The sequence below is a fragment of the Perna viridis genome, chromosome 5, assembly GCF_037379345.1.
Source record: "Perna viridis isolate PV_CMFRI_1.1 ecotype Kerala chromosome 5, ASM3737934v1, whole genome shotgun sequence".
NCBI lineage: Eukaryota > Metazoa > Mollusca > Bivalvia > Mytilida > Mytilidae > Perna > Perna viridis.
The window spans coordinates 45,630,200-45,918,557 of record NC_142449.1 but is presented as its reverse complement, the minus strand read 5'-3'; the positions used below and the strand labels follow the sequence as shown (position 1 = coordinate 45,918,557).

Here is a 288,358-nt window from a genome sequence, read left to right as displayed (position 1 = left end):
TCGCTATTAACTATATAGCAAACATAATATATTGCTTTAGTCGGTTTTAAGCACCAAGTCAGGACCAATGCGTTACCAAATACTCCAGTGATGTAATATTTTGGAATTAATTTGATTATGAATCGGATTAGTGTTTGGTACTTATTTTATGAATTGTTAGACACTATTTTTGTTTTCATCTTCGAAGGTCATAAAATGTGCATTATGTAACTTTCCATTCAGAGGACTGTAACTATTTAATTATATGGCATGCCGACGTTGTAATGAAAGTCAATTAGCTCCTTTTAAGATTAAAATAAGCACAAAATGGCTTGTTTAAATGTCAGCTGTACAGTCTGACATTATTTGAGATTAAGATATTCATGTCTAGGAAGTCGTTTTGAACTGGGACTTATCTAGCTTGTCTGAGTAGCGAATAAAGGATCAAGCGTATATTTTTGATGAATTTAACCTAGTAGGAGACAACAAATTATGTATATGGTTTAAGGTCCAATAACCTTCATAAGACTTTTCCTATAAAATTTCAAATATAGAAATTTAAAAAGCTTAGTAATGAGTCAAAAATATCTCGAAAAGGACTTTTATACTAGAAGCCACTAGGCAAGGCGATCCTTAACGACAAGACATTATCTGGATACACATTATGTTATAAGAATTTAAAGGGATGAGTTAACTCACTTGGCTAAGCTAAAATTAAGATGACGTCGAAAATTATTGGATTCGAATACATGTATAAAATAAATGTTTTTACTTTTAAGTTTGCAAAATTTTGTCTTGATCGCGAACTTTGGAACGAACGATACACAGAATAATTGACTTTCTTGTGTGTCGAAAATGCGAAGTATTATGAACGGCCTGGAATACTGTACAAAAACAAAAAGAATTTCAAGTGTGTGAAGCACTTTACTTAGTAAAATCATCTTTTTTAAGTAAGTAATGTGCATTGAAATAATATTTAAAAAGGCAAAAATAATTATAAAAGTTGTGCAAGCCTCTACTCTATCCGTTAACATGTAATTCACATGTGTTTTTGAAATATATTTTAGTTTCTCAACATTTAAAACAAGAACCAATGGTTTGATTTTTTTTTATATTTTAACTTAGGAATGTGTAAATGAATATCAGTAAAATACTTCAATGCAGTAAGACAATCAACTAAGAGACGTCAAAGTCCAAGGTCATGACCTTAACGTTTAAACACAAAACAGGGTGAATGATAATGCACAATAAAGACTTAATCATGAAATACTAGGAGTGACTTAAAAGGTTGGAGTTGTAAAAATAAGGAAAGAAAATGAAGTCTAAGAACTGAATAAGTAAAATTAAATACACAGTGGTTGCTATAGGAACTCAATAAACAAAACAAAAATAGGAGTGATACCAGATAAAAACACTTCCAGTTTCAAAACATGAACAATTATTGATACTCTAAGTCTTGCTTTGTTAAATAGTGTGCTTCAACGATGTTTGCAATTTTAATACAAATTTTATTCTGTTATTGATGCGAACAGAGCTTCTATCGACTAAACAAAGGAGACTCGATGGAAATGAAAAATTTCCCTGAGCAGTGTTTAAAAATATCAACTTATTTTTTAGCTTTACTTGTTTTTTATTCAGATTTTTTTAAGTTACAAATGTTGCTTATAAACATGTATACTCGTACTCGACTGTGGTTGTTTTCTTTTTATTTAATGTTTTCTTAATACTAGTAAATTTGTCGCTATGTTTTGTGTTCTGCAAGTTACAAATGTTATATGTAATTAGTTTGTCTCGTGAGTTCTGGTTATTTCTTACAAAGTTTTCTTCATTAAAATTTGTCCACTTTGTTAAGCAATAAACTTTTCACTATGTTTAATGTCACGACATGTTAAAAATGGTTTAATTAAATTGTTAGAGTTTGACATTGCGTGATTTGATCATAATTTACTTATTTTTTTCATTTAGGTTTGCCCAATAAATCCATCAAAATGTGTAGGCGTATTCTGATGTTATTCCTATAAAGTTATAGCCTTGACAAATCTTATTTCCACTGTACAGTCCCTAAACCTATCCGCGCAACTATTTGAAGGATCGACGTCAATGATTGAATGATCAGAATTTACATTCATTCGAACGAATCCAAGAAAGTGCCATTTTAAATTTATTTGGAACTATAAATATGAAATCTACATTTTGTGTTAATATAAAAAGCAAAAATACCCATAACTGTACATAAAATTGTTAGCCTGACAGAACATTGAATTTTAACTTACCGCATTTAAACATGTCAGTTTTACGGAGCAGCGCCTTAATTAGCGTGACTTGGATTTATAATGTTCTTGATAAAGTTTGTTGTAAATAAGACCAAATAATTTTGAGATTCTGAAAAAAATAAAATTTTCATAGGTAGCTTCTAACAGCCTTCTATATTGGCCTTAAAGTTCGATCTATAATTACATGATGAAGAATGAGAAGGAAACATAGCTTTTACAATGAAAAAATAAATTTAATTTTCACATTCAATGCTTCAGACAAATCAAATTTTTACCTCATTCAGAAATTTCCAGCCAGCTGCTCGAAAGGGTTGCAATTGAATAATAAATAAAGTTCAAATGAACAATTGATATTTATGGAACGATAATTCAAATAATCATGTTTCCACATCAACGTAAACATCGTTGGGAAATGAGAAAAGGCGTGAATAATAAGTACAAAAATGCAAATTATATAAATATTGTATTTTTTGTATGTTGTAAACTCTTATTAGCGGAGTTAGAACCAAATACCTGGAAAGTTCAAGATTCGAAGGTAAATTTCTTACAAGAAACACTAAAATCTAAACTAAATTATCGACATGGGAAATCAATCCAAGCGCTGATAACTTCTTCCAGAGTATGTATCAGGAAATCACGGAAATACCATCATATATTGCAAAAGTCAATTTATAAGATATACTTTTGAATTTTTTGGCACAACGTTAATAGAATGAGTTTTAATGGTGCTCTTTGAATTTTAAAACCTGCAAACTTATAAAGAAAATTGCCAAAACCCATCAAATGATACTCACGAATAAATGTACGTTCACAATTATTAAAATTGTCCATTTTAATATGTTTCAAAATAACCGAAAGTAGAATATAGCTTGTTGATATCTAAATGTTATGTATTTGGTTAATGCAATTTGAAGTGTTCAAGTATCTAAATTTTCAACGAAAACGTTATAACTATCGCCCACAAAGCACTATGAACCATTTTTTTTTCGTCTCCCAATTATCAATATTAGAGTATTTGGGCGTTTTGACCATTGACCGGTGAAGTTGACTTAAGGTCATTTCAAGAGTTTAACTCCTCAATCAACATCTTGTGTAAGATAAGTAAACAAAAGAGCATGCTGCTATGTGAATTCCACATACATGGCAGGAAATATGACCGTAGAATCTGATATTGATGAGAAACTTAGATGCACATGCGAACAATGATAATGTGCATTTAGAAATGTTATCAATCTCTTGTTATCCACAAGCTTTATACTTTTACGAATATTTTGTTTCTCAATAGCATAATGCAAACATGGTCATGTATATTATTTATGATATGGCACTGATGTCAAAAAATGTACCTGCTAAATCATGAACATTTATATTTGTATGATTTAAATTATTTCTTTAAGTTCTTGTAAAATTAGGCAAAATGGAAAAAAATCTGAAACATGCATGCTAAAGCCTCATTAACCTGACAATATAATTTCACTCAAGGATACTTTCTCTATTTAAAAAAACCTTTTTTATGATCTCTGCATCATTGGATTTGCTCAGAAAATTTTCAATAGAATGTTAGAAATATGATGTTTTTGGGTGAGTTATCTGCCCTTGAAGTGCTCTTTTTCAGTGCATTTCAATGAAATTATAACTCAGTTTACCAAAATGATATTGGAAATCTTGTCTCATTTCCTTGAATCTGGTGCAAACAGTCAAATTAAACTTTCAAAATGATGTTTTTTTTATACCAATCACCCACTGCCTGATTCTTATAAAGACTGACTGTTAATAGTATGCGTCTACTTTTGTTCCCGTTCGTTGCTAAGAACACGCATATTTTACTTAATGATCTTATTTTTCTCTCAAATGTCCATAATCTTGAAGACAACTCATACAATTAATTCTTTTAACGAAGAATTATAGCAATTTAAAACAAAAAAATTGTCAGTGGTTTGGTTTGTTTTCCATACTCCATTTTGCATGAACAAGTTATAACATAGTTGTCATGATACCCCTAGATTCTTCCAGTTGTTGATTCGAAGTTAATCATTATTTGCCATTCTTACGGGCCAATACACAAACTTTACTAACCACAATTCACTTAAAACATTGACTATAAATAAACGGATATCATTAACATTTCGGTCATATAATGGTGAATCGCATACCACCAAAAGATAAATTCATTTTGCTTACCTTTTGGTGCACCTGGTTATGTCTCAATTATTGTTTTCTTCTTTCCTTCCGTTCTCGGTTTCGTGTTTTCTGTACCATTCTCTTGGTTTAACTTATCTGAACACATGAAATCGAAACATCGCCATCATGAACTTGTGAATCGTTATTATTTATTTATTTTTTTTTTTTTTGGAAGGGGGGGTATCCTTCTACACCAATAGAACCGATTTGTTCACCGTGTCGTAGTTTTCTCTTTTACCTTACTGATACTCCCAATTTTTTTCGTTTTTTATATTCTTTTGATTTTCGCTTGATCCCTTTGATTATTCTCTTTCAAGTGTAGTTTTATGAGATATAGTAGTACGTAAAGTGTATGTCATGAATAATTAGAACATTTTATCTTTTAGGTTGTATTTCTAATGTTTTACCTTTACATATGGGACAGTGGAATACCGGAGTTTAATTAATAATACATTTTAATTACATGTATGGTATCATGAATTAATATTCGTAAGATACCCATTTTCAACATGCTAAAAGAAGAACTAAATAAAATAGTATGTTGATGAAAGAGTAATCAAGGGAACCAAGGTTATAGCGGTAATCAAAAGAATGTAATCCAGGGACAAAGACCAGACATAGAAAACATACATACACAACAAAGAACATAAAGTAACTAAAATCATACATACAAAGTAACAAAAGTAATTGAGCAACACGGACTCCACTAAAAACTGAGAGCATGGACCAGGTGCACCGGTAGGGTAAGCGTCCTCTGCTTTTCTAGAAATACCCGCCGAGGTGCTCATAAAAAGTCAAGTCCGGAGTAGACAAACGAGGAAAGGAAAACTATACCCGTTGAATACATCAGTTTTCATGTTGCTGATGGATACACCATAACGATCCACGAATTCATGATAAATCATTAAATGTTAAAAACCTATTGATATGTATGTGTTACGCTTTGATTATGATCGTACTACTACTAAAGTAGATGTTTCAATCTCTTCACGTCAGACATGTCACAAGGTGTTTTGTCCACTCAACCATATAATTTCCATCTTTGAAGTCAACGGTAAACAGTGAACATAAACTACTTTCAGTTTTAGTGCATGTAAGTTTTATGACATTTGTATTTAGAATCAGTAGAATAAGTAGCGTATATCGGTCTATATCAGCTTAATTACACCTTATCGATACAATTGTATGAACATGTACAGTTTTGCCCGTATATTCAATGCCCCGTTCCTCAATGCCTGCTATGAAGTAACTATTTTTCGGGCCACAAAAGGGGAATTAATTACAAATTAATCAATGACTTTTTATAGTTAAATGCAATTTAATCCCATTTTCGTTTGTAAGATAAAAGCAACTTTATGATATTGCCAAACAAAGCCTTTATGTTATCTCGGTGCAGGACGAAGAAAAAGCTTCATGCACATTCAGACTGCATTTTACGACATTCTACTTACAATAAATAGTTAAGAGCATATAAATCAAAAGGCAGATTGAGTGAAATATCACAAGGGTTTTATATCTACATTACATGAACAATATGTAAAATGTTAAAACTAGATGGCGGACTTTTAATTCGGCTTTAGACTGGTCACTGGTTTATCAACACAACAGTTTAAAATCGATTTAAAGATTTAAAAAAAAAACAGCAACAATTATAAGCACTTTTTGTTAGACAGGTAAACAGCTGATATTTTAAGTTGTTGGCGAATCAATTATGTACGGTTTTTTTTTTTTTTTGTTATAAAAAGCGCATTGCTTTTTTCGCTTGAATCTTGGTTCCTTGATTACTCTTTCGAATAAATTTTAAATTTTGTGATCATTGGATAGCTTTTCAAGCTATCACTGATGTTAAACAAAGTTTACAAATAAAATTTACGTCACAAAGGAAACGTTTCTTTTTTTATTTTGGCGTATGAACGTATGAAAAGGAAATATAGAATTTATTACAAATGTGGTCGAAATATACATGTATTACACATATAACGCACTGTTATCTATATAAAAAGTTGTGTTCGTTAATGAAGGGGGTGATGATAACATAATTGTTATGGACACAACTACAAACACATATCCCATGGTATGAATATGTTATGTTTGATAAACAATAAGCTTCACACCGATACTTAAAAGAAATTGTATAAATGTGGTCATGTGTCTGTACGTACAGTTTACTTTCGTGCTGTATATTTTGTTTTTTTTGTTAAAGGTTTGCATTTTCGAGATTACTACTTCAATCGGTTACTATGGAAACACTTTGATTCGACAGACAGGAATAACTAATGGGATAGGTAAATGTGTCATAGAATATGTAGATATTGTCCTAATGGTGTAATAAACAAAAAAATTCGACAGGACGGAATAGCTAATTGGATAAGTCAATAAGTCAATAGGTCATAGAGTACGTAAGTATTATCCTTAGTGTAGAATACACATGTTTCGAATGTATATATCCGACTCAACAATTTACTTGGATAACTAATTTGCCATTCCATGCTTTGTTATAAATTCAAGTTTTCTTATACTTATAAATTTTGTTCTCATCGCAAATCTGTTTTCAGTTGCAAGTAAAGTAATTTACATCTATTCAATTTCTCATTAAGCAGAAGGGAAAATGACTTAGCATTTTTATGATTCTAAATAATCCATTCTAGGTGAAAAAAAATAAGGTGATGAATAATCTTCAGGCGAATATTTTAGAATTTGAAATTCTTTATGATATGGCCGTTTTTGTCCACTTCTCTGACGCTGTGTTACGAACATGCGATATATAAAGTTCGCCGTTGTGATTGCGTAGTGATTGGGTCAAATAGCACGATAGCTTGACATTTCCGCCATGACAGATGCCGAAGGTCAGGCCAAAACTTCTTAAGGAATCATAGAGAACTAAGTTTCATAAGTCATGAAATTTGAATATTGCAAAATATCAACTCGCTTTATATAATTTCAACATGAAATTAAAAAAAAAGCAAACAAACAAATTCAAAGTGGCTCGTTCTCATAATGATGATATTAAATAAATTGAATCGATATATTGGATATTCAAGTTTTACATTGTCTTTTTTAAAATGAAATTTATAATTAACAATTGCATACTTCTTACCTATTATATAACATTTTTGAATTTGAGACTCGTTCTGGCTTAATAAAGAAGAAAAAAATTCTGTTTTTGACCAGTTTTAATCTAAATATATAAGTCTCTATTTAATATTTTCAATATATCATTATGTATTGATTACATTGACCAGAAAGAGAAGTATTTTAAATACAGATATTTCTGACATCATGCTTCTTATTTTTGATAGAAAATTGTTAGAAAAAGACTCAACTTCCCATTTAGGATGGATATCAACCTTGATTTTGCGCATGTATTATTCAACTTCTGCGTTCTTCAGCATACTACGACAGCGACATGGTACCTATAGAAAAATAAAATACTTATCATTTTTATTTCTATTACTAAATAATTGGTAAATGTTGTTGTATAACGACTATTCATATCAATAATTTTAAAATATTTGAAAATAAATGTTTTTATACTTCTAGAATAAGGATGACAACTGTTTGTAGTATATGTGCACAAAAAGATCAGACCAATGTCCTCTGCTTTTCTAGAAACAACCTATTTTGTCAAATGCCTTAATGAAACACACAAGAGGTGTCCAGGTACTTGATGATATTTACACAAGGTCAAAACGTTCGTACCATTTGTAGATGCCTTTTCTAACCTCGATGAAATTCAGAAAATTTTGCTTAGAATAATAAAAGAAATTGAAAGACAATCTACAAACAGTACAAGGTCAGAGAAAAGAATTTGAGAGAACCATTGAAGAAAAAAATGATAGTCTTATCATACACATTATCACTCTGAAAGAAAAAGCACTTACTGATATTTCAAACACTACTATACAGAAAGAAAAACTTACACAAAAAAGTCTTCATATGCTTAGTTCCAAAGAACGAAATATCCTGAAAATCATCAGCAAAAAAGAAGCTATCAAGAAGTATACATTGAACTATCAAACGTTTATATGTGTAAAGGTATTGGGGGGATTTGGTTTAGATTGCAAATCCAGTCTAAAAGAGTTATCAGACAATGAAAAGCTTGATAATGTGAAACTAATCTTAGAATGAAGTCAATTGGAAATGCTATACTCGGCCTACCAAAGGTCGACATAACAACTGTTATGCTAAACCAGGGTTAAATAGAAAGACATGAACCTACAAAATTTAAACTTTTTATAATCTTTTCATAATATGGATGCTGTCGAGGCCTATGCAAGAAAATGGATAAAACGAGAACAAGAAGATATTGAGTCTCTGTCAGAGTGGTTAAAGGCCGTGAGGTCTTTAATTTTGAAACGAATGAACGTATTAAGTAGGTCAATGAGTGCCAAGGCTAAATCGGTTTTTAAAAACCCCGATGTAGCAAAAACATTGTCTACTATACATGACAAATATGTTGTCGTACCAGCAGACAAAGCCCAAAACAACATTGCTTTTGTCTGCAAAACGTTTTACATCCAATGTTTATTATTAGAGGTAGATGTTGAAAATAATAGCAGTGATAAGACCTATACTACTACCACACTCTCCAAAGAAGAGATTGTGGAAAACCATAAATCTGTGCTATCGTCTTTTGGTCTCTCTACCAAGGACTATGGTTTTGATTTACCGTCTATGTACTGGATTCCTAAACTCCACAAGAATCCATACAAACAACGTTTCATAGCTGGATCTGCAAAATGTACCACCAAACCTCTTTCAAAACTTTTAACTTCAATACTCAAAACTGTCAAAAAGGGTCTACCGTCCTACCACGATACTTGTTTCTCCCGTAATGGTATTAATTCAATGTGGATCCTCAAAAATTCGAAAGATCTTTCGGAGACAATCAGTTCAAGACTATTATTTGAATATGATAGCATTAAAACCTATGATTTTCAACACTTTATACTTCTATTCCCCATACTCAGTTAAAATTCCGACTTAAAAACATTATACATCGTTGTTTATCCAAAACAAAAGATGATACACCTAGATACAAATACATAGTTCTTGGTACATTCCTCATACTTTGCAAGAAATAATTCCAAATCATCTTCGGAATATACAGAGGAAAATGTTTACAAAATGCAAGAATTTTTAATCCACAACATATTTGTCCAGTGGAGTAGACGTGTTTTTCAAAAAACGGTCGGCATTCCAATGGGAACAAATTGTGCTCCTTTACTTGCTGACCTATTACTTTACTCTTATGAGGCTGATCTGATCCGCAAGAAAAAATATCGTTTGGCTAGATCCTTTAAGCTCAAATTCCGCTACATAGATGACGTATTATCTTTAAACAATCCAAATTCGGGGATTTGATACATCGCATCTACCCCAAAAAACATTAGATAAAGGATACTACAGACACTGTAAAGTCAGCCTCATATCTTGATCTACACTTAGAAATCGATGGTAAAGGAAAACTATTGACAAAAGTTTACGAAAAAAGTGATGACTTTTCATTCAGAATTGTCAAATTTCCTTTCATCTGTGGCAACATCCCTTCAGCAACTGCGTATGGAGTGTTCATCTCACAACTCATGCGTTATGCCAGAGCTTGCCGACACTACGCAGACTTTTTGTATCGCGCTAGAACTCTAATAAATAGGCTTCTTGAACAGGGTTATGTTACTACAAGATTGAAGTCATTACTACAAAAGTTTTATGGTCGTCATCATGAAATCGTGGATCGTTATGGTGTATCCATCTGCACCATGAAAACTGATTTATTCAACGTGTCATAGTTTTCCTTTCTTCGTTTGTCTACCCCGGACTTGACTTTTTTAGCAACCCTGCGGGTGTTTCTAGAAAAGCAGAGGACGCTTACCCTACCGGTGCACCTGGTCCATGCTCCCAAATTTTAGTGGAGTCCGAGTTGCTTATTTGCTTTTGTTACTTTGTATATTTGATTTTAGTTACTTTATGATCTTTGTTGTGCATGTCTGTTTTCTATGTCTGGTCTTTGTCCCTTGATTACATTCTTTTGATTACCGTTGTTACCTTGGTTCCCTTGATTACTCTTTAAAATAGATCATGGTAATTATTGGGGCTGTTGTACCTTATCAAATGGACCAATAGTTTTTCCTGGTGGATATTTGACAAATGATACTTTGTTAATTTTTTTAATCAAGATGGATCGTTGAAATCAAATGTTAAAGTTGCAGAAAAAGACATGTTCAAATATGATATAGCAGTGATTGACCAAGATATATTTGCTGGATCAAGTCCTTACTCAAGGAACATTTTCATTATTGCTGTTAAAAAAGGCAAAATTGTGTTGTCATTACCCACCAATCATACTCCCTCGGCGATCACGTTTATACATGAAAACATCATATTTTGCGTTAACAAAGTAGGACTAATGAGACTGAATATTGAAACTGGTGAGGAACATAAAATGTTGAGTGACAAGTAAATTCGAATATTCATGTAGCTGCAACAACTAATAAAAAATGTTATACAACAGACACTCTAATGACAAAGTCAAATTCTAACGCAAAAACGAAAGGATCGGAGTCAGCATTGATGATCGATCATATGAACATATGTGTCGCTGGTTTTAATTCTGCTTATCTTGTGGCTATATCATTTCGATGGCCAGACGAGCCACCAGCTTCTTAGTAGCGCTGATACATGTAATCTGTTTTGTACGATTGGTGTGTATTATGACACCACAAAGAAACAACTGATGATAGTCACGGGTAAATGCGATGCTGTGTCCACCGGTTCAAGCCGAATTCGTATATCAAAGTTTTTTTTAAGTCAGTGCACTGTTATTAGTTTTATTCTGCAACAAAAATTTTCAAAAATAAATGACGCTTCAAACAAGAAAAATAACGTTTTATTCGAAGCGAACAACATGTGACTTCGAAACAATGCAACGTATGAGATGTCACAACAAACAGATTTATTCAGTCGTCTGTAACCGTATATCACTTGTAAATATACGGTCAATGCATTAGACTGCTCAAATAGAATGGTTGCGGTATAAAATGATTTTATACTGCAATCGTTCTATTTGAGCAACCAAAATGCGTTGACTGTATATAATGTCAAATACTGACAGTATATAACACTTAGGCCCCGCCTACTTTCCTACCATGAACTACCTGTTTATCGTAACATCACTATCGGGGGCCACAAGTACGGAAGAAAAGAAAAAAAACATCGTGTAAAAAAACTTGACTAGAAATGACAAGGATTACAGTATAAAGAAAATAACTGTATATTGATTATAAATAAAAACGATATACGTAAGAACTCGAGACGAATCAAACAAAATCTCGCGAGATGCGGGTTTCACACCGTTTCTAAGCCTCATCCGTATATTGTGTTTATCTTTAAGTCATTATATACAGTTATTTTCTTTTAAACAATTCGTAAGAAAACTTTGTCGACTATTCTTGTAGACTACAGCTCCTAATTTATCCAAACCGCTATTTATAATGTAGACGATTATTGCTATTTACAACTTTTTAGAAACACTAGTCAAGGAAAAGTGCATTTATTAGAAAAAAACTAATTGAAATTAATTATTTTAATCTTCATAATTGCACTCCAAAGTAAGTAATAATGTTATCATGCAAATGAAAAAAAACTTCTTAAATGTGAAGTTCTGCGTTTACCTTACAATAATGGCCGTTTTAAAATATGTATAACGAATATAAGAATTAATTCAAAGATTAATTTAACAATGTACAATGCTTCGCAAAAATGTTTTCAATTATTTTTTTTAAGAAAAAAATACAGTTGTAAATATCTGATGATTGCTGAGATTGGTTTTCTTCAAGTGATGGACATATTGTTATTTATTGTTTATAACTTTTTTATAATATTTTCTGTGTTAAAATATGTGTTTGTGTGTTGTTGTTTTCTTGCTTTATTTGCTTTGTTATTGCAGTTGATTTAGTTTTTATTTCATCTCCTGTTTGTTTTGCTGGTATTTGTAGTTCTTTTTTCTTAGTTTCATCCTTATTAGCGTATTTTAACTTTTTAAAATTTTCTGCAATAATAATACTTGATAGAAACACATTAAAATCAAAACAAAAAGAGTGAAAATTTTCTAAGGTTTCGAATCGTGATCAGATCATCGTATGTCTTCAATTCAAGTGTTTTCTGTAAATATTGTATTCTACTAGGATTTTTCAGTGAAATTTGTTAGAAATGTATTCGTGTTCATTTCGTAGTAACACCATCGGTTTTCTTCTATAATTTTGTTCAAGCGTTAATTTTATGATTAGTTTTAAAATGTTCAATAATTTATTTTATCCATTCCTAAATAGTATCTGACAATGCTGTCAATTAAGACATTATGTTTATCATCGAATGTATATCATACATTGCCATTGTCAACTGTCCGAGTGTGATGTATTGACCTCTTCTAAACTACGTGTTTATGTATGTGTGTCCGTATTTGATGATACGTCGCAAACTTTTTTTCTAGACTGTGAGTTGTGATTGTTGTCCTTAGTGTCATACTGGGACAATTAACAACTCTCAATGAAATAAAGAAAAAATAAGGCAAGGCGATACCGTAGCACTATATTGCTTTGTTAACATTTGTTTTTCGGTATGTTTTTTTTTTTTTTTTTTTTTTCTTGTTATAACAAGTTTTTTGCATTATCTTAATCACAATATGGTGATAAATAAATTAAATTAGGACAAAATGTATGTTCATGTAGAAAACTCATTATAAAAATTGTTCCCCATTGTTTATCATATCAACTGATTATTACACTACTAGAAAGCATTTATTTGTCAGCAGAATTTTTAAAGCGAGACCATAAAACGTGCTTGATTTATGATTCAAGCCACTTTTAATGGTTTGAAGGCAGAATAAATCACGTCAACTTCAGAGCAGAGATTTTATCTATCAGACTGTCATTTGCCTTTGAGGTTTAACCGGTTGTTTATGGCGAATGAATACGACGATAACGTTTATATTTGGAACGTGTATCTTTCATCTTTTTGTTTGACTGTATTTTGTAGTTTTGCATTCAGTACTTTACTGCATTTATTCTGGTATTGTTAATGTACAATATAGTACTTTGGCTAAAAAAAACTATGACAGAGAAACAAATGTTTCGGATGTTTTAGTACAGGGTCTTAATGTATGCTTTTTTATTTACATTTCGTTATAAATATACTTCGCTCAAACTTTACCGTGGCACTTTTGTTTGTTGTTTCCGTCTTATTCTTAATTGTTCATTAAGCACCAGTCGTGTTGTCTGTCGTCACTCTAAAGGTTGTCTTTTCGTAATCTGTAAATTTATGACTCTGTAAATAGAAATTCCTCTATGTAGAATGTTTACGTAACAATATATTCCTCTGCGGATATTTGAGACTATTACATAAGAATATTTAATTCGAACAAGCAGGATTTTGAAGATAACAAAATATTTCTGACTTGAAATATTGTAGTTAGATATCTAAAAATTAGATTGTTTTAGTTTATATTAACTCAAATCATAGCATATTAAGATGTGTTTCCAATACTATCTTAAAGCCATCGTTAACTTCCTACTCAAAGTATAAACAGTTCTTGACCTTACATTTAAGAGGGGTGTTTAAGGCCTTACGAAACTAGTTTAACCCACCGCAGACATGCGCCTGTCTACAGTCTGTAGATGTTGCCCATTGGTGTGTCGTAATTTGACTTTTTAGTTTATTCATAAGTAGTTTCATCGTTCTGTTACCAGTGATTTTATTACTTTTGTTGTAGGTGTCTTTCAGAGCTTACTCTAAGGTGTGTTTACACTTATTGAAGACCTTTTGGTGATCTACTTTTATGAAGGTTATACAATATTGCATTTGTGGCGTTTCACCATTGCTGTTCCTTTTTCAACTCTTACTTTAATTTTTTTTTATTCAACAAACCTTAGTTTTGAATAAGTCTTTGCAAGCTATGTTTTAAAAGATATTGATTACATACATCTATCATAAAATATGGAACTAATACGAATAATGTTTTATGTTCAACATACTGCGGAAAGATTTTGCCCGTTTCTAATTCCAATGGGAACAAATTGTGCTCCTTTACTTGCTGACCTATTACTTTACTCTTATGAGGCTGACTTTATAGCTGATTTGATCCGAAAGAAAGAATATCGTTTCGTTTGGCAAGATCCTTTAATCTCAGTTTCCGATATATAGATGACGTATTATCTTTAAACAATCCTAATTTCGGGGATTTGATACATCGCATCTAACCCCAAAAAACATTAGATAAAGGATCTGTAAAGTCAGTCATATCTTGACATATACTTAGACATCGATGGTAAAGGAAAACTATTGACCAAACTTTACGACAAACGTGATGACTTTTCATTCAGAATTGTCAAATTTCCTTTCATCTGTGGCAACATCCCTTCAGCACCTGCATATGGATTATTCATATCACAACTCATACGTTATGCCAGAGCTTGCCGAAACTACGCCGGCGTTTTGTATCGCGCTAGAACTCAAACAAATTGGCTTCTGGAACAGGGTTATGTTGCTATAAGATTGAAATCATTACTACAGAAGTTTTATGGTCGTCATCATGAACTCGTAGATCGTTATGGTGTATCCATCTGCACCATGAAAACTGATTTATTCAGCGGTTCATTGTTTTCCTTTCCTCGTTTGTCTACCCCGGACCTGACTTTTTATGACCAACTCGGCTGGTGTTTCTAGAAAAAAACAGAGGACGCTTACCCTACCGGTGCACCAGGGTCCATGCTCTCAGTTTTTAGTGGAGTCCGAGTTGCTCATTTACTTTTGTAACTTTGTATATATGCTTTTAGTTACTTTATGTTCTTTGTTGTGTATGTATGTTTTCCATGTCTAGTCTTTGTCCCTGGATTGCATTCTTTTGATTACCGCTATAACCTTGGTCCCCTTTATTACTCTCTCAAAAGACAAAAAGCAAAATAGATGATGTTAACGTAATCATTTATTTTAGAGCATTGATTATATTTCTATGATGAATGATAAAGGTAAGAAACAGAAGTAAAAATAGCAAAACAACAAACAAAGAAACGAACAAAAACAATATCATGAAACTTATTGGTTAAAAAAAAATTTGAAGTCCTTCAACAATTGAAAAGGAAAATTATAAACACAAACGCTGTTTTGCCCATATCACATTTCACACGGATAAAGAAACATTTAAAAAAGTCGTTGTGAAAATCGATAAATCGTAAGATGTGAAATGTTTATGTACCAATGGTGACTAAGAAGTCTGCAAAATTTAAACAAAATCTATTAATCAGCTATCAAGGAGCTATGTCCACAAAGCGTTTCAATAGTATTGGTTCAACAAAGTCGTACCATAACTCAAGTGATGTTTTTGAATCAAAATGTTGGTGCAACATGGTCAACTACATGTACATGTACATATGGTGACTTACAATGCTACAAAATTTAATTAAAATCCATGGAGTCGTTGCCGAAGAGCTGCATCCACAAATGTGGGAGATTGACACACACATAGACACTGGTTTTTCTATGCCTCTTTCCTCGCTGCTGAGGGAGAAAAAAAAATGAGAAACAAGATATTACAATATAAGTTCATGTTACTGAATGATACAAAAAGGTCATTATGGTTTCGTTCACTTTGCCCCCCCCCCTCCAAAGGATATCAAAAGTGACTAAAATTCATCCCCTCATTTTTAAACATCAATCAAGATTGGGACTGTAATCTGTCTTATATTTCTATATTTTCAAGAGGTATCTTTCTACCCATAAACAATGTTGAAACAAGCATGCGAAATAGCATTAGTGAATGTAAATTATTCAATCCGCTTTATACCTATTACACAAAGACAGGAAAACGTGCCAATGTCGTATGAAGTTAATACTGTCGGTTGTTGTAGATAAATATAGACTTTCATCAGTGTTTCTCATTCAGAAAAAATCGTTTGATAAGATGTAAAGTCCAAAGTAGTGCACCGACGTTAATTTCCCGGCATATTTTGGAAAGACTGTTATTCAGTGACAAATCTGATAATTTCTGTTTTATAAGATATAGCTTTCTATGACACAAACAAAAGGGGATACATGCAACGGGGAAGGAAGCATAGAAAAACCATGTTGCACCGACATTTTGATTCAAAACATTTACTTATGTTACTTAGTTATGGTAGGACCCTTACCCTACCAGTGCACCTGGTCCATGCTCCCAGTTTTAGTGGATTCCGAGTTGCTCATTTGCTCTTGTTACTTTGTATGTATGACTTTAGTATATTTTCTTTCTTTGAATCGATAGTATATACGCTCAAAGAATTATTATACAACAAAATTTGACAATAATCTTGCCTGTAAAAGAATTGTTGAGTTTAAAAAAACAGAAGCTTATTGGTCTGTACTATAAATTCCAATAATATCCATGATCCTCAAAATACGTCGATTTTACAAAGACAGTTACATTACAATTTTGTACGACCGACCTTGACACTGAAGGTCACATATACAAAAGAATTAGCCGTGTGTTATATGGGTACGATAAAGTCGAAAACTCAGCGTCTTTTTTTAATTTAAAGTCACTCGCCTGTTAACTATAAAATGTTCTGGCAGTTGATAAATTCATGGAAATACTAAACTATACTTTACATTTTTGAAAAGAAGAAAAAAGAAAGTTGTTTGGTGGAGGAATAAATTGAAAATGTATCTAAAACGTGACACAAGCAAAAATAATATATTCATGTATCTCATTGACTTGATCGGTAGATCATTCTGGGTCATCCCATATACGTATGCAAGAATACAATGTTCTTACATAGTAGAACTCGCGACCTGCTTAAATACTCTTAACATTCTTTTCGAAGCGTTTTTCGCCCTCTTTTCAGTTTGAAATATGTGCTTTCATTTTTTATAAACTAATAGGTTCGACAAAGCTCTTTTAACTGTAATATTAGGGGTAATACCATGATGTATACATGCATACTTGGTTGCTACAAACAAAACTTCAATTTGCTCCATCCGTTCAGACTTTTTATCTCCGCAAGCGTATCGATTGGCCACATAGTATGTTACCGTCTGACATCTTGGAGTATTCAGGCTAACCCTTGAAGCATCAGAGTGGGTCATCAAAATTCGATCCTCAAAAAAGCAAACCCATTATAAGATGGGTAATGAATATTCGGGATGCGTACAAACTACTGCATATACATGTTTTTACATCACAATTTATACATGTCGGTAATAAACTGGTTACAAAGATGCATGTAAATGTACCAACATGGAAACAGAAGTGAAATCGAGACAAATCCCAAATTGTCTATTCCCAATTTTTAGCTCGGCTGGCTAGACGATCAAGGTGAGCTTTTACCATTATTTGGCGTTCTTCATCAGTCGTCGTCATTGTCTGTAAATATTCTTTCAAAAATCCTCTCCGCTGTAACTTCTGAGCAGAAATATATGAACTTTTGCACAGGCGCCAAGTCAATAATTTCTGCCAAACAAAACTTAAAGAGATATGAAAATAGAAAATAAATGTGACTTTCCTTCTTCGGCTTAAAGAGCTCCACTAAAGTCTTATTTGGATCATTGCTATCAGATGACTCCTTGTTAGAGTTATTGGCCTTGAAAGGTGAAAATTTTTTTTGTAATTTCAGCCAATATCTTGAAAACTATTAGAAACGTAACTGAATAGAAAAATCACAAAAAAATTGTTAGTGTAAAATTAGTCGTAAGTTATGACGTCATAGTAAATCAAGATATTGTGACGTCGTAACTTACGACTAATTTTACTCTTACGATTTTTATTATTATTATTATTATTATTATTATTATTATTATTATTATTTGTGAAAAGGGCCACTGACCTACACAATTCTCAATTTGGTCAAAGTTGTCGGAAGACATTTTGTTAGTGTTACGACTGTTTTTGCAGTTTTCGGTCAATATCTTGAAATCTATGATGGATAGGAAAAAACTTTCTATTCATGAAATTATCCTTTTAAGAAGGCGTACAAGAGTTTTATTGAGTTAAAGTTGTCAGACGACTTCTTGTAAGACTTATACCCCCTTAAAACTGAAAATGAAGGTTTTGCAGTTTCCATCCAATATCTGGAAAACTGCAAATAGTAAAAACTACAGATAGGAAAAACTGTCAATACGTAAAAGTTTTCAAACAATCCGAGTTTCAACGATTGTATACAATGTATATACCAAAAAGAACTTGCGATAAATGATACTACAGAATCTGTGAAGTCAGCCTATCTTGACTTTCACTTAGACAACGATGGTAAAGGAAAACTATTGACCAAATTCTACGACAAACGCGATGACTTTTTATTCCGTAATAACAACTTTCCTTTCATCTGTGGCAACATCGCTTGAGCACTTGCATCTGGAGTTTTCATATCATGGCTCATACGTAATGCCAGAGCTTGCCGTGACTACGAAGAATTTTCAAATGCGCTAGACGTCTTACAATTAGGCTTCAGGAGCAAGATTATTTTGTTACAAGTTTGAAGTCATCACTGCTTAAGTTTTGTGGTCGTCATCATGAACTCATGGATCGTTACGGTGTATTCTTCAGCACCATGAGAACCAATTTGTTCAACGCTTTATAGTTTTTTCCTCTTTCGTCTACCCCGGACTTGACTTTTTAGGAGTAGCTCGACAGGTGTCTCTAGAAATGCAGAGGACGTTTACCGGTGCACTTGGTGTACGTTCATTTACTTTTGTTGCTTTATACATAGTATTTTAGTTATTTTATGTTATTTGTTATGAGTGTCTGTTTTTTTTTTTTTTCACTGGATTATGTTCTTTTGATGATAAGGCCCACAAAAGTCTCCAATGGTCCATATTGGACTTATTGGCCTTGAAAGGTGAAAAATGACGGTTTTGTTTAGTTTTCAGCCAATATCTTGAAAAATATAATAAAGAGAACTAAAACTTTCAATCGATAAAAACAACCTTACGGTTAAGCCTACAAAAGTCTTAAAATTGTATAACGATTCTTTCTTAGAGTTATTGCTTTTGAAATGTGAAAATTGACGGTGTTTACAGTTTAAGCCAATAACTTTGAAACTATAATGGATAGGAAAAAACTTTCAATGGATGAAATTATCCTTTATATAAGGCCTACAAACATCCACGTGGGTCATAGTTGTATGACGACCCCTTATTAAAGTTCTTTCTCTTAAAAGCAAATATATTGAAAGCTAAATTTAATAGAAAATAATCCTCATATTAAAGACTACAAAAATCTTTTTTATTCAAAATTGTCTGACGACTCATTGTCGGAGTATTGCCCTTGAAAGATGAAAAATGAAAATTTTTGCTGGAAGCCTATATATTCTTTTTCTGTGACTATTTCGCCATGAATTTAATAAATAAACTGCATTGAAGCATTTTACATTTCGCAACTTATAATTAATATATCGTAAAATATCCTTTGTTCAACTGGCCGATTGTTTGACGCTTTTTGCTGAACATTTTATGCCCTGTGATAATTTCCAAATGAAAAAAGCCTACATTACAAAAAGAGACATATTATAGGAGATAAAAATCTTAGTCCCATAAATGTCTCAAGGGGGGTCAATGTTTCTTTTCTTATGACAATTGGCTAAGTCGCGTGAAATAATTCACTTTCCCCCGACTTTCAAAGATACTCGAATTTTTTTTGTAAGAGGGCTTGTGCAGCGTCTAGACTGAATGTTAACGTCAGACGTTGTTCGAAGCTAGGTTATTTTTGGTTATTTCATGTTCTTTGGTGTATATGTTTATTGACCCTGTGTAGCCTTAACCGTTGAATTTATTTCTGGTAGAATTTGTAATCCCTTGATTTCCCTTTTCAACATAGAAGAAAGCATATGAGGAAAATCATCATCGTTGTCAATATTATAGTACCTTTACTGATCTGTGCAAATATAAGGGTTGTCGTTGGCCGATCAACGATCAGTTTTCATTTAGTCATTGATCCGTCAAACCGAACTGTCAAACGGTAATGTCTTCAATTTTACATCTTGTGACCAGTGACCAGTTAATATATTGTATGTATTGGTTTCTTCCGGTTTTCCAATTTTACACAAATTTACAAAACTTTATAAATTTGGACATATATCTATTTACTTTTCTTATAGATTTGGTACTTTTTATGAAATATAAAATGTGAATTGTTTTATAACAATTTAAAGTAAATTTTATAAGGCACTGTATTCAATTCGTACCAAATCAAATTAACCGATCATTGTCGTTTTACATAACAAAACTGATCGGTCATCAGTGATCGGTTATCAATCCGTCAGCAGTCATTCTATTCTCGGTCATCAATTCGCTAAATAGTTGCGCGGATCGGTTAAGGAACTGTATTGTTTTTTTAAACGATCTTAGAGACCTTGCCTATTTGAGCATTGTAGTATTCTTCTACGTATTAATATTGACCAATCATCTTTTAATTTGTATTTTGCTCTTGCACTAGACCAGATAGCTAAGACTATGATCATATTTGAGGAAATTGATTCAAAGACGATAAAAAATAAATCTATAAAAAAAACAGAAAACAATAGACACTTTTGGCACATACAAATTAACAGGTAAGGGACATAACTCTTGAAATCAGTGATGTGTTTGTATTATATTTAATTTTACCAAAGTCAAGCTTTTATTTGAACAGATTGTTATGACACGAATACAAACAATAAAATTAGAAACAATAATATATGTAATATAGGTGTACTTCATTTATGACAATATTGTGTAAACAGTATTTATATATGATATAAAAATACAATAAAAATGCCATATGTTCAATTTCAAATAGATCTGAGATTCCTGTATTCATTCAGAAATTCGTATGTTAAAAAAAGCTTTTATATCAAAGTGGGGATTTGATAAAGACAAAAATGAAATGATCATTAACTTGATACCACGCACCGCCCCATACACTTTTTCATAGAGCCCCATAAATCAAGTAAAATTGGGGTCCTCCAATTTTCAGAAAAAAAAACTTTTAGTCATTTGACACGATAATATTGTAGTGGACCCTAATCTTTTTAACGAAAACAGTACAAATGGGACTCCTCATAAGGTTTTACCACATGAATCCCTTGTACTTTATAAAATAAGACCCAAAAAATTAAATATTTATATATATACTGAGATAAATTTTGATTTCGTTTTTGAATATTTTGGGTTTTTTTTATAAGCCCATATAATTATTCATGATCAATAACGCGTAACTGTTATAGTCAATAAGTAATTTTCAGTTGACACACTTACAAAAATATTAGATTATTCAGTATTTTTTCAGCGAGCGGATGTTTCTCATGCATTGCCGTGAGACAAGATGAGCATGAGAAACCCCTGCGAGATATTAAATAATCTGTTTATCGCTGTTTGGTTGAAGTGTAAGGTATAAGTTTTTTTAATTTTCAGTTTTCCTAACCTAAATATGTAAGTTTAATAAGCGCTAAAATTTTCTGTCAGAGCTATTTTTTTCGGCGGAGTGCTACATGACGTCACATATGTTATGCAGGTATAGGATAATTTTCAATCCCATTCGACTGACGTGAGATTGAAAATTATCGTACAGCAAGTTCAAAGGGATTTTAAACAAAATATCGATAAATATCTAGTATCAATATAAAAATAGAAGATATGGCTGGGTTACAAATAAGATAGTAACAAACAAAATGCCAAGCAACGAAATTATAAACTTCTACAGGCCATCACACGGTCTTCAATGATGGGCAAAACCAATCCCATAAAGCAAACCATAAAAGGTCCGAAAATTAATGATGTACAACTGTTTACAAAAGACGAATATTGGTTCCCGGTTTGAGACAGGTACACAACATAAGTTTTCTATTACAAACACCAAAGACATATAATACTCCTACACCACCGCAAAATCATTTTAATTGACATATTTTTAAATATCAAATTCCCTTTAGCATTTATGCTTATGTTAAAAAAACTTGGTATTTTCTGTTCAGCATTATCACAATTAATACTTCTGAGGTTCTTTTCATATTTAGTTGACTTGTGGCGATTTTCGTAGTCAGAATTTTTTTAAATGCAAAAATAAACGTCTCAACTTTGGTATCATTCGATAGATAATCTTATTTTCTACATGAATAAACCCCTAAAAACTAATTTTCAAGAGAGAATTTTAAACAAAGTTTTAAAATATTTCCCATACCCATTACACATACGTATCAAACAGAATTCTCACTTAAAGTACAACGACAACGTATAACTCATATTTTAGCGAAATTTCAGAAATATAGAATATCTTCTATATCACCCGGTTTTCCATATTTTTTTTCAAAATACCGTAGTGAAGACAAGCTTTTGTGTGTTACAGTACATCCATGTAGTATCTTATATTTCAATCGAGGTGAAGTAATAAATACTTGAACTTGTCCAAGTCAAGTTAAGTGAAAAATTGCCACCCCTACCCATGAAAAAAAAACACACCTCATCAAAGTACAAAATGTTAATTTTTAGCTTATATACGGTGCACAACAGACATGGTGGGTACTATCGCTTTCATTATCGATGTATTCAACATATCTGCTATATTCAGGTGCATATTTTTCAGTTTCAATATGACAATAATGAGTTTTTCACATAAAAAAGGGAATTTTCGGAATTAAATTTTTTCTTCCATTCTACCGGTAATTGGCATTTTTTCAATTACAATACTTCAAACAAGCGTTTTTTTATGTTCAAACACAATTTTATAGAGTGAAAGCTTTCTAATGAGCCCTGGTTATAAACTTGTGAACTTTTCAAAGTCCAATTAGGTGAGAATTTACCACCCTACCAATGAACGAAAATTTTAATTTTTAGCATATAATTTGTGTAAAAAGACATTTTGGGTACTAGTGTTTTAATATACAATGTATATAGCACATTTAAAAATTCCAGGTGCTTATTTCGTTTCAATGAGACAGTAATGATTCTTTTTTTTTTCATATACAAGGAAAGTTTTCGGAATTGCACATGTAATTTTCCATTTTATCTGTAATGTGCAATTTTTTTCAGGTACCCTACTTCAAACAAGCTTTCGTATATTTCATGTAGCATCTTAGTTTACTGATAAGTCAAAGAAATGCATAATTTAACGTATTCTCGATGCCATTTTGGACACAAAAAAAAGAACGAAGTTAAATGATTGCAGTATATATGATGACTCCATCAAAAAGAAGTTGAACGAGGGAATCAAAATTCTGACGAAATCAAAATAATGTAATCCAGGAAAAATAACAAGACATGGAAATCAGACACAGACAACAAAAAACATGAATTAACCATAATTATACATACAAAATAACAAAAGTAAATGAGCAACTCGAACTCAACTAAAAAATGGAAGCATGACCAGGTGCACCGGTAGGGTAGGCGTCGTCTGCTTTTCTAGAAACACCCGGACAAAATCTTATTACGCATCAACTTAAATTACTACTTCGTACGGAAATCAGGAAGTACCTAAGCGAGTAATTTAGAAACGAAGACACAGAACAAATTAACATTCAAAAGTAAATTACAAAATTCCTAAATTGTTTATGTCTATGTAAAATTGAAAATAATCTTCTTCGTTATAATCTTCTGACACGTTATTAAACATTTACGACGTATATTCGTACAGTTTTGAGAACAAGTAGCGGTCTGTTCCTTTTTGACAAATATGTCACACTTTGAAACTATTTTTCATGGGGACGTCAACAGCATTCAAAAATGTCTTGAAGAAAAAGGTTTTTACTGAGTGAATTGCAATGACAACAAACAAACCTTGAAAACTGTAAACTAGTGTAAATATTGATGTCACAACTTGATAATCGACTAGAGAACTAACTACCCAAAACACCCAGCAAGTACCCGTGACGACATTGACTCGTGCCAACACTTTTGCAGTTTTGTAAGAGTTCGATATTCGTACCACTCTGCTTTGAATTGGTCGTTTTTTCAAGATGACAGGAATGATAAGTAGGCAAGTTATGTTAATTATCATTGATGCCCCAATAGGAATGGAAATATACATCGTATTTACATTTGCTGGGAAACACATACCGCCGTCATACAAAAACTGGACAGGATTTTGTTGATTATAGTCCACGAGTAAACCTGGGATTAAAAAAAGCAAAGGAAGAAACAAAGACAGAAGTGTTAGAAGTGGCTTCGTTTTCTCCCATTGAACGTGTCCCCTGTAATTTAACATATTTCGAATGTTGTTGACAATGTATATCGAAACTACAGTTTTGCTCGAAAAAACAGCGAACCAAACATAATGAATTGATACTCCTATGCCGTGACAAACCTCCGGATAGTTACTGACAATAGACCCAACAACAGACAAGAGATTCAAAATGATAAGCAAAAAGATTACTTTTTCTAAATGTGAACTTGGGATGGGAATGTGCAATCCCTTATATCTATATATAACCGACAATGCCGACAAGCCTGCAATAGAACTTGTCAGACCAATGTAATTTGCAATTTTTTTTAGTGTTAATTCTAATGTATCTTGGTCATTTAACTTTTTTGTGGGGTCAAAACAACCGACATCGACTATGTCAATTATGTGGTTCGGCCCATTATTGTGGAAGGAGCATTGAATAAGATACGTCTCACAAACTCTGTTATCGGTAGACGGATTCCTTAAATCAGTGATGTTATACATGTACCTAAGTTTTCTGTTATATGATTCATCCAAAAACACTATTCGGCTTTTAGTTTTAGTTTTGTTTACGTTTGGCATTGCTTGAATTTCTAATACTTCACCATTAGTGTATATGAAGCGAAAGTACAAATTCAAATTTTGGAGTAAATTATACGATTTGATCATATCTGTTCTGCTTTTTTGGGTAACTATTTTCCCCGTCATATCAAGTTGGAGGATATACTTGCCGTCTTCGTGTTTGTAACAAATATAATTAATTTCGTTCACTTTGTAATATGCTGGTACTAAATATGCAGCAAGTACAGATAACTGACGTTGAAGTCTCATTGAAATCGGCTTTGTTGTCACAAGAAAGATGACAGTATAAACTAGAAGATCGGTCCATTTCGCCTCTTCGACACATTCACCAAATATCTATAAAAAAAAAATTCAAACTTTTTTCAAACACATATTCGTAATTCTAGGCGATGATGTGGTTTCTTAAACATAAAATAAGTAATACCATGTATACATACAAAATTGTCCTTTTGAATGTACAACATGACCGCAGCTTTACACACGGAATAGGAGCGTTCGGTTACAAGCGCGATAGGAGCGTTTGCAACACGCATGATAGAAAGGTGTGTTTACGCGTGATAGGAGTGTTCGTTTTCATGCACGATGTGAGCGTTTGTCTTGTGATAATGAAATGAATTCACGGCATATAAATGCGACTTAACTGCCCATAACAGCCCGTTAAAAAAATAGGTAAATACATATGATTAATTGCTTAACCCTTTGAATATATACAATGTTTACTAATTTTGTTCTTACATACAGCATAGGCAATTTTAAATATTTTTACAACTATTTTTAAGTTGCAATACAGTAAATATCAATCCAAAAACATTGCAAGTCGACATTATAAATTGCACAATCAGAAACATTCGTTGTGTTTAACATCTCTCATGTTCAATTTACGATACACGATGTTCGATACACGACACACGATGTTCGATACACGATACACGATGTTCGATACACGATATGCAAAGTACGATAAGCGATGTATGATACATGAAATTTAATTGCAAGATTAGAGTGGAATATGATAATAACCAATGAATGATTCTCACAAAATGACAAGTTACGAAATTGAAAAAAGGTTGTATGCAAATTTTATGCTAAGACGCTATATCTTGTTCCGAGCATATAACACCCAGAAAGCTAGATTTTGTGAGGCACCATTTTTATAAGTCAGGTGGGGTGAGATGGTAGAGTTCTATTGAATGAATGAGCGTGATCTTTAACTCATTTATTCATTGAGTAAAAAATATATAATTTGACATGAAATCCAAGCCATTCCCGCCGTAGGATAAAAATGGTCGGTGCAATTATTAGTGAATTAAAAAAAATATTTAAAAGTTTAATTTTGAACTTACATTTTTTTTCTTCAAGTGTCTCAACATAGCACACGCACTTGTTTCTATCAATTATTTTACTTAATATCCACACATACCCAGTGAAGATGTTTTTACCAGGATATATGTACGTGTGGATAGTAATAGAAGCAAGTGCACGCAACACGTACCTATAATTTAATCATTAATAAATAAATATGATTTGCAATTGAAAATGATTATTTCCGGTTTCCTAGTACTTTTAAAATATTAGACATATTAAACTGCAACAACTGACAAGTTTTCAGACTTACAAGTAATAAATTTCTCTATTCCTTTAATGTCATGTGTATTTAATATTTTCGTTGTCTTTCATTATAGATTTTTTTAGATCTATCATCTTGGTGGCATTTATATGTAGATATACTTGTACGTGTAGGTATTTATGGCATACACTCATATATATATATTTATATTATTGTCATTAATACAGTCAATATTACTATATAATGCAATTGTACATGGAAAGTACAGATAAGTTTGATTGAACAGCTAATGTCGGATTGGATCAATATGTGTCAAAAGAAGGAACATATTTATCATATATGTGAGGAAGTCAAGAGCTATAAAACGAAAAAACGTTTATAAAACGAAATAAATTCAATATTATCATACTGTTACTTCTATGATTTCCGCTATGATCATGGTTAAGTTACCTTTAACCAAATGAAAACTTCTTCAGGGTTGTATCATGATTGAATGTTGTGTTAATACTTGCCCAAATTCTTGAGGGTTCTACCTTTACGGTCGTATCAAACAACAACCCGGGAAGCTTTGTATTCCTTGTTGAATGTAGAATTGATTACTATTATGTGGCATTATACTTGTAGATGCGATAGGTGTGGTTTGTTACACTAAGCTGACCCTGCTTTATTAAGTCGACTTCGACAGAAAGGATGAAACTAACCAGGGACTTTTGATTGTGGGTCTTATAGTATTTATATTATAGTATAGTATCTATAGTATTATAGTATTTATACTATAATATTCGTCATCATGAAAAGATGAAACAGAAATCAAAAGACAAAACACATGGTATAACTAAAATAAAAAAAAACAGCAACAAAACAGCGTGGAGACAAAACCTAATCTTTAACTCACAGACTAAGTGTAGTTTCACTGATAATTAAACAAATTTCAACAGAATCAAGATAAAACAGATTTTTATTTAATTTGCATGTTTTAACGGAGAGAAAAAAAGCTGCAAATGGAAACGTTTTACATAAAAGCTGTTCTTAATACTATTACGGACACCTCAAAAGCCAGAATAAATCAAATTTTGTGAAGACTTTCGCGAATAGAACTCCTAGTCAATAGAGTGAAAAGTGTACTCAAATAATATTTGAGAAAATATCGCTGATGTATATGTGAAGTAAATCACTTTCGATCTTTAACCACTGTGCCGACATACAAGTACACGTAACCTTGAACTTAATTGTTGTCAAGCTTATTTGCGTGATTATACAGGTAAAATTACAACCTGTAAACAACAGGTTGTTTAACTACACGATCGTCTGGGTTTTTTTTTAATAAAAGTCAACACCAAATATTTTTTTTTGAAAAAATCAATAATAAACGTGAAAGAGTAATCAAGGGAACCAAGGTTATAGCGGTAATCAAAAGAATGTAATCCAGGGACAAAGACCAGAAATGAAAAACAGACATACACAACAAAGAACATAGAGTAACTAAAATCATACATACAAAGTAACAAAAGCAAATGAGCAACTCGGACTCCACTAAAAACTGGGAGCATGTACCAGAAAAAAGGGGTCGACTAAAAAGGCTGACAAACAAATGAAATTAAAAAAAAACTGATCAGACCTATAAAGAAACAAAACGATCAGCAATGAAAAGAAACTGTTGTCGCCATGTGGCTGAAGTAGAATAAGTCAAAGTAAGTCACAAACGTGATCCGTAAAATCTACAAATATGAAAAAAAGTATTTGGATTAAAAGATATATTTTTTTCGCTTTATCAGTGTAAAAATACTTATGCGATTTTGATTTTATTTTGTGAATTGTGTGCTATGTTTCGTATTTCATTAAATAATCTAACCTATTGCACAAGTAAACTATTTAAAATCATATTTTATATATGAAAGTGATTTGAAAATATTCCGGACACAAATGGCCCTAATGGAGCCCTGAATTTTACTGTTGTAAGAAAAAAACGCTCACAATCCAATATTTTACATCAGTTACAGATGGAATAATTTCTCACGTTCAAATTAAATTTTTAAAACATACAGAACAAATGAAAGGCCTATATTGTCTGTTATTTACATTCTTGATAAAATCAATATATGTACATGCAGAAGACAATTGCAACACAATTTTTCCCATTAAGAGTCTTTCTGTGAATGATATTTATTACAAAATATGAACAAAATGGATGTCATATAATTATAAATTCAGTGAACAATTTGTCATCTTGTCATGAACCGTAATTTCTTTTATTTGCAGTCTGTCCAATAGCAACATTTTAAGTTTGTCCCGACGACGACAAAACCAGTATGGTTGGTATTAAGATTTAATTTTTAAGAAATTGTTTTCAGCAATGTTCAGTTCAGGCTTGAAGCGATGTATAAATGCAGCCAGCACCCATCTAAATATAGGAAATTACTGACAGTTATCATCAATAACAAGATCCCCAGGTTCCAGTGCTGAAAACCTATTTTCGTATATATTGTTTGTGGTCCCTACACGTAACAGAAATTGAAAAAAATGTGTGTGTCCTTGTTTTTTGCACCATCTACAAAGTTAAAGTGATCAATTTCATTTATCGATACCATTAAATTTATAGTTGCGTTTGGGTTTTCAATCATTTTTTTGTAACTTTAACACGCATCTTACTCAAGGCTGATTGTGTCCGTAATTTTTTGCGAGCAAATATTATTAGATTTGATGCCGCTTTCACCTCGAAACCCCCTTTCAAAATCTCTGGATCACAGTATCTAGAAGGGTGCAGTAATTTATGAAATTTACCGGCTTCTTACAATGGCGTTTTAATATTTAATTATCTACAAATTAATAAATTTTCAATTTGTTTTATTCAATCATTTTTTTCCTGACAAAAAATACTTAAGTTTACTGTCACCAAGCCGTCCGAACTTTTAGACCATATCCTAACGTTTCTTTATCAAAGTGAAATGTTCAACCTTTAGGATTTCATTTCAATGGAAAAAAAAAAATTGAAATGCACGTTAAAGTTGATTTTATGTATTGGTTCAGAGTGTTTTTTTTTTTTTTGTTTTTTTGTTTTTTTTTGTTTTATTATTTTTTGTTTTTTTTTGTTTTGTTTGTTTTTGTTTTTGTTTTTTTTTCTTATCTGAAAATTTAGTGTCACGTTTGTAATTAGTAAATGGGAGTGACTTTTTATCTAATAAAAATTATGTTTTATTTAATAACAGTATTGTTTGTTGATGAAAAAATCATTCAATGATCCTTTTACAAACGATTGTGCATTACACTAAACATTACATGGCATACATGTTTTGATTTCTGCCTCAAAATAGATTTTCTCACTTACTTTGTTGATTTATTTAACAAGAAGTATATGGTCAGCGATTTGGTCAATTTAAAAAAAAATGGTAATTTCCCTACCTTCAAATACATTTTGTCATTTGTTTACAGTTATGTTTAGATTATAATTAGCTCAATAATTCATTGAACTGATGAGTAATCTGATTGGACGTTAGGCGATGACCAGACTGACATAGGACACACCCAAACTTTGATTGTATGCATCATGTTTGTTATGTGTACCTAATCATGCTTGGATTATTCCATTCATTGTGAAGTACGATGTCAGATGCCACATCTGCGAAGCTCACTTTATGTAACAATGTAACGGCCAAACTTAATCTTTACAGTTGACGATAAGTTTACGTCATGTGTACATTGATAAGCCTTCGATGTCCCGACTCACTTAATTCTTTTTCTGATATTATTATAACTCGAAAAAATAAAAAATGGCATTTTGGTAGATACATATTTGACGGACTTGTGAATTTTTCTGATTTTTTGTGACCAAGCACATAGCGTGATTCATTTTTATTAAACGTACCTCCACTCAAAATCATTTCAATTAAAGATCGAGGATTTGTCTTATTATTAGATGATAAGCTTTTGTTAATAATTTAATGCTTATTAATAATATTCCTAATCTAAATTGAAAATAATACTTTTTTTGTCTTAAAGTTACTTTTAAGGTCATTAGTGACGGCAATAAACAACATGATTCACTTTTCCGCGACATACGCTTGACATGCGTCGAAGTTTTGTCTGTGTACGTAGTATTTCTAATAAGTTAACGACCATAACATCAAGACTAAGTCAAATCTAATGCATTGTGACTAGTCAAAACACATATTTGATAATGGAAGCAACCCTTTATGGTGAGTGGTGTTCCGTTTGCTCACAAATTTTAATTGATATCGATTTTACAAGATTGAAGTACAAAAAGTGTTTATGTGAATATTTGCTTGTCACAAGGTCAACGTGTAAGGGAAGGCACGCCTTATTTAAAGCCAGAAATAAAGTTGTATTGAAAACGGATAGAAAAAACATTACGATTACTAATGATGTACAAAAATGTCCCATTCAACTTTCGCCAACTATTTTTTTAAACCTCCACTTTTTAAATAAAAAAAATAAAATAATTTCTACGAGTTAACCTTAATTATTTCAGATAAAATACGTTATTGGATGTGATGAATACGGGAAAAACGGTTTCTTCATTTACAAAATGACGTCAACAATGTTGGCATCCGTTGCAGCCACCTATTTTCGCTTTTTTTTTACTTCCATTCCGTTTAATTGTAAGAATCAACCGAAATGGGAAAGATCAGAAACATGCATGTCAAAACTCCACTAATCTGACAATATGACTTCATTCAAAGATTCTGTCTCTATTTGAAAAGACCGTTATTTGATCTCTGCAGTACTGAATTTGCTCAGAAATTGTCAATAGAATATTAGAAAAATGGTGTTTTCGACAGAGTTATTTGCCTTTGAAATATTAATTTCCAGTGAATTTCAATGAAATTGTAAATCAATTTACCAACATGATGTGAAAAATCTTACCCGTTCTTCTTGATTCTGATAGTGCAACGAGTCAAATTAAACTTTCATAATGGTGGGATTTTTCACACCATGTTTCACCCACTGCCTAAAACTTACAGAGACTTACACTTAATATTTATATTCCAAAAATACTTATTTCCAGCAAATTTGCTAAGAATGTTTCTTCTCTTTCTTGCAAAAAAGCGAAAACAACTCGGACAATAAGTTGGTAAACAGTTATTTTAAAACCTACCGTGTTTTGGCAGTTTCCGGCATCATGATTATTGTTCTGAAAGTTAAAAACAACAGATAGAGGATACAGCTCATGTACTAAAAGATCTGTAATGTACATTATGTGCATATTGGGTCCTAAACAGCGTGAAATTGTTGTGTTGGATTCGCAAAACCTGTTCTTTATCGTCAATAAAACATTTGAATGACTGTTCGAGATGTTCGCGGGTATTACCATTCGATATTCCGATCGAATTACAGGATTAATACCATGTTTAGCACATTGAGGCTCAAAATCGTCGTCTACGGGCTCAAATACCATACACCTTCTAGCGTTCAGACCATTAGGTGGTACAAATTCCACTTGATTTAAATCATAGTCGTCTCGAAATTTTTCTTTCAATAAAGTTAAGGCTGTAAAATTTCCGAGCCAATTAGGGTCTTGAAAGTCAGTCTCCTTAAATCCGGAAACTTTGAAAGAAATTTTTTTAATTTTATATTCTCCATGGCACTCTGCGCAATACTTGTTCTTGAAAACGACTCCTTCATTATTATACACCCACGGCCCGACTTTAAATAACGAGTTGGACCCGCATTTACCGATTACATCGGCATCTGCAAAACCCTTTGGACAACTGGCCACACCAAAATAGCCGTAATATACTTCGTGGTGAGTTGAATATGGAATACATTCCATTTTGTATGGGCTTGTCTGGTTGGATGTCAATTTGGCATCTTCACAGCAGTCATTGTAGTATGAACATTGTTCGTCGCACTGGCAATACTGGAACTTCTTTGGAATCATTACTGACACGAATGTACATGAACCATATCCCGCACAGCTGTCTACTGTAGGTTTATCATCTATTTTATTTTCCAATGTGTACACATCTGTGGTTCGCCTTTCTTTTGAAGAGTTTATTGTAAATGTTTGAATTGCTGCTTCCATTGAAAAAGCATTTGGTGCAGTAATGTTGTAAGATGAAGAGTCATTTGTCCAAGACTCGACTCCATTCGATGTTTCTTTTCTTATAACTTCAGTGTCGAACTCACCAGTATCGTTAAATTTCCTGGAAAATGAGTCTGTTAAAGCCAAAAATGAGGTAGCAAGTAGATTATTGGAATCATTTTCAGGATGAGAATTCTGCAAGTCTTTTTCTTTTCCTTTTAACTCAAATTCACCTACAGTTTTTCCATTTGAGTCAAAATCTACCACTTTAAAAGACTGAGAAAGGCTACAGAACAGAAGTATCAATGATACAAGCGTCTTTTCCATTACATATGTATATGAGTGAGATACGTACATCGTTGTGATTCTTTCGTAAATCATATCAGATTTTATATACGTATATTGTTCATGTAATTTGCTGTACCCAATCAGAATCATATTCTTTGTTCATCCCGAAGAATAAATACTTTCTATTACATTTTCCTGACACGGATTGTTACATATTTATATATCAGATGTATACAAAACTTTACATAAAAGCATAAAATACATATTCATCGCAGTTAAGTACATGTGCGGATGGTTTTAATTGCTTCTAATTAACTTGCACCTGATTCTTCCTAGAAGCCAAAGACTTTTTAAAGAAAGAACAAGTGAATCATGCCAGAAACAACTGAACATAAAACAACTACTATATAAGTCACGGACTTAAGAGTTCACTGAAAGTTTTACTTTTGAAAGAATACAAAAGAAATAATACACATAGTCCAGTAAAAAACCTGCTATATACAGGCACTGACAAAAATAATAGATGTATTGTATTTCCTGTAAATGACTGAGCATTGGCCATGAGCCATTTCCATTGTTGGAGGGTCTGCAGACCTACCACAACACTTGTTACTTCCGTAGTGGCATTAATTCAATGTGGATCCTGAAAAAATCGAACGATCTTTTGGAGAAAATCAGTTCAAGACTATTATCAGAATATAATAGCATTAAAACCTATGATTTTTCAGCACTTTATACTGCTATTCCCCATACTCAGTTAAAATCCCGGGTTAAAAATTATACATCGTTGTTTTTCCAAAAAAGATGGTACACCTAGATACCAATATATAGTTCTTGGTAGAGATTCCTCATACTTTGTAAGAAATAAGTTCAAATCATCTTCCAAATATACAGAAGAAAATGTCTACAAACTGCTGGAATTTTTAATTGACAACATATTTGTCTAGTGTGGTGGACGCGTTTTTCAACAAACGGTCGGCATTCCAATGGGTACAAATTGTGCTCCTCAACTTGCTGACCTATTCCTTTACTCTAAGTGACTGACTTTATAGCTGATTTGATCTGAAAAAAAGAATATCGTTTAGCTAGATCCTTTAATCTCAATTTCCGCTATATAGATGACGTTTTATCTTTAAACAATCCTAATTTCGGGGATTTGAAACATCGAATCTACCCCCAAGAACTTGAGATCAAGGATACTACAGACCTACACTTAGAAATCGATGGTAAAGGAAAACTATTGACCAAACTTTACGACAAACGTGATGACTTTTCATTCAAAATTGTCAACTTTCCTTTCATCTGTGGCAACATCCTTTCAGCACCTGCGTATGGAGTGTTCAAATCACAACTCATGCATTATGCCAGAGCTTGCCGAGACTACGCAGACTTTTGTATCGCTCTAAAATTCTAACAAATGGGCTTCTGGAGCAGAGTTATGTTGCTACAAGATTGAAGTCATCACTACAAACGTTTTATGGTCGTCATGAACTCGTGGATCGTTACGGTGTATCCGTCTGCGCCATGAAAACTGATTTGTTCAATGTGTCATAATTTTTCTTTCCCCCGAACTTGACTTTTTATGAGCAACTCGGCGGGTGTTTCTAGAAAAGCAGAGGACGTTTACCCTACCGGTGCACCTGGTCCATGCTCCCAATTTTTAGTGGAGTCCGAGTTGCCCATTTGTTTTTGTTACCTTGTACGTATGCTTTTAGCTACTTTATGTTCTTTGTTATGTATGTCTGTTCTCCATGTCTGGTCTTTGTCCCTGGATTACATTCTTTTGATTACCGCTATAACCTTGGTGTCCTTGATTACTCTGTCATTTAAATTTTCATTTATTTCTGAAATAAACCTTTTATGTTATTTTCCCATTCAAAAATAGGACACAAAGCTTTTGTTTTTTTGCTTGTGGTATCAGTCTTATATTACATATTTCGGTACGTCAAAACATGGAGGCTTAAAATATAGTGCGCTTCCTTTTTTCCTTTTGTTTTGCTTTTGTTTCTTGTCAAATGACTATCATTTTTCATCAAAAGTACAGGGTAAATATCAAGCTATGACGCAAAAAAAACTTGTTTTTGAGGAAAAACAGTGCTTTCATGAAAAATAATGCTTCAGAAAAGGGGTCTATTTTATGAACTCAAAATAAAAGTGAAAGTAGAAAAAGTCTATTTTTATTTTGACCTGTCCTGGTGTACCAAAGTTCGTGTTTTTTTTTTTTCTAAAATGGACCTAAAAATTATTTTTGACATTTCCTTAATGAAAAGCATGGTAAAAAATTAGATTGAAACTCTTTGTCTAATTTAAGGTATACTATAGAAACCTATGGGGCAAAGAATACAATACGAGATCTTCTGTTTTTGTATAATTAATCATATTCATAAATCCACGTCATTTTTGTGATAAATTTGTTCAAATGACGCATCAAACTCAGTTCTTCAAATGTCTCACGCAAAAGATGAGCATGTTACAGTAAACAGTACGGCCTAGTTAATATTTTGAGATATGCACAATGCAATCAAGTTATACCAGTTTCATAGTTATAAAACAATTCCTGACAGAAAAGAAAGAATGAGGAAACAATGCAAATGAAGCAAGGAAAACTAATGAAATTAGTAAAATAAATAAAACTCCTGGTATAACAGCATTATTAATTAAGAGACATACAAAATATCAGTCTGATAATCATTTCTTGGCACTTAATATTTCCAGATAGATTCCATCATGGAATGTGTTTGAGTAGGAAAGCCAGATATATTGGATCCTACTTGGAATATGGTTGAACATAAATGCCAGGTGTATTTGTATCTACATGAAATGTGATTGGAGGAAATGCCAGATGTATTGGATCCTACATGGAATGTGTTTGAGAAGGAGTGCAAGATTTAAGTAATAATGATTTTTACTAACTGCACTGAAAACGTGTTAAGCGCTGTTCAAATTTAAATTGCTTAATTATAAAACTACTCTTGATTAATAACGCAACATGCCACATGTACATATAATTGTACGTATAATTTTTTTTACTTTGTATAGTTCTGCTGATGAAGTATGCAACTTGGACTGATATTTTATAAAAAAAATATTAAACTTTATAAAGAGGTGGAGTTTCGCCATGGTCGTAAATTGTTATGGTGTATCCATCTGCACCATGAGAATCGATTTGTGTAACGTATCATAGCTTTTCTTCAATCTTCCTCAACCACTTCCGTGATATACACAAACCTCTACAGCAATGCAAAAAGAAGATATTCATTCAAAATATGTTAATGTGTGAGCGATTTTTAATTGCCTTTAATTTACTTCCATTTGTTCCTCCCTTATAGTAACATACCTTACAATGACTTTATTGTGTAAAGAAAGTCAGGCATGCTATCTAAACATGCCAGAAACAATAAAACAAGCACATTATAGATTACGAACTTAGAATTCACTGTAAGCTTTTGAAAGAATTTACAATATACTCAAGAAAGATTTTAATTAGTGTTTATAAAGGCAAACACCTGAATCGCAGATGTTTACAACATATTTCCTAAAGTTTCTTAAGATAGGTACGACAGAACTCAATTAAAACCAAATGAAAAAGTTTAGAAAAAAGGGGGTATTCATCATGCTGCAGTTTCTTATCAATATTTTTGTATCTTTTGAAGGTAAACTAAAGTTTTCGGCACTCCAATGCGCACTAATTGTGCGTCTTCTCTTGATTCCTTGTTCATCTACTATTACATGAAGGAGTTCCCTTCGAAAGGTAAAATAAAATCGTGACAAGTATTTCCATTGAACATGTAAAAATATTGCGGATGTTTTAAGTAAGTTTGCAAAATAGACCGATATATCCGATAATATATCTTACAGGGCAGGCAATTAATGTGACAACAGAAACAGTTTTCTTGAACTCATTATCTACCTTATGTTATAATATATACCTTACTCGTGTTTGAGGCAGTATACCAGATTCTACTGCATACGGGATTTTCATCTTACAAATAGATATGATAGAACCTGCACTAATCATGTATATTTAAAAAACGCCACCGTAATCTTGTTACATTTAAGAGGGTGCAGTTTTAAGCTGGAGTAGCCCTATCATCCCTATTGATCCAGTTTTAAGTAGACCTTGGACGAAATGTCTATGGACCGAATTATTCCATATATTCAGATACGAGACTAGCTTATCTACGTATTGTTCTCTTTTGTCTTTGTTTTGATTTTTGTTTTTTGTTGTTTTATTGTTGTTGTTTTTTTTATTTTGTTTGTTTTGCTTTTGCTTGTTTGTTTGTTTGTTTTGTTTTGTTTTGTTTTGTTTTTTGTTGTGTTTTGTTTTCTTTTGCTTTTTTTATTCCGAACTGCTTGGTCTTTTTGCCCGCACTAAATTAATAGTTTTCGGAAAGCACCGCAGGACGCAGAATATGAGTTCCTGTCCGACTGATATCAGACCCTCAGTACTTTTTATGTTCCTTCTTAAATTCATGTTTATAACGATTATGAGTACTTCGACCTAAATCAAGAAGCTATGATTGTCTGTTCATATTATTCTTATGTTGGTTTTTTTTTTTTCAGTTTCGCTTAAAATGGTTTTCGCTTCTCGTATTCATTTCATATAATAACGAATGAAGCAATATTTTTATTCTTTTAAATGTCCTTAAATTTACATTTTTGTCAATATTCAAAGACCATAGCAATAACAGAATTCAATATAGTAGGTTATTGCTTTCACAAATGAAATGTCTTTTTGTTCTAAAGGCTTGACTTTTCCAATTTAATTTTAGAAAGGAACTAATAGAATATATATAATCCTGCTTGTGTCTATCAAACTGTCTAAAGTACAACTGTAAGTAAGAATCAGTCAAAATCTGAAATATACATGTCAAAACCCCATCAATCTGTCAATATACTTCCATCAAAAAATCTTCTTTATTTGAAATGGTCATTGTTTAATTTCTGCATCACTAGATACGTTAAGAGATTAAATATATGATACTGATCGTATTAAAGTCTTTGACAGATATATCTGGCCCTGCATATATTCATTTGCATTGCATTTCTATAAATTATAACTCATTTTACAAAAAACTGTATGGTAAACCGGCATTCTGTAAATAGCGGAATAGTTTATTAACAAAAACAGCGTGGTTGGAAACATTAAAGCATATTTTGCATTATGCCTACTGCCTGATTCTTACAGAAACTGAAAATTGAAATCAATCATGTAGTAAAGAAATTGTTTGTTATTTACATTGATAAAGTCTGTAGCACAAAATGTTCTCATTTTAAAGTATTTTTAATTGGCTAACTTCATTGACCGCCTTTTAATTTCTATTTCAATTTTAGACTTGAAAGTTGATGAGCATTTTAGCAGTAAGCATAGGCAACCGGTTATAAAGAAGTCATGGGCAATTAAAATATAAAGCGACATGTATTATGTTTTGAATAATCTTCAGTAGCCAAATTTAGCTTCTTCCTGTTGTTGATATTTATTTCAATTATATAATGTGGTTGTAGGAGATGTGTATCCTTCTGTGTACCTTATTTAGTTTTTAAGACTTTTTTCCAATGATTGGTTTGAAACTGCTTTTTATAAATCATTGTACTGTGTTATTTTCCTTAAAGTGACACGGTTTAAAATTAAAGACTAAATCATGTTTTATTATTGTTTAACCACGGGCTGAACAAGTGAAAACGCACCTCATGACAGAAGTTAACATTTTTTTATAAGGTCGCAGTGTTCACGGTGTCAAATATTTTACGAACATGTGTATTGTGTTTCAAATACGTCACCGAAATCTATTTATCATATTTAACTTAATATGAATATTAGTCTTGATGGTTTTTTCATCGTACCGAAATGAATGAAAATGCATTGAAGGCAAATATAAACCCGAAAAGTACCCGTGTTTGCTTGCATAAATGAAGAATAAGTGAGTGGGGGGTTTTTCATATGGCAATAAAAATCAAAGTTATTTACGAACATCATTTTATAATGATATTTTTATTGCGGTATTCACATGCCTAAAAAAAAGAAAATGGGACTGTCATCAGTGCTTCGGTAGGGTAAAACCAAAATGCGTACTATTATCTTGAAATGAACAAAAGGTTTTTTATTGAGAAATACGCGACTTATAACTTACATAATGAAAGCAAGAAATCTTCGATAACACCATTTTTCTGTCAATTACTATAGACTATCCACTTAATATAAACAAACTGAAAGATGAATTGAAATGTTTTCCTTCATGTTCTGATCTTAAACTACTTGTTGAATTCATCAGAGTGTTGAAAACAGCCATAAATCAAGTATAATTCATTCTATTGATTTAATCTTTATAGTTGCCATCAGATTGAAAAGGATAGAAGAACATAAAAAAAACTTTATTGCAATTCTTTTGATAAAAAAAGCAACTTCTATTTTATTTCTTTAATGTACAAAATTCTAAGACGTCATAATGACGAAGTAACTGTCTCGGCAATGTACTCCAATCTCTATCAAAGCTTAAGTGCTATTAATGATATAAATAAAAAATATCATTCATAGTAATATTGGAAATTTAAGAATGCTCTACTTGTTTTTAAGGAGTTCTTCTCATCAGCATATTCGAACAAAACACTAAGGAATTTCAATATTAAAAAGTAAGTTTCATATATTTGATGACTCATACCAAAATAAAAATAAAAATAAGAAGCCATATCCATCACCGATAAATTCTACTTAAGTATGTGAAAGGAGCTAGCTAACAGTACCTTATGTTTATTATTAAGAACGAAGCCTCTGTTTTAGGATGTGGAATTTAGTGCTTCTGCACATTTCAAATATTCGTTTTTCAACATGCAAGGATTCATAGAATAATACATGATAGTTAAAACCTTATGATTCACCTTTTCTTTAAGCGTCACTAAAAACCTTATTAAACAAACCATAAAGACCAAATAAAACACCAAAGGCTCAAACAAGAAACTCAAGAAAAACTTACACAAACTGCATGAAAAACTAAAAATGTAGAGTAAGCCACTATTGATTTTGATGAAATGGTCTTAGCTGCCATATACTACGACAACAATGTAAAGATTATGTTTCAAAAGAGCGCGTATAAAATCATGACGCATCATTCATATACCTAATATGACCTAAGCGTAGTTCGTGAAAATTAAAACAATTCAACTAAGAATGTTTTATCGAGTCATTCCTAAATTTTCTTTAATTAAATGAGCAAAATATAATTACACCATGTATGACGTCGGTCTGAGCTGATTACTTAAGTGCATTGTAATGGTCTAGTGGTTCAAGTGCATCATAATGGTTTAGTGATTCAGCATTTCTATGCTGAATAAAGTATACAAACACCGCTTCATAAATGAATCTAAAAAATGTACCATCACAATCTTTCGAAACTTTTAACTTCAGTCAAAGGAGGTCTGAGTCTTACCACAAAACTTGTTACTGTAGAAGTGATATTGATTAAATTAATCAATTGTGAATCCTGAAAAATGTCGAAAGATGTTCTGGAACTATCTATGTTTGATTGTTTTGTATGAGTATGGGAATAGTAGTGTAAAGAGTTGTAAAATCATAGGTAGTGATGCTATTGTAATCTGATAGTTCTCTAGCACGGCGGGTTTCAAGATCTTTCGAAATATAGGTTCCAACTCGGTGGGTGTTTCTAGAAAAGCAGAGGACGCTTAACCTAGTGATGCACCTGGTCCATGCTCCCAATTTTTAGTGGAGTCCGGGTTGCTCATTTGATTTTGTTACTTTGTATTTTTGATTTTAGATACTTTATGTTCTTTGTTGTGTATGTCTGTTTTCCATGTCTGGTCTTTGTCCCTGGATTACATTCATTTGATTACCGGTATAACCTTGGTACCCTTGATTTCTCTTCCACAATATAATCACCAAACAGTCAAGTAAAATTCAAATCTTAAAAATCAAGTTAGGGTTACTCGATTCGTGATGTTAACGTTGAAAAGGGTACTGTTCAAATTAGTAAAGACCAGTGCTTACATAGCGAAAATACAAGACAAATAAAAAATACCAAGTCAGGAAGAACCAAATCAAATCTGGACAAAAAAATCCATCAATAAAATAGCATATGATGATCAATCCCCGTCTCGGATAATTGGAAAATAAAAGGACAGCTCCGGAAGTGAATTTTCTGATCATGAAGCAGTAAGATAGTTCACAATCGTTCTTTTTTACCAAGGGGAATACGAATTAGAGAATAGATCCCTCGGAGCAAATTGATGGCTCGAAAAAGATTATGACTTTTTTTCTGTAAATACAATAACCGAATGATGCAAGACACTTTGAATTTAATGTCATGGAACTGTAAGGTTGATTGATTGATTGATTTTTGGGGTTAAACGCCCGAGCAGCATTATTTCAGCTATATTCAGGCAATGAATGATGACGAAATGAAAAATGGTATGGGACATAATGATAATGGGGTCGACGAATTTTAGATTGCCACTGGAAATAGGAAGAGGAGGGTAGGGTCGGAATTTAGCCTCCTGTGGCGGAACGCAAAGGTTCCTACTCCTGTCGAACACCACAGCAGGGTTCTTTAACGTGCGAGGAACGTGGCATCTTTCCCAACTTTGGTTTGCGGACAGGTTTTCTGCATTATAGCCTGACAACCCCAGCATGTAACACTCCAGGGGTACCCATTCCAACACCTGGGGAACACAACCCAGTTCTTCCGTGGGCAGAGCTCCCTAGCCCCCGACTAGAGTTCTGATCATTATTTAGTCGCCTTTTACGACAAGCATAGCGCTGCTTCATGTCTATTCATTTCACACCCGGACATGCACGGGACTAGAACTGTAAGGGGATAATGACATTTTCATTTTATCCAAATGAGTGCCTAGTGAATAACAACATTAATCTTTGTGCTTTATCTGAACTTTTGCTTAGATTTTTGTAATATTCATTTTCAACAACAGAAAAATACAAATTTTCTTAGAATGTGGATCATATCAATTCGTTTTTATATGAGTGGACAAATTACCGGAAAGGAATGGCATTACTCGTTCATAGATCAATAGATCATTTTGTGGTCGGCGAAATTGATGTTGACTCTGACAGAATCATAGGCCTTGATGTAAGTCGTATCTATTATTATTATTATTATTATTATTATTATTATTATTATTATTACAAAATATTTGATTAGTGCACTATCTAATTCAACAATTACTCTAAGCGCTTTACACGTTAAAACATATAAAATACAATCACAATATATCAATATATAAAAATTAATAGCATATATAAAAATTAATAGCATATATAAAAATTATTAGCATAATTGCATTGATAAAATTATTAAGCGGAACACATCAAAAATAATCAAATATAAAACCACAATGAATAAAATCGATACTGGAGTCGAAAGATAAATTAAATAAAACTTTAAATGAATACAATATAACCACATGTCAATGAACATTACGTTAACATAAAATGTAGATAAATTAAAATAAATTCTATATGACTAAAAGTATTGAAATTAGATTTTTGAACAATGTATAAATTAATCAATAAAACATAAGCCAAAATAAAAGCTTAAATTAAATACTTACACAACATTTATATTATTATACAAAATTTATACAATAAAAATATTAATATTAATCATTTAGATATGATAGATAAAAATTTTAGATTAGGACATTCAAGTAAAATATAAATAAAAAATAAATGTCTAAATAAACATGTGATATTTAAGGGTCATCAAGCGATTTTACATTTGGTAGTTCAGAAGTTAGATTGCTCTAAAGGGATCCTGCTGATTTATCGAATCGCCTCTCACGGTAGCTTCGTATTCGCACTTTTTGGACTTAAAGGTTACCATTATCTTAACGTAAAGATCTAGAGGGTCAATAGATAGAAATCAGTTCTTGGAGGTATGCTGATGCTGTCCCATGGAATGCTTTGAATACATACAGTAACATTTTATACTGACAGCACTACTGCATTGATACAAATGAAGAGTTATTAGAACAGGTGTATAGATGACACTTTCGATATCGCATCATACTACAACAAACAATATCAAATGCTGCCAATGAAACATTGCCTATCATCAAATGTCAGATTTTGTTTGAAGCCGTATTGAATTACAACTATATCACGACTTCACCAAAAATGTTAAACATTTGCAACTTCTGAATTCAAAAAGGGCATTCGTGAAAATCGTAATATATTTGCACCGATTACAAACATTCCACGAATATGTTCCGCCATGAAATGAGATCCGCGTACATTGCTTACATGGTGTCATTATCATTGCAAATCCAGGAATCATTCAAAATCGATCAGAAGTTAGCATGGTTCATAATTAATTCTAAAAATCTTTATAAATCTGAAATCAGAGGATAAAATAATACATGATTCAGGCGATGTGTGCGATAAATTTGCAGAGCATTTCGAAACCATTTCATCGGTACCAGAAAACCAAATCGATTCACAAGATCTTATATGAAAATCTAAGTCTTTGCCTAAGAACAAAAGTATGGACAACATCCGTCAAGTTGAAATACGTAAGCTGCCCAAGATTTTATCGAGCTTACATAACAAGAAAGCCTGTGATGTAGACTGCGTGCATAAAGCTGCCCAAGATTTTATCGAGCTTACATAACAAGAAAGCCTGTGATGTAGACTGCATGCATAACGAATATCTTAAACTTGATGGGCATATGAGTAAAGTACAGATGTGCTCTATTTAATCTTATTCTTAACCAAAGCATAACACCTTCAGCCTGGAAGAACGTTACGGTGCCTTGGTATAAAGGAGGAAATAAATCTAAAACAATCATTAACTCGTACAGAGCTGTTGCATATGCAAAGTGTTTCAAAAAACTGCTCGACTCTCGAAAAAATGAACTATTACCCAACTTTCCGAATCAACAGCAAGCAAATGACGTACCAGAAAACCTGTGCAGTATGTTTGAATCTTTTTATCTTCAAGAAAACCTACATTACTATCATGAAAGAAATTCCAGCGTTATTGTGACATTTCTAGACAGTAAATTGTTGACAACAATGGATTAAAGGTCAAACTGTTGGAATCTCTGGAAACAGTTGGAATTTAATCGACTACATGTACATGTACAAGACTAAAAAGTCATATCAAATGTAACAATAAACTTTCACTTTACTTCAATATGAACAGAGGCATTCGTCAAGGAAGTTCGCTCTCAGCTAAATTGTACCTTGTTTATGTAAACGAATTCATCCTCTGGTCATAGTGATGTATTAGTTGACCTTCCGACATGTTGCCCAGTTCAGGCTGATGATATCGCTCTAGTGTCGTGCAGTGAGAGCACAATGCCGAACTTTATTAATATTTGTGCAGAATACAGTATCAAATGGAAACTTGAATTTTTGTAACTTTAAAGCCAGATAATGGTTTTTCAAATTTGAAGCGACCTACTGATGTAAACATTTCGCTAAATGGTGAACCCATTCCAATATGTAAATTTGTGAAACACGTTAGCATAACTCTCAAAAGCAATTTCAGTTAAATAGAGAAAACTATCGCAGCATGTAGAACAATCCGTTCGTTGAGTATGGGTATTATAAAGCAAGGTGTTCTCCTTGCGTCTTTATTCCAATAACAATTATCACTCAGCTTTGTTATGTCTGTATGGGGTGAACTATGAACTAATTTAACTAACAACGAACTGCCTGTTACTACTTCAACATACTTATCGCTATGGTTGCCAATACAACCAAGGGCTGCCAAAACGGACAAGAACTGATGCGTGTACTTCCCTTCTTGGATGGACATCTATCGAGTGTTTCAAGATCAGGAAAAGCTTATGTTCCTTGGTAGACTGCATAAACTTCCTTCACGATGTTTGCCCAGACAGGCTTTTCCTACCAGATTGTTATTAGATCTTAACAATTGTGCGATGTCAGAGCACTCCTTCACAACTGACATTTTTAAAAACTCTTACGTATATATGGCTTGGTGAACTTCGTATAAGATCTTGTAAGACAAAACAGCTTTCTACTAAAACGTCAGTGAAAAAAAATCGTTAAAGATACTGTTGTTTTACATGAAAAGCAGAACCTGAATGAACGCCTTGATTCAAACTATGACTTTTTGTGTTTCAAAGCTATTTATAATAGCATTGAACCGCACCGTGCCTAGCGTGTTGATAATTAGCATGAACACTTAACAACACAGTGCAAGTATGTCGTGTTTTTGTGTGTGTTGGGTACATTTATAAGATCTGCTAAAGTTACGGACTGTTAATGATAATTCCCTTATTCTATTATATTTAATAAATCATTTAGTAAAAAGAAACAGATAACCATGAACTATTTCTTTGAATATATAATTTGATATCACATGAAATATTGATAGGTATCAGATCATCGAGTCATGACGATACACCACATTCCGATACCGATAAAGATGTTATTAGAGAATATAAACGAGCAGTTTCAGTCAACTTATGACCTTCCTCACTCTTAGGCATAAACTGAGTGTGTAGAGTGGTAAATAACGTGAACACAACTCTCTGCAAGTGAATATCTGTGACGAAAAAAAATATTGTCGAAAGTAAAATATTGAAACACAAATTTGAGATTATCTCGAACTTTGTGAGACTAGAAACATAAACAAACACTGAAAAGAAACTAAACTTTACAAGAAAATTCATTGTGTCCTTACATACCTCTCTTGTCTAAAAAACAGAAAAACTAAATGAACTATTAATGAATCTGGAAAATGTACTACCACACATCTATTAAACTCAGTTAAAGGAGGTCTTAGTGTCTCCACGAAACTTGTTACTGTAGTAGTGGTATTGATTAAATTAATTAAATGTGAATCCTGAAAAATGGCGAAAGACGTTCTTGAACTTTCAATCATTGTTATTTATGAGTAAGGGAATAGTAGTGTAAAGAGTTGAAAAAACCATAGGTCTTGATGCTTTATAATCCGATAGTTCTCAAGCATGGAGGATTTCAAGAAAATCCTTCCTTTTTTAGGTTTTATCATGAATTGATTCCACTACGGGAGTAACAAGTGTCGTGCTGAGACTGAAGACCCTCTTCAACAGCTGTAAGTATATAAAATATTATTTTCGAAAGAGGCTTCTGAGTACATTTTTTGCATTAATCGTTGTTTGTATGAACTGTTAGGAGGTTTTCGAATCCAGTACAATGGATGGAAGATCACAAACACCGTCTTTTGTAGAGAGACCGAAAGAGGAAAGAACGGATTTATAGTTTTCAACTATCTACTCCTTGGACCGTGTGTTCGAAGCAAACGTCTTATCACTGCTTGTATTTTCAGCGTCCAATGATGAACATTAATTAAATGTAATGCGTCTTTATGGTGGAATTTGTTATCGACAACATATGTTTCCAGTGTGGTGAATGTTCTTTTTTTTTTGTTTTTTTTTTCAAGAGAAATTTTTCATTCAAATGAGAACAACAGTTGTGTTCTGCTCCTCGCTGACCTATTCCTTCAGTTTTATTAGACTACTACATCCACTTTGTAGTCAGCCTCATATCTTGTCTAACTCTTGGAGATCGAAGTAATAAAAAAAAACAATTCTTATTTTGTATAGTTAAATTATCTTTTATCTATGGTAACATCCCTTTCATCAACTGGCGTTTTTATATTACAAATCATAAATTGTCGAAATATCTGTTTGCGGACCTTTTGAACAAAGCAGGATTTCTTACAATTGTAAATTGGGTTCTGTTGCAACACGAATACGATAATCACTACAAATGTTTGATGATCGTCACTATATGATGTTTTGATTCTTCCATCTGCACAATGAGTTTTGTATTGGTTAATTGTTGCATAATTTCAAATATTCTCGGCCGAGACATTTTATGGGCAAAAGAAAGGGTGTTTCAGTTTCTAAAGAAATACGCGATGCTCATTTACTTTTGTTTGTACATGAGTGTTTTTAAGGTTATAATTCAGGTTTGAGTTGTTTGTGTCTATTTTCTTGATCTAGCGTATCCCTGAATAATTTCTTTTTAATTACCGTTTCAGTTTCTAAAGGATTAGACGATGCTCATTTACTTTTGTTTGTATATGAGTGTTTTTTAGGTAATAATTCATGTTTTAGTTGCTTGTGTCTATTTTCTTTATCTAGCTGTTACCCCTGAATATTTTTACTTTTTAATTGCCGTTTGAATCTTAGTAATGTTGATTTCCACTTAAAAGTTTATGCTGTAATTCTTATTTGAACGAGTGTGAAGTGCAGATTTGTTTTCAAATTGTTGTGATATGTATACAGCTTACATCTTTATAACTTTTTGTACTTAATCAGAAATAAGGTCTCTAAAATATGAAAATGAAACGCAAATGAAATCATAAAAGTATGATTATGCGCTACCCGGTATACTTTTTACCGAAAACTGTGTTAGGTTAAAACAATTAAGACAGTTTAAAGTCTTCTTGTATATGCCCACCGTTTCAAAGAAATGCATGTAAAAGAAATTTTTTTGCAATTAAATGTCAATAAGAAGCAATCCTTGTAGATAGAAACAAGGGGCTCTCAAAGAGCCTGAATCGCTCACTTGACAAACCATGCCCTATTAACTAAGTAAATAAATTATGTTTTGGTACCATGTGTGACAAAAAACTTGCAGAACAAGGGATGTATTGATGAATACTGTAAGTCCAAAAGAGTACCAAAGGCACTGTATAATGTTGGAAATGACTTCAAAGTGTTTTTAGAACCTCTAGAAAATTTTGGGCAGGGGTCCTTCTATGCCCTTTTATTCCACCAGGTCTATGTTCCATTTTTAATTATTAGCGGGGAAAGGCGGTTATGTTTTTTGACAGATGAAAAATATTTAATGATCAGTTTGTGCAGGAAACCCTTTAAAATGTTGGTTTCAGAGAGTTGTACTCGTGAAAAAAGCCAAAATAACCTGTTTCAGTCCAACAACAAATCACGAAGGTCCGTCTTCTAATGGTAGATAATATTACTCTCAATCAGACAGAATTTCGCAAAAATCTGCTGTCTGATCCCTTTGTTCTATTTTAATAACGGCGCTCATGTTTTTTTTTTTCACCGATCAAATATCCAAACGGTCATTTTGTTCAAGATACCCTAAAACAAATTACCTCTGTATAGTAGTTTCTGAGGGGAAAATGTTTGAAAGTAATAACATAAAAAAAACAAAAGTCCAAAAACGGCAATAACTCCAACATGGGTCAACAGATTTTCACCAAAATTACATTACAGTTATCTCATTATAGTGGAAACTTTTACCCCATGTAAAAATTTGGTTAAACCTGACTGTTTTTGAGATATATGCAAAAAAAACTGCTGTATGACTCCTATGTTCTATTTTCGGTAATGGCTGGAATGTTTTAAAAGATAAAAAATCCAAACAGTCATTTTGTGCATGATACACTAAGGAACAATCATCTTAAGTTTCACCCAAATCCATTCAATAGTTTCAGAGGAGAAATTGTTTGAAGAATTGTTAACGACGACGACGGACACCAAGTGAAGGCAATAGCTCACAGGTGTGTTAGAAAGGAAAATTTACGAGTTATTCGATAGCATTTTATTATGATATAAAACATAGAATTGGGAATTCCCTGCATTTGTTTGCGATATGATCGTCTTATTATTTTTCTTCTTTGTATCATTTTCATGTAATTAATTTTCTTTTTTAACTCGGAATCAAGATGATACAACAGTTTATCAGCCCTGAATGGTTGATCTATTATTCAATTCATAGACGTTTTGTAACTTTGTATTGCCGAGTTATATCCGACAACAATGACCCAAATATTCTTTAATCGGCATTTCAGAGATTATTTGTGAAAATCAAATTTTCATACTATATTTATTATTCAATTTCAATTTGTGTACAATCATGATTTTCATTCCGTTTGTCGATTTCCTTGTCAATTGTGGCAAGTCCTTTCGGCACCTGCGAATGGAGGTTTCGTACCATAGCTCATAAGTTATACCAGACCTACCTTAACTACGCAGACCTTTTGTACCGCAATAGACTTCTTATAATAAGGCTTCTGTAACAGGGTTAAGTTGCTACAAGATTTAAGTCATCACTAGGGAAATTTTTTGGTCGTCAACATGAAATCGTGGATCGTTACAGTGTATTCGTCTGCACCATGAGAACATTATTTTACATTCTCTGTTGTGTTTGTCTGTTTTCCAAATCTGGTTTTTATCCCCTTGTTACATTCCTTTGATTTCCGTTGGAATCTTATTTTCCTTGTTTACTCTTTCTTTGTCATAAAGAACAAAAAGAATCAAAAGTAATCGTTTTACTCTCTGTATATTTTCAGACATAACCATTAATGATTTCTAATTAAATAGTTAGTGACAATCCATCATGTCCATGTTCACATTTCTGATGGCGCCTAGATATCAATTACTTGATATGATATTCACTTCACTGAGATACGAACTAAAGACACTCAAATCCTTGCATTTGATTGGTTTATTTCACCGATACCACTTTTCCTGGTATCCCATAGACTACCTAATTCATGTAGGTAAGTACTTATCACACGAAACATTAAAATGTCAACTTCAAATAATTTTCAAAAAATTCCCACGCTGTTGATTGAAAATTGTATGTGAAATGGGTTGTACAATATGTGAAAATAGTTTATCGCAAGTGACCATCTAAATGCTTTTATTTCCTCGAACATAATAAATACGATCAGGTTTGTAAAAAAATAAGTAACCCAAGTGACATGCACTTCTTCCTCATTGCTAATTCTATGAGTAAATGTTCAGATACTAGATAATTATTACTTATAAAAGTCTGATATTTATATATTCATTATCTTTTTTCCTGGTTGTCATAGATAAAACGCAAATTGTTCTGTTTATATTTGAATAAAAACAAAGACAATTTCCTCAAGCGAAAGGAGAGAAATGTCTTATTTTGCTTTCTAATGAGTTTTTCTAAGGACTTAAAAACATTATACATCGTTGTTTTTCCAAAAAAGATGGTACACCTAGATATAAATATATAGTTCTTGGTAGAGATTCTTTATACTTTGTAAGAAATAATTCAAATTATCTTCCAAATATACAGAGGAAGATGTTCACAAAATGCTGGAATTTTTAATTGACAACATATTTGTCCAGTGTGGTGGACGTGTTTTTCAACAAACGGTCGGCATTCCAATGGGAACAAATTGTGCTCCTTTACTTGCTGACCTATTCCTTCACTCTTATCAGGCTGACTTTATAGCTGATCTGATCAGAAAGAAAGAATATCGTTTGGCTAGATCCTTTAATCTCAGTTTCCGCTATGTAGATGACGTATTATCTTTAAACAATCCGAATTTCGGGGATTTGATACATCGCATCTACCCAAAAGAACTTGAGATAAAGGATACTACAGACACTGTAAAGTCAGCCTCATATCTTGACCTACACTTAGAAATCGATGGTAAAGGAAAACTATTGACCAAACTTTACGACAAACGTGAGTATTTTTTACTCTAAGGTATTGTTTTCAGCGGAAATAAGGTTTTTATACGAGTTTCATAGCCTGGGGGTCGGAAATCTCATTCAAATAAATCATATTCGTATAACCTTGAAAATGCTTTGATTATATCAGCAGCTTATAATGACACACATTTAAAATTTAAAACTTTCAAGAGTTGTCTGTGTTAGCAGTTCTAATTAACTTAGACCAAAGCAGAGCCAAAGAAATAAAAATGATTTAAAGCTTTTTAGCCAATAATATAATCATTATTAGTTTCGACCATTGCATTTAGTCACTCAACTACATGTACGACCAACAATGTTGTTCTCTATTGGTTACTGGATTGTTATAAGGTAATTGTATATTCATATTATTCAGGATAACTTGGCTTGTTTTGATGTTATTTTTATTGGTAACAAACATCGTCAAAAATTAATTAATGATCCCTTTTATATGCGTCATATATAAAAATAATTGACATCTTCAACATTGTAAGAATATAAAGAAGACATATTGTAAGCTGAAGAACAGACTTGACCGTTACGCTGTGAGGTATGAGAATTGTACGGGTTATTGGATACCTTTTTTGTATGATTTTTCTGTTCTATTAAAATAAAATCAAGCGGTAATAACAGAAAGACTTGAACTACTTCAGCTCTCAAATATACGCGTTATTAAATACGTAAATAATACCAATGTGAACGTAAAGTGTTATTTTGGATTGGTTTTGTTTTTGTACTGATTTGTTTATGGGTTTTGGGGTTTTTTACAATAAAAATAAAATGTTCATTTAAAACAAATAAAAAATTAAAAACAAACACAAAAACGTATTCCGGCCTTCCAATCCAGCATTCCTACACACTTATAACTTAGACGCCCAGAACGCCTCGCCATGTGTCAAGGATAGACAAGTTAAGGGCGCTATAAATAAACAGTAGAGGAAGTTTGATAATTAGAATACAACAATCTGGACATTATGAAATGATTCTTAGATGACTTCATGTTTCCTTTACTTACAATAAATTATTAGCTCTTTACCTACATATTCGTCAGAATATTGTTTAGCCATTCATAGTTCTTTCATTCTGCATATATAGAACGTAGCTCGCTTGCAATATGACGGGTACCGCAGGCGGAGCAGGACATACTTACCCTTCCAGAGCATCTGATGTCACTTCCAGGTGTGGGAGTTGCTAATACTTAAGTTTTTGTGAGTAACATCTTGTTTCCTTTATCAGTTTATATGTGCAGTAGTTTTTGTCTGCTATATTGTGAATGTAGATCGTCTCTTTTTCGTGTGTTCATGTTAAGGCCATAATTTGGGATTTTCACGTATTTGAATCATCCCATTGCTGACGCCTTGGTATTTATTTTGCCAATATTAGGACAGGTTTCCGTGAATCCTTATTGCTAAAATACTTATCTTCAGCGTCAAGATATGTTATCAATGTTTATATTAATGGCACAATATTTCATTAAAGTTTCAAGTACAGGTACTCATAGAGATGTAATGTTCAGTAGGACAAAGTAGACCAAATCTTCTAGAAGTTGATGCAAAATGTTAAAATAAGTAGTTGAGTTATTTTCAACAACGAACTTGATAAAAAAGAATCAAAGCATTAAATGACTGATCAAAGATTGACGGCTATACACGCAGACAATTTGAATGTGGAGACGATATCGCTTTGTTCAAGTATGCGTCAATTAAAATAATGTATTAAGAATCAGGCAGTGAGTGGCACATTATCTTTTTTAATCAATACATCTAGAAAACCACCAAAAAGCTATTTAAATTTATCCTGAAGTATCCATGACGTAAATATTGTCTGACTGCTTACAACGAGAAAAAAAATCCTTAGTACATATCAACTAAATTTTACTTATCAATATCTTAAAAAGGCAAATTTTACAAACACTTTGATGTTTTTTCTATAGATTTTGAGGTAATATAACTTGGACAATGCAAAAAAGATCTCTGTGATTTTTTCTTCATGTGGAATACCTTATACACATTTTGCCTGATTCTTAGAGAGAAGTACTTAAGTTCAAGTGTTGTTTCAGTGTTTATGTACTTGGTTTTGTGCGAGAAATTATCATTGCTTTTGAATAAATCTAATTACAAATCTATGTATACTATAATTTCAAACTAATCACCTTAAGGCACTAATTGAAATGAAATAGCTCTTTCAAAATAAACGTTTTATGCTCAATTTTTAAAATTTAATGAGATTTGTTATGGAATGATATGTAGATTTCGTTACTTAACTATTGTGTTTATGGTTGAAATGAGGAACAGTGTTTTTTCTGCTTTTTTCAAAGTTTTAGGAAGGAATTTTACGAAATTAACAGCAATATATACATACAAGCTTTACGATGCCCAATTGCTTAAAGTTGTGTTAACAAACAAAATAATCGTGAAGAAACTCCATTATCTATTCATTTTTTTGCTAAAAAAAAAACACACACACACAAATACCAAGCATATAAATTTTGCAAACTTCTGTATAAAAGTTGCGATCTTTAAGTACCATTCTGTGTAAGAATCAGGTAATGTGAGGGACATCATTTTTCTCAATTTGAACTTTTATGCCTCAAATACATTCAAAGCATATGGAAATTAATCAAAAAGCTATATAAATTTATCCTGCAAAATTTTTGACATGGATATTTGTTTATGCTCATATAGGGAAAAATTACGGGAAATTTTCCCGCCATTTTTCCATAGTACATTTCAACTGAATTTGACCGTTCATTATCTTAAAATGACAAACTTTACAAACACTTTAAGTGTTTTGCTGGAGATTATGAGGAATAAATACCTGGATTACGCAATTAAATTTCTGAATTTTCTTTCTTCTTGTGCTACACCTTACACAATTTCTGCCTGATTCTTAGACAGAAAAGTACTTAAGAATTTCGAATTTTCTGTTGCTGAACATTTTGGTAAATAACCAATGATATTCAGTTTAGGCCAGACAAGTCTGGATACTTGGCCAGTGAAAACCTATAGTTTTTCGACAATGGCATCGACCGAGTGTTTCGAAATAAAAGAGGTATATAAATGCAATTACTGGAAATCCCGGTATGCAGTACAGGCGCTTCAATGAGTAGTCGCTCATCAACAGCTCTAGAACCGATTTAAAGAAATCAAAATCCAAAAAAGTAAACCAAGGAAGTACTCACAACCAACATATTGAAACAGGAAGTCAAAATCACCAGTGTTTCCTAATTCAATTTTTGCCAAAATTGTGTCTACTTGAGACCATCAAAAACATATAACCACAATGAATCTTTACCACGCAAAGCCTGAAAAGCTATTTTTGAAACCTAACTAACTTTCTTAAAAACATTTATATCACACAAAAGATTAATGGGTGCTCCGACATATCTATCGAACAAAGATTAAAAATATGAAACAAATAAACAAACAAAATACATGTAAACATAATTTTAATTATAAACACAAATTCCTTGAAACCGTTCTGAAGATTCTGAAAACGTTTTTACACACTTATCCCACTCAGAACTAAATAATGGTTTTTAATGCAAAAAGTGTTATACAAAGCCTCAAGAATTTGATATGAATAGTGCTCATATTATGTTATTAAATAAAGAACTGAATTTAAACTAAAGCATATAAGGGTTAGTCTTTTACGTCTATCTTTTCGTTAATGTTTATTTTTGTGTACCTCCATTTCCATGTAAATCTATTAAATTCGAATACTCTGAACCGGAAAATTAACGCATCCTCTATTTTGCCGTTCTGGGTAAAAACTATCGTAGGGAAAGAGAGGAGTACTGGATACGCAGACTGGGTACTGTAATACCTTACGGATGTAATGACAACATCAAAAGTATAGGAAACCTTTCAAGCCAATATAACTATAGCATAAATGTGATGATTTTATTCGACAAAAATCCAAGACGGGAAAGGAGTCATGGCCATTGCCACTATACGTCACCTAAGTTACATGATGTCTCCATAGATGGTCTCCTTCCTTACATACAAAAATCTCTTGGACTTCATCACATCAAAACCAAACTTATACCTCTCACTCTACTACACTCCCTTTACAAAACAAGTCTTGACGCTCCTGTTTCTGACCCCACCTCATCATTATACAGACTAGTTGCCATCATTTTGGGTATTGGTTTCCACAGACTCTTTAAACCAGTTTGTGTGAAAAGTTAAGATGAAGAAAAACGATCATTTCTTCCACTACCGTTTGTCAACAAAGGTATAGATGCAACTGGTGGGGCTATCATCCTCCATCACAAAAACGTTAGGAACAAATTTCCTCCATATTTCAAGGACAACTCCATACCAATTATTTCATATTCCTATACTTCACCCATTGCATCCAAAATTTTCAATTATGAAAGGCTATTGCAGGACCTCGAGGTTGAGGACTTCAGAGATAAACCACCTGACTGTTCTTGCAAAAACTCTCCATTCAAATATGGTCCATCTGGTCACGTCGTTACTGGAGATTTAAACCATCGTCGAAAACGAATCTATGCGTTATATTCTTTCTAAAGGTCCCAAGTACCGTGAACCACGCTCCATAAATTGGAATTATAAATTTAAAGTTCTTATGGATGCCGTGGAATACTATGCAAGAAAATGGATAAAACGAGAACAAGAAGACATTAATTCTCTCTCAGAGTGGTTAAAGGCCGTGGTTTCTTTAATTTTAATACGAATAAAAGTTTTAAGTAGGTCATTGAGTGCAAAGGCTACATCAGTTTTCAAAGACAAAAACATTGTCTACTATACATGACAAACATTGCTTTTGTCTACAAAACGTTTCACATCCAATGTTTATTATCAGGGATAGACGTAGAAAATAATAGCAGTGATAAAACCTATACTGCTACCACACTCTCCAAAGAAGAGATTGTGGAAAACCATAAATCTCTCCTATCCTCTTTTGGTCTCTCTACCAAGGACGATAATTGTGATTTACCGTCTATGTACTGGATTCCTACCCCGGACTTAACTTTTTATGAGCAACTCGGCGGGTGTTTCTAGAAAAGCAGAGGACACTTACCCTACCGGTGCTCCTGGTCCATGCTGCCAGTTTTAAGTGGAGCGCGAGTTGCTCATTTGCTTTTGTTACTTTGTATGTATGGTTTTAGTTACTTCGTGTTCTTTGTTGTGTATTTCAGTTTTCCATGTCTAGTTTTTGTCCCAGGATTGCATTCTTTTGATTACCGCTATAACCGTAGTTCCCATTGATTACTCTTGCATTTACCTGGATCTGTCTTCTGTCGATTTTCCAAATCGTATCATTATGTTCTTCAAACAAAATACACGTTGTTCATTTTCGCGTTGCAGGTCTTATAGCCGAAATAGAAAAACACTTCATTATTTACAGAAATGTACGTTTTACTTTTAGATGCAAAAGGGGACTTATTGAAATTTGTTGAATTCAAACAGTAATCAAAAACACCATTCATGTTATCCAGGGATAACGACTAGAAAAAGAAAATAAACAAACACAACAATGAAATGGCCAAAATAGCACGTACATAGAAGCACAAGTATAAGAGCAAACTAGACTCCACTAAAACCTGGACGAGTTTAATAAGTAGGATAAGCGTGTTTTGCTTTTCTCGAAACACACATAAACTTTGAATAGCGCTTCACATGGTAAGGGAAACCGTGAAAGATTCCTACCACGCATGCGTTTACATTTTTTGATTTCAACAAATTACAATAATTCTTCGTTATTTTAAGGTCATTCAGAGTTTAACAATTTGATTAAATAGTAATCCATTGATTATGATATCAATTACATTATCTCATATGTTGTCAATATAATGTGGAAACCTTATAATTGAATATGTTACAGAAAACATTATGAATGGTCAACTGGGTCAGCTTATTCCCAAAGCCAATGAGAATGCGTCGTTAAAAGGTTTTACAATACGGTTTTGTAGGGTCATGTAAAGTTTACTATTTTAAGTATAACAGAATAAATAAGATGATTTATTGGAATGAATAACTAAATCATAATCAGGAGCAAGACAACTCAAAGGTTAAATAGTACGCGGAACATGTTTCCTGAACGATTTTACTCTACAAAATTTCTCGAATTTCACGAATAATTATGTTTCCGTAATTCACTTTAACGCTTTAAATCTGATTATTTTCAAATTAATTTCAAATTGTGCAGTCGGCCAAATGATATCCCATAGCATCAGTCACGTTGGGTAATAATGACATTACAAGGAAAAAGTGTCGTGACATTTTGGCGAGTGAAAGTCAAAGGATGCAAATGCAGAATTGATTTCACATGCGAATGACTATTTAAGTAGCACTTCAGATGACAATCATGCAAAATGTGATTCATGGGTAAAAAGCCTACATATTTTTATTTTTGATATTTTGTTTGAATTAGTAAACAGAAATTAACATTCAGTTTTTCTGTTCTTGGAAAATAAAAATTATATCGAATGCACAGTAGATTTCAAAATTAAAGGAGATAACTCTGTAAATGACACTCAAATACAATAGAATCTATTGGATTTTCAATGCTGACTACCTCCTAAGAGTGGGCTAATTGGAATGAATAATTAGACCTTTCATACTATAGACCCATAAAACAACATAATTATAAACATAAAATTATGAATCCTTTTTAGGGTGTATCACATTTTCAGTTTTTGCATGATTCTTACAAAGACAGCTACTTAAACACAGCGACATTCGATAGTAATCGAAATTTATTTAATAATTAAAATATTCTTTATATGTTTACATTATTATTATGGAGATAATGTTATAAATAATTTTGAAATGAAAACAAAGAAAGTGGTAAAATACTACAGTCATTGTACTTTTAAACATCCTTTAACATTAGAAATATCAGTGCTTTTATTTTTTTTTAAATTTAAGTTCAAGTCATTATTATTACCAAATAAGAAACTGAAGCAATACATGGCAACGCACTTCAAAACTTTTTGTCGTATTTAAATATATATTAAGAGAGTAATACTATTTTATTGATATGATATTAGCAAAGAAATTCCTTTAAGCCGAACCCTACTTCAGATAGCATGTCTAATTTGAAAACAGGAAATATTATTTCAAATATGTGTCGTGCATGTCTTTAAAATGATTTTTATTAAAGAAACTGACAAGGTCCTTCAGTACTCATATTTCAATTTGTTACTAATAGCCGGAAGATAGATTCACATTGTGATTGAAAAATTAATTACAGATATTATCAACATATTGTTTTAAGATATGGCGAACTAAAAATTTGTTTAAAATAAACAATATGTTGTTTTTGGTGCTTTACAATTCTTTGCTTTTCATTTAAAAAATTGCTAACGTTGTAATATCAAAAATTCCGAACAAAAAAAATACGCTTTAACAAGTGGCCATAGAATACCTTTATTTCATCTAAACCGATTTCCTATTTAAAGAAAAGTGATACAGTGTGGTTTTTAGATTTAAATAGCCTTCATTCCCAAGATTGCCCATTGATTTTGTCTTAGTAGGTTTTATCCTCCAGAACACAGAAGAAATAACAAGAAATTCGTGGAAACTTCCAAAAAAATGGTTTAAAGTGTGTTCAATGAAATTATGAAAAGAAGCTGTGTGGTCACTGGACAAACTATATTAATGCTATGAAATGGATGAAACATCCTTAATTAGCAACTCTAATGTCAACAAATCGTTGGAACGTAGACAAATTGTACTGATCGTCATATTTTCTTCTGTTTACCCAAAAATGTTTGTCGAAAAGTTGATTTTAATCGAGATGTCCTGGAAAAGACAAAAACCTTTTCAAGATTATCGTCAGCAATAACAAAGTCACAATTAATTTGCAGGGGTGCAAATATATATCACTGATAAAGATAATTAGTAAATCTACTTTTTTGTCGGTGTCGCCTTAAATTACGTAAAACATTATCAAACAGGAATGTTGTTTTATTATACCTACCAGTACAACAGTGTATATCATATTTGCAATTTGGCTTACAACGAACGTTTTTTGTAAATTTTGCATTTTAAAGTTAAGTGTATCGTGCAAGTTTGACGTTACAAAATAAGTATTTGTTAGAAATTACTCTGCCGTATTCCAACTTATTTCCGCGTGCGATTTATTTTAGCTAATTCTGGGAAAGAGAAAAGAAAAACGTGACAATTATTCACCTCGAAAAAGTATGTGTATTACAGAATAAGCCATTTTGAAAGTTTGAGACAGGTAAATAATTAGTCGAGAACGTGCTTTGAAAGTATCCGCAAATTTTTTGGTTATATTAATTTGAACTTTCTAAGTCCTTATCTTAATAAAACAATCAATTGCCGAAACATGTCAACAGCTTATAATGTAATCATGTCATTTTAAAATTAAATATGGCGGAATTTCATACTCAAATTCATATTTTATAGGCTAGTTTATATCTGACAATTTTCAATTTTTTTCATTAGTAATATTTGACGAAATGACGGCTAGCATTAAGATGTTTTTGCTTCTACATTAGCAAAAAATATTCATTAAAAGTTTTAAGATAAAAGAAGAATAATAATTGTTAAATGGAAAAAACAGGATATCGAAGCTTAAGGAGGTAGACCTGGGATAACTTACCCTTACCGTATGGGACATAACTCTTGAAATCGGTGATATGCTTGTATTATCAATTCAAAGCCTACCAAGCTTTCATTGAAATGCAATGAAATCATTCCAAGTTACTTTGATGCTTACATAGCATTCATGTAAAATGCTGAATACAAACGTTCCAATGATTTGTAAGAGTTGATTCCCTTACCCTAGATCTACCTCCTTAAATGATGAACAATTCAATGACAATGGTAAGGAATATTAAAAATAAACAGACACTCACACAACACGAAGGACTTCGAGTATATGAGCAGCACAAACTCATTTAATACCCAAGTGGGAACGAAGGGGCTCATTAACTGTGAACAGTTTTATGAAGCTAACTGTAACACATGTTTGTTCATCCTCAGCATGTGGAAACAATAAAGCAAGTGAACTGTAAAGATAGAAATATGAATATTTTTTATGTTATCATGTGAAAATTAAATTGACACAAAAAATATTATATGGGTGTTATGAAATGCATCATTTCAATGTGCAAGAAAGAAGTAATATAAGAAATATAAAGATTTTCCGTTTAGTTTGAAATTCAAAATAAAATTGTGTACGATTTTTGTTTTGACATTTCTATTTGCCCCTATGTACGATTTTTATCGTAGGGACAAATAGAAATACGACAAAACAAAACATGTCTCAATAACTAGTGTTAGTCAGTATTTGATCTTCTCGTATTTGAACTTTTCAAACCGAGTTTATTTCCAAGCATTAATGAAATCGCGAAATATTAATATATTAGCCTTCCCTCGAGTTTTCCAAATCAAAGCTATGATCAAGAAAACAAATGTCTTTTTATGAACCACAAACAGAATATATATTTCTGCGAAGTAATGTGACGAGGTTTATAAAACGATAGGCTATTACAACTAACACAATCAGATGTTGATTTCTCAAGTGGGAATGCCTCTTCTCCAAAGCCTAAATCTCTTTGATTTATTTTTATGTGGTATAAATCGTATTCCCTCAAGCGGGCCTGTCATATTAAAAATGGTGTTAAAATCACGAATGATAATAGAGTCAGGAATCAAAACCTCATTATCCAATACGATTTCATCAATTATCGTATTTCCTAATTTGAAAAAGAAACCAGATTTATATCCTTGAAATTATCCGTATTATAAAGGTCATTGTTTTCATCTAGATACTTCAGGTTAATTGTTATTTAGTGGGTTGTCTTCTCATTGTTGAAGATGTAAATATTACAACATCCTTTTCACACTTGTATTTGAAACCTATCGATATTCTTTATTTCTTTTTGTGCCCTTTTCATATGGTTTCACACTAAATTTGTGTCTAATAGTTTAATTCATTACACGAAATCCCATATGGTTCTTTTACAACGACATATTAGTGAAAAACATACATAACTTGAGACTTGGCTTAAAATTTTATACTTTTTCTTTTGTTGTGTCGTAGTTTTACATTAATTAGTAAAAGTTACACAGAAACAATGTGTTGGTGACTCGAGTTTATGTTTTGTGTCGAACACAAGCAATATTTTGTTCACGTTTTATTCAACCTCATTTCACTTTTAACATGAATTTGTTGTTGAATCTTTATTCTAATAAACTAAGTACATAATTAGAATGAAGTTAATATATATACAACATAACAAATACATTTCATGCGTAAGATTACAAAATAAAGTTTAAATATATAAAAGTAAGCACTATCAACCCGGAAGATTGAATTTCACAGATAGGATTTTTATGAACTTGTACAGTTTTTACAATTCTACAGTAGAAGAAGTAGAAAATAAACTATATAATTTATTTATATTTACATTGTTTTGACCATATTGTGTGGGGAAAAAATTGCATGATAGAATATAGTGAAATCAATCACCAATATCAATAGGGTCACAAAGGTCGCAAACCCTCTCGTCTCTCTCGTGACGAGATTGGTTTTGCACCTGCCTGACCTGTATGGGTAGACAGTGATTTTCACATCTAAATTTACAAAATATATATAAAAGATTAAAACGTAACGTTGAAATATAATTTTCAAGTTTTAATTCTGATTTAAATAGTCTATAGCATTGCCCTTTTGGAGAATTTTCAATGTCTGATAGCCACTCTTGAAAAAAAAAATAGTCTTTTAAATTTTGTTCAATGCTTAATGTTATCCATTTTGTTGGACATGTGTCCGCAGCTTGGCAAACATTTGACATTCCACAATCATCAAAAATATTTTTGTTAATAGATAACCATTTATATTCAAAAGTTAATATTCATAGTTAACAAAATTGACGTACAATAATTCAAATAAAAGGGATGATATTTTATTATCATTTTCCTTAAGTCCGCACCTAAAATTAGCCATACGAAGCTTTATGTTGATAAAAATTGGAAAACGACCAAGTTATCCGTAAACCATAAATGATGGCGTTGACTGTTTTAAATGCAAGATACAGATCTAATTTTTTCAAAGCCTCATACTTTAGAACCATATAATATAATGGGGATAACTGCTTTATCAAACATATCAAGTTGACATTCTATTGATAACTTATAGTGCCTACCTTTTCTGATAATAATATACATAGCTTTTAAAGCTATTTCTCTCCGATATTTGCGAGTTTAAAAAAAAAGAACCATTCCTGGAAAAAAGATACCAAGATATTTATATTTCGACATAATTTCGAGCTCTTCATCTTCAATATATAACTTTAATTTCTTCGAAATTTATCATTTTGAAAATATAAGTACTTTAGTTTTGTTCATATTAATCTTTAACTTCCACGTGACAATACTCTGAAAAGTCATTTAATAGGTCTTGTAAATCTTTGGTAGATTCAGCAGAATGTGTCATATGCATATAATAATGGAAATATTTTAGGAATACAAACCATTCAATTTCAAGATCGTGAGAAATTGATTCCAGACACTTTGTGCCTTATGTTTGTAAAAACAGTTTTGGAGATCATGTAAGTATAATGAAAAAAGCCGGGGAGACAAATTTTCCACTTGTCTGACTCCAATATCAGAAGTAAAAATATTTGAAACATAATTGTTGTAAATTATTCGTGATTTTATGTCATCATACATATTTTGAATGACTCTAATGAATTTGCCATTAATGGTATTTAAGACAAGTTTATGTAAAATTGAATTTCTATGAATAAAGTCAAACGCATTTTCAAAATCAATAAAAACGCAATGTAACTTTTTTGTTTTTAAAGCTAAGTAATTCAAAAAGAGCATATAATGAAAAAATATGACCAGTTGTCGAGTATCCATGCCTAAAACCGGCTTGATTCTCATGTAAAATTTATAAATGTTTGGTAAATTCTCCTAATCTATCATTAATGATAGATGTAAACAAGTTTCCAAGATATGATATCAATGTGATATATCTATACTTTTTAGCCTCGGAAATACTTCCTTCGTTCTTAAAAAATATGTATAATATTTTCAATAAACCACAAGTCTGGTAAAATACCTTTATTAAGTACAATATTAAAAATATGTACATAGATATCAATCATTAAGTCAATATATTCATTTATGATTTTGTCTTCACCTGGTGACTTGTTATTTTTCTTTTTTTTTATTGCTTTACATATTGTTTTACTTGATAAATGTTAATTTTACATAATTTTTTAACTTTTATTTTACAACAAGATCCTTGCCACTGTAGTACAACAAAACACCATTATAGATGTTTTTACTTTATTCCTCTGTCATATTTTTATCACAATAATATTGATGTCGTTTTGCATCTGGCCCCGCCAGGTTTTTTTTAAGTTTATATTTTTTCTATATACCACGAACAAACTTGATAGTGCCCCTCATTTTGCGGCAAAATAATTTTTTGTCTAGCGCCTCAAGAAATAATTCTTGTGTGCAATAATTTGTTTTTCTTTGTAAAAGACGACAGTTATTAACTGTTTTCAGTTTGTTAAAAAAGACTTCAAACAAGAAAATAACAATAGTTCCTAGTTACAATATAAAAAAGTCCAAATGATTAATCATCAGTCTTACAGTCAATGTTTTTTTTATGAACTAAGCTTGTCAGTAAATAGTGTCATCAAACACGGTAATCAAACTTTTCAGAGTTGGTTCCCTTGATTACTCTTTCAAAAAATGAACACAAACTTGTCTTGCAAAATTCATCGATTTTACACAACGATAACTGATTGCCAAACGACAATGTCCGATAATGTGAAAATGTCTGCTTGTTATGGTTTATATGTGAAATTTACCAAAACGGCATTTTTGTGAGGCATTCTTTTTTGTGAGACATTTGTAAGACCAATTTTTCTCCACATAAATAAAACATTCGGTGAACCTTAAAAAATATTTAGTTATAATTTCAATAAAATTAGCATATACCTTTTACGTGCAATATGATTGGTTGTTCACATTTTACGACATCAGTGATCATAGTTTTACAACAGTATAAATTCCATGTATATATTGTAAATAACATGGCTACCATCGCTTCGACAAAATTTGGACCGTTTAGAGGCTTAAAACAATAGTATCCGCATTATTCCATTCATTTTCGGCACTGTATATTTAAAACAACATTTTTTTAAGATTATAGTTATCAGCAGCGGGTAAATCCTTTGAATGTTGAAATTAACAACAATGGCATGTTGTCGGTTGAATGCCGCCTTTTGTAATGTCAATTTCATTGAATGAGAGCATACAAGAAAAAAAATTAATATATTTCAGATAGTTAGGGATTGGAATTATCAATACCATGTTTTTCCAGAATTTATAGTTGTGTAAAATCTGACAATTCACTCACAAACCCTGAAATTTTTTTATTTTTTTTTTGCGAGTGAATTGTCCGATTTTACGCATCGATAAATTCTGAAAACAAAACAGTGTTTATTCCTATTGTATGGAAAATGTTAAAATGAGCAATGTTTGAGAAAAAAAAACCCATAAAGTAAGGCAGATACGAAATAGCAAATCGACTACTTCAACTTTTTATTTAAGGGCCAATGTGGGCTTAACTTTAAGTCCGTTTACGACGAGTTTATTTTTTACAAGAATAAGAAAACTGATAGGGAATCTTCTAAGATTAGAAATACAAAACCACAAATCAAATGATTATATTAAATTTCCGTATGTTGTACACATGTTTCAGGAAGTATCAAATCATTGGCAGCATAAAAACCTAATTCTAAGGAAGTTAAATTGTATACAAAAAGTCCGCAAAAGCAAATAATCTATATATGAAACCTAATCCAGCATTGAAAAGTTTTAACGGAGTTATGATGGGTAGTTATCACTTTTTATTAAATTTTGTCGACAAATCACACAAGCTAAAAAAACAAAAGACAAAATCTATGCTATGATAACTTTTAAACAACAGTTATTCTTAAAAGTAATTTTATGGGGAGGGGGTGTTTATTAACTTAATCAGTCGTATTACCACCATAAGAAAATTTAAAAATTAGGGGGTTACATTTTAGCCACTGTGCAAGTATAAAATACATATTTTCGAGGTTTTCGAGGGTGGAGTTAACCACGAATTGAAAAAGCCAATAAATCGATCGATGTTTATCCCTAAAAAACAAATCTGAGTAAGAATTTTCATCTTCATTAGTGTAAGTCAGCCGAAAAATGTGATGTGTCAAAGATATCCTAATCCGGTGTGATAATCGATGTTCATTCTGTACGGAAATGACATCACAATTTTAAGTGAGGTCTGGCCTCTATTAAAAGTTAAAAGCTTGTGATTGCCACTGAGTAATGTTGAAAGCTTTTTCAATAATTCTTGGCTTTTTCAACTATATAGATGAGCTTTGGTAGCTAGTCAGCTTGTTTTTCTTTTTTTGTGGCGTAATTAAAACCAGTTGTAACCATTAATAGTTATTCAATCAGCGCTGATTATAACAATGATTAAAAGTAACTAAAATGTTTTGAAAAAAAAACCAATTATTTTAATTAAAGTTTGTATTTTGGGTCTAAATTATATGCAGTGAAAAACATAATATATGGTAGATGAACACTTCATCTTGCAGATGCAGACTCGGCAAATTCCCAAATTTTCGATTTATTTTTAAAATGGGTAAAATTCCTTTCACAGTATATTAAAAAGAAACAATGTTATCTTAAAAATTCAAATTGTCTTTATGGAAATATAAAAAAATGCATATCACACATGATATTATAAAAGCATAAAACCCATTTAAGTAAAACTGCATGTACGATAGAATAACCAAGATTCTAGCTGAAATCACAAGAATTTAATCCTGGGACGAAGACGAGACATGGAAAACAGAAAAACACAACCAAGAACATAAAAAACTAAAACAACACACATACAAAGTAATAAAAAAATAAATGATCAACTCGGACTCCACTAAAAACAGAAAGCACGGACCAGTTCTACCGGTAGGGTAAGCATCCTCTGCCTTTCTAAAAACACCTACCAAATTGCTCATAAAAAGTCAAGTCTCTGGTAGATATTAGCAACCAAACTATTACGATGTACAGAAGCACACTATATACCGCAATCCATTATAAGTTTCATTTCCTAAATTAGATTTCAAAATTTGCCAATAACAAAGATGACTAGTTCCGGCGAACACGATGCTTCGTGTGCTTCATGTACGTGTTTCGTGGGAATCGTTAACATGGGATTAGGAAGGAAACACTTTTCAGGAGGTGTATTAGTATTTAACAAAAAATAACAACTAGTTGTTAGGCTGGTTTTAAACCCAATCACTCCTGTAAAGACAGACTTAAATAGTCTTGTAGTTCGTTGGCTTATTGACGATGGTAAATTTACAAGAGTTCTTTTCATAGACCTGAATAAGGCACTTGACAGTATAAATCATAATGTATTACTGAATAAATCAAAATCGTATGGTTTTTGAAAGGTTTCTTACGTGATTTAAATCATTTTTGCAAAAGACAACAGTGTGTGCAACTCAAAAAGAGAAACAGTAATATATACGGGTTCCGACCTCACGATGAACCTTCATCACATCTGTCATGCCGGTCTAATCTGATTTCATAACGCTTTTGATTATATTGTTCTAGAAACATTTGATATGGAATTTCTGGATAATTATTATTGGTTTAGTTGAAATGAAACTTGTCGAAAAATTTAGTAGACCAATGAAATAACTAAGATAAGACCAATAGAATTACTTCAAAAATGTGTATCATCAACACTCAGATTTTATAAATACATTTGTGCAGACATGACTATAGTGATTTTAAGATTGAATTATTCAAAGGGTGAACAAATGTATTCTTAATGATTTACTTAAAGAGTAACAGGCGAACTAATTGAACAAAACTGTTCCGCCATATATGTTAATATTGGTATAAATTGGTCGGTCTATTTTTTCCTGAGGTATTTGTAACAAGCAGGTCAGAAAGACACTCACTAGTCATGAGTTTAAAATTGTGCAAAATAATATACTCCCGTTCTTTAAAGAACATGATATCTAAGTTTTCATATCTTAATGTGTCTTCCATTTACAGCCATGCAAGTGCTGCTTCTATTTCCGAAGTTTTATATATTTCACAGAATTATTTGTAACTTATAGTGCTTAACCCATTTGTTTTTATATGTGTTTTTCTGTAATCAGGTTCTTTCCAGGTTTGCATGCAAACTTTGCTGTTTATACTAACATTTCCTTCGAAGTAAGATTATAAATAGATTATTGTAAATATTTTTATTATTTATTATCTCGTGTAAGTTTATTGACATGCAAGTCAGAAATAATACAATGCTATCTACTTTATCTTTTAGTTTAGAGAAACACTCAGTGCATCTAATTCAATATATATAAATTGAGTTACAAAAACTGACAATGTTATGAGCTTTGATGTAGAATTGAATTAAACCAAGTAATTCCGTTGCTTGTTTCTTTTATTATAGGTATTTTCTTGGTCATAGCGTTAGCTTTCAGGAGGTAGACCTAGGGTAAGGGACACAACTCTTAAAAATCATTGGAATGTTTGTATTCAGCATTTTACATCAATCTTATGTAAGCGCCTAATTAACTTTGATTCATTTTATTCTGCTTCAAACGAAAGCTTCAGAGGCTTTGGTGAAAAAGAATATAATACAAACATATCACTGATTTTATGAGTTGTATCCCTTACCCTAGGTCTACCTCCTTAGGTAATATTGGTGGTTTTCTTTTTGTTGTTTTTGTTGGTTTTGGTGTATAAATGTTACAGTATATGAGAATGATAAATAATTTAAACTTGAGCATTCTCGAACAATACCGTAAGTATATTCATTCAAAATTTAACATTTTGTAAAGTTTTTAACCAATAAGTATTACTCGACCACTTTGAACGAGATGATTGCTTTTTTATTCCAAGCAATTTTATCTGCACTTGGCAGAGACGTTTCCTTTAACTAGTGGTTTCCCTTGACAATTTGGTTTCTAAGTTCGTTTCCTTGTACGTTTCTGTCATAAAATGTTTGTTTAAAGAAATTTGTCTGATAAATAATTGGACGAAACTAGTGTGTAGTACATTTCTATTTCAAATAGAATTTTGCGTCCCCCTACATCTCTGAACCTCTGTTGCTGAATATCAATTTCTACTAATTTACTACCGACTAACATGGTTAATCTGGGGAAATCGAAACAGATTCCCTTGGACATACTTAAAGCAAACCATTACGTCTTGTAACAACTAATTAAGTACCTTTGGTAAAGTACCATTTACATAAAACTTGATTTGTTTTGACAGATGAAGTTTTACTTTGTGGTAAAACTATATCATAAATATTTTGTTTAAGAAGTCATATAACGCATCCCTTTCATTTAAGATAGTGAATCGATTAATTGAATCAATATTTGTTTTATTTTCTAAAGTGTTTGAATGAATCCTGATACTCAAGTTTCAACGTGATAGTGGTGTAAAAACGAAGCGGTAGACGTTCATAATAAAAAATGACATTTAAGTGCTTATAGAAACACGAAACAATAATATGCTCCTGCACTGACATAGATTTTTCATCAGACCATGGAAAAATATCAGTTGAAATTAAGCGTTGGGCGCAGGTCATGTAACTATGGTAGAAGTTTTAAACATCTATGTTGAAGCTATTCGTTGTCGTCAAACAATCAAAGTCGTTAATGCGTCGTTTTGTTTAATAAAAATTCATTGCTTTCCTTGTTGTTTTCTTTCGTCACTTACATAATTTAAAAAAAAAAATAGGTATTAAATATTTATTATGGCATGCTATTCGCGCGTTCCAAAGAGTAACTTCTCATTAGAACCAAATACGTAGAAAGATCAAGATTGATTCAAAAGTAAATTGTTTACAAGAAGTACTCAAAACCAAAGAAATAACAAAATAGGTGTTAAAATCCAGCACCTGTAATTCTTACTTGAGTATGTCAGGGAGCTGCATAAGTAAAGGTATAAACTAATTTGGTTGTGCTTTTAATAACAATTGATTTTAACTGGTGCTTTTATTTCATCGATGTATAAACTATGTGTTAAATAGGCTTAGGTGGTCCTCAAAGTTTAATTTGCATATAACTTATATAATTTGCCTAGCCAAATACGTGCAAGTCCGGGGTCGATTGCTGTTGTTGATCTGTGTAATCAATATTGATGATAAGTGATACAAATAGAAACTTGTAAAATACAAAATACCTTTCTTTCTTTAAAAAAAGTCAGATCAAACTATTGCTGTAACTGCAAAACAGGCCACGACATTTTCCGGGTATCTCTTTTGTTTCAATGTGCGAGATATAATTTCTATCTGCTTGTTATCCTTTATTATTTTATTACTGTTTGAATCCTAGTTCCCTTATTCAAGAACAGTGGCTCGAAACAACGTCAATCGATCTACAGTACATGACCATTTTTTCTCACATTTTCGACAGGAATATAATTAATTTCAGCCGGGTGAGATAATACACGTGTCGTTTATGATGTAACAGAGAAACGTACTGTGACATTATATAAATTCGAGATCATGCTCGTCATGCTAGTTGTTAGAAGTCGTTTTACGCTGGCTGTTTTTTTTCAGTGACAATATCAAGGACGCCAAACTCCAAACAGCGTCTGAGGTTCGAAATGCATTACAGAAGCTTCAGTCAGCCCTCTCAAAGAATGCAAGAATTGAAAAAGTGATTTTTTTTACGCCACGTTATCCGATTGTCAAACTACGTATTATTTGAATTTCAAAAGTCCTGTTCACAGCGGTTACGAATCTGCCGCTGCATTGAGCTTGCAACGACACATGAATTGGTGTAGTCGCTTACTAATATTATAAATTAAGGTAAGGGTAGTGTAGTCACAATGTAAATCTGAACATGATACGAAGGTTGATGACATTTCCGTATTTATTTACGGAACGAATTTAATAAAACAAGAAACATATTTTAATGCTGAATAACCTTGAAAAAGCAGAGGACGCTTACTCTACCGGAGCACCTGGTCCAAGCTCCCAGTAATTGAGTCTGAGTTGGTCACATTTTTTTGTACCTATCATACTGGTTATTTTTATTTTCTTTGTCCCTCGATTATTTTATTTCGATTTTGATTACCGCTATAACCTTGGTTCCCTTGATTACTCTTTTGGATTCAGTGACACAAGTATTCTCCCAAACTACTACTCAAACATGACAAGTTTAGTGCACGCAATCTTTTTCATGCTTCTGTAATTAAGCTGTCAAACACAAAATGAAATATTAAAATCCGGATAGATGAAATACTGCATAAAACGACTACTAACATTAGGAGAATGTTCGTCACAATTGAATGAGTAATCAAGGGAACCAAGGTTATAGCGGTAATCAAAAGAATGTAATCCAGGGACAAAGACCAGACATGGAAAACAGACGTACACAACAAAGAACATAAAGTAACTAAAATCATACATACAAAGTAATAAAAGTAAATGAGCAACTCGTACTCCACTAAAAACTGGGAGCATGGACCAGGTGCACCTGAAGCACCAACAGAATCGTGGGGAGATGCTTTTTAAGTGTGCGTGTGTGTGTGTCTACTGCATTAAAGCTGTCAAAAATTTTGTACGTACATTTGTCTTGATTTAAACATCTTGTGAAATATTTACGGAATAACTTTTATATTTTTTTTCGGTTAATGAGGAAATAACATCAATCACGTGGTGCACTGTAAATAACCTGCGTAGCATGTTATTTTCAAGTGTACATCACGGGCACTTAGGTTAATTCAAATAGACCAAAAATATACAACAGTTATTCTTTATAATTTTTATGTTGACTCTGCCTTCCTTGATAGCCGTAAAGCTTTCGATACAGTCTGGCGTAAAGCCCTAATGTATAAATTATATAATATGAAAGTAAGGGGCAAAGCTTGGTGTATCATTGATGATATGTACTCAAAAACTGAAAGTGCAGTTGTAATGAATCAATGCAAATCTAGATATTTTACTGTTGATGAAGGGGTATGTCAAGGAGGTGTATTATCTGGTATGTTATATTTAGTCTCCATTAATGATTTATTAAATGAACTTGAAACATGTAATCCAAAAATGGGGGTTGACTATATAACTTCTTGTGCACCATGTCTTGCTGACGATATTGTTTGCTTAGCACATTCGCCGGTTAAACTCTAACAGATGCTTGATATATGTTCTAATTATGCTAATAAGTGGAGATTATAGTTAAGTGCCACAAAATCATGCATCATGTGTTTCAGCAAAAATAGATTTAAATTGTCCTTTCAATGGACACTTAACAAGCAATGCATTCCTATAACGGATAAATATACTTACCTGGGTATTGAGGTGTGTGATAACTTAAAACCTACAGCTAGAATCAATTCCGCCTGCAGGAAAGGGCGTATTTCGTTCTTTGCAATTACAAACATTCGAACAGAAAACATCAATCCAATAGCAATACTTAACTTTATAAATCTGTCGTCGTGCCTACATGCTTATATGGCTGTGAATTTTGGTCTGGTTTGAGAAATCAAGACATTATTCAGCTTAATCGTCTCCAACACTTCTTTGTAAAGGATATTCTGAGATTCAAGCCCCGAATAAGGACGGTTATGTGTGAAAGTATGCTAGGGCTAAATCCATTAATATGCAAAGTGGAAAAACGAAAACTGTACTTTTTTGGGAAACTTTGTAGAATGGAACCAAAGAGCATATCGAAACAAATTTTTACTTTTTACCTGTCTACCAAATACCAACTCCTAAAATGGTTTCGTTCCGGACGCTTTACAGATTATTCAAAAATACAATCATTGTGAATTCCTAGATACATATCTGAACTTTGGTAATTTTCCATGTAAATCTCAATGGAGAAACATAGTGACTGTCGCTATTAACTCTGTCCAATATGATCTGTGGCATGACCGTGTGGTTTCTGATCGTGAATTCACAATGTTCCATCAAGTGCATACGAATATATCTGTTGCTGACATATGGCGTTGGCCGTCGTCTTCCTTTGACCTAAGAACGACATTTTTATTGCGAAATTATTCGTAACAGTACCTGATACTGAAGTTAAAGACTGTAACCTATGTCACTGTTCATTTTTGGACGTAATGATGCATTCATCGTGCGAGATGCTGCAGATCAATATTTTCTTTGAACTGATAATCGAACTTTTCTCCTACACAGGCAAAAATTATTTCACGTGATTTTCACACGAATTTTACATGATTTTCACCTGAATTGAGCAAAACAACTAAGTGACAGAGTTCACGTAAAATTCGGATGAAAGGAGCCTTCGCGTGAAATTCACACGAAATGTTCACATGAAATTCGTGTATAGTGAATCTCTCATGAAAATCATGTTAATTTCATGTGAATTTCACATGAATTTCATATGAAGCTCGATTAACATGAATTTCACGTCAAAAATATTTGCCTGTGTAGATCTATACGTTGAGTTGGTTGTTATGACCCAGGTGTCTTATACTGTGTTATGCTTGGGAAACAACTGTCTACTGAACTTGTTCAATCTGAACTGAACGATTTTGTGTTTCACGCATGTGGTTCGATCTGCGGCAGACTATAACCGTATGTTAAACTATATATTAAATCGATCTTGAGCTCGACTGCTACAAGCGTATCTGTCAGCAATATATGGTGCTGAAATGTATCTGAAGCGTAATATTACTGATAATATTGCATATTTTGTTTTTACACTTATTTCCCACATTTGATATTTTGATATAGTGTATGTTATAACTGCCCATCTTTTGTGTTCATGTACATATTGCTAGATATTCTTGTATATACTTACACATGTTGTAATCTCTATTAGAGGAAATAAAGACATGAATGAACGAATGAATGAATGAACGAATGAATATCAAAATCTAAAGAATAAATCTTCAGAAAAGGTTGGTGATCCTATAGTCAAAAATTACAAAATTTGGTCTATGAGGTGATGGACAAAATTTTGTATCCAATCGGAAAACGTGTTGCATCTGAAATTAAATTATAAAGAGTGAGACCTGCACTAACATGTTCTAAATGTGGGTGATTATTTTGTAAATAAAACACTTTTAGTGATTTTTACCGTACGTAGTACCCTTAGTAAATGGAAGAGGGCGCAGAACAGCTTGCCCATCATCTATTGACACAAACTTAGCACTGAAGAAACACCGTAAATAATACTAATTAAGCGACAAAAGTTAGACAAAAACTAAATTTAATTATAAATTACAGCCAAGTGTACCAAATGATGAAGCATGATAACAGAAACTAAATTAAATAATAAATTATGGCCAAGTGTACCAAACGATAAAGCGTGATAACAAATACAATATTTCATATGAATGCTTTCACAACTTTAATCTGTATCAATATATTATCATATTCTATACGATATCAAAAGGAAGCAATGAAACCAATGTGATGAGAATAAAGCATCAAAAGTTTAATTCTATTGTTTAAAAGTTGACATTTTTTTTTACATCATTTTGTGTTCATATTTTTGTCAAAATTATAAAACGGCATTTCCTCTTACTTTTATATTCAAACAAGCTTGCTTCATTACTTCAACATTTGCTTTGAGCCAAAGATTTTAATAACATGTTTCTACATTTCACTTAATGTTTTAAAATTCGTCTTTGAAATGAAAATAAAAAATGAGCATGAAAGAGTTATCAAGGGTATCAAGGTTAAAGGGTAATCAAAAGAATATAATCCAGGGACAAAGACCAGACATGGAAAACAGACATACACAACAAAGAACATAAAGTAACTAAAATAATACATACAAAGTAACAAAAGTAAATGAGCAACTCGTACTCCACTAAAACCTGAGAGCAAGGACTTCTTATTATTATTTTGTTTATCAAATAAGAAAGTCTTATTAATAAATAGTCACATAAGTATTTGACGTCAGTTATATCATAAACCCTTAATTCTTATGCATTCGTTCTTGTCACCTGAATAATGCCAGACGACAAAAGTTGCACAATTTACAACTTGTGATGTAATTTGTAGTGTTTTATAATTTATTCAATCAGAAAAGTGTTAACTAGGATGATACTTTATGACGATGTCTGATGCCTTTCATACTTTTCAATCAGAATCTAACGAAGGTCCGAAATTGCCTGTCAATTACTATGTTCCGTTGTACTGTTAGATCTGTAAAACGCAACACCATAATTTTACCGAGGCACTCAACACAAACTGTGCAGGTTCTGTCTGTGTTATTTTGATATTCAAAGTCAATATAAAAGGCAAAGCACGCTTGGACTAATCCAAACACTGTGAAACGTGAAATGAGACAGAGAGTGGTGCTCTTGAAATATTTGGAATGCCTGATTGTTTCTTTTGTTTTTTTTAGTTTTAGTTCAGTATTGTTTTTTTTGTTCGTATAGTTTTGGGCTCTCTTTTTTTCTTTTTTTTTTTTTGGTTTTTTTTGGGTTTTTTTTTTTTTTTTTGTTTTTTTTTGTTTTGTTTTGTTTTGTTTTGTTTTTGTTTTGTTTTTTGCTTTTTGGTTTTTTTTTGTTTTGTTTTGTTTTTTTGTTTTGTTTTTTGTGTTTATTCTATTTACTTTAATGGCTTTTATTTTGTTTTATTTTTTTTTTATTTCTTATGCTTCAATATTTGAGTTTTGTCTGGCCGCACTAATTTATTTTTCCTTTCTTCTTTAAACTGGGCTTCAGTTATTCAATGATATGGGTTTTTTTATTTCGTTTTCGCATTTGTTTTTGATTTTTAAATTTGATTTACTTTTTTGGCTTAAATTTCGTTCTCTTTTTATTCTATATGTTTCAATATTTGAGTTTGTCTTGGCGCACAAGTATTATTTTCAAAAGCGGCTTCAATCTTTGAACTATGTGGGATGTGTTGTTAATTGTTACAAAATAGAAGCTAAACGGATACTTTAAAGAAGCTTTTTTAATCTGCTTCTTTAGAGTATAAGGCTGTTGGACGTATGTAAACTCAAAGCCATTCAAATAAGGCAGATTCGAAACGTTAATACATTTTCAATACATTTCAGTTCATAAAAATAAAAAAAAATGCTTATGTAATTTCTTTCAGTATTGTAAATTTATCGTATTTGTACGCGGTGTTTGATTTGCATTGTAAATATGGGATCAAATATTGTCCATGGTATATCAAATTGTAACTTCTGAACAGTTTGATGGTTAGGTAAATAATTTCGACACTATCAAAACGTATCATGCCAACTAGAATTGACGACAGTACTTTGATTTGATTTAATCATGACGAGGAATTATCTTTATTCGATCTAAACATGAAAATAATTTCAAAAGGTTAAACAAGGGCACTAAATCGACAAAAATGTCTTAAAATGTCCTCGATTCAGTCGATATATTGAAGAATTTTAGTGTAAGTTAAATTTAATCTAAAATGTTTTTATCAATATTTTTTGGGGTTTTGTTTGTTTGTTTATTTTGTTTTTCTCTTATTTATTTGTTGTAATTTTAAACTTTGGAAAATTTAGAAAATAATGGGTTTTTTTGTTTTTATTATTATTATTATTATTATTATTATTATTATTATTATTATAAATTGTTTCACTTCAAATAGTAGTTTTTGACTTGCTGTTACATAACTATTTGTTTTTGTCACCTATAGAGATCACAAAACCTTCTTTGAGAGCGTTATTACCCTTAGGGACCATTACAGTTGTTTAACTTCAAAAGCTGAATTACATCGCGAGATCTCTGTTTGAAAAGCAAGTATACAACGTTCAGTTTTTATTAAGCGATAACAATGTCGAAGTTGCTTTTCATCTGGCGCTATGACTATATGATAATTCATTAAGTGAATCATTTAGTGACAGAAATGTCATAACTAATGTATCGTTTTAATTAAAATGCGATCCTCAATCTATCATTTGCTTTAAAATAGGCACTGTCATGACTCGTCATACAAAGGACCCGACATAAGGTGAGGATTCGTTTGGCGCGCCTAACATTATTATTAAAACTGTAATTGAAAATGTCAGGAAAAGGAAATTATTTGACAATGTCTAGGCCTATTATTCATCAAGTTATGACAAGCTAGATATATGTTTTTTTTTAGAACTGGACTAAGCTGATGATATCGCACAAATTTTAGTCCGAAGTGAACGCAATTACTTAAGCAACTGTCAGGGTCATAACCATGGGTTTTACTGTCAAACTGACATTAGTAAATATACCCATGTGGGTTATATCAGATTGCATCCACTGATAGCAGTAAACAATGAATAGTTGCTATTTTATTTGTAGTAACGAGAACAAAGGGGTCTGATGTACGAGGAGTGACAATGGAAGTCCGAACGGTTTCAACAGTTCCACTCAGAAATGAACAATTTTTTTTTATTTTCTTGTTTACATTTCAGACATATGTTTTAGATTTTAATTGCTATTTGACTGTTATATTTTTTCGGCCTATAATGAAATAACCTCAATCATGTGGTGCACAGTAGCAGGTTATTTTTAAGTGGCACCTCCGGCTTTCATGTTGTTTTTTTTTTCAAAAATATAACAGCCATACCTTATAATTTAATTTTTGTATCATAATTTAACGAGTTTTTTTTTCTTCATCAAATCTGTAATACTGTAAATTTTAATAAATATGATAAAATAAAATCTTATATAATTCTGGGTCTGACAAGACTGACTACTGGGTTCGTGAATACTCTCGGGGACCTTTGGTCGACCAGCAATGACATCAGTACAATGGTTATAAAATAAAAAAATTTAATCGTATATATTGCAAATTGTGATATACTGTACACGCATTTAAGAGTAACTTCTCATTAGCAGCATGGAATACTGACATATCTATCGATGAGGCCTCTCTACCATATGATTTTGTCCTCTAAAAGATTACATAAACTTTGCTTTATAGTACAGTAAAACGTAGATTTTCATTTAGTAGCACATATGCCCTTTGGTACTTCATGAATTAGGAAGTTGTTATCAGTAGTGCGAACCGGATTTCTTTCCTACTTACAAGAAAATATCAATCCCGATTTTACATTAACAAAGAATGGTCCAGCGCTTTTAACTCCTGTTTCGCTCATGTTTAGATACGAATGGAATACAAGGTCTACAGTATTTAAAGTATCCATTTGTTATCAAGTACATGCATGTGCTGGAAGCTCGTAAGTCGTCAGTTCAAAATAACATTTTCATTAGAATTAAATCCTTAAGAGGGAACTGACACTCTACTCAGCGATGTAAAGTTTTTTCTGTGACTAAAACCTCCAGTCCCCAGATTCTTTTATGTATAAAATTGGTGTTAATGTTTTTATAAGATGGCCGTTGTTTTAGCATAATTCCCAGTAGTCAATGTCTTTGTTGATCTTTGTCTGGATACTTCTGCGTTATTTAGATCTGTGTTTCATACGGATCTTTGATACTTCGGTCGAGTTTCTTTCTGTGTACTTCGTGTACTTAGACGGTAAACTTCATACTCTATACTCAAAACATATAGCAGCGTTTGACAAACACATTTCGGTGCCAAAGTCCTTACTCCTTATAAGAAATACCCTCTGTAATTTTTTGTCATTATTTGCTTGCTTTTATTATTATTTATTTATTTATTTATTTGTTTGTTTTTACAGAGGTAGTTCTTCTTTGTATTGTGTGTGTGTGTGTGTGTGTGTGTGTGTGTGTGTGTTATTTATTCGTTCGGATTAGTTTTTTTTCGAAAAAAAGAAAAGAAGAGAGTTATCATGTGGTGAAATCAAAGTGGATTTCAGTTTCTCTCTTCAAATATAAGATATAAATTACAGAAATTTATCATAGAAAAATTGCTTATATTATACAAGAAGTCTTCTTTCTCATACAATATACTCCGGTTTAAAATATCAGACATTTTTATACAATTTTATATACATCGTATAACAAGTAATATTTCTGATACATTACATGACAGCGATATTCAATATTTATGTTTTATCTATATTTTCTACATATAAGATATCTTTTTCGTTCATACGATATAAGCCAAATGGTACATGTATATATCAGGGGATATATTGATTTTTTTTAATTTATTGATAATTAATAAATAAGGATAAAACAGTTTGTCATGCATATTCGATTTGATTCTTTTAAATCCTCATTGAAACTCGTGAGATGAGAATAACATACAATGTACACCTTCGGTACCGTTTTGAGTACGGATTTTACCAATTTTACCGGTGGCAACTTTTTGCTGCCCGTTTGTATCGTCATTCCGATATATCGGTAATGATTGACCCTAATTGAAACTGTAAGTTTAGGGTGCTATAAAACCTGGCTTAACACATCATTTCCATTGGAAGATGCCTGTACCAAACCAAAACAATTGTGTTGGTTAATTTCTAACTTTTCGGTTCTTCTGTTAATACTGTCATTTGTAATACGGACTTTCCTTTTTGACTAAACCCAGAGTTTATTAGTTCAGAATTTAATATGTTATTACCCTTTATATGTCCAGATCGACGATGGCAAACCTATTTTGCTATAAAGCCGTTTTGTGAAAAGTCAATTACGGTTAGTTTAGGGTGCTATAAAACCTGGCTTAACTCACCATTTCCATCGTTTTCGATGATGACTAAATCTCCCATAGTGACGTGACCGGAAGTGTCATAGTTGAATGGAGAGTTTTTGCGAGAACATTCAGATTGTTTATAGCCTTGAAGCTTTCAATCTCGAGCCTTTTATAATTGAAAATTGAGGATTCAATGGATTAAGTATAAGAATATGAAAGAGTAATCAAGGGAACCAAGGTTACAGCGGTAATCAAGGAGTAATCAAGGGAACCAAGGTTATAGCGGTAATCAAAGAGTAATCAAGGGAACCAAGGTTATAGCGGTAATCAAAAGAATGTAATCCAGGGACAAAGACCAGACATGGAAAACAGACATACACAACAAAGAACATAAAGTAACTAGAATTATACGTACAAAGTAACAAAAGTAAATGAGCAACTCGGACTCCACTAAAAACTGGGAGGATGGACCAGGTGCACCGGTAGGGTAAGCGTCCTCTGCTTTTCTAGAAACACCCGCCGAGTTGCTCATAAAAAGTCAAGCCCGGGGTAGACAAACGAGGAAAGGAAAACTATGACCCGTTGAATAAATCAATTTTCATGGTGCAGATGGATACACCAGAACGATCCACGAGTTCATGATGACGACCATAAAACTTCTGTAGTGATGACTTCAATCTTATAGCAACATAACCCTGTTCCAGAAGCCTATTTGTTAGAGTTCTAGCGCGATACAAAAAGTATGCGTAGAAATAATCGGTATGGATTTGTCTTTGAAATACGGGAGTATTTTGTTCGTGACGTTTTTGTGATAGAGGGTGATAGCCAAATTGCATCTATACCTTTGTTGACAAACGGTAGTGGAAGAAATGAACGTTTTTCTTCATCTTGGCCTTTTACACAAACTGGTGTAAACAGTCCTTGGTAACCAATATCCAAAATGATGGCCACAAACCTGCATAATGATGAGGAAGGCTCAGAAAATGAAGTGTCAATACTTGTTTTGTAAAGAGCGTGCAGTTAAGTGAGAGGCATAGAATAAAGTTGAGTTCGAAAGTGATGAAGTCCAAGAGGTTTTTGTATGAAAGGAAGAAGACCGTCTATAAGGAGATCATGCATCTTGGGTGATTTATAGTGGTCTTATTGAGTATAGCAACACCAGTTCTCACCTCAGCATATTGGGTCTAGCAACACCAGTTCTCACCTCAGCTTATTGAGTCTAGCAACTTCACTTCTCACCTCAGCTTATTGGGTCTAGCAACAGTATACTCAACACAATTTACTGAGTCTAGCTAGTTGAACACCAGTATACTCAACTCAACTTATTGAGTCTAGCGACACCAGTAGTCAACTCAACTTAATGGGTCTAGTAACACCAGTACCCAACTCAACTTATTGAGTCTAACGACACCAATATACTTAACCCAACTTCTTGTGTCTAGCAACGCCAGTATTTAACTCAACTTGTTGGGTCTAGGAACACCAGAACTCAACTCGACTTAAAGGGTCTAGTAACATCAGAACTCAACTCAACTTATTAAGTATACACATCTGTATCGTGTATATTTGAATACAGTAGCAGTTGCACGAAGTCTGGGAATTTTTTTTACACAATCTTTCATTTTTTTCGCTTTTGAATTATATGGCTTCAGCAAGTAACATTTCGAAAATCGTCCTTGGGTTCTAAGACTTTTAAATTGTTCTAGATTGTAACCTACATGCCGTCAGAAATTTATTTAATATACGACATCTAATTTAAGAATATGATTTTTTTTCATAAAATTTTTCATGAGATATCTTTTTGATATGAACAACTAATAAAATTAATATGGTTTGTATAACATTTTTTGTATTGAAATTGATGCCCATCAGCCACGTACGCCCACTTCTCGGATCCTACACCCATTGGTGTTTCTGCAGCTCGAAGTAGGGCTTACCATCGGCTCTTCGTGGTTATTATAAACAAGATCCAAGCCTGCTTCGTCAGGAGTCTAACTTAGATCTTGCGCAAACGAGAATGTGTAAGAAATTCTTAGATATTTTGTATCTGCTATACGCAACAAGAGGTTGACAGTCGAAGATTTTCTTACAGTCTTCTTCTTTTATTAACATTTTCCAATGTTTTTTTTTTTAATTAGTTTGCCAATTTTTGTCAAGCAAAAGTGGTATTTTGTTATTATTAGATAATCATTGAACATCAAGCGTGCAATATTTTCCATTTAAAAAATATTTTGTTATATACAATATTTTTATTGCATACATTAGATACTCTAGATCTGACTTACTAGATACGATATCTTCGATAACATCAAGATGCATCATGCACCATTTAGATTTCTGATACATTATATGCTATCTTGTAAATTCATTTAAATATCCTTTTCTACAAAATATATAACTCGTATCTACAATATGAGCCAGATGGTATATTCTACGAGATATCTTGATAAATCATTTCTTTAGATATCTATAATGTAAGATATAATATATTTTAAGCTGTTGCTTACCCCTCCGGGCACCTGATCTCACTCCCGGCTTTTTATGTAATTTATTTTAAAAAATTTAACATCCGCCATATTAACTTCTATAAAAAGGGGTGACGTCATGGCATAATTTCATAAAGAATCTCAAATTGAAATTCTCTTCTAATCTTTCCTCGACTGAAATTTCGACCAATCAAAACACATAAAATGGGGGAAAACTAAAGGGTTTTTTGGACAAACTCAATTTCATTTTTTTAAAGAAACCCAGGCCAGGTAACATATACATGATAAATACCCATTAAAATTTATGGTTAAGATCTTCAAATTTACATCCTAGCTGGATGATGCGAATTGTGGCCGATTCTGTCGTGTTCGATGAAAATAAATCCAGTGTATTTTAGTTAAGATCTTGTAAAAGGTTAAGCACAGTTCAAAAATGCCAAACATTAAAGGTTGAGCGATTTAAGTATCGAATTAAGATAAAAACAAACCTTAAATCTTCTGAGGTTATATTTACTTGGGGAAATGACATTTCCATCTCTCAATAAATATGCTAAATGTTAAGAAATAAAGCGATCGATATTCAAACGTTATACACACATTGAAGATGCGCATCTCCTATTGAGGTAAAAAATGACACAATTTTGGCGTCTAGAACTTAGCATTTTTTTTCTAGAAGTATACTTTATCAATAGTACACACTTAGTGAAATTAGAGTTGATTTGCAGTAATGAAACTCCTTCTTAACTGCCCCAAAATAGGCCTTTTTAATGTCGCTGGAGCATTTTATATCGACTCGTATTGATAAAGTCCATATTTTCCGCTGTTCAAAGATGAAGTGGCAATTTTACGTTGGGACGAAATTACATTCACTCCACAGCATGTTTCACTCCCCATGATATATCTTCTCTTTTCACAATTTTTTATTAGACCAATTAATTCATGCGTACTTTCATGATTCTTGAATGAAGTCGGTAATCATTGGATGACATCAGCAATATTTTAAAACAAAATGCCTTATCAAACAGCTTAAGGTAGGGTTTGATTTACTTAAATGACGAAATTTTGCATTTGCCAAATAAGCTGATAATTTGATAATGGACTTATAGTTATACATCATATACATGTACACAACATTTACCCAGTAACTACAAATGTTTCATATGCTATGAAACACTTTCTCCATTTATTGTAATTTGGGAGAGATGGAATTCAATAAATTCCAGTCACTAGTCTGAGATTGCAGCAGCCCCAACTTGTCTGGTAAAAGCTGTATCCCTTTTGGGATTAGACCACAGAGCAATCACAGAATATTTGGTCATCCTAGGCATTAACAATTTTAACAAGGATTTTTTTTTTTATAGTATTCTGTTATAAAAACCATTGATTTTCAGATTAGATAAAAAAGGAATTTTTTTTCAAATCACCACAATACCATGTGCATCTAATATTTCTAATTACAGATCTCAAATACTGAAACATGAAAATGCACCGAGTCTTCATTCAAAGTCTCAGATTACGCTCGTATGTTTGGTGTTGTGGATTCAGAAAGAGGATAGATAAAGTGAGTAATTGGTACATTGTACAATAACTGTACATTTACATGAACATTGTGAAATTGAGTTAAGTTAATGCAGGACTTTAGAAGTAAGCTGAAATTTTGGTAAAGAAGAAAATTTGGTTGTTGAAGAAAAGGAAATTTCTAATATATTTGTAAGATGGAGTTGACAAATCTATGACTTCAAGAATGTACCATTTCTACAAACTACATGTAATATTGATTTCCATATCCAAGAAAAGTAAATCAAGAAAGAAAGTACATTAAGTTTAACAGTACATGAAGCTTTCTAATTGTATGTGAATTGTAGTCAACAAGGTCCTTATACATGTAGTTATTTTGTTTCTAGTTAATAGTACATGTATTTGCAATTATATTTCCTTAAGATTTTCCAGATAGTCCTTATACAAATTAACATATACATGTCCTTTTCTGTGAATTTCTAAAGCTCTAATTAAGAAGTTAAATTTTGGACGAGATATCTATTTTAAAATTAATTACAGACAGTTCTAGTTTTTTTTTCATATTTTTCATTCTTTTTTTATTTCAGTCATGTTTTAGATTGTTTACTATGGACAGTTCTCAGCAGAATTTTTACACAACCAAATCATCAAAAACAGCCATATTGTCCAGGAAAATAAACCAACCTGTACCATGTAGACACATTCAGAAGCCTAAATACAAACCAACACCTCGTAATGAAAGGGATAATATTCCTGGTACCTACACCTTGATTTACCAAAATAGTACAGAAACATATGTGAAGTTGGCTGGAATTATGGCAGTTGTTTTAGGTTGCTCTTCAGGACTTTTCCTTTATGTTTATATTAATGGTCAACAGTCTTGGGATGAATGTAGAAAAAGTATGAATGAAAAATCTCAGCTTTTGATTATTGACAAAGATGTACCATTACCTGCAAAATTACTTGTTGTTTTTCTATATTCTGGCATTCTAATTGGGGCTCTCAGAATTTACCGTACTGCTGTTTACAGAATGTACAGAAATTTTGATACAGAACAGTATATGATAGTTGTGCCAAAAGTTACCTTTAAGAATAACAGTTTAGCATTTACGAGAAATATTGCTTTCCAAAAAGCAGACATGAAAATTTATCCGTTGTCACACTTAAGATGGTTACGTGGTGATTTTAAGGTTAAAGGAAGAGGGGTAATGGTAGACAGACAAGATTTTGCTGTACCAAAGTTCTTTCATGATATATTTGGTGCTGATTATGAGTATGGTAACCAGTCTGGAGATATATCAGCACAACAACTAACAAAGTCCTTATTTTCAGGAATATCAAAGAAGGGAAGAAATAAATCTTAAACATTACAATTCTTTGTTGTATATACATTGTGTCAATGAATGCAAATAGTTCTGTAAGGTTTTAAATGAAGATCTATGGCCCAAAGCCCCACCCCCCCCACCACCAAATAAAAAAGAATAAAGAATGCATATACAGGAATAACTATTTGTGTCCATTTGTCTGTCCATCTGTTCATTCATGAATATTGCAAGATTAGTACAGTGATTATATCCATGAAAAGTGGCCGTTTCTCTTTTGTTTTTTGTTGTGATTTTAAAAACAATCGCAAGCCACTTCCCAATCATTGGATTGGTCAGTATGTTTTAAACAAGAGTGCTTAACTTGTTCCTCGTACATAAGGTATGCAAGTACATGTAGGTAACTGTCCCTGGTTGTTGATTACTCTGTTTATAATATCATACATAACTATGTCCAGTCTAAATATTAAGTACCTGAACTGAACTGAAAAAAATATAGATAATGCAGTTCAAAGCCGTTTATATGTGAATTGTAGGATTACCCCCCAGTATTTACAGCACATATACTAATGAAGTTCAGGAAAATACAGTTGGTCTTAAGAAGGTGACATCAGAGATAGATTTAGATGATAGAAAGTTTTGATCTCCTAAATTGCTTTGTTAACTACCTAATATAATCAACTAAATGATCAACTCTACCCCATCTACACCATCATCATTGTTGCCTTTGCTGTAATGTTAGTGTGTATTTTTATTGAAAATGTACCAAGTGTCAATTTCTTTGTAATATTCTTGTATTATAGAAGAGGGGTACTTCATCCCCGCTTACCTCCCCTAGACTACCGCCTCCAACCTTCCTGACCACTGCTTCTCAACCCCTTTCATTTTACCCTCCCCCCTGGTTATGGTACCCAACCATAATCCCCATTTCCCGTATTTTTCACTCCCGTTCTCTGTCCCTTCAACTACCGATTCTTGCCCCCTTAACCCCTGTATCCCCATTCCTCCCGTCCACCCTCCCATAGAATAAAAGCTGCATAAGACATACATAACCTACTTCTGCTAATATTCTTAGATGTGAAGCTTTCTGAAATCAGTACTACATGTTAACAATATTTATCTCTGAAAGGAGTTACCATCACTACTTAAACATCTGTACATTTGTATAAAGCAAATGGGAAACTCACGTCCTTGTAAAGATAGTGATTGAAAAATTATTTAAGGGCGGAACAAATGAGTTTGATGTTGGGGTCAAAAGTAACAATAGTTTATATTCTAATCTCGCGCGTGGGATGGGTAAAAATGTGCTTTAATATTTTTTCCACATTTGCCAGATTTAAGAGTGGGTAATTGCGTTGTGATCACGCGAAAGTATTTCAACCCTGTCGAATTTTTGCACCTAGCTGTCCTAAGTCGGAAATTTATGGTCTCTGTATATGTCTTGTTTCGCTTTCACTTTCGGTTTATTTTTATGTTGCCATAGTTTATAGGGGAACTATTTCTTTGTACCATGTCCTTTAAGGGCCAGCAGCAGCCTGTCCTGTGGTGTGAGGGTTCATTGAACACCCATGGGTGTCCTTGAGCTGATATTTTTCTATCCGATAGGGTTGTTTTTGACATATTCACCACATCCATTCTCGTTATATTGACACCTTCTGTAAATTGTTGATTTGGAACTCGTCAACAAAACTTATGTTTTGTACAAACTGTAAGAAAATCAACACCAAAGCTTACCCCTCATTTTATTTCGTGATGTCGTAGTCTATCGTCATATGAATTAATTTCACCTATCAGACCGAAACAAAATGTCTTTTTCCTGCTACCCTACCAACCCAATTTTTGTGCCAATATTTTGTGGGCATTTTAGTCCAAGCACCGTTAAAGTCGTTTGTTTCCTCCATAACGCTCTTTAACTCGGTGTCAATTGTTTTTTTAGAAATGAAGCCTACCTACCTTTTTTTTGATGGGAGCAGGAAAGCAGGAAACAAGACTATTGTTTTTCCTCATTAAACGTTTGACTATGTATTTTTCTAAAACATGATTTATCATACAGTAAAAATATTCGATACTTGTATTTATCTAAATAAATGTTTTCTTACAGATAAGTCCCTGCATTAAAATGAAAACGTCAGATGCCAAGAGAATTTCGCAACGACGAATCTCGCTGTTCTAATCCTGTTTCGGTCAAATTAAATTCCGGTCCATCGCCATTTTCGTTCACCTTTTCTATGACTTCGAGTCTCTTCGCTACATTAAACATGAACCGTAAATCTTTAGGTATATTTATGTAGTGAAAGCATACAAGGCGGAGTTTTCTGATCTTCGTGAAGATATCTTTGCTCCTCCGCAAAAATCTTGCAACTTCCATGCACTCAGAAACCACAAGGTCCTTATCAACTTTATGCTTATTTTGAAAGGAATCATCCTGGTTACCATGTCGATAGCAAGGGTTCTCAAAACTCTCATTGTTTAATTTGAGGTTATTTGCAATGTACCTTTGAACTACACGATCCTGCTTCAGTGGCGCTCCCGTCTTGTCGTACAACATCAACGTCAAGGATACAACATTTTCCATTACTAAATGATTCCGCAACTTCCACAATGTTTTGTTAACGTTACTGTTTGGGTTGTCAATCTCCCGGCTCATTTGTCCACAGACAAACGCAATAGATACTTCTGTACCAATTTCCATCTTAGTATCGGACGGTGATAAGTGAACGAAACTTCCTTCCATCACGACGTCTTGTTTTTGACGGCGACGAAAATATCGACGTCACAGTTGACAAACGGACAGAATGGTCTCTCAAATTTGTTTGCTTGTTTTGTTATTTTTTTAGTTGTGTACCATTAAGGATTTGTTCATTAGAAAAGACTAGAATGTTATATAATTTCATAGTACGTTGGTCTCAACGCAAACAATTCTCACACGAATTAAACAATAAGAATTTCGATTTTTACATTTATTAAATACATATATTATAAGTACAATAGTCAAAAAGTATAAATTAGTATACTATCATAGATATTACAGCTTCATATATATTGCATTTTTAGTTTGTTTAAACTATGGCAGATAAACGGGTTCATTGGTTATTTTATTGAAGGGATTGAAGGGATAAGTGAGGGTTACTGTTCTTGACATTGGCCCTTTTCTGGCAAATATTTGTGGGTTGTATTCTTTCGTGGGCAGCTCTCTGAAATAAAATAATGTAAATTATTTAGAATGTTCTTCGTTCATATGGAAAGATCATTTTAACGCATATAAAAACTAAACAGAAATCTAAATGACTGAAATTTTACACACAATAAAGTAATGCATGACCTGGGTACAATGAACAGAAATAAACCAACAAACCTCGCATCTTAGTATATGATACAGTCACACTCCTTTCATTACGAAAGTATATTATAGTCCTGAAAAATGTGGGTATTTTTTCCCGCCAAATCTTACGACTGCAATTGAAATCGTGGTTTCATACCTCGGCGAATTTACATTTAGAATCACAAAAGACCGGGTTTTTTTCGACGCAGTCGGTATAGCTTCGCTTTGTACCCTTTGACCTTAAGGACGTTCTTCTATGGAAACGCAAGTCACCTGATCGCAGTTCTTTTTCCCGATTGGCCAAATACTGATATGGCGTTCGAAAAATCTGTATCGAAAATTTGGAATTGCGTTCGAAAAAACTTTATCGAAACCTTAAAAATTGCGTGCCATGTATTATTTTCTTGAAAGAAATGTAGAAACTTAGAAGTAAAAAAGAAAAAAAAATTAACTACGTCGGCTATCTCAATTTGATTCAGCAAGATTTTTAAATAGCTAGGACTTTTTGAAAAACGCATCCCTTTACCTGTATGAAGCTTTCATGAGGCTTGTCATTTGTGGTGTCTCTTTATGTTTATCCATTTCTACCTTCGGGGGCTGTCTCGGAACAAAGCCTGCATATCCCGGACACTGTCTTACACTGAAACGTAAAGTTTTGGTGCAATTATACACTGTTTTCTGAACAATTAACTTAAAAACCAAATATCTCTTCGATCGAAAAATAATGCAAAATACAAAAACTGACCTGTAATATGGAACACCCTAGCTGGCATGCATATGGCAAACAAGAGCCACCGTGGCCGTCCGCTCGACACCTTACTAGAGACGGACGTAGTTTAAGCATATGCTATAAGATAAGGCATACAGTCACATAGTATTCACCAGCGTATGTACATATCCTGCTCCACGGTTTAAAGAATACTCCAGAGGGGACCTGCTGTATACATGAACACGTGAATACGGAAGAAAGAACACACAAAACGACATGTCGCTCTTGGATTTTTACCCCTCTTTTGTACTCTATCCCCTATGCAGCGCGCGCATTTTCTTACAATGGATGACCGATCGTGATTATGAGGAACAGTGGCGGAAAATTTAGGCAAAAATTATTAAATAATAGCCTGAAACCCCCTTTCAAACTTTCTGGTACCGCCCTGAGAAATAAGTTGATATCGATACGTGTATTACACGTATTCCAATGATTAGCCATATTTTGAAGGGACTATAAATTAAATCATTCAAAGAAAATGATTCCGATGTTTGATTATAAGTAAAAAATAGACAAAACGGAGAAAAAGTACAATATTAAAAATGCTGGTTGGTTATATTTCAAAGCAGAGGAAGTACATTGTGTATATAATCACGGTAGACATCTGGCATAGCAGATTAACAAATTTTATTAATTGCAAGTAAAGTAAATAGGAGAAGAATTTCTGGGCAAGTTAACAGTGCCAGATCCTGAAATTTCCAGTTATTTTTTAGGTTTTTTTTATATTAAAATCATCCAAACTTTTCGTGCATGCGTTAAGGGGCGACCCTTTTTGGTCCGATTATGGTTAGTACAATGGATTATATTTATTGGGTAGGTTACACTCGTGCAAATCGGCTTATAAAGTGATGATCATGAATGTCGGTCGGCTAAGCCGTCGGCGGTGAAAATACTATTGTAACATTTTATATTTTATTTTATATATATATATATATATATATATATATATATATATATATATATATATATATATATATATATATATATATATATATATATATATATATATATATATATATATATATATATTCTGTCTACCGACTTTATATTACGGCAACACTATAGCTACCATTTCTGTCTTTGACCCATTATTTTTTACTTACTATATACTGTTAATGTTTTCTTCAGCTATATGTTTCCGCAGCTTTGGTGAATTTATTCTTATTCTATTTAAACACGCGTGTGTTCGTCTTTCTTTCAACCTAAAACCCACACATACATATTGCATACAAAACTGTTTTAAATTTTTTTAATGTGCAAATCAAAACCTGAGGCTGTGAATTTAAAAATAAACATTTGTGTATTTTGGATTTTTGCAGTTTTTACCATTTCAAAACAAACTTACCTCAAGTACATACTCAAAAGTTACTTTAAAAACCTCTTTTTCCGACGTTTTTAAATACTTATCTGGAATTACTTTGATCCTTTGGCCATTTAATCTACCATATTTTAATGGTCGTCAGATACGCTGTCAACTTTTCTGAAATTTAATCTTTACTAACCATGTCAAATTTTAATACTCTATAGAATTGGGTTAATCATTTTTAAATATCAGGGATATGTGTTAATCTGAATTTCTCATTTACACGTGACTGTGATATAGCTTACTAAAACATTTGCGGATTACGGAGAAGTGGATTTGCAGGAAAAAAATGTTTATTTCGAGCGAAATCTTAGCAAAAATGAACATGTAGCCTGGAACCCCACTTTAAAAAAATGCTGGGACAGACTACTGCGTGAAGATTTTTGCACTTATATTCAAACATATCAAATACCGCTTTATCAGTAGTTCTTCAGGAACTCCAATAGATCTCTTCTCTAAATCTTGATGCTGAACAGCTCCTCTTAGTTGTATTTTATCCCATAAAACACCTGATTGCCATTCCTCGGGCTTCGTCTCATACCTTTGTCCCTTCAGGCGAACTATATCAGCATTCTCCTCTATCGTGCTGGATGGTACTGGTACCTAGAGGATAGATCACTAATTGTTTAACATCCAGTACCACCAATTGACCCTTTTGTGCTTAACGGTGGGGTCGTCCATGAGCATGCTCTAGCATGCTCAATATACACTTCTGCGAGGAAAATTCTTTTTTTCTACCCAAGCCCTACCTCGCAGAAGTGTATATTGAGCATGCTCACCAAATTCCCACAAAAGGATCTATACCTTTGCTGACTAGTTTTACAGTGTGTGTGGTTTTATGTGTGTATCAAATAATGCATCACCATAATGACAAAGATTATATATATGTAATGACAGAGATTACATGCAATGACCTAGCATTGCAACATTTATATAACATATCTAGATTTCCAAACTGCCAACACTGCCCTATGAGAAATTCAATGTTTTCTTTAATATTTTTAAATACAAACCGGTATAATAGACAGACAAGCTTCTCCGTTGTGATGCTTTGTAGTGGATGTCCATCGATGTTTTTGGGTCAACCTCGCAACCATTTCAGGATTCATACCGTATTTGGCAAAGAACTTTCGCGTCCTGTCTGAAACATCCAATTGCTTGGTTTTTGACTGGTCTGCTTCATTTGGTATACGTATAATAGAAAAATCTTGTGGTGGGACTGTGTCGGTAATTTCTTTTGGTTCTAAAAACCTTAAAAAAAAGGTTTAGGAGAAACAAAATATCACAGATGGAAAATGCTTTGCTTCTCTTTGTGTTAACATAAAACATACGCGTTGATGTTGTTTTTCGAAGTAAATAATGGTAAAGGTAAGCTCAGTACCATTCAGCATGCAACCTACATTACCTTTTAACCGACGGCAAGATTTTTACTGTCAAGAGAATGTGAGCTTCTCGGTTGGTCGACAGGCGAAAGAATACCCAATATTTCAAGGGGGAAATGGTGCACCGCTACATAAATACAATAAACCAAGGAATTGTCTTACTCTCTTTGGTAACTTACTGTTCCGTGTTGATATCCTTTGTGCCAAGTCCTAACACTGGTCCTTCTGGATCTTTCTGGATGATGCGATGTGGCGCAAGTGGTTCTATTGGAAAGTATCTTGGAGGCTGTTGTCTGGCGTGTTTATGGACTATAGATTTGGGTTGAAAGTATTTGATAGGCGGAAGATTTAGCTGGCCTCCTCTGTAATTGTATCGGTATGTCGACGTCGGAAGCTGATGGACTAACGTGGCTTCCGACATAACTGATTGCTACTGTTGGCGGAGTTAAATTATGCTTGACGACGTTGCGGTTTCTCAGCTGTTTTGTGACGTAGATAACGGTAACCTATGACAGTCGTAGTAACCTTGCAGAAATTAATTATTTACATACAAAACCCAGATTTATACATAATTAACCTTTTTTCAATTATTTTCAAATACGAGTGGTCGCTAATAAATGTAAGTACTAAGTTTATCCTGTTATTTTTTATTTATTTACATGATGGGTTCCGCTGACATGCTTACCCTACTGATGTCACTCCCGGTTTCCAAGTTCTGGGAGTTCATATGCTAGTGCTTTCGTTTAATGTGCGATATCTTCAGATTTTATAAGTAATTGTATTTTATTCTGTTCGTTACATGGTGTTTGTATGTTAAACTGTATATTAAAAGGTTCCTGTTTTCACGTTCAGGTATATATATAGACGTATTTAAAATATCCCATCATTGACACCTCGGTAACAACCATATATAATATCTAACAAGATGACAAAGAGTTGCCTGTCGTAGATCAGATTTTCTGTAGAAAGTTTTCAGGTGCCAAAGATACATGTAGTTTCTTTATTGTGTCGTCTCTGCATACTAGTACGCGTAGTGGCTGTCCCCCATCCCGACCCAATTATTTTTTGGACAACGCTGCAGGTTACTTAGGTCTGGATATTCTACATAAAAATTGGTCCTTGCCTTATTTTGTATCTATACACAGCCAAATGTGCCACATATGATAATCATATGACAATCATATGATATTTAACTAACATATGATAGTCATATATATAAAAGTAACCCTTGTTGTCATCATAATTGTATACAAGATGAAGATTTAACTAGAGGCTCACAAGAGCCAGAATGGCTTATTCCAGTGTGCTTTGAAATTCAGTGGGACAACAGAAAACTAGACTTTTTATTTTTTTAACTTAAATCGAGTTTTCCCAGATGATTCAGTTGCAATTTTTAACTCAATAGTGAAATAAACAGCAGCAAAATATATTATTGCTGTCAATTATCTCATGAAGTTCCACACCCATTTTTACCTCCAGTACAACTTCGAAAATTAAACAAAGGGATTATTAAACAGAAGGAAATCTGTTAAAGAAGGGAAGGACAATTATTGGTGAAGAAGAAAAAAAACACAACAAAACAAAATGTACAGACAGATAAGCTAAACAGAACAAATCCCATTGAAAACCCCAAAATTCAAGGGTATATCAAAACAGTATATTCTAAGGATAAAGATTAGACTGAAAAAATAGATACACACATCAAAGAACACGGAATAACCAAAATAACAGGTACAAAGAAACGAAAATAAATGAGCAATCAAGACTCCGCTAAAAACTGGCAGCATGGTATACTAGTTGGGTAAGCATCCTCTGATTTTCTATTAACACCCACCGAGTTGCTCATAAAATGTCATGTCCAGGTAGATGAAAAGAAAAAGAAAACTATGACCAGGTGAACAATTCAGTTCTCATGGTGCAGATGGATACATCCTAACGATCCACAAGTCCATGATGACAACCATATAACTTCTGTAGTGAAGACGTAATTCATGTAGCAATATAATCCTGTTCCAGATGCCTAACTGTAAGAAATCTAGTATGGTACAAAAACTCAAACTTAAGTTATGGGTGAACTTCATGTGCTCTGGAAAAGTGAGTTGTTTCTGTTTATCTAACACCACCATCCATGCTGATCACTGAAGCCTAAGTTTAGCAACTTAAGAAGAGTACATGTGACGAACAGGACTTATGTCGTATTGGATAATAGAAATATTTAATTTAATTAAACATGAAATAACATCATGTAGATTTATTGGATTAATAAGTAACAAACAACAAGGTATGACCAATCCAAACTCACAATACAGAAGATTCTATACCAATATTATGTGGTACATGCATTAATTCAGAAATTTAAAAAATGAATGCATGTAATATTATCCTATAAATGCAGCAGAAATTTATTTTTAAATTGCAAAAAATAAATCCAACATTGCACTATCATGTAAATTTTTTTATTAATACACATAATAATTACTAAACTTAATGTGATCATTTCAAATTGAGATCAGCAATGGCCGACAAGAATATCATACAAAAAAAAAGAGAAATGCTATCATGTAATTTGATTTTTAGAAGAACTACAGATCAATTGAAACAGCTGTGCCCCCATTTTGTCACTTGAAAGTTAATAAACATTGCATGGCCATTTTTCAACACACAAGAACACATCTACAGAAAGCCATTTCTATTCGAGCATGTATGAAAACCTGATGTTTTTAAATTGTTATAAAAGGAGACCATCTACCAATCCGTGTAAGTGCATAAAAGCAATAAAAATAGTCACACAAAAACATAACTTCTGAAACAAAAGTACACACATCTATAAATAAATCTATCAATTCATCACATCTTATAAATAAAGTAGACGTAACGTAAAATTTTAATTAGAGAAGGAAAATGAAAATAGCACTTGTTCAATAAACATAAAAATTTCTACCACTTACTGATACACAACAAAATAACAATACAGGTAACATAATCCTATGCACTACAACTGCACACGGAGTGAAAATTGGAAAAACACAAAACTTGTTAAATTAATTTTTTTTCCATTTACAAATGACGACTGATGGGTGTTTAACCTCATTTATTTACATATAGATAGCAATTTTAAAGGATTTCAGGGAATGTTTAATACCTTTCAACAAATTAGTACTACACTACAACTACTCTATAACTTCCAGGGCATTTCAATGTGATACTTTAATGCAACAGTAAAATAGTTCTCACTGGCAAGAAAGACTGGTAACTTCTAGAGAGCATTAAAAATCAATATTTTTCTTAAAAAGACAGAATATCAAAAGTCTCAGTCAGGGAACATAACCCTTTCTGCTGATTAATCTGATTAATTTCATATTAAAAAAGCACTACACTTTAGTACATAAGTACTAATTTAGTACATAAGTACTAAGCCAATTACAGATTGCTATTATGTTTGTAAACTTAAAGACTAGATTTCACAAAGTAACCCCCCTTTTTTTGGGTTAACAATAGAATTACATTCACATAGAAGCTTATCCATATTGCAATTATATATCACACAACAACTTGCAAATAAAAACAATTTGTTCCATAACAGATATACTTTGATACATCATCAATATCTATCTAAGCTCTGTTCAAATGTCCATCCTAAACAAACTCTGCCTTTTGTAGATCTCAAAGCATTTTTTCAATTCTCTTTTCCTGGTCTTCAATTTCTTTCCAAATAGTCTTTGGAACATCAGAACCAACTTGGTCTTCTAAGAATCTACGGCTTTCTCTCATGTCATCGAGCCAGTAGTGTTTTGGAAGACTGAACAGTTCCTCCCATTTAACTTGATCCTCAATACCAGATAAATTAAAGGAAGCTAAAAGAAAAAGTTATAATCAGGACTTATTTCAACTCAATTATGTGAATTTCAAAATGACCTTGTCATCTTTATAATTACATTTGCTATCCGTTAATAAACAAAAACTACAAATACTGGATGTAATAAATTCCTGGTAGAAACTATGCATTTCTAGACCATAGTACATGTATTAGGTCTAATAAGTGTCATAGTTTCAACAATATTAAGCATCAGTTTTTTATTTAAAAAATTAGAAAGTTGAGAATTTGTGCATGTAAAAAAATCACCTAACATTTACAAGCTACTTAAACAGTCTTAATTTGTCATTTTGTCGTAGCAATTTTGAGATAAATATTATAAAGACTGTAAAAGAAATTAGCAATTTAACTTAACAAGAGTTATCCTTCTTTGTTGGTTTGATTTGGTTGATATTAGTGGGAGATCAATGTATGGTTTTCTCAAAAATACAGATCTATATACAAAAAGGACTATGGCTACATAAAAATATTGCGAAAAAAATCATTTTTTGGTGGGTTTTTCTACACCAAGAATAACCTCTACCATGACAGTGTCTGAGTTTTATATGGAATAGTACATAAATATTTTGTTCATTAACAGAGAAAAACATGTTACCTACTTTTGACACATTATCTGAATCCAGTATTAGTACTTTTCTCTTCCCTTCTCCTATTTTTTGAATGAAAGATTGCAACTACTAAATACTTCTAATTTCTTAATTTGACTTAGCCAACGATCAAACCACCAATCTCATCTAAAAAATTTTATGATTGATTAAGGTTTAACATCGGATGGCAGTTATATCATTCATTTCAGGATGAGAGTGCAGACACTGTTTTGTACATGACACACTGAGCCAGATCTATATTGAGCTAGCTCACAAGAAAGCAAGTCTACAGGTAGACATGCCACCCTACTAGGACATATTATTCAACATCGAGCCAACAAGTCATCACTCCATCCCCTTAAATACTGCATGTTTGCAGAAGAAGCAGTGACTGCCAAATTGATAGTCTTCAGTGTGAACCCTCAACCTCCCACACTTAAGGAGAGCACGCTACCCTCAAACCATTTAGGTGGTAATTTTTTTTTTATGATATTGATAAATGCACCATGAATAACCTCTACCATGACAGTGTCTGAGTTTTATATGGAATAGTACATAAATATTTTGTTCACTAACAGAGAAAAACATGTTACCTACTTTTGACACATTATCTGAATCCAGTATTAGTACTTTTCTCTTCCCTTCTCCTATTTTTTGAATGAAAGATTGCAACTACTAAATACTTCTAATTTCTTAATTTGACTTAGCCAACGATCAAACCACCAATCTCATCTAAAAAATTTTATGATTGATTAAGGTTTAACATCGGATGGCAGTTATATCATTCATTTCAGGATGAGAGTGCAGACACTGTTTTGTACATGACACACTGAGCCAGATCTATATTGAGCTAGCTCACAAGAAAGCAAGTCTACAGGTAGACATGCCACCCTACTAGGACATATTATTCAACATCGAGCCAACAAGTCATCACTCCGTCCCCTTAAATACTGCTTGTTTGCAGAAGAAGCAGTGACTGCCAAATTGATAGTCTTCAGTGTGAACCCTCAACCTCCCACACTTAAGGAGAGCACGCTACCCTCAAACCATTTAGGTGGTAATTTTTTTTTTATGATATTGATAAATGTACCGTTTTATGAATCAACAAGACTAACATTTTTTGGGTACATATCCAATAGCTGTTTCTTCAGCGATGTTTTGTTCTCCAGCACATCGTCTCAGAACCCAGTCAAGTACTCGAATGTTATCACCAAATCCTGGCCACAGGAATTCACCATGTTCATCAACACGGAACCAGTTTACATGGAAGATCTTGGGCATCTACAAGATTCACAAAATAAAATACAAAAATGCAATATTTTAGGCACAGGAACAGTGTGTGCTACAGATGGACATTACTTTTCAGGGAGTATCACAAAATACCTTGGCAGTTCCCGAGTCAGGGTTTAAAATTCAAAACACTGAATTGTTTATCTTGAAGAAACTTAAATATCTTATTGCTGTCAGAATTATTCTGATACTGATAACCAGGAAATTATCAAAGCATTTTTGTTATGATTTTGACAATAAGATTCACAGAAAAACTCACATTCTCATTAAATATGACTAAAACATGAGTTCAGGAAAGGTCACAAATTCAATAATATGTGAAAGCAGATTACTTGTAACATAAAAAAATCACACATACAAAAAGACAATGTGACAACTTTTTGGTGTACATTTGTAGACTTGTTCTTACTTTATGTGGAGGAGCATTCAGATCTAGCCAGTGTTGGAGATAATTTCCAAAGTTATATCCCATAAATGGTCTCATAGCCATTGGGTCATGCATAATAACTTTTCCTGAAATAAAAATAGATCAAATCAACAATAATACATGTTTATAAACATGTTATTTCATATTGGCCCTGTTAAAGGTTTGAGGTCTGTCATATTGGTCAAGGTGGTAGTATTGGTCCCGAGGCATTGCCAAGAGCCAATACGGCTGTCGAGGCCAATATGATTGACCGAAACCTATAACAGGGCCAATATGAAATCACATATTTATTGACAATTTTATTAACCAACTCAACTAGACAATTTGTAGAACAGTTGTTTTCGTGTTTTATCAAAAACATGTAGGTTTACTTGCATTAATCAGTCTTAAATATCCTTTCTGTATAAAATGGAAGATTTTTTTGTGTTTCTGCATCTTTTAGTCCTGATGATCGAAGTTCATGAAATCCAATTCTAATTCAAAATGGCAGTGTCAAAAGACCGGCTGTATTGACCCTGGTTAGATCCATATTGCCCCATATAGATGCCCAGTTTGAATTTATATCAATTGGTCAGTTTTTGACATATTTAACATATTTTGGGTAGTTGGTTAATAAACAAAACATATTAGTTCACATTTCAAGTGAAAATAAAGCTTTATATCATTTTGTATTTAAATATTTTGTCTCCGATAAAGAAGTTCCACTTTTGTTGTGAGTTTATATTATATGTTAATAAATATGTAATTTCATATTGGCCCTCTTATAGGTTTGAGGTCTGTCTTATTGGTAGAGGCGGTCGTATTTGTCCCGAGGCATCACCAAGGGCCAATACGGCTGTTGAGGCCAATATGATTGATCGAAACCTACAACAGGACCAATATGAAATTTCACATTTACTGACAATTTTATTAACCAACTCAACTAGACGAATTGTAGAACAGTTGTTTTCATGTTTTGTCAAGAACATGTAGGTTTATTTGCATTAATCAGTCTTAAATATCCTTTTTGTATAAAACGGAAGATTTTTTTGTGTTTCTGCAGCTTTTAGTCCTAGTGATCAAAGTTCCTGAAATAACAAAATTCTTGAAGAACATTTTAGATATACAATTGTGCAATTGAAATTATATTCTGTTCTTTTGTTTTAGGCATTACAATAGGGTTGCCAACTGTAATAAATTATTGGTTTGCATATCATAGTTATGTTGGATTCCTTTTTATTTTGTTTTCTATGTGCACATCCTTTGATTCTAGTTTGTCTAGTTTATATTACATAATGTATGTTTTTATATTTGGTCTGAAGCTCTTTAGAGCTTGTGATTGTATTTGAATGATATGCCAAATCAAAATCAAGTTTCCTTATCTTATTTTAAGTCTTTTATTTGTTTGGTTAATTACATGTTTAGGTACATATGCATAAATAATCCAGCAGGATAATGAAGTGATAATTTCTAATTCAAAATTGCAAAGTCAATGATGCCGTATAGGCCCTGGTTTGATCCATATTAGCCCTCTTTTTTCATATTGGGCCCATATAGATGCCCGGTTTGAATTCATATCAATTGGTCAGTTTTTGACATATTTTAACGCATTGTTTCTAAAGAAACAATGGACCTAAATGCTTGATCATTCTAATCCATACAATACCAGACCTGTTCATGCTAGGTTATGTATATGGTCCATATTTTTGACAATATCCATAAAAATCCTGAATTTTGTGATTTTTGAACATAGACAATATGGAGAGATTCACAATCCATAGAGCATATTTATAAAAACTATGGACAATAAATAGAAGTAAACATCTCTGAAATACACAAACATATATCTTCCCAGCACCAACTTCACAGACACATTAATTGTCCCTATCAGGTTAATTTACCTTTGAACTCTGCAGCAGCTGTAGCCTCTGATTTAACACAAGCACCAACAGATACACCATGTTCCCAACTAAATGTTTCAAATACAAGTGGCACACCTAAAGAAAAATATTTTATCAATGTTAAAACCTCATTCTGTATCTAATGAAAGCTGAAGGTGACCATCACTGAAAGTGAGAGATGTGACCCTGATGGTAGTGAAGTAAATATCGTGTACTTCAGAGTACACAAAATTCATCGGTCCTGCCGGGGTTGTCCGATGTTTTTATCATGAGTGACGGTCCGAGGACCGCCAGTAAAAAATGGCCATCACAGTGCTTTGTTAGTTTGAATATTTGTTTGGTTAGTAGTTGTTGACTGGTTTGCGTAATTCCATTTCTGGCTTAACAATGGGTACCAGATTATTGACATCGTGCTAATGTGGCCTATTCCAGATTATTGACATTGTGCAAATGTGGCCTATTCAACACTTTACCAGTGCCGATCCTGGCATACGACCAAGCATTTGTCATATGTTCAGACTAACATACAACGCCTATAAAAGATGATGATTATGGGGAAATAGCTGTGAAAATGTAGCTCGAACTATTTTAAAGTTAGATCACAAAAACAGAAAAAAATCAAGTGCTATGACTTAGTAACAAATGGGAAAATGGACAGTGGTTATGAGTTTGACTTTGAGCAGACTGAAGCAGAAAACTTTTCATAGATTAAAAATATGCTGTTGAAGAATGATTATGGTAAAATAAAATTATTGATATTCAGATAATTATATTGATACAAACTAAAGTTACTAATCACATGCAAAATGGGAAATAAATAAACCTGTATTAATAGCCATTTCTGGAAACAGATTGAGTGAAAAACTCCCCAAGTCAATACAACAAAATGAAAAGCAACTTGGCATACCATAAAGTCATTTTTAATTCACTAACAGTAAATTTACGAAAATGAGTGGGACTGACTGGACGATCTAACCGGCCAGTCCCATGACTGACAAGGCAGAACAAGTTTTCACAGACTCTGGTACTTGACTATTGAAGCTTATTCATCACTGCCTGTGTGAGATTCCATTGAGGTTTGTACAAAAGGTGCACTTGACAATTGAAGATTTTCATTAAAAACTATGGGACATCAAATTGAGGTTTCTACAAAAGGGTGTACTCAACTACTGAAGTTATTTATCAATGCATAAGCCAGGTTTAATCAAGATCTGTACAAAAGATTGATTGATTGTTGGTGTTATACGCCCGAGCGGCAATATTTCATGTGTATCCCACAAAAGGGTGTACTTGACTTGTGATAAGTTTCCAATATTTTATTTTCCTTCTTAAAGTAATTTATTTGAATCTAATTTGAAACTTTATAATGTCCTTCTGTTGCTTTATTCAATTTTCTTTATCTTACCAGTTGGCCTTCTTCCACCAAAGATAAGAGCTGAGATAGGTACTCCTTCTGGTGCCTCCCACTTAGGATGAATGATTGGACATTGGCTGGCAGGACATGTAAATCTGGAGTTAGGGTGAGCTGCTTTTCCAGGGGCACCAATATGCCACTTCTGGTTCAACCAAGTTGTAATCAACATATTCTATAAAAAAAATGAGTATATCATTATTTGCCTATCTTTACTGTCATGGTACTCAAAATTTCAGTAGTTTGTGGTTCCTTAGGTTTTTTCTCTCTTCTCAGAAGCATCAAAGTTTTAAAAAATAACTAAATTTTCATTAGAAATTTGAAAACAATGAAAACAGTCACAGTGTATCTTTATTGTTTGGTGAGATCAAAATATCATACTTTGTTTTTATATTTGCATATGAATTAATAGGTTTACTGTAATACAGGAAATTTACACAGTTTTTTTTTTGTTGGTATTACTGAAAATTAAACTGCAACAAAAATTTCACAGTTGGTTTAAGATAAATATAAATACATTACACATATTTAACAAAAACTTAATATCTTTGGTTAATTGAAATCTGATCAATATCATTACAGACCAAATACAATGTCTTCCTCAAAATGAAGGGCCATCAAAGTACCTTGTCATATTCATCTTCCATGCCTTCCCAGTAGAAGCCACCATCAGCTGTCTCAGCTACGTTAGTGAAAATAGAATTTTTCTGGAATGTCAACATGGCATTAGGGTTGGTCTTCATATTAGTACCAGGAGCTACACCAAAGAATCCTGCCTCAGGGTTGATGGCTCGAAGAACACCATCTTTATCAAACTTCAGCCAAGCAATGTCATCACCTGAAAATTAGAACGAAATAAGTTGAAACTGATTTGGAATTGAAGCTGAGAAGGAACAAAAATAATACTAGATTCACAGATTTTGTTTTATCTAACTCTACCAAACCAGCATTTTTTTAACAATTGATCAACAAACAAAACAAGAGGCTCCCAGGAGCCTGAATCACTCACCTGGTTAATTTTTTCCTTTCAAAAAGACATAACTTTTTTGCCTTTCAAGAGCAGTAACTCTAACAAGGATTTGTCCCAAAACTGTGATCCCCACAAATTTTTGTAGGCCTTATCATAAGGATCACTCCAGCAACTGAAAATTTCCTTCTATCTATCATAGTTTTCAATATATGGCTGAAAACCTTTAAAGGGCAATAACTCTTACATGAAGTTGTAAGACAACTTTGATCCCTTGGAACCTTCTGTGGGCCTTATAATAATCATTTCAGCAATTGAATCAAAATTCCTCACATCAATTCTATGCAGGATACCCCAAGGAACCAGTCCTTGCCTTAAGCCACTAGCCTGAACCCCGGGGCTAGTAAAAATTAATTTGGGCTAGTGAAATGATACGTACATTTACTGTTTCGGGCTAGTTTAATACTATTGAGTCCTCTATTTGTTGTTGAGAATTTTGAAGGAATTCTTACCAAGTTTGTTTCCACTTGGTCAAGTAGTGTCAGAGGAGAAGATTTTTGAAAGAAATAACATTAAAAATAGCAAAAAAACATTGACAAAGGGCAATAACTCCAACATGGCTAAAGAGATTAACACAAGAATTTGACCACAGATAGATCACTTCATGCAAAACACTTTTATCCCAGTCAGAATTTGGCTAAACCTCACAGTTTTGGAGATAAATGGGAAAAACTACTGTCTGACCTCTATGTTCTATTTTTAGCAACAGGGGCCATGTTTTTCTATGGATCAAAAATCCCCATATCTGTTCTATGCAGGAAAACCAAAGGAACATTCATACCTCGTTTGGTTCCAATCGGTCAAGTATTTTCAGAGAAGAAGATTTTTGAAAGAAATAACATTAAAAATAGCAAAAAAGTGTTGAAAAGGGGCAATAACTCCAACATGGCTGAACAGATTAACACAAAAATTTGACCACTGATAGATCTCATCATGCTGAACACTTTTATCCTGTCAGATATTGGCTAAACCTAATGATTTTGGAGATAAATGGGAAAAACTACTGTCTGACCTCTATGTTCTATTTTTAGCAACAGGGGCCATGTTTTTCTATGGATCAAAAATCCCCATATCTGTTCTATGCAGGAAAGCCAAAGGAACATTCATACCTAGTTTGGTTCCAATTGGTCAAGTATTTTCAGAGGAGAAGATTTTTGAAAGAAATAACATTAAAAATAGCAAAAAAACGTTGAAAAGGGGCAATAACTCCAACATGGCTGAACAGATTAACACAAAAATTTGACCACTAATAGATCTCATCATGCTGAACGCTTTTATCCTGTCAGATTTTGGCTAAACCTAATGATATTGGAGAAATATGCAAAAAACTACTGTCTGCCCCTATGTTCATTTTTTAGTAACTGGCCATGTTTTTTTATGGATCAAATATTCCCACATCTGTTCTATGAAGGATACCCCAAGGAACATTCTTACTAAGTTTAGTTCCAATTGGTCAAGTAGTGTCAGAGGAGAAGGCAATAAATTAACAAGAAGTTGTCCAACAATTTTGACTAAAGAAGTCTTTGGTAGGACTATCACATGATCTTTTCAACTATTGAAAGTTTTCAAGATATTGACTGAAAACTATTAAAAAAAAGTCATTTTTCCCCTTTCAAGGGCAATAACTCTTATGACGAGTCTGAAGACTTTTGTAGTCCTAATAATATGGATCATTTCAGCTATTGAAAGAATTTAGATAAACTTAACAGTTTAGGAGATATACGCAAAAAACTACTGTCTGACCCCTACGTTCTATATTTAGTAACCGCAGCCATGATTTTTGATGAATCATAAATCCCCACATCAGTTCTATGCACGATACCCCAGGAAACATTCATACCAAGTTTTATTTCAATTGGTCTAGTAGTGTCAGAGGAGAAGATTTTTGAAAGAAATAACATTAAACATAGCAAAAATCGTTGAAAAAGGGAAATAACTCCAACATGGCTTAACAGATAAAAACCAAAATTTGACCAGAGATAGATCTCATCATGCTGAACACTTTTACCCAGTCAGAATTCGGCTTAACCTAACGGTTTAGGAGATATGTGCGAAAAACTACTGTCTGACCCTTATGTTCTATTTTTAGTAACAGCGGCCATGTTTTTTGACAAATCAAAAATCCCCACATCAGTTCTATGCAGGATACCCCAAGGAACATTCATACCAAGTTTGGTTCTAATTAGTCAAGTAGTTTCAGAGGAGAAGAGTTTTGTATAATTGTTAACGACGACGACGGACGCCAAGTAATGGCAATAGCTCACATGGCCTTTGGCCAGGTGAGTTAAATATGGAGAGGATGTATATAGACCTAGCCTGCTATCCAATCCTATTCATTATAATTTATGATTAAAATATGTTTAAACTTTTAAAAAAATCATGTATCATTTATTAGTAATGATATGGTTTATGTTTTATAAACAGTAAATCCAAAGATTCTTTTCATTGTTTTTCATGAGTGTGTATGGGTGGTGGATAAATGGAGCCTTCGTTTGTCTTTATGGTTAGATTGAATGAATCATTTATGGAAATTGGTTAAGTTAATATACACATAGGACTTTTGAGAAAAAGGTCAAATGATCTACGTTACATTTGTACATTGGTTGTAAAAACAAATTTTGAAGTCATCCACTTGGAACCCATTCTGTAAACATCAAAAAGTCAATTATCTAATTAGTAGTTGTTTGCTAAGAGCCTTTAGGATCAGACTCAAGGTTTAATCTAGACATCATAGACAAGAAGAAGTTTTAGCTCATTTCTTCCTCTCATGTAGATCCTGAGTCTCTATTTAACTTACCTACAACTCTTACTTTATACCCAGGTATAGTGGGTTTTAACATGGCCAAGTTAGTTTTACCACAGGCACTGGGGAATGCAGCACATATGAACTTCTCATCTCCTGTCTTTTCATTTGTCAAACCCATAATCTGGAGAAAAGAAACGAACAATTAATTTAAATCATTGAGAATGTCACACATTTTACAAATAATCTAAGTATGAACAAAAAATTATGGCAAACACCAAACAATAACACAACACTTGCACTAAGACAAAAATAAAAAATATCCTAGATTCTCATCCCCTCCCAACCCAATTTTTTTCACCCTCCCCAAAAAATGTTCATTTTGATCTCTTCCAAATATAGGTCAATTTCTTTCAAATTGACAGCATTTTTCACTTAAATTGAGGAAAAAATCACAGAAATCAAAATCTCCTGCCCCTCTCATAATTCATCGTGGACAAAACAAGTGGTTTGGACACTATATTGCAAAAAAAATTGAAATTCAAATAAAATGTTTTCTTCAATATATCAAGACCAAAAATTTTCAAAAAATGGTGTGTGGCCCCTAGACCCCTTATAATTGAAAAACCATAACAAATATCTGTAATCTGACCAGATTTTCATGAGGAATCAAATTAAAAAAAAATTGAAATAGGACCAAATATAAAGAAGTCGATTATTTTGGGGTGTGGCCCCTTTGACCTCCTATCACTCTAAACTGGTCCAAAATGCATCAAATCTGCTTGATACAATTGTTTATCAGAATTAAAAAAGGAACACAATAAAAAAAGGAATTGTCAAAATCAGAAGAAAAACAAACATGGGTTTTAATAAAACATTTTTTTTAATCTTTTTTTTTTTGCCCCTATTCTAATACGGTAGGGGCCACAAACCCCAATTAAATAGGAATTTTCCTTTAGTGGTTAGTAAAATCATATCAAAACCTCATAACAATTGGTCAGCCAGAACTTAAGTTATCACATTTAAACCAAGTGGCTACGGATGACGACGACGACAGCGCCATACCAATATACGACTACAAATATTTGGGGTTGTAAAAAAATGTTGGATGAGAATGTAGGAATTACTTTCTGATGGTCTAGTCTTAGAGAGTAATCATGTACTAGAATTACTGTGGTTTCATTTTTAATCATTGGGTACTTATTTTGGTTGTTTTTGTGGGTGGTCTTGAAATACTAAATAAAAAATTCATTGAACAATTATCTCCATAGATGAAAATCAACTCAGACAGAAAGATTTAATGTTAATACCTGACATTTTTCTTAGCTGATGACTGCAAAGTTGACATAAAGTGAAAGTGTTTATTCAAAATTACATGTGCTGTAACAGTACTTTTTTTTTGTGGTTATCAATTTTCGTGAATTGCACACCAATCAATGGTTCGTTGATTCTTTAATTTGTGGTTTGAAATTTCAGTACAAATGAACAGATAACATATATTTTGTCAGGTGTCAATTTCATAAAAAGTCACAAGCGTGAAATTGATCATAAATTGTGACGTCACAATGCTATTTTAGGTTGATACATCAAAACTTACGATCAACTTTAGACTCTCGACTTTTTGTGAAATCGATGCCAAGAATTTAATTTATTGGTTCGAGTCAACCGCAAAATCCACACGTATTTGTATCCCACAAATATCAGTACTTTAACAGTATTTCACAAAAAAAGTAATAAAGAATTATTTTAAAAATGTTAAATGATGTAGATGATTTACTCTTGTTATTTTGAATAAAAAGATCTGAGTGATTAACTTTTGTATTCGGACAATTACTGGCCTCCTTTTTATGGCAAGTCCAAATAAGAATAACAATGCAATTTCAACCAATTTAAACAATTCAAAAAACATTTTCTGCTTAAACAGCTGCATTTCTTGAGTTATCTCCCTTTTTACACTTTTAACTTATTATTATTATTATTATTACAAGATTTATAGAGCACATTATATAATAATAATTACTCTAAGCGCTTAATAAAAATACAACACATGCATACAAAATATACAGCAGATCACATATAAAAATGAAAATCAAATTAAAGGAAAAAACAAACTAATCTAATCTACCACTTGCATTAAAAAAATGATGATGAAATAAAATATTAATCTGATATTTGGCAAAAATTTTGAAGTTTATGATGTAAAAACTGACCTGTAATTTTAAAACAAAGTTAGCAGTTAAAATAAACCAAATATTAAGAGTAATAATAAAATGGTCGAAAATATAATAAAAATATTACAGGATTGCAAGCAAAAATAAAAATAGAAATACATATCTACAAAACTAAAAATAGAAATAAATAAAGTTAGCAGAATTTAAAAAACATATCCATCACATACAGTTGATCTATACTATCACACAGCTGTCCAAAACTAAAAAAAAAGCCAGTCTAAAAAGGTATGTTTTCAGGTCTTTCTTAAAAATGTCTAAAGAGGTACAATTTCTTATGGTTGGAGGTAGATTGTTCCAAAGCATTGCTGCTGATTTGTCAAAGCGCCTATCACTGTACATTTTTGCTCTTGTATCGTTTGGTACCTAAGAAGATTGTTGCATTGTGATCTCAAAGTTCTTGCAGGCCTATAGATTGAAATCAGTTCTTGTAAGTATCCAGGGGCGTTACCTTGGAGAGCTTTAAACACATATAAAAGTATCTTATACTGACAGCGGCATTGAATCGGAAGCCAATGTAAAGACATCAATACAGGATTAATGTGTTCGTATTTCCTTTTCTTTGAAATGAGTCTTGCCGCTGAATTTTAAACTCGCCGAAATTTTGTGATGACACTAGTATTAAATCCATGTAGTAAGGCATTGCCGTAGTCCAGCCTTGATGTTACTATAGAACAAATCAAAGTTTTACAGGCATCTTTGAAAATATAAGGTCTTATACGTCCTATGTTGCGAATTTGACAATAGCAAGCTTTACTGATGGCACTAGCTTATAGTTCCATGCTTAATGAGCGATCGAAAAAAACTTATTTAGCTTTTTATTTTTAATCTTGTTTTATCTTTGCAAATTAAAATATTTATCATAGGCTTACCAACATATGTTCTGCTAACCATCCTTCATCACGGGCAATAACACTGGCAATTCTTAAGGCAAAACATTTCTTGCCCAAGAGTGAGTTGCCACCATAACCACTACCGTATGATAAAATTTCCCTTTCCTTTGGTCTATGGGCAATCATGATCTTTTCAGGATTACATGGCCAGTGATTGACAACCTTTCCTGGAAAAAGGTATTAGTTGTTTATCTATAGGCTGTCTCTATAGGTTTTCATTTTAATTCAATAAATTACACCTGTTCTCATTAAAGACCAATGAATGCAATGAGTTACGTTGTGTTACAGAAAGACAGACACACAGTTTTTTTTAGGGTACCAAATAATACCACACCACTTCCTGCAGTAGAGTTTAAAAATATGCCAGAATTCTAGATCAATAAATGCACTGTTCACCAAATTTGAACTCTACCTATTTTTTTATCATAGCATTGTGTTAAATAGCACTTTAAGTGTATTTCAAACATCATTCAGAAACAAAAGGGGTAAATGATGGATGAGGGGATACTGTGTTCTCCCAGGCCATTATAGTGCTGTACTTCACAGCCCTATAATTTCTTAGCACTGTGTTATTGGTAACTACATGTAATTTTAGTCAGAATGCACTATGGGCACTGTGCTATAATTTTGGAAGAAGGCCAAAAGAGCTGTTCTATGTGCTTTTAAAATTATGGGGAGAACACTGGGAATATACTAAGATTACTATATATACCTAATCTCTTGTGGATCAGGAGTAACCTAACTGAGGCTAGACAAAAAAATAGCCGCTGACTTAAATAAATATGCCTGAAATTTTGCATGCTTACTCTGGACAGGCCTAGGACATCCAACAGAATGGACACATCTGACAAAGTCTCCATCACCAAGTTTATCCAAAACAACTGGTGACACCCTTGTCATAATTCTCATACACAGTAGTACGTAGTTGGAGTCTGTCAGTTGGATTCCAATCTTACTGATTGGTCCTCCGACAGGCCCCATACTGAATGGAATCACAAACATTGTCCTTCCTGAAGTAAAGAAATTAAGAGGATGAATGTAATATGTTACAGAAACTGATATTAAGTAAAGATTAAGAGAATCATACTTTTCTACCTGGATGAAATGAAAGAAACTATTTACATAAAGTCTTTAAATTCAAAACTTTCTACAAAACATTAACAAGCAATATGTCATCAAATACTGTAACCAAATTTCTTTTTTTTGGTTGCTTGTTTTTAAGGATTTAGTCAAGTAAATACATCCCTAGGTTTGAAAAATGATTACTGTTTCATTATGTTAAAATCTGATTTCATGGGTATTATATTTGCACTTAACTAATCACCATGAACATAGAAAAAATCAGAACACCACAATAAAGTACATTCACAGTACACAAATTAATTTCATAGCCTTAAGGAGGTAGACCTAGGGTAAGGGACACAACTGTTACAGATCATTGTAATGTTTGCATTCACAACTTTACATAAATCTTATGTAAGCATAAAAGTTACTCGGACTGATTTCATTCTGTTTCAAAGGAAAGCTTGAAAGTCTTTGGTGAAATTGAATATGATACAAACATATCACTGATTGAAAGAGTTATATCCCTTACCCTAGGTTTACCTCCTTAATTTGCTGGTTTATGTTTCTTACATGCATATAAAACAAAAGAATTAAACAAGTCGGTAAACAGAAGGATCCATAACAAATAAAGATGTTGAATAGCAAAGCACAGATTTATCCTAATACTCTGTATTTTGTTCCTTCCATTCACATTCAATAGCCAGTACAAGACATTGTGCATCAAAAAGGTTTAGGAAAAGAACTTATTGTATATTTTTATTTGTTGTTTTTTTTATGTAATACAAACCTTTCATGCAACCAGGATACCTTTCACCCATTTCTTTTTCTAAATCTTTAGGAGCAATCCATTGTCCTAAACATCCTTTGACACCTTCTCTGACATGAGGGACTGTCTCATAACGGTCTTCTGTAGAGATCCAAGTCTTTGCTTCAACTCTGGCAACATCAGCAGGGTCAGTTCTACAAAGGTAACTGTAAAGAAAAAAAAAACAATAAGTTTAAAAGAAAAAACAGAGCCTCTGAAATTCTCCATTTCATTTACATATTTGCAGACTGCAAAATCATCAATTTGTATAGACCGTGAGTGAATAATGTGAAAGTACTATTGTTCTTGGGGTACCAATTTCTGTGGTTTTCGTGGATAGGCCAAACCACGAAAATAGGTTCCCAACAAAAATGAGATTCCCTTTGATTTTTGTAATGAAAACCTCAAAACCACAAACATTGACAAATTCAAGAATCCATGAATATTTGATATGAAGACAGTTGTCAAAGTGACTAGCAAGTTTGAATTTGGTCACTAATTTAAAGGTATACAATTTATTTTTGACAAAACGTACTTATAGTTGGTGATGGCAACCTGTTATTTCATTAACTATTTTCGATTCGCAAAATAAAAAATTGTAATTTTATTAAATGGATGTACCCATTCCAAAATGCTGAAAACCAAATGTGAAGTTCATTTAAACTGTTTTAACAGAGCATTTCCAGAATTGCAGGATTTTTATATGGTAGGTCATTTGTTTTCCTTCAGTTTAGTCACCTTCTCCTGTTTTAGGGTAAAGAAACTGTATAAAATGTTATAAATGGTAAATACTTTGCAATAATTCTGCTGATTTCAAAGAACGTCAAAACGAGTGATTTGCAATTTGGCACTCTGAAGTAAGAGGTTGGAATATGGAGGAAATGATTTCTACTTACACCAAATAGAAATGAGGTGAGAGATCAACCTGTATAACTTGATTACACTGAATTCCTTCAGAAAAAAAACTTTCTTAATTATAGCATGTTACTAGCTGTATACTTACATGTTTTTAATGATACATATCCAATTCTTAGGAAGTTAGTATATCCTGTGTACATGTAGATAAAGATGTAGCATATTTGACCTATATGTTCAGGTGACTTAACTTCATTTTTCAATCTTGAGAGGTGAAAAGATACTCTCCTTTCTCATAATTTGAACCTATTCAAAATGTATCAGCTATTTTTATTTTCTATCGCCTAAGCTGAATCATCATAACCATATTCAATCCATAATCCCTCAATCTACACCAAACGGGCAATGGTTCAATCCATAATCCCTCAATCTACACCAAACAGGCAATGGTTCAATCCATAATCCCTCAATCTACACCAAATGGGCAATAGTTCAAGATATTGACTTTAAAATCATACATACACGTTTGAAATTTCTCATTTTTGATCTACATTTAGATAACCTATTGATTAAGCTTGGGTTTGTTTCATTACAGACATGGCTTTAATTGTAGAGTGTTTTGGTTTGAACATCTCTCAATAACTTGAGCTCAATCATTTTCATTAATTAATGATGGTGAGTACAGACCACAATTCCACCAAAAACCTCTGAAATGTGTATTAACTCACCAATTCTAATAATCACTATGATGTGATGAGTTAAGGAGGTAGATCAAAGTTAAGAGACACAACTATTTAAAATTATTGGAACGTTTGTATTCAGGATCTTTATATCAATCTCATGTAAGCATCGAAGTAACTTGGATTTCATTCTGTTTCAAATGAAAGCTTGAAAGGCTTAGGTAAAATTGAATGATACAAACATATCACTAATTTCAAGAGTTATGCCCCTTACCCTATGTCTACCTCCTTAATTTCTGTCATGTTGGTATAAAATTAACTTACTTTTTTAGAGGAATTATGTGGCAAGTCAATATTTTTCTCGTGGTTCCAAAGAAAATACTCACCAGTTTTCATACTTAGGTAGAGTGGTGAGTACACCTCTTTCTAAAAGTTTGTGAGTGATTTCATCAGCCTCATGTTGAGATCCATCACAGATGTATAATGCCCTTGGTGCACAGATATCCACCTACAAATAAAGTTGAAACAGAAAATATTGTTAACTTCTATTGTTCAAGAGTTGAAATCGAAAAAAAAAATGTTGAAGTGAGTTGCACACTAAATTTACATGCATTGATCTTGCATGTTATAAACATGACTTGTAGGCTTGTGTAGTTACCCTCTAACCTCTACAGGAACTGACTGGCATACCTAAAGTCATACCCAGTATACAGTATATCAAAAAAAAATTGTGCGACGTTCAAATTTTCATTACATTTCTGAAGTTCTAGGAATCTGATAAATCAATGTGCCAAATTTAAGTAAATATATTTCATATATTATTTCTGAAGATGCAAAAATAAAGACAGCAAAAATTGTATACACCTATTCATGGAGCAAATCCTCTGAAATTTGGCCCCTACAAAAATTATCTGCAATATGTCACTTGCAGATGCTATTCATTGCCAATTAATTACCAAAAGTGTCATAATTTGTTCTTCAATTTGATTATTTTTATGATTAAATTTGCTTTGCATGGTACCCGTAAAAATTATTGCCATACCAACCTGTTTGTCAAGATACTTTAACCATCAACATACATCAATCCAAAAAGATGGTCTCATTATTGAGGTTATATTTTTTTTCTCCTCTCAAACACAATCATTTTACTTTGAAATTACATACCCATTTAGCTATAAACTTCTGGACTTTCTTTGGTAGCATATGGAAGTCTCCCTTGGCAATTGGAACTGGACCAATGTGCTGAACCACAATATTATGGACTTCATAGAACTGGGTGTCTTCTTCTCCAAATACACTCATTTTCTGATCTGGGTTCACCTGCATAAGAAAAGTTTATATAGAGCTAATATTTAAAGGATTGCATTAGCAATTATAAAGCATCATTAAAAGCTGAGGCAAAACAAGAAATAAAAACTAAGCTTATAACAAGTGCATGTAGCTAATAAGCATAGCAACTTTCTAGCTGTAGATAAAAATAGGAAAAAAAATATTCAGTATAATGAAAGCCTATGCATATAAATAATAATAAAAAAAACAAATCTGTTAATTGAATCAATATGGAAGAGAGAGACCATACCTGTTAACCTCTGAGGAGATTCTTATGAAAAAGCAAATTTTTAACAGAAAATACAGTGATTTTAACCAAAAACCTCCCACAAATATTACATTTTTATGTGGAAGATTCAAAATTTTTCATTAATTTTGTGGGAAATGTGGAAGGGTTAGCAGGTATGATAGACTAACTTATCCACAGCCACGTCTACTTCTACATTACTGAGTAACAATGCCTACATATAGCAATAATATGCATGCAGATTCTGGTAAGTATTGTGTAAGTATGAAAAGTTATTAAAAGTTCAAGAATCAAACCGAAGTTTTTCTACAGTCATCCTTCTTACAATTAGGGGACTATAATATTCATTCAGGTCCTTATTCATTGGTCATACGAGTATTAAACAATACAGGTCCTAGGAGTTCACTAGATCAACTTTCAAAAGTGTAAAAGGGCAACTGCTGAGCAAAACACTGTCATAATGCTGGTCCATCGAAGGGAAGGAAGGAAAACAATATCTGCGAGTGAGCAATTTAAATAAGTTTACTGGTACTAGTGTACGACTTTTCTCTGTCATGGCACAGCCATGCAGTCATTAACAAATCAATAAGGACCGAAAAATTTAGGAGTTCTAAAAATACAAGTTATTGAACAATTTTGAAAACTAATAGTCTTCACAGAGAGCCACTGACCCAAGTGCTTATGGCAGCTAGAAGCCTACTTTTTCGTTTAATATTTTCCCCCAAAGATAGCATGACTCATTATTTTGAAGCCAAAATTATCCTCAAGGATACATGAATTTCTATTTTAGAAACTAAAATATATGCATTAGCAAGTCTGGGCTGTAAAAGAAATTAAACACAAGAAAATCAATTTTAAGTAAAATCACATGTACTTGTACCAACACATTTCATGCAAAATTTTATTTGAAGAATCTTTTTGGATTGTTATGTTCGCTGTTCTAGTATATGACATTGGTATGACTGTTCTCCGACAGAAAACGGCATTCTCAAAGAATGACAGCCAGAATCAGTCTTTGTTTCAAATACACTGCAAGACACTTCAAATAAGTAAGTTCTAATCAGTTCTACTGATTGTTGAAAGAGAAGTTTCTTGTTGTTGATATGCACATATATATTTATAAAGCAACAAAACACAAAGCTGTATGTATAGAGCACATTGCAACACTAAGTTCAAATATATACATTATATAATATACATGAAGCAGAAAATAAATTTATTTTGATAACAGAAAAGATAGAAGCTTAAAACAACAGTATAAAGTTACCTGTATTTTAAAGTACAATCTCCAAAACTTCAACGTTTTTCAAGCATTAAGCTTCTATTACTGATTAGAAACAATGAGCTATGCTGCTATGACAACCTACATTTCTATAAATTGGTAAGATTACCATAACAACATGTGAAGTAACTAAATAAAGTGATAAATTACTACAAAAAAAATAAACTAAGCTCTTCTTTTAAAACTGACTGACCTTTTTATATTAACTTTCCAACAAACAACAATGATAGAAGTCAACAAACAGTACCCCTAATTATCTTGCTATGCCAATGGAAAATGTGATGTTCAGACTAAATACCGATGAGGAAAATCATGCTTAAGTACTGATTAGTTAATGTGCTTCAATGGACTTGAATGAAAAGCATAAAAAGTGTGTTTTCATCAAATTTCATTTTCTCGTTTTTAGTAGGTTAATAAATGCAACATGGTGCAGGAGTATGAAACTGAAATTCAATGCTGTTATGTCATCAGGTGATTGGCATTTAATCAAAGGAAGACATGAATCCCTGAACATTATCATTGTATGCGTTGTAAACTACAAAATAAAAACAGAAAAGTGATGATTTCAATGAAGGGCTACCTATGCATTATTCTATGGCCCTGAAGGTAATTTGGCTAAAATACTATTAAACTCCGATTGGCACTTAAAAAAACTTAATATGACTCAAATAGAAAGAACAAATTCTCATAAAGCCTGATCATCATGCCAGTGGTTTAGATTAGTGGTGGTCCAGGATCCAGAACCCCCAATATCTGCACCAGGACCTTAAAATTTCATTTACCCAGTTTCTAGATCTACTTTTTTAACAGATGATTGTGGACATTTGATTTTCATCAACAGAAACCAATGATTTGAAACTTGAGAAAGTGCCATTCCTTCTTGAAGGTCAGTTTGTATCCCTGAATATAAGTACACATGTATTCAGAGCATATCCATTCCTTTGGAACACCCATGACAACAGAGAATTTTTTTCCTGACCTTAGATGTAAAGAACAAGTCAATGTTTACATGCTTTACACTTTCTTTGACCCCAGATGAGAGCATCTTCTGCCAAGGACATTTACCTGTATTTTTCAGGTGAAAAACTTTTCTTCTAAAATATAACCATTAATTCTAACACTTAACGGTATGAAACAGCTAGTTTTATGACATTAATTACGTATTCTTACATCATGAAGGTAGAGAACACTTTTACTTATTTTGATGGAGACAGACTTTAATTGCCAACTTTCTTACATAATAAAACATAATAAACAGCAGAAATAAACAGAAGGTTACCTTCAATATCTAATATGAAGGAATTGCAATTTGTTTATGTGAGCATATTTAAGCTGACCTTGAAGTTATGACCAGGAAATTATTTTTTAGATAGTTGGAAGACTAATTCTGTAGCCCATGCTTTTGCAAAAGGGCCAACCCATGGACAATTACAAATAGCATGTTAGAATTCAACCCAAATTTTGTACCCATTTACAATGTTATCGTGGTTTGTATTACTGAAGTTGTCTGGCCTTTCATACCTTACTTAAAGGTGTTTACACTTGTTGAAGACATTTCAGTGACCTCTGAAAGCATCTACTATTTTGTTTTGCAGTTATATGACAGTGCATTTGTCACATTTCACCACATCAATTCTTTCTTGTATTATAACCAGTAAAAAGTTATTATACAAATTTCTGTGGCAAACAAACATGGCAGGGATTATGCTAGAAATCAAATATATCTAGGCTACTCCAGGCTACATGTACATGTATATCAAATGATTTTTAGAATAAACCCATTGAAAAGAGAATGGCAGTAACCATACATGTATGAAGTGTTGTGTATTATAAGTATTATCAAGCTAATCATATGCAACATCTAGTTTTATTTTATTTATTTATTTTTAAGTGAGTGTGTGTATAGGGTGGGGGGCTTTGTTTTATTGGAAACGTGCATGACTAGTGGGGACGTAAAACAAAATCGTTCTTCGTTCGAGTCAAGTAGTATTCAGACCCCAAAAAGATGGGGTAATTGTAATTGTTATCGTTAATCAGCTGTCATTGATTACATTTCTTCAACCATTGTAATAATTAGCCAAAATTCTAATTACATATGATTTAATTTAAAAGAGTAATCAAGGGAACCAAGGTTATAGCGGTAATCAAAAGAATGCAATCCGGGGACAAAGACCAGACATGGAAAACAGACATACACAACAAAACAAAATAAAGTAACTTAAATCATACATACAAAGTAACAAAAAAATATTAAGGACTATATATATGTTAAAACATCATTACTTAAGACATTTTTAAACAACACTTTAACTGACAATACAAGTAGGTGGAATAAACTAACTAGGTACAAACTGGCATTCAGACAGGTTTTTATTCCATTTAAAAACTTCATTTAAGTGTGATGACAGAGTATAACACCATAAGTGATGACATTAAGATATCAGCCTTCTGCTCAAGAGGAACCAATATTTTAAAAGGTGATACAATACCATTCCACATATGGATTGGGCATTATAAATATAAAGGGATTTGTGGATATATTAGTGATCTTCAGAAATTACAGTACCATTTAATCTTCAAAACGTTAGCACAGTTAAGAAATCATTTAGTCTATTGAAGGTTCAGATGTTGGTAAAACACTACAAAAACAACTGTTTTAAATCACTGCATGACACTTACTACGGACTTATACTTAGTACAAATCAATGATAAACAAATTTAAAGTATAATGAGAGTTAAACAGCCTTGGAAAAGGTATTTTGGGGTATATTACTTTATACATTTCACAGTCATATCTGCTCCCATGCTGGTAAAAATATATTTCATAAAGTCACTTAAATAACAACATTATGAAGTCAGATGTAAAACATTACATCATATTCATGTCAAATTAATCTAAGGCTTTCATGTTCCCTCTTTGATCTTTATTTAGTGAGAGATCAATACTGCATAATAGATTATTACATTCAATACACAAAGAAGAAAATGAAATTGCATTATAATAAAAATTAGCAAAACAAATTAATGTATTGATAAATGAGGCATGAATGTTGTTAGTAAAAAGTCCTACAACATCACATTTATAAATCTTCAAACAGACTTAACCACCTCAATGGTCTCCAGTCACCACATCAGCCTAGTGTGTGTGAGGTTACAGGTCCAATCCCGGCCTGTATCACCATGTAATAAAGACTTTAAAATTGGTAGTCACTGCTTCTCTGTCATGCACACAGAATTTAGATGATACAGTGACAAATGGTTAGCTCAGAGTCAGAATAGTGTGTCCAATATATGAACAGGCATAAGGATAGCTGGGACTATGTAGCTCTGAAGGCCATTCTTTTTATACGAGCCTTTCATTAAGAGGCGGTACCAGGTACTTTTATCCTTCTAAACTACTGAACGGTACCTCCAGAATTTTAAAATTTCATACATTTTTATTAAACAAAATGGTGAAAAGTACCTACTACAAAACCATAGGTACCTGTATTGCGAAAAAATAATAATATTTGGAAATTTTTTACCATCTTATTCTTAGTACATAGCTCTGAATGTCGCTCTTAAGTGGCAACCATTTGATTTTCTGAGGGTAGCTAAGGATTTTTCTTCCTGGACTATCTTTATTTTCCTGTGTTATGTAATGCAAAAACATTTTTTTTTTGGTAACAAGTTTCAAACTATCTTTTTTTCTTCAAATAATAAGTTAAAGCTAGTGAAAGCTAGGAGTAAAACCAACAAAATTAATCTCACATTGCGCAAGACAGAATCTTTCTTTTAAACTCATAGCCTCCTGAGATAATAAAACAAATTAGTTCTTTTTGTGTGGCAATCTATGTTCACCAAAAAGTATGCAAATACAAAAAGAGGGATATATGGAGAGCCTCATGTAATATTTGACTCTAACCTGACGGTTGTGGCCTCTTTCAGCTTACAGATTTAAAATCTGGCTAAGCTTGTCTCAATAGTACAAAGCACGGTCTAATCAACTGATCAGTCCTCATCTGAAAAATTTGCTACGAAACATAAAACTTCAATCATTCTGTCAGTAAAGTTCAGTATTATGCAAAATCTGACTTCTAGCCCACACTAAGCATCTTGAAAGCTCTGCATTGAATGCATGGGTTTAATTGGAGATAACAATTCATGAAAAACTTGCAGTTTGCAAATTATATTCAATGTTTGTCTTTTTTGGTTTCTTATTTTCACACTTTAGGTCAGAGTGGATGGAAGTTATATCTTATTCTAATGAGAAACTCCATATTCAATATGACCATCAAATTGCTCTGATAAGTAAAGAATCAAAGGTGCTTACAAACACTGTTTAATAGTATGAACTTAACCATGCAAGAACATTTTATGAATATATACATGGCACTAGTATAAAAGATCAAATGAACAAGATGCAAAACGAATTCAAAAGAATATAATCCAAGGATAAAGACTAGACAGAGAGAATAGACCCACACAAAACAATGAAAACGGCATGTACAAAGAAACTAGAGTAAATGAGCAACACAGACTCCACTTAAAACTTTGATTATGGAGCAGTGGCACCAGTAGGGTAAGCATGCTTTGCTTTTCTAGAAATACCCACTGAGTTGCCCAGTTTTTTTTCTCTAAAATGGACACAGTATACTGTTAAGGGCTGAGAAATTAATATATCTGTGACCAATGATAGAACCAACCGACCCTGTTAATTATTATTTCATTTCTTTAATGTGACCCTTATATTGGCATATCAGTTTACAAAGTTGCAAGGTATTTGGACCGGTATACCTGAACTAAAGGCCACAACAATTTAATTTCTTCTTTGATGACCTGCCTGCACATTTATTTTTTCAAACGAGAAAAAGATATTTTAAAATGTTCTCGCTTGCCACATCTGGAAAACAAATCATGTCCATTTCCCACACAGTTCTTTTTAATACAATTTAAAATTATAATTTTGCAATCGCCAGAGCATTTGATTCACAGAGAGGAATCACAGTCCTCCAAATTGTTTTTAGTATTAACACAGATTTTTATCGAAGTCAAGGATGATTGTTGACTACGAAGAAGCCAATTTTCCTTGTGAAAATTAAGAACATTAAAGTAGTATCAAGTTCAATGGCAATAACTTCTGACAACCAAAGTCTTGCAGAATTTTTTTTCAATTTTGTGTTCACACAATAAAGCTTTGCCTATCCAATGATTACATCAAAGAAGTGTGCTTAAAAAGTCTCTAGTTCTTAGTTTAACCACATGGTAGCCATAATTCTTGTCACACATTGTCAAGTCCTTCGTGTAGGCCCATACCTCAGAAAGCAGATATTGTATCGAAGTGTATAGCAGGGATGCTAAAAATGTGCATGTATCTTATACATGTAATATTTCACTGTCCAAAAAATTTTATGTCGAATTTACTTGTGTTTTAAGCTTAATTTGCACTGAGAAAGTTCTTATTTCAGGTATTTATTTTAAAAATTATAATGGTATGATAATGATACTATCTTTTTATTTCATTTTAATTTTCAAATAGCTCACTCACCCCAATTTTTTATCTGATGTGGAAAAATCCGTAGAACAAGAAATATAATTGGTGTGGTCTTACCTGTTTCTTTTTTTTTTTCTTTTTTAACAAATGGTGCTTAATTGTTTCCTGGTCAGTTCAACCTTTATACACTTAAATCTGTAATGCTGCCAAATCAACAATAATCGGCTACCATTACCAACTAACAGAATCAGCTGTTTGTTTACCGCAAGCTGACCTTGAACTCTTCAACCTTCAGCTCAACCAAGGATAGTTTATGCGCATCGTAATTATACAATTACAACTACGCAATAAAATTGTAAATAAATTTTTTCCAAACCCAAACCATGCAAAATCCTTGCATTTAAACATTTTAAGACTTGATTGTGCTGAAATATAAATATGACAACACACATAAGAGCTTAAATAGTTAAAATGAAAGTAGGGCCACGACCAGCCGGCCGGCTTCCCATTTTTTTTTTTATTTCGTCTCGGAGCTATTTAAAATAGAAAAAAGTACGCCTATTAGAAGATTTTTTAAAATAAACACTTCAAAACAAATAAATGCAAAAGCAAACCCATGCAACTGAATAAGACAGATCATACCTGCAAGAAAAATTGCAAATGTAAAGTGCTGAATAAGACGCTTCTCCTTCCTTTTGACCTCGTTTCTGGACAAGGACGATAAACACCGGTGAGTGCCGACGTAATTTATATTCGGAACCTTCTTGGAATTTTCCAGTATCGTTAATTTATAAGTTCACGCGAACTCGGTCAGATGTATAAGTCACGAAAAGGCCATTCTTGGCTTCTGGTCGAAAGCTATTTTTCCGACATATTTGCGTTTTTTTAAATTGTGTTATAACAAAATCACAAGTGAACTAAATAACCTCATTACTTTTAAAAAGCACATTTATCAGTCAGTTCCAAATCGAAGAGAATATCCTAAACAGTTATCACACAAGGGATTGTATATTAGTTTAAACATATTTATTAAGTAATTTGCCTATTTTAACATCAAACCAAAACAATAGAATGAAACGAACAATAGCAAATTAATCACAGGATTCAGAAACAAGATTGGAAGTCTTATGTCAATCCGTCTCCTGAAATAATGAATAATAATTATATATCATATAAAATAGCCCAAGAAAGTAGTGTTCTAGTGCTTATATATAACGTGTATTTGGTGAGTTGATCATAAGGAATTATCAAAATTATTCAAAAGAAATAACTGTATAATTTAGTTGTTAATTTGAAGCGTTTGCTCTGTATTAAAGTTTTGAACCATGGTAAACATTCCAACGTTTTTCTCATCATCTGATCCAACTAGGAGAATATTCGAAGTCAGTTGATCAGGAAGTTGAAGAGCTGAGATATGTTGTCTTCTAAGCGATTGATATAATGGACAAAAGAGCAAGAAGTGATTCGCCGCATTGTCGAATAGATCTTTATTTAGCTCGCTACACTGAAGACGAAGTCTGGCATTTAAGAATGAACTTTGCGTGATCCGCAATAGTATTATATTGGTTTTTTTAACTACCTCATTTTCGAGATGAGTTTTGAAAATTTTTACTGATGGCGAGGTCTTGATATCATTCGGTAATGTGTTCCATAATAGAATAGTGGAAGGTAGAAAATCATTAGAATATTGGTATGTTCTACAATAAACTGATTGGGCCCCGTGCAGGTGCGGGTGTTAAAAGAATAGGCCTGCAGCAGCGCTAAGCTTGTCGTAAAAGGCGACTAAATAGTGCTCAGAACCCTAGCCGGGTGCTAGGGCGCTCTGTCCACAGAGCAACTGGGATGTGTGCCCCAGGTGGTGGAATGGGGTACTCCTGGCGTGTTACCTACTGGGGTTGTCAGGCTATAATACGGAAAACCTGACCGCAAACCATAGTGGTGCACCGTGTTGGGAAAGATGCCACGTTCCTCGCACGTTAAAGAACCCTACTGTGGTATTCTCCCGGAGTAGGAACCATAGGGCTCCGCCACAGGAGGCTAAATTGCCCGACCCTACCCACCTCTCCCTATTTCCAGTGGCAATCAAAATTTGTCGACCCCTTTGTCCCTGTGTCCCATCCCCTTTTCATTTCATCATCATTTCTTGTTCATTTTGTCATCCATTTCATGTTCATCGTCTGAATATAGCTGAAATATTGCTGCTCGGACGTTAAACCCCAACAAACAAAACAAACAAACAAAATAAACTGATTGGATTAGGTCAGAATTACGAGTTGGGTAGTTATGGATTTGGTTTACTCTGTTAGGAATCAGAGTTTGAAGATAAGGCGGTGTCATATTGTTCAAAATCTTGTACATTGGTGTTAATTTGTGATTTTCTCGCCGAACATATTATTTCGGCCATCCAGTTTTTATATATAAATTGTTATTATTTCATTTGACCGAAGACAGTTGTATAAATGTTTAAAGACACATTGTTCCATGACTTTCCTAACGACGCTTATTAAAGATATGGGTCGGTAATTGTTATTTCGTGTATATTATATCCCTGCTCACACTAAACTGGACACTGTACATGTACAACAAAAGGAATCCTCAACTCCTTAGCAAGAAAATTAAAGCGTGTCCATGTGTATGTTGCTCCAAATTCCGTTTTCATGTCTAAACAAACTTTACTTGTAACTATGAAAAAAGTGTCATCTGAGCAACATAAAGCCTTAACATTTTAAAGGGGATTTTATGGTTTGCCACATAGTGAAATTTAGTGAAAGATCCCTTTCGTTAAAATCTGTAACATTGTTACAAATACGAACAAATTAATCAATTGTCATATGTAAACACCATGCATGTGACGTGTCACCATCTAAAAACGGATAGTTGATAATAGGGGATGAAAATTCGTCCATTTTATTCTTGCTTTTATCGTAAATTATGGTATTAAGTTTACCATCATCGATATAAATATTAAGATTACAATATCAATATTTGCTTTATTCAAAGACAGTTCTACAGGAGATATATATCTTTAGTATATTATAGATATTGAAGTCATCGTTGTCTAGAGCCAAAATATCGTCAAAATACTGGAGATGTTATTAAATTTTTCAGAGGACGCTTACCCTACCGGTGCACCTGGTCCATGCTCCCAGTTTTTAGTCCGAGTTGCTCATTTACTTTTGTACTTTGTATGTATGATTTTAGTTACTTTATGTTCTTTGTTGTGAATGTCTGTTTTCTATGTCTGGTCTTTGTCCCTGGATTACATTCTTTTGATTACCGCTATAACCTTGGTTCCCTTGATTACTCTTTCTACCAAATGTTGTAATGAAGAGCCTTTATTTATTCTGGCTTCGTAACAGTACAGAAAGAGGTCTGCATTAAGTGGTGAACAATTGTATGGAATTTTTGGAAAGAATTAGAAAATAAATGTGATCGGATGTTATAACACGTGAACTTTGAGGGAAACCTGATCCCTAACAGACATATTCTTTTACTTTCTTTTGATTTCTCTTCTTACCATTTAAAGTACATCATTTTTCAGCTTTTGGTATAGGCTTGTAATAAAAATGTAACCCTAAAATATTATGTATAAATGAATATGTTGGCAACAGACTGCTCCACCAATGCTAGAGGTTGTCTGGCAAGCTATTTTCTGACTTGGTAACAGAATTACAATCTCTCACGTTGTAGGAGTAGCGACAGACTTATTTTGTTAAATCCAAGTTATAACATATGTTAAATAGTTACAGGTACATCGAAACTAAGAAATATGAATACCATGCAGTTGTGATTCCAGACATTTTGGACAGGAGCCTCCAGAAAAAAAGTTCTATGCTATTATTTGCTCATTTTACCTTAGCTTGTCTTCTTCGAAATCAACGAAAATAGGGGCGGTCCCACCCCCGCCACTAAGTTAGATCTTATCATATCCCACAATGAATGCTTTTTTTTTTTTAATTTTTTTTTCATCCTTTGTTCTATTAATGTATCGATTTAGACCTAGCTTTAATCAAATTGACTTGTATGGATGTATATAATTAGTTATTAATTTTTGTTTTTGTGATTCATGACTTAATGAATGTGTTAGTCCTTAAAAAAATAATGCTAAAATCATTCTTCCGCGGAACTCCAGGATTCGCTACACTGAGTATAACAAGTATCACAAATATATATTGGTAAATTTCTTTAATTTTTCCATTACAATTCGGTTGGCAAACGTAAATTAAATGAGATGATCAGTAATTGACGACAAACCAGTCTGAAGAATACACATTTTCGAATGGATCATGCATATATTTAGTTTACAAGGGCCGGTTATTTAATTGATAAAATATTCAGGCGCAGATCCAAGGGAAGGGTTTACATGCCCATAAAAATGGCGGTAGGGGTTGTGTGCATGGAATCTTGATTTTGCACAATTTATACCCCAATAATTTTCTTAATATTTTTATGACCCTTCCCTTCCCCTAACCTGAATTGAATTCGTGCTTGTTCCACAGAGCATCAAAAAGTAATCTAACTTATGTTCAAATTTAGGAAGTCTGAGAGCATGCAGACAACAGACAGACTAAAAGGACACATTTAAAACTAAGAAAGAATGAGCTGGCAGCATGGACAAAGTGTTCTGGTAAGGTAAATAATAGCTCTTAGAAATACTGGAATATTACCAGCTGTTCTTTCTACAATAACAGAGACTGATTGTCTATTTTTGTTGAAATGTAACATCTACATCTATATATCCACTGTGTAACCTCTTAGTGTATCCTAGCTAAGAACTCCTTCACTGTGTAGAATCAGCCTATAATTTGATACCAAGTATGCCAGAATCATGTATTATCCTTGTTATTACTTTTTGTTAATTTGTGACTATTTTTCCATTGAAAGAATTAATCTGATATAAACCATATTTTTATGGTTTTGTATTTTTTAAATGTAAGATTTTAGATAAACTTATCAAATACATGTAATATATATAGCGCTACCGATACTATGTATATATAAATCCACATGAGTGCTACTCCCTTTTTTTCCCACTTTCAGAATGGGATTTTCATGGAAAATCCGAATTCTGCAAGTGGGGAAAAAAGGGGGTGGAACTCCTGTGGATTTCTATAAACTGTTAAAAGTATTATTGTTTGTAGAGTATCAATTTTCCTGGTTTTCATAGATGTGGTAACCCATGAAAATTGATTCCAAACAAAATTTCCCCACGATTTTCTTAAATCTACCAATTTGTATTTTTCCCTAAACCATGAAAATTGGTACCCAATAATGAAAGTACATTCACAAATTTTCAACCAAAGGGAGAGAGGGACCCAGTCCCCCTTGAATCCAGATATGAACAGTATAAAATAAGACAGTATTCATTTATATTTATTGGATTTTTTTAATATATATATATTTTTTTTTTACATTTTTCTCCTTTATTTCATATTCCCACCTAGTTTTCATATCTTTCCCCTAAAAAAACATACAACTGTAATACAAATTTAAAATGCATAACAAAAATGCTGCTTACATTGTGGTTCTAAAATAACAATGAAATGAAATATCCCTATGATCAATGTATGCACAAGTTTCCAGCCAAATGTTGGCAAAATAAATCATGTTTGTAAATAGAATGAAACAAAAAGACACCACTATAACTGCTTAAAATATTCTTGATGGCTCCTGTAATAAATTGGGAAGTACTAAAAACTGTAAAATGCACAAAAATAGAAAATATTTCATAGAGTAATTTGCCTAACAATTGCAATTTTTATTATACAACAGGACTATGAATGTCTATGTGCTATGTTCAGTGACAAGCTGCCAAATGGATAGAATTGAATATGCATTAGGTATCATATAATATCAGAATAGAAAAACAAAGTTTTACAAAAAAAAAATAATTGCTTTTACAAAATCCACTGAGATCACTTGGAATGTTGTCCTCTCTTATTATTGCACATCAATGCACAATTTTATACACGTTAATAAAAAAAATATTGGCAGTAAAATTTACATCTGACCTCATATAGCATCCAAGCATGGAGTTTAATGCCGTTAAAATTCAAAAAATTAGTTTTCATATCAAATTCCCACATTTTTGCAATCCATAACACAAAACATAAACCAGACAGAACATAACACAAACAACTAAAAAAAAGACACAATCACTGAATAACGCATGAACTTATCACAGATATTGATTATCATTTCTCTTGTTTACATGAATACATTAATAAAATTAATTACATGAATACATTAATTCAATTAATTACACGGCTAAGAGTAATGTGAAAATCACATACAAAAATCCTTAAATTAATAAAATCAATTGAAAATAAATAATATAAGACAAAATCAAACATGAATTGGTGAAGATGAATTTTTAAAAACTCCCTTACATGAATAATAACAAATTTTCTTATTTTCTTCCCAATGTATGATAAATGAACGAACACAAATTGCAGATAAAAAAAAAAAGCTTCTTAAAAATACAGGAGATTCAAAACATATAGATAAGACTCAAATTATCAGCTGTTTAAAAAATAAGATGTTATCAGGAAATTTAACAAATTTACAAAAATAAATTTAAAAAGGTAAAATAAAACTATCTCTGCTTTAGAAATATCATTCTTCACTCAACAAAATGGCTGTTCAAGGTTTATTTTCATGATTTTCTGTCAATAACTTGCATAATACAGTTTTATATATATATATATTAAAAGACTTTGCAAATTATACTTTATCTTAATACTGATGACAAAATACCATGAAAATCTGTTTCACTTGGAAATTAAACATCATGTCAGTGCAAACATAGATCAACAAAACTAAAGAAATAAAACAAATACAACACATTAAAGTACATGTGAACCCTGAGATTAAGTTCAGAGCATGGAATCCACTCTTTTCTCTAGATTCGTCAACTCTTCCATGATGGCAGGGGGCAAGTCTTGGTTAACTTGCTCTTCAAAATATTTCTTAATGTCCAGTGTTTCCTGCTGCCACAAGTCTTTAGGTAAACTGAACAACTCTTCCATGTCAACCTCTTCTTTCAATCCTTCCATGTTAATGGCACCAGGTGAAGGGATCATACCAACAGCTGACTTCTGAGCGCAGTCTTCTCCATCTAAACGACGGAAAACCCAGTCAAGAACTCTGGCATTCTCGCCAAATCCTGGCCAGATGAAATTGCCCTGAGCATTTTTCCTGAACCAGTTGACATGATAGATTTTTGGTAATTTGAGTCCAGTTTTGTTTTGGAAACTGAGCCAGTGTTGTAAGTAGTGACCAAAGTTGTAGCCAAAGAAAGGTCGCATGGCAAATGGATCATTCATCAAAACCTTCCCTGAAAAGATATAAAAAATAACTCTAAGAATCAGTATTTTTCACAATAGACCAATGCATTAAAAGTGAACAAAGAAATATAAAGATAAGTACATCTTGTAACTCCTTTTTTAAAATTAAGCAGAAAACTTTAAGTTTACATATTATCATAAAATGAAGCCCACTTCATGCTTGTTTCCATTTATACTTATATTTTCTATAACTTTCGAAAATTCTCCCTCTCTATTTGTTCATATTGAACTATAGAAGTTTCCTTATTAAGAAATTAAATAGAAGTTGTAGAAGTTTGTTTGTTGCTTGGCATTAAGTGGATGACTATCTCCTTGGCAAATATACCACATCTCCTATTTTCATAGAGTTATCTACCTTTGTGTTCTGCAGCTGCAGTGGCTTCTGATCTCATAGAAGCACCGAGAAACACACCATGCTGCCAATTAAATGCCTCATAGACCAAGGGAACTCCAGCAGGTCTGCGGCCTCCAAAGATGATGGCGTCTATTGGAACACCCTCTGGACTTTCCCATTCTGGATCCATTATGGGACACTGACTAGCTGGGGTACAGAATCTGGAGTTTGGATGGGCTGCTGGTTTACCACTATCTTTTGTCCAGTCCTTCATATTTAACCATGATGTAATTGTTGCATTGCTGTCGGTTTCTTTCTCCAATCCCTCCCAGTATACATCTCCATCAGCTGTTTCGGCAACATTGGTAAATATTGTATTCTTCTTGATGGTCAACATGGCATTTGGATTGGTTTTCATTGAAGTTCCTAAGAAATAGTAAAATACTATAAATTTGCACCCCAGGCATATCGCACACATATAACTTGTCTTTGTTGTTTTCTATATTCTAGTCAACAAAACTTATCTCCACAATTTTTTTTTTTTTTTTTAAAATCTAATACAAATACTGTACAGCCCATTATTGTGATTAAAAATGAAAAACATGCTCAGGAATAAACAACAAATAAATCTCCAAATCTGTTTTATATGAAAAAAAATCATTAAAATTAAAAATACACAATCCAAGTTGAATAGAATTAAAAAGTAATCTGTGCTTGTTTGTTTTAAATAATTATTTAGCCATACAGTATTCTATTCAACATTGCATACCTGGTGCAACTCCAAAAAATCCAGCCTCTGGATTGATGGCTCTGAGCTGACCATTCTTGTCAAACTTCATCCAAGCAATATCATCGCCAACACAGGTGACCTTGTAACCTTGAAGACTAGGGTTCATCATGGCAAGGTTCGTTTTTCCACAAGCACTTGGGAATGCAGCAGCAATGTACCTTTTCCTGCCCTGAGGGTTCTCCAAACCAAGGATCAACATGTGTTCGGCAAACCATCCCTCCCTTTTAGCCAAAATGGAGCCAATTCTCAAAGCAAAACATTTCTTGCCTAGCAATGAGTTTCCACCATACCCACTACCATAAGAACAGATTTCATTTCTAGCAGGTATATGAGAGATGATAGTATCTTTTGGGTTGCATGGCCAGTTGTTGTGAAGAGGTTCTGAAAAGACAGAAAAAGCAATTAGAGTTATTCCCCTTACACCTTTTTTGGCAGTTAGTTTTTTTTTGACAATTTGAAGTACATGTTATATCTTTCATCAAGTATTTTAAGCTTCTTGAGTAGAAGGATTGTAAATCCTAATTCATATATGAAATCAATCAATACCACTTTGTAGTATGTCATTTTAAGGTAAAGATTACCAGGATGTATAATAAATTTTGCTGATAGCAACAGCTGGTACATTCAAGTATCTATATCCAATTTAATAGGATTATTGACTGATTATTAGTTATCTAATGACAATCTCTAATATATCTCTAATTCACTTTGAAATCTGGTCAGTGTACAATATAAGAAAAAGAGAAAAATTAATTTAGGAGGAAAAAATTGCAGAAAAAGTTTTAAATTTTAAAACTCGAACTTTTCTATGGCAATTTCAGAGAAGAAAGATATTCCATGTAATGTTAAATGTGATTTTTTTTGAACAGCTGACTTTTTACCACCAAATCATAGAAACTGCATTTTCTCTTCAGAAAACAATTAACACTATATTAAAGTGTTTACAAACAAGGGGAGATAATGGTATTATTTTTACCTTTCAGTGGAAGAGGTCTACCAACAGAATGGAGACACTTGATGAAATCACCATCACCGAGAGCATCAAGAACGTTGCCTCCCATTCTTGTCATTACTCTCATACTGGCCACAACATAGGGGGAGTCTGTCAACTCGATGCCAATCTTGGAGAGAGGTGAACCCACCGGGCCCATACTGAATGGTATGACATACATAGTTCTACCTGGAAAATAATTGAAGTTCAATAAGTAATGAATTGGTTACTAAAAATATCCTAATTAAATTATTTATCTTTTATCTGAATGAACAATTATTATTAACAAGTGGTTTATCTTAAGACTTGAGCCCAAATCATGAATGTGACTTGACTAAGGGACATGAACATCCTAGACTACACTTTCAGATCTCAAACTTTAGATTTTAGTTATTTTTTTTAAAACAATTACATCATTGAATTTTTTTCTGTACTTCAGAGAAATTGTTTATTAGCCAATTTGATACTGGATTCAAACTAAAGCTAAAGTTTTAGAAGTATTTAGGCTCAAACAAATTATATATATGGGATATATCGAGATGACAATCCTTATAAATTATTCAAAACTGAACTCATCAATTTATCTCAGTTCAATAAGCAGTTTTCTTATTAACCAATACACAATTAACAGATGTGAGTATGTAGATCAATACACAATAATGTAATTAATTATTCATACTCATTTACATATTCATGAATCATGATTTTGAATACCTTACTGTTTCTCTGAGGTGTACAATTAGTAGTCTAATTCAATTGCTCAAAACCCTTCAATTTAACTGCATATCTAAAATTTCCATTCTTTTTTTTTCAGGAAAAGGAACAGAATGTTCTAAGGGACAATGTGGTTGATCTATTTTTGAACTTGTGTACACATACAATGAGCAACATTTTTACTGATAACCTAAAATGCACCTGTTAAATTTATCAACATATAATCAGATTAAGACAAATTTTATGTCCATTATATCATGCACGTTGGGTTCAATGACATATGTTGAGTGCAAAGGACTTGAAATTATATAATTATATAATAAATGTAAATGAATAATAGGACTACATTGGGGGATATATGACCTCTACCATTTATGTACATTTTGTACTTCAACATTGCTGTGAATAGATGACTTTTGAAGGTCACTTATATTTCACATTTTTGCTGAGTCAATATTCTGCATAGTTTAGACATTTTGAATTTGATGTTTTCTTCATACAATTAAGAATTGCATAATAGTACGGCATAACGGAACCGTGAATTGCAGTATGCATACGTGTGGAAAACATTTGGGTTTCACCTGGAGTTTTTGGATGGGTCAAACGTCTCTAGATTTCATATGAATTATCAAAGAGCAATATGTTTGGTACATTGTAGTTGTGCTTAGCAAGTGACAAAAGCAAAATTATAGCAAAATAAAGACATCTAGGTTTACCTACCATTCATACAGCCAGGGAATCTCATGTTAAGCTCTGTATCCAAGTCTTCAGGGTCAATCCAGTTTCCAAGCTGACCTTTGACACCATCTTTTGGTATAGGAACAGTGTCTCTTTCATTTTCAGTGGATATGAATGTCTTGCTTTCCACACGAGCAACATCCCCTGGGTCTGTTCTGGCCAACCAACTATAATGATATTAAAAAGTAAGACTGCTGAAATGAGACCAAAACAAACTTAATTAAGCCATCAAAATTTCAGTAACCAGCTTAAAATATAAAACTTGAAGAAATCTCTAACAGCAGTTTAATCTAAATCAACCAAACATGTTATATATATGCAAGTGAAATAATAACAGCTGATACATAACAAAAACTTAACATTGCATCTACAGTGTAACTTCATGTATAAAGCTTTTGCTCAGAATTAAAACTAGAGAACAAATCTTACCAATTTTCTAACTTGTTTAGTGGTTTAATCATGCCATCACGCTGCAAGATGTACAACAGCAGATCATTTTCCTTCTCTGAGCCATCACAGATATGGACAGTGGACGGATTACACAATTTGATGTTTTCTTCTACATAGCTACGGACTTTGTTGGGTAGTTTGTTCCACTTGCCATATAGAATGTTATGGGCAGAAGCTGCAACACCTTTCTGTTTTGACACACATACTGGTTTAATTGCATCTTTAAGGAGCTTACAAGATGTACTGAAAGGAATAAAATGAAGTCTTAGTCATCTGTTATTCATGAACTAAGTGTAAGTCCAGTAATTTTGGTATTCTATTGACCTTAGAACCTCTTAAGGCCTAAATTAATTTTTTTTGCCCATTTTCTTCTTACCTGTACATGTATCAAGAAAAAATAGGTTCTTACCCAAAATATGTTTTATTTCTTTGAAAGGGAATTAAATATTTATCAAACTGACAATGATTTCAAATAGCATGAATAGTTCTCAATACATTTTTGTACAATAATTGTCCTACAGACTTACAGACAATTCAAAATGTCAGTCAAGAACAAACACACTATTATAATTCAGGTCTCAGCTCAATAGTATCACTTCCCAAGATGAAGTGACTAATCAGAATTTGAATCAGGACAATTTTCTAAATATATACCTGGAAGGAAAACACAAACTATTAAATTAAACTGGACTTAAACCATGCTCAGTGTTCCATGTCAGTCCTTCACCTACTACTGTACTCAATATTAGTTACAAGATATGCTATAACCAAAGCCAACAACAAATGGGTAGGTGGATTTTATTAAGTCCAATGATTTGCAAAGGTCTATATTAATAAAGCTGTTGAATCAAAGTAGTGTTTTTATACCTGGGCTTTTAATACAGTTAAAAACTGATTTACACAGGTTAAAGTGTAGTCATGTCACATACTTTAAAAAGAATGATACAGTACTGCTTGGATGGACTTTTCTATTTTGTACATGTATATAATTATTCATGTCACTTTTTTGCATTGTTAATGTGGATACTACTATTTCATCTAAAAACCCAACAACCTTCATACGACATTAATGATATGTTAAAAAATTTTGTTTATCAAGTTGCCACCTCCAATATTGATCAATTGATCAGTAGTGTAATTTTTACATGTTACAACAAGGGAAGGGAAATTTAAAATCAGATACGAAGTAGAAATATTTATAGAATAATAAAAAGGAAGCTTTATTGACGTAAATGGCCACGAAATGCATCTGCCACATATCAAATCTTTTACTTTTCATATTCAATAATTATTCATGTCTTAGATCATATTTAGACTTCAACAATGTAGATGTACTCCTTAAACTTCATGTGAAATCAACTGTCACAAATAATGACAGCAACTTGGGATTATCACTACAGAAACGATAGTTTATTTAGATGAGATTGAAAGCAAACATTTTCTGACATAACTTTGTACAGAATATAAACTGTCAGAGAGACTTCCAGCTGTGAAATTTCATTTACTATTTCAATTCCAAGCTTCAATTGAACAATGCAATAAATTGTTTTTCGGTGCGCTTCATTTCATGAGTAAAGTGGACCTAAACATTTTGTTAATTCAATTTTAATTTCTAATGATCCTAAAATGTATATAAATGCAAGTAAAACTTTGTACTTTAGATTATATTATAGCTTATTCAGCAGAACATAGTTGACCTGTCCCTGAACAAAGCCATTATTTTCAATGTCTTGGTAACATATTCATTTTATCACCATGTATATAAGGTCACGTATCTTATCAGAAATGACTTAAGTTTTCCTGTAAAGTTAACAGTGTAGTACAATCCAGGTACATGTAGTTCATGGAGAGGGTAATTTGGGGTCTACTATCAAAGTTCAGAGATTTGTTGCCTGAAATTACCTACATAATGTTCCTAATAGGGAAAGTGCAACACTTAGATAAAACAAGTCAGTACAGACTACAATTTAGGTTCCTTGACAGAATAACCCAAATTTCAAATTCTGTATCCCCAGATACACGTAGATTATTATGACCTATCACCAGGATTTAATATAAATTTCTAAGAACAACTACACCCTCACTGGCTCACCAGGACAGAGATATATATACTCCAGCAACATTGAAGTAAACTGAAAGAGAAAACGAAACAATTCCTGACTTTGGACAGGAGCAAAAATGTGGCAGGGTAAAAGTTCTTTGGCATAACCACAACCCTCCACCTTTTTAAAACTGGTCACTGTAGAAAAAAAAATACACATAAAACGTACATGTAGCTAAAAATCAGTTCAAGAAGGTCTGAGTCCATTGTTAAAACAAATAAACTGATTATAAATGCATGTCTGAATATACAGGTACATTTTATGTACATGTATGTCTCTTAAAATGGCATAGTTAAGTTATCTTTAATTAATCAGAAGAATTAGCATTTCTAATGTTTTATGACAGCATTTTTAAAGGGGGATATACATGTACTTACAAATGTATATTCAAGACTGGAAGAATATTTCCTACATTTTGTACATGGAGTTCCTTCAGGCTGAAGGAATTTTCTAGTTAAGATTATTTAGCAAATATTGCAAGTCGAATATTACAACATAACAAGCTAGCTAAAGCTAGGCCTTAAAGTACTTTAGGACCAATTCGATTTTTACCCTACTGTAATTCCTCACAAAATTTACAAAAATTATGATTTTTTAAACAAGGGTTTAGGAGTCCAACCCATGAGATCCTTTCCCTGGATCCACCACTAAAGTTTACCAATGAATAACAGGTTGTATTGCTAAGCAGTGTAGGACTATTTAGGTCTATGTGAAAGGACCACCCCCCACCCCACACACACACACAATGAAAGCCTGGTGCTCAGTTTCCTTTCAGAATTTGTTAGTCTCTTTTTTGTATCATGAACAGTTATCATACTTTCTTCGAACCAGGAAACACCGGTATTTCCTTTCACAGTATGATTGTCTACCAATACATGTATATAGATCTAAAGAGCAGGAAACCAAGGTCCCTGCTCAAAACCGTCTGCATTGTATTCAAATGTAAAGCAAAAAAAAAAAAAAAACAACAACAACAACAAAAAACAAACAAAAACAATTCTAAACTAAACACAAAAAAGCATAAATAATGACGAAAGAGCTAGGAGAAATATTCCCCTCTAGGATAAATGAAACAGTATGAAAAGTATCGGTAGCACCGTTCCTCTTGCTAAGATATCAGCTGATTCAAAACACATCGGAATCGAGGAAATTAAAGCTCATCATCAGAAAGTTCAATAAACGAATGTTCTGCTGTGAACTAATAAAACAAAACTTGTGTTCAGGACTCACTGGTTTACTTCAAGTGGAAAAAATCCAGTTCGCAAAAATTGCCGGTGACCGGTAATGGAAAATTACCCATCGCAACAAAAATTTAAGCGTGATATTCGGTCCACATACATAATGTCACACCTTCAATTATAAGCGAGTTAAATTATTAAGATAAATGAAAGTTAATGCACAAAAACAAAATACCTAATTAATCTGTTTAAGCGAAACATTTTGATTTGATTCTACCACTGTCCTTTCGTCAGCTGTATTCCATTTGACTAAGTGCGGAAGAATACATCATGTCGAATCACACATGAACGCGGAGTGAACAACTTTTGCTTATGCTATGAAACAAGCAAACTTTCCGTAGTTTGTTAGGATAATAAAATATAGCGAAGATAGCTTCCGCTAACTAGACTGTCAATTTGGCTGAAAACTACATATTGCGAAGTAAATTTGCGCACTACTTTTAATAGGCGTGTCAAGGCCATGCATTTTAATTGGCTAATAAAGACAACACCTCCGTCATCCTATCAGCTGATTTTTGTTTACCTGTTGCATCATCTACATTGCGCCGACTAGCGGTTGAAAACTTATACGGTAAATTTGATTGATTGATTGTTGGGGTTTAACGTCCGAGCAGCAATATTTCAGCTATATTCAGACGATTGAAGGATTTGAATGAAAGTAAGACTGAATAATTTATTGCCATTAACACATGTATATAAATTTATTACGAAATAGATTAGGAATTCAGTTGAAAAACAAAATTTTACTTTTAACATTTTTCACCCTCACATTTCAGTAACTTACTGATGATTTGAACTATTGAAATCCAAATAAAAATCAACAAAACCATCCAATTTCCTTCGAAAAAAAAAATTAACCGACAATTAAACCGGACTGAATTTTCCCTTTTACGACTAAATTTGACCCAAGGATTTTTACATTAATCACCGTAAAACGACAATCTGTGCTTGTCTGATTATGTTCCATTTGTAAAAAAGAATTTGGGTATCGCTGTTTGTTTTCAAATATTTGTACTATAGTCGGCGTCACATAAATAACATACTGTTAAAATTTGAATAAAAATATTTTCTACGACTTTATTGACACCTACCGTCGTTTAAATTGTCTTAAATGACTTGCTCATTCGTTTAGCCAAACGGCTTCTCCCTAAACATTGAATCGTTAAATTCCGGTCAGATTTTAATTCTAGGTGGCAATATTTACATTGTAAAAAGTCGGCCATGTTTACAGTGATCGGGTTGCTAGGAGATGTTGTTTACGTTTAAATGGTTTGTCCAAAAACCGAAGAACCCAGAATGCAATTCGGCGTTATTTCGGATATCTCGGATTTATTTTACGCGAACAACGTATAATACCGAGAAGTTGATCAAGCAGACGATTGTCACCGGAGTTCGACGGGAACTTACGCACTTCGTTTGTAAACAAATCGTCCCGTAAAAACCAACATGGCGGATATTAGTATGGGATTTTCCCGTAAGGATTTGTTACGCATGATTTAAGCTAATCAGCGACTTGTTTTTGAGAAGCTGTTTGGCTAAACGAATGAGCAAGTCATTTAAGACAATTTAAACGACGGTTGGTGTCAATAAAGTCGTAGAAAATATTTTTATTCAAATTTTAACAGTATGTTATTTATGTGACGCCGAGTATACATGAATCGTTTCAGCAACTCAAAGTATTTTATAGATAGCCTACTATAGTTTTATAACATAAAACCACGCGTTAGCATTTTTATGTTAAGTTTTTATGTTTTTGTAATCGGATATTTTCATTTTTTGCCTGAATACTCGCATTTTCACTTATCCGGTGAAAACATGAAAGATAAACATAAAATGTGTGATTTTATGTTATAGAACTAGAGATAGTCTATACTTAACAAAACAATCATAAATTTTAACAGTTATCTGGTCTTAATTTTAAATTATAAATTAAGAAAGAAAAAATAAATAAGACCAAAATGATACTACTAATAAAAAAAAAAGAATTCATTTATTTTAAGGGAAAAAAATAATAAGAAAACTAAAATCTACACTTACTTTATGAGTTTTGAGTCAATCAGAGCTTTCTTGGACTGAGCGTTGATAGATCCCATTTTTACGTATCAAGAATACTTGAGTTTTGTTATTTCTATTAAAAATGCCAAGCCGCTTGTTCATTTGACGCTGAACCGGAACACACTATTTGATAGTCGTAAGAACGATATGCTATTCTGGCGAAACAAAGTCTTTTTATACTAATCAATGAGGTAATGGGCTGTATTCTTGTTATAACAGGATCAAAGGGTGAAGGCTATGTTTTTACGTCGGAGGTGTGTATGAAATACGACAATTTGATTGGCTGTTAGGGACAACGCCTCCAAAAATCAATCAGCTGATTCTTGCATCATCCAGAAAGTGCTAGTTACTTAGCTGTTAAATTTATGAAAGCAAAAACAGAAAAAATCAATCGGATGAATAAAGAATGGCGGATAAATGAACGGTTGTCATAGTGATGCTTTCAAGAAGTATAAAATTATAATGTTGGAAGGTATAAATATTGGAATTGAAACTCGATAATAAAGTATAGAAAAAGATGGCCTATATTATATTTCTTATGTCCGCCATAAAAAATCAACACGAATTATATAAATATACCACCAGATTGAACTAATAACTTAATACAGTCCAATTAGTTGCAATGAGGGTCCACGCAAGATTTCCCCTGCAAACATCATTTTTATTCAATGTATTTGATAGCCAATAGTAATAATGATGATACTAATATTGATAAAGAAATAGTCACAGAAACATGCAACATTCAAACCAAGAAAATAGTTGTATTTTTACGCTTATATTTTTTTTCTTGTCGGTAGAAAGAAATTGCAAAATGCAAATACTTGACCCCTGCCCCATTCCGCACACATTTTTTCGTTTTTGTAGATTTTTATATTCGTTTGATAATTTTTATATTCATTGAACCCAAATCTGTTTACATTAAGCCAGCTAAATCTATTTCCATCTAGAAGAATTGGTGTCATACCCAAGTGCGGTGTAAACAAACATCAACAATTCGGCATAAATACAATGGAAATCTACAACCAAACTGAATCTATGTTGTTATGTTTTTTTTTCACCTTAGAAAAATATGATCCAGAAATAGAATACGTAAACAACATAGAGGGCAATGAACTGCGGCGATCTTTCTACTGGCTGCTGAACCGAAGATTTGACAACATGAGTAAACTCTTGAGCGAGATTTTCCAAGGAAGATCAAGAATATATGCTACAATGGTTTTCCTATTAAAAAACACAATTATCAATCTAATTATCGACGTGAGTCAAGTGGGTGTGAAAAATACGCGAATGTGATTGGATAATATGGACAACACCACATGGGAAAATAAAATGTTATTTTAAGAAAACAGCTAATCGCATGTTTGTATCGACAACGTGGCGTTAACAGCACGGTCGTTTCATTTTAACAAAAGACTATTTAAAAAGATAATTATGGAAAGAGTTACTTTGCTGACTGTTATGATGCAACACCCTATTAATAGCGGGTAATGGCCGAACTCATGGATCGAGAATCTTAAAAGGAAATTTAAAAAAATACCATTTCATACATCATGGATGAATAGTCCGAGCTAAGTTTTGGAGGGAAAATTCTACCTGTTAATCCCCTTTTTAGAATGTTTTTAATAAATTTGTTTAACATCAATGGCGGATCCAGGGAAAATTGCAATTTTTAAAAATTGTTGAAAAATTGTTCAAGCTGATACCCTCAGAATGCAAGATTTGCAGGGCATGCCCCCACCCCCTTGCAAAGTCCTCACCGTTAATCCTGTCAAGAATTTTTTTGGGGGGTCTCCCTTACCTAAAACTCCGGATCCGCCACTGGACATTCCAGTATTCACTAGTACTGGTACCGTCATTCCTCAGCACTGCACTTGGGACATGGATGAGAAATAACATCAGTCGATTTTTTAGTTGTATCTTATGCATGCCATTAATTTTTGTTATTTGCAATAAACGGGGTTAGAAACTGGCAAAAATTCTATTCTTAATCAGATAATGAATCAAACAGAAAAAAATGGGTGTTCAGAACCATATGTGCCACAAGCGCCTGTGAATCTTTCAACCCATATAAAAGCGATCGATTTAGTCGCGTCAACTTTTTCTTTAATTGAGATTTGGAGAAGATCCGGTGGCAGAATATATCGTATGTACAGAGTAAGATCCAGAAATGTTGAAAAGAAAAAGGGTTCAAGACTGGTTCCAGAAAAGGGTAACTCCACACTATCATTTGCTCATTTAATTGCCAAAATTTTTCACGAAATTAACAAGAGGTATTTACAGTCAGTAAGTATAGCCTAGAGTTTATGAAAAGATACAAGAAGAGGGTAAAATCATTTCCCAAAGCACAAGTGTACTGTACATGTATCATTGAAAGTACATTTCAAAGACCTTTAAAGTCAAATATAGTCGCAATAAATGTTGCAAATCATCGTGAGCCTTTTAGAAATTTCAAATATCGTCAACACTGATGTAAAGTAACATGGTTCGTCAATTTTATCCCTTCATTAAAATTCAATTCAAGTAACTCTTCCACCGTGCCAATATCAAGTTTATTGCTTAGAGCTTATATAAACCATGTCTACATATGATCTTAAGAGATGATTTGGTGCACGTTCTTTACGTATGGCATTCGTATTTTTTATTAAATTACATGTGGTACACACGCTGTCATGAAAGTAGTCCATCTAATTCGTTGCAATAGAGATCTAAGAATACACACAAAAACCACTCTTAAAAAAGCTCCCTCGTATGCTCCTGGAATATGTTGCGAAAAATAAAAGAAACAGCACAGGCGAGATGGTTAATTTTAACTAGATTGACGTTTGAAACCCTCCCTGCCCTCAATTTTTCAAACATTTTGAAATATCGTTTGCGAGCTTTTCTCTCCTGAAAACGGAAGGATCACGATGGTCTATAGCTTCTTATGGCTAGCTGTTAGTAAAATGATTGGTTTAGAATAAATATATACGGATTAAATATAACATACTCGAACTTGCAATATAAACTATAAGATTCTTATTTATATATACAAGATTGGTTGTAGTAGAATGAGAAGTTCATCCCAGTTTTTGTCTGGTTTACATAGTAACACTCAAAAACAAATTGTTATTGAATTTCAACGGAACTTGGTATCAGTCAGAGTTAGCAAGTAACCTGCAATGGTATACCTATTCACGAATTTAGTATTTCATATTTTTGACTTGAACTAACTGTTGACGTGAGCAGATATTCATTGGAATTCTTGTAGGAATAAAAGACTAAATAATTACTCTGAAATAGTGGCAGCTTTTTCCATTTCATGCCCCATGCCCCTCCATCCATATCCCGGTTCCCTGGTACTGAAGTTGCCATGACGTTACATTACGTAACGTAACTGTCGCGTTAAATTTCATCATTTCATCCGTGAACGTTAAAGTTTTCGATGCTCTTATTCGGATTTTTGTACTACCTCGACAATGAAATATGTTGTAACTAAATTAAACAGTAGCCAATGTATCTTTTAATCAAGTACTAGTAAATGGTTCACTATTTTAAAAATTTCTAAACGGCCTCCTTCACGATCATTTTAGGTATAATTCGGTAAATTTCATACAGTTCATTAAAATAAAAACAAAAAATGACATAAGACACAACATCTTAAATGTTATTCATCTATAAGAAGTAAATTGTCAAAGTAATCTTTAATTGCCTGCAAAATTGAGGAAATTCGGAGAAATTTTAATATAATGTGTTCACTTCCATGATAAAATGTAGAGGGCGAAGTGTTGCCTTTTGCATTTTCTGATCATGGCAAGCTGTTTATCAAAATAAATGAAACATGATTTTATATCATTTGTAAATGGTGATCATTTTGACAGATACTCTTGCTTTGTTTGTAAAAGTTTCAGTTTTGCTGTAGTCGTTGAAAAAGTAATAAAATAAAAATGAACTGAAAAAACTTCTAATTAGTGGTTCACGATCCGTGCTCCATTCACAATCAAGCTGTAGTACTCGACTCTTATATCATCGATCTCTTCACGATCATTTTCTTTCGCTTGACAGTATGACGGGTGTGATATAAGACAACTCGCATATACGATTAATTAAGCTTATTGTCTCAACATCTGTGCAAATAGATTCACTTTTCATAAGACAAACTGTGACCCTCCACGTTAACTGACATTTAATAATCAATTTGTAAGTTATCATTCAAGGCATATGGCTCAATGTACAAAAAACTGAGATGATGCAACAATGAATAAAATATTTAAAAAAAAAAAGAAAAAAGAAGGGAGAGTGCATTACCCATTCTACTTTTAGGAAATCCGTGAGTCAATCCGTTGAATTAGTAATTATAATTAAAATTTTTTTTTTTAATTTTCATTCATAACTATACTACAACATACAATTAATGACGTAACCACAACTACAACCCACAAACATATCCGGGTATTAACCAGGTCATTGCGTTCAATAGATGTATATCCTTATAAAATAATATATTGTGTGAAAATAATATGCTTAGATTTAATTACATACTGTTAAAGACTAAGTTCAACTGCGATTACATTTGTACCAGGGACGTCCTCTATCGGTACAAAAAAAAAACCGACGTGCTTGTTCAATTTACGGATGTTTTACCTCTTAATTTATTGCCCAACCTGAATACGTTGGAATTCGGATAACTTTTACATTCCCCACAAATTACTGGTATTGAAATATTTAAGACTTGAATTGGCGAAAAATCAAGATTCATGCAAAACATAGAAAAAAGAAAACATGGTCTAGGGGCGGACAAACGGTCATAAAATAGGAGTGGGTTAAAAAGGAAGTTCACGCGCTGAGTGGACAAAAGCTAAAACATTATTGCGTATATAATTTGTGAAAAATCTAGATTTCACGTATAGAAGAGAATGAAATTCTAGTGAGGGTGTATATCCGTTCTCACCGTCTGTTTCGGGTTATAGATAAAAGTTTTTAAAATACCCGCGTTTAATTTCGATAATGATATATGGTGGAAAAGTCTACAGACATCCGAAAAGCACAGACATTATCTGATTCTTGGGTGTTTACCTTGGATTCAACATGAGAGATTTATGTAACTATTTTCCTCGCAGGTTGTATAAGCAAGGCCATGACGAATTGACCCAGTGTTTGGATTTTACCATTATACCGTTTTGAGTTAGTGGTCAATATTTTCACAAGTTATCAATGCGAGGAGAGAAAATGACAGAGTTCGTATCTTTAGTGCTGACATTTTCTGTTGTGTTCCTAATTTTTAAACTCGTATTCGAATGGAGGCGAAGAAGGCCCCCTCCTGGACCATGGGGTCTCCCTTTACTTGGACATCTTCCTTTCTTAGGAGATAACCCACTCGTACCATTGATGAATTGGTACAAAACTTATGGCAATATCTATAGTATTCAAATGGGTAAGTGGAAAACAGTGGTTTTGAGTGGCAGTGCCATCAAGCGAGCACTTACGTCGAAAGGGGACGAATTTTCTGGTCGCCCGGATTTCTTATCCTTTCAGAAGATCGGAGACCACAGATCAATTGTTTCTGGAGACTTTTGTCCTAGGTATGTTTTGCAAAGGAAAATAGCAAATAATGTCTTGCGAATGTTCACTGCTGTTCGAGGCTCAAATCCAATCGACGATTTGGTGCTTGGCGAAACAAACAATTTGGTGGAAGATTTTTTCAGCAATGGTAACAACGACTTTAATCCGATGGAGATTTTACGTTTAAGTGTCGCAAATATTATTTATCAAGTTTGCTATGGGCGAGGTTTAAGCATCAAAGATGACGCTGATTTTGCATATTTAATTAAAAACGTGGATGACTTTAATCACTTCTTCAAGGCTGGGAATGCCGTTGACGTCCTGCCCTGGCTTAGATTTTTCCTTCGCAAGGACATTGCTTCATTTTATAAAATTATTGAAACTTCGGACGAAATCCGAATGAAAAAAATTAGGGAGCACGAAGAAACATTTGATGCTGAAAACATTCGAGACTGTGCTGATGGGGTGATTGCCGCAACACGCCAGTACAGTGATGACTTAAAAGCAGAAGTGGGTTTAGAAGATCGTGACATACACATTGTGTTGGCTGATTTTACCGGAGCTGGATTTGATACAACAACAGCAACAATGTGCTGGATTGTTTACTTTGTGGCTAAATATAGGGGCATTCAAGCTGAAATCAGAGCAGAAATTGAAAACGTGGTCGGTGATCGATCTCCAACCGTGAAAGACAAAGATAATTTGCCACTTACGGAAGCTACAATTCTTGAATCTCTGAGAGTCGGGAATGTTGCCGCTCTCGGTGTACCTCATAAAACAACAAGGGATATCAATTTTATGGGTTACGACATAGCAGAAGGAACAGTCGTAATGGTTAATTATCAGTCCATTAATTTCGATCCAGAAATTTGGTCTGAACCTAAATGCTTCAACCCTAAGCGATTTCTAGACGAAACAGGGAAGTTGGATCAGAGTAAAGTTGATCAACTTGTGAGTTTTGGACTAGGACGAAGAACGTGTCCTGGTGAGAATTTAGCACGCTTGGAAATATTCCTTTACTTCACAAATATCATTCAAAAGTGTTATTTAGAATTAGCACCAGGTGAACACACCGACAATCCGGGCGAATTCGTCTTAGTATATCGACCTCTGCCCTTTAGGATAAGAGTAAGGTCGGTTCATTGACCTAAAGCTGGAAGATTTTGCAGCAAACTGGTTTTCTCCGCATCCGGTGATCTTAGGCAGATCGGTCTCATAATTTTTAATGATCAAACAATTATGTTTAAGACGTGCAATTATGTATATTTGTGAAACCACGATCTAATTACAAATGTAGCTTGTTTGGTGCTATATTTATATAAGTAAGTGCTGATTTACTCCATGTTGCATCATTTTTATAAGTTTCATATATTATACTTGTATGTGGAAGTGTGTATATTTATTTTCTGTGCCTTATGAACTGTCTCTTGGCAAAACCTGGGAAAAACCGGATTTAATTCCAAGTTTCTTAAGCATGTATGTGAATATACCTGTAAAGATATTTAATTATAATGTATAGGCAAAGAAAAATATTACCATAAATCGATACATGTATATACAATGTACGTTCTTGTATATCTAAAGATGTCTAGAGATTTTCATCCATTTAAGTGTTCGGTTTAGTTACTTAATCGTTACTTCAAGACATTATAAGCTCAGCAACTGCGTTTCTCCACTCTGAGGACAGATTGTTCCATCTTCAGGGATACATGTATTACTTGAGTAGAAAAGCTGAGGAATCCTACCCTAGTCATTGCTCCCAGTTTGTTATAAGTGGAATACTCCTTTTTCTTTTATATTCGGTTTCTGTGTCTTAATCTTAATACTGTAACTGTGTTTATGCTGTCCATTTCCGTTTCCTATTTTCTTATTTTGCTTCATATTTCGAACTTATTATAATATTCGCATTTTAAGTGATAATAATCTGAACATGCGTGTTATGTCGTAAATCTAGATCTATATCCGTGGTTAAGAGTTTGCGCATACTGCCAGGGAACGTGTACAGGTTTTACTTTTATGTAGATTCATTTCTTGTGCTCTTCCCTGCCCTGGTTCGTTGTTCGTCCGTGTGCCATCGTTGGTGCCAAGTACTATGAACGGATTTAGCGGGGCTCCGAAGCCCCTTTTCTTGGAAAATTTTGTTACAAAATAACAGCATGGAAGCCACCTTTCAAAATTTCTGGATGTGCCTCTGTGTAAAATAACTAAATATCCACCCTATCCATCCGCGTCGATGGAAATCGACAGAAAATAAAGATACACACGAAAAAAATAAAAATCAAACAACAAGACCCCCTCCCGATTAATAAAAACTAACAAAAAAGCCGCAAAAACGGGTGATATCAGGTATTCAGGAAAGTTAAGGTCCCATCGATGGCCGATGAAGGCCTAACCATTTAACAACAACAGAAAGCTCGGTTAAAATGATACTCCGACATTACTTTTTTTGAAAATAGGAAGTATTCCAGAGAAGTACAATAGTTAACCTAGCTGTATCATGATCCATAACGTCGTGTTAAAGTTTTGAAAAAAAAATAGCAGTTATTGTAAACAAAATTCAGAAACTGAAAAAGTGACTGACGGACGAACGAACATGTCGAGGTCTCCATTTATATAACAGCAACTCGAGGGGTGTGAATGATACCTCTTGCAGATGATAAGAGCCCTATATATGACGGAAATTAACTCTGAGCGCGACAGACATGTTTGTTCTAGCTTTCTATTAGCGAAGAATAACAGGCTAAGCTGCTATTATTCAGCTGGTACTTGCCACCTATTCACAGTATGGTCATGGTAGTCAGAGCTGCTTTATTCGCAGAAGGAAAATAGTAATGCCAGATATTGTGGTTGATTTTTCTAATACATAATTTAGGTTGATATCCTGTTTCTGTCACAATGAAAGGGGTGTATCTGTTACCTGGTTTGTATTACAAGATTTCCGAAAGCTGTATCAAAATTGCGGTATTTGTACCCAAGTTGTTTCATATTGTATAACATCATGTGATTTAAACAACACAGTTGAAATATAAGTTCACAACTTTTCGTGCACATTTATGGAGTTACAAAAAGCCCGGATTGAATTGGTGTCGTCGGAAGGTCTTCATACGGGTTTCAAAGCAAACACGAACTTATAGTAATATACATCCCTCTTTCCACAGAAGGTTAACTCACTGCAATATACAGGACTGCGTGTATGGTTCTTTCTCAAAGTCACGCAGAGGTGCGATTCATTGCCTACTTATATGTATCTTTAATTTTGGCGTGTTTAATAGGTCCCTGAAATGTAAATCTGTATTATTTTAACATCGACTGATTTTAGTATAAATTGGTGTCCATATATACTGGATCTACTTACCCAACTTCCATTCTTAAGTCATATAATCTAATTAACTAGGGCATCTAACCAAAATATATTTGTTCGAAGTTCTGTATGAATTTTGTCTTATAGCATGTTTCTAAGGTAACCCAGGTTAACACATGAAAATGACAAATTTTCCCATGTGAAGGAGGGGTGCCAACCCCTTGCACCTTCCCGAGGATTCGTGACTGAAATTCATCGTAGTATTATCATTCAACCGGACATCGTGCAACCCCATAACTGAAATTATTTTATAAACAGAACTGAAGTTTATGTTGGCGTAGAAAAAGGGGACCGTTTCTACTCGTGGTCAGAGTGGTCGTGTTTCTGTCTACAAATATAAACATTAACAATAGAATGAACGGCCAATCACAACACACAATAAAAATGCTAGTAGTCAAAACACATTAAAATGGGTGCATTTTGTCACGTAGTTACAGCTGTGTATTGTATTTCTGCTACTATTTGCATGACAGCTTCCTTTGTTCAAGAAGTATCACATACATTATAGCCGAATGAAATTAACACCATAACAAGAACAACAACGTCATGTAAGCTGACCAGCTAATAATACCAGAAGAAAAATCCAAACACAAGGAAAAAAACGAGTTTTCAAAAATTACAGCATTTACCCTAGATTCGCTCCTTTTATATCGACGAGGGATTCACACTGAATATATGCAGTGTACCTGGTTAGGTTAAATTCAGTTTGGAAATATAAGGAATGGATCTAAATCTTTTTCAAACCTAACATCACATATTACTGATTATTAAACAATTTTAACGTCATTTTGGTTTCCATAGCAATTTGCAGTGCTGCCATGTATTGGGAAACCTTATTCAGTTTACGTGCCAAAGTTTTTTTTAAGATAAAAAATCAATTTAGCTCGAATTCGGCATGAATTTTTGACGGATGGGTTTTTGATGGATCTACATGGTCTCTGGGTAAAATCTAAGAAATAACACTATATTTTGTCACTAATTTAGTCACAACAGTGGAGTACATGTACAAATTTAGTCATCACAGTTGAGCACATGAATGAATTTAATCACTACAATGGAGTACATGTACAAGTTTAATCATCACAGTGGAGTACATGTAAGAATTAACTAACAACAGTTGAGCATATTTATCGACTTACTCATCACAGTGGAGTACATGTACATATTTACTCCTCACATTGGAGTACATATACATATTTTCTCACCACAGTGGAGTTCATGTAGGAATTTACTCAACACAGTGGAGTGCATGTAGGTGTTATCTCAACACAGCTGAGTACATGTACCAATTTACCCATCACATTGGAGTACATGTACGAATTTACTCAATACAGAGGAGTACATGTGCATATTTTCTCACCACATTGGAGTACATGAACATACATACTAACCAATGTGGAGTATATGTACATATTTACTCGCCACAGTAGAGTAAGTAGTACAATGATGCTTAATAATACAAGTTCCCATTGTGAGAAGAAAGTGACTGTTACATGTATATATACCATATATTTAATGATAGTAAGATTTGGAAGCTGTAACGTTTTTATTTACTTTAATATATTTTACTGTTGACAAAAGGACAAGATAAAAGTTCGAAAACTTACTATTTGTTATTCTCCATTTATATTTTTAGTAGTCAGTACATAACACCACAACAGGGGCCTCAACTTGTCCTTTCTCCCATTGAACTCCCCAAGTGAAAACATTGCAGCCATCAGCAAAAAACTATTATAACTTAAAACTTGTTAAACAAGAGGCTCCCAGGAGCCTGAATTGCTCACCTTGTTAAAATTTGTCTTTCAAGGTAATTAATTTAACAAGGAGATGTCCAAAAATTTTGACTGAAGAAGACTTTGGTAGGACTTATCATAAGGATCATTTTAACAATTGAAAGTTTCTTCCTAACTACTATAGGTTTCAAGATATTGGCTGAAACTGTGATCTTTCAAGGGCAATAACTCTTACAATGAGTTGCCTGACAACTTTGATCCCTGAAGACTTTTGAACGCCTTATAAAGATCATTTCAGCTATTGAAAGAGTTTGGCTAAACCTAACAGTTTTGATATATAAGCAAAAAACTGCTGTCTGACCCCTATGTTCTATTTTTAGTAATAGCGGCCATGTTTTTCGACGAATCAAAAATTCCCAAAATATTTCTATGCAGGATATCCCAAGAAACATTCATACCAAGTTTGGTTTCAATTGGTCACGTAGTGTCAGAGGAGAAGATTTTTGAAAGAGTAATCAAGGGAACCAAGGTTATAGCAGTAATCAAAAGAATGCAATCCAGGGACATGGAAAACTGACATACACAACAAAGAACATAAAGTAACTAAAATCATACAAACAAAGTAACAAAAGCAAATGAACACCTCGGACTCCACTAAAAACTGGGAGCATGGACCTGGTGCACTGGTAGGGTAAGCGTCCTCTGCTTTTCTAGAAACACCCGCCGAGTTGCTTATAAAAGTCAAGTCCAGGGTAGATAAACGAGAAAAGGAAAATTATGAATCATTGAATAAATCAGTTTTCATGGTGCAGATGGATACACCATAACGATCCACGAGTACATGATGACGACCATAAAACTTCTGTAGTGATGACTTCAATCTTGTAGCAACATAACCCTGCTCCAGAAGCCTATTTGTTAGAGTTCTAGCACGATACAAAAAGACTGCGTAGTTTCGGCAAGCTCTGGCATAATGTATGAGTTGTGGTATGAACACTCCATAGGCAGGTGCTGAAGGGATGTTGCCACAGATGAAAGGAAAGTTGACAATTCTGAATGAAAAGTCATCATGTTTGTCGTAAAGTTTGGTCAATAGAAATAACATTAAAAATAGGAAAAAATCATTGAAAAAGGGCAATAACTCCAACATGTCTAACGGATCAAAACCAAAACTTGATCAGTGATAGATCTCATCATGCCAAACACTTTTACCTGTTTCAGAATTTAGCTAAACCTAACAGTTTTGGAGATATATTCAAAAATCTACTGTCTGACCCCTATATTCTATTTTTAGTAACAGTGGCCATGTTTTTGACGAATAAAAAATCCCAACATCAGTTCTATGCAGGATATCCCAAAGAACATTTATACCAAGTTTGGTTCTAATCAGTCAAGCAGTTTCAGAGGAGAACAGTTTTGTATAATTGTTAACGACGGACAATGGACACCAAGTGATGGCAATAGCTCACATGGCCTTTGGCAAGGTGAGCTAAAAATATAGGGAAACATATTTACATGTTAAAAACTAGGTTTAGCATAAAAATTAATTACATGTAACTTTGCTACTTTGTAGTAGTAAATACTAATTGCATTTTCTATTTAATTTATGCATATAAATGCCATATAAAATATAAAAAAAATTAACTGCCCTTAAAAATTAATGGTCCAACACAATTCATTGAACTATGGAATCAGGTACCCTTTTAAAATACACTTTTAACAGTGATTTTGTCTCTCTCTAAATTTCACACAGTACACAGCATCATGTGACAGGAACAATTTATCAATTGACGATGCGCAACGACAATGACTGACTATGAAATAATCATGACAGCTTAAGCAACTTCATCAGCATAATTGCTCAACTATTTACATTGGTACCAAGGTCAATTACCTCACTCAGAAAACAATACAATTCAAGGACTTAAAATCAGTCTGTTCACTTAAGCTTCAATACAAGTTCAGAGAATAATGTTAATTCATCCACTTAGCCCACTTACAAAATAATCACAAGTTTTTATTAATTCATTTATTTATCATTTATCACATGATTCATTAAATATGATGTCACAAAAAGCTGACTACATATAAAGGTTATTCATACTACAACTATATTTTGGACAGAAATTCTATTATGTCAATAAACCATGGGAAACAACTCAGTCACTACATTTGATCTCACTTACAACTTCTGGTATCAGTAATGCATTGATATTCCTATAGACTTGTATAGTGGAGTGCATATTTTTAGGATTTAAAAAAAAATATGTAAATTGATTCAGTAAAACTTTCACTTATGTAACATTTCTAAGGACAAGTGAAAAATTAATTTTCCGCAAAAAATAGTAAGGTGAGTCCACGAAGATGGGACAGAAAAGTAGTCTTGAACTATAAATATCCATTTTCTATACTGTCACTTTTGTTTTGCACTCATCAAACCAACCTTTTCAGTGGAACATTTTCATGTTATAATGTTAATTTTCTTAACAAAAATTTTGTCATCCTATAGTGCTATGTGCTATTTTATAAGTCATTGTTCATATCTTTTGATAAAACATTAGTTTGTAGAAAGGCAAAAAGAAAACGCACTATATTTTTATACCCTCCATGTTTTGACATACACCCACTCCAGGATATGCAATGCAATACTGGTACCTTCTAACTTTTACTTGATATTACATGTTAAATAGGTAATTTTCAAAGTTTCAAAGCAATTTTACAACAGATTCCAATAAAGATCTCGCCATATATCTATTATCTTAAATTATTCACCATCTTGTAACAGCTTTACTTTAATTAATATTAATCAAAGAGAGACAACTCTAGCTTATCATTTCAATAACATTCTAAAAAATATTTGTTACAGTAAATCTGTCTGTAAGTCACTGAGTGCTTTAGTTAATCTTTTCACTTTTTCTTCCGTTGCTCTTTTGTTTGACTCCTGATCTCGTAAAAGTTCCCTCATTTCTTCCTCCACTTCATAAACCTATAATAAAAGAAACTCTAAAATGGTGTATACTAAAAGTTAAATACTGTGAAAATACTGTTGTTCGTGGTGTACCAATTTTCGTGGTTTTCGTGGATATGTCAAACCATAAAATTTGGTTCCCAACAAGTAATAGATTTTAATTGATGTGTAGACTGAAAATTTCAAAACCGCGAATTAAAAAATCCACGATCTTGTGTTTCTTCACTGATCTACGAAAATTAGGAGCCACAAATTAAAGTACTTTCACAGTAAAAGATAATTTGAATTTTTTTGAAATTTTACCCACAGTTTCACTGTCTCTATCTCTTAATTTATAGTAAGGGCTAATTGTTGTAAGTAGAAGAAAAGCAGTTGTTTGTAAGATACCAAGTTTTAAATGATTTTTGTGGTTATGGTCCAATTTCTAAGAAATTCTAAGAAAAGTTTTATATTGAAAACTTATGGTAATGTTACTTGCGACTGAATGAGCTGGCTTAAGCAATTGAATAACTATTTTTTCACAAAGTTGCAAGTTGAGAGCAAAAAAGCAACTCAATGATATTTCTCTCAAACTGGCAAAATCAATTTAAGTGAAGATGAACAAGAAATCTGAGTGATACCCCTGATTTCAATCATGATATAAAGGAAAATAAGCTAAGTCCTCGGTAAACAGGAAGTTGTTGAATATTTCCGAAAATAAATACCACCATATGGCATACCCACCTTATGATAAGCCCGGTCTATCTCAGATTGTTTCTCTTGTTCCAGTCGGTTGATCTCCTCTTGATGTGAGAATTCCTTGGCCTCCAACTGTTTCCTAAATTGGTCGTCTAAAGATCTTAACTTATCTATGGCAGTACTGTTAAAATGAAGTAAGATAAAAAAAAAATAAAAATTAAACTCTCATAGGTTTCAAGTTAGAAGAATTATGAGTATTCTATTGTTTGTTATTGATTGACCTAAGCTGATTAAATCTTATATTCTAATTGTTTTAAATTTGTTTATTTCCTATTTTTTATCTACCATAACAAATGTGTGTGTGTGAAGGATGCAGATTAGCTTATACAGCTTGGTACCTCTATGTGTTTGTGGAGGGGAGATAGAGTATTATGGAGGAGGATACCTCTGTGTGTTTGTGGAGGGGAGGTAGAGTATTATGGGGGAGGACAGACATGGAAAACAGATATACACAACAAAGAACATAAAGCAACTTAAATCATACATACAAAGTAACAAAAGCAAATGAGCAACTTGGACCAGGTGCACCGGTAGGGTAAGCGCCCTCTGTTTTTTTTTATAGAAACACCCGTCGAGTTGCTCATAAAAAAGTCAAGACAATTGAGGAAAGGAAAACTATGACCCGTTGAATAAATCAGTTTTCATGGTGCAGATGGATACACCTTAACGATCCACGAATTCATGATGACGACCATAAAACCTCTGTAGTGATGACTTCAATCTTGTAGCAACATAACCCTGTTCCAAAAGTCAATATGTTAGAGTTCTAGTGCGATACAAAACGTCTGCGTAGTTTTGGCAAGCTCTGGCATAACGTATCAGTTGTGATATGAACACTCCATACGCAGGTGCTGAAGGGATGTTGCCACAGATGAAAGGAAAGTTGACAATTCTGAATGAAAAGTCATCACGTTTGTCGTAAAGTTTGGTCAATAGTTTTCCTTGATCATCGATTCCTAAGTGTAGGTCAAGATATATGAGGCTGACTTTACAGTGTCTGTAGTATCCTTTATCTCAAAATCTTTGGGGTAGATGCAATGTATCAAATCCCCAAAATTAAGATTGTTTAAAGATAATACATCATCTATATAGCGGAAACTGAGATTTAAGGATCTAGCCTAGGACGATATTCTTTCTTTCGGATCAAATCAGCTATAAAGTCAGCCTCATAAGTGGGAAGGAATAGGTCAGCAAGTAAAGGAGCACAATTTGTTCCCATTGGAATGCCAACCGTTTGTTGAAAAAAACATCCACCACACTGGACGAATATGTTGTCGATTAGAAATTCCAGCATTTTTTAAACATCTTCCTCTCTATATTTTTCGAAGATTATTTGGAATTATTTCTTACAAAGTATGAGGACTCTCTACCAAGAACTATATGTTTGTATCTAGGTGTACCATCTTTTCTGGAAAAACAACAAAGTATAATGTTTTTAAGTTGGGATTTTAACTGAGTATGGGGAATAGAAGTATACAGTGTTGAAAAATCATAGGTTTTAATGCTATTATATTCAGATAATAGTCTTGAACTGATTGTCTCCAAAAGATCTTTCCAATTTTTCAGGATCCACATTGGACTACGGGAATAACAAGTGTTGTGGTAGGACTGCAGACCCTCTTTGACAGTTGTGAGTATAGAAGTTAAAAGTTTTGAAAGAGGATTGGTGATACATTTTACAGATCTAGCTATGAAACATTGTTTGTATGGATTCTTGTGGAGTTTAGGAATCCAGTACATAGATGGTAAATGAGGACGATAACTTGTACAGCTTTGTACCTCTTGTGTGTTTGTGGAGGTGAGGTAGTGTATTATGGAGAAAGATACAACCAACCTCATTATCTATCTCAGTATGTGTGTGGTACCAATATAATACCAGAGGAGTTATTTACTTTCCTAGCTTTACAGTATTTTTTCTGTGTGTGTGTAGAGGAAGAATATGTGAAGGAAGGGAGAGCAACATACTTTGTAGATTGATGGCTACATCTCTTGATCCTGTCTCTTCCTATCTGTGTGCAAATGAAGTCTAGTGTATTCATAAGGAAGAATTATCAACCTTACAGCCTCTACACCACTGTCCCTCTCTGCGAGTAAGAGTGGGAGGTAGCAAATAAAGGAAGAATTACCTATCTTGCAGGAACTATAGATCTGTTGCTCTGTGTGTATGGAGGGGAGGAAGTGAAGAAAGGAAGCGTTACCTACCTTGCAGCCTCTACAGATGTATTTCTCAGTACATGATGAGAGGTGGTAGAGTAAGGAAGAGTTATTTACCTTGCAGCCTCTACAGATGTATTTCTCAGTGCATGACGAGAGGTGGTAGAGTAAGGAAGCGTTACCTACCTTGCAGCCTCTACAGATGTATTTCTCAGTGCATGAGGAGAGGTGGTAGAGTAAGGAAGAGTTATTTACCTTGCAGCTTCTACAGCTTTATCCCTCTCCTCTTGTAACCTTTTCTCTTTACTGCCCCAATTATCCCTCATCTGTTGTACCTGCTTCTCTAGCTGACCAATCAATTGTGACTTGTCCTTCCATTTGTTGTTCAGAATGCTATAAAGAGGTAAAAAATTTTTCTTACAAATTCTGATACAATCTCAAATTTAAAAATTGTTTTATCATGCTGAAATTCTAAAGTGCAGATAATTTTTTTTTTATTTTCATTTTTTTTTTTGGAAATGGGGGATCTTTCCTGAAAGTTAATTCTTACTTTGAAGTTAGTTAGATGTGTATATATTTTGACAGAAACAATAATTAAAACAAATGTAATGTTTCAAAAAAATGTAAAATCAACTGCAATTTCATGCCACCTTTGATTATGATATGCCAAAACAGAAAAATTTTAAGGGTGGACAGCGGTAAATTATTTTGCTGTTTTTTTTTTCATTTGTTTTAATTTATGACTTCATGTTTTGCTTTTTGTTTTTATTTTATCTCTTGTTTTAATTACCAAATGTTATCATAGATTTTTTCCCAATGAATCTTGGTTCTATTATATTACTTTAATCTCATTTAAATCCCTACCAACCTAAAACAAAACATTTTCTCCCCAATAGTCAATATACTAACATATGAGCTTTCTTAGATTCGTCCAGTTCAGCTTGTAAGTCAGCCACTTGTAATTTCAGATCGTCCTTTCTTCCTCTTAGAGCATCTATTCTTTCCTGTAATAAGTAGAAAAAAATTTATGTTTATACAATTGATATTTTTTATTTTTGATGGGTTACAATTCTGGTCAATTTGCTCACTAAATGTCACTTCTCAATGAAAATCGTTCTATCAATGTTTACTTTTAGGGCATCAATTTATTAGAAAGAAGTCAGATGACAAGAATTACATGTCAGTAAGAACTACCAGAGCTCTTCTACAAGAAGCAACACGAATATCTCTGTTATAATCTGAAGAAAAATCAGTAGAGTTAAAATTAAGAGGAATATAGACATGTTTTTTCATTTATCATCCGTAGTAAGATCCACTGAATATCCACTGGCAGGTTTATAATGCATTTATAGACATTAACATTTGATAGAGAAAAAAATTATAATTGCTAATGTGTATAAGAGACAATCACACTGTTCTAGGATTTTTGAAATTTGTAGGTTTCCCTGGAAAAACTCTAAAACAGGATTAACTTTCCCACAGTTAAAGTCTGCTTTCAGAACATAACAAATCCTTCAAAATTCAGTTTTCTACTAGCTAAAGTGAAAGTAGAACATGACAAACAACTTTCTCTCACCAAAACTGTAAATGCCCCTGGTGACAGGAAAATAGAATCCTAGAACACTGCCACCTTACAAAAAATCCTAACTTACTATTTTCTTGTACTTGACTTTAACAGATTTACTCCATTTAGCTAGATTTAAACTTGCAGGTTACACATTTTCACAAAATAAGATCTACCACTACATCAAATCTAAGACCCAACTCATACTCATACCTGAACATCTTGTGAGGCACCCCTCTCTTCATTCAGTTGGTCCTCCAAACTCCTCTGGGTCTTCAGAGCTTCCTCTCTAGTTCTCCTCAGTTCCTCATCTCTCTCTATCACTCCCTGCGTTGAGTAAAACAAGTATTCATGGGTCATGTAAAGGTTTATACTGATAGTTCTAACTGTTCTGATATATTTATTATCACAATGAAAACTGTTGGATATTGATAACTGGAAAATAACATTCTCTTTCTCAATAGAGAAATTTCATTGAGTTTTCAAATAAAAAAACAAACAAAACTAGCAGTACTTTTTTAATTTCTTTAAAAAATCTCATTTTATAATGCCACTATATTGTCATAGTCTTTGAACTAATTACGTGTGCTTTTTATTCAACAAACTTCTTACAATTACACTTTTGGAACATGGTTATGTTGCTTCAAGATTAAAGTCATCAACACAGTTTTATGGTTGTCATCACTTGTGGATCTATCTGCACCATACGAACCAATTTGTTCAATGTGTCATAGTTTTCCTTTCCTCTTTTGTATACCCCAGACTTGACTTTTTATGAGCAACTTGGCAGGTGTTTCAAGAAAAGCAGAGAATGCTTACCCTACCAGTGCACCTGGTCCATGCTCCCAGTGGAGTCCGAGTTGCTCATTTACTTCTGTTGCTATGTACTTATTATTTACATTATTTTATGTTTTTTACTGTGTATGTCTGTTTTCCCTGTCGGGTATTTGACACTGGATTGTGTTCTTCTGATTTATCCTACAATTTTGGTTCCCTTGATAACTAAAGGTACACATCATTTGTTTGAATATACATTATTAACTTTCATTATAATTTCAAGACTGGATGCAATCTTTACACTGCATATTTAATCTGTTAAGTACCTCTTTCAGTTTTTTAATAGTTTCTGTCTGATCTTCCAACATTTTTGACTTGATCTTTAAAGCATCAGCTTCTCTCTGTAATAAAATTATATAAGATCAAAATATTTTCTTAATTCAAATCTGTATTTTTTTTATGCAATTATCTGATAAACCATTATTTTAAGGCAAAATTTAACACACTTAGGGAGGATGCGAGGACATAGAAACTAGCATTAATTTACATTCTCACTCAACTGGCGTGAGATTGAAAATTATTGTATAGCAAGATCAAAGGGATTTTAAACAAAATAGCAATAAATTAGTAAAGGCCATCAACATTATTGGTAAATTTAAAGGCTAAAATATAAAATTGTAAATTTTTCATTTTTTGACTAAACTCAATGCATGTACAGGTTATTTATATACATGTATTTAATAACTTTTTACTTTGACAATCAAAAGTGTTTCTATTATATAATAGAGTTATTCCCCTTTTCACATTAAATTATTGAGTAAAAGGAACTAAAGATAAAGAAGTAGTTTTAAAATAAGGTTCCAACTCACACTTAAGTTCTTCTTCAGAACAGCAATCTCAGAATTCTGAGCTTCAATTTTAGCTTCTAGTCTCCCTCGATCCTGAGCTAATGATGCACCTGAAAGAGTAATCACGGGAACCGAGGTTATAGAGGTAATCAAGGAGTAATCAAGGGAACCAAAGTGATAGCGGTAATCAAGGAGTAATCAATGGAACCAAGGTTATAGCGGTAATCAAGGAGTAATCAAGGGAACCAAGGTTATAGAGGTAATCAAAGAGTAATCAAGGGAACCAAGGTTATAGAGGTAATCAAAGAGTAATCACGGGAACCAAGGTTATAGAGGTAATCAAAGAGTAATCAAGGGAACCAAGGTTATAGCGGTAATCAAGGAGTAATCAAGGAAACCAAGGTTATAGCGGTAATCAAAAGAATGTAATCCAGGGACAAAGACCAGACATGGAAAACAGACATACGCAACAAAGAACATAAAGTAACTAAAATCACACGCACAAAGTAACAAAAACAAATGAAATATACATAAACTTGAGTTTTAAACATATTTATTTGCTACAATATCAGGAACATGATTGGTTATACAATTTTATCGATGTCCTCTAAACTTAAGTAATCATTGGTACTAGAATGCTTAGAAAATGAAAGATTGCTTATTTTTTACAAATTGGTGAGATTAATGTTACTTCATTCAATTTAAGCTGTATGAAGTTACACACAAAATTTGAAATCAATCCATCCATTGGAAGCTGAGATTTTTGTGATGAAAATTTTATTTATTTTTCCAATTATTTAAAATAGCAAAGTTCCAAGAAATAGGAAGCTGATATCTGACAACACCCAAAGTCGCTAACAATGTATACGCCAAACGCACGAACCCACACATTAAATCTGAAATTAATCTATCCATTGGGAGTCATGATAATTGCAATAAAATTTGGATAGACTGAACGACAGCCGGATGGACGGAGGGACAAGGTGACTCCAATACATCACCTACTTGCTGAGTTGGGGTATAATAATAGTACATCATTTTGTCACCAAATTTTACACAATGGGAGTGTACAACATATCATGTTGATCTAAAGAAAAGTCCAATTCTCAACTGTTGGTGTGCTGATCATTTCCATGAATATACCGGGGTATAAGATATAAGATATATAAGAGAGTTTTATTGGCCAATCATGGACCCTCTCAGGTAGAGCAAATTAATACAATGATTTCAATGATTTTGAAAAATGTGCAAATATACAATATAATAATGAATAATGATTATATCTCCCTTTATCATAATGCATTTCATTGGGAACATTACAATTTTTTTTGAGGTTTTTAAAAAGTCTAATTGAAGGAGATTGGACACCTTTTTAAGAAATACAATGACTAATATATTTTACTTTCTCCTCAATAACAGTATAATTTAAAACCATATCTTAAGAAAATTGTAGAAATAGAATTTAATATTTTTTCAACTATTGAATTGATAAATTACATATAATCAAGTCAGAAGTGAAAAACTTTAAGGCTTTTTATACTGGTATTCTAAACAGAGCAATAAGGAAGTGAAAATGTTATAAATCTATAGTACAGATAAAAAAAAGAAATTAACACACTTTTTTTACCACAGAATAAAAAAATCGTACACATTTTTTCTCTCTCAAGGATAGCTAAAATCCTTCAATACATAAAACTCTTGCTTCTGATAAAAAAAATAAATATTGATGGTAGTGTTTAGGGTGATCAGGTGTTTCTATAACTATTAAGTAGATTTTTAATTGAAATTTATCAGTAACCTTGCTGGTAGTGACGTGGCTGGTCAAGATGTCTATCTAGTCATAAATTTCTGTTTTATTAACAGAACAGGAAGCAGTACCAATATTAAAGGAAGCCCAAGCTAAGCACGGGCTAGAGAGTTGTGAATAAATGAACCTGTCTTATGAACTGAACAGAAAGCATTGCCAGCACGGTCTAGAGAGTTCTAAATACCAGTCCTCTTAACAGCACAGGAAGTATTGGCGATGAAATAGGAGGCCCAAGCAAGCAAGGTCTAGAGAGTTCTAAATATCTGTCCTATTAACAGAACAGGAAGCATTGCAGATAAATAACATTAAAATATTGCAGCAAGGATTAGGATAAAAAAAAATGCTACTAATTGCTGAACTAAGTCTGCCACTACAATACGACATAAAATGTAAGAATCCCAAAACTCCTATTAAATCATAACTATGATATCATACTGTGGTAGGTAAAATCCCACCTAAGTATGAAGCATTATAATCTTGGAAGTTACATATTACACAGATACTGTGCCTACATTATGAGACCTTCTTGATGTTATGTAATTAACACAGATAACAAGCCATACTATAACATACTGCAGAAGGTAATGTGAAATAGATTTTGTTTGAAGTTGAGACATTAAACAGGGGCTGATCCAGACACTTTGCAAAATGAGGAATGCCAGCAGGGGTTTCTCTGAAAAAGGGGGGTGCTAGGACATAATTTACAATTTTTTGTCTATTTTACACATGAAAATGACAAATTTCCAATAAAAAGGAGGGGTGGATCCGCCACTGTTAATTAAAACATTGTTTTTCTTAAACACCATTAGTGCATTGAGATATTTTTGTCATTCAAGAAACCATATTACAAAATGAAAAAAGCAAAAACAGATTATATAGAAAGTATATTAACTTTATATAGGTTTCATTCTTAATGGTAGGTAACTAGTTTCCTGTATTACCTTACTGTGCTAGTTCTTGTGGTAGAATGGAATTTCTTAGAGACTATAATCAAAACAATTAATACTGAATAAGATCCATTTTTTTCATTAAAAAATCCATACTTGAACTCCAAGTAATAAAACAGGAACAAAAGTAAGTATGCTAACCTAATATAGGTCTCAAGATTAAAGGGAGGTAACTCATTTCCTAGGTTTCTACAATATTTACCTTGCTGTGCTAATTCTTGACCCCATAGTTTTCTCTCGGCTTTTAGTCCACTGATGACTGAGTCTTGGGCCTCCACTTGAGCTAACAGTTTGGTCTTGTCCTGTAATAGTAAATGTTTGAAAATTATGTAAAATAATATCAGAAAAATATGTATTCCCCCTTATTATTGTGAGTGAATGTGTCTATACAAACTGGGAAGACCATAAAAAACTGAAGGGAGCTTTCATCCATCAAAACATTGTATCACAGATTATTTAAATGCAATTGAGTTATATGAAATGTGGCCAGAAAGACAGTCTGCAGTAAGCCATTAAGCATCCACCAAAATACTTTTGTTTAACTTTTTTTTTAAATTGGGCAGTGTTATACGATTGCTTCTATTTATCTTAGTGTAATCCTGGTCACTTCATATATACCCGGTAATCCTGTTTTTACATTTTTCAAAAAAGGACATAAACCATGAAAAATACTGTAATTTAAATATTTTTTTTTGAAAATTTAAGTTGATGTGTTTGCCATGATAATTATAACATAACGTTTTTATTTAAAAATTTCCATTGGATTAATGTTGACACGTGGCAATCTGTAAAGTCTAATATCACAATGATAGCCTATAGTTTTGGTCAATTTCATAAAATCTGACATGGACTTCCACAAAAACATAAGTTGTATATTATGTCAGTCAAAGGACAGACTCATAAAAATGCTTTGGTTACCTAATCATGTAAGTGTAAATGGTGATAAATTTCCCAATGATATGATATCAACATCTTGAAATAATATACATTAAAGTTTATTCAAAATAAAAACAATATTTATTCAACACAGTTTACACAAAGTATATACCTCCATCAACTCAAGATCCAATAGAATTGACAAGGAGGTTAACAAACCTACAATTAAGTAAGTACTGTAAACATATTTTTCATGGTTGCTAATTTTCGCGGATTCTGTCAAGTAAACATATTCATAGGTATCAATTTTCATGGTTACAAAAAAATAAGTTGTGCTATATAGTGTAAAAAATCAGTTTCGTGTGTACTATTTTTGGCAGTGTTCTGTTCATCGCGAATATAGCGAAAATTGATACACCGTAAAAAAAAATGATTACGTTTACAGTAGCCTTTCGTATGAAGGATGAACACATACAGTTGGTTTCGCATGAGGGATGAACACATAGAGTTGGTGTTGCGTGAGGGATGAACACAAAGAATTGGTTTCGCATGAGAGATGACCACATAGAGTTGGTTTCACATGAGGAATGAACACATAGAGTTGGTTTCACATGAGGGATGAATACATAGAGTTGTTTTCGCATGAGGGATGAACACAAAGAGTTGGTTTTGCATGAGGGATGAACACATAGAGTTGGTTTTGCATGAGGGATGAACACATAGAGTTGGTTTTGCATGAGGGATGAACACAAAGAGTTGGTTTCTGATCTGCTTTCACTGTCGATTGATACAGGTAAATACAACCAACCAAACAAAATATATCATAATAATAGACATAAAGAATCTACAACGATAACGAGTTGATTATGGAATTTCTCACATCGAATGAAATAAATTTTATAGTTTTGGTCGCGAGGCTTGCCAAGCTATTCAAACTATAAAATTTATTTCACGAGATGGGATAAATTCATACTAAACAAGCTTTGGGTTTAGATTCTGTTTCTCTAATGCCCTAAAAACGTAAAAAATACCGAAAAATGAATGGCGTGCGAAACGTTATGATTCCGATTTGTAGGAAACATGTTGACGTCACACAAACGCGAACATTCCAAACAAAAGAAACCAGATGATTTCAAAGGTTTTTTTCACTTCAAATCTTCCCAAGTCCCTTCATAATTTTTATTTAATGTAAGAAAACACCAAAATTATCTCATTTAACTGACATATAACTACAATAGCAATCGAGGCGATTCAAGATGGAGTCCAAGACAATCAATTTCTAAGCCAATTGAACTCTGAGAATAAAAAAGTCATTAGTGATGAGAACATTTTTTTCCACACCGGTCAAGCGGTATGAAAATTGAAGCAAAATTAGAGAATACCTTTTTCAGCAATTCAAGTTGGACAAGTTTTCTCCTTGATTCTTCCTCTTGTTCTTCTAAACCATGAAGTCTGGACTGAAAATAGAAAAAAAACCATGAAGCCAGGACTGAAAATAGTAAAAAACCATGACGCCTGGACTGAAAATAGAAAAAAAAACATGAAGTTTGGACTGAAAATAGAACTGTATTGCTTGTAAACAGCTGTAACTGAAGCACATGTTCTGTCAATATTGAGCTACTGTCTACATGTGTGGACAGACAGACAGAGAGATGGTGTACCTTAATATGACAGAAGGAATGTTAATAAAAATAGAACATAAGTACATTTAAACCAAATGTAAAATTAATTTTGTGTGTTTTTTTTAATTTCAACAACATGTCTACATAGTAAGCATAAATATTTCAGCTTTCAAAACCAGAAGCTGGACTAACCAAAATAAAACCCTGAATATGACAATATAACTAATACATAGATTAAAGCCAACAAAAAACATCTTTAGGCAACACAACAAAATTGGAAAGGAAACTGTCAAAGAGACACTAAAGCCCTGCATGGCATTTCACAGTCAGAACATAAAATTGCTTTAGTTAACAATAGATCATAGCACAGAGTGCATGTGTAACAAGATGACACCATCTTCATCTTTCTACAATACAAACTTAAATGATTAAAGAATTGACAAATGCACTAACAGAAACAATCATTTACCCAGGGCACCACTGCTGGTTGGATATGAAAATGAAGCATTAAAATTAACAGAAATAGTGGATTTGAGAACATTGATCATATTTAATTGTTTCCTTAAATTACAAAAATCTGTTGAAAGTAACATTTACCTTGACCTCCAACCTTCTGACCTAAAATTACCATTCAAATGTCATCATTGTAATTAAAATAACAAAACAAAAAAAAATGTTATTATGCAGTCAAAACAAATATATAATCTATAAGAGAACAAAAGTAGAGAAAGCTGTAAACTACAGCCATATAGAAAATGTAGAATGAAAAACAAACAACATCAGTTCTTACTATTGTTACCAAGAAAATTATTTTTTTAAAAATTGTTCATGAAATTGTGCCTTTTCTGTACTTCAAATTCTAATAAACTAGACTATTTTCAGTTAATAGCAGGAAACACTGCACAATGCAGGCTGTAAATCAGAGAAAACTAATTTAGACTTTTAAATGAATAAGCATGCCTAAAGCTACATAGCTCCTTTCTGTCAATATATTTAAATTAATTATTCATAAATGTTTGCAAGGAATTTACAGGAGTTACACTTCATTACAGTAAAACCTGATTAATAAAACACCTGTATATTCCAGCACAAGTGTTCCAGCAGTCAGTTTCACAACATAAGTGTTCCGGCAGTCAGTTTCACAACATAAGTGTTCAAACAGCCAGTTTTAAAACAAAAGTGTTCCAGCAGTCAGTTTCAAAACAAAAGTGTTCCAGCAGTCAGTTTCAAAACAAAAGTGTTCAAGCAGTCAGCTTCACAACATAAGTTGAACATGAAGTTGCATGCAATGCCATGCTAGGTATATCCCACTCATACGGAAGTTGATAATGGGCTACAATTTAAATTCCAAATAAGCCCTGTCTATATAAAGCCACATATCTAATTTGAAATTGTTTTCTGACAATACTTTTCTTTATCATTCTATACAATGAAAATGGTCCAAGAAAACAGGGAGTTGATATCAGATGGCAAACAATGTACCTCCCATCTATATAACACCACACAACAAAGTTTAAATCATTCTGTAAAGTGGTTTCCAAAATTTTTATTTTGTGACATAAATTTTGGCAGACGGATAGACAGACAAGGTGGTTCAAATATATCATCAACTCATTGAGTGCATGCATGGGAGTATAAGGTAAACATGAGTTCCGACAAAGATTATTTTGGAGTGAACTATGGGTTCAATCTCAACTAAATATATAAAAGATCCAGTCCCATAAAACTGGATCAAATTAGAAAGCATGGCCTATAAAATCTTGAACTTTCTCTGGCCAGGGAAAAATAGTACTCTAATGAAATCATATCATTAAAAAAGAAAATAAAGAGAAAGTACAAACAGTCTTCAACCTTATTCTACTATTAATGAAAATAAGATTAAAAAGTTCATAAGAGAGAGAGCTATTCATCAATATTAAAATAAAGAACCTATTTCCACAATTTGATCAACTTGTAAATTACCATGCTATAAGGAAAGTGTACTTAAAGAAAGAACATTTGTTTTATGATAGAGCCAATGGGATTCAATATTACATCAAAAGTAATTTCACATAATTTTGAGTTCTATTGTAAATAAACATGATGTTTGTAAGCAAAGAAAAAAGCCCATAGACACAGATGTCTGTTATGCTTATAATTCAGGCAATGACCCCAGTCAGAACATAACTTAGTGTTTCTTTTTACACACTAAGAAACACTATGCAGAAATTTCCATTGAAAATTTTTACAATTAGATCCCAAAATGAAGTTCAACTGGTTGAATGTTTTATCTTATCCTTTTTCACACCTTCCTTCACCCTATTGTTTTTTTTTGGATGAGTTACTACCGGTATCCTTTATTTCTCGTGATACCTACATAAAAGTTTACTGTGTAAGTGCCACCTGGTGAACGGTCTGTGAATCATTTACATTTCCAGAAAATAATTCAACTAATACTTCATTCTTTCTTGTTTTCACAACTGATTTAATCAACAAAATCCCATCTAAGAATCAGGTTTTTGCTAATTAAATTCAATTTAACTAATCAGAGCTGTTTAGAACTCAAACTCCACATTGAAAGCCAAGATGGTGCCCTGCAGAGTCAGGAACTGAATTAAGGTTTGTTTACATAATCTTATCTGTATGATACACATATTAGATAAAAGACCCTGGTGTCACAAAACTTGAATATTCTTGAATTCTATGGTAAATCAAATCAAAAGCTTTTGATTTTATTATTAAAATCAGTTATGAATATTTTCAATCATAAGTAATTTTTAAAGTTTTTATAGCCACAGAGCCAGCAGTCGATTTCCTAAAAAGTCACAAGTGTAAAATCAATCATAACTAATGATGTCACAATGATATTTTCTGTTGATTAACTTAACACTTATGATTTTGTGAAATTGGTTCCTGTTTATAAGCCAAAGCTAGCTAGAACTCAATCTGGATACAAACAAGCACAAGTAAGTACCTTACAATACAGTTTATTTAATGTCATCATTGATTTCCAAAACTGTAGGTTTTTGTACAGGAAAGGTATAGAAATGATAACAAAAACCTCTAAACGAGGTTCATTTAATTGTACATCAAAACAGAATCAAGCAGATTCGTTGTCTCACTATATAATTAGAATCAAAGCCAAATTCTTAAAAAATGATCATAAGATTTAAAGTCACAATGCTATTTTCTGTAGTGATGATATTCCTGTTCCTGTCGCCTGGTCACGTACATGTAACCTACCTTGTACTCCAGTACCTGTTCCTGTCACCTGGTCACGTACAGGTAACCTACCTTGTACTTCACTACCTGTTCTTGTCACCTGGTCACGTACATGTAACCTACCTTGTACTCCACTACCTGTTCTTGTTTACATCTGGACAACTCTGTTATTCTGCCTTTCTGCTCCTTAACCAACTGTAAAACAAAATGTTTTATATCACTACCAAACCCTTAAAAATATCTTGGTCGGCCCTGTGTGCTATAGACTTTCGTAATGCTCCTTGTCTGAACAAGTTTCTTCAAAGCAATATACATAAACTTTCATTTTTCACTGAATAGAATTCACTTTGCATGATTTCCAAAGTAGAAATACTACTATTGACAATGTAATGCTTTAAAAGGTGCAGCTTGATACAATTGCAGAGGTCAGGCCCTGATCAGTTGGGGCAAGTATGGACACCATTCAAACTTGATTACATTACAGAGGTCAGGCCATGATCAGTTGGGGCAAGTATGGACACCATTCAAACTTGATTACATTACAGAGGTCAGGCCCTGATCAGTTGGGGCAAGTATGGACACCATTCAAACTTGATTACATTACAGAGGTCAGGCCCCGATCAGTTGGGGCAAGTATGGACACCATTCAAACTTGAATACATTACAGAGGTCAGGCCCCGATCAGTTGGGGCAAGTATGGACACCATTCAAACTTGAATACATTACAGAGGTCAGGCCCCGATCAGTTGGGGCAAGTATGGACACCATTCAAACTTGATTACATTACAGAGGTCAGGCCCCGATCAGTTGGGGCAAGTATGGACACCATTCAAACTTGATTACATTACAGAGGTCAGGCCCCGATCAGTTGGGGCAAGTATGGACACCATTCAAACTTGATTACATTACAGAGGTCAGGCCCCGATCAGTTGGGGCAAGTATGGACACCATTCAAACTTGATTACATTACAGAGGTCAGGCCCCGATCAGTTGGGGCAAGTATGGACACCATTCAAACTTGATTACATTACAGAGGTCAGGCCCCGATCAGTTGGGGCAAGTATGGACACCATTCAAACTTGATTACATTACAGAGGTCAGGCCATGATCAGTTGGGGCAAGTATGGACACCATTCAAACTTGAATACATTACAGAGGTCAGGCCATGATCAGGTGGGGCAAGTATGGACACCATTCAAACTTGAATACATTACAGAGGTCAGGCCCCGATCAGTTGGGGCAAGTATGGACACCATTCAAACTTGATTACATTACAGAGGTCAGGCCCCGATCAGTTGGGGCAAGTATGGACACCATTCAAACTTGATTACATTACAGAGGTCAGGCCATGATCAGTTGGGGCAAGTATGGACACCATTCAAACTTGAATACATTACAGAGGTCAGGCCATGATCAGGTGGGGCAAGTATGGACACCATTCAAACTTGAATACATTACAGAGGTCAGGCCCCGATCAGTTGGGGCAAGTATGGACACCATTCAAACTTGATTACATTACAGAGGTCAGGCCCCGATCAGTTGGGGCAAGTATGGACACCATTCAAACTTGAAACAGCTTAGAATTTTGATTATGATTAGATGTAAGATAAAAGTTTGAACAGACTGGACACTTTTTGGCCATTATTCCTAAATCAACCTCAAACCACCTAAAGGTATATGGCACCTTGTTTCAAAGCAATCCATTCCCTTTCACTCAAGCTACTGTCCAGTGGGTATATGGCACCTTGTTTCAAAGCAACCCATTCCCTTTCACTCAAGCTATTGTCCAGAAATCAGAAAAATACTTGTGTCTGGTCACTTTGTGGCCCCTTATTGAAAATCTTAGCTCAAGCTACACCCTCAAAAATCAATCCAAGTCTTCCATGGGTGGTTTGGCATCTTGTAATAAATTTTAGAGAGATTCATTTAAGAATTGGCACTTCGCACAATAAACAATATGCACATGAAAAAATTGATGTTAATTTTCAATAGACAAAATTTTTATCATAGTCAATTCTTATAAATTAATTTTAAAACATATTTTTATCTTTAAACATGAAAAAAGTAGCTCTGAATTTAACTGAATAAGGGCGTGTCAATATTTTTTTTATCCACTGAGATAAAACAAAATTATTTTAACCAATCAGATTACAGTAATTATCTCAAATTAATTTATACACTAATAGTTAAATTATTGCCTGGACATAAGGAACATGCATGTTTCTAGCACCCTTTTTTGACCCTTAATTTCTGAAAAGTTCAAATCTTTACCCCAAAATCAATCCAAGTCTCACTTTCGTGGTAGAGAATACTGAGTAACAATATCATAGACATTCATATGCTTTTAATGGCGTTATATAGTTTAAGGGTCCCCTTTTGGCCCCTAATTCTTAAACCATTGGGTTTATAACTTCCAAAATCAATACAAATCTTCCTTTTGTGATTTGGAACCTTCTTACAAAATTTAAAAAAGATCAACTAATACTCAAATTATAGCATAAAAACTACAGAAAAATTTTATGTAGTTATTTAAGAAGGAAGAGCCATGTTTGCAATCATATACCAGTAGTAAAAAACAAAACAAGGTATAATTCCCTCCTCCAGGACTATTTTTAATTTTCAAGTGCAAACTTTGTCAAAGCCTTGGTAGGTTAATAATGAAACATAAAAGGGTCAAATGAAATTTTACACATTACATATCTTGTGTCAGTCTTATGCAAAATGTGTGAGATAGGTACCACTGCTGGTTCACTCTATATTTCATAAGGATCTACAGTGACACTGACCTTGGATCTGAGAATTTTAGGTTTCCACAAGAAAGCTCAAAATAAAAAATCAACATTCCCTTAAAAAAATCTGCCTCCCAAACTTAATTTATCTTTTTGGAAATTCATGTTTAATCCTTGCCTAAAAGGAATGTGAAACATAATAAATATCTTTCCTCCACCAAATTTTCTTTTGCCCTGGGAGACTGAAATTCACATTCCTAAAACAATGGGTTGATATTGAAGAAAAAAGACACCTGAATGACCAATTTTTTAAACATGTTTTATCAACCCTTACATGACAAAAACTATTATAGCAACTATTTCACCACTAAGAAGATCTATTTTTAGATACATTAATTAAGTCAAGGTCATTCAAAGGATTTATCAAAAGCCTCCCTTGACTGCTATAAAAAACAAAAAATAATGAAATATTAATATTTGATCTCCTGAGCAGTGTAACTAATCTTTCCCAGCAAAATTAAATTCTGTCACAATTTACACCTAATTTTATGTAATATTTAATTCTTAACCTTGACATGTATTTTTAGGTTATGAAAATAAAAAATTTTGCAAAATTGTTACTTTTTCTTGTTAGGTTGGTGCAATGAATTACATGCAGCTGGTTTGTATCATGCTTCCTTCCAGTTCCGATGATTTGTGGTATTTTAGTGCTTATGTACTGATGTTCTGCTAGGCAAAATTTTGGTCGATATTCTAAGTCAATTCTGATCAATGTTCCAATTAAAATAATTTTAATCAATATTTTCAGTTAATTTTGATCAATGTTTTAAGTTCATTTTTATCAATATTTTCAGTTATTTTTACATTGCCTAGACAGCAATTTTTAGGTGAGAAAAATTTTATTATTCAAAACTTATGTGATGAGATATAGAACATCAACACTGTTCTGATTTAACAATACAATGTCAAATACAAACACAGCTCCAACCAGTGAAAATGTTTGTATGTTCCTACAGTTTAATGTTTGTTTGTTGGGGTTTAATGCCCGAGCAGTTTAAAGCATCATATATATATCAACAAAACATCCCTGACACCCTACGGTAAAATATCAAGTTCTTTAACGAGGCTCTGCCAACTTCTTGAACATCAAGACATATACCCCTGACAACCTAGGGTAAAATATAAAGTTCTTTAATGAGGTTCTGCCAACTTCTTTAACATCAAGACATATACCCCTGACACCCTAGGGTAAAATATCAAGTTCTTTAACGAGGTTCTGCCAACTTCTTTAACATTGAATGTTTGATAATTCCTAGTCCGGCATTTCCTATCTGTATTTGATTCTTTATCTCACTTTTATAGTTAACTTTATGATTTAGAAAACTTGGTGGCTGTTTTTTTTTGTATTTACAAAAGTTTTATTGCCATGTCACAAAAGTTGCAAGGTTTGGGCAAGATTAATAGGACAATTAATTGGAAAGGGTGAATAACCAAAATATAATCACAAGTGCTGAAAAATGTATAGATTTAACAAGTGCGGAGAACTTGTTCTGCACACGAGTTAAATCTAAATGAGTTCCTGGCACAAGTGATCATATTTTGGTTATTCACAATAACTAATTGACTCCTATTTGATGTATAAATTTCCTCCATTATTTATTGGAATTTCAACATAAATTTTAAATTTATGAATGGCGGAATGATATTTGTGTCGTAACTTTTTCTAATGTGAAGATGGGAGTAAGGTCAAGAGTGAAATTACAGAATTTATTCAATAGTGTGAAATATAAATTTTTTTTTTCACAAGGAACATTCGGTTAATCACTGCTATCTATATAATTAAATGAAATCTCATATGGCTAAGCATAGAAATTTTCTTGTCTAAAAAGTGAGGCGATGCCGACTTTATCACCCAAATGGTTGCTTTGAGATTAAAACCTACAGCGGTCAGTTCATTCATCATCTGTGTTGATTTTTCATCTTTTCTATGAGCTGCCATTAGTGCTTGTTTGTTCTCAGCATTCTCTTCACTGATGGTCTGGTAGGCCTCTTGTAACTAAAATAGATAAACTTGTCTCATAAGCAGAACACTGAATAAGAAATTTGTCAAACAGCACCCAAAAACCAACTGAAAATCTATCTAGTAGAAACTAAATAGAATACCTGTTGATCCTAGGATAATAGGAAAACTTTGAAAAATTGATTTATTTCTTAAACTAATGGGAAACCTCATAAATGAGACCATTAAATAAATAAATGGGAAAATTTTCAAAAGAAACAATAAACTGACAAGAAACTTGAAATATGATCACTATTACTACCGGTATGTAAAATTCCTTTTACAGTGCATGTGATTTTCCACAAAGTTTTTTTATTTTTACTTCTTTAACTGAAGAAAATGAAATCCCAGGAAAAAATGCTTATACTCAGGTAACAGAGCTTAATTCACCAACAAATAAAAAACATCTAAAATGTAATACTTCATTTAAAAAAATACATTTTTTATGGTATTGAGCTCATCATGGAGCTTTAATTTTCTCTATCACAATTTCACAAAGTATGCCTGATGATGCTTAAATCGGAAAATTAAATGCTTGATCAAGAATTCTGTACGGTATCTGTCATGCAATAATGACATAACATGATTTGACTATTATTTCATTTACAACATTGTGTAATCCTTGCACAGCATGCATCCAATATCCTTTCTATTGTATACAATGTAAAAACATATTAATTAAATCAAAAGATTACAATGTTACAGGAAATACAGAGAATCTTTTCCGTATCCTATTGAGTCTTACTAGACATGACATTACTGTTGGGGTGTTTGCAGAATCTTGTTGAAGAATTCAAATTGTGGATATTTATTGGAGTGTTTGGGTGTAATTTAATTTGTTAATGGTAGTTATGAATTTGTGAGTAGAATTTGGCTCCACACGAAAATTCATTTGGAAGAATCTTCTGTAAAAAGATTTTTAACTCATTAATTATCAAGTTTTCACAATACATGCATTACTATTATTTATACATTTTAAATTTTATTTAAGAGATCTCTAACTGTGCTCTATAAAATAGTTCAACATGCATTTCCTTAAGACACTGTCCTCAGGTGTTAATTGTATTAAAGGTACACCCCCCCCCCCAAAAAAAAAAAAAAAAATTTTTTTTTGCTTTTAACATAGGAAGGCTATTCCAAATGCATGCTAAGAGTTCTAATTTTTTTTCAATAAGGATTAACAACCTTTTAGCCCTAAATATGGAATCAATCTTTAAAAAAAATTTATGCCTAGAAAGTACATGTCAACCACACTGTGCAAATACCTGCAATTACAAGTAATAATTTACTGTACTTATAAACGCTATTGTTGATGATAAAGTCAAAATAATTATAACTGTTCATAAATGTTCATTCCCCCTTGAATTCCCCTAAATTGGATACAAGAATTCTTTTCCCTCATACTTCCATTTCAATTTTCTTTAAAGTTAATACTTACATCATTTAAGTGCAAAGACTACCAACAAAAATAATTTACATATGAATGAGTGGTTTGAATTATTTCTCCACATGAAAGGAAAAAAAAAGATTTTCAACATGGAGCTTTAGTAAGCATGTTTAAATCATAATTTTACCATAGAGAGTATAGAAATAAATTAAATCAAGAATAGGCTTAAGGTGAACCAGATTCTCCCAAGAAATCTGTGGAAATCATGGAAAATGTAAAATGGTGGGAAAATCTCACAGAAATTGAAACACAGCCAAGTGGTTAAAAAGTCACATGCATTTTCAATGCACTAATTTATAATGGAGGAAATGTATTTACAGGTTTGGTCACAGACTCTTATGCAGCAAGTTAATAAGTAGTGGAAAAGAATAAACACATGATCTTTCAGCAGAATTGACTTTGCCAATCAATCTCCCAAGATTTTTCTAGCAGTGTTGCCTTTGCCAATCAATCTCCCAATATTTTTCTAGCAGTGTTGCCTTTGCCCATCAATCTACGAACACCTCTACACAAGAGCTGGGGGTAAGGCATGAAGAATTACTTAGTAAATTCATGCATGTTAAGGGAACTGTTTTAATACCAAGACAACTTGAATCCTGCTTACTTCATTAAACCTGCAGGCCTCAATCTGCAATGCCATTCTGAATTCGTCTTCCAGATCACTGTATTGTTTGGTCAAAATATCTATCCTGAAAAAAAATAAATAAATAAATAAATAAAACAGAGGTGGCTAATTGCTTTTGTTTGTTGTATTTAAATGTCGATAAGAGAAAGAAATTTTGAGGGGTAAAGAGTAAATTTTTCCCCCTTAATGAAAAATTAAAAATTTTCAAATAAAAATGTAAGGTTTGTGGGTGATTTTGGTTAAAGTAACTATATTTTCTTTGAAAAATACTAAACAAATTGAGTTTTTACAACAAAAATTTAATTCTACATTAAAATCTCCTTCACAAGACACTGTCAATATGGGAGATCTAATCCACATGAATCGTTCCAAAGGTTAACAGGTAAATTTAAAGTGCTAGCTCATGCAAACACGAGCCAGCAGGGAGACATGAAACCTCACTGAGAAACATTATTCTGACTTCAAATAAATGAGTCAATTGCAAAATAGAATTAGTACATAGCGATCAGACTTGATGTACTGTATCATTGTATGTTATTAGAGAAATAAGATATCTGTGAGCGACTACTTCCCGATAGATTCTGTTTATTTGCTTATTTTCTTGGTGTAAAATGTACAGGATTTTATCATATAGACTTCATTGAGGCTTCTTTTCCCTTTTTTTAAAGACTTAACTGTATTTTTTGTGGCATAGGAGCTCTCAATAATCCCCATGATTTTAAATTCACAGAGCTTTTGACCATTAGTTAAAAAAAAATTCAGGTAAGTTGTTTTAAATTACATACATGTTTTAGTTTTTCCTTGATTGACACATTTTTAAACATTTAAAAAATCCATGATATGAAATGTAATCATGGCAAAACCATAAATATCTAATCCTTAAAGAATTGTTTCAGTTTAATAAAATTGTAGAATCACAAATCTGTTTTGTAAACGCAAGTTATGATAAAATGCTTTGAAGAGGTCTTCAGGCACATAAATTACATCTGCCACCTTTTCTTTTCAAATAACCCCAAATTTTTCCCTGATACCATTCTTTACAGAATCCAGGTCAACCAAGGGAGATAATTTTTTGTCATTACCACTTATTTTGTTTATCCCATGAGAGTAGAATTCCAAATTTATCCTTTATTAACATAATTACTCCAACTTTGAGACAAAGTTCCTTTTCTGTTTAGACAGCTCGAACTACACAGGAAAAGGACATTGGAGAGTAATAAATTTTGGTATTGCAAAATTATCAAGTCATATGCATTACCCATGAGAGAATACTTTAAACTAATACAGCAAAATAATCCTTGCGATCAAAATTTCTTTCAATTTTGACAGGTTAATGAATCTAGTGGGGGAGAAAAAATACAGGGGAGAGTAATATATTTGGGTATTGTGTTAAAACTTTATACTAAAACAGAAACATAATCATGAAGTACAGTTTGTCTTCATATTGTTAGCGCTTCATTAACAAGTTTGGGACACGAAATGCAGAATTATCTAAAAAAAAACACATTCATCTCTTCCAAGTCATTGAACTTCATTAGTATTTCATTGTTGGAAAAGATTCAGTCTAGTATTTCTTCAAATATTTTTTGGAAATCAATGGTGGAATTGGAAGGTTTAACTGAAATAAAAATCTCTTATTTACTTAAAATTTTAATAATAAATTTACTAAACTAAAACTATACAATAGGTCTAGCAATGTTCTGAAAAGAATAATCTTAATAAACATGTATCATTCTCACAGCCAGTCAGGAAATAAAGATAAAATATATTGAAAAAAGACTATGCACTATGACTAAAATCAAAATGAATGGATACTTTCTCAGAGCAAAAAAGTGATTTTCTGAACAAGTCGTAAAGGCAATGATGTCTGGTAGTTTTCCAAGGACTACAATGATGCACAAAAGCCATGGTAATATCACTTATGATTCTATAAAGGCCATGATAAAGAATTATCATGACTTTTGTAGAAAAAAGGCCATGATAATTTCTTTATCATGCTCCAAAATGGTTTTTAGCTGACTATTAACAGAGGGCAACACTGGAGGTACAAACAAGAGGAAATCTTAGGATGAGGCACAAACAAGAGGAAATCTTAGGATGAGGTACAAACAAGAGGAAACCTTAGGATGAGGCACAAAGAAGAGGAAATCTCAGGATGAGGTACAAAGAAGAGGAAAACTTAGGATGAATCAATGCCACAATCACAAAATGGACAACATAGGAGGAATAAATCTTCAAAAAAACAGATCTGAAAATGTGGCTATACTTCAAAATCCAGGCAAAAAATAGGCTTAAGTTAACAATGCAAAAGTTTTGCAACCAACACATTTTTTGCTTGAGTTCCACCTTACAAATGTATAATTCCCCACTCACAACATCAAAAATGTTCATAGAGCACAAAAAATAGCTTTAAGTGGCCTTACGAGGCAATAAAGTCTGAGTACTTGCATATATATACAGAAAATAGTGACAGAATAAGTTAAAGAGCACCATTACCAAGCAACATTCACATCTATTACAAATTCTCATGAAATCTACCGCTATTCAAAAAGCAGCCATATGAACAGAGAAATGTTAAAATAAAATGTCATTTCCGATAAATATTGCGTCTTTTACTTACAAAACACTTAGACGTTCAATTTAGTCATGTAAATTACCCATAGAATTTGGCTTATGTTCATATGAGAGCTGAGTATCATTAATCAAACAACTGTTTTTATCTTGGCATTTTATAGGCTTGTTTCTTAAATGGGTTATTATTGTAATAGCTGAATGCTTAAGGGGGAAGTAGAATCATTTTTTTTTATAACAGGTTGATAATTTCATGGATTTAAAATAAAAAAAACTCATCCTCAAACATTGAAGAAGTTTTTATTTTCATGTAATTTAATTGTTGTTGTTATTAGTAGTCTTATTTTTTTTTCAAAGTAGAATATTTTTACCCATAAAGAATAACCTGTAAATATGAGATGTGTTTTATAAGGCCTGATTGATAAAATTTCACTTTACTGACTGTGTGTGGAGAAAAAGTTGGTGTCATTTCTTGTTCTAATTACCATATTCTAAATAGGTATTTCATAGAGCAAATAATTCAAGGTTCATTTTTCATAAAGATCAGTATAAAATCATGAAAGAAGAAGACCATCTTATCATTTTTCTCCAAGACTTCTCTCTCATCTTTCATTCACTGAGATAAGTCATCAAAGGGGTTCAAGCAAGTTCATATGTCCTCAATATCAAGAATTGATGAAAACTTGGCAGGGTTAACTAACAGAACTAAACTTATTTTACCATTTCCATCACATTTTCCATAAAATTACTTCACTAATTGACAGTAGACAGCATTAGGAAATCACAATAATTGATGAAAATTGAGAGTATAAAATGTTTGCACTCATGGGAGCCCAAAGCTCAAAACAGCGAGATTCCAACTGTCACTAATCAGAACTGTCTGTCAGAAATATACTATATGATCTAGAACATGAAACTGTTGAACAAGTTTTGACCACTCGCTTCATTTGTAACAATTATCCCATAATTTGAGTAACAACTAACTCATAATTTGAGTATAGATTCCTAATTGGAGGTTTTATGTGGAAGTTGATCTTGGCACCAGAACTTCCTGGGTTTGGAGTGGTACTAAGCTTTTATGGCCGACAACATTTCTGTGAATATTAAAAGGAATAAGCTGTTTTAATAATTTTGATTTACACATACAACACTAAATAATTATTTCACACAAGCAGAATTTAAAAACAAATTTGTAAAGAAAAATAAAGGAATTTCAAAATATAAAAATAATGCCTTGATGAATTTTACACTATAAAAGTTTACTCAGAGTGATCACTAGACCATCCAATAGTAATTTATGTAAATAGTTGTGCTCATCCTGTAAGAAAATTTGGCAAATGGTAGATAGATTCTTCTTTTTAAAAAAAAAATTTACTGTTGCAGTCCTTGAACCGATCCACACAACGATTTGCCGGATCGATGACCGCTGCCTGATAGATCGCTAACAGAACCATAACTGATGACCTTTGACCCATTTGATGACAGTTTTCTTATGTAAAATGACTGATGATCTGTTACGTACGAAACATATGTGAAATAAAAATATAAATTGATGTTTAAATCTATTGCATTATTTAAATATGTGTAAATTTGACAAAGAAAATTACGGAAACCATGATCTGAAACTGATCGGTGATTGATGACTGATTGCAATTTTTGTTACATGAATCAGTTCAGGTACTGTACAATATATAAACTAAATTACCCTCTTTATGAATTTTATGAAAAATACATGAATTGAATTTTGTTTTGTACTAATTTTATGAAAAATACATGTATTGAAGATTATTTCTATAACCTAAAATATCAGTCCTGAAAATACTGATTCTCTAGAAATCTTTCAACAAGTATTCAAATTGGATAAGTACAGGGACTGAATTTCAGAATTTTTTCCACTCGCTAAATTTAGCAAGTACTGAAAATTTACACTTGCTAAATTTGAGTTTTTTGGGTTATTTCTGGACTTAAAAATACCTTTATTACATATAAAATTCCACTATCACAGTTTAGCAGGTGGAAATCATTGAATTTCAACTTGCATTTAGCAAGTATTTCCCCTTAAATTTGATCACTGAAAGTATTCCTTTGATAGCAGCAGAATACTTTAACAACCCTTGGTATAGAACTGATCAATAATGCAGCTAGAAATGTAAGTCAAGAATTCAAGGGTTACTAATCTCCACAAATTATATACTGTAAATTCAGAAATTACTGTGTTTTTAAAAGAGCAGAAAATGTGTTAGGGATGTATTCCTAATGATTAAAAGTAACACCAATATAAAAAAGGAATTAAATCTGGAAAAACTTTAATTACAGTTTGGACTAAACATCAGCAACTTACTATTTATTGTAGAAAGAGTAATCAAGGGAACCAAGGTTATAGCGGTAATCAAAGGAATGTAATCCAGGGACAAAACCAGACATGGAAAACAGACATACACAACAAAGAACATGAAGTAACTAAAATCATACATACAAAGTAACAAAAGCAAATGAGCATCACGGACTCCACTAAAAACTGGGAGCATGGACCAGGTGCACTGGTAAGGTAAGCGTCCTCTGCGTTTTTAGGAATACCCACTGAGTTGGACATAAAAAGTCAAGTCCAGGGTAGACAAAAGAGGAAAGAAAAACTATGACCGGTTGAAAAAATCAGTTTTCATGGTGCAGATGGACACACCATAATGATCAAAGAGTTCATGATGAATAAATCAGTTTTTCATGGCGCAGATGAATACACCATAATGATTTACGAGTTCATGATGAATAAATCAGTTTTCATGGTGCAGATGGACACACCGTAATGATCCACAAGTTCATGATGAATAAATCAGTTTTTCATGGTGCAGATGGATACAATGTAATGATTTACGAGTTCATGATGAATAAATCAGTTTTCATGGTGCAGATGGATACACCATAACGATCCACGAGTTCATGATGAACAAATCAGTTTTCATGGTGCAGATGGACACACTGTAACGATCCATTAGTTCATGGTGCAGATGGACACACCATAAAGATCCACCAGTTCATGGTTCAGGTGGGTACACCGTAACAATCCATGAGTTCATGGAGCATATGGATGGACACCATAACGATCCACCAGTTCATGATTCTGAAACATGAATGGCTCTTTCTGCCTGAAGTGACGTATATCAGAAATGATGTAAGCAGTATGAAGTATGAAGTCAAATTTTATTTGAGTACCATTAGCTCTGTTTCAAAAGGCACAACCTAAAATCGAATAATCTGTATGCAAAGAATTTCTGAAAATACAGTATTTTATCTGCATACAAAAATAACAATTCAATATGGGTTCCTTTTAGTCTGGGATAGTGTTAAAAAAATATCATACTTTCTAATTTCCCTTTGAATAATTTGACACTAAATAAATTGTGTCTGAAGGATAGAAATGTCTGATTTCAACTACATAGTTATAGGTTGCAGACATAGCATACTTTCTTTCTAAAATTGGAGAAAAAAATGTTTGCATGAAATCTTGATTTTTCACAATAATTAAATATAAATAATAAAATCCCTAAGCTATTATGTGCCTAATCCTCGAAATAAATCATTTTGTTCATACCCAACAACCCAAGATCTGCCATGAGCCTACAACATCAATGATTTCAACCTGTCACTCTGGTCAACAGGAAATTGGATTGTAATCAAGACACAGATGGTATATCCACATCTGGTTGAAGCTTCATATCAAATTTCAAATCATTCCAATGAATGGATTTCAAGTTTTAGGTAACAAAAATTATGGGAAAGATAAATGTACAACAAGGAATTATTTTATATAGAGGGCATTATCATGATAAATTGACTGCCAAAAGAATAGTGATATTACATGAAATGTTGATAGTGCTTTGAGTCACAAATTTTTTTTTTTTTTAAATCAATTAATTCTTACAATTTTGATTAAAAAACAGATGATTTATCAAAACAATACCCAACACTACCATTTATAATAATAAGCAATAATTTACTTTTGGGTGATAAGAGTCTTTTTCTAATACTTCCTGAAAGAAATGGGTCAATAAAAAAGTATCTGTTGCCCATATTGGTTGATCATTCTAATAGTAAAGATATTTCAATTTGACTGGCATAAACTGTCAAGCAGCGGTGGTGTTTTGAATAATATAGAGACTTAAACAATTTATCTAATTTTGATAAAAAACAACAAAACAGGTTTAGCGAGTTCAATCTATTCCCAATGGTCTCATTATATTAGATTATATTGTTGACATAGAAATGAAGAATATCGGCTTCAGAGTAAATTACAGTAAAAAATGAATGATGACAATTTCCAAGGATTTTCAAGGTTATTCCAATGTTGACTTTCCAACAAGTATACAGAACTATACCAGTTAACCATTGGGACATATTGTGGGAGATTATCCCCCAAAGACACTTGTCTCATGTGAAAGATTTTTATGTAAAAGCAAATTTTTTTGGTAAAAATTCAATTATAAAGTATTTTTCACAGAAAATATAGTAATATTAACCATAAACCTATCACAAATCATACATTTTTATGTTAGAGATTCTGAATTTTTCTTAGATTGTATGGGACAGTTAACAGGTATGCATATACCATTTTTATGTTCAGTTTAGACAAGTGTTTGGATTACTCAGGTCCAAAATACATTTAAACTGACACAAAAAAGTTTAAAAAAATGTTTGGTTTTGACTGGATTCCATTTTATATCAGATTTCAGTTAATACTGGTTTCAATGAATCATCTTTAGAATGGAATAACTTTTGGATATGCTCATCTTTCTCCCAACTTTTTCGCCCAATAGCTGAACAGACCAAGATAAAACATGAAAATGCGACTTCGTGCACAGAAAAAAATTACCATACAAATGATTCATACACAATTGAATCTGTGATGATGTGGGTGGTAGTTAACATTTATCTCCCTACCTACTTCTTCTATATACTGACTTTCAGTTACATAGGGAATAATCGTATATCATAAGATGGAATCCACCTCTGTGCCTCCCACCTCTATATAAATGAATTCTAACGAAAATTTGATTAAACATCAAAATTCTAACCCACATTCTTCTTAATTTCATAATCCTATTATCTAAGACTATTTATCAAGAAGATCTTATTTTGTTTTTTTTTAATTGTGTGTGTGTGTGTTTGTGGGGGGGGGGGTTAGAGGTAGGAATAAGTGTAAATTGCCTAATCCTGGCAATTGAAAAAAAAAAAAACAGATATAGTGTAACAACAAATGCACAAATATAAAACATAGAAAATACTGTCAGGGATCACCAAAAGGTCTTCAACAAGTGTATACACACCTTCAGTGGTCACCAAAAGGTCTTCAACAAGTGTATACACACCTTAAAGTAAGCACTGAAAGGCCCAAAAAACTATAGTTATAAAATCCATGATAACAGAATGATGACAATTCTTCAAAATCAAATTAAAAAGTAAAATAACTACATAAAGACACATTAATGACTAATATCTCCTGACTAGGTTTGTCAAACTATTTTTATAAGGCCTTAACCATCCCCTTTAATGTAAGGTAAAAAATGAACGGAAACAACAAAAACAAAATTCACTCAATAATACATCCAAATCTCTCCATGAAATATCTTACGTAAGCCATATAGAACAAATAAATAAGAACGCTCACAGTTACTGAAAGCAAGCTCAGAATATAATAAAGAATGACAAAATACAATCAAAACTACCAGCATTAGAAATAAACGGTCACTACAAGTGGACTGGATTTGTAGTAACAAGTATTAAAGGAAGGATAAACTCTGCCACCACATTTGTATTAACCAAAAACAGGCCAAAAACAGGTCTTACTGTACTTTCTCCTCTTTTCTACATGACATTTCAATATATCAACACATATAAAGATTTTAAGTCTTGTAATTTTCATATCATAAATTTAATTCAAGATGAGGTAGTTTGTAATTAAAAATATAATTGTTGTCTTGAACAATGTGTTTTAAATTACAAACAAGAAAAATTGCAATTGATGTATTTACTGAAAACAAAATCTAAGTCAATTGAATCTGCTTGAAGCCAGAAAAATGTAAAAGAAACCTGGAAAAGAATCTTCTAATTTCAAGAAAAGCTTGAAGCTTTCAAACTGTATTAAGAAACATTCAAGATCATTTAGAAGTATTTCAAAAGAGTCAAATTACTCAATTCTTATTTCAAATAACACACAGACTTCCTTTTCCATGTATTTTGTGTAAACTACCGTATTCGTTAGATTTCTTTACAACAATTTACAGCCTTTAGTATAGATACCACAGGGTAAAAATACATCACCCTTTTTCAGCCCAATGATTAAATAAGCAGGATAATTAAATTCTTGCAGGAGGTTTCTAACTGTTTGATATTTTCTCAACTTTTCTATTTATGTCATGGTAATTTCATTTCAGAAAAAAAACAGGCTTTCTGATTGGATAAAAAAATTAGTCTATCATTACATACATGAAGATAAAATTTTGTTACATGACTGTGATGTCATCAACATTTCTTCATGAGCTACTTGTTAAAATTAATAAAAAAATTAACTCCTAAGGAATGTATGTTATATTTTTATCTGTATTTCAAATACAAAGGTGTTTACCCTTGAAAATTCTAAATTGGGAGATCTCTCTCTCTTGAAGATTTTCAAAAGTGAGAGATTTCCCAAGGTTTTTTTCATGACATGTTTTATATTTAGCAACAGACCTTATTTTGACTTAAATCCACTAAGACTTTATTCTGACAATTTCTAGCAACATTCCCTCCCCAGAAAGATGACACACAATGTTTCCCTGACGTACAATGACAGCAAATTAATGGTCTTCAAGGTCAATTTGTTTTGACAAGAACTGAAGTAATTGTTTTAACCATTTTAAGCTGTAAATTCAAATAAGACAGGAGAAATTCCCAAATATGGCTAAATCTCCTTCTTTGTCTCTGGCTGCTTGGGCATGTAGGCAGGAGATTGTTGAATCATTTCATAAATTCAAACGGAGGCTCTTGTCAAAAGTGGGAAATTTAACACTTATGGAAACACCCTAAATACCAGAGGTGCACACTTGAATATAACCTGCTTCAGCCAATAATCTCCATATGCATAACAAGCATCTTAATAAAGTTCATCAATTTGCTAAGAATTTCATACTGTCTAATTTTATGATAAATGTACTCACTTTTCCTGTTGACCTTTTAACTCTCTGGTGTAATCCTGATTTGACCTTTTGACCTCAACATCTATGAGCTCTTTTAATTCTTGACTGTCAGGGGAGTACCGTTTTTTAAGATCCTCTCTGTGTGGGTGAAAAATCAAGAAAATAAATAATCATGAATGTAAGCCATATTAAAGGTCAATATAACAAATCAATTGTAAATATGGATAGTAAATTGATGAAAACTTGTGTAATATTCTGAAAATGTGAGAGAGTATTTGTTAAGCTTAATATTTAGGGTGTTCAAGCTAGAATCAAATATTTTACTTTTTTCCAGAATTTATTGTCCAAAAAAGAAAAAAATTATGTCAGATCTGATCGATCAAACTGAAATTTGAACTTGATCTGTACCTTATGATACTAAGTAAACATTCAAACTTTGACAATGATCCTTGGATATCGACACAGAAAAAAAAAGATCCTTAGTTACAGTAATGTCAGCCATGTTTGTGTACAATATCTACAACATGAACATTAAAAATTTACACTGCTGGAAAAAATGTCTCCATTGACCCTTTAAAAGGTCAACCCAATCATCATGCACTGTTAGAACGTATGCTAATATTTCGATTGAAATATCCCAGAATTGAACTTTCATTACAATTTTGATCTTGCTTCCTACCATATATATTGGCAAAGTGCTCATTACTACTTGTTTTGAATAGAAGCACTGCTTTGTTATTAAAAAAAAACCACATTTTTTTGGCAGATGTAATAATAATGTGGCTGACTCAGAAACTACTGTAAAAATTATGACAGGGATTGTTATCTCAATGATAAAAACTTGCATTGGAAATTTATGACATCAATGATGCAAGTTTTCTAGATGACAAAACATTAAAATGGCATTTTATTGTTGAAAATATAGTTTTAGTATTAAAAATTCAACATTCAACCCAACTTTGAGATTTTATCAAAAATAAGTAAAACAAGATAACGAAACTTAAATGACTCTTTCCTATCCTATTTTACTTTGATAGAAAGATGATTAACTGGAAGAAACATCCTATCCTATATATCTCTGACCTTAAAAGAACCCTTAAATCTATTTCCAATACCAATTAATAGATTTAGAATTCTGTTAAAAACTACCAGGAGAAAACATTCATAAACACTTTATACCACAAACGAACCTAACATAATAGTAATAAAATACACACTTTATACCAATAACTCAGTGTTTTCTATAATCTTCTTATGAAGTCACTAGTCTGGAATATTATTGGAAATAATGATCTGGCTGGGATGAAATATACCTAAAGATACTGTGAGTAAGCTAAACTAAAGAATATCCCCAACTTCAAACTGAGTTAAGTGTTAGACCATTAATTTCAATTATTTCCCTTACAGTCTTCCAGTAATAGTTACATCACACACAATGACACATCTATAAACAATGTCTAATCTTCCTATAAAATTTCATCAAAATCCTTGAGGGGTTCAGGTGTTCTACTAATGTACTTATCACATAAAAAACCTTAAATTGGATAAAATTATCTCCCTTTAGAGTCTTCCAATAATAATGATATACCTTCATGAACATCTACAAATGATGCCCAACCTTCTTTTGAAAGCATGAATTGTACAATATTAACAGTGTTGTTTGACTTATTTCCCCATATACATTGGAATCTTTGCTTATAGAACCCTCTTTCCAAGTCTAAAATGTTATAATAATCCTTTGAGGGGTTTAGGAGATATTGCATTTACAAGAAATGTGGAAAGACAAAGATATAAACAGAGATACAGGGTTATTCCTTGATACCCTAAAAAACTCGTAAATGGTAAAATAAAACTTTGAAGGACCAACTCCTCAGTCTCATGCTAAGCTTATATCCAATATTAAAAAGCCTGCCTTACTCTTATATGGATGACCATTGAACCATATTTATCCACAGAGTGGGAGATAAACCAGATCTTAATCTATAAATGGTGAACAGACAAATTAAATAAATCAACAAAAAAATTATAGCCTTTTCAACAAAGGAAATAATACTGGTGGGACAATTACACCAAATGAATGGCCATTGATGAACGCGCGAATACAACTGTTAGTCAATGAAGTTTTGATAGAAAGCAAGTAAAAGAATCTTATTTAATTTAATGATATTAATAAATTCAATGACATTTTTTTTCCAAATACAACTCATATCAACCATACTAACATTAATGCACTCAGTAAATTAAGTTACAGAGAGGAAAATTGTACGCTTCAGGTAATAAATCTGATCTTGATTTAATGGAAATCACCTGATGAATTTCCTTAGGTAGTTACCTGGATAACTGAGAAGGAGACTTGAACTTTCTATCATTCCACAGGTATTTAAATTTATGTCCATTAGAAAGTTTAAATCTCCTTATTAACTGTCATTTAATCCAGGGAATTCCAACTTCATCCTCTGAACATAATCATTGTATGCACTGTAGTTCTATGAAGAAGGGTTCAAATGAATATGGGGGAATTGATCGAATAATGTACAATTCATGCTTTCAAAATAATCAGTTTACCATCATTATACAACAACCTTAGTGATCTGATTCCAAAACTGTAATTCAGGTGGATTATATTCTCTATGGGACTACTGAAAGTTACTCCTGCACTAAAAGTTCTAACAAAAATGCAAAAATCACAGATCTGTTTATAGTGATTTTTGTACCAAAATATTAAGCACTTCATAATTTTGACATTTAAGCATTATATATGCCTGTAGTTAACTTGAACTTATTATTTAAAAGTTCTGCTGAATGGACCCAAACTCTGCGATATTTATTCTGCATTTACATTAATTTGACTGTAGACATGTACCCTAATACCCTACAACAGAGATAAGATGTTCAAATTTCAAAGCAATCATTTAGACTAGACTGTTATGGTTATTTTACTGATAACTTTTTGACCAGACTGGTCACTAACCTCGCCTTAATCTCTTGCAGCAACAGTAAAAAAATTAACGAGAAGAAATAATCTGGTAGGTCTACAATTTCTGGTATGATTTCCTTTTTAGGCCAATCCAAAGTCATTACACTACATCTATATGAGAGCAAAACTATTTCCTTGTAGTATGTGAATAAAATATTTCCTTCTATTTTCATCACAGTTTGGTGCTTCGTAGAAAATTGAGACATTTTTTTCCGCCATAAACAGGGGCGGGTCCAGGTGAGGGCGTAATGGGTGTACGATGAAGAAAAAAAAAAATCTGTCTTAGTCTGCTAAACATTGTATTGAATATGGCAATTTACAATATTCATTCATTAAACATGTCATAATTTGGTTTCCTTTTGTACTGGTTATCATAATTACGCCTCCCCTCCATAAAATCCTGAATCCACCCCTGATAACAAATTCCTGTAAGACTTTTTAACAATTTTTAGTATAACAAAAAGTAATGAACTATACATTTTTCTTGATGCCAGTGGAAGATATATATAATTCGCATTGACAATATGCTTTCATCAAATCTCATGCTAAACTTTTAAAACTGTTCTCTAGTAAGGAAAACATAAATATTCCTTTTAGGTCCTAACTACAGAGCTTATCATGTAAAGTAGTAAAACCTGTCTAAGCTGGAACTCTGAATAATTGGATAACCTGCCTAAACCAAACAATGAATAATTGAATACCCTGTCTTAACCAAACCATGAATAATTGGATAACCTGTCTAATAAAATCATGAATAATTGGATAACCTGTCTAATCAAACCATGAATAATTGGATAACTGGATAACCTGTCTAATCAAACCATGAATAATTGGATAAGCTGCCTGAATTGGAAGCCTGAATTACTGTTAAACCTGTCTAAACTGGGCACTTTTTAGTCCTGTTTACATAAATCGATTAAAATGTATTTTGAACCTTGGTAAAGTGAACACCTCTTTAAACCAAACAAAATTTACAGTAAAACTATCGAAGTTTTCAACCATTTCATTTATACTTTTAAAAACAAATTAATTGTAGAAAAGTTTATTATAAAATACTATTTTTTTATTCTTCAAATCTTAAATTTAAAATCTAATGGTTATATGAACTTCAAATTTCAGGGCTCAAATAATTACTGCTATACAAAATAAAATTCTAAAGGACAAAAGACATTTTTTTTCTGGCCTAATTTTTCAATCTTTTACCAAACCAACCATTGTCACAAAAGGAAAACAAATAACAAAAACAAATATTTTCTTTGGCCTAGTCTAATGAACGCCAACGCAAGTAAATTAATAGACAGATTGAAACTTTGAATGAATAGATCCGTGGGCATCATCAGAATTCTTTCATTTAATAGATGTATACTCACATGAAAGGATTCGCCAAGCTTAATTTTCAAAGTACATTAAAAGTTATTTATAAGAAATTGCAAAACCTTCAGAATCTGACTTTTAAAATTTATTTCTTCAGATTTCAAAAGTTCATACGAGCTATTGAAATAAATCCATTCTTATATGTAATTTTTATTATCTTTAATGAATTGCCTTTTGTTGAAGATGGAAAAATTGCTTTTTATCTGTGCATGATGACCTGTTATTACAAACTAAATATATGGAGCAAAAACCAAGGAAGGCTGTTTGCAATTATTTGTAGACCCCAATCTGGGTCCCTAAAAATAGAACCCCAATCCCCTAAAAAACTAAACCTAAAACAGTTCAAAGTACACAGACTGGAAATTAAACAAAAAACTATTTTCAGAAATGAAAAAAGTGAACGGTCTATCAGGTATCATCAACAAAATTATGTCGCCATGATAATTCATAGGTAGTTCCAGAGAAACCTGTAACAAAATAAATGTGGACTAATGAATGGATAATCAGATAGACAGACAGACAGACAGACACCATGATCACTATAAACCTGTTGAACAGCAAGGGACATAACTGTGAGCTGTATATGAACCTGTGTTGTTGTTCCCTGTTTGCTAACAAGTCTTGTAGTTGATGTATTTGAGTTTTTTGTTTTTCAACCATACTTCGTAACATTTCAGCCTCTCTCTGTAAAGCTGCTGACTTCATATTAGCTTCATTGACCTTCTTTTGCTGTAAAAAAAGACATTAATACACAAGAATAGTGACCAGAAAAAAGTTGAAAGTATTAAGTACTTCTCTGTCTAAAAATAGGGCAAAATGTATATAAGGTGTGGCATGTGAAGGAAAAAAATGCAGAGATTTTATTGCATTAACCAATTAATTATACCTGACCACAACCAGAAATAACCATCAAAGTGTTTGTAAAATTTGTCTTTTTAAGATATTGATAGGTCAATTAAGTTGAAATGCACTATGGAAAAATGGCGGGAAAATTTTCCTGCACTCTTCCCCAATATAAGCAGTCAAAAAATATCTACTTCACAGATGCTTCCAGCAAAACTTAAATAGCTTTTTGGTTATTTTCTATATGTACTGAATATAATAGGAAAAAGTGACTAACTTGGGGCGAATGATGTGCCACCCATTGCCTGATTCTTACACAGAAAGGTACTTAAATCAACTGTAAGTTTCAACATGATAATACATTTTCCTACTGTACTGTCACAACTTAAAAATATTTTAAAAATATGGCTTTCATAAAAATTCAACAACTGTTCACTAAAAGGTTACCCCTGTATCTAGTACAATCTCATTTTAAAGAGAAGTTATCTGCAGGATTTATGCATAGAAATGAAATGGATGGATAAGATCATGTCAAACTCCCTCTTTTTCCACTCCCCTAAAAACATTAACATTGTTGGTTGAACTTAAATATCAATTGCTCTAATTAATCAATCAAATTAGTAAACGTTGACTTTTCAAAGGCAAATCACAAATCTTAAACTTATTATCCAATGATTTGGTACTCAGTGACTTGAAAGAACTTCATCAAAAAACGAAAATTAGAATGAACAAATTGAGCACTCTACATTAATCCTTAGAGAGATTGCATAACGTTTCTCTCCAAATCTGACGTTGAAGGATTGGGAGTCTTAAGCCATTCTTTTTGCGTAACTATGATGCAATTACAATGAGGAAACGAAGTGAAGACGCAGCAAAGAACAAAAATCCATTAAGTACTTTTATATTTTCTACATAAAAGAATTTATATTTTCATTCATCTAGTTAACAACAAAGATGTTAAAAATGTTCACGCTTTCTTACAACTTGACTTATTTTTTCTAAAAGGCTATTGAAACCAGCAAGTACAGTTATCTTATATAGTTCAACAATTCTGAATCAATGAAAGCAATATAAAGGAGACAATGTTTACATCCTTACAGTGCAATAATCTCCCATTGCACATGTGCCAAAACTCTAGAGATATAAAAACAAACCTAACCAAATGAGTTTCCATTACATTGTTCAACAATTCAGTTTCCTTGACTTCTCATATTGAAAAATAAAATTGGCAACATTATTCCCCTAAGTGTCAGTCCCTGTAAGAATCAGGCAGTATGTGAAACATGGTAAGAAAAATCCATCATTTTGAAAATGTAATTTGACTATTTACACCATAAGAATCAAGAAAAAAAAGACAAGGTTTTCCATGCTGATGCATTGAGATACAATTTCATTGAAATGCACTGAAAATGAACATTTTAAGGGCCAACTCTGTCAAAAACCTAATTTTTCTAAGATGCTATTGAAAAATTTCTGAGCAAATCCAATGATGCAGAGATCAAATAATAGTCTTTTCAAATAGAGAAAGCATCCTTGAGTGATATTATATTGTCAGATTGGTGGGGTTTTGACTTGCATGTTTCTAATTTTCCTCATTTTGCCTGATTTTTATAAATACTTACACTTAATAACTTAAAGGCTAATCAAAATAAATTGGTAGTTTACTGTAAGGCCAAAAAACAAATACGTCTGTTTCGGGTTTCCCGACCAACACTAATTTTTTCTCCCAAACCTAATACATTTTTTCTCCAAAATTAACAAAATCGGTAATTTCTGCCAATTTCCGGTATAATACGGATCATTTCCGGTAAAACCGAAAGAACGTTTAAAACTAGGTCACAATAGCGTTTGAATAGGAGACTGATTTATATCACGTAAATCCAACCGTATTACTGATGATGAGCACAATGGAAGCCACGAGTATTGTGGTACTAAAATATAATAAATGATGTCACTCAAACTTTATAACAGCTAAGTTATTTTATTTTGGAATTTTTACAAAATTCTTTTAATTTTATGGACTTTTTAAATGAAAATAGTTAAAAAGTAAAAGCCTCTCATCCTGCCAAATATTTTTAACATATGTGGATGAGAATCTATTTACAGTTAACTTGATATGCCCTAAATAGCAACACGCAACAACAAAAATATTGCATCAAACACTTTAAAGTGTTAAACAGGACATCCATGTTGTTTTGACATAGTTGGTTTTTGTCAAACAATACTTAAATATTCTGTTCTTGATTAGAGTTCTTTAAACATTCTCCTAGATTTAAAGTGATTGTACATGAAATAATTAGATTTTTCTTGTGCAGGTTCAATTACAACTTAAACACATCACATTCAAGAGCCTTTTATCCCCCAGTCTTTGTCCAGTATCAGACTGATAGTTTTAGACTGATTGTTTTTAACAACTAAACATTAAAAGCCTTAAGGAGGTTTTAATTTTGAAGTCCAAAACACAAAACCAGACAAAATAATTAGACATAGAAGACACATAGAACAACACTGTGAAGAAACACATATTACAATCAGCAACATGAACTTGCATTAGTTCTAGAGTGAACTCAGCTGCTCAAGACAGGGTAGCAGTTTCTGCTTGTTGCCACTTATTTTACGGTACCCAACATACATTTGTACATCTATAATATACAGGTCAGACATTATTCATACTCAAGGTTTAATAAAACAAATGAATGAAACATTCTGATAACACTTTATTCATATAAATATGCATTTTTCACTTTGTCTTAAAAAAATACATCAATGAACAGAGAAATTTTTAACTTTTTAAAATATATTTGCAGGTAACGTTTTAAAATACAGTGTACTTATATATTGTTCAAAATTCCTACCAAAAATAAGTGTATTGTAATAAAAGACATGATTAATAGGTGTGTATGTTAAAAATTAACACTTTCTACTTAAAACCAAACACTTTCATGACTTAAACACGATGCAATTTTACAAATATAGGCTTTAGTCGAGAAAAAATAAAATGAAAAAAAAAAAAAAAAAAAAAAATGAAAATGCCTACCTACCTACCCTATTTTTGGGAGGAATGTAACCCTAAACAGACATTTTTTTTGGCCTAAACTATGAAATTTTGTGGCAGTTTTATTTTCAATCTAATTTTATTTTTTGTTACTTTCACAGTTAAACCTGTATTTGTCATAAACATGGTCTTCGAAAATCAAAAAAAGAACTATGAGAGGAGAAATAGAAAAAATTATAGCTGCATGGAAATAGACTGATGAAAAATAAAATGAAGAAGAAAAGATGGCAAAAAAAATCCCAAAAATCCATTTATAATCTATTCCAAATGGTGTCACCAAAATTTCAACAAAAATCCTACAAAACAAATCAAAAAGTTGATTTTCAGTCAATAAGAAGAAGCCTTCAAAAATCATGCTTGAACCTTTAAGAAAAAAGCACTTGAATAACTCATTTTTCTTACATGATCAATGTTATAGCATGATCATTCAAACTTTAATGCCGGTTCATTTTTTAAATTTCAAAAATACATCCTCAATTAAATGAATTTCCAAAGTGCATATGTTTATCATAGAGCACCCCATCATGTCAATTCTAAGTCAGTCACACTTTACCAAAGGCAACTTATTCAAGGAACCGAAGAGTAATTTGCAGCAATAAACTCCCTATGAGGAACTTAATCAAAATTGAAATATGTTTTTTTTGCTGAATACACAATATCCATCAACTAAGCCAAATGATTTTTCTTGAGCAATTTATTTTAAAAGGACCAGGTACATGAAGATTTTGTAAGTGAACCCTAGAAAAGAACCTTGTTTTTTCATTGGTTAAGTGTAACTGTTTGTAAGAAGCAGGCAAAAAGGGAAATATCAGAAACATGCAAGTCAAAATCCCACTGATTGGACAATTTAATTTCACTCAAGGATGCTTTCTTTATTTAAAGAGGGCATTATTTGATCTCTGCATCACTTGATATATTTCAATAGAATGTTAGAAAATGAGGTTTTTGGCAGAGTTATCTGCCCTTGAGATGTTTATTCTCAGTGCATTTTAATAAAGATATATCTCAATTTAACAAACCTTGTCTTTTTTCGTTGTTCCTGATGGTGCAAATGGTCAAATTACACTAACAAAATGAGTTTTTTCATATCATGTTTCACCCACTGCCTGATTCTTAAAGAGACTGACACTTAGGCTTCTACAATTGAGTACCCAGTCGAAAGTATACTGAAACCCTAAACAGTGGATCAAACAATCTGTCCAGTCCAATCCAGTTTTGAAAGGGACTAACGAGACAGGGCTTGTTTCAGTCTATTTATACTGATACTTAAGGGATTTATTTAGTTCTGAGTTTTTAGTGGAGACCTGATTGCTCATTTAATTTTGTTCCTTTGTAGGTATTATTTTGGTTATTTCAAGTTCTTTGTTGTGTGATTTCTATTTTGCCTGATTAGTCTTCATCCTTTGATTTCCACTTGAGTCTTGGTTCCCCAATTACTCTCTCTTATACTGAAAGAAAGCAAGATTTAAAACTCAACTGGCCCAAGGCTTTCAAACCTTTCATTGAACCTAGGCAAAATAGACCACACTCACTGCCTACACTAGAAGTATACCTCATGAGTTTGTTGTTGAAGTTTATCCCTCTCCATCTTAGCAGTAACCTCCTCTAAAGACTTCATACTCCTTTTGTAACTTGATTCTGTTTCCTTGGCAACCTCCAGCTGTCGGTTTAATGTTTTTACTTGATCCTTCAAAAAAATTTAAATGTAATGAACACAATCTAATTAATAGTAATATTCTGGCTTGGTGTTTGATTGAAGTGAATCTTATAAAAGGGTCACTGTACAATTAAAACAGACATAAAATGTAAAATTAGGGTATATTGAATGTAACCAAATAGAAGCCTGAAATAGCAATCTTCAACTTATGACCTCTACGATTCTACAGGCTTTATATTTGAGCAAGTTTAATCAAATTTACCAAGGTCAACACAGGTTATGTTGTTGAAACAAATTCTCATATGAAAAAAAAAAAAAAACCAAGCACACAGTTCTGATAATACATTGTATTGGTTTTCATATTTTTGATAAATGATAAAATTAACAATAACTGTATAAAATTCAAGTTTGCTATCTTCTTCTTGAAAAAAAATATCCCCCAGGATAAAGTTTACAAAGGTGTAACTACCACAAAATCCACAGAATATACACAACTATATAATCGGTCTGCACTACCTACACAAAAATTTGTGAAATTTGGTGCAGTAGTTTCAGATGATTTTCACTTACCAAAAGTGTAACAAACTGAAGAAAAAAACTTATGTATCCCCGCCATAGTAGGAGAAGACATTATGACACATAGACTGAAGATCAAAACAACCCATAGTAACTTTGTAGAATGGGATATTGTACCTTTAGATTATCAACCTCATCCTGCAACCTTAGTTTGACCTCTCTCTCGTTGGTGAGAGTTTGTTTCAGTCTGGAAGTGGCTTCTATGGCAGTATCCTTAATATCATCACCATCTTTGACTGTAATAAATAACATAACTATTACAAGATAATTAGAAAGAGTGAATACCTAAAAAATGACCACCAGTCACATAGTTATAGTGATGATTTTGAGAAACTTACTCCTTACACAAGTTTAATCTGCAAGCATGTTTAATTGTTATCACATTTAAATGGTGAATACAAATAGTTTTAAAATTTAAATTTATATGCAAATTTTCTCAAAAATACACAGGTAGTCATGTCTCCCTACCAGGATACTCAATGTTGATTCTGAGCTAAAAAGTCATCATTCTATCCCATACATGGCATGTACATTCACTGACTACCAGTTTAAGTAGAAGTCTTTGTAAGAATCATCAAATTTTGTAATATATGATACACCCAAAAAAAGTTACACATTTTAATTTTTGTAATTTAATTGCCTTATGGTTGTACATGATGAAATGTATAATTATTCATTCCAGTTGAAAATTCAATAGGTTCTATTGTATTTTAGTGTCATTTACAGAGATCACTTCCTTATATTTTATTTTTTAAATTCTACAATATATTGTATATAATTTATATCTCCTTAAACCGACTTTTATATGAAAAGACACATGCTAATTTCAAAATTCAAAGTGTGTAAGCTTTCCAATATTTTGCATGATTCTTTGCTGGAGTGCTGCTACTTAATGCCTTTGGAACGACTGGGCTTAACAGCAAACCCACACAACCCCCAGCGGTCAATTTCACAAAAAATAGTAGGTATAAAACAAACCATAAGTTCTGACATCACAATCCTATTTTCAGTTGTGATGTCATTACTTATGACTGTTTCTGAAACTGACACCAGGGCTATAGGAGAGCACACATCTATGGGAGACAACTGAGACAGTTGCCCACAAATGCTTGATATATAATAGTTTTCTCATGATGATGCTGTTATTTTGGTTGCAGATTACCTTTAGTTTGTAATTTCTTGATATGATCCACAAGTTTTACACTGGCTTGCTCAGCTTTCCATCGCCGTTCTCTTTCATCCTCTAATTCCTTCATTAAATTCTGGAAATGTACAATAAAGATATATAGAGTGCACATTGAATTTCCATATCACAAAAGTTTACTAAATGAGAGAAAAATAAAAGCTGAAAAAACTACATGATGATAAGGATAACCAACTTGTTTTAAATCTTATTAAGTAAATCAAACAGAATGTAAAGGTTTGCAAGACTGGTAAATTTATGGGAACCAGACAAGCAGATGGATAGACATAAACCATGACTAAGATCTTCTATTGTAACAAACTACAAACTTGGTCTTTACCTTTTGAATAAAAAAGTAAGTCTAAAATTGCCATAAGTATGACTAAAATAATCATGATGTTAGAGTGATAAGTGTAACATTTGACCTTGGGGTGCAGACTTTATGTAATAATTTCAGTTCTTTGGGGTTATTGCTTCATTATCTGTATAATAATGGTTTGACTCAAGGTAAAAGGTAGAAGTATTTAATAAGAAGAGTTATCAAAGTTGACTTGGGTGTTCCAGTGCAGCAGAATAAGTATAGTTTTGTTCTTGTATACATAGGCCACTGAGTGCAGACAATTATTGTAGATGTATGAGCTAGCTTGACCGAAATATGATCTTCCCATTGTGAGGAACCACGTTGTCAACTCTACTCCAAAGATTTTTAAAGCATTTTTTCATAATTTAATTTCAGAAGTAGCATGCTTTCTGATTGGATAAAAAATTTTGTCCATCATCCAATAGACCAAATTTTGCAATGTGGCTGTGATGTCAACAAACTTTTAAAATAATTTACTAGTTCAAATTTAATACAAAAATTAATTAAGTAGAAATGACAGTTATATTTTTTCAGTCTATTTGAAATAACATCAATGCCTGTGGTACACATTTGAAAATAACTTGCTGCACAGATTATTTAGTGTGCACCACGTGATTGAAGTTATTTCTTTATAGATGGAAAAAAATACAAGTCATTCCTTAAATAACCAAATCTAACTATACTTTTTTACGAAAATTTTTATATACATGTACCTTTAAAAATGCTTTGATAGGTTTGCTTAACTTCAAGATTCTTTAGTAGGTATCCATTATTCTAAGAGAGGTTCAGGTTCAATAGAACTGGTTTCTTGAGCACCAAAATTTGCATTTTTTATCACCATCAAAAATAGATGTAAGGTAACAAATAATCAAAAGAAGCTTCCTACCATTCCTGAGAGAATTTTGGAGGTAACATATGGACAGATGCATGGATAGCTGTATTGGTACACCATACTTATCCCTCATTTTAGTTATGGTACATGTATCACATGTAAATATATAGGAAGACAACAGTATATCAAGGATCATGTAGCAAAAGTAAGGAAACTCTGGATTCAAATCCATATTTTTTTAAAGAAACCAGCATTGCAGTGAATAAGTTGGCAATGTTTCATCCAATCTGAAAGAAAGAGATGAAGGGAGTACTTTGTGACAGATAGGCAGGTAGAACGACAAACAAGACAACATCCAACAATTGCCTCTCTAGATCTATTGAAAGCATTATTAACAAGTCTTTTTTACCATAACTTTTCAAAATTACAGTAAGTTGGAGGAGTTTGTCCTTGTTCAAGAGTCACTGTATTCAGCAATTTGTCTAGACAAACAAATAATTTGCCTATGAGGTAATTTCCTTTGTAAAGTTGATGATTTAGGTATATCCTCTAAATTGGCATTTTATTTGCTTGTAACGAGTCATTTAACACAAAACCCAGACTATTACATTGACTGTAGAAACCCAATCAGTTATAATTGATGGAATTGACAGGCTTTTATAATTAACAACCAAGCCTCAAATTTTATTTCCATTTACAGTCACCATATTGACTATACTTAAACTTGTAATTTTTGTCCTCTCTCTTTTTTTTCTTTTCTGTCTGTGACATCGATGGATACTGATTTAATGTAATATGGAAGTAAAACCAATGGAAATAACTATTATACAGCACATACTGTAAACATATTAATTTTCACGGATTCTGTCAAGTGGACATATTCGCAGGTATCAATTTTCATGGTTTAAAAAAAAAACGTTACATAGTACATGTATTAAAAATCAATTTCGCATGTACTATTTTTTCACGGTTTTCTGTCCATTGCGAAAATTAGTAAATTTACAGTATTATGATAATTGCAATAAGAGAATGAAAAACTCATACCTGTTAACTTATAGAGTTGTTCGTGAATGAGATTTTTACATAGAGGCAAATTTGTTATGTGAAAATTCAATTTTTTAGTATTTTTCACCAAAAAATAGTTATTTTAACAGAAAACCTCCCACAAATCATTCATTTTAATGTGGTAGATTATAAATTTTACATTGATTTTGTTGGAGTCTTCCTCTTAAAGTGGGAGGGTTATCAATAGGGTTAAATCCCCTACACCCAATTTTCAATGCACTAGTTTCTGATGGGATGTATTTAAACCTCCTTCTTTGATTATGATTAAACAATTATTAAAAAACAGTAAAATTACAGTGAAACCTGCCTTAAACAAAACCTTTAAAAAAACAAAACGCTGTAATCACAAATTTTTTTAATCCGTATGTTAAACGCATGTTGAACTGGAGTTAACTGAACACCTGTCTAAACCAAACAAATTCGACACTGGGCTTGATTTACACAGGTTTTACTGTATTTTGTAGGTCATGCAGGTTTTACTATGGAACTATTTCTTTCAACCTGTTCATACCTATCTACATGGTAGAACATATCTACAGAACATTTAAGCTGCTGATGAACAAAATATGAGCTAGCAATTAAGAGAAAAAACAAGTAGATTCCGCTCGTGGACATTTTTAATTCACCCAATCAGACAACAAACATCTCTGAATCTCGTCTTATAATTGACACCGTTAAAAGGTTCCAATGATATGAAATTGTAAATAATGAGGCCGCTCTCGGACAAATATTATTTGAATGTGTTGTTACTATTATGTATTACATACAGAGGGATTGGTTTTTATGACAAATATCTAGATTCAACCACATTTTTCTAGTATGTATTCATCAAGATTTACTTCTTTTTTACAAGTTAAAAACTAAAATTACTAAGATTATACCCTAAATAACAGACAATACTGAATTTGTATATTCCTAATGTTGCCTTTATAATCACACTATAGAAAATAAATTCAACATAATTCAATTAACAGGTCAACAGGAGTCAGTTTGTCAAACATGGCAATTCCAATATACTTCCTCACCCCAACATGCCATGTTCCCAGTCAATGCAATGCAATCATATTATGAAATAAAACCAATGCAGTTTGCAAACTATGTTGCAATAATTTCCACTCACGTTGTCCTGTCTATAAACCCCCATGCGGACATAGTAATAGCTCATGTATTCCAATTTCAGAAGAATACAATTCTGCATTCATATATATATATATATATAGCTGCAAGGAGATATCTGAATTTCAATGGCTATGAAGACTACAATATGATCAGACAAAATTACCTCTTCAATTCTTTAACAACAAATAACAAACATCATAACACAAACACACACCCTTTACTTAAACAAAGGCTCCATTATTGTAAATATAGCTATTCAAGGATTATAAGAAAATTCATAATAACCGCAGGGAACTTTTATATTAGAGAAAGCACCAGGATGTAAACTGATTGGATTCAGTAATGAATTCAGCGAAATTGATAACAATTTCATTTACGACATTTTCATAAGGTTGTTAACGGAAAAATTATACTGACCAATTTAATTAAACTTCCTGTTGATCTTAGGACTGAACGAAAAGAAAATATAAAAGAAAATAACATTAAGTGTAAAATCAGAAAATATTTCAACCCAGAGGGGAAACTTCACATCTTTTTGGATATTCCACTTGATTTAGTAATCCTAAGACAAGTTCCTTCCGTGTACCTACCCTATAGGCAATGTATCTCAAAATCAAACTGAAAAAAAACTTTGAACTTTTGAGAGCTGTAATCACATGGCCAATGAATGTTTTAATAAGAAAGATGTGGACAAATTAACAGACAGGATGATTCCTCATTCTTTACATTCCGGCAAGTTTACCAATCTCTGGAGCTATTGTGTAACTTCGTAAAAACAAATTGTTATGCTTTATAATATAATGTACAAAGTTTGAAAGAATCTGAACTTCTGATAATTCTTAATTTTACTATTTTCTGAAATATGGATTAGTTAAAAGTAGCAGTCATTGTAAGAATCGTGCAAATTCTGTTATATGTGATACACCCCAAAAAAGCTACATATTTTTGTTTTTGTAATTAAGTTGGTTTTTAGGTCTATATGATGAAATGTGTTATTATTCATTCAAATCTGCCTGCTCTTAGGAGATATTCAACATTGAAAATCTAATAGTGTCTATTGTATTTAAGTGTCATTTACAGAGTAATCTCCCTTAATTTTGAATTCTACGGTGCATTCTATATAATTTTTATCTCCTGTGAACAAGAGCTATATGAAAAGCCATATGTTAAAATCTGTCTGTTCTTATGAGATAATTTACAATGAAAATTCAATAGTTATTATTGTATTTCAGTGTCATCTGCAGACTTATCTCCCTTAATTTTGAATTTGATAGTACATTCCTTATAATTTATATCTCCTATGAACAGGGGTTACATAAAAAGCCACATGTTATTTTCTGTTTAATATAAAATTTTGAACAAAATATCAAAAACAAAAATATGCAGGCAATAATGAATCACATTTAGCATGATTCTTAGCTGGAGTAATACTTTAAAGGAAGAACAATGGAGATATGAATGATTACTAAAATTCCTCAAAACCCAAAACAAAAAACAAACAGACAACCAAATATACAATTTTTGTAATCATAGAAAAATTAATTCAAATATGATTTCCCTTTTTCCTCATGACATAATACTCGTAGAAGTAATTTCTAAACTCTATGGATATTTTATTATATACTTTTTTTTGGTAGGCTTTTTTATTATTTTTTTTTTTTGGCAAATGTACTTTTATAATTCCAAAGACACCAATTTCAGTACTTTGAGAAACCTATTTTTGTCAATAGCTCTTGTGGTCAAAATATCCTAAAGTGCAAAACTGTTTATAAAATAAAATATTGGTGCATTACTTTTGAGGCAATTCAGTAAGACTTTAATGGTAATAGCCATAGCCACTTGAGATGATGACAAAAACAACTTTGTCATTAAGTTCTCCTTTAAGTGCAAATCCATTTTTTTTTCTTTGAATAGGTCATGTTTGAAAATTTTTATTCCAAGTTGGTTCTGTACATGATTTTGAAAAGAAATTATACAATTAAAGCAAAATATGTAATTAGTCACTAATCATTAATTAACTTTTTTATAAGAAGAAAGTGAGGAATGTTCCTGAATAAAACCTTAGTGGCATGAAAACAACTTATATTAGTTTAGGAACACATTTTTAATGCTATAGAAGTGATATTCTAAGTTGGAGTTGATGCACTATATTTACAAATGTCAAGAAAGGTACCTTGGTCTTTCTACACAAATACTGCTGTTTCAATCCCCTGACTTTAATCTGTACTAATCAAACCTAACAGAAATCATTGTAGCATTAAACTGAACAGATGTGACTGATTAATAACGCTGATTTTGGTTCAACATCCTTCTCAGGCTGACAGCTTTTGATCAATCAAACACCGGAGTTTATACTAGTCTTACACACTGAGCCAGATTTTAATGGGCTAGCTCACTGAAGCAACAGCCTGCAGGAAAGCATGTCATTCCACTCAGACAAATTTTTCTCCCATTATAAGCTAGTGATTAAAAATGCAAGAGACTTTTTTTAGCAACAGGGTACTGATTAAATTTCTGTGAATTTTCCCCCCATTTTACATTTTCTATGATTTTTGTACAGATTTCATGGGAGACACATTCTCCTTATGCCGATTCTTGATTCAAATTCTCCAGTCTCTGTGGTAACTCCTTACTGAAAGAGAATCTAAATTTCTGACTTTTGAGTCAACCAGTTCAGTCTCTAATACCAAATGTGCTTGGCAAGATGCAGTGACTCTACCTTTTTTTTTAAATACAAAATGTTAAATGATTTCCTATTTAAACAAAAAGAATTAGGACAATGATTTTTCAATCTTGAATGCTAAACAGGTCTACAATATGTTTAAAAAAGTTTAAAATGAAATATCAGTCGATAGTTTTGGCAAGAATTTACTATACATTTTACACTTATGAATTTGGTGAGATCAATTCTCCAATGTACAAAGCTTTGTATTCAACTGTATTTACAAGAAACTATATTTGGCATCAAATGTACGATAAAAAAAAATTGAAGGTCAATAGGTTACACTTGCTTTAATTCATTCATTCAGCAGAAAAAACTTATGGTTACAATATCCGCTTACACCAAAACCTAATCATAGGTGATTCTGTACAAGTTTGTCATCATATTGGACAATATCCGTAGAACAACTAAATCAATCAGAGATTTTCTACCCAACTATTTAGATGCAAAATGACTAACAAGATATTAAAAAACGATTATAAGAAATAAAATTATGCCAGAAGGATACCCTAAACAAGAGGCTCCCAGGAGCCTGAATCGCTCACATGGTTGAATTTTGCCTTTCAAGGGCAATAAATTAAACAAGAAGTTGTCCAACAATTTTGACTCAAGAAAACTTTGATAGGACTTATCATAAGGATCATTTCAGTAAATGAAAGTCTAAGAGTAATCAAATGAACCAAGGTTACAGCAGTAATAAAAAAAATGCAATTCAGGGACAAAGACCAGACATGAAAAACAGACATACACAACAAAGAACATAAAGTAACTAAAATCATACATACAAAGCAACAAAAGCAAATGAGCAACTTGGACTCCACTAAAAACTGGTAGCATGGACCAGGTGCACCGGTAGGGTAGCGTCCACTGCTTTTCTAGAAACACCCGCAGAGTTGCTCATAAAAAGTCAAGTCCGGGGTAGACAAACGAGGAAAAGAAAAGTATGACCCATTGAATAAATCAGTTTTCATGGTGTAGATGGATACACCATAATGATCCACGAGTTCATGATGACGACCATAAAACTTCTGTAATGATGACTTCAATCTTGTAGCAACATAACCCTGTTCCAGAAGCCTAAATGTAAGAAGTCTAGCGCGATACAAAAAGAAACATATGAATTAGAACATATTGTAATACTGCATAACCATATCAGCCAGTGTACCAACATGAGACTTATATATTAAGCCTGAAAGCTCTGCTCGAAGGCTGATATGGGTCAAGGGTTGATACAAGGGACGATATAGAACGATGCAAAGTTATCTTTTTAACACATATTTGAATGTTTTTTAACAAAAAACTAAAGACAACTATTTCATGCCCCTGTTAATTGTAATTTCTTCAATTATAAACAGATTATTTAATTTACAATCAAAACTTTACTTTCTTGACAGATGACAATACCATTGACAACCTGCTGATATCAATGATGCATCCCTTGACCACTGGCAAATAACCATATACTAATATCAGACCAGGGCTGATATCTGCTAGCAACTTCCGGCATTACCAATGGGGCAAAAAAATGTCCACATCACTTCAAATATGTGTTAATCATGAAATATTGATCAACCTAGTTTCTACAAATGGGTAAAATTGGACGATTAAATGAAAACTGTCAATATATAATTAGCATATGTGACAATTTTTTAAGTAAAGATCAGCATACAAAACCCCCCCAAAAAACAGTAAATCCTGTTGATTTAACATCTAACTATTCAAGAATTATGTGGACAGATTCTATTGTAGTTTGTAATCTAACACATAACTATTTCACAATTCTATACAGTCTAATCCTACTGTCTTACCAGATATGTAGATTTAGCATCTTCTCTCTGTATATTCTCTTCCACTGCATAGGCTGATGGCTTCTTCTCTGTACTCTCAGAAGTTTCTACTGAGGTTTCACTAAAAATACAAACAATATTCTGATCAGTACTGACATGTATATAGGTGTACTTTGTTGATGTGACATACAAAAGAAGTGACAAGAGCCTAGCACCAAATCTTGCATGCCTTGAGCTCTGGGGATTTCATGTGGTGTTTAACATTTTAACTGCAATAACGATTCGTCACCAAACCAGGAACTAATTGCTTTAGGTAAAACTAACACTTTTGCTTCCCTTTAATTCCCCAAAGCCAAAATCATCCATTTGACTTTTAAAAGATTATCCTACAAAATGTTAGCTCTAAGCGGCGGGCATTTATTGCAACCTAAATGGTCACAGCACTAGTCTTACAATATAAAAGACCTAATACTAACATCATGGTTGGTTTAGGCCTTGCAAAAGTTTCCTGTGACCAACTGTAATTAGGGGGTTTCCAAGACTTTCATTGAAGTCTAATATGGTCAAGTCAGATAATACAACACTATTTCATCTAACACATTATTGTACTAGGTATACCTCCACTTGTACAGGAAGTTGCACACATTATTATACTAGATATACCTCCACATGTACAGGAAATTGTAAACTTTATTGTACTACGTATACCTCCACTTGTACAGGAAGTTGCACACATTATTGTACTAGATATACCTCCACCTGTACAGGAAGTTGTACACATTGTTGTATTAGGTATACCCCCACCTGTACAGGAAGTTGTGCACATTGTTGTACTAAGTATACCCCCACCTGTACAGGAAGTTGTACAGATTGTTGTACTAGGTATACCTTCACCTGTACAGGAAGTTGTACAAATTGTTGTACTAGGTATACCTTCACTTGTACAGGAAGTTGTACACTTTGTTGTACTAGGTATACCCCCACTTGTACAGGAAGTTGTACACTTTGTTGTACTAGGTATACCTTCACTTGTACAGGAAGTTGTACACTTTGTTGTACTAAGTATACCCCCACTTGTACAGGAAGTTGTACACATTGTTGTACTAGGTATACCTTCACTTGTACAGGAAGTTGTACACATTGTTGTACTAGGTATACCTCCACTTGTACAGGAAGTTGTACACATTGTTGTACTAGGTATACCTCCACTTGTACGGGAAGTTGATATTGGACAGCAAGCAAAATCACTTAAAATGTTTGTTAACATGAAGCCATACACCCAGTTTGATATCAATCTATTTATTGGGAGCCAAGATTTTTGTGACGAAAGATTTTCTCTATCATTCCTTATACTGGGTAGTAATAAATGGTATAAAGTGCCATATGGAAGTTGATATCAGAAAGCACCAAAAATCGCTTACAGTGTATGCCCTATCTTAAAAAGACACACACCAACTTTGAAATTAATCCATTCATTAGAAGCTGAAATAATTGCTACAAAATTCTGCCAGAAAAGACACAAAAATACCACCCACTTGTTGTGTGGGGGTATAATAAGGTTGAATTTTTAAAAAAATTATACAGTCAAAAGATTTAACAGTACACTGTGTATGACTTACATAATTCTTTAGTCACAAAAAGTTAAAATTTTGTAGAAAATCAGTTAATAAAATTCATTTGTTTTGCTCTCAGTCTGATATACCTATAAATCCACCCACTTTTAACAATTTATAGCTCATTATCTTGAATTAATAGGGAATAAATCACTTTTAACATACATGTCAAAGTATAAAGCAGATCTTATATATTTTTCTGCTCCTAAAGAAACAATGACACCTAACGATAAACATTAATTTCAGTTTAAAAAGTCTGAACATATTAGATTAATACTACATAAAGAATGTATTTCCAAGTGGGTGACAAATGGAACCTAAAGGGGAAATGAGATGTTTTTCCTTCTTTTCAAATATTACAAGTAAGTATTAAAGTCCTGGAAAAAATCAGGTATAATTGTAAAATCTGAAATATCCATCAATCAAATGGAGAAATTACAACCGTAATGATATTCTGACCACGAAATATGTGATATTTTATCTCTAAAACTCTTGAGTTTCAAAATGTAAGAAAGGAAAAATATAGTACGGTCTCACTAACCACTTCTAACGTTTCCATTACTTTACATGTTAAAAAAGTAATTTTCAAAGTCTCACTGTGAATTCCCAGGACAAATGACATCTTAAAGTTGCATACCGTTGTGAAGCTTGGAAAATAAGGCTTCCAAAATCATGCTAATGGTACGATGATTGTAGAAATTCTTCATAAAATTTACTTGAATAAATAATACTGAAAATCCATATTTATACCTGTTCTGCTAACTGACAGCATGGAGGCAAATTACTCACACATGCAAACAATATTCATACACTTTTGTAGCTGATTACATATATGATTTTAAAGTACACATTCTCAGCTTCATTTTGACTACCTTTAATCATAATACACACAAATAATGCACTTACAATGCATATGTCTAGGTTCAGTGTGTTTTTGGTACTACATAGGGGTGGCCATTTGATCCGGAAGTGGTTAGTGAGACCTACATTTTGAAAGAGTTATCTGTCCCTAAACAGTTAACTCGGTGGGTCTTAAATATAGAAAATACTATTTCATATTTTTACTACCCAAAGAGATATGATTTTTCTGTCCATATTCCTTATTTTTCCCCATTGTACATATTGTGAAAATACAGCCTGATTCTTAAAAAAAGTGGGTACGAAATAGGTTGAAAATTATTGTGACAATATCAGGAACGAGGAAATTAAAATAAGTGAAGCTTTGCACCATGTCACAAGGATTTGTAAACATAGACCACTTCAAATTTACTTTAATTTCAATAGAGAGAAACTGAATCAATCACATTAACACAACATAAACAATATTTCTCAATATGTGCTTGTGAAGCTTTTAAAACAAAAGCACAAGCCTTGTAACATGACAATTAAAAACCTAAACCAAACAAACAGCTGATTTCTGTGGTAGAGGCTTTACTTTCGTAACAAAATGAACAAAATTCCATCCAGCTATAGCTACTATCTGCTCGACAAAGCTACATCACAACATGGTCAATTCAGTCTTAGTCTCCTGAGCCAAGCCAGATTAGTGCATGCTACATTGGTTTTTCTGACTCTTAAGGATCATTGCAACTTCGGTATTGTCGATAAATACTTTTTTCAGTATGACCTTTAACGTTATATGAACTATCTAGCTAAGTTTTAACCAATAGTAATCATAATGTTGTATAATTCAATCAACAAGAGCCCTTTACTTAATTTAAGAATTGTACCACAATCAATTTCATCAAATCCCTTCTGAGATCATTCAAAGCAATTGCTTTTCTTTTTACTAGATTTGTTTCTTTTCAATAATTTAAAAATCAGAAACAATTTCCTTCTTCTATTCAGAAAATTGAATGCTATTTCTTTCCACCAATTAATTTGATTCTTTTAAACCCTAACAAGTTAACTGATTTTCAGTCTCTTTCAGATAGAAACAGCAAAATACATCCTTTACAAAGAAATTTATTCTATTCATACCCTATAATGAATAAAAATAGTTTCCTTGCTGAATTCTTAAAGCATCGAAAAATATTTATCTTCTTCCAAAACTTGATTTTGTTCAAAGTAAATTTAACTTTTTAAATAATTTCCTCATCTTGTTCCTGAAAAATTTCACATCAGATATTATTTCTGATTACAATTTCCTTTCCAATTCAACGATGAAAACAAACATCATCCAAAACAAGGTACAGTGCCTACAACCTCATCAAGCTAAAGAAAAACTCAAAACATCAGAATATTATTACCTCTAATCAAGCCATTACTTACAAGTATAAAGTATTGCCCCCTATAGCCACGATAATAAAATAACAGGATTATGAATGGGAAACTATTTAATTATTGTCTAAGTGACGGTGTCCCTCACATCATTACTGGCAGTTGTATTATTTGTGAGATCGGAAATTGCAGCACGCTAAAGGGTTTTCTGCAATAAATGCTTCCATTAAATATAACCATGTTTAGAAACTAAGTATTAAATCTGTACTTTTATTCTAAACTTTCATTGAAACTAAAATTAGTTCTTTCATCTCTACTGACTGAAGAGTAACCAAGGGAACCAAGATTTGAGGGGTAATAAAAAGAACATATTTCAAGGACAAAGACTAAAATAGAAACATGAAATAACAAAAATAACATGTAAGAAGAAACAAAATTATATCATATAAATAATATTTATGATCAAAATATTTGTTGTGGCCGTGAAAAAAAAAAAGCTTCCAAAATTCAATTTTCCAACCTTCACTTAAAAGTTCAAGGTTACAGGTTATTACAACAGTACATGGCACACCGTTTGATCATATTTCCACATAAAGAAAATCAAGGGCCTAATTCAAAGGACTAAAGGTTATGATCCAAACAAAAAGCCTAAAAAATTCAATTTTTTTTTTTTTTTTATCTTCACATCAAAGGTCGAGGTTGAAGGTCATAAAAAATGATAGGGAGTACAATGTGTTATAATGGTACACCCACATACCAAACTTTGTATGAGAATCTGAAGAAGTAGAAGAACAATATGTACTGAAACTTGTGTCTCCCTTCTTGGTACGAATCAAATAAAAAAAATAATAATAATTTCAAAATGTCATTCCAGTTATTAAGAGTGAAATCTCAAAACTATTAAAAAAAACACAATCATTTGTCTAATAACATTTTTACTAAAGTTCTAAAATCCTTTTTAATGAAACTGAAATACTAATTTTCTTTTCCCATTTACAGTTAATGCTTCCTATCAATTGTAAATGGTACACTAAAAGGTCTACACCAATTAATTACAAGCCAAACAAATTCAAGTCTTTTTCTGAGTAACAAAGTTTTCCAAGTATCAGTAAGCCAATGGCTGATTGCAGATCAAGTGACGAGGATGGTTTACATGACAGTTTAATAAACTCTTAAATAATCATATGTAGTAGCAGCAAATTATTGGTTTTCTTTTGGTTATATCTAATACTAAGATTAAGGCATCCTCGTCTGTACCTTGCGTGGATTGCTAGTCAGCATTGGAAATAGTACTTAGCTTGCTTCCTAATCAAATTAGCATTGGAGTGAACAGTGTATTTCTCAGTACTATTCACTAAATGTTAATTAAAAATCATTCATTAAATAACATTACCTGGTATTGTAAAAAAATCTTAACAGTGATCGGATAACAGAATTAGAATAAATGAAACTATATATTTAATTATTTATTGAAAGGAATTTATAGGTGACAAAGATAAAAAAATCACTAAGTTCAAGATTAAGAAGGAGCTTAATTAACAAGGAAAGACATCAAATAAATCTATGGGAAGAAATACTTTTTAAGACTACAATAAGTTTAATTAAAGAGGACAAAATTGCCTAACTTACCTAAAATGAGTATTACGGATTATAACCACACACAGGTAAGGTAGTTACTTAATGAATAGAAATTATTTTAAATTTTAGGTATTTTCATCAGATTAGATATTTTTGGTTTTTTTTTATTGTTTTTCTGTTTTTTTTTTTATATTTTATCTTATTTTGTATCATATTTACATCATAATTATTTGATTAAATTAATTAGTTACTGCACAGCCTGGTTTTTCAAAATGTTTTTTTGTTGGACAAAAGTTATTCACTGGATAAGTGTATTACAATCTACACGGATAGCAATAAAATCATAAGCAGATAATTCTTTATCCAAGGGATAACATTACGAACAACCATCCCATGATCACAGTGGAATTTTATTCCAGAAGTGCCTGCTTATTCTGATATGCTTAAAAATATTTTTATTTTGGCAAAATCGTTATTTTCAGATGGTCTAAGTAGTACATTTATAACAATACAATAAAAAACAATTTAAGAGATATTTGTGTGAGTTAAACTTAATGTGAAATTCATGTGAGCTTCACATGATCATGATTATGTTATTTCACTTCAAACTGGTACTTTATTTTGTATAAAATTTTCGAATTCTATTTGTGTGAGAAATTATTTCTCATGATTATAAAAAAAAAACAGCCATAAAATGTAACTGTCCAATGCCAGTGAATATCATTATAAAATTATGTTTCCTTAATAAAATTTGCACTATGCTAAATATCCATGAAAAACTTAAATGCAATATTCTTTATAAAACCTCATATCATAGGATAATGTCATTAATTGCAGAGTACAAAGTCCAAGAATGACTGCCTCAGGATTTTTATGAATGCACAGTTGTTATTTCCAAGATTTTAAATTTTTCACAGATTTTTTTGACAGTCACATTAGAATGAAAGTATCAAACTGTATTACAAGTGTCATCTTAATTCTAAATGCTTGAAACAAGAAGTAATTGATAAAAAATGAAATAATTAAACATTAAAAGAAAAATAAGGTCAACAAGAAATAAAATGTCCCTCCACCATAATAAATAAGATGCAACAGTGCAGTGACCTTGTCTGTGGCTTGACATTTGACCTATAACATTGAAAATCATTAAAAATCTACATATGTATTGAGACTAAGTAAAAGCTATGGTTAGCTAAAAATCTATTGAAGGATGTTGAATCTCGAGTTTTCCTAAGGATGATATGGACATGACATCCCAATGCAACATAATGGAGCGAGGATAAAAAGGTACTGTAGATTAAGGGGAAGGGACTTGACTCTTTTGTTTTAATATATTGTTCTTGACATTTCTATAATTATATAAAATTTTAGATTAATATCATAGGAGCTTTATGGTATTTTTGTTATATTGTAATGCATATTTTCTTTATTTCATTTTTAATCTAAACTTTTTCTCAATAACCTAAGTCTTAGGCTTCTAAGCATCCTGCTTTTTTAGTTCATTGTCCTATACCTTAAAAAAAAAAAAACATTTTTAACTGAATTTTCTTTCAGAATTATCTTATTTTTCTTTTTTTCTTTCTTGTACTACCGGTACACAGAATGATTCTAACTGTAATTAAATTAAAAGGAGGTGTATCAGGCCTAATTACTAAAAAATAAGCCGCCCACCAAACTTGGAGATAAAAACAATCCAAGTTTGCCAGTCATATATTTTCATTACAATATATGCACAGGAATAACAATTATTTAAATTTTACAGCATTAAAGCATTTTAATGGTGTTTTCTTCATATGGTCTTGTTTAAACATTAGTTAAAACAGTACATTCAACTTTATTTGTGAGTAATTGATAAGTCAAAGAAGAAACATTCTTCTAATTATTCATGTCCACAATCAGATGAAAAGTCTAAAGGACAAACAAAAAGGACCACCTTCACATAAAATGATTTAAATTTGAATTAAAAATTTTGAAGAATTAGCATGTTTGTACAACAAACAGCTTGTGCAGGTAAAAAAAAAAAATTTGAATTCGGTAAGCCAAATTATTTTATGAATACTTATTTAGGTTTTTTAATATACATATGTTTGATCCTTCACATAAATTTCTCCTTGTACCACAAGCAAGGTTGATCATTACTTTGGATTCCAGCCATGATCTTTGAATGTAGTTATGATGTACTATGGTTCTCCATCCTGCATTGTTAGAATTGGCATTGATTTTTCATACAATCGGGATATAACTTTTTTAGTTTAAACTTGTCTGGAAATGGCATGTCAGTTAACTGCTGGTAGTCCTTGGTTTGCACATTTGTGTAATTTATATTCAGTTTCTTTATTTCTGTTGTAACAAGTGACTCAGACCTTTTTGAACTGATTTTCAGGTACGTTTAATTGTGTAACATTCTTTCCAAATTGGCCAGATTATAAAGGGGAGGGTTGTCACCATGCCTAAGTACTTTAACACCTGTCTTAAGTCAATAGTTTCTGGCATTTGTATTCCTTGTTCTGTTTTCACCTTTAGATTTTCATGTTACTTGAGTATTAAGGGGCAACTATTTTGCTGCATGTGTGTATAATGATGTTTTGGGGCCAGCTGCAGCCTGCACAGTGGTTTCCTCATTGTTAATTGAAGACCAATAGGTGGCCTTGGGCTGACATTTTCATCCCGGTGGGGTTGTTGTCTCTTTGACATATTCATCATACCTATTCTCGTTATACATTATATACAGGCAGTTTCAATTTTGACACATATCATTGCAACTAAGACCTAGACAAGTTTTTCATGAGTTTTATATTCAAATGAAAAAACATTTACATCACTTTCACTTAGTTGTCAGGTCAAACAGTTTATACTTGTACGCAAATCCATCACATTACAAGAAGATAGGAGGACAGAAGACTGGACAGACAGACAGGCAGATGGACAGACTGACAACTGACAGACAGACAGACAGATGGACAGAGACTGACCATCAGATAGACTGACAGTTGACAAACAGACAGACTGAAAGCTGGCAGACAGACAGAGTGATTGACAGACAGACAGACTAGCAGACAGACTGGCAGACAGACTGACAAACAGACAGTCAGGCAGTCAAACTGACTGACAGATTAACAGACAGACTGACAAGCAGACAAACTGACAGATTAACAGACAGACTGACAAGCAGACAAACTGACAGCTGACAGACAGACAGGATAGTTCTTTACTTGAAAAGGTAGAATAATCCTGCACATAATTTAGAGTAATGTTTGTGTTGATGGCATTATGTGAGTCAACTTGTTTTGCTTGAGTCATCTTCCTTGTCAAATTAAATATTTGTTGCAAAGTGTATGTGGGCATTAAATGAAATATGAATATGTTATCATTTAAAAAGTATTGTAAAAAAAAACAACCTTGTACCAAGAGTTAAGGAATTAAGTATGGCCATTACTTTGAATAAGGAAAGAGCTTTACTTGCATGCCCTGAAAATGTAAAACTTGTTCAATATTTCTGTTGTCTGTTGATTGGTTCCAAGTTAAAATATTTCATTTAGTAAATTTTTTTGTTCGTCCTATTTTCCAAATAAGGTAATGTTTCTAACATGTTTATAACAACGTCTTAGTAATTCCAATTTTGACTAATATCATTCTCTTTCTTTAAAGATCAATTTTCCATAAAAACACAGGCATTAAAAAAGAAAATGTGATCAAAAACAAACAATGAAACCTCTGATCTACTTCTTAAAAATATTAATTCAGAATTCTCTTAAGTGCAACACAATGAAATAATCTGATCGCAGAGAAACTAGAAGAAATATGTTCCTTCGTCACCCAGAGATAAAAGACGTACATATAGTAGAGTTCTAATGTTTTAGTCAGTGCAGAATTATAAATTATACTAATTTACAGGTTGATATGGGGTAAGCAGTAACCCAAAATACACCACAAAATTAATTCGTACAGTACAATGCATCATCAAAATTTCATAAGAGTTCCAAGTTCAATGTGACAAAAATGTAAGAGTAATTGAAAATAGCAATACTGCTTTGTCAATGAACATCATTAGTCCTGACCTAGAAATTTTATATGCTCTTAAATCAATGTTAAAATACCTGATAATGGAAATTGCAACAGAAACTTACACATATTTTCACAGATCATGAAAAAAAAAAATAAAATAAAATTACAGTGGACTTTTTAACTGGTCAGAAAAAAATATTCAATTAACCGAAATTATCATTTCAAAGGAAAAGTTCTAACACTTTCAATGTTTAAGTGGGACATATTCTTTTATCATGTCTAATTCCTGCCATAGTATCCAGTCAAAAGAAAGAGAAAATACTGTTGTAAAAACAAAGTTCTTTAAAAAAAACTGAGCTACTTCACTAACAATGTACCAAAGAGATTTAAACCAAAGTAAAGTTGAACACTTCTGGTAATGGTTAAAAATGTCAAGTCTTCACATAGAAACTGACAATGTACTGTAGTTACACAATAAAAATAAAGTACATGTATTCAGATTCCTTCTATGAAAGGAATGCTATATCCCTCTATATTAAAGCTTATTTTACAGCCCATACAGTGGTGATGTTCACTCAATAGATTTGGTCTTACCTGATAAAGTGAACTGTCTCAGGTTGTGAATCATTAACTTGTCTAATATAAAGTGTAAAACTTTTTCTAAATTGTCCAGTTGGCTACCTTATAAAGTTCATCAGGTGATTGTCACATACATAAAAATCTGTCAGTGATCATCTGTATTCAGCAATGTAGGGTAACAACAAACTTATATATCAAACTGATTAAATCTATGCAGTAGTGAAAAGGAATATTCTAAAAGGAAGGTACATAAAACAAATGGCAATACCGGGGTGAAAACCAGTAAGTTGAAAACTACTGCAATGGTCCTGATTTGGTACTGGCATTTTAAAATGAAAGGTGGGTTGAATTATGTTTTAAAGTGCACCAAACCTCACCCTTCCTTATAGTTCAACCAATTTGATTGTAATCAAGGAAAGACCATATCTATTGCCAGGTCATCATCCACTGATTCTAAAACCTATATGGCTCAAGAAAGTAAAAAACACTGAGGAGTTAAGATGACCAATGAAAGTCTATTTACAATACTCTGTCAGCTTTTTCATTGACAACACAGCACACATCTTCACATTTAAGATACCATTTCCCTCCTCACACTAATAATGCTGCTGAGAAAGGAAATTATTCCTCAATAAGATGAAAGGAAAATAAGGACACATTCAGACCATGCTTTATGGCTATATAACATGATCAGACCTGACCTTTCAGTAGATTTTTAACTTTGTTGTTCTATAGTGTAGACCTTTCAGTAGATTTTTAACTTTGTTGTTCTATAGTGTAAAAAATGATAAAATATGTTTTAATTTCGTACAAGTAATTCAAGAAATAAAATTGACGATGGCCTAATGAATTAGTTCTGGAAAAGAAAAGGTCACCTTAGACATTAAGTAGCACCCAAGATTATAATCATGAAAAATGTGATTCATGGTTGTAAAGCCTATATTTTTTTCATTCCTGATGTTTTATTTCAAATATCACAGTAAACAGAAATTAAAATGTGGCTTTTCATTTAACCCTTGTTCTTAGGAGATAAAAATTATATAGAATATGTTGTAGAATGCAAAATTATGGGAGATAACTCTGTAAATGACACTAAAATACAATTGAAACTGTTGGATTTTCAATGTGGATTATCTCCTAAGAGCAGACACATTGGAATGAATAATTATATATTTCATCATACAGACCTATTAAGCAATTCAAAAACAAAATTAAAAACGTCTAGCTTTTCTGGGGGTGTATCACATATTACAGACTTTGCATGATTCTTACAAAGACTAACTAAGCATGATATTTCAAGAGATAAAATAAAGAGAGATTATATTAAAAAAAATATACACTGTACTTAACCTATATTTTCACCCTTGGTAAGGGAAGCCAAGTAGAAAATGTAATAACCTGGTTTCTTTGAAATACCTGAACCAAATCAGGAAAGTAGTGGCCAAATTCAAAACAAAAAAAAAATAATAATAAAAAAATCAACTTCATTTTCATCTTAAAATTTTAAATACTGCAATTATGACCCAGTCACATTGTTTGCAAAATTGAATTTTATCTCATTAATTTTAAACTCTGTAATACTGTCTACGATGATAATCTCAATAAGCCAAATGCTTTCAGTCCAGGGTTTTAATGAATGATAGCTTGAAGTTTTGAAACAACAGATTATTTTTTTAGTCCTTTAAAGACTTCAACCACTTAAGTTTTCGTTATAAGCTTACTGGTACAGAGGGCAAAAATATTGACTCAAATTCTTCATGAATACATTGTATATTTTTTTCAGTGATTTGCATATGATTGGATTCTCTCAAAGTCACCCAAATTGTAAAATTCCAGTACTCAAATGAACTATGTAGCAGACAAATAAAAATTTGCACTCATGCAATCAAGGAGTTATTCAAAAGTTTGGAAAAATGAAATAAAGTAACCTAACCATGCATGAATGACATTATGGCAGAAAAAAAAACAACCAAGTCTGAAAGTAACTTCATTATAAAAACAACTACCTTTATTTTCAAAAATATGCACTCGAGTTTTTAAGTACTTCTCCGTCTAAGAGTCAGGCAAAATGTGTATCAGGTGTGGCACTTATAGGAAAAAAAAACAGAGATTTTATTGCATTAACCAACTAATTATATCTGATAACTTCCAGAATAACCGCCCCGTGCAGGTCCGGGTGTCAAAAGAATAGGCCTGCAGCAGCGCTAAGCTTGTTGTAAAAGGCGACTAAATAGTGCTCAGAAACCTAGCCGGGGGCTAGGCGCTCTGCCCACAGAGCAACTGGGATGTGTGCCCCAGGTGGTGGAATGGGGTACCCCTGGCATGTTACATGCTGGGGTTGTCAGGCTATAATACGGAAAACCTGACCGCAAACCATAGTGGTGCACCGTTTTGGGAAAGATGCCACGTTCCTCGCACGTTAAAGAACCCTGCTGTGGTATTCGATAGGAGTAGGAACCTTTGCGCTCTGCCACAGGAGGCTAAATTGCCCGACCTTACCCATCCCCCCTTTTTCTAGTGGCAATCAAAATTTGTCGACCCTGTTGTCCTTGTGACCCATCCTTTTTTTTTTTTATCATTTCATGTTCATTGTCTGAATATAGCTGAAATATTGCTGCTCGGACATTAAACCCCAACAAACAAACAAACAAACAATCCAGAATAACCATCAAAGTGATTGTTAAATTCGCCTTTTAAAGATACTGATAGGTCAAATTTAGTTGAAATGCAATATGGAAAAATGGTGGGAAAATTTTCCCACACTTTTTCCTTAAATAAGCAGTCAAAAAATATCTACGTCACAAATGCTTCAGGATAAATTTAAATAGGTTTTCAGTTGTTTTCTAGATATATTGAATATATTTGTGCCAAAAAAAGACCAAATTACGAAATATGATGTGCCACCCATTGCCTGATTCTTACACAGAATGGTACTTAATATCTATCTAGTTAAGATTCAAACTGCAAGATTTAATTTTTTTAAGTTGGTTCATGTCTTAGCAAGGAATAGTATCACCACAGCAAAGACAGATTGGTTTGACATTTACAAAGTTTCTCACCAGTTACATCCTGAAATTTAACATGATAATACAAGCATAAAGTGGAACTAACTCAAATGGAAATCTGCAATAAAAAATTGAAGAATATTTTCTATAATTGTAGGGGTGCCTTAAAATAAATTTCACACTTTTGTACTCTCAACACTTTTATCATTTTTTCTTGTTTATAAGAACTGAGATGATTACATCGCAACAAGTATGCATGCAGCAATAAAAGGGTAACCATCCTTGAAGAACTCTATAGTTTTCCTAACTTAAGGCATTAGTTTCAGAATTAATTAAGGATCAACTGATATTAGGTTTTTTTTTATTTGGAGTATGACTTAAATTTTCATTTTTTACTTTATATAATCTGTGTAGTCATTATTTATAAAGTAATTTAAAACAAGTATTAAACATAGACTTTAAATGAGTTTTCTATTTTTTCTGTAATTAACAACATCAAAACAAGTAAGTCTGAAGGTCACCCCCATCCCACCCACCCACCCACCCACCTCCCCCCAAAAAAATAAACAAAAATAAACAAAACAACAAAAAGAAACTTTTTCAATACATCAACACAAGACTTTCATCTAAAATTAATTAAATAAGTTTTGTGTCCTGCTAATTACAATTAACTCAGTGAAAAAGATATCAGTATCTGAAAAGTATGGTTTACAATACCACATTTGAAATCTATCCATTTAGAGTCACAATAACTGCAACAATAAAATTGGACAGATGGATAGACAAGGTTATTTTCAATGTACCACCAAGTTGTTTAGTGGGGGTATAGTAAACTGTGATTTGAATAATTGCAATTGGATTTCTGAACATTTATTCAGTTATCATATAACTTTGGTATACGACAAAAAGACAGTCTTGAAAATTTCACAGCAAGGAAATTTAATATCTCTACTTTCTAATCAATATTTTCTAAAATAATAAGAAAATAAAACTTATTAAATAAACAAAGCCACAACACACCTGAGATTCAGGAAGTTACCATAAAAAAACACAATTTATTGCATCATTTTTATAATATAAGATGTTGATGGTAGAAAAACAAATCCATTTTTGTAGAAAAAATTGATAATAGCAAATCAACAACTGTAAAATACACTCAAATTTGTGCCCTGGTAAAATAATCAGTTATTGTATAACATTCAGAATTGAAGCCCTGGTAAAATGCTCTGCCATTCAGTAATATTCAGAATTGAAGCCCTGGTAAAATGCTCTGCCACTCAGTAATATTCAGAATGGGACCCTGGTAAAATGCTCTGCATTCAGTAATATTATGAAATGGAGCCCTTGTAAAATGTTCTGCCTTACAGTAATATTACAAATTGGTGCCCTTGTAAAATGTTCTGCCATTCAGTAATATTCAGAATTGAAGCCCTGGTAAAATGCTCTGCCACTCAGTAATATTCAGAATTGGGACCCTGGTAAAATGCTCTGCCATTCAGTAATATTATGAACTGGAGCCCTGGTAAAATGTTCTGCCATTCAGTAATATTACAAATTGGTGCCCTTGTAAAATGTTCTGCCATTCAGTAATATTCAAAATTGGGACCCTGGTAAAATGTTCTGCCATTCATTAATAGTACAAATTGGTGCCCTTGTAAAATGCTCTGCCATTCAGTAATATTCAGAATTGGGACCCTGGTAAAATGCTCTGCCATTCAGTAATATTCAGAATTGGGACCCTGATAAAATGCTCTGCCATTCGGTGACATTCAGAATTGAAGCCCTGGTAAAATGCTCTGCCATTCAGTAATATTATGAATTGGTGCCCTTGTAAAATGCTCTGCCATTCAGTAACATTCAGAATTGGAATTCTGATAAAATGCTCTGCCATTCAGTAATATTCAGAATTGGAGCCCTGGTAAAATGATCAGCCATTCAGTAATATTCAGAAGTGGAGCCCTGGTAAAATGCTCTGCCATTCAGTAATATTACGAATTGGTGCCCTTGTAAAATGGTCAGTCATTCAGTAATATTCAGAATTGGAACTCTGGTAAAATGCTCTGCCATTCAGTTATATTCAGAATTGGTGTCCTGGCAAAATGTTTTGCCATTCAGTAATATTACGAATTGATGCCCTTGTAAAATGCCCTGCTATTTAGTAATATGCAAAATTCATGCTTTGGGAGTGTGTCCTACTATTAAGTAATATTCAGAATTGGTGCCCTAGTAAAATGCTCTGCTATTCAATAATATTTAAAATAGTGCTTTGGGAGAGTGCCCTTCTATTAAGTAATATTCAGAATTGGTGTCCTGGTAAAATACTTTGCCATTCAGTGACATTCAGAACTAGTGCTTAAGGAAAATGCCTTAATACTCTGTGATACTCAAAATTGGTGGCCTTGTAAAATACCCTACAACTCACTACCACTCAAAATAGGTGGCCTTGCAAAATACCCTCCTATTCAATAGCAGTTGCCCTACACATCAAAATGAAGGGTACCTTGTCATTTTGCCTTACCAAGTTACACAAAGGCCTTATTTTTACAGAGACTTGTACTAATATGTTATAGAATTTTTAAGAACTTAAAGATAAGTTATCATATAATTCAACATCACACAACTTTAACACGACTTTATTCCATAATTTTTGTATTCACTTGTTTTTTGGTTTACATCTTACAATGTCAATCTTTTTCTTTATCTGTACTTTTATCAGATTTACTTCTGCCATAAAATACAATATATTTTTATACTTGAGAAGAAATAACATAAGGGTCAATGAATTCCTACAAATAATAATTTTGATCTTTAAATTTTACTAACGTCAGAGATATCAAGTTAAGTGTAAGTCTCTTTAAGAATCAGGCAGTCGGTGAAACATGGTATGAAAAAAACACCATTTTGAAAGTTTAATTCAACTATTTGTACCATCAGAATCAAGAAAAAAAGACAAGATTTTCTATAAAACATTGGTAAATTGAGTTATTATTTATTGAAAGACACTGTAAATGAACATTTAAAGGGTAGATAACTTTGTCAAAAACATATTTTTCTAACATTCTATAGAAAAATTTACGAGCAAATCCAATGATGTAGAGATAAAAAAAAAATTAAAAACAGAAGGTATCCTTGAGTGAAATTATATCGTCAGATAGGTGGGGTTTTGACATGCATGTTTTTGATTATTCCCATTTTGCCTGATTCTTACAAATACTTTAACTTAATAGGTGAAAAAGAAAATCTGATCATATCATATTTTTTATTTATTAGCTTTCTCCATCAATAGTACAAATAAAAAATGTACTTCTTTGCTCTTTCTTACATCAAAAAACATTTTTCTGAAATTCTTAATATTAATTCAACATGTAAAAAATTCAAATAAGGAAGGACCACTTTTTCAAGGTTTTCATGACATTTGGTTTTATTTTCCAATGATTTTTTGCAAAAAATACAGTTCAACTTATCTCTCAAAGATATGAAAGGAGAAATTAATCTCTTTAAAGTTGAAGAAATTACATAACTTCAAGAGCCAATCTTAACAAAGATCAAATATTTTTCTGCTGATTAAACCCATATAAAGTAAAAAAAACATTCTTAAACAGATGTAGACAATATTTCTACTAATGAAGTTAATATTTCATCTTTTACTCAATGAAAAAGGAATGCAACTCCATAAAAAAGAGGAATTATCATACAAGATTATCAATCAATCACACAATGAAACATTTAAAAGGATGACATTTCAGCAGATAGATCATTCACAATAACTTCAGTTTCATTTATTCTTCAAAATCAATGACTTAATTTCAGATATAGTTTTTTAATTAAGTTTTGGTATCATCCTTGTTCAGATGTATTATCTGCAGGGATCTGCTATTACCTTACTTAAGTATTAACTTCGGTGAAGTAGAGCTCTTATCAAGTACCATGCAATTATCTGACTTAAGTATCAACTTCTATGAAGTATAACTCTTATCAAGTACCATGCAATTAAACTATATAAAAATATATAAAAATTGTTTGCTGAAGATGACAGTTAACAAGAGAATTTTCTGCAATACTTTATTTGTATTCAACTATATTACCACCACTTTTCTTCTAGGTAATATCTTACCCAAAGCCCTGATACTATTTTGAAGAATAATTTAAGAAACAATAAATATATCTTTGCAGTGGTTGATAGCATTACAGCCCAAAAACAACACTAACAAAAAAGGGCCAATGCAGAATATGTTTTTTGGCTGTATACAAAGTTGGTTCTGTAACCTTGACCTATGACATATGACCTTCAAAAAATTCTTAACTACACACTAAGTTTGGTAACTCATAGATTATTATTGATCCTAGAGAACTCAAAATGGTGTTCTTGATGGAAGGACAGACAGATGAACCAAAGAACAAAACAATGCTTCATTACTTAGTTGGCAAAGACAGAATTCTCCCACAATCTTATCAGTCAGATTAACTTTGTGTTTTTACATTTTAATCAATAGACTTGTGCAAAAAAGCTATTTCATGTTGACATTGGTACAGTCATATTTTTAGCTTTAAAAACATGCCTTTCTTTCCTATAATTTTAATGACATAATAATACTTATATCACAAAAATCTGAATCCATGGTTAAGTTTCCCCAGGGGAAATCTCTGACAAATTCATTCACAGTTTTCTTTATCTAATAGGAAGGAATAAATACAGCTAAGGCATTCTTTTGCCCATAAAAAAATTGAAATTTGAGAGAAAATAAGTTAGAATATCTGTATATTTTTTTATGTTTCTAAAATAATTTCCACATTTTTGAAAAATTTTAAGTCAAAGAAAGACCAGCAACTATGACAATTGAGATGTGTTTGCCTTTTTAATCCATGACAAAACAATCAACAAAAATCCTACAAAAAAAAAACAATAATAAACAAAGCCAAAAAAAGCCAAACATGAGTATCATAAAGTTTAAATCATGTGATAATCATAAGAATCAAACATGATTTGATAATCATGTTTCAATTTACATATGATTATCCCATGATTATCATAAAATCATGTTTTTCACTATCATATATTCCCAAACCAAAATTAACATATGAAATTCATATGACTATTATAAGTAAATCATTATATAATAACCATATGATTATCTTAAGAATCAAGCACTATATGAATTTCATATATGACACATTTGGCCTTGTACACAGATACATTTCTACTCAAATTTATTTATCCAAGATGATCATAGCAAAACAAAAATATTGTCCTCAGGGAGGTAGATCTTGGGTAAGGGACATAAGTATAAAAATCAGTGATGTTTGTATCATATTCAATTTCACCAAAGCCTATCAAGCTTTCATTTGAAACAGAATGAAATCAACCCAAGCTACTTTGATGCTTACATGAGATTGATGTAAAATGCTGAATACAAACGTTCTGATGATTTGTAAGAGTTGTGTCCCTTACATTAAATCTACCTCCTTAAACAAAAGAAAATAGACTGTCCTTAAACAGAAGTGCACATTCATTGAAAGCCCTAAAACCTTCAGCTTTAAATTAAACTAATCAAATTTACTTGACATTTTCATGTTACTTATCAAATCTTCCAGGAAATAGAAAAAAATAAAGTCTTATAAAATTAATTTAACAAAAATAAACAACCAACATACCAAGAAGTGAATTTTTTGTTCCTAATAAAAGACAGATCATCAGGTCATAAGTAAGGATGTTAAAAATTTAAAATGTTATTTACTATCATAAAATACACTCTTAATTATATAATTATAGATATCATCATTTATCAAAAGATATTAAAATATATAAAAAAAAATATTAAAGTATTTAATTAAAAAGATTTCCCATAATTTCAGAAAATCAAAAAAGAGAAAAAAATAGAATTTTCTACTTTAATTGAAATAAAAAAATGAAGAAAACCTGTGTGATTAGTGATACCAAAACATATGGTTAATATGTAAACATTGTTGTCAAACAAGCCAAAAATCAAATTTTCTGATATGGTACAGCTAAATTAATCATATATATAAAGCAAATTTAGAAAGAGAATACTCCATCTTTGAAGGGAGTCAAATGTTTAATGGAAAACTCTTTAATTAATTTCATTCAAAGCCTTCCAACAGTAATCATCTGACCTTCAAAGCATATCTACATGTGGTTTTCCAAGACAGGCAGATAGGGTTTATTTCTATATATCCCCCCTCAAGAAAACTTTGCTATAGTGAAAACTTTGATACAGGCAGACAGAAAGATACGGGTAAAACAGTATACTGTAGACCTGTTGAATTTTGTGGTACTTACTTTCGCAGATCCCATCAATTGAACATGGGTATAATTTATCATGATTCTGAAAAAACATGATAAGAATTTCATCACTTTAAAAATCCATTTTGTATGTTATATTTATCGCTCTTGTTTGTCCAACACTAAAATAGCGAAAATTCATACTTTTAAAGTACTTCTAGCTCCTACAGAGTGGGTGTTGAAATAGAATAACAGTCATGTTTTTGTTCAATAATTTTTTTTTTTTTGAGGTTTCATATTTTTTTCAAAATACAACTGGTGCATATACAATAACTGAGGAAAGTCCTTCTGAATTATCTGCAAATTAATTGAGCTGTTCTTATAAACTTTACAGGGAGATTGGCCATAGCTAACAAGACACTATGCTCAAATCCAGTAAAGTTTAAAACAATTTTTATTTGCCCAAAGAATATACCATAAAAACAAGGTGACAAAGCATTAGTTAAGCAAGATAAAATTTGGAAGGTCATTTCTAATTTACCATTATATTACAAGGCTAAAACTAGATCTTAATGTTTCTAATCCTTGCATTTTAAGAACATCAACTGACTTCATTTTTCCAGCATTTTTCCAGCACTAAATAACAGTATCTGACCTCATTGTGATAACTTGTCATAAGGCAGGAAATCTACATTAATTTGAAAACTTTATATCAAAAGATTTTTGTCAAATTGACATTTCTGAACAAGAAGCTAAAAGAACCAAAGTATGCCCAGCTTTGGCTTTGATCTATTTTCTCTAAACAGATAAAAAAAAATGTAGACAAAGAGGTCTTTGTCACTCCATTAAATACAGCCATTTCACTTCGTTGTCATTTTGATACAAAAAAAGTTAAAAACTAAAAAGGTCATAAAAGGTACATACACATCTTTAGGGGTTAAAGCACTCTAAAATATTTCCAAATATGACCATCTTATCAGTAAACAAAGAATTTTTGTACAAAAAAAAAAAAAAACATTAAAAATTGTACTTGGTACATAGTAAAATAATATTTAAAGGGAGAGAATCAACAACTTCACTATCTCCCCTTTCGAGTACCCAAAATGGTTCAAAAGCTAATAGAGCACATGGAGCTATTGAATAATTAAGTAGGAGTTGCTATAGAGATATAAGAACAGACAGACAAACAAACAAAAATTCTACCAAATACTGATTGTAAGGTATAATGATTTATAAGGTATAATAAATTAACTTCATTCTGAACAAATTATAGAAGTCATTGATTTCATGTTCATTAAGATTCTTAAAATCAGTTGGGTAGATGCAGATTTAATTTTTAGTTGATCATAAAGGTTTTTGATGAATACTTATTAATTCTGAACAGACAATTACACTCAATGATCTAAAAGTTATATCTTCGAGGGAAGTCTCAGGATATACTGGTACATAATGCATGACATAATAATCCATTGGTTCAGTCATGTTTTATCCTCCTAGAGAACGTCTAGCATGAAACATCCCTCTCCAACCTAAATGAACATTTTATTTTATCCCCCCAGAGGACAGGATCAACAATCAAGGTGAAAACCGAAATACTAAGAAACATTTTGTTTTTATCCTCCCAGAGGAGGTCTAGCATCAAACATCCCTCACCTACCTCAATGAACATTTTGTTTTTATCCTCTCAGAGGAGGTCTAGCCTCGAACATCCCTCTTCTACCTAAATGAACACTTTGTTTTTATCCTCCCAGAGGAGGTCTAGCATCAAACATCCCTCATCTACCTCAATGAAAATTTTGAAATTCTATTGTTCATTTACAGTGAAAACAAACACTGTAGAAATTATTTCTGCATTCATTATTTTATCAGACAGGGTTTAGCAAGTTCATGGAACTTTAAGATATATATGCTTTGTCACAATTTCTGTGACTCTGAAACAAGGAAGAAAAGATATAAATCTTTAAGCAATAAAAATGAAAGCTCGTCAATTTCTCATTTTCAATCAAATTTTCAATTCAATTTCTGTCTTCAGACAACAAAGAAGCTGAACAAATAGCCATTGGTTAAAAAAAAAAAAAAAAAAAAAAAAAAACTGACTGCAAGGCAAAAATATAAGATTGCATTGATTCATATACATTGGAACTTAATTCACTTTTGTACATATCTATTTAAAACCCATAAACATGCACCAATTTCCCTTGGTTTTCATGAGTACTTAGATTAAAATTACAATTGCTTTTTTTAGCTTACAGGTGATTTATTTATAAACGGGAAATTTTCTGTCAGAAAAACTTGACAAATGTCTAATTTAAACAAGTTCAATGTCTTCACAATGGAATAAACAAAAAATTATCAAAAGAAAAAAAATATGTCTGTCATTTTCTGCTTTTAAAGCTGATCATGTTTTGACATGCCAACAATCATTATTAAAGAAATGAAATAAAAAAGTGAGCTCTTCACATTCATGAATCCAAATTACATTTGAGATCAAATCAACTTATTTTTTTCATTTTTCATCTAAAGTTGCCATGGTAACAATAAACTTGAGGCTCTTAAAAGCTTGAATTGTGGTCATATCATTTGATCACCTAAACAAAAGGTTTCGATAGTTTCATATACTAACTTCATTCCTGCCATCCACTAAATCACCTCAGCCACATAAAGGTAGAGATAAAGATCAACATTTGTTTTTCCATAGGGTTTCAATGGCAACTTTTAATGCCTACCTCCACCTTTTGAGCCACGCAAAAAGTGGATCGTTTGTAGAAGGTATTGAGGTCATTAAACATATCAAGTTCCAAAAATCAGCACATGAGGTGTCAGAGAAGTTTATAATTGAAAATTAGTCATTCCGAAGATTAAATAGCCTCTGACAGCCATCTTGTTTGATCAAATGGGACCAAAAATGAATTTTTGATAAAAGCTGTTGCATACATCATTTCTGTCATGTTTGGTCATAATTGGTCTAGGATTTTTCATGTATTTGAGTAAAATATGAAAAGTTTATGGACGAAGGAACACAGACAACAGATGCAAAGTGATGGCATAAGCTCTGTGGAACCTTTGGTTGAGATGAGCTAAAAATAGAGCATCTAAATGCACAATAAATGGTAACCTGCCACATTGTAAAAAAAAAAAAAAAAATTGGAAGGCAAAAACAACTTAAAATGGCCATAACTTTTGTGTAAATACTCTGATCAAACTGAAATTCAAACATGATCTTTATTTGATGATACTCAATAACTCAATAGTTTGAAAAAAATCCTTTCATATCTTGTAAAATTATCATCTGGATATCCTCAGGGGACGGACAAGCACAAAAATTTTTGGACAGTATCATATGATACCTCAGCATATCCTGTGGCAGGGTATAAAAATGAAACTAAAACTATAGTAAACAAACACAAATGAGTACTTAAGTACTTAGGAGTGTAAGAATGATGTACAAAAAGACCAATGTCCCTTCTCAACAATATTCTCCTTGTAAAGAACCAGTAGACCAAACCATATATACCAAGTTTAATTTCATTACCCAGATAAATAAAAATCATTGTCTTAATATTGATGAGGATTGTAAAGTTTCAAGGTGAAATTTGAGAAAATTGTAAGCAAATGAATGCAGCAACTAATTACCATTTACAAAAAAGAAAATTAAAACAGCTTAAAAGGATACCTTTAAAGAATTAATGAGTAACTTCCAGACATAGAACCAATAATGTATATACAAAATTTGAGAAACAAAGAAATTAGTCTAAATATACAGACCAAATCTTAATGATAAAACCATAATCGATAACTCAGTTTATAAATTTGTCCATTAAACTTGTCTGTTAAAAGTTGGAAAGAGGAACAAACAAAAGGCTCCCAGGAGCCTGAATCGCTCACCTGGTTGAATTTTGCCTTTCAAGGGCAATAAATTTGACTCAAGAAAACTTTGATAAGACTTACCATAAGGATAATTTGAGTAAATGAAAGTCTAAATCTAACATAGTTTTCAAGACACTGGCTGAAAACTAAAAAAAAACTGTCAATAACTCTTATAAGGAGGCATCTGACAACTTTTATGCCTGAAAACTTTTGTAGTCCTAAAAATAAGGATCATTTCAGCTAATGAAAGAATTTGGCTAAACCATACAGTTTTGAGATATACAAGAAAAACTAATGTCTGACCTCTACGTTCTATTTTTAGTAACAGCGGCCATGTTTGTCAACGGATCAAAAATCTAAAAGCTAAAAATTGCTCTGTTTCAGTTATGAATTTAAAGGACAAAGGAGCAGTGTAAATGTGAGTGGAAAATTTATAAACATTAAAACTCTACTACATTGGGCAAACTTTGGTGAAAGGCCAATTTTGACTCCAGAATCTCCCAGGAAAAAAATGCTATAAATTAATTATATTAATTTTGAATTTTTAAATGTCTGACTACTGCTAAACAAAAGTTAATAAATAATAATAAATTAATAAAGCAAATGACCTGCTCATGTAATCAGAAAAAAAGTTTCAAGGAAAATCAAATTTCAGGTCAATTGGCAATCTACTATGTAGAAAATATGTTCCTAAGTTTCAAAGCTTGCAAATCTTTCTGCAACATTCAGCACTTAAACTATGTCTATCTTCAAATTAGTACAGTACACACACAATTTTATGTTATGTTTGGATTTGTAATGAGTAGTGCTCATGCCTTGAGAAAATTTTGTACATTTGGTATAGCATAAGCCAAGCCTACTAGAAAAAATCTATTTGAGTAATAAGTAAAAAACCAGGAAGCAGTTCTAGGTCTTCAGAGCAGATTTGCCTATAGGAGCTGGCTATTTAGCAAAATTAAAAGCAAGGTGATGCCTTTTTTCGTTTTGTCTAAGTCTATGGCTAAATTACTCATATATAAGGATTATTTCTTACAGCATACCTGTTGACCTTCCCACATTTCGGAGTAGACTCCCAAAAAATCCAGGATAATTTTGAATCTCCATATAAAAAATATAAGATTAGTTGGTTTTTGGTTAAAATTACCAGGGTACAATATTTTCTGCAAAAAAAATAAATAAAGGCAAAAATCTCTCACATGAGACAGTGTCAATGGAGAGAACCTCCCCTATTAAATGTTCCAAAGGTTAACAGGATATTATTAACATACAATTTTTACAAACCAAAAATTTAGTAAAAATGATCTGACATAAAAACTGCCCTAGTCATAGTACACTTTTGTGTGGGTGATATGTCCTTATAGTGACATTAAAAACTATTACTACATCTGAAGAGGAAACAAGAGCCTCCTACAAACATCAACCTCGATAAAATCTATTGTCAAATACCCTTAAATGAACCTATAAAAGTGACAGTACTTAATAGAAAAAAATGGAATAGATTGACTTTAAGGTTCTGCTCCGCTTTTAATGCACAGGTAAAAATGTCAAGTAAATTGGCTTTGTTACATATTTCATAGCTTGTGTTAACTAGATCTTTGACTGTCTGACAGGTGTATAGTTATTATCTTGTAAGGTCTCAAGGTGCAATGTTTGCATGCAGAGAAATCTGCTTTGCTCAAAATGATGTGAAAGTTAAGACCAGGAACCTAGAGTAAGGGACACAACTCTTGAAATCAGTGACATCTTTGTATCATATTCAATTTCATAAAAGTCTATCAAGCTTTCATATGATACGGAATGAAATCAATCCAAGTTACTTTGATGCTTAAATGAGATTGATATAAAATGATGAATGCAAATGTTCCAATGATTGGTAAGAGTTGTGTCCCATCCTATAGGTCTACCTCTTTAAGCTTTGAATGCCCACTGTAAGTTATTCTCAAGAATATATTACCTACTTGCTTGGTAATTAGGTTCAATATTAGTCAAAGAGTACATTATGCTAAAAATGAAAGGAAATACTTAGCTGAAATCCATAAAATGTAAATGGTTACTAGGGCAACACAAAGTGTGGCATGACAATTTAACTAGGACCTTGATCTTCAACCCATGACCTTGAAAATCTATTAGTTTCCCTGTCTTCCTGATAAATTTGCCTCAAAAACATACAAGAATATTGGTTTTAGAGGCATCATGAGGGTGTTTTGAATGGACAAATGGTATATTCCTTTTCAACTTTCTTCATTCTATCACTCAACAACTTTTGATTAGTAAAAATCATTTAAACAACATTAATCATATCACATGACTTTGCAGTTATAAAAAAAAAAAAACCATGAAATTACATCATACAATATGATAGTAACATTCTGAGGAAAGTAAACAGACATAATTCATTTTTTACAAAAAATTCAGAAATCAATTGATGATTTACTGAGTTGTCATTGGGATATCAAGTGACTGTGTCATTACACCAGCGTAAGTGCTTTGTACAGAATAATTTTTACACAGTGCTTTCAAACTGTTATGTAAATTTTATGAGAAACAGATTTATTTGAATTCTTAAACTTTATATTTCAGGGTTTAATAATGGATATTAATACAACAAATATAACAACAGATCACACAGACGAGTGTCAGATTGGCTCCGCCCACACCTTCCAATTCTACACATGGGGAATTATTGCAAATGTCATTTCTGGATATGGAATTTTTGGGAATATCATATCAATAATTGTTTTACGACACAGGATAATGCAAAACTCAACATCCTATTATTTGATATCCCTTGCAATGTATGACATTGGAGTTTTGTTATCAATGTCGCTATTTTTAGCCATTCCGACAATTTATTTAGAGAAGGGAGACCTGGAGGACTACTACTATGCTTATAAATACATGCATCCATTTTGTTATCCCATTGCCCTTTTTGCACAAACAGGAACAATTTACACCACAATGGCATTTACGATAGAGAGATATATCGCGGTGTGTCGCCCTCTGGAGGCTGCCAACACATGCACACTTTCAAGAACCAAGAGAGTTATCTGTTTAATCTTCGCTGCTTCACTAATTTACAATTTGCCGAGATTTTTGGAATTCAAGACCATTATGTATACAAACCCACAGACAAATGCTACGTTTCCTGATATCCACCTAACTGATATCGGAACAAATGAAATTTTCCGTCAAGTTTACTTCATCTACTTGAATCTCTTTGTCATGTTCATACTCCCTTTTGCATTTTTAGCATTTCTAAACATTCAATTGATAAGAGCTGTTCGAGTGGCCAGAAATACTAGAATCAAAATGAGTACGTCTGCATCTAAGGAGGCAAACTTGACTGTAATGTTAATTGCTGTTATAATAGTATTTCTCGTCTGTCAATTGCCTTCCGTTGCCGACAATATTCTCTGGACAATGTTTGAGAGTAAGCATCTTAATTGTTCAATACATTACATTCGATTTACTACCGTTAGTAATCTAATGGTAGTTGTTAATTCCGCGATAAATTTCATCCTATACTGCCTATTTGGGAAGCGGTTTCGTAAAGTGTTCATTAAGATTTTCTGCAAATGGAAGAAAAATGAACCGCAATTCAAGTATGTTATGTACGATAGTGTTGTCATCAACACAGGTAGCCGACGGTTACTGAACCAAACCAAATTTTATGACACCGATAGCACATTCGTATGAATGGAAAAAAAACAATTTTATGCTTAGAGCTAATATCCGTTTAATTGGAATAGTTGTAAAAAAGCCGTATTTGTGAGTTAAAGACCTGAATAAAAAAATCCAAATTAGAAAAGAACCAATTCAATTATAAGATAAAACAGGAGATTAAATGAAGAAGCAGAGGAGAAAAACAAGTTTATGTGGTGAAGAAACAATTAATTCCTTCATTAGGTTTCTGAAGTATTTTACATTGACCCTTTCATTGTATTGATTGCAAAAAAAGAAGATGTTCATTAGAACAATCATTAAGCAGACATCTGTCAATAATGAGAATTGCGAAAAACACAGACATTTTAGAGATTAGAATTGATACACAGCTTTAATATGAATACACAATTTGACCAACAAGAGTACAAAAACAGCTGTAAAACATATTATTTAGAGTCAAAACAAAATCATTAGTCTGTTGTTCCACATGTTGACAGTTATATCCAAATTTCCATGCACAGATATCTGTTGGTTTTTTTTTAACTATAAAACTGTTTAGAAACTGAAATGTGATAGAAAGCAACAATATTTACAGGAGAGAATAGGAATTAAGACTGGACCTGAAATATTCAGAATATCAGACAGCAAACTTTAACAGGAGACTGAACAAGATACCTGCTAAAAATTTCCATGATTTCTGGTTTTCAGTACATAATTTACTGTTTTGTAAAAGTGATTAATGTAAGAAGCTAAATTCATGAAATGATATTCATCTATAAAAAGCCATGAGCAGACCTGAAATATACCAGTAAACTGTTCATTTAACACCAAAGGAAGAATATAGTATTTCATATCTTTCAGTACCTCCTTACGTGAACATTAATAAATACTGTAATACAGGACATTTTCACACCATCTTTATTTTCGCTGTTTCTGCAATAAATTTATTTTCGATTGTGTGATTGTTCCTCAAAATGTATTATAATGTTCCTTGAAGAAAAAATATTCACAACAATTTGATTTTTGTATTACCGCAAAAATAGGGAAAATAAATCAGCGGCAAAAATTTCACAGTTTACAGTATGAAAAATTATTTCATTTACATTTATATGAAGTGTTGTCTACAAAATGTAATTTTTTTTCTGATTAAATCTATCAACACATTCTTCTTCTTTTTTTATCTTATCTTCCCAAATAAAATCAATTTATATAATCTCTGAGCAGTATCATTAAAATCAGACTCTAAAATACCAGTACGAGGGACTGAGTGTCAGCAACTTGCCATATATTTTAAAAGGTCTGAAACATAAATGTTTCTGCTTCAAGTTATGTAGTCCATTTTATAGTGATTGTTTAAACAATAAACACAGGTACAGAATATGAAAATTAATCTAGCATATTCCCATCAAGACATTATCAATGATAAGTCATTATATAAAGCAAAAAAGCATTATCCTTCATAGGCAAGACTTTAGTCACATTATCATTCAGTTTAAGTTTGACATTTTTTAAAAAAAAAGAAGCAATTTTCTTGAGATCTTTCAATTCCACTATAAATTGAAATTCAAACACATGTATGGTGCAGATATATATTTTATTCTAAACTCCAAACAATTTCCCACAACATCAAGACGAAAATTTCAACAACAACAAAAAATTTAAACAATGTCACAGTTTCTCCATTTCAACCTAACCTTGTTTTCTATGAGCATCTAGAAATGCAGGGATCCTAACAAAGCATCTGGTCCATACTTAAAGTTTTAGTGGAGTCCTTGTACCCTGTGACTAACTTTTTCTTTAATGTATTGTAGAATGGTTTGAATCAGACACTTTAAACTTAAGTATACATAAAAAAGAATACCAGGCTGCTTTCATAATTATATTGGTACTGGAACGTTTTGAACGTCACAAGGATGTGACCTAACTACAATGATCAGAGCCTACAATCCCTGAAAAATGTATGAGTTAACTATTGCTTTTGTTGTTTGCATATGTGTGCTTTCCTTTAATTAATTAGTATATGTATTACGTTTTCTAGGTCTAGCCTTTATTCCCTGATAATGTATTATCATGTTCCTTGATTTTATGATGGTATCATGGATTTTACATTGATATTAATCTGTACAGAAGATCATAAAAAGAAGAAATTCACAAAACAAATTCCTTTCTGAAGAAAAGAAAACATGTAACATGGTGTATTACATATTTTTTATTTCTCTAAATTGTCCTATTTTTTTATGCTTTGGTATTTTTTGGCTGATACATTTACTTTAATGGTTGTACTACCCCACATATCAAACAGATCAAATACAATCTAACCAAAAAAACTAGTTGCAGACTTAGGTAATGCATTCTAATTACTCATAGCAAAAGATAAAACACAGCAAAGACAAGGTTGCATGTCAACACATAATAATTTAAAAATGGTTACTTAAGTTATTAAGTGTCAGTCTCTGTAAGAATCAGGCAGTGGATAAAATTGGCTAATTTGTCTATTAGTACCATCAGATTAAAGAAAAAAGACTACATCGGTTATATACTGTTAAGTTGTAATTACATTAAAATGTCCTGCAAATGTACATTTTGAGGGTAGATAACTCAGTCAAAAACTTCATTTTTCTAACATTCTTATGTAAATTTCCAAACATGTCCAATGATACTAAGATCAAATAATGGTTATTTCAAATAAAAAAAAAAAAAAAACCTCCTAGAGTAAAAGTATAATGTTTTTGACACGCAAGTTTCTTATTTTTTCCTATTTTACCTAAGTCTTACAAAGACATGTACAATGTATTTCAGAGAACCGAGACATCCTTTTGATATTTTAGATGAGAGCAACCAAGACATCATTTATACAAGTCAATGTACTTAGACAGCAGAGTCTGCCCATCCCCTGTCTGACAAAAAAGGACTTACCATTAAAGATGTGTCTCCATCAAACTAAACCTATACTTGAATGACCTTCTAAGGAAAACTTACGGTGACATGAGACATTGTCAATTTTGTACATACACATATAACAGCCTACACAGGATATCTATACACTTTCAGGACAGGTTACTGCTGAAAACAAATTGCCTGTATATTTTAAGTTTTAATCATTTCCCATAATAGATATTTTCGCAAGCCTTTTTACTTTTTCTAGACAGATTTTAATTTAGCCCAAGTGACAATAAATAGGATTCAAGGACTGATACTCCATTCAGACTTCATACACAATTATACCTGTCTAAACTGAAGCCTTTTGGACTTAAGTAGTACTCCAGGAAAGAATGATGCAAATTCTGTAATATATGATAGACCCCAAAAAAGGCTACACATTTTTATTTTTGTTATCAATTTGCTTATAAGGCCTATATGATGAAATGTATAATCATTCATCCAATCTGTCTGCCCTCAGGAGATAATTCGCATTGAAAATCAAACAATTTCTAATGTATTTAAATGTGATTTACAGAATTATCTCCCTTAATTTTTAATTCTACAGTACATTCTATATAATTTATATCTCCTATGAACAGGTGTTATATGAACTGATCACATGTTAATATTTGTTCACTATAATATTTTAAACAAAATATCAAAAATAAAAATATGTAGGCTTTCCAACCATGAATCACATTTTGCATAAATCTTAACTGGAGTACTACTTATAAGATTTTTTTGGTTAAGGCAGGTGTTTGGTATACAAAGGTCCAAAAAGTATAAAAACTAATTTGAAAGGACTTTAGAATATTTCTGGTTTACATAGGTTATTGTAACAGCAGTGAAACCTAAACCTTCGGCTATTGTAACAGCAGTGAAACCTTAAACCTGTGGCTATTGTAACAGCGGTGAAACCTTAAACCTGTGGCTATTGTAACAGCAGTGAAACCTTAAACCTGTGGTTATTGTAACAGTGGTGAAACCTAAACCTGTGGCTATTGTAACAGCGGTGAAACCTTAAACCTGTGGTTATTGTAACAGCGGTGAAACCTTAAACCTGTGGTTATTGTAACAGCAGTGAAACCTTAAACCTGTGGCTATTGTAACTCCAGTGAAACCTAAACCTGTGGCTATTGTAACAGCAGTGAAACCTTAAACCTGTGGTTATTGTAACAGCAGTGAAACCTTTAACCTGTGGTTATTGTAACAGCAGTGAAACCTTAAACCTGTGGCTATTGTAACTCCAGTGAAACCTTAAACCTGTGGTTATTGTAACAGCAGTTAAACCTTAAACCTGTGGTTATTGTAACTCCAGTGAAACCTTAAACCTGTGGTTATTGTAACTCCAGTGAAACCTTAAACCTGTGGTTATTGTAACAGTGGTGAAACCTTAAACCTGTGGTTATTGTAACAGCAATGAAACCTTGAACCTGTGGTTATTGTAACAGCAGTGAAACCTCAACCTGTGGCTATTGTAACAGTGGTGAAACCTTAAACCTGTGGCTATTGTAACAACAGTGAAACCTTAACCTGTGGTTATTGTAACAGCAGTGAAACCTTAACCTGTGGCTATTGTAACAGCGGTGAAACCTTAAACCTGTGGTTATTGTAACAGCAGTGAAACCTTAACCTGTGGTTATTGTAACAGCAGTGAAACCTTAAACCTGTGGCTATTGTAACAGTGGTGAAACCTTAAACCTGTGGTTATTGTAACAGCAGTGAAACCTTAACCTGTGGCTATTGTAACAGTAGTGAAACCTTAACCTGTACTTTAGGAATGCTAGAGTGGCTGTTATGTTGTCAAATTTAATGCATTCTGTATTTCAGTGTAAACTAAAGACCTGCAAAAACTAAAAAGCTTATGTATTTTTAAAAAAAAAGTCAGAAATATATACATATTCTGTTACTCATGTCATGATCTAAAGCCATTAAAAATATTCTACTAAAAGATGTTGACTGCTTTTTTAAGAAGAAATAGATAGGTCAGTGTGTTCGTTTTTGAGATATAAGCCTTTAAAATGTTGTTGGAAAAAGGATATTTTAAGATTTTCCAGTTTTTGACTAAGTAGGTAAAAACACTGAAGAAAAAACAAGGAATTCATAAAAACTTCCCAAATAGCATGTTAAGGTGTGATTAATGAAATAATGAAAAGAAAAGTGGGGAAACTGTGCAAAAGTTATTAATGCTAGGAAATTGATAAAATTAGATGAGTCCAAAAATCTGACAAAAATGCCTGAACATGACCAGTCAACATACTTAATATACTGTACTAGTTACGGTATAAAAGGGAATGAAAAATAAAGACAGTAATTTCCAGGAATAGGAACCACAATTTTGGCACAAATCTTTTTTCCATACAATCTAATGTGTGCTAAAATAACCTTCAATGCAGTACATTTCATTCAGTTAATCACATCATTAGGTCTCATCAACACCAACATAACAAGATCTAAATTGACCAGGACAAATGGTGTTGCCGCAGACAAACCAATAATATTTTTGTAGTAAATATGTTCCTGACAATGAGGATTAAGTTGACATAGATCTTTCTAAGATCTTCAATCTAAGTTATGAAATCTTAGAATAAAAAGCACTCCTCTGACATGGATCAAAATTTTACCTCAAGGCATGACATACAAGGGGAGGAGGTACTTTCTGCCAAATAGAGGTAAGTTTGTGGAAAGGACACTAACAACCCCTGGCATGATACCATCAATACCATAAATGGTAAATATGACCCTGTTAATAGTCTATTCTATTGCAATACAGGTTCAACTGGTACTAATTATCCAGAACTGACTGTATCTAACCAGGAACATTTAGTAGAGAGTACAGAACCCTGATTCAAGCAAATTGTATATATGTCATTCACAATGAAATTTTACTACTATTATAATCATTGATATTATAATCCAATAGCATAATAAAAGTTGTCTCTAGACTTATACAATTTTGGATACCCTAACCATATGCTAATTAAAACTTAAGGAGCACCCAGTCTTCTTAAATAATTCTAGTAATACCTTGGGTTCTAGTTTGAATTAAAAATACAAACAGAATTAAAATTGTCACCAATGACATAAGTATCTTCAATGGAGTAAGACCACTGTATTTTTTGTGTGAAAAAGTATATAGATATTATATCATGTAAATGTATATCATATATTTAGATTAAAATATAACTTTTTTGTATATGCATTATAAGTGTATATTTAAACCTTATATCGCTTACCCTATATCACACCCCTAGACCTATATTGCATAACTTATTTCACACCAATAGACCTATACTGCATACCCTATATCACATCCCTTCACAGACCACACTTGAAGTAAGGATAAAATATATGATATAATGAACTTGACATATTAAAATCTGTATCACATGCTGTATCAACCCTTGACCTATATCACCCCCCAGGCTGGTGGCCCTCGGGTGATATAGGAGTCTCGGGTTGATACAGCAAGTGATACAAATTTTGACATGTAATATTAAGTATATATTACTGCTTAAATGGTACCTTTATATTATAAGTCCTCTAAAATTAATTGTCTAATGAGTCAATAATATAAATATGAAAACCATTTACACTTTCAAACATGTATCCTTTTTCAGGATAAATTCTTCTTATACTTGACAATTTACTTTCTCTTTCAGCACAGAGAAATCCTAAGTCAAGTGGGATAGCTCATGTATGACAAAATGGAGCAGAAAAAAAATCTGTAACCAAGTTAACTAACCTCAGTCCATGATAAGGCATTTTTTTAAAAGCCTATACATCAGAAAGTGGATAATCTGATAAAGATGTGTATCAATTTTATAATAATGTGGCCAATTAAGTATTCATGCTGAAAACAGCCTCAAGTAAAAAATGAAGTGTTTAAGTAAAAACTAATGAGAAATGAAAATAAATGGAAGAATAGCGGTAACTTCCCATACCAAAATACCTTTAATGGCACCATTAACTTAAATCAAATCAACTTTCAGATGTTTTATAGGGCAGTTTTATAGTTAAAGTAACCATTAACCTTGGGTATATTATTGTCAAATATCTCGGTAACATAAAAATACACGTTCAAGGCAGCTTAAACATTAAAAGTAATCACAGAATGACAATTCTTAATCTATAAATGAAATTCTACGACACAAACTTAGCATACCAAACATCTCATAAATTCTGTGACACAAATTTAGTATGTTAACCATCGCTGTATAGTAAAAATCAAACACTGAATAAGTTAGAAACCTGTCTAAACCAAACCCTAAATAAACTGGAAACCTCTTCAAACCAGACTCCTTTTCAGAACCCTACATTACATTTCCAAACAGTCTGAACCTGTGAAAACTGAACACTTGTTTAAGGAGTTAGACCTATGGTAAAAGACACAATTCTTATAAATCATTGGAAAAATTGTATTCAGCATTTTACATCAATCTCATGTAAGTATCAGAGTAATTTGGACTGATTTCATTTTGTTTCAAATGGAATCTTGATAAGATTTGGTGAAATTGAATATGATACACTTATCACTAATTTCAAGAGTTATGTCCCTTACTCTAAGTCTACCTCCTAATCCTGAACCAATCATTCAGTCTGACAGTGATCTGATTTAGACATGTCTTGCTATCCTTAGATGAGTAAAAAGTAATGTTCTAATGAAGTACAGGAGTTCTCTACATCCAGTCTACACATTAATAAAGCATTGGAAGGAAAATGGCTAGGTCTGGCTTTGGAAAGAAACTACATTCTAAATTCTTATTACTTTCTCCTAATGAGAAACATAATCAAACATTCTATTATAACTCTATAAAAGCTTTAGGCAGTAAAGTAAAGAGATCAAACACAAATTTAGAAATATAAAAAACTCTGTACTTTAAGAGTTTGTTATTAAAATTGAGGACTAGGAATACTAAGATCAATTTTTGTTTCCTTGTTTCTGGAAATAAGTTGGGAATTAGCAAGCAGCATCATGATTCTTTATGGTGAAAAAAAAAACAAAAAAAAAGAAAGGAAATTTCAAAAGGAAAAAAAAATTGAGAAAAAGTACTTCCATAGCATATGATTAAAAATCGGCTTGATATACTTTTGCTACTACAGTGAATCCTGTATGTACAGGGCTAGTTGCTTGTTTAAACCTACTGCTTTTACAAAAGCTGAGAACTAATGGGATAATTAATTGGAAAGGGTGAATAATCAAAATATTATCATGAGTGTTGAAGAACACCTAGATTTAACGAGTGTGCAGAACTTATTCTGCGCATGAGTTAACTCCTCAAGCGATCTTGGCACGAGTGATCCTATTTCGGTGATAACTCCTGAAACGATCTTGGCACGAGTGATCCTATTTCAGTGATAACTCCTGAAGTGATCTTGGCACGAGTGATCCTATTTCAGTGATCTTGGCACGAGTGATCCTATTTCGGTGATCTTGGCACGAGTGATCCTATTTCGGTGATAACTCCTGAAGCGATCTTGGCACGAGTGATCCTATTTGGGTGATAACTCCTGAAGCGATCTTGGCATGAGTGATCCTATTTCGGTGATAATACATTGATTATCCTTTTTACTATATAGATTTTCTTCGTAATTTATTGATATTTTCAACACGAATTTTAAATTCAGTGACGTTTTGGCAGGAGAAAGTCAGAGAGTGCAATTACCGATTTTATTTCACAGTGTGAATGATCTGAATTTCTTACACTGGGAACATTTGATAAAACACTGCTATCTATGTAATGAAACTATATAACACACTCTTAATATAGAACTCTCTACAAAACTTCTCATTAATAGTCTTCAGATAGTCACAAAAACCTATGCTTAATATACTTATGTAACATTTATTGGTTGTCCACAAAATAATAAATGGAAAGATTACAGGAAAATACCCATGAGACAAAATCTCTGCAAAGTTGACATTAAATAAAATATCTTTTTTTAATTCTAATAAACTGAGATTAAAGAGATTAAAACAAGGGGGAAAAAAATCTTTTCTGTTTTTGTCATATCTTTTAATTTGGTTAAAGCGTGGTTAAAAGTATCATGTTTTTGAACATTTATTAGCTTGTAAGGGTTATATAAATGTAGGCATGAGATGAAATAAAATTTAATGAAAGGTTACCTACAAAAATAAAAATCGTGCATTACAAAACCTATAAGTACAATGAATTTTCCAAATGAAGATCATATGTACTTCATTGTTTTTCATCAACATTAACCAAACCAAGGATATTTTTTTACAGATACCGGGTATCAAATTTTTCACAGCTTCCAAAGGTTACCAAAACAGATACATTACCAATTACCGTATTACTTAGGCATTGTTTCACAAATAAAACTAAACACAAAAACTTGAAAAGTCCATTTTTCAGTCCTTCAATCTGAAAAATCTATGAAATAAGTAAAGAGAAAATTTTTTTCTCAAATACAATCAGACTAAATCTACAATTAATTCATTATCAAAATCTACTGAATCAGGCAGATATCTAGAGATTTAAAAAAAAAGGGGGAATTACCAGAAAGTAGGGGAAGGATTCCAGAGTTTAATAACTATTTGAACATTTACAGACCAAATTTTACACAAAATTAGCAAAATTTTCCTACATATGGAGAGGGGTGTTTCCACATCTCAAATCTCCCTGAATCAACAACTAGAAAAACCATAATCTGTAAAAGAATCCTCAGTAGACTTCATCATTTTTAAGACTAAAACAGTACCCAACTTCCACCATGCAAATTTTCATTTTTTGTAAAGTTGACCATGACCTTTTACCTACTGTTTTCAAAATCAATAAAATAATTAAGGAAAAACAGAAGAACAGACAAACAGGGAGACAGAAAGTAAAATGTATAGCTCCTAACTTTAGGAGAGCAAAGGTACCTAAAAAAGGACTATGTTTGGAATATAAGAGACAAAATCCACTTACAAAAATGACAACCTATTCAATGTTTATGACAACAACCAATCCATTTTATTATAAAACAATTAGTCTTTATCCAATCAATATACTGTGTTCTCAGTATGATAAGAACTGGCGGCCTTAGCTCAAATTCACGTGACTAAGTATAATCCTGTCTAAAAATCATGCAGAGAGTGATTCAGCCTTTAATTGATACAAATCATAAATAGCTTAGATAAACTTCTAATACCAGCAATGTTTGTTTTCCTAGAAACCTGTAACATTATGAGACAACTTTTGTCAGGTTATAGTTTAGTGTAAAATTGTGTACAAATTGATGGAAATTAATTTTCATATTCTTATTATAACCCATGCTCCAATTTGAAGTGGAAGGTATATAATGATCATGGTAACCATCTATCCATTCAAGAAATAAACCACAGAAACTCTATTTTATCACTGTTTTACCTTGGGCTGCCCATTTATGTCACGTTATTAAATAATGACACATATGGCCTGTAGTAAAACAATCATAAAAAGTAGTTTCCATGATTTATTTCAATTCTAGAAGCTCTAGTTTCTTCATTTTTTTGAATAAACATAGCCTAATTGTTGCAAGAAAGCTGATTATGTGTTTATCACTTATGGTTTGAAAAGCTTTGAAGGAGGTCATATTATCCATTCACACCCTTGTCATTACAGTTATCTCTGCAACTGCTTATCACAGCCACTTGACATTTTAACAGAGGCCTCAAATAGGTATTTGATTATAAACTTGAACAACATCAACTTCATGTTTGTTGACTATTTATATTTTGACCATATGGTTTCTGGAGTGGAAAGATACGTTCACATTTAATGTAACTAAAATTTAATAACCCCAAGTTTCATTTCTGAAAACATTACAAATCAGCCAATCTAAAAAAAAAATGCCATCAAAAATATTTGTGGGCAAAAATAAGCATGACTTGACTGTTGTCTTTCATAATTTTGCATGATCTGTAGGTGGAAGTCGTACTTAAAATCCAGTTACAATTCTCTACATTAAATGAAACTAAACAAGGAGACAGTAAACAAGCAACACATTATTGAATTTGCTATCTATTTTAAGCATAGCAAGTTATTTCATAACTATAAAATAACACCTACTAAAATTACTAACTTTATTTGTTGACAACTACATGAAAACATTTTGTACTGTATTACTAATTAAAGTAACAGTCCACATAAAATTCTGGTAAAGTGATTCATGTTGTAGAAAAAAACCACAAAATAAACAATGTTTTTTGCAGTCTACATATGCTATATTTTTATGTGACAATAGTTATTTCTGTATTTAGATCTCTACTTATGAGAAAACTAAACTTTAACCTCCCACTAAAATCAACCAAATCAAACCAAATCAAGAACGATAACTCTTGAAAAGTGCTAACTTCATGTACAATCTATACAAATTATATCTCAAAAATACCTAATGAAAAACTGAGACTGGTCATGTTGGCTATAATGGTTTCTGAATTAGAAATAAAACTGAATTAGGTGGAATTTTGACATGAATGAATCACCTCCTGTCTGATTGTTATAAAGACTGCTACTTAAAAATTAACATTTTGAAAAAAGTTTAACAAGTTCTACAAAAAAAGAGGGAATACAACTGTTACATGCAGAAGTCAAGATTTAAAATATTTGTTAGGAAAAAAAAGCAAAGGTTTATTTCCATGATAATATATATATAACTCTGATAATCATATGGTTCATGGTATTTAAGATGTCAATATAATTTTATTTATGATAAACAATATTCATAAACATCTTGCTTTGAAGATGGTGATATTGAAAGTTTTTTTTTTCATGCCATAGTAACCCAGATGATATTATTCTCAATATTTAATGGCATTACATTGATTTCTGAATAAAGAGGAGAACAAGGAAAACTTAGTCTTTGAAACACAATCTAAAAAAAAAAAAAACAGTTGTAGCTAGAACAAACTTTCCACAGATGCCTTTCCTTTAGCATTACAAGCTGTCACTTCAGAAAACAGGAAGTGAGTGAGTGATTGATATAAAGTTTGGTATTTGCACAGCAGATTATTTCTTATCAGAGTTACATCAGTCCCTCATTGCAGAGTTAATTTCTACAAATTACCATTTAGAGGAATTTGTCCTCCATCATGATTTTGCCACAGACTAATTTTCAAATCATTGGTATAAAGGATTCTTAAGTTTTCACTGACGATGAATTATGGGCTGTATGAATGCACAGACAAACAGAAGTAAAACCTTATAAGTCCATGACTTGTAAAAGTGTGGGCATAAAAGAAAAACAGTTAGATAAAAGGTAGATTAGACATCATCCCACATCTGCATGACCAGACAATATGAATAAACCATTTTATAGCATCACAAGGGTTATTCTGATCAGACTTTCATCAGTTATCAATTCATGTGACTAAGTAAATAACTTATGACTAAAGATTAAATCGTTACAAGTACACAAAAGTTAATCTGTAATGATTCAAATTTTCTTAAATTCAATAAATTTTTTATCTTTTCTCTCAGCTATTTTTAAGCATTGGCATAGGAACCGGTACCGGGTTGGTACTGCTTTCGACCGTACCAATAATGTTTACATTCTCGTGGTAAGTCCTTGTGTCCCTATATCAAAACTAGTACCAACAAGGTTTTGCTTCCTACGCCTATGTTAAGCTATTCACAATTCAAGAAATTTCATATCTTTTCTTTCTTTTAAAGTTGTTTTTATGCAGAGGGATATTTCAAGGATTAAAACAAACAGAAAATTTCTGTAAAAATGCCAGTAGTCTTATCCAATTTCATTTGTGTGTTTTCTCTTTAATCCAATAAATAAAGCTGGAAAGTCGGAGATAATTTACTATAAAATACCGTTAGTCAATGAAATTCTATCCTTTGTAATAAGAATTTAACGAAGCTGATGAGGGTGAAAATCCATTAAAAAGTACACTTTACCGTCTCTTATTGATAAAGTCTTTCATAATCTGCTAAAAAGTCTTGGGGATAAAATTCTTCTTCATTGCCTCAATTTTCTAGCAACTTTTAAATGCACAAAGAGTAAATTGGAAGATAAGATAATAAGATTTCTAACAAGAGCTCATTCATTCATTGCAGAGGAAGTAATGAATGGAATTCTTTATTCAATAAAATAGACAACCAAAAAAAACCCAAAGGTCAACTATACTGTTTTTTTTTTTTTTGGTTTTTTTTTGCAAAAGAAAATGATTTCACCTAATTCAATAAGTCTTTTAAAAAAACCAGTACTGAAACTTGACAGTGGACATTTTAGTGGATTGATAAGATATCTAGCAGAAACAAAATTAGCTATGGATATTTTTGTGGGAAACTATTGATATTTGAGGGGGTTTGATGGAGGCAAGAAAAAAATATACAGATTCTGTTAACCAGACCTTCTCTGTTGTCTTGGTCTCAATAACAGAGAAAGTGTAATAAAATGGCCAAAATTATCAAGTCAGGGATAAATACAAATTATGTCCACTTATCACAACAGTAGGTTCTTAAAACTGGAAAACATGAAAGTAAATCTTAATTCTGATGAATATTTGTAATTTTTGCTGACTTTGCATTAGTTGTTAAAAAAAATAAAACTTAAGTGGAAGTGAAAGGTGAACCATTTTATTCTTCGGCTAAAATATCCTTTAACATTTTAGATATTTCATTAAATGTTCTGTATCCCTAAAGGTCTGTTTGATAAAGGCAACTACCAAGTTCAGCATGTACTCTACTGATAAGAGACTTGAAATGATATTGGTTTTGAATGCACCAGTAATTAAAAAAAAAACTTCAGATAATTATCCCTAGATACATAGTGCTCTGTTTAGGGACAAAAAGTGATCTATTCTGGTAATCTCTGTCATCAATATAGTATGTTACAAAAGTGCAAAACCTTTTGCACTAAATTAAGCTATATTCAAGAAAAAAATGGGTCAGTCAACTTCAAAGTGTTAGATTATGAACTCAAATAAAAAATTTAATGAATGTAATTTTCAACATAAAAATCGTTTAATTAACTTCATCAATTTCTAAAATATTATCTCAGAAGGTTAATAATCGGAGATGGGCATAGCCTATATTGTGCTTAGTACATGAGTACTAGAGACATTTAAAAAATTTGGGGAATTCAAACTACAAATTTTTTTATTGGTAAAAAATTATCTTTTGCTACCTGAATTTAGGCCTGTTCATGATGATGTATATTTGTTATGAACTGATAGACTGGTCCTTTCTGTGCAAACAGGCAACATGAAGTCATGAAGTTGTGACATAAGAGCAGATGACATTTCAGCAACACATGACCTACCCAGAATTCTGTGTTTTTCTGGAATCAACATGTCTTCTAGAGGCTGCTGTACTCTTTCTATAACCTGGTATCTTTGATTTTCTTGGCCTTCGACCTTTCCTTTCTTTACTATTTGACCTTGACCCTGTGTCACTTTCATCAGTTGGTACATCTAAATATTGTGTGTATTTAAAGCACATACATAACAATAATTTGTATAAAATGTATAGAAAGTTCTTGGTGACATTTGTTATTTGACAGTGTTTGAAAGAGATGATACCTATACATAACAAAAGGAATATATCTATATGGATTTGTGTTTTTTAATTTAAGATGTAAATTAATTAACTACTTAATCAATTACCGGCAATAGTATGGCGGTCATGTGACTTTTATAAACTACAAAATGCTTAAAAAGCAACTGAAATTTCCTTGATAAGCTGACAATAATAATCTGTTGATTCAATGTCATAAGAAATCTTTTAAGTATCAATATGCTTCATCAAGGGAGATAATTTGACAAAAATTGGTTCTAATTTCCCCATACATTAAATGGACATACCTCTTTCAGCTACAAGTCTAGAAACATTGGATTTCTTGGAAACATTTGTATCTGACAAATCATTTAACTCACTGCTGCTTAAAGTGGACTTTTGTACCTATAATCAACAATATATGAAGGGCCTAAAATACATGACATTTACAATTAGGGCCTATTCCAAGAGACATGTAATAGAAGTCTAGTCTTTCATTGTTATATTTGGGATCAAGTTTTATTTGTTATGAATACTTTAATTCCTGATGTAACAGGCTTTTTCATTGAAAAATTTTGACATCATCTCATAGACCAAATTTTGTAATGTGACTGTGATGTCATCAATCTTTTTTAATGAATTACTAGTAGAATTTTGATACTAAACTTAAATTATAAGGAATTACTGTTATATAACTTCTGTCTGTTTGAAATAACCTCAACTCATTCATCATTTCTTAAATTTCATAACTTAACAGGGACAGAGCATCAGGGCTGTCCTACATGCAATATAAGTGATCATTTTCACGTGTGAAAAATACGCCTCTTTTCTTCAAAAACTAGGTGATATTTTTTTTTTCTGTAATGTATTTTTCGCTACAGACAAAAAATTTAATAAATTACACACAGATGAATAACTCTATTTTATTTTCAAAAATATTTCCAACTTATACCGTGAATATAGCAAAAATTAAATCACCACAAAAATAACCGCTTATACAGAATGTAGATCCTCTGAAACATGAATGGTTCAAAATTGTTCTGTTGGACGTCACTTATTTCAGAAATGATGTATACAGTTAGAAAGTGATTGCAATGCTCGCCTTTAGCCAATAGCCCGAAGCCCAGAGCTAGTATAAATTGATACGAGAAATGATGTGTACACTTCTTGTTTCAGGCTAGCTGAATCCTATACAGACCTCTATTATTTGGGCTAGTCATTGAGAATTTTGAAGGAAAGGACTGTGATTGTTTGAACTTTTAACACAGACTCACAGCATGTGTTATAGAAAGTCTAGAATATTCCTGTTGGTTCCCTAGCATTAATTTATCAACAAAGTCAGATGTTATTTGGGTACAAACAGCTACAACCTTCAAAGGCAAAGCCTAAAAAGCATATCATATCATCATGTGTAGCCAAGAAAAAAAAAACAATGAAAATAAGAAGCCTCTTCCTGAACACCTCTGATAAAGTTTGGGAACCCCAAGTTAAACCTGTTTGAAAACTAAAAATTTTGCTTAGCAATCATTCTAACTTGTTTAAATCAAACACCTGTCCATTCCACAGAAATCTTCCGTCACAAAAGGGAGGTCCTATCCATGTAGACTTTACCACACTTTACAGGGACACTGACTATTTTTCACTCACCTTAGCAGTTTGTAGTCTTATCAGCTGATTTAGTTGTTCTTCAAGTTTTTCAAGTCTGGAATCTCTACTCTCTGTAGTATTCTATAACACATGAAAATTGTTTCTTAATTGATATGGTTTAAAATGGATAGGTTGAGACCATAGGTCTAAATGCAGAGTATTGTCTATTCTTCCAAAGCCAACATAGCTGCAGTCATCTTCACAAAATATCGTAAGTGTAAAATTAGTCATAAATACTGATGTCAGTCACAGCAGATCAAAGTATTGTCCATCATTACTTACAACTAATTTTATAGTTAATTTTTTTTTGTGAAATCAACCACAGATCAATTTACCAAATTTCTTACAATCGTGAATTTGTGATTTCCAACACATACATGTAGATATGAAGATTCCATAACAAAGCAATAAATAAGGTGTGATTGGCAGTTTAAAAAATGCATAGAAAATAGACAATTTGTTCATTTTAATGCCTCTGACATAGAACTGGTGATTGCAGACCAGAATATTAGTCTGTGTTCTATTACATTGTTTTTAATATGAATGGAGAAGTCAATGGGAAATGTTTGATTCCTGCATAAAAATATCTTACTGGTTTACCAGTTTATCTATCTCACCATGAATTTATAATCGGACAGTTGCAACTAAAGCATGGTTCATCTCTGGTACTCAAGTACTTGTAAAGACTGCACTATTATAAATTCATTGAAAGAAACACTGATTAAAGTGAAGATTTTTTTTAGAAGAAATCAAATGGGATGGGTTTCATGCATTCATGAATGATTTAAGTGTAAGTGTTTGTAAGAATCATTCAAAATTGGAAAAATCAGAAACATGCATGTCACAACCCCACTGATCTGACAATATGATTTCACTCATAAATGCATTCTTAATTTGAAAAGACCATTATTTGATCTCTGCATCACTGGATTCGCTCAGAAATTTTTCAATAGAATCTTAAGAAAATGAGGTTTTTTGACAGAGTTATCTGCCCTTGAAATGTTCATTTTCAGTTCATTTCAATGAAATTGTAACTTAATGTACCTACATGATATGGAAAATATTGATGGTGCAAATTCTCAAATAACACTATCAAAATGATGGGTTTTTTCCCGTATCATGTTTCACCCACTGCCTGATTTTTACCGAGACTGACATTTAATAGTCATTCAATGTAAAAATATAGTTTTTGGACTTTTCCTCACTAAAAATAAAGCATTATTTACCCACAAAATGTGATTACTGCTGAATAAAAGAAACCTTTTTATCATGAATTCATGAATTTCCGTTTATTTTTTTAATTTAGATTTTCAACTATGAACTAATCATGAAACAACAATAAATCAAATACTTGGTCCACAAAGCTGGAAAAACTAATAAATATACTGAAGATAATGAAACACCAGACTTGTTCTAAGTACTGGAGCACCTGAAATCTAACAAATGACAGGAAAATAAAAATATATGGCAAACCATTAAGTATTGTTAGAAAACTGCCCACTCCATGAAAAATACAGAACCTTACTGTTAGATTCTAATAGAATATTTAAGTGTCAGTCTCTGTAAGAATCAGGCAGTGGGTGAAACATGGTATGAAAAATCCATTATTTTGATAGTGTAATTTGATTATTTGCACCATCAGAATCAAGGAAAACAGACAAGACTTTCCATATCATGCTGGACCATTGAGTTAAAATTTCATTGAAATGCACAGAAAATGAGCATTTCAAGGGCAGATAACTGTAAAAAAAAATCTCATTTTCCTAAGGTTCTATTGAAAAATTTCTTAGCAAATCCAATGATGCAGAGATCAAATAATGATCTTTTCAAATAGAGAATGTATCCTTGATATTAAATTGTCAGATCGGTGGGGTTTTGACATGCATGTTTCTGATTTTTCCCATTTTGCCTGATTCTTACAAACACTTAAACTTAATTGGAAAGAGTGATTAACCAAAGTATGATCATGAATTATCATATTTTGGTTATTCACAATCATCCATTGATTATCCTATTTATTATATGTAGTTTCTCTATAATTTATTGCCTTTTTCAACATTGATTTTAAATTTTGTGATCGGCATATTGATATTTACGTTGTGATGTTTTGGCAAGAGAAAGTCCCAGAGTGAAATTACCGACTTTATTTCACAGTGTGAATTACTGAAATTTATTACACTTGGAACAATCGATCAATCACAGCTATCTATATAATAAATGATAATGGTACATGTTACAATTCATATTACAACAATAGGTGCCCCGAGATCCATTCCACTAAAGGACTTACTTCTGATGACCTTTTATACAGCAGCTGGTTAGGATCATACTAAATACAGACAATGAGGCTTTTAGACCAATACTGTAACAAAACTTCATGGGTATCATCTTTGTGTAACTGTCTAAGTGACTTCATGGTAGTGTACTGGCCTCCAGTGCAGGAGATCTGACTAGACTGATTCCTGACTAATTTCATACATATACCAAAGACTCTTAAAATTAGTAGTGAAGAAACACTCTCAGACCCTGGGTCTGGGAGTAGGCCAGAGCTCCTACACAGCAGCCCAGCCACTAGTAGTACATACTTTGACCAAGTTCTTAGGTAACCACCACCACCATTTGTTAGTTCACTACTAACAGCAAAAACTGTCAGAATCTTTATAAGTGGCAATTTTCCAAGATCAACAAGAAAAGTCAAGACCGTATTAATCCCAAATAATCAAATTAGTAGTTTCTGCTTCTTTGCCAAGCACATGGAACATAGACTGGTTGACATGGATTAATGTGCTGGAGGAGGGTGACACGCCTTCTTACTTACTGTTGCTTCTGTGAGCAAGTAAATAAAAACCCAGCAGAGTATATTGGACTAGTAAATAGTAGGGTTTGTTCAATTGATAAGATTCTCTAATCAATATGCATGAAATACCTGATACTGTGAAAGTACTATTGATCATGGGGTACCAATTTTTGTGGTTATCATGGGTAGGCTGAACCACAAAATTTGATTTCAAACGAGAAGGACAATCCCATCAATGTATATACTGTAAACCTCAAAACCATGAATTCAAGAATCCACAAACTTGTGTTTCTTCCCTTATCCACGAAAATTGGTATCCATGAATTCAAGTACTTTCACAGTATAGGATGTTCAACTTCACTCAAAGAATTAATTGCCGGTAACTTTGGAGAGCTGACTTCAATATTTAATTGGTTGTATACAGAAAAACTATACAAGAGCCATCACAACACTTAGTTCAAAAATGCCGTTTAGATTGATGCAAATGAAAGGGGCCAAAAGTCTACCAAATATTCCTGGCAATAGGCTGCCTTTTATTTCACCCTCTTGGATGCCATTAGTTCATTTTGACAACAAATTCTGATGCATGAAACCATGGAAATGGGACCAAAGCTCCATGGTTTAATATGGAAATCTTAAGATTGATTTACAGGTAATATTCAAAATGCTAAATTGCCATAAACTGAATTATTTTCAAATTATTATTGCTATTTTGTGATAAAGAAAAAAGATTTCTGAAAATCAATAGTCTTGAAGGCATGCTGTAAAAGAGCAAGCTTAGTTCAAAGATAAGCCAACATTTTAACCAAAAAAAAAAAGATATCAATATTTTTCTAAATTTATAATATCAGAATTTTCAATCAAACGATAGAGAAGAAACTAGAAATGCTTTTCTAGAAACACCCAGTGAGTTGCTCATAAAATGTCACCCAAAAGGTACAAGAAAGAGGAAAGGAAAAGTGTGACATGGTGAAGAAATTGGTTCTAACAGTGCAGAACATACACCATGGATACACAAAACATGAGAAATTTCCCAACATACTTAGCCTGCCTCTGAATCAATAAATTTTCAAGTTCAGTGAAATGGGCAACATTCTACAAACAAAATATACAAAAATTGCCATCGACTACTTTACTCTTCCTCCTATAGACCTCATAAATACGGTAATATACTGGAACGTGAAATTCAGTGGTAATGATGAATAAGATGAATACAAATTTATAAAAGGGTTTGGAATGGTGACAGTTCAATATACACCATACATGGCTTTATACATGTTACATATCAAGTCTGAATCTTTGATAATGATCAGCCGTTATTTCATGCAAGCTGGTATTTACTCCTCCTCCAGACTCATAAACACCATTACATATTATTGCTACCATTAACCTAGTGCTCTTGTTGATTTCTCCTCTATTAATTACTTGTGTCAAGTATTAATTGAGTAATTGTCCTCATAAGGTAAAAGTCAAATAAAAACCATTTGATGGACACCCACTTACTTCCAAAGGATGTTTGTACCATCATATACATTAATGGTACGATAGATGTTCAAAACATTAAGTACTTCTCTGTCAAAAAATCAGGCAAAATATACATAAAGTGTGAAAAAAATGATGTGCTACTCATTGCCTGATTCTTACACAGGTTAATACTTTATATAAGTCATGTTTATGTTCTGTTATTCTGTCTTGGCAGAACAGTAAAAATAATTTGATCAAACCAACATTCAAACAACAAAAAATTTTAAGTTTACTAATTCTAAGGAATAAAAAAACTCTAGAAAAAATTCAAGATGGCAAGGTTTTTAATTGTATTCATTTATTTTCTTTTTTGCTTTGGCAATTTAAGGAAGGGAGAGTTTGAATAAAGAAGAAGAGAAGAAAGTGGGAGTAAAGTTGAATGGAAAGTGGGAGTGAAGGGGGTCAGGGACTTGGGGATTCTACAACCCTTTTTGTTCTCTACTGCAATAAGCAATATAAGTAGGTAAATTTGACCATTCTAAAAGTATCTGATAAGGAGGTTGTCGAAAGCATCTACATGTATCTTCATGCATCCTGTGAGAAAAATTTTCCCCTTTATGCCTCCTAAAAAACTGGAAGATGTCTGAACTTCAAACTTTTTCGCAGGTGTACACAATAAACAGGAAATCTGTGTGTGATGGCTCACTATATTGATACCCCCACTTTCAATCACGATATAAAGATAATAAATGAAGTTCTTGGTAAACAGGAAGTTGGTGGTAAATTTTTCTAAAAATCAATCAACACCTACGGCATACTTACAGGAAGAATGTGTTAAAATTTCAAGCAGCTGTGAGGAGTAGCTGCTGAGAAAACAGTAACAGAAAAAAAAGTGTTACAGAAACACAGACAAGGGTAAAACAGTATATCCCCCTCTCCTTTAAGACCTGTCCTTTTATCAAAGCCTTATTTAGTTGGGAATTATTTGATTTACGCACTGTGGACTGATCAACGTTAATAAGATCACAGTACCATTTAGGTTTATGGAAAATAACCTATTTTGTCCTGAAGAGAAATTAAAAACCAAATTAAATTATTCTGAGAAGTAAAATAAATTCTTTCAATGAACTAATGGACAAATGTATACCAGTCAAAATAAGAAAATAACATTGTACAAAAAAAAAAGAAAAAAAAAGACGTTAGTCAAGGACATGGTAGCATTCAACTTTTTGCCACAAATTTAACCATGAACTTCTGGAGACATTCTCTCATATCTAATATAATAATGATTGGCATGTTTCATCTTATCAAAACAAAGTGTCAACCAATTTGACAAACCCATTTCAAAATGTAAAGAAATAAAAAATCTAATTACCATAAACAAGACATTTTGTCCTAATTACATTTCTATCATATACAAACTTGCTAATAGTGATATCTTATACAAATAATCAAATTAGTGTGGTGTATCTGAGTTAATAGGTTCAAGGAAAGCTTTAAGTGGTATCTGTCAGTGGAACATAAACTGAACTGTTTCAGCTACATTTTTTTTATATCTAGAAGTCTAAGGCTTGGACGAAAAAACACTTGTGTGTGGCATTATCGTGATAATATTGATGTTAAAACATTAGGACATTTTGCCATAAGAGAATATCTTATCAGCATAGCTAAAAGGGTGGGTGGTGTTGATACCAAAGCTTATGAAATCAGTATACATGTAAGCCGTTACCAACAGCAATCTGGATAACATCTTTAATTCCAGGTACATCAGTTCCATAATTTTTTTTTAGACTAAGCAGGCCGCTAACATAAAGTGACAAAAAATTGCAAAGTTTGAGTAGTAAAAATTCACATTAAATATTTGTCAAATTTGTCCATAATAGGAGGTGCACATTTTTTTTTATGTAAATAAACTCAGTACAAAGTAAGAACAATATTTGTCATTTACTTTATGGATTACAGAATACACAATATAGGCACTATCTACATGTTTATACATCATAAACTGACAAAAAATGGCTAGGTTTTACATGATAAAAATGTAAGAAAAATTAACTTCAGTAGCACTCCAGGTAATAATCATGCAAAATATTATTCATGGTTGGAAAGCCTTCATATTTTCATTTTTGATATTTTGTTTTAAATGTTACAGTTAATCGAAACTGATATATGGCCTTTCATATAACCCATGATCATAGGAGATAAAAAATATATAGAATGTACTGTAGAATTCAAAATTAAGGGAGATAATGACACAAAACTACAGTAGAAAATATTGGATTTTCAATGTGGATTATCTCCCCAAGAGCATGCAGATTGGAATGAATAATTATACATTTCATAATATAGACCCATAAAAAAGCTTTATAACAAGAATTAAAATGTGTAGCCTTTTTTCAATTTAGGTGCAGGGTTCTCCCCAGGATTTTCAGATAGCACTGTATTCAGTGCATGTGACACGACATTAATATGTCTCATGTCAAAACGTGCCACTTTGTTTTTAATGTATTATATAAAGATTGATCAGTGTATTAAAAATGTACATTTGTACATTGCTGTTTATGTTTACATGAATTATTTGTAGGTAAATATTTTACATTTTTTTTCGTTTTTTTGCAGTAATTATAACTTTAATACCATTTTTTATTTTTCCTTTTTAAATTAACAGAAAAAATAAAGATAATCTATCAAATTATGATAAGTACCTCTTCATAAATATTACCTCTAATTCATACACACCCAAATTTTTGCTGACAGCAGACCCATGCAAATTACAATTTTTCATTTGTTTTGGGGCCTCAATGGCTCATTTGAATGTGATATTCATTTGATTAAGAGCAATTTCCATTAAACTCTTTTTCTAGTCTTAGTAACTTTCAATATATTTATATATTTAGAATATTATCTAATCAGGTACATGTAATAGACTACTCTGGTCTTAATATTCATGTTTCCAAAAGTTTTCAGGAAGTAGTGTGGAGTTGACCTAGTTATACCAGGAAAAAACAAAAATTTTATTGTTATTATTTAAAGTTGACACACTAGTCGTTTTGTTTTGTTTTTAAATATTATGTTTATATGTAGTTTATTCATGACAAAAACCCCATATCATGATTTAAAAAAAAAATTTCCCACATCTGTTGTACTATTTTTAGACTTGGGGGATTTTACTAACTATTTCTTAACTGATTTTCCCACCAAAAAATCATGTGCTCTTGATACACAACAACATTGCAATGTAAACAAAAGACAACAATTTCCTTTTTCTTTTCAAAGTATTTTGGAAGTATCTGATGGAATAAATATTGTTTGGGAATTGAATATGTTCTTGTATAAGGTAAATCAGCTCCTTCATGTTGAAAACATATCTAATTGTGAAATTATTCAACTTTGCATTTATAAATAGCCATGTGCTTTTGGCCAGGGTTGAGTGAATTTTTACCATAGTCAGTTTTGATTGGTTAAGTATAAAATATTAGTATCTGATTGACACCGCGCTGTTAGCAAGATAGCACAGTACCGAACTTGATAGCGCAGCGCTCAATCTCGATAGCATTGTAAGAGAGTAATCAAGGGAACCAAGGTTATAGCGGTAATCAAAAGAATGTAATCCAGGGAATTAGACCAGACATGGAAAACAGACATACACAACAAAGAACATATAGTAACTAAAATCATACATACAAAGTAACAAAAGTAAATGAGCAACTCGGACTCCACTAAAAACTGGGAGCATGGACCAGGTGCACCAGTAGGGTAAGCGTCCTCTGCTTTTCTAGAAACACCCACCGAGTTGCTCATAAAAGGTCAATTCCGGGGTAGACAAACGAGGAAAGGAAAACTATGACCCGTTGAATAAATCAGTTTTCATGGTGCTGATGGATACACAATAACGATCCACGAGTTCATGATGACGACCATAAAACTTCTGTAGTGATGACTTCAATCTCGTAGCAACAGGGCTTTAGAGGCCTGAGGAGATCACTGAGGTGTATCACATATTATAGAATTTGAAAGACTGTTACAAAGACAGCTATTTAATATTTCCATTAAAGGAAATACACCCCTTCAATTTGGATATAAACATTGTGCAAAGTTTGAACAGACAGATAGACAGAGGAAGGAGCAGCGTGACTACTAGATCTGATGTTAACGTTGTGGGTAAAATAAATAAACAAAATCAAGAAAGAATAAATTCACCGAAAATGCAACAATTACAATCAGTCATAAAAAAGGCATTGTAAAAAAGTTTTTTGCAGGATATAAAAAAACTTCAATTAAATGAAAGGTTACATCTAAATTTGTTCATTAACAAATTTACAGACTTAATTAAAAGAATCAAAGACACAGACAATTTATCTCCCCTTTTACACTGTTAGAATAATTCCAACAATTCTAAATGTGTCTTGCATACATACAACTTGCTTTGATCACTATGACTGTGTTAAGATTCATTTAAACCAATCAGGATGTACCAGTATACAATACAAACATTGTGACAGTCATGCAGTGTATATAGTGTGAAGTACAAAATTAATTTATTCCCATTAAATATTTGAAAGACATTTTTTTGCAATATCTCAATGCTCCTTACTTACAGAACGAAAAAAAACACAGTGTTTACACACACACACATGCATGTATACATGCAAATTGAGTTACAGATCAACAACAATGAATGTATAAAAAAGTAAGTCTTGCAAAATACATCATCTTTTTTTTTAATTTGAACTAATCTTTTTCCTGAATTAAAAATTCAAAAGGAATAACAAGAATCAGCTTCATTTTGCTTAATTGCATTGTGTGTACATTCTACCTGGTTATATAAGATTTCTTGCCCAGATTGGTCAAGTGCTTAAGGAATGAAAATCAGTTCTGACATGGCATTTCATAAAACATGGGTAATTACACTGTAAATCAAATTTAATTTCAAATTGGGATATTAAACTGGAATTTTTTGTTAGTCTTCAGTTACATACAATATTTTATGAGCATTAAAAAAAAACCCTGCACTATAAATCAGTTATTATCACCATTATCTAAACGTAAAAAAAAAAGAAATATTAAATGGACAACCCTACTTCAATCTTACACATGCAAAGGGAGATAATCTGTATTAGGCAGGTCAGAAAAATTTTGTAATTTGTAAACTATACTAACAATCATTTCATTTTAATTCTTTTCATCAGAATCTGAATACAGCGATTTTAATTTCATAACTAATGGAATTTCTCAAATTGGCATAAATGAGCTTCTCACATTTAGTGGTGTTATTCCTTTATTTAAATATTCATGAAGGAGTAATCAAAGGAACCAAGATTCTAGTGGAAATCAAAGGAATGTAATCCAAGGACAAAGACCAGACATGGAAACCAGACACAAACACAATGAAGAACATAAAATAACCAAAATAATACATACAAAGAAACAAAAGTAAATGAGCAACTCAGACTCCACTAAAAACTGGGAGCATGGACCAGATGCAGCAGCAGGGTAAGTGCCCTCTGCTTTTTTAGAAACACCTGCTGAGCTGCTCATAAAAGTCAAGTCTGGGGAATAGAATTGATTAAAAAAAAAGTATAATTATAAAAATCAAAAGCGCACACAAATTACATTTCTAAAGCAAATCCTAATTCCTACTGACAAACAGTGAAATTCAAACACTTTCAACTCCACAAACACAAAACACATAAACCCAACAAAAAAATGGATACCAACAAAGCATGAAGTTGCACTGCTTGTTATGCTAGGTATACCCCCACTAAAACAGAAAGTTGATATCAGCAACACCTTAAATTGATTACTACATATGTTTCATCTATATACAACCACACAACAAATCTGAAATCAATCCAATTTTTGGGAACAGAGATTTTTGTGACGAAAATTTACTCTATCATTCCATGTATGTGAAAAATGGCAAGGTCCAACAAAACAGAAAGTTGATATCCAAAAGCATTCAAAATCACTTAAAACTTATACCCCAACTTGATAAAGCCACTCATTTTAAAACTGATCCATCCATTGGGAGATAAGATAATTGGAGACAGAATGATAAATAGATGGACAAGGAGATTCCAACAGGTCGAGTGGGGTATAATAAAATTCTTTAACACAAAGATCTTATTAATTAGTACCTTCTCCATTTTTTCAGCAACACTTTTATCAAGTTCTGGTTCAGACTGGTAAACTGAACTGGTTTCCGTACTGGAAATTACTCCCCTCTGTTTAAAGAACTGTAATGCCTGGTCTATCTTAGGAGTTATAACATCAGCTCCAGCTTGTGAACTAGGATCCTGGTAAAAAAAAAAAGAAACATACGATGAAAAATATGCTGAAAACATATCTTTAACATGTATAATTTCAGTTTAATTTTTTGTAACTTAAGATACTGTGTGATACAAATTGTGTAACTCATACCAAATTTCCACATAGCCAAATAACATTTTTTAAAAAGTAATCAAGAATTCAACTTTAACTTTTTATTAAGTGGAATTGAAAGCTGGAAGTTAGTCTAGATTTATAACATATTGACTTTGTTTAATTCTCATTTAATTATTGCAAAAAACATACTAATTTGACGAATCTGACTGGTTTTCTATTTTCAAAATGTATTAAAAAAAATTAAATGGGGATGCTGTATCAACACTTCCTAATTCAAACTTTAAGAATTTATCATAAATGCTTCATATAAATACATAAAACATGTATATACTGGTATTTATGATAACTGTGGTATTGTTTGGGGTGTATTCAATTTTTGCTTTATCATTAGTTAGAAAAATACAGAACCTGTGTTTAATTTTATCCTACAATAAATATAACAAAAATAGGTATGGTGAATATGTCAATATAACAAGAATAGGTATGGTGTATGTGTCAATTAGACAAGAATAGGTATGGTGTATGTGTCAATATAACAAGAATAGGTATGGTGTATGTGTCAATATAACAAGAATAGGTATGGTGTATGTGTCAATTAGACAAGAATAGGTATGGTGTATGTGTCAATTAGACAAGAATAGGTATGGTGTATGTGTCAATATAACAAGAATATGTATGGTGTATGTGTCAATATAACAAGAATATGTATGGTGTATGTGTCAATTAGACAACAACACCAAAGGGATGAAAATGTCAGCCCAGGGCCACCCATTGGTCTTCAATGAACAATGAGAAAACCCTCACACCACAGGGCAGGCTGCAGCTGGGTCAAAAACATCTTTATACACAGGTACAGCAAAGAGTTGCCCCTATATTGAAGTAACATAAAAATAAACTAAAGGTAAAAACAAAACAAGACATATAGAGGCCAGAAATTCCTGACTTTCTTTAATGTGGTGGGGTTAAAGAACTTTGCAGTAATCACAACACTAGGCCACTGTGGAAAAAATATTATAAAGTTAAACATCATATATTTTCCTAAAAATGTAAGTTACTATGACAATTAAAAACCCAGAAAAAGACCACACATAATTTTGGGATATTTTATGAGTACATATAGGAGAGTTCACCAATCTCATTGATAATGTCATATTCACTAATTTGCATTTCATTACACTCCTTGAGACATTCATGTTTTCCATTTTAGCGTTCTTTTAAACGCACGATAGGAGTTTTCATTTAAACGCAATATATGTCAATATTATTATTTTTCGTCATTCGTCTATCATGTGTTTAAGTTGATGCCACATGCCACTCAATGTATTTTTTGTCAACCAAAACCAAATCACAGGTAAGCGAGGACATCACGAAGAACTCTCCTATTGTGTGTATGATTTTATATTTTTGAATAACACTACCTATCAATATATACTAAACAAAGCTACAATAATTACACTGAATGATGCTGCTGAGTTCCCATTTGATAGCAAGTAGTCCATGTAATCTTCTAAACCTGTAATACACAGTGGGTAGTTATCACAATACAGTATACAACACCCCCTCCCTGCTGATACGTCAACGATTTATAAAAGAATGGTGACAGAATTCTGTAATAGGCCCTATGTAATAACAGATGCTAACACTGTGTTCAAATTTTTATCAGTTAAATTTCATTTTTAGTATACCTCAAAATATTTTTGTAAACTTTTATAAACTAAAATTCAGAAATCAAAATATTGTACTTTTTTTCTTTACTTTTTGCTTATTTCCATTGAAAGAATAAACTTTAAACACTATAAAGCTTTCTTTTACATATTTTGTAAGGGAAACATTGTGCATTCTTCATATTCTTTACTTAGTTAAATCATATTACAACTTTACTCCATTCCATGATTCTTTGCAGTATACCTGGAATGTCTGCTAGAACTTCTTTCTGTGAAGAACTCTCACCATCTCTACCAATAAAATCTAGACTCTGTACCTGGGGGAGTCCTGTTAATATCTCAGTTCTATAGTCTAGAAAATGAGAACAAATTATACAGCTGATAAACATAGCATAGCAAACAATTCAATTCAGACTATATACAGAATAACAGCAGTTTTGAAATGAAATAAGTCGATGCAGAAATGATCACAGTGAGCCTGACAGAGGGTGATGTGATGATCTCGCCCTATAAAGGTCACTTCATTCATTTTGATATCAATTTCAAGATCTTGAGCTGATAACAATGGCAATATTTAAAAGGCCACATACAGGCATTGATCTATTTGTACCACACAGTAGCCTGAGGAAGAAACTATCAGGCAGTAAGACCAATGGAAAAATGATACACAAAACTTTTAAAAAATTACTCAACTCAGAATATTTTTCATTGGTTGTAATGTTATAAAATCTGGAAATCCCAAAAGCTTCTTTAGAGTTACTATTGAAGATTAGAATATTCTCAAGTATTTTTCTAGTTTTGTACTGCCATGCAATGTTCAAGTAATTTCAGAATGTAATACCTGAATGGTTACACAGAGGATTTGGAGCACCATCCACATCAAAGGTTATCTCCCTTAGATTGACACATCCATTGAGACACAAGATCACATGACGCCTTGAGACTAATCTGTTTCCATGGAGTTCAGCATGTGTCAATCTATAGTTTGGACCATGGAGTGACTTGAACCCTGAAATATCTTCAATCTGGTTGTGGCTAACATTCAGTTTCACCAAAGACCTGAAAAATTTGATGTTTCTATATCAATTTTTTACTTCTGTAATTGCATACACTAATTAAGTGAATGCCATTACAGAAGTGAAAAAATAATACACATGTATCATTCAAATAATATAAGTCACTTCCAGGACATGCATGTACATGTAGTTCCAACATCTGGTTGAAATTCAATAAAGGAAAGTGTATTTGATGCGAAAGCAAATCTTTATGCATACAAAATACACAAATGTAAACACAATAACAATGATTCACAACATATCTTAATCTACATTGGCATTTTGAGACCTCTCTTGGTTACTTGATAATGAGCCCTGTTTATTAGGTATTTTCCAAATATGTGTACATGTTTGTCCATAAAATCAAAACTGAAAAGTAATAGAATGTTTCATTTTGTATTTTGGAGGATACAAACATTTTGTATTTGAAATTGTAAGTGTGGTCATCTTCAAGTATGTACATGTGAATATACATGTAAAGTATGATTGGGATCAGGACATAAGCCCCCCAGACAAAAGCCCCCATGAGAAATTATTTTATCAATAATGAATAATATATATATTAGTACAGAAAGTCTTAAATTTGAAATTTAATTTCTAAATTGTCAACATTTTAACTTTTTGTGACCTATTTAGACCCATATATGTACACATATTTATGAATGAATTGGGATATTAGTATGAAGCACAAATAAGTGAGTTGTAAAATAACTACAAAACTTACAAAATAAACTTTTTGTGATTTTCATGCTTGCATATCAGTAACATATGTATGAAGTTTATACATCTACAAGATACATGTACATGTATATATAAAAATAAAGTACAAAGTGTCATTCAATATCACATTTACACTTATACCTTAGACCAGCTAATCCTCTCACATCACTCAGAAAATTACATGACAGGTTCAAAGTTCGTAATGAGGTAAGATCCTCCAATCCTTCAATACAACTAATCTGGTTGGAAGACAAGTCTAAGTGCTTCAAGTAATGAAGATGGTGTAGGTTCTCTATCCTCTGTATAAAGTTGCTGTGTAAATTAATGACATTGAGTTTAGGCTGTATAGGCACGTTCTGCAAGCTTTTTATACCAGAATCAATCAAGCAAAGCTCATGCCCATCCGAACTGAACATTTTTAAGCCAAATTAAGGTACATGTAGCTATGTGTATCAGAGTATAACATGAATATGAGATTTTCTGCTTCAATATTTTTCTGATCACTACACATTCTACCTTATAAGCACATCCATTAATTTTTAATTATTGGTCATGTCACTGCCAATGGAATCATCCTGAAAAGAAGAGTGTATACATGTATTTATACAATACACAGTGGTCAAAAATGACATGTTTAGTACATTATAAATATTAGTGTTGGGAATCAATCAGATTTCCAGATCGACGATTGGTGTTTGGGAGTTTGATCAGGATGATCATTCAATACCGTACTGCCAGAATGCCTTCATTACATAGTTTGGATATTATTATATCTTATGTACATTTTGTAAATGTGTGAAATTATCATCAATAAAGCTATGTGTTGATCTAAGGCCCAGGTGGACAGACAACAAATAGAACTGTCCAATGTTACAGTTAAATATAAAGGAAATTGTCTGTCAACAGAAAGATAAAGGTCAGAAAAGAGAAACGATGACTAAATTTGAAAAGAAGGATAAAGACAAAATCTTGAAGGAATCAATCTTGAAATCTTGATATCAATCATCAAATTGAAGCTTCCCAAATGACCAATAACTTTCTTGATAAGATCATATTTATTCTTCGCTGGTACAGGGATTCATGCTACAGTATGGTATGGAATTCAAACTCTGACATTTCTTTTTGAAACAATATCAAATCTTTCATAACATTATCCAATGTCTTAAATGAAGTTTTAACTTCTAAATGTTTTCAAAATAAGATAAAATTTGGACTAGAAAGTGAGAAATAGTCAATTATTAGTTTGCCAGTCTTCGATATTGACACCAGCCTGACAGCTACCGCTGGTAAAGAGCCTTTCTGTCAGAAATTTATATGGCAAAAACTGGTTTGGTACAGCAACTTCCAGTTACACATTTCAGGACTTTTGAGAACAAAAAATTGACTAAGTCTGAAAATTATAATCACTGTCTAGTTTTAACTTCAATTGATTTAAAACATCATCCAGAACTTTAGGACCAAGTTTCAGTATAAAATTCCTAAAAATAATAGAAAAATTGGCAATATAGTGATTTGGGTACAAAAATTTGGTACATGTACGGGTTACACATTTTTGGGTTTACAATACAATAAACATTTTTCTTTTTGTACATGCACTTTAATTATTATGGCATTCATAGACATGTACATGTATACTGGACAAAGAGTAGATCTCACTGGATAGTAATTCTCACCAACCCATTTTTTCGTCCTCTCCTGCAAAACAAGTTCATGTCCAAAACTTAAGACAACAGATTGGCGAGAATTGCTTCGGTCTTCAAAATGGCGAGGACTACTCTCTGCACCGACCAGTATACTGATGTATTTTCTTTCCGATGTATAACTAGTTCCAATGTATTAATAATATCCCTTTTGTACGGAACTGATTGCACATGCTTGGGTCAGAGGTTGCCGACACTGAACCTGGCCTGTTTCATGAAAACAATAACAAAGATCTGATTGCCAGTATTCTAGGTAATTTTCAAGTTTTAAGCTAAACATAGAGTATGTCCAACTTTTCCAAAACCTCTGTATGCCATATTATTTAATCCCTTTTAGAAATGTAGAAAATACACACGAAACCAATCAATTGATATTGATTTATCGTCTGCCATTTACAAAGCTTCCCAAACAACAGTCACATGACCAAAATATGTCATGTGTCATACGAATAAGCTATGGAATGCCAGATTAACAAAAAAATGAACATTTTCTGAGAATTTGATAAATTAAAATATCAAACATAATTTCCCTATATTAAAAACATTCTGCTTAGAAAAATTCAAAGGAAATTAATAGTTATGTAGTATTTAACACTAGAAAAAGTTCACAGTGAACAAATTTAAGCTAATTTGGGATATTTTTTTATTCACAGATATCTAAAAATTAAAGAAAAAACAGTATCACCCTGATGTTTAGAAATCTACCTTTAATGCAGTACAGAATGGATATTCTAAATGATTTCAATTCTTAATCAATTTCAATCAAATGATCATTTGAATAGGAATTGAAATAAGATAAACATCATTTTGAAATAATTTGCCTTAAAAAATGAAGTGTTTAAATCCTTACATATAAATATTTCTCTTTAAATAGACTAAAAAATAGATTCTATAAAGTTATTTTTGTCCAGTACTTTTTTTTTCAATAAATCCAATACTAGCATATTTCTATTTATTCAGTGGTAATGTATTGTATCCAATATGGCTCCCCATACTTGTTTAATCTCTGAACCGGAAATGCACGGCTTTGGATGCAACAACAATAATGGCAGATGACTGACATTTGATTTTCAGTCACTGATGTAATAGTTAAATAAAGACATGCTCATGCCATAATTTACAGAACTGGACAGTAGAATGTCTGAATTTTATTCTTATAAATAATATTAGTGTCGTCTGGTCAAATCAGTCATTCGATCAGAAGAGTATCATTTTGACCAACGGAATTGGGGTACCCCAGTATAATACCTCTTATAGACGGCCAAGTACATTCCAATGACCTTTTTGTGAACAGTGGGTGCGTATCTGTCTGTTATTCAACTCACAGTTCTGATGAGTGTCCTTTCCTCAATCATAACATTTCTTTAGATAAACAATTTAAGTATACATCAATCCCGTGCCTAACTTAAACTCCCTAGATTACAGTTCTAAGGCAAAATTGCCAAAAATAAAAATCAAAAGGCAATGAAATTGAAAGGCAAAAATTAGATTCTTATTCAAGTAATTGGGCCAAAACGGCAAAAGAAAGCCATGCCCTTACTAACAGATCAAAAGATATTGTGTCATGTAACCGGATTCGTTCAATGTCTTATTTCCAATTTCTTAAAGAGAAATAAAAATCTAACAAACCAGTTAACTGCAAAAATTTGTTTACATTTTCAGTCCATAAGCAAGTTTGTACTTGCCGCTGAACGATCGATGTTGCAAAATTATTTTATTCATTGAAATCTTTTAATTTTGTTCATGCTAAAAGAAAAGAGGATACATTTTAACCGTTCTCTGCATCAGAAATAAAATTAAAAAGTCTTGTACGTTTGAAAAATGAAAATAAAATAATTGTAATTTACGACATTGTTAAAGTAGAAACGAAAAATGAAAAAAAAATCCATTTTCATTTTGCGTCATTCAACGATGGATAATAAAGATATATGTACCTCGGTATAGCAAAAAAGATACGAGGATAGATTTTGTTTCAGTAGTATATAGAATTTTCTTTTTGACACACTTTTGGATAGGTCCGTTGTTGGTGTATTTTACTTGGTTATTAGATGTTATTGAACAGGAAGAAAAACAAACAAACATAAAAATACATATTACAGAATCATTGATTCAGTTGGTAACTATACTTGCATTTTAGTTTAATTTTCAAGCATTTAGTCAGCAGGCATTTTGGTGTTGAAAAAGGGGCCTGTCATGGACATTACTGTGCACTCCATCTGTTTTGTAGAACTTAACCGTGTAAAGTCAAGATAGGAAAATAGGTATTTTTAAAAATGGTTCTCAGCTCTAGAATTTTTGTAAGTGCTAGGTTACCATGGGATATCTCCTATTGAAAATTAATTATCCACAATCAAAAATTAGCTTCTAAACTTTATTAATCCTTACGGATATTTAAGTTTTTTGTTTGACAAAGGGAAAGTAGAATATACACTGTACACATGTACATTATTCTCCCACTTAAGAATTTAGTGAAATTGTCCACTGGTGATTATAACATATACATTTAAAATATAAATTTCAACCTACTTATACATCATTAATAGGATAATTAATTGGAAGTAGTGAATAACCAAAATATTGTCACAAGTGCCGAAGAACCCATAGATTTAACGAGTGTGCTGGACTTGTTACACGCACAAGTTAAATCATCAAACCTTCTTGGCACAAGTCATCATATTTTGGTTATTCAGGATACACAGTTGATTATCTTATTTATTATATAGATTTTTTTCATAATTGATCGATACTTTCAACATGAATTTTAAATTCTGTACTTGGTGGGAGAAAGTCCGAGAGTGAAATTACAGAATTTATTTCACAGTATGAATTATCTAAATTTATTAAACTGGGAACATTTGATAAAACACTGCTATCTGTATTATAAGTACATGTATGAGTATGAGTATTTGTACACTTAATTACATTGCAAATGTACAACTTATTCATCTTCTCTTTCAGTCTGTCAATTATCAGGTTTCAGTGATTTGAGTTGGCACAATAAAAAGCCATGAGGTTTAGAAGAAGGAGGAACCGTCCAGCCCTAAATATTCCTCATGAAAATCTTCAGTATGACTCCAATGGGAATGGGCAGAACTTTTTGCTCTTTAATCGTCATACCACATGCAGCCTTAACTGGAATGCCCCATGCTTTTATTTACCCTCTGTTTTGAACTCTGGTAACTCATTGCCACCTGTCAATGGCAATGGAGTTACTCACTATGTACCTAAATGTATAACTTCTGTTTCCCAGACAGATATTCTCTATGGAGACAGAGTTGAGAATTTTTCTTCTGATTGTTGGTTACAGAACCACCTTGACCAGTTTGGACATGACATCGATCGACAAATAAATCCACAAATTTTAGAAGACAATGAGTTGGAAAATGATGATAGCCCTATTGGGAGTAGTGCTGGGTCAGAGGTTAACAGCCTGAGTAGCTCAGAAGACGATGCTGTCAACCGCCTATACTTTGAACACAGACATTTGTTTGATGTTGGACACTATCAAGAGTTTGTTGAACCCCCTCCTTATGGACTACCAGATTTACCACCATCTTATGAGGAGGTCATTGCTAGTGATCAGAGGGTTTTTTTGGGGTCCAGGGAAAGTTTGGATTCAACAGATTCTGATATCTGGTCCTCTGCATTTGAAGTGTTATATTGACATTCAGTGTTTTTATTTGTTGAAAAGCAAGGCTGTGATTTGATCAATTAGTACAGTACTGGTGTTGATAATGCATTTTTATGTGTAGTTTTTGAAAATATTTCTACAATTAACATTCATTTCTTTTCTAAATATCATGTTTTTATAGGAAGACCTACAAAACTTAGGTTTTTGTCATGCCTCACTGATACATGTACATGTGCAAAAAATGGACATGTAGTTATTCAAAATCATTTTTGTTTTCAGCACTAGAACATGTGATGTTTTAAATTACTTTTAGGCCAAGAAAGAAATACGTCTGTTTAAGGTTACATTGGATGATAAAACAGGGTAGTAGGTAAAATTATTTTATTTTTGAAAATATCTTATGTAAACACTAATGGAAGAATTTCTTGTCTTTCAAAGTGCTCAACTAAAAACTTTAATTTACTTTAGAGGAATTTCATACAAAAATACCAATAAAACATGATAGGGTATGCAGAAAAAAGGATGTGTAGGGTAACCTTAAACAGACAAGTTTTTTTTTCTGGCCTTGTGTCTATTGTTTAATTGACATGTACAATATAGAACCAATGATATGAATGTGACAAAAACAATTTTTAGTGGACCCATATTGTACCCCAATAATATCAATGTAACAAAAACAATTTTTAGTGGAACCATATTTTATCCCAATAATATCAATGTAACAAAAACAATTTTTAGTGGACCCATATTGTATCCCAATAATATCAATGTAACAAAAACAATTTTCAGTAGAACCATATTGTACCCCAATAATATCAATGTGACAAAAACAATTTTTAGTGGACCCATATTTTACCCTAGTTGACATTGTCCAAAATAGGAGTGTACATTGTAAACAGTATTAGTTAAAGTACATGTATAATGTATATTGACAGTATTCTAAACCAAATACATGTACAGTCTGTATTCTAGCTGTAGTATATACCAGTATGTATTTTTTTCTGTAAGAAGTCTAATGAAATTAGGCTTTAGGAATGAATCTCAATTTTTGATTATTTTTCACAAATTCAAACAAAAAATTTGACAGGTCTTGTTCTAAGTTCACTCAGTTGGTAATTTCAAACACTGTGAATTAATTGTAAAATCAATCTTTTCTTTTCTGAAAAGAATTCATTATTAAGGTGAACTGTTAAATTTGATGGTGTTATTTTTTTTTCAGTAACATTTGAGTTTTGGTTAATTACTGTTTTATTTGATATCTTTAAGCGGACAAACTTTCCATAAATATATTATCACGTTATAACAATCATTTTCAAATTCTTTTCTAATTTATATATTGTATTATTACATTTAAGTATCATTCATGTACATTGTATCTGTAACCACTTAAATGTAACAAATATGTGGACACTGTTGAGCAGTCAAATTATTTTGTTGTCTACATATTTTTGAAAGTGTAATCAAGGGAACCAAGGTTATAGCTTTAATCAAAAGAATGTAAAAAAAGGGACAAAGACCAGACATGGAAAACAGACATACACAACAGAGAACATAAAGCAACTAATATCATACATACAAAGTAACACAAGCAAATGAGCAACTCAGACTCCTAAAAACTGGGAGCATGGACCAGGTGCACCAGTAGGATAAGCATCCTCTGAAAAATATAAATTGGAACTAACTGCAATTTTCCAAAATTAAAAAAGTCACAAGCTTTATTTTTAAAATGTGCAATGTACATGTACTAAGGCCAAAAAGTAAAAAACAAACAAGCAATCCTTATTTTCAATTCACTTCTGCTTTTTGAAAGCTCAGAGCTATCTCTTCCATTACTTGGTTTAGTCATCATGGTAACAGGAGGATTCATGTTTTGATACACAGAATTTGGGTTCATATGGAGGTTTAAGAGTAATTAAGGGAACCAAGGTTATAGCGGTAACCAAAAGAATGCAATCCAGGGATAAAGATCAGACATGGAAAACAGACATACACAACAAAGTACATAAAGTAACTAAAATCATACATACAAAGTAACACAAGCAAATGAGCAACTCAGACTCCACTAAAAATGGGAATATGGACCAGGTGCACTAGTAGGGTAAGCATCCTCTGCTTATCAAGCTATCTTAGAGGAATGAATATTTTGGCTGATTAAAATTAGGTTCCATTTATCCTTTTTTTTTGATAATTTCCATATTTCTCAGTTTATTATGCACAGGGATTTTAAAGAAAAAAGGAGTTTTCTCTGAGAAGTTTATATCATTTGAAAATGCAATCAACATCCCACCTGCTTTCTCTAGGGGAAACAACTCTAGGTACAGAAAAATGGTTTTAACATTAATTTTGTATTTTGAATTTGATGTGTTTGTTTGAGTGTTTTTAAATAACCACAATTTTTGCAGTTGTATTATGTTATGATGTTGTCGTCGGCATCACAGTTGTTGTTTCTTTTTTGGTTTCTGTGTGATAACTTTATTTCTAGCAAACCAAATGTGATGAAATTTGTATATATCATTACATTTTGCGAAAGGAAACCTGCTATTGAAAATGTGGTCACTGACCTTTTCCATTTTACAAAAAAATGGGACAAAAGGGGTAGAATAAATGTTAATTTCAAATTGATTTAGAAGGTTTATTTCACTTTCAGTTTTGAAAATTCTTCTAGTAATTTGTTCTTACAAAATACTGTCCTGAGATCATTTAACAGATTAAAAATAGCATATAGCATTTGCAGTCTATAAGAGCCAAAGTGGGGCCACACCCTAAAAATCAACTTATTTAAATTTTTGGTCTGATTTGAAAACTTTTGTTGATTTGTTTTTGATTTTGTATGAAAATCCTGCAGTCAGATATCTCTTACAGTTTTTGGATTATAAGGGACCTGAGGGGCTACACTCTAAAAAATCTACTTTTTTTTATATTTGGTCCTATTTAGAAATTTTTTTGCATTGGATTCCAATAAACACCATTTTTTGAAAGACTTTTTTTTTATTTTTCATCTGATTTTAATGACTGAAAGCAGAAATTTTTTCTTAAATTAAATTTCAAAATATTGTGCAATATTGTATCCAAAAAGTTGTTGTGTCCTGATGAACTGTCAGTCTCTATGTTAAAGTATGTCAAAAATTAATATTGTGTCCACACTTGCCCCAAGTGAACTGAGTTCAACTGGATGCACTCATATCATGCTGTGCTCTGCGAAGCTTTTTATATCACAATGCAACACATCTCTGAAGTAAATCATGTCGGATTCTCATCTGGTATCTTGTCATTCTTCAAGTAATATTACCAAAGATTGAATATGAATTGACACAAGTCTAATTTTTACTACTACAGTGAATTCCACATAAGTGTAAGTCCTTCTAAGAACTAGGCAAATGGGAAAAATCAGAAACATGCATGTCAAAATCCCACCGATCTGACAATACAATTTCATTCAAGGATGATTTATCTTTTAAAAAGTACTAATATTTGATCTCTGCATGACGGGATTTGTTCAGGAGTTTTTCAATAAAATGTAAGAAAAATGAGGTTTTTGGACTGAGTTATCTGCCCATTGAAATGTTCATTTTCAGTGCATTTCAATGAAATTATAACTCAATTTACCCCAATGAAATTATTACTCAATTTACCCCAAATGATATGAAAAACCTTGTCTTTTTTTTCCTTGATTCTGATGGTGCAAATTGTCAAATTACGCTTTAAAACATTTTTTATTTCATACCATGTTTCACCCACTGCCAGATTCTAACAGAGACTGACACATAATTACATTATTTTCTCAGACAAATAGTCTATGCAATAAATGGGAATTCACTGTAATGAATGTCGAATCTTGGTGATTTATATATTGTTTATCAATGTAATATTGAATTATATTTATATTTGTTTCATTATGCATTAAAGAGTGAATATACATTTTTGTTTCTGAATTAATGACATTATATATGTCTGCTTCCATATTTATTGAAGTTTTCTATAGGATGTTGACCAGATTATTTTTAACCTTAATACATGACTCCTCTAAAGTCCCTTGTTAAATACACATATCTCCGGTAGAAATGTTCACTAACTACCATTTAAAATAGTGTTCTATGTAATACATACAGTAGTCCACCAGTAGAGATAATGCACTTGTATTATTTTTCCTTTCCTCATTTGTCTACACACAACCTGACAATTTATGAGCAACTTAAGGGGTTGTTTCTAGAAAAGCAGACTACTCTTACCCTATCGGTGCACCTGGTCCATGCTCCCAGTTTTTTTTGTGGAATCCCTTATTTGCGTTTGTTTCTTTATACTTTTTTATTTTGGTAATTTTCATGTTCTTTGTTGTGTGTGTCTGTTTTCCCTGTCTGGTCTTTTTTCCTTGTATTTTTTGTTTATTTTTGCTTGAATCTTTGTTCTCTCGATCACACCATTTTACACCTGATAACTCATCTCTTTAATAGGCCTTTCCTTGAAAAATTAGTACAGTGCTTATTGTGCATTGTAACAAAACAAATTACTGTTAGCACAGTGCTATCAATAATTATCAAGGAGCTGTCTTTGTAAGAATCATACAAATACTGTAAAATGTGATGCACCTCAAAAAAGGATACATATTTTTATTTTTGTTATTAAGTTGTTTTATATGTCTTTATTATGAAATGTATAATTATTCATTCTAATCTGTTTAATCTAATTGGCTCTGAGGAGATAATCCACATGGAAAATCCAATAGTTTTTATTGTATTTTAGTGTCATTTACAGAGTAATTCCCTTAATGTTGAATTCTACAGTGCATTCTATATAATTTTTATTTCCTGAGAACAAGAGCTGTATGAATAGCCACATGTTATTTACCACCCGTGGCCCTTTCTTTGTAGTCCCGCCCCGTGCAGGTCCGGGTGTTAAAAGAATAGGCCTGCAGCAGCACTAAGCTTGTCGTAAAAGGTGACTAAATAGTGCTCAGAACCCTAGCTGGGGCTAGGGCGCTCTGCCCACAGAGCAACTGGGATTTGTGCCCCAGGTGGTGGAATGGGGTACCCCTGGTGTGTTACATGCTGGGTTTGTCAGGCTATAATAAGGAAAACCTGATTGCAAACCATAGTGGTACACCGTGTTGGGAAAGATGCCACGTTCCTCGCACGTTAAAAAACCCTACTGTGGTATTCTCCCGGAGTAGGAACCATAAGGCTCTGCCACAGGAGGCTAAATTGCCCGACCCTACCCATGTCTCCCTATTTCCAGTGGCAATCAAAATATGTTGACCCCATTATCCTTGTGTCCCATCCCTTTTTTTATTTCATCATCATTTCATGTTCATTTTATCATCAATTTCATGTTCATCATCTGAATATAGCTGAAATATTGTTGCTCGGACGTTAAACCCCAACAAACAAACAAAACATTCTGTTAACAGTGACATTTTAAACAAGATATCAAAAATTAAAATATGTAGGCTTTCCAACCATGAATCACATTTTGCATAATTCTTATGTGGAGTGCTACTTAACACCAAAAATGAAGAGGATACCATTTACCCTAAACACACGAATTTGCTCTGACCCTAGGGGTGGATCCTGGATTTCAGATTTGAGTGATGGGATTAACAAAAAATGCCAAGCCAAGCAAGGCTAGACAAATTTTGGAGAAAGAATTTGCGAATAATCAAGATTTAATGCAAAAAAAGATTTTTTTTTGGTCTCCAATTTCAGGGGGATAAATACACCAATCATTGGATCCGTCCCTTGTTCCCTGCAACCCTCCTCTTCTTTATTTGGATTTCGATTTGTCAGGTTTGGTGTCAATATCCAAATAAAAAAGAAGGGGGTTGCAGAGTCAGGAAATTTGGATTATACTCACTAAATAGCAAGCTCTTATAGAAACCTGTACAAAACAAATCTAACCCAGATTGGTGGGTTTTTGACATGCATGTTTCAGATATTTTACATTTTGCCTAATTCTTTCAGACTTTCACTGAGATTACCATGTAATTTTAGCTACTAATACCCAGGAAGTAAAATAAAAGAAAGACACATACTTCATCATTAAAACTATTTATTGTTTTATTTTCACATCTACATAGCCATGTATTTCATTATAAAACTTAGGTGCAGCAAAATCGTTTCCTGATAAAACATAAGGTCTGTTTTTAATCTTTAAATTTCCACTAATATAATTATTGTCAACTCTAAAAATATTTGGAACTTTCAATGAAGACTTTGCAGTGTTAGTCACAGTATCACTTAATTGAAATGTAAACTTCTCCTTGAAAAGGATCCATCTTGGTCTCACACCAACAAACTGTCCTGTTTTCATATTCTTATAGATCCTATGCATTGAACATCTCAAAACAATATACAACCATATCGTACATAAACTGATAACACTGAGGACCACCACAGGGTAATAGGTTGAATCATCTCTACTTTTCCAAAGATCATATTTGTTAACATAATAGAAGGCTGACCCCAGTCCAACTCCAATGAAGATTATTGAATATGCATATGATTTTGCATTCTGGTTTGAGTAGATAAGAACAAAATCTTCTGGTAAATTGTCCCTAAATTTGGTATCCTTGAAAGGACTTTGAGAAAATATGCTAGCATTTCGTCTTTGAATAAGTGGTTGGTTTGTTGGAGCAATTTCTAATGCCTTCATTACCTGCAAAAGTAAGACATAACATTATCTTTGAAGCTATTTTTAAAAAATTGAATAAGTAACATTCATCTCCAATTAACTCATTATTGAGCATCTTGATTGTTTTATTATTTAATTACTAAACTCATGATATACTGGAACCTAATACTTAGCAATGGCAGATCCAGGGAGGAGTCTAAGGACTGGACCCCCTGCAAAATTTTGACAGAAAAGCATACAATATCCTGGATCCCCACTTTCAAAAATCTCCGAATCCACATCTTACCACTTAAATCTTAGAACTGTATCCCTTGTATTTGTGATTAAGTACTTGTTAACTTATTTAATCAATCTATTACGGATGAATCACACTTACATTATATTACTACATGTACAATGTAATTGTAAGGAGTATGCTTCATAGTACTGGTATACAAGTTTCATTACAATCCATTTTACATTGTAATACATTGTAAATATATTTGCACTTATTGACAGATAGGCAAATGACAAAATGGTTCCTCAATACCTATAATCTTTTGTTGCCTGTGATATAAATACAAGTACCTTTGAAGCACTTTTGAAAGTTGATACTGATGTCACTTTGGCACACTGTGACTTCTGTAAACATCGTAGAAGTGTCAGAGACATCATTCAACCATGGTTTGGTTACATCTATTTATAACCTGAAAAAATAGAAAGGAGTGTCTTATTCAATAAAATGAATCCAAGGGCAAAGCTTGATACAACCACAGCATTCAAACTCTGAAATGTTTGGACACAAGAAGTCTGTGATTAAAAGCTTGACATTTTCATAACAAAAGTCAAACTGACTAAAAAATCTGTAATTAAATACTAGAAATAAATAATTTCAATAAAATGCTTTGCAGGGCAGGGCTTACTATGACCTTGATCACAGCGCCATACCAATATATATCCGCAAGGAGCCTTGTGACACAACTACACAGAAATCAATACACTTATATTCAGTAATATAGATTTGTTTAAGATGCTTGCTGATTCAGGTCATAAATTCAAGTATCCAATTTTGACCTTGAAAAATTGTGAATTTAGAACTATAGCTTACAGAAATAGTGAATAGGTACAGCTTCTTGTTGTTTGCCTGATTTGCTAAGGTGTTTGTATTCTGTATTGATCTTAAGAGTTAAATCCAAATTCAAAAGATTTTTATAGTTCGTTTTATTGTTGCATTTTCCCTCCTAAGTCCCAGGTGGAGGAGGGTTGAGTGCTCACAAACATGTATAACCCTGCATCAAACTTCATGTGCCTGTCCCAAGTGAGGAACCTGTAGTCAAGTGGTTGTCATTGATTCTTCATATTCATTTTTATTTGTTTTACATTTTTTAATAGTCTAGATTTGATTGATTTTCGTCTTTTTAATAGTTTTATGAACAGTTTCACATTATTTATTTTGGGACCTTGCACAGCCGGCTTAAAGACTGGTATGGATTTTGCCCATCATTGAAGACCATGTGGTGACCTGTAAAAGTTAAATTGTTCGTTGCTTGACTTTCGGGGGCTATCTCATTGCCATTGGCAATCATACAACATCTCCTTTTTTTATTCATGCGTAGACAGGATTAGGATGTCCAAGAATAACAGAAAAGAAAAGAAAGATCATCCTGGGAGATAGATTGGTAAATAAATGGACACTAGGGCCTTACGTATGTCCAAATTGTCTCACATTTGAGAAAACTTACTGGAAAATCATTTAGAAGGTAATCCAGTAAAATTGACACAGGGGAATGAAACGTCTTCAGAAAAAGATACGAATTACTTCCCGTTTCTGGTTTTGGATTTTACTTTTGAAAGTGCTTGGAAACTGTAAACATCCGGTTTTTATTTAAAACCACCAAAAAAAAAAAATGCCACTGAAAAAGAAGAAAGGAGGGAAGAAAAAGTATATTTTCATTTAACTTATGTTAAACCTAGGCTTTTCACTGCATATTCAAACGTTAACTCCAGGATTTTTAGAGTAAACGAAAAAGGAAACACGAACTCGTCACGGCATGAAGATTTTTACTGAATTAGGGACAATACAAAAACCAGGGGTGCATATTGTAATTCCTATTTGTTTATATTTGACTACCAGAGGCTATTAGCAGTCTTTGCCGTCTAAATTTCAAACATTAAGTCCTTACCCTTAATATGAAAGAATTTTGTATATGATACACTGGATTGTAAACGAAATTTTTGCAAGCCGGTTGCTATTTTTACTAGCATTGCCATTGCCATTGGCTGGTGGGCTAGTCCAGTTTTGAAGACTGTAATTGTAAGAAGTCTAGCATTGTATAAAAAGTCAGTGTACTTTCTGCAAGCAATGTATATAAATGCTTTCCATTACTTAAATAGAACATTAGCGTCAGACAGAAATTCTTGCAAATACATTTACAAACCTGTTAGTGTCAGCAATATGCTGAAATAGGGTAAAAGTGTTCAGCATGTTGAGATTTATCCATGTATATCTTTTTTCTAGTAAATCTTTAAAACTATGTTGAAGTTATTGCTCTTTTATGACGTCTTTTAGCTATTTTAAATGCTGTTTAAAAATTTTCTCCTCAGAAACTACATGTACATGATGTACTGGACAGAATTCAATGAAAATTTATGTGATAGTTCCTTAGGTATATGCTTTAGCATTTTTATCTTAGAAAAAACATGGCTACTTTTACCAGAAAAGAATGTTGCTTATCTAGTTCTTATTGCTGTTTCTTCTTTTCTAAGATCAAGTGTCCAAGTAATATACCTGTCTTTACCTGAATTGCTTCAACACTAGGTGTAGATGGTAGTCCAAGAACAGTGGACAATCCTTTTCTGTGTATTGAATTAAAATATGGTTAATTTGTCTGACAGCATTGACCCAGTGTCTCTAACAAAAGGGCTTGTATAAAAAGAATATTTATAGCTGTTGCTCTTTCTACTCTAAACATATCCCTCTGGTTAAAATGAAGAAAAAATGTAATGTCAACTCAAAGTATGGACTGCGAAATCAGTAAATGAAATGTTTTGGACTATTTGTTATTAAAAATATTGCCGCTTGTATTCACATGAATGTTTTGGTACTTGGTTTACATTTTGTGTTAGGTTTCATTTTACATTTATTTTTTGTATTTCTTCTGTATTATTTTTTTTTTCAAGGTAAGGTTCAAGATTTAAGTAGGAGAATTATTTCATTATCAAATATTTTTCATCCAATGTTGTAATGAAATGATAATATGGGAGTGTATGTATTTACTGAAATTGTAAGGTGATGTGCTTCAAAGTTCTTTAGACCACAGCTGTGGTAAAAAAGTGATAACCACATCACCAACATTTTGTGCAACACATAAGCTGCAATTCTATTAAAAAATATGAAGAAACTTGTCCTATTAGAATCAAAATACAGGTAAATCATGGAAACTCCATTTTATCATTGTTTTACCACAGCCTGGCCATTAATGCCATTCTTTAACCCCTAACTATTGCTCAAGGTAAAACAATGCAACATAAATGGCCAGTCTGTGGTAAAACAATGATAGAATGGAGTTTCTGTGATTTATTTCTTAAATATATGTATACATGTACATGTATGTAATACTTTTTCAGAAAAGCATCTAAGTCCACAGCTGATAAAGATGACCCAGGAGAAGTAGACCCAGGGACCCTTATAGCAGCCACTAACCCAGATGGTTCCATTAATCCTATTGAAAAAGATGGAGGAAAAAAAAAGAAAAAGGGCAAAAAGAAAAAGAAGAAGGTGTCTCTTGCAGAAAAGAAACTGGTGAGCCAACAACAATATTTCTCACTTGAGAGATAAGCACTATATTTAGCCATGTGAGATATCCTTATCTCTCCAGTGAGTGAGATAAAACACACAACATTTGAGACGTCGAAATTAAATATGATGTCCTGTAAATACAAAAGAATTTTGGGGAGCAGAGTGTTTTAAATTGGCATACCAATCATGTAATTAATTTTTAAAGTGAGAAAAAGAAACAAACACCCCTAGATAATGCAAGACAAGGAAATCTCTTGACATCCTCAGGTAAGATTTGAGTTCTCTAACTCTGCAGAGACTTGTCAGAGAATTTGATATATTACCTCAGCATGTCTTAGATTTCTCTGTCTTGCATTCTCAGTGCTGTAAGATTCTTAAGTGTAAGTATTTGTAGGAATCAGGCAAAGTTGGAAAATTCAGAAACATGCTTTTCAAAACCCTACCGATCTGACAATATAATTTCATTCAAGGATGCTTTCTCTATTTGAAAAGACCATTGTTAGATCTCTGCATCACTGGCTTTGCTCAGAAAGTTTTCAATAGAATTTTAGAAAAATGAGGTTTTTGCCCTTGAAATGTTCCTTTTCAGTGCATTTCAATGAAATAATAGCTCAATGCACCAATATGACATGGAAAATTCTCATCTACATCTATCTATCTTATATCTTAATTTTATTGCATTGGAATCACTAGATGTTGATTGTGATAAATATTAGTAAATCTTGTAAGAAACTCACCTTGCTAATTATGGGCTTTTAGTAATTAAAATGCACCTGATCACCAAACTTTATATAAAATAAAGTACTTTTGGATTTATTCAACACATTCACCATAACTTGGTTTACTTTTTATAAGAACATAATAAAAAGAAGTTTTTATGGCAAGATAAAATCAGTCTAGTTTTTTCAATCCCGGTTTTTTTTAAATTCATGCATATTTTTTTTCAGGAAAAATTAGAGAAAGCCACAGAAAAGTTAATGAAGGAAAAATCCTCCTTCAGGTTGTTTGTTTATGAAATGGACAAGTGGCTCACTTCAAATGCTATCAGAATACAACAGTTATTTAAGACTTATGACTATGAAGGAGAGTGTATTCTGTCATATGATGAATTTAAATCAGGTAAGTGTAATGTCATTTAAAGTGTCAGTCTATGTAAGAATCAGGTAGTGGGTGAAACATGGTATGAAAAAACCTCCATTTTGAAAATGTAATTTGACTTTTTTCATTTTCAGAATCAAGGAAAAAAGACAAGATTTTCCATATTATTTTAATGATTTGAGTTATAATTTCATTGAAATACACTGTAATGAACATTTCATGAGGCAGACAACTCTTACAACAATGTAATTTTTCTAAACATTCTTTTGAAAAATTTCTGGACAAATCCAGTGATGCAGAGGTCAAATAGAGGTCTTTCAAATAGAGAAATCATTATTGAGTGAAATTATATGTCATATTGGTGGGTTTTTGACATGCATGTTTCTGATTTTTTTCTCATTTTGTGTGATTCTTACAGAGACTGACACTTAAAGAGAAAGCTGAATTTGTGCACATCAAGTAGAATTATGTATATGACACAAAAAATCTACTTAATTAACATCTCTGATAATGCTACTATTAACTGCTGTGTTCTCCACTGCTGTGCTGTCCACTGCTGTGTTCTCCACTGCCGTGTTCTCCACTGCTGTGCTCACTGCTGTGCTCTCCACTGCTGTGCTCTCCTGCAATAATTAGGAGATTTGCTATAAGAGGGATACATGAAATCAATAAACTTATCCATTTATTCTTAAATATAAAGAAAGGGACTTGTAGCAAGTCTACACTTCAAGCTACAAAACTCAAGAGAACTTTGAATAAACTCCCATGAAACCAAATTGTATTATTTGAATAGATAAAATGTGAAAACACTATGTTCTAAATAGAAAATCTTATTGTATTAAATTCATTGACAACAGAAAAACCTGATAATGTGAATCATTATCCACTTATATTAGAGGCATTTTACATGAAAAAAAAATGACGAAGACAGTTGGGAAGGAGAAAAATTATGGACTAAAATTGAGTATATCTATACAGCACTGACATTTACAATATTCAAGTGACACAGCAAATAAAATAGGACACTAATCATCCTTCTGCAAAATACTGGAACCAAGTATCAAACTTTCTTTGAATACGTAATATATAATTTTTTTGCAGGAATGTTTGATTTGGAAATACCTTGCAGTGAAGTGCAGTGTCATTTACTTGCAAAGCTGCTTGATCCAGAAAACAGTGGAGAAATTGACTACACAGAGCTACACAAAGGGCTTCAGTATACTATGTAGGTGTTAGAACTATTGCTGATTCCATTATATACATTAAGAGTACAAATTGATGGATTGATTGTATTCAAGGAAGAACTAAGGCAGAAATTTTCTCAGTCTGTCTGGCAGAATGACTTCATATTTCATATGTGGCCTCAGCGCTCTCTTTCAGTTCTGTCAAACACTGTTGTGGTGTTAGATGATCTTCAGTATATAAAATTTGATATGAAAGAGATTGGAACAAGAATACATTCTGATTGGTCATTTAAAATATTTCTATAAGTGTATAACTTTTTTTTAACTTTGTGTGAATGTACATCTGCCACTATTTCTGTACTTGTAATGAATAATTTAATCATTATTTATTTCAACAGATGCTCCATTGTTAATGTAAATAATCAACACTTTTTTATGATATAAAAAGCTTTTTCCACAAGAAAGCATTTATGTTGTTTTTAGGAAAAAAAGTTTTTTTTTCATTTCACAGTTTAATGTTTCTCTCAAAACTAATGAAAAGCTCTCTTAGTTGATGTGCATGCCTTTTAATACTTCAAATTAAGTATACACTAGTAGTGCATGCCTTTTATTGCAATTGTATGTTTAAAACTAAATCAGTTTATGAAATTTGCAATATCAGCTTTCATTTTACTTTATACTGTGACAAAATTTTAAATTACATTTAAGTTGTTCGTGATTTGGCTGTTACTTGTTTGCTAAAAAGTTGGGGTGCATACTGCAATCCAGACTATTACATAATTTGCAATCTTTCTCTTGTCCAACTTCAAGCTAAGTTTTTGCTGCAGATGATGTTCTATTATGCAGTTTTATTTTCTCAAAGTTCGATGACATTTACAGCATTTTATTTGTTTCTTATCTTTTTCTAAAATTGAAGGTTTAGAAAACACAATCACATTTTATGCTTTAAGTGTCAGCCTTTATAAGAATCAGGCAGTGGGTAAAATATGGTATGAAAAACCACTATTTTGAAAGTTTAATTTGACAATTTCACCAAAAAGAAAAGATTTTCCCCTATCATGTATATATTATAATTTCATTGAAATGCACTGGAAATGAACATTTCAAGGACAGATACATTGTAACTCTGTCAAAATAACTCATTTTTCTAACATTTTATTGAAATCGAGTGATGCAGAGATCAAATTGTCTTTTTTTAAAATAGAGAATTAATCCTTGAGTGGAATCATATTTTCAGATTGATTTGTTTTTGACCTGCATGTTTCTGACTTTTTCTATTTTGCCTGTTGCCATTAAATTAATTGGTCATGATTTTTATTATTTTAATGTTGTGCTGTTTTCTACATGTAAATCCACACATTTTACTTCGATTTTATTCTAAAATTTTAATTATAACAATCCTTAATTACAACTTGTTATATTTTCATTTATTATTCATTTTGTTCATAAAGGAACAAAATGACATTTTTTGCAAGAATTATAGATCAGTCCTTTTTAGTTCAGAGTATTTGCATCAACCATTTAAACTATTCTTTTACTATTATAGTTTTTTTTTAGAATTATCTCCCTTGTCTATGAGATCTGCTGCAATTTGGACTAAATTGATTAAATCTAATGCAGAAGGAGGAATAAGAAATATTTTTGCTCTAGTCCTTGAAAGAGTAGTAGAATTATATGGCTTAGCAGTTTTCAAGGAAAAACTCCAGTTAGAAAGTTATTCTTTCAAACCTATTAATGCTAAAACAATAGGGGGAGTAAGAGATACAAATGTTTTTGCTTTTAAATTAAGAGTTTTCATAAGACCTTAATATCAACTTTGAAGCTTCTTGAATTCATTCATAAATAGTGGACCAATTCAGATATTCAACTTCCTTCCTCATAGACAACGTTGCACCATCGCAGCTTACTGGTAAAATACGTCCTGACTAATCTGGGACGTCATGAACAATAGCAATCCCAGAATTCCATACATTTTCTGAATCTGTCAGTTAAGATGTATAGAGAATTTTCACACCATAAATTGTGACATTATTGAGAAGCAATTGTCGTACATTACTGCTTAATAAATGTTTCTAAATTTAAGGTATAACACTGAAATCTGCAGTTCACCATTTATATCTATTTACATCAATTTTTTATGTAGAGAGATTGAGGAACAGGAGATTGAAGAAGAATATTATTCCAAAATTCTAGATGTTACTAAGAGGGAGCTGGTGCATTGTAAGAAATGTAAAATGGCCGTCACTGAGCCACCAAAAGTAGAATATGCAAGGTGAGTTGTCCTAATTGGTAAAAGGATGTTAAGAACTGTTCTAATGTAATTCATTTGAATAAGTATATAAACTTAATTCACATAAAGTGTGTTAATTATAAGAAACCTCTGTGATCTCTTGGTAGCATGCTGGCCTTGAGTGAAGGAGGTTGAGACCACCGAGATAGTTTTGAAGGCTTCCCTCTTTTAAACTTTTCTAAGAGGTAGATGTATTGTGATTGAGGTAATACAATATAAAGTTATGTTGATAAATTGAGCTAAAACTACATAATTGATAGACTATTTGATGTTTTTATGTTAATATTAATGTTTTTTTTTACAAATACTTGATAAATAAAACTGCCTTCAGTGTATAATTCTCCCTCCTAGGAGTCAAATATTGAGAGGTAGATATGATAAAAAAGAGGGAATCTCCCTCTGAAAGAAGGTGAACCGGTATTCATTTGGCCCAAAACTTTGCTTCAATACTACAATCAATTTTACACTTGAGCTTTTCACTTCATCAACTAAATCTATTATAAACTAATTTTTCAGGGACATAGATATAGGTCTGACATGCATCACTTTCAAGACCCAGCCAAAACACCCAACACATATCAGTGTCACAGGAAATGCTTATACTTCTATATATAGCCTTATTCAAATGATACTAGAAAAAACTGGCATTGCTTCTACGAAACTGTCGATATTTCGAGATGATAGACGTGTTGCAGAGTCAATGATTGAAGAACAAACAGAACTTCGAGAACTTTGGGGAGAGACTATGGATGAACCAGAGGAAATTGAACTATTTTATGATTACCGAGTGGAATTTTTAGAATGCCCAATATTATTATGTGATTATTATTTTGTTGACCTGGATAATTGATGGAAAGAAGTTGGTTCAGTAAGAGCAAAATTTGGCCTCAAAAACAAAGTCTTTACCAAGAAAATTTTATGCTGTTTCTCTAGCTCTTTTATGTGTTTTGTAGTTGACTTGATTGGTTAATGGTAAAAAATTGAACATATACGGTTATATACGGTTATATATGCCCTTCATACTTGGCTGAGATTTGAAAAATATGTTAAAAAGGCAGGAAAACACCAAATTTTGTACAGTTTTTTAGTCTCTTAACAATGGCTACATGTGTGTTGTACTACTACCAGGAAATCAGCTTTAATCAAATTTTCAAAAATGCCCAAATAATGAGACCAAAAGGGGCCTTACTGAACTTTCTCCTTTGTGTTAAAATATGTAAGAATCTATGGTGTTCATAAACCTATATTCAAATGTATTGTTTGGTTAAGGCAGCAGGATTATGGCATGACATATTTATATTTATTCCACTATAAAGATATCTTATATAATTTATGAGATATGTTTTATTTTTTATCAGATATCTTCTATTTTTAATAAGATATCTTATAAAATTTATAAGATATCTCATAAAATGTACAGTTAACACAATATCGTATTAAATTATGAGATATCTGATAAAGTATACAAGATATTTTATGAAGTTTATAAGATATATCTTATAAATTATATAAGATATCTCATATCTTTTGTATGGTATCTTATAAAGAATATAAGATGTCTCATGAACTTCATCAGATATCTCATAAACTTTATAAGATATTTTTAAAGAGGAATAAATATAAATACAGCATGCCATAGAGGATGGTCATGTCTTAGATTCAAATTGTATAGAAAATGATAGTTGGGACATCTAATTCTGATATCCTGTTTTGGGGCAAGGAACAAGTAACTGGTTTAGTCAGGTTTTAATGTATAGACTAAAATTTCATTAAATGATTTGCAATTAATTCATTATTTAAAGCATTCATAATTTCATTTATAATGTTTGAATTGAGACTTCAGTTGCTTATGTATTATCTATACATCAAAAATTGCATGTTTCTACTTGCCTCAGGAACAGACTACAGAAACTAACCAAACTTTCATCACCCCCTCTTTTAATTCAGTTGTGGGCTTCACAATAAAATTTTACCCTGGCTATATTTCACTGGAATATATTATGTTTCCAGCAGCAATGTTCTTATTGATTAACTTCAGTTAGCTTCAAAATTCATATTTTGGGGGTTTTTGATTCCATTATTCACTAAGGGAACAAGCATTATACATATATATATAATTTTGTGAAGTGCTTTTTTTCAGTACTATTTTATACTTCAACTGGATACATATTTCTGTAACAGATTCTTCAGCTTTTGTTGGAGGGAACTACTTGATTATTGCTTTTGCCCTTTTGCATGAAACTCTAATTTTATATAGCTCTTGTGCTCTAGATGGGCCTGGGTCCGATTTCATGAAAAAAATCTCAATTTTAGATTTTCCTCAGATCCTGGAGTTTTCTTGAATTCTTGAATTTCAAGTAATTTAATTGAGTTCAGGAAGAGTTTGAGGAAAATCTCAATTTGAGATGTCATGAAATTGGCCATTGTTGACAGTTGATAGAGGATTGGAAACCCCACAAGAAAGGACAATTTTGTGCTTTATGTATTTCCACATTTAGATTTCTATTTTATTGCTTTTTGTATTTCCACATTTGAGTTTTCTGTTTTTGCTTTTTTTATTTCCACATTTAAGTTTTCTGTTTTCCACACTACTGTTTTCTGTTTTTTTTTAACTGTTCTACTATATAAGCATATTTGAGCATATCTGGTAGGATATCAAAGATATCTAGATTTAGGTAGATAAATTGTCAGAGAGTGCTGCACATACATCAAGTATATATTATTATGCATTTATTTTTGTTCATTGCATTTCTGTGACAATCATAATGCTAAACAAGGTCTCAGGCATTTTGATTGGGATAGAGCAGTACATTCCACAATGATCCACCAAAATGATGTACATCAAAATGCATTTATTCTTTACATACATAAATTATTCCACTTCTTACTGTTTTGTTCTGGTATAGTCAAACATTTATCAAAAATTAAGACAGGAAAAAAGTAAAAATTAGTTTCCAATGCCTTGTATAAGTACTGTAAACTGCGAAATTTTTGCGACAGCTCTATTTTCACTATTTTCGTGGAAAGACAGTAACGAGAAAAATTAACTGTCGTGAATATAAGAAACATAATGTTACAATCTGGGCAAGGATTGTGAATTTAAAATGTGCATAAGTAGTATTAAACCCTGAAAAAAAAGACAGCGCGAAAATTTCCTGGTTTACAGTAATGCAATTTCTTAGGTAATAAAGCTGCAAGCACAGGGGCAGATCCAGGCACTTTGAAAAAGATTGGTACCAGTGGGGTTCCTTAGAAAAAGGGGGTGGTAGAACATTATTTACCATTTTTTGGTCAATTTTTTGCTTGAAAATGATAAACTTTCCAATAGAAAGGAGGGATGTTAACGCCCTGTATCCCCCCCGGATCCACTACTGCAGGAACCACCAAGTTAAAGAATGCCAAATCGGCTCGCGTCATGTCAGTACTGTACTTAATGTTGCATATGGATATCCTTTATATATGGTTATATCTTTTATATTCTAAAATAAACAGAAAGTTATAGTCAAAATAAACAATGTGATATAAATTATAAATAAAAATAATGGATTGTGTATCCTGGTTTTGTCTTCTTTTAATTTTAGTACATACATGCATTGTTGAATTGCCTACCTCCAACCCCCACCCCACCCCCGTGATTAGTTTGAAACTTGATTTCCCATCATTTCTGATTGGGAAATTGTTACCCTGACCATTACAGTAATGATTTTATTTCGTTTTACGCGTATTATTAGTCGGAAACTAAAATTGATGGGTTCATCTATTTACATAGATGTAAGTATTTTCCAAAACATCTTCACTTCCGACAATATCCTTTTTCAGGCATATGTTGTGTTTAAAGTTTTTCCATTACTTCCCTGTACGAAAAAAGATTAAGTGGCAGATCTTGAAAGAAAACTGATAAAATTTCTTATTAGTTAATTTTCCATTTTAACACAAAATCTTCTGACACCTATATTTTTTTTGGTAAAAATGTTAGACATGAGAAATCTCCGTAAAAAAGAATTAGTTCATGATATTTCTTGAAAATGATATATATTTGTACCAAATGGGAGAGGTAAATCAAGGTAACGGGAAGAACAACAAAAATAATAGAGAAGTCCCCCGTCACCTTTGTGAGTGAAACACATTTTTCTTGTTGCTTAGGTTGATTTTGTTTTTCTGACGATCTATGAGAAGTTGGGCACGTAATCTTGTCCAACCGTTCAGTCCAATGTTTTATGAACTTATATAGTCTGAAAAGGGTTCTGAATTTCCTGTTGCATGTTTCCGAAAAATGTTCTTATTTGGAAATTGAATTTTCATGCAGGACGGTTTCATGAACATCAATATTCAAAGGAAATATAAAAGGTTGAACTGGATCAGGGAATTAATAGCTACAAAATAAACTTCCGTTTATTTCCGGTCATTTCCTTGTACCGTCCTTGAGAAACTTAAAAGAGTAGTCAGGGACGTAAAAAAACCTATCGTCATTACCTCCTTTTTGTTTACTATGTTTTGACTATTATGGTTATTTTTTCTGCTAAACCAATAGCTTGTAGTTGAAACCACTCCTCCTTTTTTGATAAATAAATTTTGCGCAAAAGTTTGGAAAAATAATAAAAACGGCTGGAACCCCCCCCTCACCCCTCCTTTCCCTCCACCTCTTGATCTGCACATGTAAACAGTTATATATAGATAATTTATCGAAACTCAAAAAGAAAAAAAAACAAACCTAACGTTTTAACCTCTGCAAGATTTCTAGACGGAACTATACTCAAGGAGCTATATTTTCTATCCTGATTACACGAAACTCTTTGCCCTGACCTAAGTATTTTCACTAAACCTTAAGTGCAATCCTTGTGCTGATCTAAATAGCTTCCGAAATACATGTATATAAAGGAAGTACCTCGTTTTAGTACATGCAAGACGATAGAAACAGAGGAATGAAAAGCTTCTTACATGATGTAAGTTACTAGAGTATTTTCTTGATTAAATACGAAGAGATGTGGTCTATTACATAGCCATGACAATTTCTTATCATCGAGGAATAACGGGTTGGCTTTTGGTTTTTTGCTTGTTTGATTAGGAGTACAGTTTTAATGCATGAATATTTAGGAAGAGACGGAATACACAAATGTAAGTGTATGATGAACTGATTAATGTTGGTGTTGTTTTATTTGAAGATATTCCAGATTCTACAATTATTGTTATTACGTATTTCTACAAATACATGTACGTTCATGCTCTAATTTGCAGAATTTTAAAAATGTTTATCAGAAGAATGAATATAGCGAATATGTCAAAGAGACAACACCACCGGGATGAAAAATGTCAGCTTAAGCAACACATGTGTCTTCAAGGAATGACGAGGAAACCCTCACACCACAGAGCATGCAGGCTGCACTTTGCCCGAAAACAACAGCTCCAGAACAATTTAAACCTATAAAAAGTTACGTCCTCATCATATGTTATATAAATCATAATTATTTCCATGCGGGGTTGAGAACCAAGGTACGTCATAAATCATACAATATAAGGACAAAATAAATAGGATAGCTCGAGTTCGAGTTCATTCATTTCAAATTCTGGACGTTTTATTGAAAATCTAAGATATTTGATTGTCACTTATTTAGAAATCACTGCCTGTTAATTCAAGTTATAACTTGCGAACGTATGCAGCTTGAACTTCACTGAATCTTACAGAAATGAATAACAGGCTAACGGACGGACGGACTTCAGGGTCAACGTGAACCCAATGATAAAACAGAGGACAAAAAAGCATCATTGTCTCTATAAAATCGTGGCAATAGAAAGGATAAACATTACTGCGGCGGTATGTATTTTTTCGACGATCCTTGTCTTCCTCTAGTGCATCTTGATCCGCAAGTTGGTGTCTAGACTTCCGGGTTCGAAGAGTTCAGTGTGCGCTTGTCTATAAGACTGTTTGCATAGCTCCTAGGTAGTTTTATTTTTCATAGATAAACTCCCATTATTTGTTTAAAACGATAACATACTTTTGGGGCTTAGGAACTTCAGTGTTAAATATCTTTTAATCTTCTAAATAAAACGCTTATCTGTTGAAGGAAATGTGGGCCCGTTTTTCGGGAAATTCTTTTTAGATCTTGAAAAGACAATCATTTTCACGAGATGCAAGTTTTTGCAATGAAAATGAAATGTTAACAACTCATATGATCCCAAAGAACAGGTAAGGACGTTTTTCATTTTAAATTAGTGCGTTTCATTTTATTGTTTTTGCAACTATTTGTCTTTTGTGTCTGTTTGTTTGCTTCGTTTTCTTCCTGTATTATTTATTTCTTTATGCTGTTGCTTTCCAACCTTCTTTTCACTTAAAAAAATAATATTCATATCAATATTTCGAGAAAAGCATTGCGCAAAAAACTTAAACGGCGAAATATTTTCCGATACTCGGTCTCTAAAATACATTGAATACAAAAAAATATAGTTTCCATTTTATTAAGTAAGACAAAACAGCATAAATACCCTTGGTACATTTACATTAAACACAAAAAGTATCAAAAAAGTAAAAAATTAAAACATCAAATGAAATATTAATCAAGGGTATCAAAATTCCAGCGGAAATCAAAAGAATATAATCCTGGAACAAAGACCAGAAAGGGAAAACAGACACACAACAAAGCACATAGAATAACCAAAATAATGCGTACAGAGCAACAAAAGTAAATGAGAAACTTGAACTCCGCTAAAACTGGGAGCGTGGACCAGATGTGCTGTATGGTAAGCTGCTGAAACCCTCTTTTACAGGTATAAGATCTGACTTTAAATCTAGCTCCCCCACATTTAACCACCAAGAACGTAAACTAGCGGACCCTTCTTTTCAGATAGGATTGAACTTTACTCCTATGTAACGTAAGATGTTAGAATTCCGTTCCTCCACACCCAAGATTAGGATGGCACCAAGACAGAAATTATCTAACCAGACAACCTCTGGCATTGGGATAGAATGAACTTACAATTCATTCATTCTTGTTTAAATCATTTCTTAAATTTCAGAGTTTATTGGGGACTGTCCTCGGTCTGCAAAGGGGACTTTGACCTCACGTGAGGCTCACAACAAGTTTATAAATGGTGCGCTACAGATAACGACAAACAAAAGGTTATCACACGACAGATTACCACTACACACCAAGGGAGATAACTGTGATAAAAAGACAGACTTACGATGGCGATCCTGATAGAGACTAGTCAGGTAATACTAATTTGATCTCATTTTTGTCCATAATGTTTGTTAATTCAAATGTCATTGTTTTATCTTTGTTATATAATATAAATAAGTTTCATATTGTTTACAGTAAATAGACTTATGATTGGTACACGTACGGCATAACTTTTATCGTTTTAAAAAACACCTCCTTGCATTTCCAATTTCCGCAGACATCAAGAAACCTAGTTGTCTTCTTTCTTTGCAGTCAAGGAGATTCAATTGCAACGAATTGTTCAACGTGGCCCAATCATACACTTGCAAATGAAGGTAACATTTTAAATTAAGTTTTTATTAGAAACTTCATGTAGTTTTTTTTCTGATCTCTGGTGCATTGATTTATTGGATCTTTACTACCTATGACAAAGCAATATCTTCTTAATAGAAGTATTTAAATTGGACCTATTTTCTGAATTTCATTTTATTTCGACTTATTTTAGTAAGAGAAAATGATTTGATATTTCTTCTAAATTTACTTTGTAGAATTTATGACTTTGTATGTGAAGTATATTTTTACATTATTCTCTCTAGCTTCTCAAGTTCGTGAATTAGAAATTACAGTGGAGCTAATACAGCACAGCACAGATTACAGATACAGATGAAGAAAAGAGAATACAAAAGATCTCGCGAGCGTTAAATCACGCGTTTAAGGGTTGCATCATGCTTCACACCATTCATCATCTCATCATCATCATCATTCATCATCATTCATTCAATACTAATTCTACATTTTTTTCAGGGTTTGCATGTTTGTTTAATGTATTAAATGACTTTATCTTACATTGCAGCATCAACGACTACAGGCCCGGTCAGGTGGAACATAACAAATGCTCCGGAGCGCCATGACATCACCTGTTCGGTTGATTCGATGTCTGTCTATGTACCAATGTCGGTTTTGTCGACAAATGATCTTTTAACCTGGAGAGATCCTCATTGTCAAGTTTCAAACAATGGTACCCATTTTGTATCCACCATTCAACATTCAGCTTGCGGAACTACGGTTTCATTCAACACCGATGAAGTCATTTTTGAAAACGAACTCATCATTCACAAACAGAGCCCACAAAGCCTTATTCAATTGAATGATACAGCTCAGATAGATTTCGGACTACCAAATAATGACATTGTTCCAGTGCGCTGCGTGTACCCACGAAACATGAACGTCACCACATCTTATCGACCTGCACAGTCTCACATCCGGTTCTACGAGAAACGATACGGACATCTTGATGTCGTTTTAGAGCAGTTCAAAACGGACCAGTTTTTAACTGAACTCCCAGGAAGGTCATATCCTAGGGAAGTAGAATTGAACAAGGACTTGTTTTTCAAACTACGTGCGTCACACGTCAACTCGTCAGATGTTGCTTTAAAGGTGGACTCTTGCATAGCGACGCCATCATTATTCCCAGCATCAAGCCAAACCTATGAGCTTATAAAACAAGGGTAAATAGATATATTCAACAATTGATAAATGTTCCATCTTATTTTTAATGATATCTAACATTATTATGTATGTGATACAAGAGATTTATTTTCAGAGTAAGGCTTGATTTAAAATATTTTTAATTATGAAAAATGACTGAAACTTTCTTATTTGTAGATTCCAGCAAGAAAACTAGCCACGCTTACATGTATACACAAGTTTTACTTTCGTGACGTTCCTGTTTATGTACTTTTAAAACTATTGGAAGACAATGATTTTTGTCTTTAAAATTGCCATTGAAAATGTAATTAATGAATAAACAAACAAAACAAAACAAAACAAAATAAACTAAAAAAAGAATAAAATCATCTGTAACAATTAAGTTCATTATTGCGCTACTGCATTTTTTTTTACATTCAACAGTTGTCCAGCGTCACCAGCCGTCAAGTTGTTCGCCTCCTCATTTGACGAAGTAAGGTTCAGCGTCAGAGCATTTGAATTCCGGAAAAGTCCAGGCGGAGTTGTTTATATCCACTGTCAAGTATCGCTGTGCTTCTCGGCTTCGCCTCAGTGCGTGACTGGTTGCTCTAGCAGACATCGTCGAGAGGCAGTTGGTACAGACGGACCCTCTCAGCTTATTTCCGGGGGACCATATATGGTTGTTGCTGACGAAGGTAAATATATCACTGTTTATAAGTCATTATTTATTGAACTGAGCTTTAATCTAAATTATGCAAATAAATATAAACAATATTGTCAAAGTAAACATAAAAAACTGCCGCAAACCAGATTTTGATCGTTTTATTTATATTGTTAATTTATAAACGTGACAACACAGTTTGATATGGCTACGCATGTGGAATTAGTACAAATGGATTGCTTTTAGTTTTTAAACAAGTTTGGCAAAATACGCTCTTTGAACTGCGAAGAGGAATTGCATATGAGGGGGTATCACCCCCTCCGACTTCAAGTCTAAGTACACACCGTGTTTTGGGTGGTCCCATGTACAATTTTACTTTTTGGTAAAGTCCAAATTCCATGAAATTTGAAGTACAAAGTACGGCTGTTTCGAAATGTTAAATCCATGGACTTGTGTGCCTAAGTTTAAAGTACACTCTAAAAATGTTCAAAACCTCAAGTCAAAAGAGGGGGTGATACCCACATATGATAAGCAAGAAGTTCAAAATGTTTCTATGTCAACTTAGAAGACTGAAAAAAATACTTGAATTGCGGACTACCAGTCGGTATAATGAAAAAAAAAATTAAGTCATCGAATTTTTGAGTAAGTTTAAGGATATTTACAGAGGTAAACATATGTGATTTTAACTCAGATAGCTCAGTTCTAGTAACCCAAGGCTAAGTCACTTTTTGCATAACGGGTCAGCGGATGTCAAGGCCAACTGATATTTTATCTGGTTAATTACGGGTGGGCGAGTGTAACTTTACTCAATAAAATGATCAAGTTACGGGGCATATACAGATGACAGATGTGTGGAATGTGCTATAGATTCCCTGTTCATATTGCTCAAAACTCAAGCAACTTTTAATCTGTTTGTATTATTCAAAGTTTATATTGTTTTGGTCGTAATCAGATGTATTTATACGAGTAAATAAATTGCACACAATAATATTCATTCACGTTTATTTCAGGTTCCATCCAGGCGTCTACTGTTGTAGCTGCCGTTTGCGCATGCATTGCTGTTATCTCGACAGTGTTTGCAGTGGTCGGGTGGAAAAGGAAGACTGAAAGATCTGCTGCTTAAAAAATGAAGGATGTTATCTGACATTAATTCCGAAGTTGAACAAATCAGTTTTTTGTTTAGATTTTTGTGTAAACGGATTTTTATTCTTTGTGTGATTATAAAATTGATTCGGCTAATCAATGTAGACTTGCTTAATTGTTAATCTTGCTAAAAATTGGATTAAATTTGATGTACATAAATGTCTTGTTATAAAAATTGTGTGATTAGTAATTTTGTTTTATATTAAATGCATGGAAATAATAACATTTTAAGTTTTGACACTAGTTAAACCTGACACCGAGCACATATGTGGATCAAATGGCGCACGGGAGTGGGGGTTATTTTTAGAATAATTTGAGTGAAAAAAGTGCAAGAACATTACACATCATCCACCCAAAATAATTGTTTTCACCACTTTACACCATAGCTAAAATAGCCAATGTAACCTCATAACCTACACCCATTCTTGGGCAAACTTAACACCGCAAGGATTTAGCTTTTGGGTCTAATAAACGCATGCACCGCACTCTTCAATATGCAGTATGAATCTCATGACAAAACAAACTTTGCCTAAGATTAAAACGCCATGGTGGCTGACTGCAGTATACTAGTATACATGACAGGAGCAGTACCAGGTATTCAGGATAGGGGGCGCATATATCAGGGGCTGATCCAGGATTTGAGGTTAGGGGGTGGGCGTTAATTGAATTAAATGCCGTGCAATGCAAGGCAAAAAATATTATGGGGTGGAACTTGTGGTGAAAAATTTTTTCCTTATCGATTTTGGGGGGGGAGGCGTACGCCCGGTACGCCAGTCCTTTTATCCGCGCCCGTATATGTAATTAAAGGCCGAGCAAAGGGGCGTTTTACTTTTGCACCAAAAAAAGGAGGTCTTTTGCACCAGTTTACTTTTCGATTTCGTATTTATATTGCGCCCAAATTAATGATCCTTTTGCAGCAGAATACGGGTAATTTTTTTGTTGTTTTAGTGCCACATTAAATGCGTGTGTAGTTGTAATAATATTGTATGTCATTCATCATTTTTTTAAATCCTCTTTATAATAGGTTGTTCACCTCCTTTTTCTGGGCTTGACACCTGCAGGTTCCCCTGGTGGAGTTAATGTTAATTTTAAAAAAGTTGGTTTAATACAGCATACAGGAAGCACTGTTCCTTAAGCACTAATCGTTCTGATTATATCACAATCACTTTTAATATCAATTTTCACTTGCTCAACGGCTGAAATTTGTAACTAAGAGTATGCACAGATTGTCGTCTGGTGAGTTCTCCGGACATCAACATATTGTATTTCTCAATAAGGAAAGCTTCCTTCTCAGCATCTGTTCTCATACGAACGGCTGGTGCACTAGTACTTCTCAGTTTCAC

General features: G+C 32.4%; 11 protein-coding genes across 31 annotated transcripts; 6 read left to right on the top strand and 5 right to left on the bottom strand.

The window, feature by feature from the left end:
- Window positions 1–81,440: 81,440 nt before the first annotated feature.
- Window positions 81,441–83,448, top strand: LOC148617928 (uncharacterized). Its single transcript, XM_088585610.1, has 3 exons — window positions 81,441–81,588; window positions 82,018–82,118; window positions 82,663–83,448. The coding sequence occupies exons 2-3, from the start codon at window positions 82,035–82,037 to the stop codon at window positions 83,437–83,439; spliced, it is 861 nt and encodes a 286-aa protein (XP_088441736.1). The 5' UTR covers window positions 81,441–81,588; window positions 82,018–82,034; the 3' UTR covers window positions 83,440–83,448.
- A 2,894-nt stretch (window positions 83,449–86,342) lies between these two features.
- On the bottom strand, window positions 86,343–90,725 carry LOC148617927 (uncharacterized). Its single transcript, XM_088585608.1, has 6 exons — window positions 90,413–90,725; window positions 89,865–90,102; window positions 89,264–89,454; window positions 88,592–88,690; window positions 87,246–87,359; window positions 86,343–86,591 (listed from the first exon to the last, which is right to left on the bottom strand). The coding sequence occupies exons 1-6, from the start codon at window positions 90,652–90,654 to the stop codon at window positions 86,462–86,464; spliced, it is 1,014 nt and encodes a 337-aa protein (XP_088441734.1). The 5' UTR covers window positions 90,655–90,725; the 3' UTR covers window positions 86,343–86,461.
- Window positions 90,726–92,469: 1,744 nt separating this feature from the next.
- Window positions 92,470–119,042, bottom strand: LOC148617926 (phosphoenolpyruvate carboxykinase [GTP]-like). 5 transcript variants are annotated; one of them, XM_088585603.1, is made up of 13 exons: window positions 118,972–119,042; window positions 111,163–111,318; window positions 110,385–110,506; window positions 108,446–108,630; window positions 107,400–107,603; window positions 106,573–106,760; window positions 103,527–103,656; window positions 100,329–100,540; window positions 99,697–99,877; window positions 98,292–98,387; window positions 96,394–96,497; window positions 95,810–95,975; window positions 92,470–94,087 (listed from the first exon to the last, which is right to left on the bottom strand). In XM_088585603.1, exons 2-13 carry the CDS (start codon window positions 111,298–111,300, stop codon window positions 93,897–93,899), a joined length of 1,917 nt encoding a protein of 638 aa, XP_088441729.1. In that variant the 5' UTR covers window positions 111,301–111,318; window positions 118,972–119,042; the 3' UTR covers window positions 92,470–93,896. The 5 variants fall into 5 exon arrangements, with proteins under 5 accessions (XP_088441729.1, XP_088441730.1, XP_088441733.1 ...); XM_088585604.1 differs by lacking the exon at window positions 118,972–119,042 and adding an exon at window positions 118,447–118,642; XM_088585607.1 differs by lacking the exon at window positions 118,972–119,042 and adding an exon at window positions 116,761–116,852.
- A 4,644-nt stretch (window positions 119,043–123,686) lies between these two features.
- Window positions 123,687–138,414, bottom strand: LOC148617925 (phosphoenolpyruvate carboxykinase, cytosolic [GTP]-like). 3 transcript variants are annotated; one of them, XM_088585601.1, is made up of 7 exons: window positions 138,357–138,414; window positions 129,672–129,935; window positions 129,225–129,409; window positions 127,776–127,979; window positions 126,779–127,180; window positions 126,031–126,435; window positions 123,687–125,665 (listed from the first exon to the last, which is right to left on the bottom strand). In XM_088585601.1, exons 1-7 carry the CDS (start codon window positions 138,392–138,394, stop codon window positions 125,205–125,207), a joined length of 1,959 nt encoding a protein of 652 aa, XP_088441727.1. In that variant the 5' UTR covers window positions 138,395–138,414; the 3' UTR covers window positions 123,687–125,204. The 3 variants fall into 3 exon arrangements, with proteins under 3 accessions (XP_088441727.1, XP_088441725.1, XP_088441728.1); XM_088585599.1 differs by lacking the exon at window positions 138,357–138,414 and adding an exon at window positions 135,070–135,234; XM_088585602.1 differs by lacking the exon at window positions 138,357–138,414 and adding an exon at window positions 133,208–133,493.
- A 1,322-nt stretch (window positions 138,415–139,736) lies between these two features.
- LOC148617924 (cytochrome P450 1A1-like) lies at window positions 139,737–142,014 on the top strand. The gene has a single exon (XM_088585598.1). It carries the CDS (start codon window positions 140,278–140,280, stop codon window positions 141,769–141,771), a length of 1,494 nt encoding a protein of 497 aa, XP_088441724.1. The 5' UTR covers window positions 139,737–140,277; the 3' UTR covers window positions 141,772–142,014.
- Window positions 142,015–147,733: 5,719 nt separating this feature from the next.
- LOC148617922 (leucine-rich repeat and coiled-coil domain-containing protein 1-like) lies at window positions 147,734–259,685 on the bottom strand. Its single transcript, XM_088585596.1, has 27 exons — window positions 259,615–259,685; window positions 256,427–256,860; window positions 255,352–255,569; window positions 254,755–254,862; window positions 254,301–254,359; window positions 252,600–252,758; window positions 242,202–242,282; window positions 240,863–240,959; window positions 240,322–240,472; window positions 199,394–199,493; window positions 191,466–191,565; window positions 190,421–190,539; window positions 189,623–189,757; window positions 184,762–184,901; window positions 179,843–179,959; window positions 170,061–170,145; window positions 167,893–168,006; window positions 163,345–163,416; window positions 159,781–159,855; window positions 157,725–157,824; window positions 154,790–154,878; window positions 154,247–154,321; window positions 153,357–153,470; window positions 152,489–152,583; window positions 151,835–151,972; window positions 149,411–149,546; window positions 147,734–148,705 (listed from the first exon to the last, which is right to left on the bottom strand). Exons 2-27 carry the CDS (start codon window positions 256,699–256,701, stop codon window positions 148,580–148,582), a joined length of 3,078 nt encoding a protein of 1,025 aa, XP_088441722.1. The 5' UTR covers window positions 256,702–256,860; window positions 259,615–259,685; the 3' UTR covers window positions 147,734–148,579.
- Window positions 225,067–226,311, top strand: LOC148617923 (FMRFamide receptor-like). Its single transcript, XM_088585597.1, has one exon. The coding sequence runs from the start codon at window positions 225,070–225,072 to the stop codon at window positions 226,174–226,176; it is 1,107 nt and encodes a 368-aa protein (XP_088441723.1). The 5' UTR covers window positions 225,067–225,069; the 3' UTR covers window positions 226,177–226,311.
- A 172-nt stretch (window positions 259,686–259,857) lies between the features above and the next one.
- On the top strand, window positions 259,858–265,534 carry LOC148617921 (uncharacterized). Of its 5 annotated transcripts, none has more exons than XM_088585594.1 (2): window positions 259,858–259,923; window positions 260,944–265,534. In XM_088585594.1, the coding sequence occupies exon 2, from the start codon at window positions 260,993–260,995 to the stop codon at window positions 261,647–261,649; it is 657 nt and encodes a 218-aa protein (XP_088441720.1). In that variant the 5' UTR covers window positions 259,858–259,923; window positions 260,944–260,992; the 3' UTR covers window positions 261,650–265,534. The 5 variants fall into 5 exon arrangements, with proteins under 5 accessions (XP_088441720.1, XP_088441716.1, XP_088441719.1 ...); XM_088585590.1 differs by lacking the exon at window positions 259,858–259,923 and adding an exon at window positions 259,942–260,101; XM_088585593.1 differs by lacking the exon at window positions 259,858–259,923 and adding an exon at window positions 260,016–260,097.
- A 2,107-nt stretch (window positions 265,535–267,641) lies between these two features.
- LOC148617920 (uncharacterized) lies at window positions 267,642–271,850 on the bottom strand. 2 transcript variants are annotated; one of them, XM_088585589.1, is made up of 3 exons: window positions 271,018–271,850; window positions 268,808–268,926; window positions 267,642–268,264 (listed from the first exon to the last, which is right to left on the bottom strand). In XM_088585589.1, the coding sequence occupies exons 2-3, from the start codon at window positions 268,892–268,894 to the stop codon at window positions 267,659–267,661; spliced, it is 693 nt and encodes a 230-aa protein (XP_088441715.1). In that variant the 5' UTR covers window positions 268,895–268,926; window positions 271,018–271,850; the 3' UTR covers window positions 267,642–267,658. The 2 variants fall into 2 exon arrangements, with proteins under 2 accessions (XP_088441715.1, XP_088441714.1); XM_088585588.1 differs by lacking the exon at window positions 271,018–271,850 and adding an exon at window positions 269,962–270,097.
- LOC148617919 (uncharacterized) lies at window positions 270,038–280,141 on the top strand. Its single transcript, XM_088585587.1, has 6 exons — window positions 270,038–270,161; window positions 271,847–272,021; window positions 272,966–273,137; window positions 274,218–274,341; window positions 276,444–276,572; window positions 277,107–280,141. The coding sequence occupies exons 1-6, from the start codon at window positions 270,127–270,129 to the stop codon at window positions 277,438–277,440; spliced, it is 969 nt and encodes a 322-aa protein (XP_088441713.1). The 5' UTR covers window positions 270,038–270,126; the 3' UTR covers window positions 277,441–280,141.
- Window positions 280,142–281,384: 1,243 nt separating this feature from the next.
- On the top strand, window positions 281,385–287,238 carry LOC148617918 (oncoprotein-induced transcript 3 protein-like). Of its 10 annotated transcripts, none has more exons than XM_088585579.1 (7): window positions 281,405–281,533; window positions 281,826–282,080; window positions 283,602–283,797; window positions 283,983–284,079; window positions 284,598–285,252; window positions 285,656–285,906; window positions 286,883–287,238. In XM_088585579.1, the coding sequence occupies exons 3-7, from the start codon at window positions 283,771–283,773 to the stop codon at window positions 286,993–286,995; spliced, it is 1,143 nt and encodes a 380-aa protein (XP_088441705.1). In that variant the 5' UTR covers window positions 281,405–281,533; window positions 281,826–282,080; window positions 283,602–283,770; the 3' UTR covers window positions 286,996–287,238. The 10 variants fall into 10 exon arrangements, with proteins under 10 accessions (XP_088441704.1, XP_088441711.1, XP_088441705.1 ...); XM_088585581.1 differs by lacking the exons at window positions 281,405–281,533; window positions 281,826–282,080 and adding exons at window positions 282,594–282,774; window positions 283,164–283,325; XM_088585578.1 differs by lacking the exon at window positions 281,826–282,080 and having other exon boundaries at window positions 281,385–281,533.
- The last annotated feature ends 1,120 nt before the right edge of the window (window positions 287,239–288,358 follow it).

Excerpts from the sequence above, each read along its gene's own strand:
- LOC148617928 (XM_088585610.1), top strand. The coding sequence starts at position 82,035 with ATGAAAATGCACCGAGTCTTCATTCAAAGTCTCAGATTACGCTCGTAT. Across the intron at positions 82,119-82,662 it reads TCAGAAAGAGGATAGATAAA|TCATGTTTTAGATTGTTTAC; the intron begins GTGAGTAATTGG and ends TTTTTATTTCAG.
- LOC148617927 (XM_088585608.1), bottom strand. The coding sequence starts at position 90,654 with ATGTCGGAAGCCACGTTAGTCCATCAGCTTCCGACGTCGACATACCGA. Across the intron at positions 87,360-88,591 it reads GAAAACATTAACAGTATATA|TGTAAGACAGTGTCCGGGAT; the intron begins GTAAGTAAAAAA and ends TTTACGTTTCAG. Across the intron at positions 86,592-87,245 it reads CTCATGAAAGCTTCATACAG|AGAGCTGCCCACGAAAGAAT; the intron begins GTAAAGGGATGC and ends ATTTTATTTCAG.
- LOC148617926 (XM_088585603.1), bottom strand. The coding sequence starts at position 111,300 with ATGAGTGTATTTGGAGAAGAAGACACCCAGTTCTATGAAGTCCATAAT. Across the intron at positions 106,761-107,399 it reads ATGTCCTAGGCCTGTCCAGA|GAAAGGTTGTCAATCACTGG; the intron begins GTAAGCATGCAA and ends ACCTTTTTCCAG. Across the intron at positions 98,388-99,696 it reads TGGTGGAAGAAGGCCAACTG|GTGTGCCACTTGTATTTGAA; the intron begins GTAAGATAAAGA and ends ATTTTTCTTTAG.
- LOC148617925 (XM_088585599.1), bottom strand. The coding sequence starts at position 135,125 with ATGGGATCTATCAACGCTCAGTCCAAGAAAGCTCTGATTGACTCAAAA. Across the intron at positions 127,980-129,224 it reads ATTCCCTGGCTGTATGAATG|GTAGAACTATGTATGTCATA; the intron begins GTAGGTAAACCT and ends ATTATTTTCCAG. Across the intron at positions 125,666-126,030 it reads TGCAGCTGCAGAACACAAAG|GGAAGGTTTTGATGAATGAT; the intron begins GTAGATAACTCT and ends ATATCTTTTCAG.
- LOC148617924 (XM_088585598.1), top strand. The coding sequence starts at position 140,278 with ATGCGAGGAGAGAAAATGACAGAGTTCGTATCTTTAGTGCTGACATTT.
- LOC148617923 (XM_088585597.1), top strand. The coding sequence starts at position 225,070 with ATGGATATTAATACAACAAATATAACAACAGATCACACAGACGAGTGT.
- LOC148617922 (XM_088585596.1), bottom strand. The coding sequence starts at position 256,701 with ATGTTCAGTTCGGATGGGCATGAGCTTTGCTTGATTGATTCTGGTATA. Across the intron at positions 179,960-184,761 it reads AACAGGGAACAACAACACAG|AGAGGATCTTAAAAAACGGT; the intron begins GTTCATATACAG and ends TCACCCACACAG. Across the intron at positions 153,471-154,246 it reads CTATTAAAAAACTGAAAGAG|GGAGTGATAGAGAGAGATGA; the intron begins GTACTTAACAGA and ends TACTCAACGCAG.
- LOC148617921 (XM_088585594.1), top strand. The coding sequence starts at position 260,993 with ATGAGGTTTAGAAGAAGGAGGAACCGTCCAGCCCTAAATATTCCTCAT.
- LOC148617920 (XM_088585589.1), bottom strand. The coding sequence starts at position 268,894 with ATGATGTCTCTGACACTTCTACGATGTTTACAGAAGTCACAGTGTGCC. Across the intron at positions 268,265-268,807 it reads CTTTCAAAAGTGCTTCAAAG|GTAATGAAGGCATTAGAAAT; the intron begins GTACTTGTATTT and ends TTACTTTTGCAG.
- LOC148617919 (XM_088585587.1), top strand. The coding sequence starts at position 270,127 with ATGCCACTGAAAAAGAAGAAAGGAGGGAAGAAAAA. Across the intron at positions 273,138-274,217 it reads ATATGATGAATTTAAATCAG|GAATGTTTGATTTGGAAATA; the intron begins GTAAGTGTAATG and ends ATTTTTTTGCAG. Across the intron at positions 276,573-277,106 it reads CCAAAAGTAGAATATGCAAG|GGACATAGATATAGGTCTGA; the intron begins GTGAGTTGTCCT and ends CTAATTTTTCAG.
- LOC148617918 (XM_088585578.1), top strand. The coding sequence starts at position 283,771 with ATGGCGATCCTGATAGAGACTAGTCAG. Across the intron at positions 283,798-283,982 it reads TCCTGATAGAGACTAGTCAG|ACATCAAGAAACCTAGTTGT; the intron begins GTAATACTAATT and ends CAATTTCCGCAG. Across the intron at positions 285,253-285,655 it reads TATGAGCTTATAAAACAAGG|TTGTCCAGCGTCACCAGCCG; the intron begins GTAAATAGATAT and ends TACATTCAACAG.